This window comes from Lissotriton helveticus, chromosome 10 (assembly GCF_964261635.1).
Source record: "Lissotriton helveticus chromosome 10, aLisHel1.1, whole genome shotgun sequence".
NCBI lineage: Eukaryota > Metazoa > Chordata > Amphibia > Caudata > Salamandridae > Lissotriton > Lissotriton helveticus.
In genome coordinates this window covers 696,900,124-697,188,481 of record NC_136071.1, presented here as the reverse complement: position 1 = coordinate 697,188,481, position 288,358 = coordinate 696,900,124, and the positions used below count along the sequence as shown (strand labels likewise).

The 288,358-nt window shown below is 45.5% G+C and overlaps 1 long non-coding RNA gene across 1 annotated transcript; it reads left to right on the top strand.

Moving 5' to 3' along the window:
- Window positions 1-168,117: 168,117 nt before the first annotated feature.
- On the top strand, window positions 168,118-255,885 carry LOC144785457 (uncharacterized). Its single transcript, XR_013601904.1, has 4 exons — window positions 168,118-168,248; window positions 169,097-169,160; window positions 169,331-169,358; window positions 255,177-255,885. It is a non-coding gene; the product is annotated as an uncharacterized LOC144785457 (long non-coding RNA).
- The last annotated feature ends 32,473 nt before the right edge of the window (window positions 255,886-288,358 follow it).

Sequence of the window (288,358 nt, the reverse complement as noted above, 5' to 3'; positions counted from 1 at the left end):
AGAAACAAAAGACAGTAATCCGAACAGGACAGGAAGTCTCTAGCAGGTAAAGAGCCAAGTCTTTAAGCCTTTCCTGAACGCAAGTAAATTAGAAGTAGAGCGCAGGATTAAAGGTAGGGAGTTCCACAGCTGCGGAGCTAACAGCCTGAATGAACGTCCCCCAATGCGGGCTTTTTTTATTCGGGGCACTACCGCAAGGAAAAGGGACTCCGATCTCAAAGAACGTGCCGGGTGGTAAAACGCCAGCCTCTTTTGCAAGTATTGAGCTCCTGCGGCATGCAAGGCTTTGTGGGCCAACGTCATAGCCTTGAATACTATCCGTTTCCGGATAGGGAGCCAGTGTAGAACTTGCAATAGGCTGGAGACGCTGGCTCGCCTGTGGAGGCCAAAGATGGCTCGCGCGGCAGCATTCTGAGCCACCTGTAGGCGTTGTAAAAGGTACTCCGGGAGACCAAGATATAAGATGTTCGAATAATCCAGTCTGGATCCAATGAGGGCCTGAACTGTTGTTCTCCTATGTTCCTCAGAAAGTAACGGGAGGAACTTCCGGAGCATCCTAAGGATGCCGAAACATGTTCCTGTAAGAGCCAGCACCTGGGATTTGAGCGTCAGCCCATTATCGATTTTAATTCCCAGGTTCTTGGCTGACAGAGATGAATGAGCTGGAGGGAACATGTCGGCGGGCCACCACCCATGCCAATCCGGATCAGATGGACATCCGAAAAAAAGTATCTCAGATTTGTCTGAGTTGCACTTGAGGCTGTTTAGCTGGAACCAATTAAAAACAGCCCCAAGGCACTCACGGATACTTTCACCATCAAATTCTTCTCCCTTTCGGCAGGTGAAGAGAAGCTGGGTGTCATCAGCGTAGGATACAATCTGGGCCCCGAAAGACTCCACTAGTGTCGCCAAAGGGGTCATAAAGATGTTAAATAGAGTCGGGCTCAACACGGAGCCCTGAGGAACTCCGACTCCCAAAGGCGACATCTCAGAGGATCCAGGGGAGTCCCAGACCATTTGTCGGCGGTTGGCTAAGAAAGAACGAAACCAACTGAACACCGTCCCCCTCAGACCGATATCATGAAGTCTTACGAGGAGATCCTCGTGGGGGACGGTGTCGAAGGCAGCCGACAAATCCAGCATGACCAGCATAACCCTGCCACCAGCATCCAGCGTCTCCTTAACGGCCTCCGAGACCTCCAATAGCGCCGTCGCAGTGCTTAAATTGGGGCGGAAATATGTTTCCTAGGGCTTCTTGCTATGTTTTATTATGTGCTGCACTGTCTGCATTGTTATGTCTGGCTATTCCGTGCGTTGCCAAGATGCCTTCACTGCTTTTACTGTCTGTTGTTAAGGGATGAAGGGTGAAGTGGCCACATTTGCTTGCACAGTGGGTGAGTGAATAGTTTTTTAATATAATTTCTGAGTCCCAGAACCTTCACTTAGATCTATTTGATTGTGTTTTTTACTTCCTGCAGGATATCATGCAAGATGATTGAGAGCGTCTGTAGTTTGACCACTAGCCCTACAGATTGACAGGGAGCTTGCTGTTTGTAATTAAAGTCTTGTGCTCTTAAAATCCGGTCCTTCATGTTATACACATAATGTCAGTAAAATCAAAAGATCAAACTAACATCTGGCCAAAAAAAACACAACCTATCAGTAGATTTTACCCATAAGAAGTGGACACTCCTTCTGACACATGAGGACTGTTTGAGGAAGCAAATGCTCATGGCATACCATGATAGGGTAATACAATCTGAATGATCATCATCATAGAACATGTTGAGTGATGTTAAATAAGAGGTCATAGGCAGTGCATGGTGGGCACAAGTAATATTTAACAGAGCTATGCAGCGTCGTGTGCAAAAGCGGCTAAATGGTGTTTAAGCATATATTTCACTTATGCTAACTTAACAACGTCTGCAGCCAACCCCATATCCTCACTACAGTATGTCCCGGCACGTGGTTGGAGAGACACCGGTGGTTGAAAGGTGAGCTGTGAGGGCTTTGTCCGCAGTGTTGGGACTCCCTTTCCATCTCTTCCTTTCTTTATCTCACACTCTTTCTCTCTCTCTTCTTCTCTTTCTCACTCTTTCTCTCTTTCTCTTCCTCTCTCTCACACTCTTTCTCTCTTCCTCTCCAACTCTCTCTCTCACTCTTTCTCTCTTTCTCTCTCTCTTCCTCTCTCTCACTCTTTCTCTCTTTCTCTCTCTCTCTCTCCTTTGATAGACACATGATGCACAATCCTGTCTTGCTTTTTATCTTGCAGGCTGTGATTCACAGATTGTCGAGGGATGACACGCCATGGCTCTACCCACTTTTATTTTGTTGGCTTCTGTAAATAAAATGTTTTCTATGTAAATCCATAGATGACTGTGATTCTCATTTGTCCAGCCTCACATGCATCTTGATTGTTATAATTGTGCGACATCAGCCGATTTGTTGCGTGCCAGATTTCGGAAGGTTGCTGTCACATTTGTTTGTCGGGGGGTCAGGGGGGATGGCGGACAAGGGGGTGGTGGCATGAGGTGTCGGGGCACTCTTGGGTGTTCGAGCTGCATTATCGTTGGCTCCATGGCATCTGTTGTCGTTCAGGTGTGGCTGTGGGCTGGACTCCCTTTCATGTTGCAGGTTGTAGTCCGACTTTACACCACATCAGAGCAGGTGTAAACTTCCTGGTGCTAACGCACCTTATCGCCTGTTTTATGTTCTCTTCGTCAATCTTGCCGGTCATTGAGAATGTTGCGAAGTGGTGTGTTTGCTGCTTTTTGCACGGGAACGCCTACTCTGTATCCATTAGAGATATGTGCCGGGGTCATCCGTGACAATGTATTTTGAGGCTGCTATTGCTGGTAAGCTGGTGATATGGGCTGTTTGCACCAGCTTGTGAATGGTGTGTTAAATGTATCACCATTTTGGCTGCGATAAAGTGCTGTTAAGTAGGCGATGTGTCCTTGAGAATAAGCCCCTCGGTGTTTTAAAGAACTGAGAAGTGCTCAAGTGCCGCGCTGAGAGCAGCGCACCCAGCGCGTTCACACTAGGAGGCCGCGCTGAGAGCCCCGCACACTTCGGGTTCACACTAGGGGGTCGTGCTGAAAGCCGCGCTAGGATCGCGACTCCAAACTTCTTTGAACAAAAAAAAATGGGCACTTTCAATAATTTACATTCCCCTCGGGGACCCCATCCCCGAGGCATGCCCACATCTATATTTTTTTTTAAAGGGGAGGGGGGCCATGAGGCCTTGGCCTCTCTATAGGGGCCGTGGGGGGAGCCCCAATGCCCCCACGGTCCCGCCGGCTCCGCGCCTCCTGCGGGAGCCGGCATTGCTTTTTGGCAATGGGGGCTGCTAACATGCAGCTTCCCTTGCCAAAAAGCAATTCTCCTTTCCTTTATTGAAGCGAGAGGATGTTTTCCTCCTCTCGCTTAAACAAAGCAAACAGGTTGTAAGCCATGATCCCGCCATGTCATAGCAAACGGAAATGTCCTGGGGGTGCACACCCCGGGACATTGCAGGAGCTGGCCCTGTGGGGTGGAGGTCCCCAGGGCCATCAAGCGCTCCAGGAAGGGGGCCGCACGGCCCTCTTCCCTCTATTTTCAAAGCCCCAGGGTGGTGGTGATCTCCGGGGCTGTGGTAGGGCCATGTGCACTCCTGCACCTAAGAGTACACATTCTGATGTTTAAGTTTTAACTTTGTTTTACTGTTTTCTTGTGGCTCGGTTCTGCCGAGTCATAAGATGGCTGCCAATACTTCCTAGTTTGGTGTGTTGGCAGCCAATCACAGTGAACATTTTGGTCGTGGCAGCCAATCACACTGAAGCTCATGGTCTGGAGGAGTTGCAAACCCACCGCGGCCATAGATATCAATATTTTTTTTTGAGCAACTACTGAACGAATTTACACCATTTAAAAAAAGGTTGCTTTCTGAACTAAGAATTAAGTGTTTGCCAATTTTGGTGTCATTCCGTTAAGCAGTTTGGGCTGTAGCTTTGGCTAAAGTTTCCAATGGGAAATTGATTATCAGACTTTTATTTTTTGAATTTCTAAACAACTACTGAATGGATTTACATCATTTAAAAAGAGGTTGCTTTCTAAACCAAGCGCTACCTTTTTGCCAAATTTGGTGTAATTCCTTTCAGCAGGTTATGCTGTAGCCTTGGCTAAAGTTTCCTATGCAAATTAACATGGAGAAAACACTTCTTGGGACCCCCCTTTTTTCTCAGCCCCCGCTTGACAAATCACCCCAAAACTTTCAGGATAGGAGCTGACCTGGATAGACCTTTTTTTGGAGAATTTCGCGAAGATTCGACAAACGACGCCAAAATTATTAACAAATCAAAAAATGCTTATCCTATGGAAACTAGGTTCTAACTATAACTACCTACTGGCGAACGCCAGTAGGTAATATATAATATATATATTCACTAAAAAAAACATTGGTTTCAGGCATGTTATAGTTAGAAATTAGCATTTAAAAAAAAATAGAAATTCATAGAAAAAACCATAGGTTTCAGGAACGGTTTAGTTAGTTGGACATTTCACTCATACAAAACCATGGAAATTCCGATGTTATAGTTAGTTCAGCTAAATATAACTCGCGCCCCCGTAATGCACTGCTGACGACGTCACATATTACATCATTCATGACATGGTCAGTGACATCACTGATGACATCACTGATGACATCTCAAATTACATCAGTGATGACATTATCCATGTGACAATCAGATACACCTCATCATACACTAGTATAACCTTTCATCACTCACTATAAAATATAAACTACCATTTTTGAAACCATTGACACACAATACAAGTTTCTAAAAACCCACTCAGTGATTTGTAGATCTACACACAGACACGTACTTATACATTCACTCATACATACTGACAAAGATCAATAGAACAATATTAAATATACTTATACACCTATATCAACATTACACAGCAGCACATATGCTACTCAATTATGCAGTCATCCTACTAACTTATGCAAATAATTGATCATACTTACATTTACTCAGCAATACACTCATAAAAACATAACTTTATTTATTGATATAGAAAGTGACTCATACTTAGTGTGTTATAAAATCACTATTACAAGTATACAGTTTTCCATACAGTTACTCAGACAACCACTGATTCTTATATATACTTATTAATATACACCAACTGTCACATACAGTGCCTTTTTATATTTCAACATTGTTGGACATGTATCATTGAGAAATACTCATTAACACACCCATAAAGAGATTCACTCACCCAAACAACTGTTTCCACATACAGTCTTAACATCATATACCTACTAAATAAACTATTTACACATCTTTGGACAGTCACACACCTTCCACCCAACCACATACGCATTCACTCTCCCATACAAATACTCACTTAACTAATCAAAAACAAATATAGAGTTTCAAATAGGTAGTAACCAACTTATGCAGAAGTTTACACAACAAGAGACAGAGTGATACAGATATTCACACAGTTTAATCACTATCCCATATATTTAGTGAGACACTTTAAATTAGGCACTTACACAAACAATCACAGTGCTACTAAATTCGCCATCTAGACACTTATACATCCACTCAGTCTTCAATACAGATTCCTATATATAATACTTATTTAAATATGAAACCAAACCACATTAACTGCAACCTGAACTTTTCATGGCCCTGTATTGCTACAGGTACAACACTCCACTGAATGTGAAATAAACATTCATATCCACAGAAATGCGTCATGTCTACCATCTTTTATGTGTGGAACTATGGATGAACATAGGGTCAGTGATACCCCGTACCTTCCATGTTGGCCATTATGTGGGACTTCACTCACATAATGACACATTTGCGTTTAAGACCTGGGTGACGGCAGCACTACTACACAGACACCTGAATCAGTTAATTTCTCATACAGCTCATGATGGAGCCACGCCCATAGCTCTGGAGTCATTCTTCACAGCCTCACGCAGCACTGGGATACGTCAGGCCAGCCCACTCTGCTTACAGGAAAAGACATCAACGCTACATGACACAGATTTTCATTGTGGTGATCTATTGGTCACAGGTCCAGTTGTCAGAATGGCACAGAGACTCTCTCGCGGCTAGTATACAGCCACACCACACCCATCCAGCACAGGCTTCACAAGACACGTGACCAATAAAAACAACAGTTTAGAGTTGCTCCCATCGCATGCGCTGTGATGGCCTGTCCTGGTAGTCCAGACACCTCATGTAGGCCCGAACCATCGAACAGGGTCATTGAGTTAGTGGTACTGCAAGGACTGAGCGGGTGAGCAACCTGTGATGATGATGGGTGCACGAGTATGTCCTTTGCCATAGCGATATCAAGACTCGGCACCAAATGTGAGACTTCATGGTGGCAGAGCAGGACTGCATGATGTAATAGGTGAGCAGTGAGGCCTGGGTGCGCAGCGGAGGGAGTAGATGGGGTTGAGTAGAGTGGATACAAAAAGGAGACGCAGCGATTTAGGCATACGCAGTCCTATATACCCTGTCTTATTGAATTCTTTTTTTTTCCCAATAGCAGGACAGTTTTTATAGTCCGCCGAATGTCCGTCGCTCCCACATCTGTAGCAAAGTAGCAAAGTAGATGAGTATTTATTTTTTTATACTATGCACCCTTAAATTTATCATATTATTTTGACAACCTTTCCTTTCTCAGTTGTTTTAGGACTCTCACCTGCGATGCTGTGCGCAGTACGGCTCGTGCAGCACAAGACATTTTGTAAGTGAAAAAACAGGAATATGAACCTAACCTAGGAATCGCACACGCTCGTGCGTGTGCGTTTCCTTCTGTGCTACCCCATTGGCCTTTGTGTGCAACTTATTCTAAAAGACTGCATGCAATTGGCCAGAGGCAGGCGCATTGCTCTGCCCATGGCCTGTTGGTGTCTATTACATGCTTGCTGCGCGTAATAGACACCAATAGGCCATGGGGCTTCAATTATTGTGCCCAGACATGGGCGTGATAATTGAAACCACGTGTGCGCACCAATTGTTTTCTATAACCGGATGGAAAACATTACTACTTCTAGTAATTATTGATAAATCGAAGCCCAATAAAATAGTTGGGGCCGTGCAGATGGTTGTGTTTTTAATGGGGGGGGGTGCAAGAGGGCGGTGTTATTACAGTCCAGATTAAGATAGTGGCAATTACCAGTCGAAATATCTTCCTCTGTGTTATTCCTGTTAAAGAATCTGTGTCATACATAATGGTTTCTGCAACATCACTTTAAGTTCAACTCTATCATAGAACAAGCATTTGCAATGCAATAGGTCTCGCATTATTAAAGTTTGAGCTGTTGGTGTTGCATTATTTAGCAATGCCAATAGCTCAAAGTTTGATAATGTGAGGCCTATTTCATTGCAAATGCTAATTTTTAAGGAGGTAACGTGTGTTGCGAACATCGAAGCATGCAGACACGAGCGTGACATTCGTGTCATAGCTCGTGGCTTCCTTGTGTCGCTTTCGGAATGTTATGTTTTAAATATGAGAAGGTTGAGAAGTAGAAATTAAGGGAGGTTCAGTCATTCTTCCTTTATATTTGCTGCATACAAGACGTGTTCTGAGGATCAATTCACATCAAGAGAATTACTGTCTCTGTCTTTTCATTCCTGCATACTGGACTTTCCTAGAATAACTAATTCTCTACTATCTTTTAGATGTGGAGCTTTAGGGTGCACTATGTCCCGGCACGTGGTGGGAGACACACCGGTGACAGAAAGGTGAGCTGCAAAGATTATCTTCAGTGTCACTCTCTCACTCTTACTCTCTCTCGCTTCCTCTCCTTTGATGAACGAATGACGCACAATCTTATCTTGCTTTTTATCTAACTGGCTGTGTTTCACAAATTGGCGTTCCCCCCCCAACACCACCAGAGCTTAACGTCTGCGGAACCTGCAATGATGCGTGGCCATCCTGACAATGTCTGAGAAAGTTTCTTCGGCACGTGGTGGACCCTCTTTCGAACACGCTGGTGGCACAAGGTGAGCAGAGAAGCTTCTTTCCGCAGCAGCGAGAAGTCACCTCTGGACGGTGAGAGTGCATAGTGTGCAGCAGCCTGAGTGTGTAGGAACGGGCACTCACCTCTGGGCAGTGGGAGTGGATAGGGTGCAGCAGTCTGGGTGTGCAGGAACGGGCACTCACCTCCGGGCACTGGGAGTGGATGGGGTGCAGCAGTCTAGGTAAACAGTAATGGGAAGTCACCGCTGGGCAGTGGGAGTGGATAGGGTACAGCACCCTGGGAAGAAAATAGCGTACCAACACCTCCTTGCAGTGGGAGTTGATGGAATACAGCAGCCTGGGAGTCGTAAGACAGAAATATGTGTGTTCAGTTGTATATACTCTGCAATTACTAATTCTATACTATCTTTCAGATCACTAAACTTGAGGGTGCACTATGACCCAGCACGTGGTTGGACACACACCGGTGGCAGAAAGGTGAGCTGCGAAGATTTTCTAAAGTGTGAACACTCCCTCTCCTGCTCTATCTCCTCCTTTCTCTATCTCACACTTCCTCTCTTTCTCTGTCTCTTCCTCTCTCTGTCTCATTCTTTCTTTCTCTCACTTCCTCTCTCTCACACTGTTTCTCTTTCTCTTTTCAAGTTGTGAACCCTGCTGTCCGCACTGCAGATTGATAAATCAAGGCTGAATTCAAAGCTGTCGGCAGTATAAATCCAAAGCAGACTTCAAGTTGTGAGATCTGTTGCCTTTAGTGTATGCAGCAGGTAAGCAGAGCGGCCTAGGTGCAAAGGGCCTCCAATTGAACCCGGTGCGGCAAGACGGGTGAGGTGCATCAGTGTCACTGGGCAGGTACGAACAAACGATATTGCTGTGCATTATGATGTGATCTCTCACCTCATTCAGTCTCATCTCTGTCTCATTTTTAAGACCTGCTGGACCATACTGTAGACCAGAGCCAGTGGGCTTCCCTAGAGACACCTCTTCAGAGCGGTGCTGCGAGAGGGGTGAGATGATCAGGCAGACTGCACATGTGTGAATAAGCAATATTGCCAAGTGTTATCTTGTGATCTCTGACCTCATTCGGTCACATCGGTCTAATTTTAAGGACCTACTGGACCGAACTATAGACCTGAGCCAGCAGGCAGCGCTTCCCTACAGACACGAAGGCGTTGGCTTTTGGGACACTATAATGAGCTCCTTACTGAGTGTACATACACAGAGGCTCCTGCCACTGCATTACACACGAACATTAACCTTCAATATGCGCTGTATTCCTTTCTATGTAAACTTTACCATAACATATTATTATTTAACCTTGCGTATTCTCTTGCATTCCTACTCCTCTTTGGACCACGATTACCACTAACGGTTGATCGTACTTCAAAACGAAGGATGCACTCAACTCCTATTTTCAATCAAGCTTAAAATAAACCTTCATTTACCACCAGATATGTCCACCATTAAATTATTTCTCCTTTTACAGAAATTTATTGATTGGCTGAAAAGGGGCTGAGCGTGAACTCTCTCCCGCAATGATGCCCTGAGCATTCAAACACCTTCCATGGCAGTATCACAACACCATTCTATTTTGGAGACCTGGTATTCCATACAAATGTACCCCGGACTCGGAGCTTGCACCAACATGTCGTGGAACACACCAGTGGTGGCAGGTGAGCTGTGAAGCCTCAGTGTGGAAGACCTACAATTGAGCACATTTCAGGGGAGGGACTTGGGTGCAGCACTGTGGGTGCATAGGTGAATACAAGCGATTTTCTAGTAACTGAATATTTGTGACTATATTATCAAAGAACGGAGATAGCATTATCACCACTTTACTGACAGGAAACTGCTGCTAATGCGACGATAAGGGGTTGATAATATGCCCTTATGAATTCCCATAGAATCCCAGGTTCACACTAAAACCTGTGCTTCTAAGGGAATTCACAACAGCATATTATGAACACCTTATCGCCTCTTTAGCGGCGGTTTCTTGCTGCTAAAACGGCGATAATGTTATCGCCCTTCCTTCATAATATGGCCCATAATCTCTGGCTTCATGTATTTAATTTTAAGGACTTCTTAAACCGCAGTCTATCTTGCAGATCCCTGCGTCCTAGACAAATGTGTGACGGAGGGTAAACTCTAAGTGCTGATTGCAATAGGCCGATGCTCTATCTCCTACTTCCTCTCTTCTTTTAACTCTCCCTCTCCTTCTCACTTCCACCCACTGCCCCTCCCTTCCATTTTCACCTACGCTGCTTCCACTGGAGTCCAACCCACGTTTTTTTTATTATACTGTTCTGTTATAGTTACATTTCTATTTATTTCTGTTTTAATAAAGGTTACTTTTAAAAATAAATAAATAACTGAGTGCATAGGTCTTCTTTTTCTGACAGCACTTGACTATTATTTATTGTGATAATCATCTGTTTATAGAAGATTTTAAAGTCAATACCATTTAACATTACAGCGCACCTACAAAAAACAATGTAACTAACTGTTAGGCACATGAATCCTGGGAAATTATACAACTGCAAGTGTTCTATGAATGTATCAGTTTATAACACCAAAAGTACTGCCTGTGTAATTACAGAACAAATAAGGCACTTCCTAGGACAACCGAGGCTTCAGGGACAGCCGAGGCCCACCCTGCATATTTAAATAAAGATTCTGAGTATGACGATCCCCGGACTTAAGTTGACCTCGAACTCCTCGAACAATTAGTAAACAATGGGGTGACGCACTCCTAGACTGCAAAACATCTCTGTACCCTTCCGTGCCCAATTCACATGTGACATTAACACAGTACTTAATTTGTAAAAGAATAAGTGCCGGGGCTCAAAGTTTTACTAAGAAAAGAATGGTGTTTGTGACTGGAAGTGTAATACCCGGGCAGACTCTTTACCAGCTCTTCTATCTTTTCAGAGGTGCTGGCTGTAGGGAAGCCGTCATATTTCCCCAGGGGCCTCTACATGACAGAGGGGAAAGCAAACAGAGATGACGGAGCGCTGTGTACATTACGAGCAAAAGGAGTACACAACTCTTCGAATTAACCTCAAGAGAGGGCGCGAGCAGCAGCCACTGGCGTTGCAAAACCCCATGTATAAATTGCCTACTTTGTACTCGTCAGTGAGCAATTCTTTATCAATCCTAGTCAAACACTGTTGTTTCACGTTTCGAGAAACGCTTCACAGTGTGGGCTTCACTAAATACTTTGTGGCTATTTAAGTAGGAGACAGGATTGTCGACATTCCAAAACTTAGAGACTCCATTGCTTTTCCACACGGGCAGCTGCTAACATGTAGCTCCCCGTGGGGAATAGAAATCTGCTTTGCATTTTGAAAGAGAGAGCAGGTTTACCTGCTCTCTCTTTCAAAGTCCAAACTAAGTTTGCTATTGCAGGGCAGGAGCCTCGGCTATCACCCTGCCATAGCAAATAGGTGTGTCCCAAGGGTGGGAACCCGGAGACACTGCAGGAGCTGTCCGTGGTGGATGGCGGTCACCCAGGGCCCTCAACGGCTCCAGGAGGGGGGCCACGTGGCCTCCCCTCTCACAATATAAAAAGCCCTGGGGTGGTGATTAAGGATGGGCGTAGTTCGCGAAGTAGCGCTACGCAAAGCGCACTTCGCACTACGCGAACTTCACGTAGCACTACGCGAGCTGCGCAGTAGCATGTTTGCACTGTGCAAGATGCATTTTCAATGATTGCACAGTGCGAACAAGCATCCGGCACTGTGCAATCATTGAAAACGGCATCTTGCACAGTGCGAGCTGTAGTTTTCTGCCGCTCGCGTAGATTTTTACTCGAGTAGCAGCTTTCTCAATGCGAGCTGGTAGTTTCTCATCGCAAGCGGTCGCGAGCATGCACGACCACTCTCAATGAGAAACCTGACCTCTCCGCGTTGAGAGTCTCGCCGGGATGTCATTTTGCTTGCTTGCGGTCACGAACATGATGTTGAGGACAGCGAACAATCAAAAAATGACCGCTGCACTACGCTACGCTGCGCTACGCGTGTTCGCACTGTGCTACGTACAGCTCGCGTATTGCGAAGTTGCGCAAACTTCGCAAACTACGCGAGCGTAGCGTAGTGCTTTGCCCAGGGTTAGTGGTGATCCCCTTTGAGCACCCCACCCATGTATTATACTGGGGGGATGGCCTTTGAGCCCCCCACCCATTTATTTTGTAGCCCCGAGGGGTGGCGGTCCATGGGGCTAGAGGGCCCCTCTGGGCCCCAATCACATATAATATTTTACCCCTGTGATTTGGCCTCCCCGGGGGCTAGTTATTAAAGTAGCACAGGAGCCCGTGCTTCGTTTTTATTTTATTTTTTACGGCAGGATCCGCGCACCCTGCATGCATTTTGGCGTTTTAAAAAAATTTGGGGCCCTGAGTGTCCTTGTGGGACCTCCTAAGCAGGTCTAGAGGGTCAGGATATTTCTGCCCTGCCCCCTTTATACGTTTTGCACACTTGTTCCACTGATTTCTTCAACCTCGCTTCTACCGAGGCACAAAATGGCTGCCAACACTACCTGGTTTGGAATGTTGACAGACAGTTGACAGCCAATTAGCATGCAGCTCGTGATTGTAAGGGTGCGCTCAGGGTGCGCTCAGGATGCGCGGATCCACCGTGGCCATAGATATATACGCGATTTTACTTTTGATTTTCTCAGCAACTACTAAACCGATTTACACCATTTAACCAAAAAGCACGACTCTTAACCAAGGTCTACCTCTCTGCCAAATTTGGTGTAATTCCGTTCAGCAGTTCGGGCTGTAGCTGCAATTAAAGGTCCCTATGGAAAATTGCATGGGGAAAACACGTTTTGGGACCCCCCTTTTTTCTCGGGCCCCCCTTGACAAATCACCCCAAGACTTTCAGGATAGGAGCGGACCGGAGCGGGCCATAAGTTTTGCAGATTTCGCGAAGATTTGTCAACCAGTGCCAAAGTTATTGGGAATAGAATGTTGCGGATTTCCTATGGAAAATAGGTCCTAACTATAACTACCTACTGGCGACCGCCATTAGGTAATACATATATATATATATATCCTTCTTTGGCTTGGCTTAAGCATTAGGAGAATACGATAAGACCACGGGTGCTCATGCCTCTTCACGGTTCGAACATTGCTAATAAAAACTACTGTCCCGAAGAATAACAATTGCGCAGTTAATGTGTAATAGCAGCGGTGTGTCCTTTTCACAATGTGATTTGATTTGGATTTATGTCCTTTTTAGAGGATCAATGGGTCTAAAATGTAGTCTGAAATCGACTATGGGAACACGATCCTAACAGGGACTCCAAAAGCTCACCTAGCCCCACTAAGGGCAGTGCTGAACATGGCTGCTCGACTCATATCTGGAGTAAAAAGATTTGAACACATCACTCCAGCTCACAACTCCCTCAACTGGCTTTCCATGGAAGTGAGGTGTATTTACAAGCTGGCCTGCATCACGCACAAAACCATTCACTCTCCGGCCCCCAACTACCTGAACAACAAACTGGTGAGAGCGGGTCAATCCAGAACACTGAGAAGCTCCAACTCACTCCTTATTCCTCCGAAACTGAAAAAGAAAACCACCCAATACCGATCGATTTCTGGCAACGCTCCCAGGATGTGGAACGCTCTCCCTAGAGTCCTCAGATGCAACCCCTCCTTCTCCTGTTTCAAAAGGGGACCTGAAACTCCATATTCTTAACAAATACTTTCCTGACCAACGTCAACTAACCTAGACTTCAATATCCGAGCTGACTCCTCTTTCTCTTGACATTCAAGGATAGTTGGTGTCTGGACTGTGTTAACCACCTTTTTTTTGTTCTCTCCCCCTCCGATGCACTGTTTACTTATTTTTCATGCTGTATTTTTTTATCTTTGGTTTGCTTCCTTACTGCCTGCCTAATATGTAACGCAATTTCCTTCTGTTTTTTACAGTGTGTATGTAAAGCACTCTGATACCTAGGGGTCAAACTAGTGCTTTATAAAACTTTTAAAATGAAAATAAATAAATAATTGGAGTATGGAGTTTAGTGGCGTGCTGCGCATTGCGGAGGGTGGGTTGGTGTTTGTGCTGCAGCGGTGGTTGCTGGCTCTCCCTGCACCTCGCAGTGGAAATAAAATATGTGGGGATCAGTGTACGGAACGGAGCAAAGGCCAACACTAGGCTGGGGGGTCAACCGACCTGCTCTGGACGGTTGGGCTCTTTGATTGGTGGTCTCGCCAGACCACCACACCTGTCTGTGCATATGTGACTTGACCTCAATATTAGTAGGAGCACGGCCTGCATCGAGGCGCACAGAGTACCCTCTGCAATTTAGGCATCAGATGAGACGGCCCGTATCCTGGCGTCTGCTTTTCTTGTTTCTCCTCATTGTTACCTAAGCCCTTTGTAGCCCCTCAACCTCCCTCAACACTCTAACCCCGGCAACAATTTGTATGTGAATTGCTTACCTCAAGATAAGGTAATACACATAGATTGTAAAACGAGTGCCCCAAGGGAAGCAGCGGGTTCCAGATTGCACCAAGACACACCTAAGGTTGACGGTAAAGCGGAGGTTACCCTCTTGGTAAGGGCGCCTCGACCCACGCGTCCTGCACACAGCATGTGCACACAGCAGAAATACTTGTTGACATTATGTGCACTAAAACATGCCCAGCTCTGGCACAGAGGTGACTGCAGGGCTCTTGGGTGGTGGCCTGGCTGGGGAGGGGGTTTCTTTACATTGCAACTTTGCGGGCTCCCTCCCAGGCAGGCCCCTCTTGTGGTACGCATCATGAGAAGTAGCAAGTTGATGTGAGGTAAACTGCATTGAGGGGCCTGTGCCCCCAGTGTGTGGCGAGGAGTCATTAGCCCGGCTAACAAGGCGTGTAAATGCTCAGATGGGGCCGCTTTCTTGTGCCACCGGGGCCCCTTTACCAGGAAGCTCGCTTAATGAGGGTCACTAAAAGCGGCTCATAACATATTCACATTTTCCGCCACACTAGAAACTCTTTTTTCGCAGGGGATAAAGTTAAACCAACTTTGTCGCTGTTTACTGTTGGCTCGCTATTTGAACCCGGGCTTTGCGAACAATTCTCCCTGAAGCTCTTCTTTTTCTACAAAATGTTTGCGCTTGTAGTGCCTCCCTGTCCTGTCCCACAAACATAATTATGTTTTTACAGGTTCAATATGCTAAAAAAGAAAACTCAGCAATGTTTTTTTCTCCGCTTCTGACAGAATTATTAAAGCAGCGTGATGCCTCAATGACACGTCAGTCACCCGACTGCTCCTGGGTGTTGTTAATATGTCAGCTTGCACTGAAATTGCACGCACTGCCTTTGTCTCTTTCCTCAATTGTGGCATTAACTTCGGATGGACTGTGTTTATTTCTACGGCTCGTGCTTATCTGCAGGGACAGCTCTCAATTTCCTATTAATTGGGATTATGGCATAATATTTCATTTGCATTTCTGAGGGGAGGCCGGCGTTGCTGACTCACTCGACCCCTATTTCTCTGATTTTACACAACATTTTGCGGACAACAGCACAGCAGCAAGGAGTTTAAATGTAAACTGGCAAACATGGAGACCTCAGTGAATTTTGCATGTTATTGGATGAATATTTGTAGGATATACGTGGGGGGGCACTTGTGTCCTGAACACTGTACATATGTCTGCTCCCACGCCTGGACAAGACATTGGCTTGCTACCCTGAGCATCCGGCCTATTAATTGTAAAAGAGGGTTTCCCCACACATATATATTGGTTGCATAAAACATTTTTTTATTTCAGTGCCAAGTGTTACCATGCATGAAACACTTGTCTGGTGAGCCAGGGCTTAATAACTATATACATTGTTTTACAAAACGTTTTAAAACCATTCATTTGCAGGGATCTCATCAATGTGCAAAGCAGCGCTTTGAAACCTACAAGTGTAAGCGCTTATAACTGCTTTAAATAAATGAATACATTACATTTCCTACCTTCGTTCACAAATGTATTTATCACGAGCATGCTTGCTGCTTTGGACTGTATGGTTTGCTCAATTCGCACTCATATTTAATTTAGTTCAAGCAAGTTGACATCTCACTTGAAGCTTTTTAGGAGATAGATCTTACAGATTCCAGGAGACATCTGTCCTAACTTCTTTCACCAAGCACAATCACGTGCTCACAATAATCAAGCATCACTCACAGACACGCGCACATTTACCCGCACGTACTCATGCATGCAAGCACCCCCAGGGCCGGACTGGCTACCGGGCAGTTAGGAATGCTGCCGAGCTGCTGCCTGATTTTACTGCAGTGGAGGCTGATTTCGTCCATGGAGACCTGCGTGTGCTGCGAAATACTGAAAGCAAAACGAATTTCGTTTAGCTCATGCAGGTCCCCATTAACAAAATCACCCCCCAGCTCAGCAGCATTCCTAACTGCCTGGTAGCCAGTCCGGCCTGAGCACCCCTGGTCCCTAAGTATTCGTGGCAGAGAGCTCCGCTTAGCACCCAGAGGCCTAGCTAGCAATAGTGCAGTGGAGACGGCACCCTGGGTACGAGGACCTACAGCACTACTCATGGCTGTGTCTGCTTATCACCTGGGGCCCTGGGAGGGAACCTTACCCTCATCTGCATTAGGGCCCCTGTTTCTGGGTTCCCTTTGACCCTGGGCACTAACCAGCTCGGAAAGTCTTAAAAATTCCAAGGAGAGTATGTTCAACTGTAAGAGGCAGCGCATAAAGTGACTGGGAAATTGACATGACGCAAATATAAACGTTAAAAACGGGCACCCTCTGACTGTAGGACCCCCACCTTAAAACTGCTGAGCAATGCCTGGAGCTTGCTGCCGACCGGGCCCTGGCTTGAAGGCCACACTTACAGGGGCAAGAAAGCATCTTTGGCGTCCCGTGCGCAGAGCTTCGCCATCCGCCGTTTGTGTCCTCCTCTGCTGGTGTGATATCTTGCCGTGCCACTACTCTCACCCCCGGCTTTCCCTGTCGGCGATTCCCAGTCCCTACTGGTCCCACGGCCAGCAGCTGCCGCCTCTTGAACCCGTCCCCAACAAGGCGTTTGGCGCCCTTGTTCACGATATATATATGTTTTCCATAGGGAAATCGCAACATTCTATTGAGAATAACTTTGGCGCCGGTTGAGGAATCTGCCTCAAATTTTCCTTAACTTTGCCTCGCGGCACTCCGATCCTTCCCTGATAGTTTGAGGGGGATTCGTCTAGCGGGGGCCGAGATAAAAGGGGGGTCCCAAAACGTGTTTTCCCCATGTTAATTTCCATAGGGCGGTTGGACTCACTTTTAGCCCGAACGGCTGAATGGATTCCCACGAAACTTGGCAAAATTGTAGGGACTGGTAGCCCGATGTGCCTTTGCTATGTCTCAAGATATGTGCTCCAGTGTATTTTGAGTAATTTAGGTTAAAAAAAATATATATCTATAAGCGCGCCCCGGTACACGCACCGGGGCGCGTACCAGCGCGCTACGCGAGTTCGCGCGCGGAAAGCTGATTGGCTCTCGGGTGTCTGTAAACATTCCAAACAGTCCCGAGCGGCCGCCATCTTGTGTCTCGGTAGGATCGAGACACAAGAGGTGGCAAAAACAAAGGGGGAAATGACTATAAGGGTGTAGGGTAGACCCCCCCTGACCCCCTAGGTTTGATGTGGGGGCCATAAAAGGGCTCCGCGGGACAAAAACATTTTTTAATTTTTTTTGCGATTTTCGTGGAGGGAGCGCCCGGTATGCGCACCGGGGAGCGTACCATGGGGAATAAAGAATGACAGTTTTTTCAAAAATGTAGCATTTTTATATAAATTGGAGGTAGTTCTGAAAAGAACTGTTTTTTTAATTCTTTTTTGTTGTTTTATATTTTTGTATTGTTTTTTGAATTTTTTTTACTTTTTTTGGCTTTTCTTAACAATTTTATATTTTTTTGTAGTTTTTCTGGGGGTCAAACAAAACACAGGGAATTGCAAACAGCTCAACTGGAGCAAAAAAAAAATAGAAATTAAGGTCGCTTGCTGCAGTGATGGTTGTCTGCAGCTCGATTGAGTAAAGTGATGCTTTGCTCACCATATGAAATTGTTTTGTTGTAATATTTGTAAACAAATTTAAAATCTCCAAATTTAGTTTGGACATTAGGGACCTTCTCCCTAGCCTCTGCATCCAATAGAGTGGGTTGATTGGAGGCGCTTGAAGAAGAAGGATGGGAAGGGTTCTTGGTCAGTTCCCTGACCTCTGCTGCCGAATAATTGTTCGGGTGCTTCCTCTGCATATGTCTAATCATCGTGTGGTTCCCAAAAGAATACTTCTTCTTTGGGTTCCCTCTTGACAGTTCTTGGCCACAGATGAGGCAAGTCACCTTAGCTGCATTCACCTTTTTTGCACCCCTTGGCATCTTGTAAAAGTTCCAAATAAAATGTTCCTTGGGTCTGTATGGGGGATTGTCCTCAGGCAGAAAGTCCCTCTCCACCTCCTCCTCTTCGTCCTCCTCTTCTTGTTGACCACCAATGTGGTCTTGTGGTGGTCCTTGTGGTGGTGGTGGAGGTGGTGGTGGTGGTGCAGATGCACCTGCAGCTGCTACTAGTGAAGCCATTTCTCAAAGAATGAATGCAGGTCTTCTTCACTCAAAAGTGAAAATGAGGAAAAAAGGTGGGGTCTTTCATCATTTAGAAACCAAAAGTGTTCTGAACCAATCAAAAATGTTATTTTCAGGTCACATGACCCGACGCGCTTACGCTACGCGCCCCGGGGCGCGCCCGTAGTCGCGCTCCGGGGCGCGCCCGGGTTGCGTAGCGTACGCGCATCAGGACGTTGCGCGATCGTATGCGCTTGCGTGCTTTTGGGTGCGCTTACGCAGTGCGTCATATGACGTATCACGCGGTTACGCGAAACGTCACAATGTTGTTTTCGTTCGCGAGAATAGCGCTAACGGGACGCTCCCCGGTACGTGCCCCGGGGCGCGTCGTAACATTACGCTTACCCGTGCGTTCACCGGTACGCGCCCCGGGAGCGCTCCGGGCAAAAACAAAAAAAAAATTAAAAAAAATTATACAATATAAAATTTGTTATAACATTTTTTTCTTTTTGTACCTATAGAGATTTGCTATTAAAAAACCATTGAAATTCACTGAAAAAACCATAGGTTTCACACCAGTTATAGTTAGCTGGAAATTTTAGTCGCATAAAACCATTGAAATTCCCACGTTATAGTTAGTTGGACTCACTATAACTTGCGCGTGCAATGCACTGCTGATGACGTCACATATTACATCACTCATGACATGGTCAGTGACATCACTCATGACATCACTGATGACACCATCCTTGTGACAGAGTGACAGACCTCCTTTCACTGTAATGTAACCCTTGAAACACATATTCAAAAATAGAAACTAAAATTTTGGAAAAAATGGAAATACCCATATCAGTTACAACAACCAATTCAGTAATTCCATCATCTATATACACTCACACATGCAAATAAACTATTGAACATCCATTTATTTGCATATAGAGCTATACACACACTACCACCTTACTTCTAAGGAAATTTACACATATTTATTCTCTTAAACAATCACTTATAGAAACACATACTAATTTAAACAGGAACTCTTACAATCCCTCACTCTCACATATACTCACTTATATACATCAATATTCTCATATACTAGATTAAAACATATGTAGTTACTGATAAAGACACTAGTGAGACAGTCATTCACTCACTAACACACACATATACACACTCATTCACCCATACAATCCTGCACATATGCTTTCTTCAAAACACATACAAACAGAAAGTCAGTCATTCATGCATCTATGTACTACGTAATACCCCCACCAAACCATACAAACACTCATACTGATACTAAGAAAAATATCTAATAACCTATATACATACACATGTACCTACTCACCAACCCATGCAGCCACGTATACACAAAGTGAAACACTAATACATATATTTAAATATTTAAACATTACTCAGTAATATTTATTTTTCAAAAAGACACACATTCACTGGATGGTGTCATCAGTGATGTCATGAGTTATGTCACTGACCATGTCATGAGTGATGTAATATGTGACGTCATCAGCAGTGCATTGCACGCGCAAGTTATAGTGAGTCCAACTAACTATAACGTGGGAATTTCAATGGTTTTATGCGACTAAAAATTCCAGCTTACTATAACTGGCGTGAAACCTATGTTTTTTTCAGTGAATATATATATATATATATATATATATATATATATATATATATATATATATATATATATATATATATATATATGAATTTAAATATGAAAAATAAAATAGATTAAATACTAACCCTAATTTAATAACATTTAAATATATTTAGGGCCTCATTTTGATGTTGGTTGGAAAGCCTCCCATCTGCCGTAGGAGGCTTTCCGACCGACATGTTCGGATTCACTTTCGACAATGACGGCAGTCGGAAGTGAAACCATCCGGTTATTCCGGCTGGCTTCCGACGGGCTCAAATCAGTGCAGGGATTTAGACAAACTTCCATTCCTCTATGGGAGATTGTGCTGCCAGAGAAAAAAGCCCACAGCACAAGCTCCCATAGAGAAATGGGAGTTTGCTAAGGCACATTGCGCAATCGAAGTTGGTGGTAGGAACCACCAACCTACAGTCGGTTGTTTCTACACCGAAACAGGGTTGGGTGGACGCAAGTCCACCTGTCATAGTAATAAGGCCCTCTGTGAATATTGTAACAAATATAGTAAATGAACTTACTTTAAAAAAGTTAAACACACAAACATATATCTAGTTAAAAAAGTTTTACACAACTAATAATTTTAAATTATATTATAATTAAAAAATATATTAAATATAATAATATAAAATAGATGAGATATGTAGGGAGCACCACGTTTGCATTAAAGAAACGTATAATGGAACATCTATGTACTATACATAATACAGACAAACACTACCCAGTAACACGCCATTTTGAGGAGTACCATCTCTCAAATAGTTCACTTTTAAGATAATTCATTATTGAGCAAGTCCAAATGAAGAAAAGAGGAGGAAATCGTACACTGCACTTAAGAAAACTGGAATCATGGCACATCATAGATTTACAGTGAAGAAGTCCTTGGCGCCACAACCAAGATGAGGAGATGAGTATACACTTCCAGGATGAGTAGGGAGACACTAGTTTATAAACCTCCATTTTCATATAGAGCTAGATGACATCCTTGAGTGTCTATAGACTGTTTGACCAGTTGTCATGCTTGTAGAGAAGATGTCATATTTTAATGTTCACTGTTTTTTTCTTATTGCAGGAGGAAAGGTAGTGACTTGTACATACCTGCATTTTTCACTAGAGATCACCTACCCCTTTTCTTCAAGAATCAGAGGAACCAGATTTGACCACGGTTACAGATAAGACTAATTCACTAATTTTATTTATTTTAACCTGGGTAGTTTTTTGTTTTTTAAAATCTTTTTATTAACATTGCTCAGAGTACCATACATTACAGGACAATATTCATATAGCATGTGGTAGAATTGCAGTTTACAATACATTGTAAGGCATTTGAAGGCACAAGCGGGGCGTCCAGCTGTTGAAATCATGACCCTGACACTCCCCCCAGCGCCCTGTATTTCCGCCAAGGCCCCCAAACTTTCTTCCATTTCTTAGTGCAACCTCTACTCATTTTTTCATTTAATTTCATGAAGCTTTATTCGGTTCATATAAAATGACCATAAAAGCACAAAATATAAATCATAATATCACAAATTATAAGTTATAGATAAAAAGATACCAACAAATACGGACAGGAAATTTAAAATAACATGCCTTTGCGTGCACTAATAGACTGAATTAAAAACATGGCAGTATAAAAGCAGATATCGTCAGATTTCAAGTTAAAAATAAGATTCATTGCCTCATCAACTGTACGTACACCATATTTAACAAACATCGGTTGCAGATAGGTAATACGGAAGTTCGTGTACAGTTTGCATAACAATAAAAAGTGCAAGGTGCTCTGTTTAGATATTCCATCACACAAACATGGACCTTTAGGATGTTTTTTAAGATTAGGTAGGGCGACTAAATGGTGTGCTACTCCAAACCTCAATCTGGTTAGTACAAACTTGTGGGATGGCCTAGTCACCATGGTTAGATACAATGAAAAACCTTCAATAGAAGAATATCTGCTAAAAAACATAACTGTTGACATAGATCCACTGGCTAAAGCTCGCTTACTCGCCTTATTAGCCAGAAATGTTGCTTTCAGCTCAGCTTTGGGTATCATGGAAGCAGCCCTAGGGTTAGTCAAAACATTTAGATTAAATATTTCCAAAAAACACTCGGCGACATATTTTATCCAGGGAATTTTCCTATACCTGTCCAAGGAAAGACAATCTTCAATAATAAGTCTGTTAAAAGATTTTTCGTCCTGCAGCCAAATAGAACGCCATAGCATAAGAGGTCTTAAGGAAATTAAATCAGTCAGGAAATCAATGTCTAATTCCCAATGAGTCAGCTCAGTGGGTGCGGATGGGGGTAAACACAAAAGCTTTTTTTAAAAAGAGTTTTCCTCCAACTGCAAGTCATGGTTACATCTGTGGCCCCATACAGCAGCCCCATACAGAGCAATTGTGACACATCTTGCTTGATAGATTTGCAGCATATCCCTAGTTCTTCTATCCCCAACTTTTGCCGCAAATCTAAAAACACCATGGGCGCTTTTCGCCATTTTATGTCTAATATTATTAAATTCAGTGGACCATTTACTGTCATGAGAGAAGGTTATACCAAGGTAACAAAATGTATCTACTGATTGCACCTTGACAGATTCAATAAAAAAGGCATTGGATTTGCTTTTTGCCCCACAGGTCATTACGTGCGTTTTCCCCTTGTTAATGGTCAGTTTTCTATCTTTAATAAACATAGAAAATCTGTCAATTAAACGTTGTAGGCCAAGGGGAGTTCTAGAGAGTAGCACAGCGTCATCGGCATACAATAACACCGGCACAGAGACACCCTTGATCCGAGGGGCATCAGCTTTTACACTTTTTAAAATTACATCAATTTCATTTATAAATAAAATAAACAATAACGGGGCCAGAACACAGCCCTGCCTAATACCTCGTTGGACGCTGAACTTGGGGGTACATTCGCCCTTGGTGCCATAACGCACACAAGTTTGTAGTTTTTGGTACAGCCTAGCGAGAAAAAAGATTATACCCTCAGGGGCTCCCAGCTGTACCAAAGTTGGCCACAATAAAGTATGGTCGACCATGTCGAATTCGATATATTTGCCAATTATAAGTTCAAGATTAATACACTGATCTAATGTTCCTCGTCCCTTCCTAAATCCATACTGACTATCGGCCAAAATGCCCTCTTGTTCAACCCACTCTTCAAGCCTGACCAGCATAACTCTACTCATGATCTTTATAGAGGAGTCAAGGAGGGAGATAGGGCGATAATTTTTGACATCTGACCTGCTGCCCTTTTTAAAAATCGGAATTATGATGGATTCCCCCTAAGTTTTTGGGGAATCCGAACACACAGCTGCATTAAATACTGTTGCCAGGAGGGGGCTCCAAATCTCTGGGGCTGCTTTGTATACATCATTAGGGACCCCATCAGGTCCCTGGGCTTTCCCCCCTTACTTGCACTAATTCCATACTCCACCTCGGTAACGGTAATATCCAGAGGTAAGACGGGCCACCTGCTAGGGATATTGACCCCGCAGTTGTCAGAGTCAACATTTTTAGAAAAATGGGAGACCCAGCTTTCGCTAGGGACATTTGAGGTTAATTCAGGTTGATTTCCCTCCTTAGGAAAAGGAGAGTTAACCGTAGCCCAAAATAATGTATTATTATGTAACTCCGCTGCTTGATTAAGAGAGTCCCAAGCTTCCTGCTGTAACTCGCCCCTCCTCCTTTTCAACGCTCGCTTATAGTCTACTCTTAGTTTAGTTATTAAAATATTGTCCCTTGGTTTTTTAGCAAGTACATGTTTCAGCTCAGTCAGTAAAACAGTACACGCATGGTCAAACCAGCCTGGACTTGTTCTACACTTGTCTCTAATTGGTCTGGGGAACCTGGCATCGATAGATATATTAATATCCATAAAAGCAGATAAAACCCGTTCATAGTCAGTATTATTTTCGAGGATAAGGGTGATATCAGTCAAGCAATCATTAACAATAGAACTTACCAGTTCGTTAGCTTTTTCCCCTATCCATCTAATTCTAACTCCATTTGATCTGTTTGGTTCCACATTTGTAAGGGTAGTTCCTACTACTATAGAACTCTCACCCCATAGAGTACATTCTAAGATGATATAATTATGGTCACTTAAAGAGGTGACTTCAATCCTGGGAGGTGCACAATGAGGGGTGATATTAGAGGAAACAATCACGTGGTCAATCACTGAGCTAGTTCTCCAATTCTTAAAAGTAGGAATGGTCTGCCCGTTTACGTCTTTTGCGAAATCCAAAATGTCTAGGTCATAGCTGCCCATGAAACTATACAAAAGATCTCCATAACAGTTGTGCCTAAAGTGCAGATCATCAGAACCACATTATTTATAACACCACAGACTTTTTGGGTTGATAATTCGCATAACGGGATGTTAAAATCTCCCACCCAGATTAAATCAAAGAGAACATTATTTTGATCATTAAGATTATCGATGGTGCTCGCTAAGTCTTTAACTGCTGATGTCCTACTGTCGTCAAAAACATTGTTATAGTAGTTAAGTAATAATACATTCCGACCTTGATCATCAAGGAGCCAAAGGATCTGAGCATGGGCTCCCACGGTCATGTACCTTTTAACTACAATCCACTGATTAATGGATACTAAGATCAAAAGGCCACCTTTAGCTCTTCCAGAGGTAGAACCCTGCGCGGGCAGGTTATAGGAGGCAAACCCCTCATAGTTAACCTCCTCCCTGCTCCATCTTTCCTGGAAACACAGTATATCATAGGTATTAATAAAATCATTCCATCCCAGGGTATCCCCCTTAGTTTTCAGCCCCGCAAAATTCCAGCTAATAATTGTAATACCCTTAGGACCCCTCGTTCTGTTATTATTATCGAGTAGGGTCGTTCCGTTAGGGTCAACTCCTGTATTGGGATTCCCATTAGCTATAATCCCAATGCCGCTAGGCAAGCTGTTGTTGGCCACCACAGTCGGCTCGACATCAAAATGCCTTTCCCTTATACCAGACACCTGGACGTTCATGGTCACCCATAGAGCGGGCCCACGTAGCTGGGTTTGTCAATCATTCAAATCCAGGGTGCTTAGGGCTTGGAATCTATTCTGCGTCGGGATCCCAGAGACCGGGCAACAATGGGAGGTGAAAAGACTACTTCTATTGTTGTCAAGGGGCAATTTAATAAGGTGGCTATAAAAATAGCGAAGGGGGCGGACACCTCTACTATTCTCGCCAGGTGTTAAGGAAGCAGCCCTTAACAAAACTGTTGCCATATGTTGGGGGTGTTTGAAATTGACTATTACACAGTCACCCCTACTTGTCTTTCTAGAATTGCCTATCCAGTCTACCCTTCTAGTGCCAAGTATTTGGTCAGAATAAGTGAGTGGAAACCCACAGTGGTTGTGCAACCATGAGACTGTTTTATTTCTTAATGAATCGTGAGATTCCTCCAGATGCTTAGTGAGGATTGCTCCAGTGGGTGGAACGTTGGTTAAAACAACCACATATGATGCACAATCAGGTGGGAGGTTAATAAAGCGTTTACTCTTCGACTCACTTGGCCCAACCTGGCTCACAGAAGCCACTGCCACTGCTGCTTGTTTAGTCTGACAGGTGATAGGCGGTGATTCAACATGGGAGGGTGCAGATAAAACTACATTGTTTACAGTTCTCCCCCCATTAGGTTGCTTTGGGACAGCTTTGGCGACTATAAGACCCTTCTCTACAACCCTGGGACTTTCGGCCGAGGCGATATAGGTGTCCAAAAGTCCACCTAGTCTGATTACTTAGGCAGAAATCTGATCCAATTTATCCACTAGGGGTGTAATGATCTTTTCTACCTTCGAATCAATGATACTGACCAAAAGGTCAAATTGGTCGGTATTCATTGTTAATGATCCTTTATTGTCTATTGGATGAGCGTCCCCTGCAGTACAGCTGGAGGATGTTTCTACTTTTCTTTTATTACGGGTTCGGTTTCCCCCTCGGTTAGTTTGGGCTTTCCTACAAGCTCTCAGCGCTCTCGGTGCCGGTGAGCACTGAACAGGGGTCTCAATAGATACATCAGACCTATCCAAGTTGTGAACTGATTCGACTGGCACTTCCATTTCCTCATCCACTAAGACTTCAGGGCTATCCGGCTCGCAATTGTCGTCCACTGGTGTGGCCACCTGCGAGCTCGACAAAGTAGAACATGTGATTGGCAGGCTCCCCTTACCAAGTGATAATCTGCGCTCCTTGTTAATTTTACTGACCACTTTAACTAAATAAATGTCCATCGTGGCTGTCACAGAAGAGTTTTTAACAGCCTTCTATTTTGACATAATGGAGCTGACAAGGATAAAATTAGATAAACTGAGATAAACTTAAAAAAGAACAAAAGCTATCATGAAATGATGATAGAGATCAGCTCGTAGTCCTACTGGTTAAAATATGAAACTCATATGACGCAATCAGGAAGTTCAGTGATATCGGGGTAACTCACACATTAGTCTATATATCACCTCGGCTGCAACAACCAAGGGATGTGGCCCAGCCCAGCCTTTTCCAGCCCCGGACTGCCACGGACTGTCCCGCCCTTGTCCCGGGCCTCTCCCGGCGCTGCCCGCGCGCGTCCCGCGGGGCGGGAGGCGTTCCCGGCTCTTAATGCGCCTCCGGGCGCGTTGATGGCGTCACTAGCGTTGCGCCGGACCCTGGGGCTTCTAGAAATTGTAGTACGCCTGCTGGCAGTGGGTCCGGCGTGGTTACCCTGCAGCCGTTTCCCTCACGGCACGGGATGGAATGAAGAAGCCGTTGCCTTCATGGCAGGGGAAGGGAGAGATGCAGGTACGTTGAGCCATTGCCCTCACGCCGTAGAAAAGTGCTCCAACAGCAACCTCTAATCTTGTAAATAATTTCCTCGGCTCTCTGGCACCAATCTAGGTTGCTCATCCATTGGTCCCACTGTGGAGGTGCCTGCGACCTCCAGCCGCTTGCTATGTTCCTTTTTGCTACCCCGGCTGCCAATGCCAGCCAGACCTCATTATATCTAGACCAGTCAGGGTCATCCTTGATCATTAGCAGCAACCACCTGGGCTCTAACGGGACCGGTGAACCCACAACCGTTGATATCATGTCGGCGACCTTAGTCCAGAAGGGCACTATCTCTGGGTACTCCCATAATATGTGGTAGAAGGTGCCTTCCCCCCGACATCCCTGTGCACAGAGGGCCGACTGACTTCTTCCCCAGGCATATAGGTGGGTACTGAGATAGTATACGCGGTGTAGACTTTTAAACTGCACTAACCAGAACCTAGAGTGAATTGTTATCTTGTGCGGACTTTGCAGGGCATTGTGCCAGTCGTCATCTTCCAGGGCACCTATGTCTCTCACCCACCTTGCCCGCAGTGACACCAATGGATCAGGCATATTATTTATGAGTTTGCGGTATATTGTGGAAGTGGGTTTCTCCAATAAAGGGTCAAGGAGCCTATCCTCCATGAGGTAATACTCCGGGATTGACGTGTCCCTCCGTATGTGTGAGCGCAGAGCATGGGAGAGGCGTATTTAGTGGTAATGTTGGTAGTCATGGAGGTCGTATTCTTTTTTAAGATAGGCGAAGGATCGGGGGCATTCCCTTTCCAGACATCTCCCAAATACTCAATGCATATGAGTTTCCATCCCCTGAACCCATTCAATCGAGTCACTTCTATTAGCTGGTCTCCAAGCCATAAAGGGGTTCTACCCGTTAGGGAGCCTGACCACCCCAGGAACCTATTTGCCTCCCTCCAACACTGAACAACCACCCCAGTGTGTGATGGCCAGTCCCTTCGTGGCTTCTGGGCATACAGCAGTGGCTCACAGTTTCCCCCCGGCATGACCATCCGGTCAACTCTAAAGGCTGGTTCCGACCTATCCGCGTATACCCAATCGTTGACCACCTGTAGTTGTGAAATCAAGTTATACAGTTTGATGTCCGGAAAGGCCAGCCCCCATCATACACCCCTCTTGTCAGCTTGTGCAACGCTATCCTTGGGTTGCCACCATCCCAGAGCAACGTCCATAGTGCTTGTGTTATTCATGTGAATACCCCATGTGGAACCGGATACGGCATATTTTGCAGAATATAGAGGAGTCGCGGTACTGCTAGCATCTTAAACATTGCAGCTCGGCCCATGAGGGAGAGAGGCAGCGACCTCCAATGGCTCATGTCAGTCCCTAGGCGTATCAATTGGGACTCTAGGTTCCTGGCAAGGAACTCCGTCCTATCTCTAGTGATGTAGTGATGTATACCCCCAAATACTTAAGCCTGTCTATTGCGACTGAAGCGGGACATCTAGTTGGAATCCCGGGTGGGCCAGAGAGCGGGTAAATCAATGACTTGCCCAATTGATAGTGTAGCCCAAGTAACTACCGAATAATTCAAAGAGTTGTAATGCCTGCACTATCGAGTGGTAAGGTCTGGCCATATATAGCACAATATCGTCCACGTATAGGGAGATATGCTTTTCCCGCTCGTCAGTCAACGCCAAGCCCCAGAACGACCTGTCCCTCCTAATCCAATGAGCCAACGGCTCTAGGGCCAAGGCAAACAGGAGGGGGGACACAGGGCACCCCTGTCTGGTACCCCTCCATAGAGGTAAAACTCTGGACACGGCGCCGTTAACTCTCACCCTTCCTACCGGCTGCTCGTACAAGAGTCACACCCAACGGCAGAAGTTTGGACCGAAGCCCAGTCGTTGGAATACCATGAACAGGTAGGGCCATTCGATACTATTGAATGCCATTGAGGCATCCAGCGCCATCAATGCTGTCTGGGTGTTCCCCACATCCTCCGTCATATAAAGCACTCCATAAAGACAACGTAGATTATGGTGGGTGCTCCTGCGCAGCATAAACCCTGATTGGTCGACATGCACAAGATCCGGCAGAACTGATAGCAGCCTATCCACCAAGGCCTTAGCCAAGACCTTGGCTTCAACATTAATAAGCGAGATTGGGCGGTAGGAAGAGCATTGATCAGTTGGCTTTTCAGCTTTGTGGATTACGACAATCGTGGTCTCCCGTTGATCAGGCGGGAGCCTTCCCACCTCTCTCGCTTCTAAGTACATCTGAGCAGGGGGTCAATGATGACTTTTGCCTACCCCTTATATATTTCTACTAGGAGCACATTCGATCCCAAGGGAGTTGAGGGCCTCTCCTATTTCCTCACCAGTAAAATATGCCTCTAGACGGTCTCTTTGTTCCTGGGACAATCTGGGCAGTGCAAAGTCTTGTTGAAACTCCGCTCAGTCTTGTTCAGTCCTGGTGCAGACCCGGGTGTATACCCCTTCAAAGTATGACGTGAAGGCTTCCGCTATGGCTGTACTATCGGAGGCCAGTGAGACTGTCCCATCCTGTACCTTGGCTACCCATGAGCGCTCCCTATCGCGATGCTCGAGCCACGCCAGTAGCTTCAGGGCCTTATCTCCCACGTCATAAATCTGATGTTGCGTGGCGAGGGAGTAAGCTTGCGTCTCGCTCTCAGCCAGTCTGGAGCTCCTTTTGTTTAAGAGCCAAGGTATGACTGAGATCTACTGAAGGCGCAGTACCAGCGTCCCGTTCGAGCCTCTCTATATCTATTTCCAACTGGCTGACCTGCAGGGACTCCTCTTTCTTTTGGGCACCAATCAGAGCCTGGGCCTGCCCTCCCAGAACTGTCTTATAGGCTTCCCATAACGTGATACGGGACTCAACCGAACCCCAATTTTCTTCAAAATATAGCTGGGAACCCTCCCAGAGTTTATCACTATGGTTTCATCCCTGAGGTAGCCGGATCTATCCTCGGGAAAGACATCCTTTGATCACTGGACCCTTAGGAGTGATGCTAACCGGGGAGTGATCAGAAATTCCCCAGACCAGGATGTGAGGCTCCGCAAAGTCGCCCAGCTGATCAGTGTGCCTGAAGAAGTGGCCCAGTTGGAAAAAGAACCTGTGTCTGGCCGAATAGAACGTGTAGTGCCGGTGTGAGGGGTGGTCTGTGCACCATATGTCTCTAAGCCCCTGGGCCGCAATGAAGCCTTGTAGCCCGCATTCTCCCCTTCGCCCAATCGGTCCAAGTCAGTATCCATTACGGCATTGGTGTCACCACCCAAAAGGAGGACTCCCCAGGGAAGGTCTCCCAGAAAGGAGCCCAGTTGTGTAAAAGTTGAAGAGTGTAGACTGGGGGGGATATAGCAGCAGCCCAGAACTATGGTTCGCCCCTCCCACCTACCCGCCACTGCGACCATACAGCTCATATCATCTGTCCATGTGCCCAAGATTACCATAGGCAGGGTGTTACCAATTAGAATACACACCCCCGTAAAACCAGAAGTGAACCCCGAGTGGGCCACCATTTTATAGTCAAAGCGGTCTCAGGCCTTACGTCTATTGCCGCGCAGATGTGTCTCCTGGAGGAGGACCACATCCGGGGAATGCTTTTCCAGGTGCTGCAGCACCAATGTGCGTTTCATCTTGTTACCCAGCCCATTCATGTTCCATGTCCATATTTTATTATGTGTCTGTTCACCCATTTGTGACATGGGTCTTTTCCCTCCTCGGATAGTCAATGTCCCACTGTGCCATGTTAGACCAATTCCCACATTCAAAAGAACTAGGCTGGTATTGAGCTGAACATACACACTACCACAAACCAACCCCCATCCCCCCAACCAACTTCCACCTCCCTGCCTCTCTGCTCAGTGGGTCCCCAAGCTCCCACCTTCCAAACTTGCAGAGTGCCAGTCGCCTCATCAGCCCCAAATCAAACTTGAAGAGGGAACGTAAGCTTGCAGTCAGCAAAAAGAGTTATACATAACTAACGGAAGTCTCACGCAGTGTGGTAGGTATATTAGAGCAACCCTCTGCCAACTCCCCGACCCTGCCCCCCCCAGCACTCCTGGCCATGTTGAATCGACATTGTGAATGTTGCATCCAATTATCAAAACAAATCATAACAGAAACATTTGAGTTCGATATCCTGGATTATAGAGCCCCTGGATATCTTGGATAGAGCCCCTACGCAGCCTCAGGGCCCAGAATCCCATGTAGACCCCCCTTCACTAAGAATAGGAATCATCTCAAGCAGCAACGCTATCCACATTTACTTGAACACACTCTGATCATGTTCCTGGCTGTTTAAAGCCTGTCTGTCCACACCCATTGTGTCTCGTCCAAGTGGGGGCTGTTCGGATCTTCGCGGGGGGCCGTTTCTGCCCACTGTCCGCCATCCCTCCAGCCAATTGCTGGCCTCTTCAGGTGACTCAAAGAAGTACGCCTTGCCTCCCCCCAAGATCTTGAGGTGAGCTGGAAAGAGCATCATGTATTTCACTCCTTGTTCCAGGAGGGCTCTTTGAACCCCTTTGAAGGACCTCCGCTGGCGCTGGACTTGACATGGAGAGTGAATTCCGGGAAGAAACTAATTGTGGCATTTTCAAGCTGAAGATCACCAGACACCTGTGACGCCTGGAGGATTTCATCGCTATCCCTAAAGTTCAAGATTCGGGCTATGATAGTATGTGGAGGGGCCCTGGGCTAGGCTTCCCCCCTAATGTGAGATGGGCCCTCTCAACCGAGATGAAGTTGGACAGGCGCTTTGGCTTCAAATGATTGAGTATCAAGTCCTCTATGAACCAGTCCATGGACGCCCCCCCCAAGCCTTCCTGGACCCCCACTATGCGGATGTTGTTGAGCCTTGCCCATCCCTCTTGGTCATCCAGCCGGGCATAGATGTCGGTTTATTTTTTTGTTAGGGCGGCTATTTGATCTTTGGGTCTCTTTGTCTTGGATTGGTGACTACCAATACCAGTCTTCACCACTGCCACCTTTTCAGACATCTTTCTGAAGTCTGTGCGCAGTAGGTTGACCTCCTCCGTCACTGGGTCCAGCTTGGGTTCCAGGGTTCAGCTTAGCTGTCTGATAGCAGCCATGATGTCTCTGAGCGAGGGGTCGGGGTCATTGTCCACGGGTTCTCCCTGCTGGCTTCCACCCAGATTTCCGTCCTCCCTTCCCATGGCCACCATGTATTTGTCGATTTGGTTGGACTGGCCTTGTCCTAGCGGTCTGTTGCGGCCCATGTCTGGATGCACGGTCCTATCACACGTGTTGTGAGGAGCACCTCTGGCTGTATCGCTGTGTGCCAGCGGGGCCCTCAATTGTTCTCCAGGGGGCCGTGCCCGCTGCTCAGAATAGTCAGGCGAGTTTTCCACTATGACAGCCCTCCCACGGCCATCTTGTGCATTCTGCTGTTGAGCACTGCCCCTCCACACACCTTCCATCTAGGATCCCCAAAGAGTCATTCAAGGCCTGCCGCACTCCTGGCACCGTGCTTAGCAGAGGCCGATTACTGCTGAATCCCAAGCTTGTGGTGTACTAGGATTAGGCCCTGCGATTCCACAGGCCACTATGCGTAGAGATCACATTCTCCTCCTGCTCTCCGCACACCTTTCATGCCCTGTTCTGCTGCCTCTGTCCCCGGCGCTCCTGCTGCTCACTCACCGAGCTCCTGTCATGGATTGCGCCATATCAATCAGACCTCTGCCCCTGACGTCCTTCACAAGTTCCGAGTCCGTTTGGGTGCCGCAGATGCAAGTCACAGCACCTGTACGGTCCGTCTTACCTCCCTCAGAGACCAACGAGGCCCACACCACTATCGGCACAATGTTCACTGGCGGTCAGTGCCAGCTCCTATCTGGGCCCGAATTGCTCCGGAACTAGGCCCACTGGCCCCGCAGGCCTCCGCTCAAGGAGACTGCTTGCTCTCACAGCCTGCTGCACACCCTGCACTTAGTGCACCACCACTGGTCTCGCCGCCTTTGGGCTTCGCAAGCAGTGGTTCTGCTGCGTAGCACGACACTCCGATCGGCCCTCCATCACCCGGCGAACTCGGTGGGCTCCGGGACTGCGGGAAGCCAGCAGGAGCGAGTCGGGGGCCTCCCCTCACTTACAGTATCGCCTGTTACCACTGTAGGAGCCGGATGAGATCGCCCCAGGGGGTCTGGCTTCCTCAGTCAGGGGGTCCTACAGTCGCTGCGCTCTTCACTGGCGGGTGCCATTTTGTCACGGTGGCTCGAGCAGCCTGGGCATCCACGTTTGAGTGTTAGGATGCCCTGGGGGGGCCGCTTCAGGTCTCCGCTGTACCCCACCACCTCCATACGTGACATCTTCAGACGCCGTTAAGTGCCTCTGTTGCTCCGGATAATGTAGGATTTGGGGTTTTAAGCGCCGACTGCTAGCGCAGCTCTCCTAGCATGCGGCCATCTTCCGCGGGTGCAAGCCACACCCCCCCAGCTTGGTAGTTTTTTCGACACAATTGCACTTAAAATTACGTTATTAGAATAATTGCACATTCTACATCATGAAAGAAAGAGTTTTGAGAATGCGTTGTTGACTTCAAGCACACCGCCTACCTTATTTTCACCACTACATGGACATAATCACTCCCAAATTTTGTACTGACTTTTAGATTTAAGCTCCCGCTGTCAGCCATGTAAGGATTTAGGAGACTTATGAGGCCACGAGTATAGAGACACTATGTCTACAATTAGCCTCCGAATTAGTACCTATTAACAGGACAATCCACAGTTTTTAGCACCAGTATCCCTGCCACTGGAGCAAATCTACTACCATTACCTTTCATAAGCCCCATACGTTAACAGCACAACTTCCACCGTGGAATTGTATTGGCACTCAAACCCTTAGAGTGCTCTCAAGTAGGGGTGGAAAATGATAATGCATATATACGCTACTTACATTAATAAACTGTAAAAGTCTCTGTCTGGATGTTAAGTATGGGCGAAATCTGCGAATTCGCGGTCCGCAAAATCGTGTGAAAGCAAATTGGCGATACGCAGAATTCGCGAATTCGTGCGAAATTGCGAATTTTTGGTTTTTTCCGTGTTCGCGGGGCTTTTTGCGTGTTCGCGGGCGAAGTTACCCATGCGGTCGTGTATGGGCACAGCACCCTCTGGTTCACCACTGCCACCCTCTGGTTCAGCACTGTCACCCTCTGGTTCACCACTGCCACCCTCTGGTTCATCACTGCCACCCTCTTGTTCATCACAGCACCCTCTGGTTCACCACTGCCACCCTCTGGTTCATCACTGCCACCCTCTGGTTCATTACTGCCACCCTCTGGTTCATTACTGCCACCCTCTGGTTTGCCACTGCCACCCTCTGGATCATTACTGCCACCCTCTGGTTCATCACTGCCACCCTCTGGTTCGCGACTGCCACCCTATGGTTGATCACTGCCATCCTCTGGTTCATCACAGCACCCTCTGGTTCACCACTGCCACCCTCAGGATCATCACTGCCACCCTCAGGATCATCACTGCCACCCTCTGGTTCATCACTGCCACCCTCTGGTTTGCCACTGCCACCCTCTGGATCATCACTGTCCCCCTCTGGTTCATCACTGCCACCCTCTGGTTTCACCACTGCCACCCTCTGGTTCATCACTGCCACCCTCTGGTTCATCACAGCACCCTCTGGTTCACCACTGACACCCTCTGGTTCACCCCTGCCACCCTCAGGTTCAAAAGGGGGTGGTGATGGACGGAGCATCCAAACCAATCAAACACTCACACCCAGTCAAAAGATCTGGGTTTGATCCATCACCGTTCTTTAGCCCACTCTGCCACCCCAGTTCAGACATGGCTATATGCAAATCAGTCTGACCCTGTGCCTCATGGGAACAGTCCAGCCCGAACTGCCAAGCCATGCCTTCCCTGGACCGAAAACAAGCTTCCGAGGACGGGTTTCTGGCATTACAGCCGTCTTCAGCCCGGCTTGCTTGAATCCAGTGGTAAAGTGAGCAAGGGACTCACGTCTGAGCATACCCTGCCACACTTATGGCGGCCAAAAGCGGTACAAAAGGGGGTGGTGATGGACGGAGCATCCGAACCAATCAAACACTCACACCCAGTCAAAAGATCTGGGTTTGATCCATCACCGTTCTTTAGCCCACTCTGCCACCCCAGTTCAGACATGGCTATATGCATATCAGTCTGACCCTGTGCCTCATGGGAACAGTCCAGCCCGAACTGCCAAGCCATGCCTTCCCTGGACCGGAAACAAGCTTCCAAGGACCGGTTTCTGGCATTACAGCCATCTTCAGCCCGGCTTGCTTGAATCCAGTGGCAAAGTGAGCAAGGGACTCACGTCTGAGCATACCCTGCCACACTTATGGCGGCCAAAAGCGGTACAAAAGGGGGTGGTGATGGACGGAGCATCCGAACCAATCAAACACTCACACCCAGTCAAGAGATCTGGGTTTGATCCATCACCGTTCTTTAGCCCACTCTGCCACCCCAGTTCAGACATGGCTATATGCAAATCAGTTTGACCCTGTGCCTCATGGGAACATTCCAGCCCGAACTGCCAAGCCATGGGGATTCCCAAGGCCACACCCACTACTGTTGGCCACGCCCCCCTCTACCGCCATCACCACTTAATGCGCTGATTGCAAGCGCCACTCCGATACAGTTTCTCCTGAGGCGGAAGCCGGGAGACCGATTGTAGGCAGATTTTAATATTTGTTGTGAATACTGTGTTTTTAAAACCTTGAATCGCTCTCCCTGGGCACTTATCATTTGTATTTTGCACTCACCGTCATCTTCCCGCGCAGCCGATTTATCGCTGCCGCGGTATACAATCTATCCCCTTGACGCTATTCCCTGGGATTCCCAAGGCCACGCCCACTACTGTTGGCCATGCCCCCCTCTACCGCCATCACTACTTAATGCGCTGATTGCAAGCGCCACTCCGATACAGTTTCTCCTGAGGCGGAAGCCGGGAGACCGATTGTAGGCAGATTTTAATATTTGTTGTGAATACTGTGTTTTTAAAACCTTGAATCGCTCTCCCTGGGCACTTATCATTTGTATTTTGCACTCACCGTCATCTTCCCGCGCAGCTTATTTATCGCTGCCGCGGTATACAATCTATCCCCTTGACGCCATTCCCTGGGATTCCCAAGGCCACGCCCACTGCTGTTGGCCACACCCCCTTTTCCCTGGTCACTTCCCTTATAAATCATGTGCATTTACCGGATGCGCAGCGGACGAGCGCAGCGGGCGCGCCTAGGGCAAGCCCGTCTGCGCTCGTCCGCGCCGAGACCGGGCCTAGGGCCATCCCCCCTGGCCCACTCCCACCTATCTCTATAAGATATACTTCCTCTCAATTACTAGCACTTAATCCTTCAGCTAACTCACCGCATCCTTTACCTCAACTTACATATACAAACCCTATAATAGGGCCATTTAAATGTCCTACCTGTACTAATCAGATTCCCTCTACGAATACCAATAAGCAGGTTCTTGCTGCTTTAATAATCGTTCGCTCACTCCTAAAACACAAACTCGCATTCTAGAGTTTACTGTGTCTCATAACATTGACTTACTGTTTATCACGGAAACCTGGGGTGATGACTCGTCTGGCCCTGACTTTAAAGCAGCCCTTCCTGAAAACTACTGCGTCCACAGATTGGATAGAACCAAAAAAAAGGGTGGTGGTATAGCCATCATCTACAGAAACCTCTATACAGTAAAAATCACAGACCTCAACTACAAAGATTGTGAGGCATTTTCCTTTTCTATTAGCCTTTCAGGCAATCAATCTTTTACAGGCACCTTACTCTACCGCCCTCCAGGCCCTAGACCTAGCTTCTTTAACTGTCTCAACAACCTAATTGAAGTCACAGCTGGAACTCCTCAATTCACCATAGTAGGAGATTTTAATTTCCATTTAGAATCCACAAGTGACAACAACACAAATGCCCTCATTAGTGATCTCTTGACAGTAGGACTTCATCAGATCGTCAACCATCCGACACATATAGCAGGTCACACCCTGGATGGGATATTTACCAACAATCCCGACATTCTAACTTCCCCTCCTATTCCTCTGATCTGGACAGATCATTTAGCAGTCTGTTTTTCTATTAAAATCAAATCCCTGCCACCCCAACGTGGACCTTCTTCCCCTATTACAACACGAGACTGGAAAAACATTGATACGGATCAGCTTACATCTATGCTGACAGAGGGCATTAATACTATGGAACAAGATCCATCACTGGCCTCCAGCAATTACCTTGAAATTCTGGACACAGCATGTTCCAAACTGGCACCTTCTAAAACCTCTCAACGCAATAGAAACTCCCCTTCTGCCCCTTGGTTCACTGAGTCCCTACACCTACAAAGACAACATTGTAGGAATTTGGAGAGGCATTGGCGCAGGCACTATAATCCTACAGATAAGATCTCATATAAAGGCGCCTTATCTACATACAAAAATCTCATTACCTTGGAAAAGACGGCTTACTATACTTCCCAAATCAACAAAGCTCAAAACTCCGCAAGAAAATTATTCCAAGTGGTCAACCATCTTTCGAATGCCTCTGCCCCCCCTCCTGACACGTCTCAGGCCCTCTGCAACTCTCTTGCAGATTTTTTTATGGATAAAGTTACAACCATCTATTCTGCCTTTCTGCATAAGTCTTCTTTGATCAGTATACCTAAACAATCGTCATCCATTAATGCTCCACCTTTTTGCAACTTCACTTCCGTTTCGGAGGAACAAGTCTCCCAACTAATCTCCAGTACTAAATCAGGATCACCCCGGGACCCATGTCCACCTTCTATTCTTAATCAAATTCCGGAGGCCATTTCCCCTGCTTTAACCAACATTTGCAACAACATGTTTACAACTGGCTCTTATCCCACGGTTTGGAAAAAGGCCATCATTAAGCCACTTTAAAAAAAATCCACTCTCGACCCCTCCTCCCCATCCAGCTATAGACCTATTGCAGGTCTTCCCTTCCCTGAAAAGATATTCGAAAAGATCATGAATATACAACTCTCCAAGTTCATTGACGAAAACAACCTGCTGGATGATACCCAATTTGGATTTAGGCAAGGACACGGAACCGAAACACCCCTAATAAAAGATGCTGATGAAATTAGGATGACACTGGACAAAGGTGGTGCAGCAATTTTAATATTGCTCGATCTATCGGCAGCTTTCGACACGGTCGATCATGCTATATTGATCAACCGTGTCTCAACAATCGGCATTCAACATAAGGCCAAAGAACTTCTTGCCTCCTTTTTGGAAAATCGATCACAGGCCGTAAAATTAGGTTCTTTCACATCTAACACTTTTTCCTTTCCATGCGGAGTACCGCAGGGTTCCTCGCTAAGTCCGACCTTATTTAATATCTATGTGTCGGACTTGGCGAGGGTAATCAAATCCTACGGCATTCATCTTACCACCTATGCCGACGACACCCAACTGGTTCTATCTGTTCATAATGATGGACCTACAGTTGCGGCAAATTTTCAGGAGGGAATGCTCGCTGTCAGTTCCTGGATGTCATCAAACTGTCTTAAACTGAACTCTGAAAAGACAGAGGTGATGACATTCGGGAAACTGGAACCTGTATGGTCTCCCCGGTGGTGGCCTGATGAGATGGGACCACCACCAGAACCTGTCACCAAGGTTCAGAACCTAGGAGTGATCTTTGACGATAGATTGCTTTTCACGCAACACGTCAACTCAGTAGTCTCTACTTCTTTCTTCACATTGAAGAAGATCAAGAAGCTTCTCCCATATCTTCCTACCTCATCTGGTAAAACTTTAATAAGTACCCTCATCTTTGCTAGAACTGATTACTGCAATGCCCTTCTCCTCAATGCACAAGAAAACGTCCTTAAAAAGCTCCAATTAGTACAGAATGCCTCAGCCAGAATTCTACTGGGCATTCCTAAGTTCACTTCCATCACTCCGTACCTCCGACAGCTTCACTGGCTTCCCATTAAACATTTAAAGCACTGTGCATTGCATACAAATCCATCAACAACCTAGGACCGCAGTTTCTCAAAGACGCCTTTCACCTTCCTGAAAACTCCAGAACTCTTCGTTCATCTTCGGAAAAATTGCTGTATGTCCAACGCACTAGGAAAGCCAATTGGGGTGACAGATGTTTTGTGATTTCCACAGCCAGACTATGGAATTCACTCCCCCTCACCATCAAAACGGCCCCTACTCTCCTCAGTTTTAGGAAGAGATTAAAAACCTGGCTCTTCCCACATTAATATCTGCCATAGTCATCAGCTGTTCAGTTAAGCGCCGAGACACCCCTGGGTATTTGCCCGCTCTAGAAATTGCCAAAACATAAACATAAACATAAACATGCCTTCCCTGGACCGGAAACAAGCTTCAGAGGACCGGTTTCAGGCATTACAGCGGTCTTCAGCCCGGCTTGCTTGAATCCAGTGGCAAAGTGAGCAAGGGACTCACGTCTGAGCATACCCTGCCACACTTATGGCGGCCAAAAGCGGTACAAAAGGGGGTGGTGATGGACGGAGCATCCGAACCAATCAAACCCTCATACCCAGTCAAAAGATCTGGGTTTGATCCATCACCGTTCTTTATCCCACTCTGCCACCCCAGTTCAGACATGGCTATATGCAAATCAGTCTGGCCCTTTGCCTCATGGGAACAGTCCAGCCCAAACTGCCAAGCGATGCCTTCCCTGGACCAGAAACAAGCTTCCGAGGACCGGTTTCTGGCATTACAGCCGTCTTCAGCCCGGCTTGCTTGAATCCAGTGGTAAAGTGAGCAAGGGACTCACGTCTGAGCATACCCTGCCACACTTATGGCGGCCAAAAGCGGTACAAAAGGGGGTGGTGATGGACGGGGCATCCGAACCAATCAAACAATCACACCCAGTCAAAAGATCTGGGTTTGATCCATCACCGATCTTTAGCCCACTCTGCCACCCCAGTTCAGACATGGCTATATGCAAATCAGTCTGACCCTGTGCCTCATGGGAACAGTCCAGCCTGAACTGCCAAGCCATGCCTTCCCTGGACCGGAAACAAGCTTCCGAGGACCGGTTTCCGGCATTACAGCCGTCTTCAGCCCGGCTTGCTTGAATCCAGTGGCAAAGTGAGCAAGGGACTCACGTCTGAGCATACCCTGCCACACTTATGTCGGCCAAAAGCGGTACAAAAGAGGGTGGTGATGGACGGAGCATCCGAACCAATCAAACACTCACACCCGGTCAAAAGATCTGGGTTTGATCCATCACCGTTCTTTAGCCCACTCTGCCCCCCCAGTTCAGACATGGCTATATGCAAATCAGCCTGACCCTGCGCCTCATGGGAACAGTCCAGCCCGAACTGCCAAGCCATGCCTTCCCTGGACCGGAAACAAGCTTCCGAGGACCGGTTTCTGGTATTACAGCCGTCTTCAGCCCGGCTTGCTTGAATCCAGTGGCAAAGTGAGCAAGGGACTCACGTCTAAGCATACCCTGCCACACTTATGGCGGCCAAAAGCGGTACAAAAGGGGGTGGTGATGGACGGAGCATCCGAACCAATCAAACACTCACACCCAGTCAAAAGATCTGGGTTTGATCCATCACCGTTCTTTAGCCCACTCTGCCACCCCAGTTCAGACATGGCTATATGCAAATCAGTCTGACCCTGTGCCTCATGGGAACAGTCCAGCCCGAACTGCCAAGCCATGCCTTCCCTGGACCGGAAACAAGCTTCCGAGGACCGGTTTCTGGCATTACAGCTGTCTTCAGCCCGGCATGCTTGAATCCAGTGGCAAAGTGAGCAAAGGACTCACGTCTGAGCATACCCTGCCACACTTATGGCGGCCAAAAGCGGTACAAAAGGGGGTGGTGATGGATGGAGCATCCAAACCAATAAAACACTCACACCCAGTCAAAAGATCTGGGTTTGATCCATCACCGTTATTTAGCCCACTCTGCCACCCCAGTTCAGACATGGTATATGCAAATCAGTCTGACCCTGTGCCTCATGGGAACAGTCCAGCCCGAACTGCCAAGCCATGCCTTCCCTGGACCGGAAACAAGCTTCCGAGGACCGGTTTCTGGCATTAAAGCCGTCTTCAGACCGGCTTGCTTGAATCCAGTGGCAAAGTGAGCAAGGGACTCACGTCTGAGCATACCCTGCCACACTTATGGCGGCCAAAAGCGGTACAAAAGGGGGTGGTGATGGATGGAGCATCCAAACCAATAAAACACTCACACCCAGTCAAAAGATCTGGGTTTGATCCATCACCGTTATTTAGCCCACTCTGCCACCCCAGTTCAGACATGGCTATATGCAAATCAGTCTGGCCCTTTGCCTCATGGGAACAGTCCAGCCCGAACTGCCAAGCGATGCCTTCCCTGGACCAGAAACAAGCTTCCGAGGACCGGTTTCTGGCATTACAGCCGTCTTCAGCCCGGCTTGCTTGAATCCAGTGGTAAAGTGAGCAAGGGACTCACGTCTGAGCATACCCTGCCACACTTATGGCAGCCAAAAGCGGTACAAAAGGGGGTGGTGATGGACGGGGCATCCGAACCAATCAAACAATCACACCCAGTCAAAAGATCTGGGTTTGATCCATCACCGATCTTTAGCCCACTCTGCCACCCCAGTTCAGACATGGCTATATGCAAATCAGTCTGACCCTGTGCCTCATGGGAACAGTCCAGCCCGAACTGCCAAGCCATGCCTTCCCTGGACCGGAAACAAGCTTCCGAGGACCGGTTTCCGGCATTACAGCTGTCTTCAGCCCGGCTTGCTTGAATCCAGTGGCAAAGTGAGCAAGGGACTCACGTCTGAGCATACCCTGCCACACTTATGGCGGCCAAAAGCGGTACCAAAGGGGGTGGTGATGGACGGACCATCCGAACCAATCAAACACTCACACCCAGACATGGCTTGGCAGGTCGGGCTGGACTGTTCCCATGAGGCACAGGGTCAAGTCTGATTTGCATATGGCCATGTCTGAACTGGGGTGGTGTGGAGTGCAAAAAAACGATGGATTTAGGCCCAGATCTCTGTACTGGGGTGAATGTATGACATTGTTCTGCATTCTGTCCATCAACTGTTATTTTTGCATTTGTCACCCCGAGTGGGATGGGTATGCTCAGACGTGAGTCCCATGCTCTCCACACCACTGGAGTCAAGCTATCCTGGCTGAAGACGGCTGATAGGCAGAAACCGGTCATAGGATGGTTGATTCCGGTCCAGGAAAGACAAGTCTTGGCAGTTCGGGCTGGACTGTTCCCATGAGGCACAGGGTCAAGTCTGATTTGCATATGGCCATGTCTGAACTGGGGTGGTGTGGAGTGTAAAAAAACGATGGATTTAGGCCCAGATCTCTGTACTGGGGTGAATGTATGACATTGTTCTGCATTCTGTCCATCAACTGTTATTTTTGCATTTGTCACCCCGAGTGGGATGGGTATGCTCAGACGTGAGTCCCATGCTCTCCACACCACTGGAGTCAAGCTATCCTGGCTGAAGACGGCTGATAGGCAGAAACCGGTCATAGGATGGTTGATTCCGGTCCAGGAAAGACAAGTCTTGGCAGTTCGGGCTGGACTGTTCCCATGAGGCACAGGGTCAAGTCTGATTTGCATATGGCCATGTCTGAACTGGGGTGGTGTGGAGTGCAAAAAAACGATGGATTTAGGCCCAGATCTCTGTACTGGGGTGAATGTATGACATTGTTCTGCATTCTGTCCATCAACTGTTATTTTTGCATTTGTCACCCCGAGTGGGATGGGTATGCTCAGACGTGAGTCCCATGCTCTCCACACCACTGGAGTCAAGCTATCCTGGCTGAAGACGGCTGATAGGCAGAAACCGGTCATAGGATGGTTGATTCCGGTCCAGGAAAGACAAGTCTTGGCAGTTCGGACTGGACTGTTCCCATGAGGCACAGGGTCAAGTCTGATTTGCATATGGCCATGTCTGAACTGGGGTGGTGTGGAGTGCAAAAAAACGATGGATTTAGGCCCAGATCTCTGTACTGGGGTGAATGTATGACATTGTTCTGCATTCTGTCCATCAACTGTTATTTTTGCATTTGTCACCCCGAGTGGGATGGGTATGCTCAGACGTGAGTCCCATGCTCTCCACACCACTGGAGTCAACCTATCCTGGCTGAAGACGGCTGATAGCCAGAAACCGGTCCTAGGATGCTTGATTCCGGTCCAGGAAAGACATGGCTTGGCAGTTCGGACTGGACTGTTCCCATGAGGCACAGGGTCAAGTCTGATTTGCATATGGCCATGTCTGAACTGGGGTGGTGTGGAGTGCAAAAAAAACGATGGATTCAGGCCCAGATCTCTGTACTAGGGTGAATGTATGACATTGTTCTGCATTCTGTCCATCAACTGTTATTTGTGCATTTGTCCCCCCGAGTGGGATGGGTATGCTCAGACGTGAGTCCCATGCTCTCCACACCACTGGAGTCAAGCTATCCTGGCTAAAGACGGCTGATAGCCAGAAACCTGTCCTAGGATGCTTGATTCCGGTCCAGGAAAGACATGGCTTGGCAGTTCGGGCTGGACTGTTCCCATGAGGCACAGGGTCAAGTCTGATTTGCATATGGCCATGTCTGAACTGGGGTGGTGTGGAGTGCAAAAAAAACGATGGATTTAGGCCCAGATCTCTGTACTGGGGTGAATGTATGACATTGTTCTGCATTCTGTCCATCAACTGTTATTTTTGCATTTGTCACACCGAGTGGGATGGGTATGCTCAGACGTGAGTCCCATGCTCTCCACACCACTGGAGTCAAGCTATCCTGGCTAAAGACGGCTGATAGCCAGAAACCGGTCCTAGGATGCTTGATTCCGGTCCAGGAAAGACATGGCTTGGCATTTCGGGCTGGACTGTTCCCATGAGGCACAGGGTCAAGTCTGATTTGCATATGGCCATGTCTGAACTGGGGTGGTGTGGAGTGTAAAAAAACGATGGATTTAGGCCAAGATCTCTGTACTGGGGTGAATGTATGACATTGTTCTGCATTCTGTCCATCAACTGTTATTTTTGCATTTGTCACACCGAGTGGGATGGGTATGCTCAGACGTGAGTCCCATGCTCTCCACACCACTGGAGTCAAGCTATCCTGGCTAAAGACGGCTGATAGCCAGAAACCGGTCCTAGGATGCTTGATTCCGGTCCAGGAAAGACATGGCTTGGCATTTCGGGCTGGACTGCTCCCATGAGGCACAGGGTCAAGTCTGATTTGCATATGGCCATGTCTGAACTGGGGTGGTGTGGAGTGCAAAAAAAACGATGGATTTAGGCCCAGATCTCTGTACTGGGGTGAATGTATGACATTGTTCTGCATTCTGTCCATCAACTGTTATTTTTGCATTTGTCACACCGAGTGGGATGGGTATGCTCAGACGTGAGTCCCATGCTCTCCACACCACTGGAGTCAAGCTATCCTGGCTAAAGACGGCTGATAGCCAGAAACCGGTCCTAGGATGCTTGATTCCGGTCCAGGAAAGACATGGCTTGGCATTTCGGGCTGGACTGTTCCCATGAGGCACAGGGTCAAGTCTGATTTGCATATGGCCATGTCTGAACTGGGGTGGTGTGGAGTGTAAAAAAACGATGGATTTAGGCCAAGATCTCTGTACTGGGGTGAATGTATGACATTGTTCTGCATTCTGTCCATCAACTGTTATTTTTGCATTTGTCACACCGAGTGGGATGGGTATGCTCAGACGTGAGTCCCATGCTCTCCATACCACTGGAGTCAAGCTATCCTGGCTGAAGACGGCTGATAGCCAGAAACCGGTCCTAGGATGCTTGATTCCGGTCCAGGAAAGACATGGCTTGGCATTTCGGGCTGGACTGCTCCCATGAGGCACAGGGTCAAGTCTGATTTGCATATGGCCATGTCTGAACTGGGGTGGTGTGGAGTGTAAAAAAACGATGGATTTAGGCCAAGATCTCTGTACTGGGGTGAATGTATGACATTGTTCTGCATTCTGTCCATCAACTGTTATTTTTGCATTTGTCACCCTCAGGTTCAGCACTCACCACTGCCACCCTCTGGTTCATCACAGCACCCTCTGGTTCACCCCTGCTGCCACCCTCTGGTTCAGCACTCACCACTGCCACCCTCTGGTTCATCACAGCACCCTTCGGTTCACCACTGCCACCCTCTGGTTCACCACTACCACCCTCTTGTTCACCACTTCCACCCTCTGGTTCATCACTGCCACTCTCTGGTTCATTACTGCCACCCTCTGGTTCGCCACTGCCACCCTCAGGATCATCACTGCCACCCTCTGGTTCATCACTGCCACCCTCTGGTTTGCCACTGCCACCCTCTGGATCATCACTGTCCCCCTCTGGTTCATCACTGCCAGCCTCTGGTTCATCACAGCACCCTCTGGTTCACCAGTGCCACCCTCTGGTTCATCACTGCCACCCTCTGGTTCACCACTGCCACCCTCTGGTTCATCACTGCCACCCTCTGGTTCATCACAGCACCCTCTGGTTCACCACTGACTCTCTCTGGTTCACCCCTGCCACCCTCAGGTTCAGCACTCACCACTGCCACCCTCTGGTTCACCACTCTCACCCTCTGGTTCACCACTACCACCCTCTTGTTCACCACTGTAGATTATGGGGGGAAAGCACACCTGCCCAGCATCAACTGAGATGAATTAATTTGGGGCTGGTTAATGTGTCACTAAATTATGCTTCAAGTCTGGCACCTGCTTCCTTAGCTGTAAGTGCTTCCTGTTGCAGTTATTTTTTTTACAGGAGCATTGTGCCATACTTGTAACTATTCTCTGACCCTGCTTTGAGGGTCAGAGCAGGGTCAGAGAATAGTTGCAAGTAGGCAACTGAACTCTGGAGGGGCCCCTCAGGAAGCACTACAGGGAATGCTTACAAATTAGCTTGAACTTTTGCACCTGCTAAGTGCTTTCTGTTGTGCAAAATTTGTTTTTCTGCAATTTCGCGACATTCGCGGGGTGCAAAATCGAACTCGCAATCCGCAAATTCGTGCGAATTTGCGAATTGTTTATTTTTGTGTGTTCGCAGGGTTTTTTGCGTCTTCGCGGACCGCTTGTAGTGCAACGACCATGAAGTTACCCATGCAGTCGTACATTGTAAATTGATAAATTGTAATTGTAAATTGATACTTGTATAGTGCACTACTCACCCGCAAGGGTCTCAAGGCGCTTGTACGAATACCGCTGTGGAACCCATCCTGGCTTTCCCTGTGAGGTGTCCACTCCTGGGCCCCCCCAAGGTGGAGGCCAGGCATCCTTAGCGTTGTGGGGGCCGCTGTGGAGATTAAGCAAGCTATTGCCCAGAGTTGCAGAGTGGGACTCCATGATTGGAATAGGCACCGAGGCGAGAATTATCAGGTCCGTGGAATTTTTGAGCTCAAGACCCGCCGAGGCGGGGAATTGAACCCTGGTCCCGGGCTAGACCTCTGCATCAGGGTCTGCCGCTCTAACCATTGAGCCACACTTCTCCGTACATGGGCGTGGCCATCTTGGCCATCTTGTGCGCGTTGCGTATTTCCGGTTTCGGGTGCTAGCTGCGTGCTCACGTTGTGCGCGTGGCGCGTTTACGGGTTTGCGGACGTTTTTTGCGTGCTCGCGGGGGAAATATCACGCGAACTTACCCACGCGGTCCTCTATGGGCGCGGCCATCTTGTTTTTCATTCATTGCTATGGTTTTGGGCATGCTACCTTTCTATCCATCTTACATCTTTGTAATCCTATGTTTTTCTGAACTTTTTTTTGCTTTTTTTTGCTTATTATCTATCTCTACAATTTCCTACATCTATATTTTGTGTTTTTTTAAACTTTTTGTTACTTTATTACCTACTTTATTTCTTTCGCTCTCTCTCTTATTTTTTTTCACACCTATTCTTCTTTCCTTCTTCTTGTGCCCAGGACCATGGCTAAGGGAGCCGACAAGGGCAAGGGGAAGGGCCCAGCACCCCGTACCCGGCTCCCTTGCGGGCGTTTGAGGGGGGAGGAAGTCCAGGCCAGGGAGATCTTCTCTGCGGTGGAGGTGGCCGCCTTGATTGTTTTTGTTCAAGTCCACCTCCCTAAGACCGTGGCAGCAGGTGGGCGGATTGCTTCCGGTTACGGCCTCCGGGAGCGTCGCCAGCTGTGGGAGAAGGTGTGCCGGCGCATGTGTAAGGAGTCTGGGGTCCGGCGCACCTACCAGCAAGTGACGCACCGGTGGAGTGACATCCTGGACCGGGAGCATGACATGCTCGACCTGCTAGGATTGGAGATCCCTGGCCTTGGTAAGTAGCTATTTAATAACTACTGTTTTTCCTTCTGCTCTGTTATATTGCTAATCTATTTTTTTCCTGAAGAGTACGAATGCTGCTGATCCGATTACATTGCAGGTAAATTAATGTTTAACTAGCTTCTGTCATAGCAGGTGCTCGCCTGGCTATTGGCGTTGCTACTATGCTTACTTGTTTGCAACTTTTTAGTCATTTGAGAGCATTACTGCGTAATGCTAGAGACAGTAGACTCAAGTCCAGTCCTTCTTTGTACTCCTGCTGCTGCCACTTTGAAGAGATAGTGGTGGATTGATACGTTGAGTAGGTAAACATCACTTACAACTAAACTTTTACAACGCACTACCATTACAACGCGGTCATTACAACGCAAACCATTACAACGCATTGCGCTGGGGGGCGCTCTAGGATAGGGAATATATTTAATTTACTATCCAACACCTTCCCTACTATCCACGGGGACTGGAGTTGGAATAGTAAATTAAATAAATCACTATCCAGCGCCTAAAAGCACTATGCGTTGTAATGGTATGCGATGTAAAAACCGCGTTGTAAAGGCAGGCGTTGTAATAGACTGCGTTGTAACGTCATACATCCGTTGAGTATATTATTTATTACTTGTTATAGGACATTTGTTAGTGGTCTGCAATCATGATGACGGACTGTGTCTGTCACGCGACGTCTCGTGCTGCTGAGTAATGGCAGTCGTAGTAGAACCTTTTTGTTGTTGATGTAGCTAGTGAATTACATACCTTTCCTATTAGACTGTCTGCGAATCCTGCAATACTGTACTACTATCCTCCTAGTTGACAAGATCAGATGCAATTGTTGTTAATTTGTTTCCCCGACATAATTTTAGATTGTGTTCAAAGAAATCAAATATTTCCAAAAAAACAATGATCCAAGTTGTGTTTCTTTATTTCATGATCACCAGCAACTCCCAGGGGCAAGGCACCAGCGGCGACTGAGACTCCGGTGGCAGAAGGTGGACTGGATCAGTCCCTTGCAGGCTCTTCTGCTGGCCCCAGTAAGTTGTTCTATTCTTATATTAATACTTATACTTCCCTAACTTTTACAGCTCCTATTCATTACAAACTGTTTCTAATAATTCTATGTTTTACAAAATAGTCTTTGATCTTCTTCTAATGTAGACTACTTTCTACATTCTTATCCTGCCTCTACCATCACTCTCTGTGCTACTACTATTTACGATTATGAGTCGGTCTGTGTAGGTAGCTAAGCTTGCCCATTCAGCAAACGTTGTGAAACACAACTCTGATACAGCAATAGCTCTAGGCACTGAGTGCAGTCCTCTGGGTTGCCCTTGCTGTCTATTCCAGTCTTCTTAATGTAAGTGCTTTGACAATTTCCAACAACAAAATGTCATTGTTTACACCAAATAAAAGGTATCAGTTGCCTTTTTGATTTGAGAGGAGCACATCCCATACTGCTAGTGTTTCAGGGACTATTCTGCACACAAAGAAGTATGGACGAGATAAATAGGACATTGTTGATGATAGGTGCAGTTCGACTTTCAACATACCTCAGTCCGAACAGAAGTTGAACCCCTAATCCCCTGACCGACTATCTAGTGTGTCTGACCAATGATTTTACGACCCAGAAGAACAGAAGAAGACTACCGCCGAGTCCCGGCCTATCTGAGTCACTGAAAGAAACATGACTGCTAAGTGCAGTAGTTCACACCTTTCCGCTCACTCACTCGTGAACAACAACCACACAGTGTTTGTTAGTTTTAAAGTTTTATTTTCAATTAAGAAATGAAAATGTTATTTCTTTATTTTTAATAGCGTAGTATTCTGAGCGAGCAATGGTGATGGGTGAAGATGACGTTAAAGTTCAAACAACATTCCCATGAATGAAATTAGTATGACTCAAACATTAGTTAACAGACACATGAAATTATCAGAATAACTGTGCGGGAGCCCCCACCTTCTTTAAAGTACTTAAAGTACTGCTGGTGATGACTTACTAGTGGTTGGTGAATCGTCTGGCAGAAGGGCCATGGAATCTTCTTTCTGTAATGAGAAAAATGGTGCACGTTAAGCAAGCATTCATCAGTTGTCATAAGAAGAAGTATAGCATTTAATGGAATAAGCATATAAAAGGTTAACACCCTCCCCAAAACCGTTACTTTTTTCAATCCCAGTAATAAAAAATGTGTTATGTAACATTTTCTTCCATTACGATACAAAATAGGGGGTTGTGTATGGCATCTGAAAATATGACATGTTTTTCCTAGACGTCACAACATCTGATGCGGCACAGATGACCACCAGTGCCGGGGCCAGCAGTGCGGAGGGGTCCACTCTGGATGCGGCGGCACCAACAGGAAGAGCTGGGGGGGAAGACTCAGCGGCGGCGGATGGTGGTAAGTTATTATACTCCTTACTTATTTAATTTTTTTTGAGTAGGCTCGCAAAGGAGTGTATGATGTACTGTACAGTAGTACACAGTACACTAGTATAAGTACACTGTACTGTTAAGAACATTTACTAATTTAGAACTACTTTTTGGGCTATCACGGAGAAGACAGTCAACCTTGACTTGTAATAGCATTAGCGGCGGTACTTCTCTGGTAACCAATGGCCCCCTCTATTTCACTTCAACTCAGCTGGCAAATTTTTATTGTGAAGCCAAGTCATATCAGATGTAGTTTAGGGATGTGAAGAACGAAAAGTTAAAGAAGGGTGAAACGAAGGACGAGCGAGTCTTAATATTTATGACTGTAAAAAATGCTTTTGTTGAATGCAATTCAACATAAGAAGATGGCGGTTTCCAAAATATAATGAAAAGGGTGTTAGTTGGTTGTTGATAAAACGAAATGTTGGTACATTTGAGACATTAAGAAGAATCATAGACGTACTTTGGAAGCCTGGATGTTATCTTGTTTATCCTCCTCGTCGATAGCAGAGGTGTATGATGTAGTAGAGCAGATGCTGAGTGGATGAAGTATGGACAGTGGCAGTTCCACCCCTATAGAAAAGTAAGACATTCCTATCCCCACCTGCATGTACTGCTTAAAGTACTGCAAGTCTGCATCATCATGGCCTGTGTCTGTATTTCTTGGGTGAAAGCTTAGTGAGCTGTCATTATGGCGGCTACCACAAGTTCACGTACCAGTAATTTCTTTTGCAAAACAAGAGAAAAAAAGTAAAAAAGGGCTTTTTTTAGTACTCTCTGACTATGTATGTAGTAGTGAGTCCACCCATAGTGCTGCTAGTGGAATTCCTGAAACTCACAGTAATGTCACAGGCTTACAAAGACGGCGGAAAGATACATGCCAAAATGTTATACTGTGTTTGCTACTTGCTGGTGTTACTGAGTGTCAACTTTCCGTTGAATTATTTTGACTTTATGTTAAAGACTATTGGCTACAGTATTTTTCTTTCTTTCTTCATAGATGCTACTCCCAAAAAGCTCACCCGCAAGGAGATGGCTGTCCAGGCCAGGGCCCGTAAGCTGGAGGCTATTTGTGCTGAGTATCGGCGGTTGTGGGATCGGGAGCATGAGGAGACATCAACCTCTACATCCCCCTCCACTGCCCCCGGGTCCACCAGCCAGAAGCCTCCAGCCAAATGGAGCCGTGGCCCGACAGCCTCCCGCCGCCGCCGCACAGCAGCAACAAAATCAGCCCCCCCCTACCAGATCCTGGATGGTTCGTGTGCGCCGGCTACTTAGAAGAGTGGACTACCTGGAGCGGTTGGGCGAAAAACATCAGCACCAGCTCCGGGACCTCCGCAAAGAGCTGCGGGACGTGCAGCAACAGCTTGCCAAACTACGCCACCGGAGGAAGTGACTGTCCCTTGCCCCTTTTTTAAAGACTGTTGGGGGGGTGGGAATTGGGTGTTTGGGAAAGGGGACTTTTGGACTTTTTGACATTGGTTGGGTTAGGGAGGTTGGGTGAGTTTGGGTAATTTATTTTATTGTTGTGCTGAAAACAACACGAATATATATTTCTTAATAATTATTTTTCTTACAAAAACACAGTATACGCGTTCATATATTATTTTGTGTGGGGGTTGCCGGTGGTTACTGGACGTTTGTTTTCTTCAAACTTACCAGCATGAATGAAACATCTAGTCCTGAAATGTACCAAAATGCAAGTAACCGAGTTAGTAAATTTAGTAGCCCTACTACTGTACTTGACTAGTAGTACTGTCAGTCTCTGCTCTCCTCCCAACTTAGTCCTCCTAGCCCATTATTCTACTACCTCTCCAATATGCTTATCTTACCTGTGATTTGTGTTTGAGAATCAGGGTAGCCCCAGGGCTGGCTGCATTGCAAATGGTGATTAAGGTTGGTTGTTGACTTGAATTCTCAACTGATGCAATATCATTGTTGTGCTGGTAGCAGTAGTGGTACACACTGGCAGTATCACCATATGAAAAAAAGAGGAAATTAAACATTGAGGGGCCTGAGCGTAGCATTAGAAACAGTACAATAGATAGTACCGTACAGAACAGTGCCCTAAATTGTAGCCTAAGCAGGGCCAACGTAAGGTAAGCATTAAGCATTTGATTGTTCACGTCGTGTAGGAGGAGGAAGTTCTTATCAATCCACGATGGCGCACATAAACTTCTGGTTGCTTTGACCTTATTCTCCCCAGCAAGTGTGTGGAATTTATTGTTGTTGTCAGTCACACCTCAATGAAATACCACACAGCCCGGGGGAAGAGGGTTAGGGTTTGAAAATTGGATGGGAATGGGGGTTTTTGGGAATGTTTGGTAGAGAGGAAAAAAACACAGCATGGACAGTCAAACAACAATTGAAGAGAAACAAATCTTTGGATTTGAAGATATTGATAAATCTTTAAAGGGACATAAAGGAAGTGCACTACTGCATGCCAGAAGTTGTTTACTAAATGGATGGTTAGGTTACTGAAAAGTAGTACTACTACTTACTGCAACTTACTAGTAACTACGAAGAAACAAGTTGACAGTACAGGGCTGCAGTCATTACACAATTTCACTTGCCTCTCTGCCCTCAGAGAGAATAAACACTTAGAACATTAAATTAGTGTTAAACTTAGCAAAGACGTATCAAATAGCTGGAGGGATGAATTTGAAGCAGAGATCAAACAAACGCACAGAGTCACACTCGTAGAAGTAAGTTCAAGTTCACAAGAATATCATTTAAAGGATAAGGAGAATTTTGGATACTGTTACTGTTTTTTGTAGTTGTCCCGTTGAATTTGTGAAGTTGATGCATCCAGCCATTCCTCTTATTCGCGGTACTCCTTCATTCCATCGGATGCTCCGTCAATCAATCTTGGTGACCAGACACACTGTCCACTGCCTGCCTGATGCGGATTTACGGATCGCTAATTGTAAGCCTGAGTAGTACATCGATGGCACAGGGTAAAAGCCTGCCTGTAATTGATGATGGAAAAACACAACAGTAAGTGATAAATACACCTCGGAGAAAAAAAATATATAAGGCACGCTGTGTAGTGCAAAAATTACACTTTCACTTTCAGAGATGACAATCCCCAAAATCTAGAACACCCCACATACCCTCCCAAAAACGTGCAGAATACTGCTGCTACCTCGCAGAGGCCTAATTTCAAATCGTGCCAACACGCACTCAGAAAGTATGCCCAAAACCCCCTTTCCCACCATGGATTTTCTTCAAACCACTTGCAATCAAAATTAGACATTCTAAAAAGTGTTCCAAGACCCCACCCAGTCGTAAAAATCTAGAACACCCCCAAACACATGCAACACAATACTGCTAACCCTAACGAGCCCTAAGTTAAGAATAGTGCCAAACGCTTTCTTTAACTAGGCCAAATCCCTCCTTTCCCACCATGGATTTTCTTCAAACCACTTGCAACCAAAATTACACATTCCCACGAGTGCTCTAAGACCCCAGAACCCAGATGAAAAAAGCCAGAACACCCCCAAACACATGCAATACTGCTGCTAACCCTAACGAGCCCTAAGTTAAAAAAAGTGCCAAAACGCTTTTCACCGTGGATTTTCTCCAAACCACTTTTATCCGGTATTACACCTTCCCAGCAATGCCCCAAGACCCGCCAGAACACCCCCAAACAGGCAAAAAGCAAAAATGGAAAATCTCATACTTAGAATATTTTCGGCCTTCTTTCAATTCTGTCCAAATGCGCTGTGCAGCTAGGTCATAACTCCCCTTTTCCACCATGGATTTCCTGAAAAACAAATGCAATCAAAATTAGACTGTGCCAGCAGTGCTCCCAGACCCCAAAACCCACCCCTAAACACCATGAACCCCCCAAACAGCACCCCAAAAACAGGCAAGTGAGTAAAAACGGAAAAAAATGTCATCATGGATTTTGTCCAAACCACTTGATTCCGATATTAGACCTTCCCAGCAATGCCCCAAGACCCGCCAACCCACCCGCAAAAAAGTAGAAGACCCAGGCAAAAAGCAAAAATACAAAAACAGGCACTTAGAAATATTTTGGCCTCATTCCAAAATCACTCCGTGCGCGCTCTGCAGCTAGGCCCTAACTCCCCTTTGCCACCATGGATTTTCTTCAAACCTCTTGCAATCAAAAGTATCCATACCCAGCGTTGCTCCAAGACCCCAAAACCCACCCACAAACACCAGGAACCCCCCCAATCAGCCCCCCGAAAACGCTAAAGTGAGCGAAAGGCCTGAAAATGGAAAAACTTTTTCACCTCCGATTTTCTCCAAACCACTTTTATCCGGTATTAGACCTTCCTAGCAATGCCCCCAGACCCATCAGCCCAGGCGAAAACAAGTTTAATCCCCCCCCCCAAACAGCCAAAAAGCAAAAATGGAAAAATGGGCACTTTGACAAATTTCTGCGTAGTTCCCAGATCACTCCGTGCGTGCTCTGCAGCTAGGCCCTAACTCCCCTTTGCCACCATGTATTTTCTTCAAACCTCTTGCAATCAAAAGTATCCATACCCAGCATTGCTCCAAGACCCCAAAACCCACCCACAAACACCAGGAACCCCCCCAAACAGCCCCCCGAAAACGCTAAAGTGTGCGAAATGCCTGAAAATGGAAAAACTTTTTCACCTCCGATTTTCTCCAAACCACTTTTATCCGGTATTAGACCTTAACAGCAATGCCCCCAGACCCGTCAACCCAGGCGGAAACAAGTTTAACACCCCCATACAGCCAAAAAGCAAAACCACAAAAAGTGAGACTTTTTTTTTATTTTTTATTTTTTTAAATCTCTTTATTAGCATCAGATTGGTCCGTGTAGGCATACAATTACACAGTAAACTGTTTACAATGAAAACGTTAGCGGTCAGTATACAAAGGAAGCAAATGGAGGACTAGACCAATGACATTTACAAGCAGTGTAACGCATTCTAAAGTCTCATTTTCACTTTTTCCATATCTGAGGGAAAATTGCATGCGCGGAATGATGACACAAAGAGATATAACCTTTTTCAAACAGAACGAAAATGAATGAGCCTTCGTGATAGAGAGAGCGGCAAGCAACACATCAATTAACAAGGAAGATGGCATTAGTATAGGCGTAGGCAGACGAGGGTGGGTAAAACTACAACTGTAAGATTAGGGTGAAGCAACTATTTCAGCCGGGGCAAGGGATGCAAGGAAACAGAGGAGGGAAACATCTCGGCCCCAACCAGCATACAATCCAAAACCAGCTGCTCACGCATACCTTTTTCCGAGAGTGTGCACACGCCAAGCACTGTGGAACGCAATAGGTAGCGCACGCTAGGGTAGCCAAAACCACCTAGCCCACCCCTTCTGGGACAATAGAGCTAGCAGCTTGGGAGTGTGCATCCCGTGTAATCTTGCTAAGATACTGTCGATATGGGCCCCAGATGTCGATAGGGCGTGAAGCCGTTGGGATCTGCGTGGAGTATTCTACGCTATTGGTATTGCATTGGGCAAGGCTGCGCATCCAAGACTTGGAATCAGGGATTCGTCTGGACCCCCAAAGTAAAGCAACTTCCCTCTTCGCCAGCAAGAAACCTATGGCAGCAAGCTTACGCGTGGCCCGGGGGAACTCAGCGACATAGCCAAGCAGTGCAATTTCCGGCTTGTGTTGCAATTCACATTCTAAAATGTCGCCCAAGATGTGGTGCACCTGTAGCCAGTAGGTGTGTAGTTTCGGACAGGTCCATGTGAGATGTGCAAAATTGGCATGCGGAGCTTTGCATTTAGGGCAGTGATGAGGTCTGGTCGGGTCAATTCTGTGGGCCAGCGCCGGTGTGAAGTATAGTCGCCTCAAAAATTTTAAATGTATTAGCTTATGTCTACTGTTGACAGATACCTCTTTAGTGGAGCGGCAACAGGCATCCCATTGGGCGTCCGTGATGGGGCCACCCAGATCAAGTTCCCATGCCGCACGAACTTTCGCATCCGAAGCAGGAAGTGCCGCCACACAGAGTCCATACAACCTGGAGACCATATGGGCTCCTGTTCATGACTGGAGTAGAAAAGTCAGTGCTGCCATGTCATCTGGCGGCAGTGGGAACGAGGGAAACTGTGCCCTAAGCATGGACCTCACCCTAGTCAGGACAAAGGAGTCCATAAACGTCCGGTCCGCAAATCGCGGATCCTCGGACACCGAAAAAACATGGCCGTCCGGGAACAGATCCCCTATTGTGGCGAGCTGGTATTTGGACAACGTTCGGGAGACCACTGCCTCCGCGGTGATGGGGAGCCAGTGTGGGCTCGGCAACGGAAGCGCCGGGGAGTACAGCACGTCCAACTGGAGCAGTCTACGCAACTGCATCCAGGCCCACGATGTAGTGGACACAGTTTGTATGTCAAGTGGGTCTCTGGGTATGCCTTTGGGCAATATCGAGTTGAGGGTAAGTGGTAGTACCAAGTCCGCCTCAGGTCTCAAATATGGGATCCGAGCGTCTGGATGGAACCAAGGGTGTGCATAGGCGCATTGCGCGACTAGGTAATAAATATAAAAGTCTGGCACTCCAAAGCCACCCCGTTCATAAGGCAGTGTCAGGATGCGCCAAGAAACACGAGGATTCTTATCCCCCCACACTAAACGCAACAACAGAGAGCGTAGTTGGGTGAAAAAGACCTGAGTGAGCGGGATCGGTATGTTGTTAAATAAGTACAAAAAACGGGGAAGTATAATCATTTTAATTATGGCGATACGGCCGGCCATCGAGAGAGGGAGGCAAATCCAACGCGCGAGATTATCCTCTAGAAAGTCTAACGCCTGTCCGTAGTTGAGACGAATCATGGATACCGTGTCCAGATGTATGTGGATACCCAGATACTTCACCGAGTCAGTATTCCACTCAAGCGGGAACGGGCAGTCCCAGCGGGCAGTGGAGGGGGTGAGCGGAAAGATGTCAGATTTGTGCCAATTAATACGAAGACCAGAGTACTTCCCAAAGCGTTCCACCTCAAGCAGCAAGGGCGACAGGTTGGTCTCCGGAGACCTAACATATAGAATGGTATCATCTGCGTATAGGGAGACGAGTAACGGACCCATCCGGAACTGGAGCCCGCGGTGCAAGTGGCGCTCCTGAAAGTGCCGTACCAACGGGTCCATGGCCAGAATATACAATAGGGGGGACAGGGGGCATCCCTGTCTGGTTCCCCGGGAGAGAGGGAAGCTATCAGAAAGCGTGCCATTAAGTCGCAGTCTTGCTCTGGGGGCAGTATAAAGCAGCTCGACCGTGGAGACAAACAAGGACGGCATGCCCATCCGGTGCATGACGGATAAAAAAAACGACCATTCTAAGGAGTCAAATGCCTTCTCGGCGTCCAAAAACACCGCAGCTGCCGGTGTATCCGGATCGATCCTGTGAAGAACAGAAAACAGCGTCCGCAGATTAAAGGAGGTAGATCTATGGGGGACGAATCCGGACTGGGCTGGCGAAATGATAGATTCCATAAGTAAAGACAGTCGAGTGGCAAGGACTTTCGCCAAAATCTTATAGTCAAGATTCAGTAGGGAAAGGGGCCTGTAGGATCCGCACCTAGTGGGGTCCCGACCCAGTTTGGGAAGTAAAATGATAACTGCCTCCCGCAACGTGGGCGGCAGAATCCCTGACTCAAGCGCCTCCGCATACACTTCGATCAGGCGAGGTACCAGTTCTTCCTTGTACTCTTTATAAAAGTCGGCCGAAAAGCCATCCAGACCCGGCGCCAAGGAGCCCTTTAAAGCATCAATGGCTTCCACAACGCAGTCCGGTTCGATAGGCATCGCCAGAAATTCCTGCATATGTTTCTCTAGGAACACCATAGAGATTTCGTTAATATAGGGGCCAGGGTCGCGACAGTCAGCCGTCAGGCTCGAGGTGTACAATCCCTTGTAGTAGGATAGGAAGGCATCACAAATGGCAGGGGTGGTCTGATGACGAACACCCAGATCATCCACCATGTCAGAGATGTGTGAAGCCTGGCGGGGGGGACGGAGCAAGTGGGCCAAGAGCTTGCCAGGCCTATCACCTTCACCATATTGCCTAGCTGAGTGTTGTGTGCAGAGATATGTCAGTTCCCTGTCTGCAGTGTCTCTAAACTCTTGCAGGAGTCCTAGTCGTCTCGCCTCCACCCCACCGTCTGCGTTAGTGAGCGTGTCCGCGTCCAGTGCGGTAAGCTCCGTCTCAATACGGGTCAGGGAGGCACGGATGTCGCGCAAAGCCCCTACATGTTTGTTAATGCAAACCCCTCTAATAGTGGCCTTGAATCCCTCCCACAGTGTAGCCCACGTGTCCACCGAGCCCTCGTTGAACTCAAAATACTCCGCTATGGCAGTACGAATGTCTTCTTTGAAGAGCGGATCAGATAACGCCTTGCCAGGAAAGCGCCATTGCCTCTCATACCCTCCCAGCCTGGGGATCAGCAGGGTCAGCACTATGGGAGAGTGATCGGACAGCGTGCGTGGGAGCGTCGAGTGGTCTCTCACCCAACCGGCCACCCCTGGGGAAAGGAGCCAGTAGTCTATTCTGGTACTAGTGTTGTGATACCCCGAGTGGTGGGTGTAGGTGGGCGTGTTGGAGTGCAAACGGGCCTCAATGTCAATCAGTGGGTAGTGGGCGCACATATCCGCTAGTACAGCGCGGGAACGGGGCTTGCAATCCGGGGAAGAGGAGGTACTGTCTCTGGTAGCGTTCAGCAGCAGGTTAAAGTCACCTCCCATTATCATCATATCAGTGTCCAAACGCAGCAGAACGTCCTGGAGACCCTGGAAGAAAGCAGGGGAGTCCGAATTGGGGCCATATATTCCAACAAAGGTGACCTTGAAGCCCAGAAGCACCCCCGTAACTACAACATACCTGCCCTCTACATCAGAGACACTGTCCGAGAGCACAAAAGGGACGCGTCTATGTATTAAGATCGCCACCCCCCTGGCATATCTGCTATAGCTAGAAAAAAACCTGTGCGCACCCCAGCTTTTTGCAAAGGAGGAAGAGTCAGCGTCCACTAGGTGTGTCTCCTGTAGGAATAAGACATCCACCCCATGTCTCGCTGCGTAGTTTAGAACTTGCCGTCTTTTCCTCGTGTCATTTAAACCCCGGACATTCCAGGACATGGAAGTAAGTCTGGAAGGACCAGACCTCTGTCCTACCTTAGCCATTCAAACGCGATGGAAACATGATAAAACATGAGTGTGCAGAACCGCCGCCCCCTCCCGCAACACAGGCATCATCCAATGAGAAAAACAGTGCGTGCGCACAAACAACAGAACCAAAGCGTAAACAAACCCATCCCAACCACCCACCACCCAGCCACTCCTCAAGCCCTAGGAGGCTATTCCCACCCTTACGGAGATAACCTAAAGCAACAGACAATAACAGTAGTCCAATAATGTACCTGTAAAATAAAGACAACGTAAGAGAAAAGTACAGTACGGCTCGCACCATGGGGGTAGGCGACGCTCCGCCATGCGAGAACCACAATCGGGGCAACGTTCAATTCTCAGCAATTATGAAAAGCGCTGCTAAAGAAAAAAAGAAAAAAAAAACATAATGAACTGCATGGTCAGATGCATAACACTGAGGTAAATAGCCTGTCCAGGAAAAAATGGGGTGGAGATGAGTCAACCCTGTCCGGTTTCATTAAACAGGTCAGCACTAGCCTGCGAGTCAGTGTGTGGCGGAGATCTTTGTGCATCATCTGATTTTCGAGGCGACCCTCTGTTTTTGTAGGATCGGCTAAATTCCTGTGCCTCCGCAGGGGAGTCAAAAATGCAAAACCTGCCATCCACGTCCACTCTGAGCCTGGCAGGGTACAGCATTCCATAACGTAACCCCAGTTTGCGCAAAGCAGCCTTGACACCAGTGTACTTCCGGCGCGCATCTTGGACCATGATCGTGAAGTCCGGGTAGAAAGAAAGCACGTCACCTTGCCACCGAACTTCGCCCGCCTCCCTGGCGGCCTTCAGCGCCGCGTCTCTGAAGTTCATGAGCCTGGCTATAATGGGTCGGGGAGGCAGGCCCGGATTAGGCCGGGGCCCCAGCGACCTGTGTGCGCCCTCCACTACGAAGCCAGCTGTAAACGTGTCTCGGCCAAAAAGTTCGATTAGGAGGTGTTCCACAAAAGTGTCAAAGCGTCCGGTAGCTGTCGTCTCCGCCACACCGATTATTCGGATATTATTGCGCCTACTGCGCGCCTCTAAATCTTCGTTCTTAATTGCGACGTCTTTAAGGATCTTCTCTACACGTTCCAACCTTTTCAGCGTCGACGCAGCTCCGTCCTCGATGTCAGAAACTCTGGATTCCGCCAGGTCCAGGCGCCTATCGTGTAGTTGGATCGTCGCGCCCATGTCCTCCATTTTCTTGTCAAGGGCATCAAAGCGAGAGTCCAAGGCCTTGAATCCAGCCCGCATCTCACCCATCATCTCAGCGACCATACCCGCGGTGTCCTTTGCCGCCGCCTGGGCACCGGTGTCCGCCTCAGTTACCGGCGAAACCGATGCCGCACGGAGGGGCGCTGAACTGAAGGTAAGTCTCTTCTGGGTAACATCCTTCTTCACCATGTTGGAAGTAATGGCGGGCAAATCACCAGTGGCACAGGACCCTATAACAACCACGGCAGCAGATAGGCGAGCACAGCGACAGGGCACCCCGACAACAAGGCGGTCAAGACAGGACTAGAGAATCAGGGGTACCCGCCATTTCCCAGCGCCAGGGCCAAGTCGCGCCGCCGGGGCCTCAGAGTCACCAAGACAGACGCACACAGGTCGTCAGGAAATTAATCCGGCTGGAGCAATGTGTCAGAGGCCCTGCGCAAGAAGTAGGGCCAGCAGACGGCCGTGGTGATCTCTCGGCAGCAGCCGGCAGGTCTAGGGTCCCGCCGAGACAGGTAGCCAATGAGTGCGTAGTGTGGGGACCAGGTAGTCAGGTCCTCGTGGCAGCAGCAGCACAGATGGGCGATGTCGCGCAGGTCATGCAGCCAGCGCCGGCCTCGTAACGTTGCACAGGCGTCCGATACACATGGCCAATCTCAGCAGCAGGAGAGCAGGAGAGTGTAGAAGGCCTGGGCCTGCATGGGGACAGGCGCGGGTCTGGGGTGCACGGTAGCGGTGGGGGCAAAGGTGGCAGGCCCCCACCGAATGCAGCAAAGTGTAGCCGTCCGCAGAGCGCCTAGGAGCCCTCCGGCCACACCCCTCGCCAATCACCCCCCAACCCCGGAGCCCGCCACCAGCGCTCCCCACCCGCCGCCGCACTTCCCGGGCAGTCCCCGAAAATCGAGGCCCCGGCTCCCAAGACCGGACCAGGCCACAAGTGCCGGTCGCGCACCGAGGGGCCACGCCTCTACCAACGGACACCACCGGGGCCGAGCAGCGGACCCGGGAGAGCACAACAGCGACCCCTAGGCCGAGGGGGACAACGAAGAGGCAATCAGGGAAACTCACCAGGCGCTCCGGTGCTGCGAAGGAACGGCCCACGAGGCATCGCCGGCCTCAGCACCCCTCAGCTGTTCCGCCCGTTCTCGCCGTCCCCCGCTCTCCAGACTAGGCAGGCTGCATCAGATGGCGGCAGGGATCATTGGCAGGCATAAGTCGACCCCAGCGCAGCGCCGGATCTCTTGCGAACGGCCCCGTTCCTCTCTCGCCCGGCGGAGCTCTACAGTCAGGCGGCCATTCCGTTCGCCTGCGTAGCCACGCCCCACAAAAAGTGAGACTTAGCAAATTTCGGGCCTACCTGGAATTCAGCCCAAATGCGCTGTGCAGCTAGGCCCTAACTCCACTTTTCCACCATGGATTTCCTGAAAAACAAATGCAATCAACATTAGACTGTGCCAGCAGTGCTCCCAGACCCCAAAACCCACCCACAAAAACATAGAAGCCCCCCAAACAGCACCCCAAAGACAGGCAAGTGTGCAAAAACGCAAACACTTTTTCACCATGGATTTTATCCAAAACACTTTTATCCGATATTAGACCTTCTGAGCTATGCCCCCAGACCCCTGCAGCCACCCGCCAAAAAGCAGAACACCCCCAAACAGGCAAAAAGCAAAAATGGGCCTACCTTCAATTCAGTCCAAATACGCTCTGCAGCTAGGCCCTAACTCCCCTTTTCCACCATGGATTTCCTGAAAAACAAATGCAATCAACATTAGACTGTGCCAGCAGTGCTCCCAGACCCCGAAACCCACCCACAGAAACCTAGAAGCCCCCCAAACAGCCCCCCAAAAACATGCAATACTGGTATGTTCAAAATATTGGCAAATTGCGCTGTTCACAAAACATTGCTGTTTTCAGCACTTCCACTACTTCGATCCTCTTGAAACTCACCTGGACAGTCACTTGTTCCAGCGATTCACAAGAATCTCAACAAGGCAGAACAAAATCGAGCCACTGCGCTCTTTGAAGAAGAAGAAGAAGAAGGTCTACGACTAGTTTTCACTTAGTTTTCACCCAAACACACGCGCCCGCAAAACACCCAAAAAGGCCAAAATTCTGCCAATTCTGGACCAAAGAACACCAAACCCCCCTAAAACATTGCCAACATCATTATGAACGAGCCAATGTTAGAAATGGGATCCCTGGCCGGCCAGGGCTTGCGCCAAAGTCAGTCAGAGACCACCACTTCCACGTCAGGGCAAGGGAGTTACGCGCCAAGATAAGCCCTGCTCACCCCCTTGGTACCGTAGCACGAGCAGTAAGGCTAAACTCGGAGGCAATGTGAGTTAAGTGTTTGCGCATGCACCCCCAGCAACAACACCCAAGGCCCACCCCAAAGGAAACTCCCCACAAGGTTATGTATAAAAATAGCCTTTGTATTACACCAAAACACATTAGATAAAAACACACATTTTACAATGTGCCAACAGGCACGGGCAGAATTTACAGGGGATATGTACAAGACAGGGCCACCTGGACCACTGTCAGGAATCAGCCTTTTTATAACTAGAAATACTGTTAGAATTAGCACTTAGAACGTAGAGTATAAATCACTTTAGCACACAACCAGTAACTACTGGTAACCGTTAAGTACCACCTACGCAACCCTAACCACCTTAGGAGAATATTACGCAGGGAACCAGGACCTCACAGAGAACACCTGTACTAGGAGAAAACAACCAACTAAATATCACCGTACATTTAGGGGTATAGGCCTGGGAACAAAACACATGATGCATAAACATACATTCAGCGGTGTAAGAACAAGGCACATGATGCATCAAAACACATTCAGAGGTGCAGCACAGGAGAACACATGATGCATAAACAACACATTCAGAGGTGTAAGAACAAGGCACATGATGCATCAAAACACAATCAGATGTGCAGCACAGGAGAACACATGATGCATAAACAACACATTCAGAGGTGTAAGAACAAGGCACATGATGCATCAAAACACATTCAGAGGTACAGCACAGGAGAATTCGCAGAAATTACCTTAGCACAGAACTTACATCAAAGTCCAGGTTGCGCCACTGCGCCAAAACCTAAACGTAGCAGCTGCCCACTATGTGCTGGGCAGCTGAGGACAGGGACAGAACAGGGCCTAAACGCTGAGGGAAATGGATAGGGGGAGTCTGGAGGAGGAGTATAAAGGAGCATTATTGAGTTGTGAACTTGTGAACCTCAGGAATGCAGACTGAGGCACCTTCAAATCAATAAGGAATATCAGATGAAGACAGTGCTGCTGATGGACTTGTTGTGATTAGGTGATTAGAGTTTTGTTGTGGTAAAAGTTGCAAAACAAAGAAAGACACACAGGAATAAAAGTGAATAAGGACGAAAAAAAGGAAGTCATTTTCAGGGCTCGGTGTCAGGGAAGTAGAGCTCATCCTCAAACTCCATGAATTGAGACGGGAGTAGGTCAGGTAACAGAGAAGAACTTCCGTCACCTAAGTCGGTGTCCTCTTCTTCCTGCGTGCATTCACATACTTTGTAATCTGGTGGTATCAAGTGCTGATTCATCTTGATCAGTGTTAACCTCTCCACATTTTTGGCCGAGAGGCGGGTCCTTTTTGAAGTTACAATGGCACCAGCAGCACTGAAAACACGTTCAGAAGACACGCTTGCGAGTGGGCAAGACAAATAATTTATAGCCAGGTTGGTGATCAGTGGCCATAGATCCATTTTCCTGTACCAATACAGCAATGGGTTCGTATAAGCAAAGACCTGTGTTGGCTCATCCAGATAGGCCTGCACCATCAACTCAAGGTTCTCCACGGTTGCTCCACTTTGCGTACCATCAGTGGCCTTCTCAGCACTGGAACAAAGAAACCCTTTATGAGTTAGCCAATCCGCTTCCGACAATATTATGGCTGGGCCTGGTGCAGGTGAGGATGATGATACGGTTGCTGCTGGTGTCGTTAACGGCTGTGAGGGAAAGTGACTCCCTTCGCCCACAGATTCAGAAGTGGAACTTGACGCCGGATGGCCTGCTGATTCAGTTGGACTTCTGACGGCTCCCTGAATTTTCTGCCGATCTTTTTCAAACCAACTGGCTGACACAGCTAGCCAATGTTTGTACTTTGAAACATCTGCTTCATCAAAAGGAATGAATGATTTGCTGGCCACTGCCTTTTTGTACCGTGGATCCAGAATAGTGACACAAATGTAATGTGGTTCTGTATGTATGTTTTGAAGCCTTTCATTGGCAACTAGGCGGCTTAATAAGTTCTCCGCCAACCGATATGCATCTTGCTTTCCAACATCATCTCTGAACGTTGAAGACACCGCCTTCAGTTGGTGCTTTAGCATGACCAACAATGGGATAGCTTTGCTCAAAGAACAGTCCTCCCTGCTGACTTCACGCGTGAAGACCTCAAAAAGACGAAGCATGTCTGTCAGGCTTTTAACTAGCTTCCATTCCTCCAACTCTAGCCTCTTGTCATTATGATCAGAACCTAGTTGAAAGACATAGTCATTGATTACCATGCACTGCTCAGACAGACGCTCAAGCATGTAAAAGGTTGAGTTCCAACGTGTTGCCACCTCCTGGATGAGTCCTTTGACTGGCACTTTACGTTCATGTTGAATGATCCTCAGCTCCTTCCGGGCCTTAAAAGAATGGCTGAAATGTGTGCAGATTCTTCGGCAGGTGGTCAGTAACTTCTTGGCTGTGTTTTCAGTTTTAAAGAAATCTTGCACAACCAGGTTTATACAGTGCGCCAAACACGGCACTCTGAAATATTCACCTTGACGCATGGCCTTAACTATATTACTGCCATTATCCGTAGAAACATAACCAACTATGCGATTTCTTGGTTGCAGCCATTCAGAGACCTTACTGTTAAACTCCTCCAAAATGTTTTTTGCAGTATGAGTTTTCTCCATGGCAAACATGGCTAATGTTGAATGTTTCCAAGTAGCTTGAAAAACTGTGTCCAGGTCAACAACTGCACTTGACTTGTCTCTAACCCCTGCAAAAGACCCTGCAAAAGAGACCCAGTGTGCAGTGATGCACATGTAATCAAGGGCTTGGCAACTGGTCCACATGTCTGTTGTCAAGTGGATAGTGTGAACAGCACTCTTCTGCAAAGCTGCCCCAATCACCTCCAGCACATCTTGATGTAGTGCTGGAACCGCAACTCTGGCAAAATAGGACCGGCTAGGAACCTTCCATTTAGGGCAGACTGTTGCCACTAATTCTAGAAATCCCACCCGTCCATTAAAGAAAAAGGGAGAAGGTCCAGCGCTAATATTTTAGCCAGCTTTGCGTTATACAGACGTACCGTTGGGTGGATGCGTTCAAATGGCGCCTCCGACCAAAACATTCCGCGAATGGTGGGCTGGGTCATTTTACGTGATGATGATGATGACGTCTTCAACCCAGTTAGGCCCAGTGATGTAGTTTTTCGCATTGGTGTCTCTCCAACACTCTTAGTGTGCCTCATAGATGTTGCAGGGGTATGGGGTATGGGGGATACCACTGCAGTGCTGCTGCCTGGGGTACTGGGTGTACCAGAAAAAATGTTTGTCGCTTCTTCACTTCCCCCCTGCACGATCAGCCTCTCATCATCATCATCAGATGCAATATCAATGGATACATTTGGATTTGTTTTTCTTTTGCCTTCCTCGATCTTCCTCATGTGTGCTTCCCAAATGATAGTGTGGTGTTGCTTGAGATGACCTCTCTGGCCTCCGGTACCATAGTTGGTACCAAGCTTACCCCGACTAACGCATGCTTTACAAATCGAACAAACGACCATGTTTTCCGCCTTTGCTCTAACGGTAAAGAAGTCCCAAACTGGGGACTGGTGATGTCTACTGAAGGTGGAGGTGCTACTTTGACTTTCAATGCCAGATGAAGTGGAGGATGGGCGTGGCTGAATTAGTTTCTGTTGTTCACTTACAGCACCACTACTTGAGGTTGAGCTGGATGGAGGTCCATGCCGGCCCTTCTGACTAAAAAAGATGGGAGCTGTAGGTCGTGTTGGTGTTGTAGTTAACTGTGGTGGTACCAGTGCCACGCCGCCCATATCCCGCTCAGCAGCCATTCGGGCTAGGGTGAAAATGTCTGTCTGCTGCATGCCTGCTGGGGCTGGAGTAATGACTGTGATGACTGGGTCATCGTCAGACTGTTCATCAGCAGCAGAAGACACCACTTCTTGTTCGTCGTCATCACCCATAAGTGGAAGCTTTGCGGGAGCCTTCCTTTTAGGCTTAGCTACCTTTGTCGGCTCATGGCGTGACTCACTCTCAGACTGCATGGCTGGGTTCCAATCATGATCAAGGTCATCAGAAGGAAGGGGGCTTGAAGAAGAACTGGTAGTAGTAGTAGTATCCCTCCTTGACCTTTTTCTTGCTGGGGATCTGGAAGACAATGGATAATCATCATCAGGATGAGTGGCTTCCTCGGATGATACCTCCTCTTGAATATCAATTTCCTGATGTGCCCCTACTTCTGGAGGAACAAGCGTTGTAGGCAGTTGTGCCGCTCCATGAACCTCTAGTTGCGCCTCTCCATGCACCTGTCCATGCGCCTCTCCTTGCGCCTCTCCTTGCGCCTCTCCTTGCGGCTCTACTTGCGCCTCTCCTTGCGGAACTACTTGCGCCTCTCCTTGCGGCTCTACTTGCGCCTCTCCTTGCGGCTCTACTTGCGCCTCTCCTTGCCCATGTACTTGTGCTTGTACTAGTTGCACGTGTGGTTGTCGTTGCGGCTGTGGTTGTTGAGCACTCGTCAGCTGAGTTACACCCGGCGTTGATTGGATGGTACTTTCTTGTGATGAGCCAACATCACTGGTCGATGGTGATTGAACAACCAAAGTGGCTGCCGCAGCAGCACTCATGGTCTTGGGCCTAAGTTTGCGTGGTGGCACTGAGCCCAATGAAGCGGAGGTGCTGCTTCCAGCTTGGTCCCCGGCGGACACTGCTGCTGCTGCAGGCTTATTTTTTTTTTCCCCAAAAAAGGTGTCGGTGGGCACACCAGTCTCCTTGGTAGGTGGTGCCACTTGCTTCTTCTGCTCCTTCTTACTGGCAGTGGCACTGGAAACTTTTTTCGCTGAGGCGCTACGGCCAACTTTCTTTGGGGCCATCTTCTTGAGATGTCAGAACAGCAGGCCGCAGTTGCACGAGTTGCAGAGTTGTCTTGTCTGTGGCCACACGTGACGTCACGTGACGTTGTGCTGCATACACCGCTGCAGGACTTCTTCCTGGCACTGGTGGTTCTCTTGTGCACCTAAAAGCAATGGAAGCCAGAGGAACATCAGTTATACACCCCAAAAAGTTAAAAACACTCAAAAAATCACCACAATCCCATGCCATCCATGCCCTCAATGATGTTTAAATTCAAGACACCCCACAGAAAGACTAGGCCCATGCACCACTGAGTACCACTGGGCATAATGGTTGAAAGCAAGGCAAAAACTGGGTGCAGGCCTGAGAACACTGCCTGGCTTAAAAATGGCCCCTTGAACCCCACCACATGGCAAGGCCCTGCCAGGACCAGCCCTCAAAATGGCCCCCACCCACATGGCCAGGCCCCAACAGCACCCAAAAACTCGAAGAACACACAGAAATCACCACAATCCAATGACATCCATACCCTCAATGATGTTTACATTCAAGACACCCCACAGAAAGACTTGGTCCATGTCCCACTGAGTACCCCTGGGCATAATGGATGAAAGCAAGGCAAAATGGGTGCAGGCTTGAGCACACTGCCTGCCTTCAAAATGGCCCCTTGACCCCTACCACATGGCCAGGCCCTGCTGTACCAGGGCTCAAAATGGCCCCCACCCACATGGCCCGGCCCCAACAACACCCCAAAAAATCGAAAAACACATAAAAATCACCACAATCCAATGCGATCCATGCCCTCAATGATGTTTACATTCAAGACACCCCACAGAAAGACTTGGTCCATGCACCACTGAGTACCCCTGGGCATAATGGAGGAAAGCCAGGCAAAATGGGTGCAGGCCTGAGCACACTGCCTGCCTGCAAAATGGCCCCTTGACCCCCACCACATGGCCAGGCCCTGACTGTACCAGCCCTCAAAATGGCCCCCACCCACATGGCCAGGCCCCAACAACACCCCAAAAAATCGAAAAACACATAAAAATCACCATAATCCAATGCCATCCATGCCCTCAATGATGTTTACATTCAAGACACCCCACAGAAAGACTTGGCCCATGCACCACTGAGTACCCCTGGGCATAATGGATGAAAGCAAGGCAAAATGGGTGCAGGCCTGAGCACACTGCCTGCTTTCAAAATGGACCCTTGACCCCCACCACATGGCCAGGCCCTGCCTGTACCAGCCCTCAAAATAGCCCCCACCCACATGGCCAGGCCCAAACAACACCCCAAAAAATCGAAAAACACATACAAATCACCACAATCCAATGATGTTTAAATTCAAGACTTGGTCCATGCACCACTCACTACCCCTGGGCCTACTGGCTAGTGAGTCTTTACAGGCACCCCAAAATAAAAAAATAAAAACATATAACAGTGAGCTAAAATTCCATGACATAAATGAGAATTAAGTTAAAACAAATCACAGAAACAGTTGTATCATGCACCCATGACTAACCCTGGGCCTACTGGATACTGTGGCTAGCTTCCCGCCACAATATATATTTTGTGAAAGTTGTGAAAAAAAATTTAGAACTGGAGTTGCCTCAACTGCAATGCCCCAAACAAACAACACCAACTTACTTGTAAAATCTCAAGTCCAAAAGTTATCCAAACTCCAAAGTCCAAAAAGTCCTCAAATACAAATATCCACCAGCAGCCACAAAAAGTAATCCTTCCAGCTCCACAGCCAAATGAAAAGTGACCAGGACATGGACAAAGCACTGGGAGGAGCCTGCTGGACAGGAACAGGAAGTTGGAGACTCTGGGGCACTTCCTTCCTCCCACCCCACCCCAAAAAATGGACTCCTGCACCAAAAAGTGCAGCCAAATGTCAATATGAGGAGTTATTCTGATCAAAATCATCATTTTCACATGGTTTATGCTTCCTGCGGTGGATTTCTTGTGCAGAATTGCAATTTTTGCAATTTCGGGAACGCGTGCTGTTCAAACCTCACGCCGGAATTCAGCTGCGCGCCGTCGCGGGCCTTTATGACATACTCACAATGTCAAACTCTCGCCGTGCAAGATGGCAAGCCGCGATAACGTAATTGCGTTCAAAAAACTCTCGCGCTAGCACGCAGCAAGATCGAAAATGGCGCAGCACACGCAAAAATCGGGAGAGAAACAACTAGGCCGACTCAGAATCACGGTAAGTCAACGCCGTGCGCCCGATATTGTATTTTTCAAGCGCGACCAAGCAAAATAATTCGTAGCTTGCGAATTTGCGGATTATTGGGTAAATTCGCACGATTCGCAGATCGCAAAATCGTCAAATATCCGCAAATTCGCCCGCGAAACGGATTTTACGCCCATGCTTACTGAATGTCAAACAGCCAAGGCAGACAGTAACGGGATGCCGTTTTCAAAAACACCCACTGAGGATCTTGATTTATCAGAGTTTTAAATCAGGTTAATAGCAATTGTATTAAACTATATAATTATTGCTAAGTTATGTTTTGGAAATACCACTGTGTGCAATCAAGAAGACAAATGTTATTCACATACTTTACAAAATGGATGCCATATTAACAACCAACAATGACTGACCTAGGAGTGTGTACTGTCTGTCTACTATGGCTAGTGAGTATATGTACGGTGATGTTACTCATTGTCCAGTGTGTGAGCAGGGGGACGGTTTGAGAAGTTAGCCTGGCATATGCTGTCCACTATTCTAGTGGGCACCTTGCACCAGTCCAAATGACCCCTTATTGATGGTAGGTTAAAGACAACCTTATAGAAAGCTATCCTAGTGGTAGCTGTGGAGAACAGCCTTCAGCCTAAGTCTTGAAGGAATGTAAAGCAGCTTGTTTTACCAGTCTTCAATCTCATGAATGATCAAATGAAAGGAGAAGCACACCAGGTATATATATTAAATATATGTATTTATTCTAAACTCACCCCTCTAGTCTCTTTATGAGCCTAGAGGCAAAAGTACAATATAATTAATTGAATAGCACACATTAAATTAGCACAGTATACCCTAGGGGCCCTATGGGCCTCACAAACCCATATACTAAGAAAGTGGAATAAGAACCAGGAGAGGGATAGATGCAAGGCTACGTTAAATCAGAGCGTTTGTTAGTCCAGGTATGAACCACTATAATGCGCGACCTCCTATTGGCGCCATGTTTGTAGTCTTTTGTATATACAAGAAACTACCATTGTGGAGTAATACTGCCGTGTATCGGCTTTAACCAGATTGCAATAACAAAGAGCAACTTACAAGTGTTATTATCAAACGCAACACTGATTGATTCACAATCTAAAAACAATATTGATTGCGTTCAGTAACCAGATTGCTTATCAGAACTGCAACTTGTACATACGGAGATATAACCAATGATATGGGTTTAAAACGGAAGTCCCTTGTTTGTTTCCATTGGGATCTGAGAAGGAGGCGAACAATAAAATATGGCGCCAAACCACAATGTCTGTAACATTGAGGAAGGCGGTACGCCGAAACGCGTCTGTTACTAACAACTGAATAAAACTTTTTGGGAGAAGACGACCCAAGAGTGCGTGGTTCCTACTTACTGTGGGGAAGCCTTGAGCGTCATATTTTTTGCGGATCCTGCCACCGCAAATACGCACCCGTCTGAGAGTGCTCCCAGAGACTGACAGGAACGAAGGAGCGCTGATACAGGACGGGAGCACCGCCACGCTGGCCACAAAGAAAGAAATTACACGGAACTGGATATCGCCGATGATAGGACTGGATCAGGACTTCGGAGGAAGGACTGAGCACGGACCACACGGACCACACGGCGGTAAGCGGACAACGTGTTTTCTTAAAGTTTGAAGCATACCGGGCAAGACGACAAGGGCGTCATAACTCCAATGCTGTATTAAAATATAATACACACGCAGTACGGAAATAATGGAAGGCGCTATGTTTAATGAGGCATCCAGGCATGAAGCTGTCAAAGGGATGTTTAAAAAATGGAAAGAAGGGACAGTAACCTCCAAACCCAGCACGCCCAGTAAAATGACTGACCTGACAACATCTCTAGAGAGACTCTATGAAAGAGAGGTCAGAAAGTGGTGGGAAGCAACCAGTCTGCAACACTATTATGACGAGCAAATGGTACCACGAGGATTAAGAGTGTACACAGTCCCGTCATATGAAAATCCAGATCCGCAATTGCTGACGGACTGGGAGGAACTCACCTCACATTACTGCAAAGGTACCCTCGGTCTCCTAATCAAGTATGCATGGAGTGACCGGGATAAGGCGTTAGCAGAAATAAAGATCATGGAAGAAGAGCTAGCCAAATTGGAGGAAGATAAAGAAGCAATAGAGAACATCAGAACACAGATGAAAATTAGACTTGGCAGATACGAACAAAAGATAAAAACGCGGAAACAAGAAAAATTTCACCGCGATGAAAGGGACTATTCCCAGGGGAGGATTCTGACATTTGCGCGTAAATTCGATGTACCAAGAAATGAGCTGAAGAAATGAGATACCAGCAGAAACTTCGGAATCGAGCGCCACAGAAAACGAATCCGCAGATGAGACCACCCTAAGGGACAGAGGCCAAGCAAGAAGTACCAACAGGACACCTTTTCAGGACGAGTTCCAAGTCATAAAACAAGCAAGTCATAAAACAAGCATGGCTACGGGATGGCAAGAACAAACCCCCAGAACGAGCAGAAGGAAAACCAGAAGGGGAGGAGGGGGAAACAAGAGGAAGAGGATGCGGAAGACCGAAGAGATCCAATTGGGTGAACCGGAAGAAGTAAATCAATTCCAGAAACTAAAAGATGACATTACCATCATCAACCTAACACCAAGAGTCTTAACCGCGGCTGAGAAAAAAGTCCTGAGTTTAGGATTAACCTTTTGCCCCACCAGCCATCTAGAATACACCCAGACACGCATAGACTTGTTTAACTTTGTCCGCAAACTTAAATTGCACAAATATTTTAAAATGAGACCAACCTTAAAGAAGGCGACGGGAATACCCATGAGGGTCACAACAACTGATGCACTGAGAGGACAAGATCTACCTGCAGTAGAAATCATGCAGGAACTAGCCCTCGAGGAATACGCTAGTCAACTTCCTCCGATTACGGATGAGGCAGCAAGTAGAGCAGCTGCCATAGGCATTGAACAAGAAAGGGAAGAGAGTGGGTATAAACCAAGATCGCATTTCAATCCACAGCTCACATTGGATGCAATAGATGTATTCTCAGAGGCAATGACAAATGACCTGATCAAATACAGACAGAGAAAATCAAAAAAGGATAAACAGGGAAAGAATAAAAGTAATATCAATCAAGATGAGAAGCAAGCTATCATGAATTTGATGAATGACAAGAATGTGGTAATAAAACCATCGGACAAAGGCGGCAACGTCGTCTTACAAACACGAGACAACTACTGTAAAGAGGCTATCAATCAACTATCGGACACTGATAACTATGAAGTATGCACTAAAGAACAATACCTAACCACCATACACCAGTATGACGAACTAATCCATAAATGGTATCAAAAAAACATGCTGGGGAAAGAGGAGTACCTGTTTCTGAGGAGCGACAATCCGATAACTCCAACCTTTTACCACATTCCAAAAATTCACAAAAACTGTACTGACCCACCTGGGAGACCTATAATCTCATCTCAGAACAGTTTAACCGAACATCTTTCTGTATTTGTTGACCATTTTCTTAGTCCTCTAGTGCAAGAATTAGACTCATACATTAAGGACACTAAAGCCTTTCTGTTAAAAATTGAAAATACAAAATGGGACCCAAGCTACAAAATGCTAGTACTAGATATAACTAGTCTGTATACGTGTATAAATCATGTCAAGGGTATAGAAGCTGTAGCATATTATCTGAACAAACGACAGTTGAGGTTCTTGGAACACAATTCCATGCTTGTGTCATTTGTAGATTTCTGTTTTGGGAACAATATTTTTATGTTTGGTGATGCATACTACAGACAAACATCCGGGACCGCGATGGGCACCTGTTTTCGCCCCCAGCTATGCGAATTTATTCGTAGGCTGGTGGGAGGAGCAGGTGCCCAGGGCGGTGGAATTGGATGGGGACAAAGGCCAAGTAATTGAATGGTGTCGCTATATAGACGACTTGTTCATAATATGGAAGGGATCTGAACAAACAGCCATGGCCTATATTGATATCCTTAACAATAATGATGTAAATCTTAGATTCACAGGATGTATAAGCGACAAATGTGTGGAATATTTAGATCTTAATGTGTCCATTCTCGGTGGGAAGATTGAAACGTCTCTATTTAGAAAAAGCACGGCAGGGAACTCTGTGCTGTATGCAACCAGCAACCACCCTGATGCATTAATACAGAGCATCCCCTACGGGGAACTACTGAGACTTAAACGCAACAGCTCGAGAGACTCAGATTTCCAGCTAGCAGCATTGGAATGTGTCTCCAGATTTGAAAGTAGGGGCTATAAAACTGAAACACTACAAAACGCTTTAAAGAAAGTGAAAGCCATACCCAGAAAAAACTTGTTAAAAGAAAAAGAAAAAGATATAACAAACGACACTGAGACAAAGGAATCGGGGAAATTCCGGCTGGTAACCCCCTATTCCGCAGAAGCAAATCACCTTAAAATACATGCTCAGAAAAAACTGGCATATATTGAAAACGGACACTGTCATAAAAGATGATATTCCTGCCTTTCCTTTGGTGACTTTTAAGAAGTCCAGATCCTTAAAGGATATGCTGGTACAAAGTCACTTAACCAAAATAGAAAGGAAATCAAATACCCTAGCAGACTTAAAAGGATTCCATCCCTGTTATAGATGCAAAGCATGTACACATAGTAAGAGAGTCAAGAGCTATGAAATACCAGGCCTAGGGATCAAGAAAGATATTGACAAATATCTTACGTGCAGTACTCCATATGCAGTTTACTGCCTCAAATGCCCCTGTGGACTCTCCTACATTGGGAGCACTATCAAACCCCTGAAAATGCGAATCCTGGAGCATTTAAGAGCGAGCGATAAAAATGATCAAACATATCCGGTCGCTCGACATTTCCAGGAAAAACACTCGAGCAACAGACACCAGCTACAATACTTTGGTTTGGACCACGTAGCAGAGAACCCTAGGGGAGGAGATAGACTGCATAGATTGAGAAGGCTGGAGTCCCGCTATATAATTGACCTTATGACCAAACATCCAAAGGGACTCAATGCGGGAGAAGAGTTAGCATCCCATATTGGCTTTTGAACTTATGAAATGCATATAAAGTAAACTGAAGTAGCAACAAATAGACCAAGGAGTGGCATGAGTGATACCCTGAATCCCATTGTACAAATACCACTATGAACAATTGCATTGTAAAAAGGTGATGTGAGTAAATGATTTTGTTGACAGTACTTTCTAGAATATGGTTGAAATCTATCTTTTGGACTTTATGTACAAATAGTAATGACAGCATTGTAACAACTTAGTGTAAATAATGGAAGGAAACCTGGGGGTAATCTTCTTAATAATTGATATCTGTGTATTTATCCTAGGTGACTGAAGTATTCTATGAGCCTAGTATGCTATGAAGCGTATTGAAACTCTCTTTGCAAAACTGTGTCAGGAATGCTTCATGTAAAGATAGAATGTTATGTTTAGTAACCTACCTGTATGGGTCAGCCCATATGAATTATGGATATTTTATAGAATGGATTTATGGGAACAATTGAAGTCAAGGGATACAGGCCGATCCACGGCTCTATAACACTTGTAAGTTGCTCTTTGTTATTGCAATCTGGTTAAAGCCGATACACGTCAGTATTACTCCACAATGGTAGTTTCTTGTATATACAAAAGACTACAAACATGGCGCCGATAGGAGGTCGCGCATTATAGTGGTTCATACCTGGACTAACAAACGCTCTGATTTAACGTAGTTTATCAAACGCAACACTGATTGATTCACAATCTAAAAACAATATTGATTGCGTTCGGTAACCAGTTTGCTTATCAGAACTGCAACTTGTACATACGGAGATATAACCAATGATATGGGTTTAAAACGGAAGTCCCTTGTTTGTTTCCATTGGGATCTGAGAAGGAGGCGAACTATAAAATATGGCGCCAAACCACAATGTCTGTAACATTGAGGAAGGCGGTACGCCGAAACGCGTCTGTTACTAACAACTGAATAAAACTTTTTTGGAGAAGACGACCCGAGTGTGCGTGGTTCCTACTTACTGTGGGGAAGCCTTGAGCGTCATATATATATATATATATATATATATATATATATATATATATATATATTCACTGAAAAAACCATAGGTTATAGACCATATATAGTTAGGAATTAGCATTTAGAAAACCTTATTTTACTCACACAAAACCATTGAAATTCCATATATAGTTAGTTGCACTAACTATATATCGCGCACCCGCAATCCACTGCTGATGATGTCACATATTACATCATTCATGACATGGTCAGTGACATCACTGATGACATCACTGATGACATCTCAAATGACATCACTGATGACATCACTGATGACATCTCATTTGACATTACTGATCACATCACTGATGACATCATTCATGTGATGATACAATGAACCTCTTCAGACTCTAATATAACCTTAGATACACTCAGTGTAAACAGACACTCACAGACTGTCACTCATCCATGGAGTTACTCACACACCTAGTCAGTCTTGCAAAGAATCAATCACACCTCGATTTCCTCAACTATATAGTTATACACACCTTACTTATTGGAACATATAATAACACATATTTACTCTGTTATACAATCCCTGATACAAGTTCACAATAATCCATACAGCCACTCACACATTCACTGGCTCTTATGCACAGTTATTTATATATGTCAACTATCACATGTACTGTGTTTTACATATGTACTTACTTTGACATGTAGCACTGAGATATCCATTCACTCACCAATACACTCATGCACACAGTCAACCGCCCATACAGATGTTTCCACATGCACTTTTGAACCCATACATCTAGTGAATCAACTGCTCACACATCTATGCACAGAGTCATACACCTCCCAGACACCCACACACACACTCAGTCTCCCATACAAATACTTGGGCAACTAATCAATAACCCATATAGTTAGTCATATAGCTAATGATCAACACATGCATCAGATTACAAAACAACAGACACAATGATGCACAATTTAAAACAGTTTAGTCACTAACCCATGCACTCAGTGAGACACATTTAATCACTCACTTATACAGTCAGTCATGCACCTACTAAATCCTTCATCCAGACACTTATACATCCACTCATTCTTCAATATGTAAGACATATTTTAACTTTACAGAAGCATACAGTCACTGGATGTTGTCATCAGTGATGTCATCAGTGATGTCATTTGAGATGTCATCAGTGATGTCATCAGTGATGTCACTGACCATGTCATGAATGATGTAATATGTGACATCATCAGCAGTGGATTGCGGGTGCGCGATATATAGTTAGTGCAACTAACTATATATGGAATTTCAATGGTTTTGTGTGAGTAAAATAAGGTTTTCTAAATGCTAATTCCTAACTATATATGGTCTATAACCTATGGTTTTTTCAGTGAATTTTCAAGGTTTTGTAAATGCTAATTCCTAACTATATATGGTCTATAACCTATGGTTTTTTCTGTGAATTTCATTGGTTTTTTAACAGCTAATATCTGTAGCTGTAAAATGTATTCTTCTTTAAATCCAAAAATATATTTTATATGTTTATGAATAATTTTTTTTTTAAATATTTTTTTTTCTTCGTTCCCGCTTCGCGAATCGGGAAGCTTCCCGTTAGCTGACCTTGATGCCGCGAAATAGACAGCGAGCCGGTAAACGTTTCTTTACCGCAAGTGCCGCGTTAGAAAACAACATCGTGACGCCTCCCGTCCGCATGACGTTCCACGTTGTCGCGTGATACGTCATATGACGTGCTACGTTAGCGAACTGGTACGCGAAGCGAGTGCCAAAGCGCAGGTTTCTGGAAGCAAACCGGGAGGCCCTGCAAAGCGCTTAACGTAAACACAGCAAGTCATGTGACTTGGTAATAACACTTTTCATTGGTTCATTTCACTTTTGGTTTCCTAATGATGTAAGACTAGGTCATATAATCTAAAATGAACACTTTTGATTGGTTGAGAACTCTTGTTTTTCCCAAATGATGAAAATCCCTCCTTCTTTCCTCACTCTGACTTTCATCATTGTGAGAGAAAGACCCTTTGTGATCACTGAGCAATGGCTTCTTTAGTAGCTTCAGCTGGTGCTTCCCCACCACCTCCACCACATCCAAGGAAGAGTGGACCACCTGCTCAAGTTGTAATTCAACAAGAAGAAGAAGAAGAGGAACAGGAGGACGAGCACGAAGAGAGGCAGTTTTTGCCTGAGCAGCCCAAGACGTCTCACCGGAAAGAAAACTTCATTTGGCAATTTTTTAAAATTCCCAAAGGTCAGAAAAAAGTAAATGCAAGATACGTAACTTGCCTTATATGTCAAGATAGACTGTCCAGAGGGACCGACAAAAAATACAGTTTCGGAAACTACACAATGCATCGCCATATGACTAGGTGGCATCCTAACAACTACAGTGCTGCACAGTTTCGGAACGACCTAGATAATCTCCCTATTATGGCCAGAAGATCTGTTGTACCGGAAGTAACGGGACCAGAGGGCAGGGAGATGGTGCCAAATATACAAATGAGATTTGGTGAAGTAAAACACACCTGCGTATTTTGCGATGGATTCATTTCCTACGGAGAAAGAAGCATCACTCTGATCAACAGAGCTATTGACTATCATATGCAAGTTTGTCCGAAACGCCCAAAATAATAAATACTTCTTTTTTTTGTTTTGTTGCTCCTGTTGAGCCCTTTACAATGAATCGTTTTCATTGCCCCCTCCAAGAAAAACCCAAAAAAATATAAAACTGTTCCGAAAAATTCAAAAACAGTAAAAAAATGTTCAGAAAAATAAAAAAAAAAGTTCTTTTCAGAACTACCTCCCCGTTATTAAAAAATTGGTACAATATTTGGAACTGTGCCAACCTCTATTTCTCTTAGTTCGCTTCCTAGTTCGCTCGCTGGTACGCGAACTGGAAGCGAACCAAAAACAGTAAGTATAAGGGAAGGAAACACACACTTATGTTAAAAGAAAGACAGCTATAGGGGAGTAAACTAGAGATACTATTACCCATAATCCACTACTGATGATGTCACATATTACATCATTCATGACATGCTCAGTGACATCATCAGCAGAGGATTGCGGGTTTTTTGGCAACATGCCTTATCCACGGTTTAATAACGCTGCCTTTTGCTTTATATAAGTTTTCAAATTGTATGAAATATATACCAATAGGTCTTTATGAACCTTTAGGTAGTGCTTTTGTTCATGAGGTCTGGTCGCTTCCATACACATACAGATGCTTCAAAGATGATCAAGAAGTTTATCTGAATGGAGAGGAATGCACTGAGACGCCAGATCATTCACTAATGTGTAGGCACATACAGTTACACGATTCATGCAACAAACACCGACCAAATATGGCTTGCGTGTTGCAAGGCACGCCAGTTCCTGCTATCATCCCCACGTTCAAGTTGTTGGAAAATGGTAGTTATTTGATGCTCAATAATGAAGATTGTTCTGAGTTAATTAAAAGTATTCCTTTTATCGTAACAGTAAGTGAACGGGTTATTTGCTGCAGAAATGTTCTATTTCCTCCCACACATGAACATAGGGAGTTTTCAATCTGGCCAAAAATACCAACCTTGGGACACGTTTCAACGGCATGACAAGAATAAGAGCTCTTTTGTCTCAGAGAGAGGTGGCCTTGAGTTCGGCCCGTGAAACTTTCGTACTTCACATAGCGAACACCCGTACACAGGTTTGCCTTTCAATTTCAGCAACATGTTTCCGACTATCTTTAACGCATCCTCCACAAAATCCCTGGCACACTTTTTTAAAGGTGTTACCAGTGGTCTCGTGACTTCATTTGAGAAAATCTTTGGAGTCATCCCTGCTCCCTTTCATTGTATTTTCTGCACTCTGGTTCGTGGATTGGCATTTTTACTTGCATTACCAGCGGACGCTCTTGTGCTTTTTTACATTTTTAAATATGGATGTCCCTCCTATGCAACCTCCGACCCTGCAGCTGCTGACACTGTTCCGCAATCGCATGCTAGAATATTATGGCACAATGCCGTTGGCGATATTAAGCACGGCATATGGATTATCTTTTCGGTTCTCCTACTTCACCTGTGTCCAGCCTGTATTTCACTGCCTGACCTGTGATTTCGATTGGGCCATTGATTTGTGTCTCTGCGGACCGGTTTCTCCTGACGTCGACTTTAATCAGCTGATGACTCCTATCATTACTCACGAGTTGATTTGTCCTGGCGAAAGGATTATGGCTGTGGCATTGATGCATGGACTACTTGGTCCCTGGAATTTACTGGCGGCAGCACAGTCTTTCTTGGAACACAGCTTTCTTGAAAACCCACCGAGCTGTCCTCTGATGGTGATAGAGGATCCGGTGCTGGGAGAGCACGTATGTTCTTTTCCGCTTTTAAATTGGATGGCTGAACTGTTTTCGGATGAAGACGGTGACTTCCTATTGGAGGCTGTTGCAGCTTATTTTGCATACACAGTTATGTCATAGACCTTTTTCATGTTTGATATGCTGAGTACTAGCATTTCATTGACAATTCATTGACTTATTTGTCAAGTTTTTATTATTTACCTTGCCTATTGGCTTAAGACTCGATAAAGTACTTGGCTGTTTTATTTTTCTTTAGCATTGAATTTTCCTAGTTTTTAATGCTTTACCTTGCGGACCGTCCACATATAAACTTGCAATCTTCTCTCATGAGATGGCACTTCTATTATCTTATTCAGTTCGTTTCCGGATCATGAGGAGGTGTCATCTAGGTCCTGGATATCTTTACACCGTGTTAAGTTAGCATGGGCTCATTACCGGTTTAAACGCCATTTTTCCTTTTTTGCAACTTCTGCACACGACACTTAGTTGTTGCTTTAGCTTTCCACCTAGTAGTTCATCGTGGTTTACATGAGAATAATATGTTATTGGTCTACTATCTGCTTTACTTGTTAAACTATATCTGTACAGCGAGTGCTAAAGTTTCAAGAACAACACGATACAGAATTTTTATGAGGTCTGATCTCCACGACTTCATACTCATAACATAAGTGCAACTTCTGCCAATTCTGGGCATGAGGCGGGTTTTATATTGCTTTGACGAACACACATACACAACAGTTGATGCGGTTCACATGAAGAGAGAGCTGGTGTATGCTGATGTGATTTCTTCAAATCTAAGACACTAAAGTATGGACACGCCCTAAACCAACACAAAGAGACCTTCTTAGCAAATAATATAATATGTGTATTAGGGAGGGTGAGATATAAGCAGCCGCGGGCCGTGGAGGGAGTTACGATGGGGCAGGGAGGCGGGGAGGGGGAGAAGCAGGGTGGAGCCCTCTCTACCTTGCCCCTCCCCCTCCCCGCCTCCCTGCCCCACCGTAACTCCCTCCACGGCCCGCGGCTGCTTATAAGTGTTGCTAACTCTTATTCATTTACAGCATGTTAACATACTGTCACCATTCGCTTTTTATGTACTAGTAACTATGCTGGTAATTTTGCTACTGATAATATGTGTACTTTTATTATCTAAGGTACTACGCCTGAGAAGACGGCATTAGTAAATAAACATTTCAAATACACATCTGTTCTTCTTAACTCCATGTTCTGGTTTCTAAGAAATCTATAACGACCGACTGTTCATGAGTTCCACGTATCCTGAGGTACTATAAGTTCATATTCTGGATTGTCTAAACATTGAGAGTTTGTTATATCCAATGTGACACTGTACCTAGCTTGCTAAATAGTTTTTGATTACTAACGTGAGTTTTGGGACACCCTAATTCGCCGAGGTTCCAATCCTCTGTCCACAGTTCTGTGTGAGAACAGAAACCCTGCGACAGGGGCACCCCCGACCCTTGCTGGAGCTTCATCACACTTGCGATACAACTCCAGCAATGCGCCACCTTTACGGCACAGATACATCACGCATCTGTGCTGTTTTTGCCCCATGATGCGCCGCATTGTAAATGCAGCACACCATAGGTGACGGAACAGCGGCACAGAATGACTAACACATCCCTGGTGATGCGCCAGTCATCATAAATCTATCCCTATGCTTCTTATCTTGTTAGAGATGAACCGCCATATGTATCATCAAAGTTATTTGCATTTCCTAAATAGCGAACTTTAAGGAATAAATAGCGATTCTTTACCATTCCTAGTTTGCGATGAGCTATTTGCTAATTAGCCGAATGTAGCCCAATGAAGCCCAATGTAGCCCAATGTAGCCCAAAGATGGCCGCCAGACACACAAAAAAACAAATGTAGCCCAAATATCAGCCAGATGTAGCCCAACTATAGCCCAGTGACAGAATGACCAATCAGCTTCGCAAACCTCCGTTACGCGAAGCGGAGCGCTGTTACAGATATATATCTTTTTTTGAACGTTAATTTCTCAAAATCCACTGGAGCACATATATTGAGACCTAGCAAAGGCACATCGGGCTACCAGTCCCTAATATTTTGCCAAGTTTCGTGCAAATCCATTCAGCCGTTCAATTATTATTTTTATTATTTTTTTTTGCCCCGCGGGGCCCTTTTAAAACCTCCACATCAAACCTAGGGGGTCAGCGAGGATCTACTATGCCCCCTTATAGTTATTTCCCCCTTTGTTTTGACCTCCTCTTGTCTCTCGATCCTACCGAGAGACAAGATGGCGGCCGCTACGGACTGTTTGGAATGTTGACAGACGCCGGAGAACCAATCAGCTTCGCTTCACAAAGCTCCGTTGCGCGAAAAGTCCGCGAACCAGAGCGCTAACCGGTCCGCTGTTACAGATATATATCTTTTTTTAAACGTTAATTTCTCAAAATCCACTGGAGCACATATATTGAGACCTACAAAAGGCACATCGGGCTACCAGTCCCTACAATTTTGCCAAGTTTCGTGCAAATCCATTCAGCCGTTCGGGCTAAAAGTGAGGCCAACCGCCCTATGGAAAACTCAATGTTAAAAACACGTTTTGGGACCCCCCTTTTTTCTCGGCCCCCACTGGACGAACCCCCCCCAAATTTTCAAGGGCTGCTCAGAAACAAAATGTGCCATTTTCCTGAAAATTTCAGCCAATTCCGTCCACAAACGCCAAAGTTATTAGACATAGAATTTTCAAAAAACCCATAGAGAAAAAATCCTAACTATATATACCTACTGGCGACCGCCAGTAGGTAATATATATATATATATATATATATATATATATACATATATATATATATATATATATATATATATATATACGTATAACAAAAAAATTAGAAAGTAAATCACTTTAATTAAAATTAAAAAGTAAACAACATAGCTTTTTCAATTTATTAAAAACATTTTACAAATAAAAACATTACAAATTATAAATATTATTATTTTAAGTAAACAATAACAGAACAATATGAATTAAATCTATATAAAATAAATTATTTAATATGGAAATTAATACATATACAATTCCAACTACAATTTATGCAAACATAGACAAGTTCTTATATGAATAATTTATAAAATGTGCTACTCTGACTTGAAACAACACAAAAGTAATGAATTGTTACTTCACATCAAAAGTAAAATTTACTATTTTCACTATAATAAATTCAAAGTTAGATACAATATGCTATTGCACAGCACTGCAATTAATACATGGCTAGGAAAAAGATTAGATTAAAGAGAGATGAAATTTACCATTCCCACTCCAAAAAGTGCAACAGTAGGGAAAGTATTCGATTGTGGAGGGATATAATTTACTATTCCCACTCCACTGAGTGTAACAGTAGGGAAAATGTTGGATTGCGAAAGGAAAACATTTACTTTTCCAACTCCAATGCGTGCAAAAGTAGGGAAAGTAGGGAAAGTGTTGGATTGCAAAGGGGTAACATTTAAGATTACCACTTCAGTCAGAGCAACAGCAGGCAAAGTGTTGGATTGCAGAGGGGAAAATTTACTATTCTCACTCCAGGCCGTACAACAGTAGGGAAAGTGTTGGATTGCGGAAGGAAAAACTGTATTATTCCCACTGCAGTCACTACTGCATGAGAAACAAAGAATTTGTTGCAAAATAATAAAATAATTTCAAAAACATATTAAAAAAACACAAATATATTTCACATAAAAAAATATTTAAAACAAATACATAATACAATGTTAAATATATATTATAAATGATTACAAACATTCTTACGTTTTCATATAAAAAATAGTTTTAATCCCATCATATACCCCACAAAGCTTACAAGCAACATCTTAAACTTAACTTTCAAAAGATAATTATTTACATGTTTAACTTGAATATTAATCGAACTAATTATGAATAAATAAAGATTAAGGATTACTTAATTACATTTAATTTACTTTCCATAATATAACCCCACAAACATACAACACACTCCTAAAATTAAATACAAAAATAATTACACAATTAACATCATTGTTGACTTTAAAAATTATTAGCAGTAAAAAAAAATATTCTAACCTAAATGAAATGTAATTTATGTTCTACCATATACACCAACAAAACCTAAACTCACACCTAAAAGTTTATTTAAAACATTTAATTACACAATTAACATAATTAATAATAACACTTTTATCATTATTTAATAAAAAACATTATTATTATTTACTTACCGTTAATTTACTTACCATCCTGTACACCTAAAAACCCCACAACCCTCACCAAAAAAAAATTTGCAAAATTAACATAATGAATTAACAATTAAATAATTTATATTAATTAACAATTATTAGAAATCCAGTTACTTCCGACTCTGCACCGTTATAAACACCACAACCCACATATATATTTAAAAAATATATTTAACACTATTAACATAATTATTCATCAATTACATATTTAATAATAATGGACAATTAATAATTAAATAATGAAAATTAAATTACTTCCCACTCTCTACCCCTATAAACCCCACAACCCACACATATTATTTAAATTAAACAAAATGAATTTCACTAATAACAAAAATATTAATTCAAATGTAATATTATTTAAAAAATAATAATTACTTTATAATAATTAAATTACTTTCAACCCTATGCCCCTAAACACCCACAACCTGCTATGGTACTAAAAATAAAAAATAAACACTTAACTGTTCATAACTACTAACAAAGTTACAAATGCGTTAAAAAGCATAAACAATAATTATTCAAAGAAAGCACATCATATACATTTAAAATATATACCAAAATATATAACAATAGTTAAAAAATGATATTATTACCAATTATATTTTTGTAATCAATATTAATGACTTCAATATTTTAAAAATCGATATCCATAACCTTAAATTTGATATTCTTGAAAATGATATTCTTGCTGATGATATTTCCATGTCACAATATTTTTGACTCAATATTTTTGCAAGCTGATGTTTCCAACTCGATATTCTGTCTCAACACCAATCACGGCTGAACAACAATGTTAAAAATTGGGTTACTGGTTGCAGGGGTGAAATCCTATTCAAGATGCAACCACAATCCTTGTTAGGGTGAAACACAAGTAAACCCCAAATTAACCTGTGCTTAAACCTCTGGTAGAAGTCAGGCTTAACCTAGAGGCAATGTGTAAAGTACTTATACGGCACTTTAACCAGTAATAAAGAAAAAACACAACACAAGAAAAATCCCACACCAGTTGAGAAAAATAAAGTAAAATGTAATCAATTATTTGACGTCAAAATGACAAACAATTAATCAGTACAACCGGAGATATGCAATTTTAAAAATTTCAAAATTTAAAGCGCCTAAAAGCACAAAGCGCCACTCATGGTTATCTGGTTGTGCATGACCAGAGAAAAGTCACAAGTTCAGGCCAACCACAATGGAATGTGGGCCGAATAGTGAGACCAGGTTAGACCAGTTGAAAGAGTTACCTTCAAAGACTAACATGAAAAGTTCCATTTGTGGTGAAAGGGGCCACAAGGAGCAGGGAGAGTGTCGCGGATGGTCATCAATATAGGGCGAAGAGTAAATTGGGTGTCGTGGATGGTCGTCGCTGTGGGCAACAAGATCTCGCGTGAACAAGCCCATTCGCAAAGAGTGCAAACTCCTTTTCTTGAGGGAGGAGCTCAACTGATCCCACACCAAGGGTCCAGAACCTGAGGGACACCTCTTCATGGTCTGAAACTCATTCCAGCAGAGGCCAAGAGGTCTCAGGCAGGTCCATTTTCAGGTCCAGGCAGCAGGTCAGCTGAGCAGCTGCAGGAAGCCTCTAAAGCTTGTTAAGTCCCTCTAGCTCAGAACAGGAGGTCAGTCCACTGGCCGGTGGAGTCACTTCAGCCTGGGATGAAGGGTGCAGGTCCAGTGTCCCTTCTTAGCAGGCAGAGATGCAGGCAGCTGGATAACAGAGGAGTAGGGCAGCAGTGTACTATTGAGTTTGGTCGAAGGGTCTAATATTCATACCTGGTGCCCACGTTGAAGTTGGGGAAGTTTCTAGAAAATTCCCTTCGAAGTCTTTGAAGATTCCTGCCTCCCCTGCCCTGTCTCCATGCTGGCTGTATTAGCAATGCAGTGGTAACAAGTCATTTGTGTGAAGGCAGGTCACAGCCTACTCAGATGCAAGTGGGGCTGAGCCCAGCTCCGCCCTCCATCCTGCCATCCTGGAACATCTAATCCTTCAATTGCATAGCAGTCGGGGAGGAATAAACAAACTCCAAGTGCCAACTACACCCAGACCTGTGACCCTGGAACAGGCTGCAGGTGCCAAATAGTTAGGGCGAGAAAATGCCAACTTTCTAAAAGACCATTTTCAGAATTGTGACTTAAAATCTGACTTTGCCATGACTTTAAATTACAATTTGTTTGACACCAAACTCGACATTTCAACCTGCTTAAAACTGAATGTTATCACTTATTACATGGAATAAAGTAACCTAATATTGTCATATGTGAGAGGTAGGACTTGCAGTAGTGAAAAACAAAAGTAAGAGTTTGTCACTACCAGGACACGTAAAAGCTAAAGGTACATGTTCAACTTTATAAATACACTGCACTCTGTCTTCTGGCATTCTTAAGGCCTATACGAAGAGTGAATTACATTTGTTAAAAAGGAAGGTTTGGGGCTCACCAAGAGTTTATTTTGAAAGGTCGAAATGGCAGTATAAAACTGCACTCCCAGGCTGCAATGGCTGGCCCAAGACAAGCTTAAAAGGGCCACATAAGTAGGTGGCACAATCAGTGCTGCAGACCCACTAGTAGGATTTAATTTACAGGCCCTGGACACATATACTACTATGGGCCTAATTACAATGTGGTATGGACCACAAACCGACTGCTTGTCAGTTGCAGTCTGAACCACATCTACTGCTGCGGTCCAACTGATGCATTACAATGTGTGCGGTTGGAGGCAGCAGTAAGACGGACTGACTGATGGTTTCTGACGGACCATAATCCCTTAAGGACTGAATTTCCACCTTCGGGATTATGATGTCAGTTTCCGACAGCCTTTCCATGTCAGCATTTCAGACATGGAAAGGATGTCGGAAAGTAACATTGGGGCCCCCAAGAAGGCCCACATTCCCCCTGGCCCTCCACATCTGTGCGTGAGCACCGTTAGGTGCCTGCCAAACAGTGCAGGGATGTTCACAAACTCCAATTTCCCAACAGGAGTTGTGCTGCGGGCGGTTTTTGCCCGCCGCACATGCTCCGAATCTGACATGGAAAGGCTGTTGGAAAGCACCATTGGGGCCCCTGAGCAGGGCACCATTCCCCCCCGCCCTCCATATCTGGGCCTGGGGGGCATCTGAGATGCCCCGAACACCTTTAGGTGCCTGCCACATGGTGCAGGGATGTTCACAAATTCCCATTTCTCAATAGGAGCTTGTGCTGTGGACGGTTTCTGCCCGCCGCACAAGCTCCCATTAAGAAATGGGAGTTTCTGACAGCACTATGTGTCATAATTCAGTGTGCAGAACTGCTGTCCTATGGTCGGGTGGTTCCTCCACCGAAACGGTGTCAGTCGGTGGCAATTTCGACCCAAATCATAATCAGGCCCTTAGTTGCCAGTGACTTAAAAGTTAATTAAATGTGGCAATTTGGTGTAAACCAATTTCACCATGTTTAAAGGAGAGAGAGCACAAGCATTTAATTTACAGGCCCTGGGCACATATACTACTATGGGCCTAATTACGATGTGGTATGGAACACAAACCGACAGCTTGTCGTTTGCAGCATGAACCACATCTACTGCTGCGGTCCAACTGATGCAATACAATGTGTGCAGTTGGAGGCAGCAGTCAGAGGGACTGACTGATGCTTTCCGACGGACCATAATCCTTTAAGGACTGAACTTCCACCTTCGGGATCATCGCATCAGTTCTGGACAGCCTTTCCATGTCAGCATTTCAGCAACATTGGGGCCCCTGAGAAAGCCCACATTCCCCCTGGCCCTCCGCATCTGTGCGTGAGCACCTTTAGGAGCCTGCCACAAAGTGCAGGGATGTTCACAAACTCCCTTTTCTCATTGGGAGTTGTGCTGCAGGCGGTTTCCGCCCGCCGCACAAGCTCCCATTCTGACATGGAAAGGCTGTTGGAAAGCAACATTGGGGCCCCCAAGCAGGGCACCATCCCCCCCGGCCCTCAACATCTGGGCCTGGGAGGCATCTGAGATGCCCCCTTGAACACCTTTAGGTGCCTGCCACATGGTGCATGGATGTTCACAAACTCCCATTTCTCATTGGGAGCTTGTGCTGTGGGCGGTTTCTGCCCGCTGCACAAGCTCCCATTAAGAAATGGGAGTTTCCGACAGCACTATGTGTCATAATTCAGTGTGCAGAACCGCTGTCCTATGGTCGAGTGGTTCCTCCACCGAAACGGTGTCAGTCGGTGGCAATTCCGACCCAAATTATAATCAGGCCCTTAGTTGCCAGTGACTTACACGTTAATTAAATGTGGCAATTTGGTGTAAACCAATTTCACCACGTATAAAGGAAAGAGAGCACAAGCACTTAAGCACTGGTTAGCAGTGGTAAAGCGCACTGAGTCTTAAAAGCCAACACAAATAAGTAAAAAAACAGGAGGGTAAAGACAAAACATTTCGAGATGACCCTGGAGAAATGGCCAACTCCAACACCTAGGTTCCAGGTAAAGCTAGGAGGTGTGCACTTTGCCATCAGCCGAGGCCCCAGGACCTTGGGGGGCAAAATTCACTCCAGCAGGTGCCAGCAGCAGGGTCCATGGCTTGTCCAGTTTGAACTGATCAGCTGGGTAGCTGCAAAAAAAGGTCTTTTGTTTACCTTTATTTTGAACAGAAGATGAGCCTTATGACTCTTGGAGTCCACTTCTTTCTTCTGGGTACAAGATGGAGAGTCAGTCCAGTCTCCTAGTCTCCTCTCTGGTCAAGGACAGTAGGTCCAGTTCTCTTCTTTTCTTCCATAGGCCCAGAATGTGTTCTGAGGAGATTAATCTGGGTGCCACTTTTATGCCTAGCATGATTATGCCTGTGGGTGGGAGCGACTCCTAGCTGCTCCCTAACCAATAGGGTAAACGTTTCTGTAGGCAGCCCTACCTACCTTTGCAGCATTGACTGTGGGATCTAATGCAAACAATCCCACAGTGACCTCTCTGCCTGAATCCAAGGTTTGCCTAGACTCATACCTGCTCAGCGACAAGATATCCTATCAAGTTATAGTGATCTCTACAAATCTGCATAACATATCATGATGGTGAAACCCTTCTCTCTTTGTGTGTAGCCTTTGTGCCCACCACATAAATGTGGCCGGTGAAAGAAGTAACCCCTCCTTTGTCATTACTGTGGACTAGTCCACTGGGATGGATGCCTGTATGAGTGGGGCAAAAAAGAAAGGCCCTGTCCAGATGTTAGCTATAAGTTGCCTGTGACAAGGGAGACCTCTTTGAAATTCATTAACTTTCTGGACACAGCCCACATGATCCTCCTGCCAGAGGAACAAAAACACCTCCCCACAAGCAATCCTTTGTTTTGGTTAGCGAACAGTTTTCACACCTTATCAGGTGGGCTATTTAGCTGCGAGATGACAGCTTGGGATTGTGCAACTGGGCCTCCAGAGACTTTAGGCAGGGAAAAGGAAACTTTCTAAAAGTACCTTTCCCAAAATATGTATTACAAATCTGATTCCACCAGTGAATTGGGCTTGAAATAAATAAATCTTTTTAAATGCCCAGGAATAAAATGTGTAGCAGTTTCCTAGGCAGAGATAACAGTATTACATTTCATAGTGTATCCCAATGCTGTCACGTGAAACAGCCAACCTTACTACAGTGAAAATAGCTTTTTGGGTCTTTTTCACTGTAAATGCATGTTTAACATTATACTTTTGCAGGTCCTACTTTTTAATACCATGCACCATGCCATACAGCTCATTAAGCCTACTAAGGGGTGACATTCATAATTTCCACCTGATAAAAAGGGTTAGTTTAAAGGTTGAATTTGCAGTTTTCCAACTGTAAAGCCAGGCTACAAATGGTAGGCCTGCAGATATGTATGCACTATCTCTCCAGCGTATGCCACAATTGGTGCTGCAGCCACTGGTGACATTTAATTTACAGGCCAGGTGTACACTTTGTACTATATACAAGGAGCTTTTAGGCAAGTTGAATATGCCAATTAGGGGGAATGCCAATTTTATCATATTGAAAAGTAGAGCACAGGCACATTACCATTGGTTAGCAGGGGAAGTCCACATAGATCTGTACATTTTCGGTCAGCATCTTTCAGGGAGTGTTGCTTTGTAAAGAGCTATTGGTCTGATTGCGAGTTTGCCGCAGCAGCACTGGTGCAAAGCCACCTCCGCTGCTCCAAAGCCACTCAGGACAGCCAACTTTATTATTAGTTGAAAATTTTCAACTTGTAATACGGTTGGTGGTCCTCTGGCAGTTCCCATGGCAGTGCCTTGAAAACAGACAAAACAATGGGAACGGCCAAAAAGTTCCAGCACAGCATGAACAGTGACGTCCATGCCGTGCTGGAACTGAGGGGAATACAGACAAGCGGGCACATGTTGTGCCCGCCTGAATGTATCCCTATGGCGTGGTGTACATGGGAGCCCTGTAGGGCCCTCTTTGTTCTTGCACTGCCAGCTTTTTCATAGGTGGGGCTCCTCCATGAAAAGGTTGGTGGTGCTAGAAGTCAAAATATGCTGGGCGGGACTGTGCCAGTCCTTGCTCAGCATAATGCATTGTGGCGCTCCTGCACCACTGCCAGGGAACGACTGTTCCCTGTTGCAGCAGGCAGTCTTCCGCTGATACAACTTTATAAGCTGTAATCAGCAAAACGTGGACCGCCACTCCTGCGCCACTGCAAGTCAGGTGGTCGCAAGACCACTAGACTCATAATCAGGCAGGTTCCTGCTCTACTCAGTCTTTGCCTACTAAGTCAGATGCGATGTAGTGTGTGTCTAGGTCTCAGTAAATGTAGACCATTGTTTTGACTACTGTCAGAGAAAGACTAGGCAGGAAAATGCTTCTCAATGCGGGACATCCATTTTCTGTATGTTAGTTTTCTCCTGAAATATGAAGAGTTTTCCTTTTTGTTTTTAAATCTAAAATGCTGACTTGTGCTTTAAACCACTGATATGAAATCCCAATTATGCTACTAAGTTCTGTTTCCAATTCTAGCTCTGCAATGGATGCCCTAAAACAAATTTGTAACTTTAATACGGGCTACAGAAATTCTCTTACAATCTTAGGGCTCAGGTGACTTTAATTAATTGCACTGTTTCGTGTCGCAAAAATGCGTGAAATTGATATTGGAAATGCAACCAAGAATGTGGCTGTGATCACACGTACGTGGAGCGTAATTGTATTCTTTTTTTGTGAAATAACCAAGCATTTGTTTGTGTTCATTTAAGACTCAATTCTAAACCAATGTATAAAAATCACTGGGGTGTGAGCGATTTCTGTCACTTCTTAACTTAGAATAAACATATTTTCCACAGTTCAGATTTGCTTTCTCTCAGGAACATTCACCTACTTTTTTTTAAATCAATAGTACAAATAGATCTCTTTCATTGTTGCTCAACATAATAATCCTATGACTGTGGGGCATATCTCTTAATTGTCACCGCAAACTAATGTTTGCAACCAAAAATGAGTTTGTTTACACCTCACAAAAGGAATACTGGCTGATGTAATGGGTTTACTATAACAGAATAGTTATTGGATATTAATGCTGAGAAAGATTCCGCCAAGGGTGACAAGTGGGAGGAACAAGGTGTGGTCAGTCTAGAAAGTTGGTGGACGTACAAAAACTCTGATACATTTTCCTGCCTGTAAATGGTCAGAGATTTACTCCAGCAAACTGACAAACTCTCCACCCAGAAACGGAAGAGCAATTGATTACCTTCCAACTAGGAGGTGATGAAGGGAAAAAAGTAAAGAAAAAAAGTGCATTTACACACTGAACACATTTTCCCTAGTGCTTACGTCTATGCTATGTGGAATTCCAGATTTTCAAAATGGAAGCCAAGGAACATGCCACATGACATTGCCAGCGGTATGCACAATGAGATGACGGACGGAGCACTGAAACTTTTCAGACACTCATCCCCAGTCAGAGATTTGGGTTGAATCCATCATCGGCAGTATGCCTGGAACCGAGCGCTTAGCATATCTTTCCAGTCATACAACTGGAAACATTTGTGAATTTTAAAAAGTAGTAAAGTACCTATAGAGGTGCAGATTTACGATGTTTCTTGTAAATTGTGCTAAATTATTTTCAGTAATAGATCAAAAATGCAATTAAGTATCGAGCCAAGAGGCCGATGTTAAGGGCAAAAAGAAGCAAGGTAATTTTTCCTTTCCTCCAAGCTTTTCTTATCTGTAGAGCCCAGTCATACTCTAAACAGGGTTTATTGCATGCCTGCAGCATTTCAAATTCGAAATTAAATGGATCTCCGACTCACTCCATGCCCCCGTTCTCTGGACTAAGAGAGATGGAGAATTTATATGGTAAACATATGATATATCCCTCTCAAAATCTGAACACTTGGAAAATCGCTTTTCCCACTTTCGCTCTCTACTTTATACATTTGAAAAAAAACATTCTTCAACATTTGGAGGGAAAACTATCAGAACAGAGAGAACATGCAGAAAGAAAGAAACAGAAAAAGTAAAGCTTAGAAAAAGCTGAGGAATCTATGCAAGGAACAATACTGCTTAAACTATTCCTATTTTAAATTGTGCCCCACGTGCATTTATCTGCAGGTGCTTCACTGGACCTAGAGAGGTCTGCATTTTTTAAGTTCATGCTTTCCATTTATTATTCATGTTTTAGCAGAGGATGGAGTTAAACATGGCAACTTTAACCATTCACTGTTGAGATGCGTGCACACCTATGAGCCAGAACTTAAAAAAAAATTGGAGTGATGTTCTTTAACCACACGTACCTGTCTGGTCTCGTTGAACACCCACACAAAATATTGGGCATTTATATCAAATGTTCACACAGTGCAGCACAGCAATCCACCTTGTTGTGCTGCGCTACAGTGTACTGCGGGAAAGGGCAGGAAAGTGACAAATTTAACATTATACAGCACAATCCTGTCCTTTCCATTTTAACTTTATTTATTAAGCAGTTTCGATATGTAGAGACATAACATCAGCACTTATGAATTAGGCATATCAGGTGCATTATCTGGTACATACCTAGTATCCCTTTTACAACTAACTGGATGTTAAGTTAACATGAGTAAAGCGGTTGCAAAAAAGGCTCTGACTAGCTTTTCGGAAGGGACGCCCTTGGAACACTCCTTCCTAATAGTGAGTTGCAAAAAAATTGCGACTTGCTAAATAGCGTCAGTACACGGCACATTTGTATTTTGCAGCCGCAAACGGGTCACAAACCCACATGGTCAGTGACTGGCTGCTGCCCCCTCCCTATGTGACCACACCAACCCCAAAACACATGGACAAGAAACCTAGTTGTCTTTGGAAGGCGGGGGATCGCAAGACCCCCCGGCCGTATTTATTAAGATATAAAACAATACATTTTTAGTTCAACGATAAACATTTATACAAAATCCGCAGGACATTAGATACAATATTGTCAACAGGTATGAGAGACTAGCCTTAACAAAATTCTAATACAGATTGTTTCCTAACCGAAACTAACATCCTCCTCTGGATTTTGTATACTAACATTTCTGGCCATATGGCAAGGTCGCTAACCGGTGTCAGGTCCTACTAGCTGCGCCTCACCGAATGATGTGCGCATGCGCAGCCGAGCCCGGTAATTACTCGGTCCACGCCGTGAACTCCATTTACCCACTAAAGGAGGGCCCTTACTCTGCGCCATACGCTGACGTCATGAGCACGCTCGCGCGGGGTGGCTACCAGCCTAAGGAAAGCGTGACTCCCCAACCCGCGCCCCTTTGAAGCACCAGTTACCTTGCCCCTGGAGTTCTAGGAGGGGCCAATGACCCCTCCTCCTGGGTGGGCACCTCCGAGGATGATGCGCCGCCCCCTCAGACCTTAAAATAGCTGCTCACCGGTCATGACCTTACCGCATGCCCCACTCCTAATAAATACAACGACCTGTGGAAAAAAGTACTAAAGGACAGCTACACTAACTACGTGATACGTCATGACATAACATCGTCAGTCTACAAGGGGAAAAAAGGCCTAAACACAGTTGCCACATCAATAACCAATTTCGATACCATTATCTAAACGGGAAAAAAGGCCTAAAGAAAACATAGTCAGCAAAATACACAATACAATACCATTTTCTAAACGGGGAAAAAAGGCCTAAGACAAAACCTCATTAGCAAAATCACACTGAATCAGATCAATCACAATGCATACAACACTGCATGGTTCCAGGGATGGTGGGTGGGGAAAATTAAGAAGCCCCGAGCGCGGGGCACGACCGATGTGTGGGGAGCGTCCAGGCATCGAGGGGGCCCCTGGGCGATCCCCACTCCTTTATTCCCGAGGGGCGTGGGAGGGGGCGGCCCGCCCCCTCCCCTGCCCCTCCGCAGCCCGCCCCCCCCGACCCGGAAGTTCACCCGATGACATCCGGGTCAGGGGGGGTGCCAGCCAATCGGCGGTGGGGCGCACTCCCCCCGCGTCGTCACTGGACGCCGGGAGGTCACGCCCCACCGCCGGGAAGCCAAAGGAGGAGAGGGACGGTCGCCGCACCGCCATGCGGGCGGGGGGGCCAAGAGCCCCCCTTTTCACATGGTCAGTGACTGGCTGCCCCCCCTCCCTATGTGACCACACCAACCCCAAAACACATGGACAAGAAACCTAGATGTCTTTGGAAGGCGGGGGATTGCAAGACCCCCCGGCCGTATTTATTAAGATATAAAACAATACATTTTTAGTTCAACGATAAACATTTATACAAAATCCGCAGGACATTAGATACAATATTGTCAACAGGTATGAGAGACTAGCCTTAACAAAATTCTAATACAGATTGTTTCCTAACCGAAACTAACATCCTCCTCTGGATTTTGTATACTAACATTTCTGGCCATATGGCAAGGTCGCTAACCGGTGTCAGGTCCTACTAGCTGCGCCTCACCGAATGATGTGCGCATGCACAGCCGAGCCCGGTAATTACTCGGTCCACGCCGTGAACTCCATTTACCCACTAAAGGAGGGCCCTTACTCTGCGCCATACGCTGACGTAATGAGTACGCGCGCGCGGGGTGGCTACCAGCCTAAGGAAAGCGTGACTCCCCAACCCGCGCCCCTTTGAAGCACCAGTTACCTTGCCCCTGGAGTTCTAGGAGGGCCCAATGACCCCTCCCCCTGGGCGGGCACCTCCGAGGATGATGCGCCACCCCCTCAGACCTTAAAATAGCTGCTCACCGGTCATGACCTTACCGCCACAGGCCAGCATTGTTGACCGACGATCTGGCCTCCCCCTCACCTCCTCTAGAAAGGTCATACTTACCCTGCAAACCCCTCCAACCCTGCCAGTATATTAGTGGACCTCCATCCCGAGCACCCCATCCGGAAGGTAGAATTGATCCCCCCAAATACCTCCCTGTGGGATCGTCTGCAACCGGGGGGGCTGAAAATAATTTGTCCCATTGTGTGTTGATCCTCATTACTGAGTGATCCAACGCCCTGACCGAGTCCCCCCTTGCCACTGCAGCCAAGGTATAAGTCAAGACCCAACTATAGTGCGACCTGGGCACGTCCTGGCCACCCACCCAGCAGCGGAGATGATCACTTCTATCACTATTCGCCTCCCCAAGTTGGCCAAGTCGTTTCCCCCAGGTAAAGTATCACCACTGACGGGGGTGTGGTATGTTGAGAGAGTGGTTCCTATAATAATAACCCCTAACTGGCTGACACATAAGCCCCCCCCCTCCCACCGAAGGAAATGGAATGCCCGCCCTGCTCTGTCCTTCTCCTACCCGCCCCAGCGGGGCAAACATGTTTGGCGCACTTCGCATATGAGTGGCCCACCATCCAAGTTAAAAGTGACCATACTACTCCTGCCCGTGGGCCAACCATGGTAGTATACCCTTAGCACCCCACCTGGGTGACAATTCCCACTTCCACCTTAGGGGATGGGTAGCACTTACACCTGCCAGCACCGCTTGAGCCCTTGGGTGTCCTCTTTTCTTGATCAATCGCCACCACACTTGGAATCGCTGCTTGCGATCGCCGTGCCTGACGTATGCTTCCCTTTTGCCGTCCACCAGTCGCTGATGTTGCAGTGTGGAGCACTTCTCCGATATCCGCCATGGACCCAGCCGTGAATACAAAGATAGACAAACACAACAATTAGTGTTTCTGGCTTCGTTGTGAAAACTGCATTACACAAGCCTGTCTTACATTGCCCGCACAAGCCATGTCTTAGCCAAAATTAACGCCCAATGTATTCCCAGGGACACTTCCCACTGCAATAGCAACAACTTCATTCAGCCTTTGGCTAGCACAATGCTATCCGTGCCGAGCTGTAAAACTGGCCCTTTATTAGTCCAGTCATCACTTTGGCTCTTAGTTACCTACCGTCCAAACTAACCTGACGTTATTCAAACCACCCCTGGCCTGTGTGCCCTGCCATTACAAACCTCGGGGAGGTACAGCTCTGTCCTAGCCCCAGGGAGCATCCATTCCCTTGCTTAAACACTTGTTTTAGTTCCTTATTAGGCAGAGGGTCAGGTTCCAGGGTCTGTGCATTGCGCATAAAGCCTAATTTGGAATGGCACTCGAAGTCCTATGTGCCTAGACGGCACCCCCAATCTGCCCGTGTTTCAATAGAACCACCATGGGAGGACGGGCTTTCTCAGTCGTGATCCCCCAACCCCAAACTTACCACCATCCTGTTATGTGGACACAGGCAGGCATGCAATGGAGGAATGGGCATGCCTAGAGCTCGCCAGATGAGGCTACAGGCGGCCCCGTGTCATGCTCATGTGAATTTAAATTAAGTGAGGCCGTGGCTGTTTGTCTGACCTGCTTGCAAAGGAGAGTCTATATTGCTCATCGTTGTCAGTTCATGCATTGTTTCAAGCATTGACAATGTTGTGGCTAGCCAAGTTTAACATTACTGCCTATTACAGAAATGAGACACTATCATGTAACATTTCAATTATCTTCACCTAAACGAACATACAGCACTGAGGCCCACTCATCTCTAGGATGTTAGGAGTTAATATCACAAACCCATGCTAGCGACTAACCAAACCACACCTAATAAAGGATGTGCTTCCCCAAATTGCTATCCAGGAAGCCTAGCACCAAATGAGCAACGGACAGGAGAGGCTTATCGGCGTGGTGATACCATCTTCTTAACTGCCTTCAAGCCCCTATTTAGGTGTGACCTTCCCTAACAAACAACCCATGGACCACAGTGCCATAATGACGCACCTTGTATGTGGTATTACAAACCGGGGTATCGCATCATAGTACCATCCGCGCTCCCACGGACTGAGCTTTAGGTGGGATGCCATGGTCACTCCCTTAGAGTCAGAACTTTTGGCTTTGCCAAAGCTTGTACCTCTCGCATTCTGTTTGCCTTTGATACGTGCCCAAATGCCACCATTGCCTATGTAAGATTTTTCTTGTGCCTGAGTGTTTAGCATATATTGCAGTATTATACCTCCAATTGTACTTTGTCTTCTCTTTTAATCTGCACACTTGTCACGTTTTCCTCCTGTGCACTATTGCTACCTCATGTATTACGTTTGCTCACCATTGTCACTTTTTCCTCATGCCGCGCAACGTCTGCTTTCGCAAACAGGAGCGTGACACAGGCCCTTGCCGTCCTAAATCTGCAAGGTTCCCCAAACCTTCATGGGACCTCATTTATCCCAGGTCCGTGTACATCTTTGAGATATGGGATACTCGGGTGCCTCTCATCACATTCTGCAGGGATGGTGGGGGGCATAGTTTTGCGTCACAGCACTGCCGACTGACATTGGAAAAAAGGTTCACCAAATTATTGGTGTGGCCCATGACCTGTTCAATGGGGACGAGAGCTGACCAGCTTGTCCTGCAAGATATTGTTGCTCATGTGCATGATTGTCCATTGAAAATACCCTGGATGAAAGAACTCGCACCAAATCAACAAACAATAAATAGGCAGCTTATTTATTCTTTTTTGTAGCAAACCACAATATATCGTGCATATTTCATATATAAACCATATGCAGGGATCTAAGAGGTTTAAGATCACATTTTGTTTTGATTAGAGTTTTAGTGGCTGTTTTAACTCTATGCAAACTAGGTATCCTAAACGGAGATATGGAAAGAACATTTAAGCTATATAACTAATGTAAGTCACATGCATGTTATTCATATATTGAGCGGTTCACCTGGTGAAGTAATTATTTTTACATTTTAAAACAAGGAATACACTTGCTTGGTGCATTTAAAAAGGGGCAGGTTTCAACACGTAAAGTATATGCTATGCCTTGAATGTTATGTTTGAATAGAGAAATAAGAAATGGCATAAATTGCAGCCTCATGTGTCTCTGAAAACCCACCTTAGTCCCCTTTAAAATTCTGGTAACTATTTCACCTCTTGTCTTTCTGAAAGAACCGCCTGAAAGTGACTCATCCTTGAGCATGTTCACCCAGTAAACAATGTGAAATGTCCTGGTCCAAACCTTGTGCCCAGTTTTTACAAGTCATTATAACGTAGTGCCTGTGTGCACAGATGCAACCTTGTGGATATTTACACATATTTACAAACCTTCACGTACTCCTTAACTAATATAAACTGCAGATTTCCCACGGTGGTGAAACTCAACACTCTTAGCGTGAGTGAAGGAAAATGTCATATCAATTATGTCAAAAATTGAACATTTTTGACTGAGCACAAATCTGTGCATGCTAAAATTAAGGCCGGGTGAAATGTTTTCATGGGTTAAAGCTCATGACATTTAAAATGTTATGTTACTCTAATTTCATGGACGCCACGTGTTGCATTACCTCTTTGACGGCATACTAGTATGAGAGAAACATTTCATGAAAGCTGTTTACAAGAGGTATTCTCTTCTCAAACCAGTTTCCTGGCAGAAATTTCAGTGACTGATGAAGACAATATATGACCCCATGTTCAATTTTCACACGAAATAACGGCAAATACATTTGATAAACTGTGCGTTATTTAGCCGGAAATACCTCAACATTTTGCTACCTCTAGTTAAGAGTACATTGTTTGTGAATCGTACATAACTGTATTCAGTGGCGTACCTGCTGCTGTCGCGGGGGCACCAAATGCAGGGCTCACCAGCAGCTGTCGCGGGGCGCCCAAGGCAGGGACCGCCACTGGCAACAAACAGTCTAGCTACGCCACTGCCTCTGCTCTGCAGACAGAACACGACTGAGATGGCGAAAGGTTTCAGGCTTCCCCTGTGGTACTCTAGCCGCCCTCCAGCAGAGATAGCGCCTCTAATACGGGAGATGGGCTGACATCACAGAAACTGAGGCTTAGGTACGGGGGTGGGGGAAGAAGGAGGGAATACATGTTTTCTTTATTTACGTGAAACATATGACTGCTACTTAAAAGGTGGTCGGTGTGCCACATGTACTTGTGGTGTGGGTAACACTGCAGCGCTGTCACGGTACGAGCCAGCCAGCCACGAGGACTTCCACCTGCACCGTGAGCAGCCTTCTAAGTTAATTATTTCTGAATTGTAACACGGACCCTATGCATTTGACTACCCGCTTGTATTTTAACCAATGTGTATTTCGTCAAGCACGTTTTAAATAAATAGGCACGATTACCAATGGTTACTCAGGTTCACCAGCGCTCGCTGCTCCTTCACCCGTTGAGATTGTTTGCAAAACAAAATGACAAAGAACACAGACTGCAAATGTATAGAGGAGCGCACATAATCAGTCATTCAATATAGCATTTGAAAAGACAGGCTCGCAGGAGACAAAATCAAACGTGGGAATAGATTAACCCGAAAGAAAAGTCCAGCAGGAGGCGCTCGAAGCGATGGATCGGCATGGCACAACACTGGCAACATATACAATAAAACATAACTCTGAACAACAAGATAGTCAGTGCCTGATACAACAAGTAGAATACGCAGTATAACAAGCATTTACAATGCAACAGCCTCGCCTTTGCACATGGGGCTAGAAAGCATACGTGGCACAGCCATTCCGCCTCCAATCCGACTCAGGATCTTGCTCATCCCACAGGCGCCCTACCCACTGCACACAACTGTTCTGCCCCTATGTAGGGCTTCATCACCGTGTTCAGACGCCCTCTGAGGCTGTCGAATGTCCCGATATCCCCGTTCATGGCTCTGTGGGATTGTCCAGCTGATGACTTGGGACCAGGAAAAAAAAAACGTCGGAGCTGGAGTTCTCGCGGATCCATCGTCGCTCCGGCTCTGTCCGCGCTGAACGCCCCCTCCAGCTACATCCCGATGAAGCTCCGATGCTCCTCCGTCGTCCCAGCGTCTTCCCGCCAAACTTGACCTGCAGGGGGATAAAAGAGAAAATTAAGAAGCCCCGAGCGCGGGGCAAGACCGATGTGTGGGGAGCGTCCAGGAATCGAGGGGGCCCCTGGGCGCTCCCCACTCCTTTATTCCCGAGGGGTGTGGGAGGGGGCGGCCCGCCCCCTCCCCTGCCCCTCCGCAGCCCGCCCCCCGACCCGGAAGTTCACCCGATGACATCCGGGTCGGGGGGGGTGCCAGCCAATCGGCGGTGGGGCGCACTCCCCCTGCGTCGTCACTGGACGCCGGGAGGTCACGCCCCACCACCGGGAAGCCAAAGGAGGAGAGGGACGGTCGCCGCACCGCCATGCGGGCGGGGGGGCCAAGAGCCCCCCCTTTTCATTTGCGCATGCAAAATAGGGTCGTACATCTGGCCCCAAATATTGCAGCCACTCCCTAAATTTGGAGGCTCTTCCCCTTCCCCACCTGCACTCCACACTTCGTTTTGCTAACAGCAGCCCTAGAGAATAAAACTTCTGCTGTCATGGCTCAATTTTTTGCAGTGTACCCCACAGAGCAGTCATGGGGTGTGAGCTATGTTTAGCCATGTCATCAGAACCATGGCATCAGATATTTATTTCAAATTGGCTTGTATCAGCGTACAGTCCCAGGACAGATAAAGACATTTGGGCCCCTCAGATCTACATCAATCACATGTGTCTGTAGGGTGAAGTCAGTATTTGTGTAGTGGGGTAGGAGTGCAATCAAGTTGGTAAAAAAATGTGAAATGTAAAATACAGAGACAACTGCTATCTGTGATCTGGCCTGTCTGGTGGCAGCAGTAAAGCTGTTGCTCATTTGTCAGTGGTACTCCATTTCCTCACTCCACCTATCCCAGGCTCCTCCCTGGGCCTTGAAATGCTCCAGTTGTGCATTGTGATATATACGCAAGACCATATGCTTAAGTCTTGTAGACTGTAATAGTGCAATAACACGAAAAAAGGGGACCCACTCTAACAGTACTTGAGGCCAGGGAAAAGAGGGGATTAAAGTCTATACAATACTAAAATTTTCCCTCATAGCCTTTACCACTTTCACATTTGAACATTGTTCCTATCCTTTTCCTCAAATATCAGAACACAACAGTGACACATATGATCATCTCATTATTATTTTAATTTTATCAAAACTGTCTTCTCTTTTTCAAACTGTTTATTAATCTTTTTTTATAAAAAATAACATATTCTTTATGGTGACATCTAATACATAGTTCAGCTCAATTTCACATAATTCATCATTTACTCCTTGTTAATCAGTACTTCTTCAAATCAAAGAGTTGCATAAAGAAACATGATCAAGAAAATTATTTTTCAAAAAGAACTACACCAACCCCTGGTTTTGGAATACAATAAATACAACCATACTACAACCACTCCGATTCATTCACTTTCACACCAACCACATGCAATCAGTATCTGTACATAGTTGAGTATGTTTTTTTTTTTGGTCCTCATTTTCCACCATGGTTTCAAGTGTAGCCGCAGTCGGGAATACAACAATTTGTCACAGATTATAAACCTGGCAGGGCATGGTTACAGGAAACTACCAAGGTACCAAATACCCCCAGAAATGTTAAACCCATAGAGACAAACACATAAGAAACCAGAAGAAGAAAAAAACACAAGATTAGTCAAGTACAGGTGGAAATACAACCATTGAGTCCCAGACTTCCAGATGGATCAGGACTTTGCAGGTTCAGTGATACCACAGGTGTATAATCATCGGACCGGGGGGGGGGGGAGGGGACCCGGCCAACTCAATGGGCCCAGACCAACTGATACCAGAATGCTCTCTTAGCTTGGTTGCCGGATCTTGCTAGATCTAATCTGGAAACTTGCAAAACTGACAGATGCCAGTCCATAAATGAAGGGGGAACAGGGTCCTTCCACTTTTTGCAAATCTCCCTGTGGGCAAGTAGAATGGAATAAAACAGTAGGCTCTTTGCTTGCCCTTGAACCTCAGCCGAGACCCCGAAGATGACAATAGAGAGATCCAGATTCACTTGCCTTCCTAATGATGCAGAGAGTGTGTGACTTATAGCATCCCAAAAAGGGGCCAGGCGAGGGCATTCGAAGAACATGTGGGCATCCGATGCCGCAGGCAGTCCGCATTTAGCACAGACTACAGGGTTCCCTTGGGAGAATTTTGTGTGCCTGAGGGGAGAATAGTATGCCCTATGGAGCGTGAACAGCTGATTCCTACGCAACCATGCCGTCTTAACCATGTCCCACAAAGCTTCACACGAAGTGCTCCACAGATCTTCTACATTGCGTCCTAACATGGTAGATCCCCAAAGCAGGTCTGGTAATAGAAAATCACCATCAACTTCCTCCAAAATCAGATTGTACCAGAGGGAGATTTCCTTTTTAGCCGGTGGATTATCTACCAATAGGGATACTAGATGGCTGTAGCCTGTAATAGGAAACCTATTTGCCAGGGACGGCAGAGCGAGGAAGGAATGAGTCCAACCAAACATTTGCATATATTTGAACCTTGAAAGGTTCGGTCCGATCCTGCCTCTTAGGCACTCCCACGGGAGCATACTACTATCCATAAATAGGTCCCCCCAAACCACCAACCCTGCTTCTTTGAGTGGAACAACTAAACCATCACACAACCACAAAGGACTCTCAGGAAGACCCCAGAGGGGTGCCCTACTGCCATAATAGCTAATTTGTATGGCAACCATTAATTTTGCCCAAGTTTGTATAAAGCCCTGCAGAATCTTCAATTTGAGCTTCTTAAAAAACTTTGGGTTGCCAAATTTAAACAAAAAACCTGACTGGCTAAGGCCTTCCCCTTTAAATAGAGCTGAAAATAGAGAACCAACTCCATAATCTACAGGCATCTTTAGAAGCATTCGGGCATGAGAAAGTTGGAACGCCCAAGCGTACATCTGCTGATCTGGAGCAGCCAGCCCACCCTTCTCCCTACGCCTCCTGAGTTTCTTCCAGGCAATCCTTGGAAGATTCTTGTTCCAAATAAAGGAAGTAATACCCGCCTGTAGTTTTTCAGTTGAGTATGTTGTATGACAGGAGAGACCCCTGCCACAACTAGAACCACAGAATGCTCCACAGGTTCCACGCTGGGTCTCGAGAAATTGTGAAATTGAGATGAACTATGTATTAGATGTCACCATAAAGAATATGTTATTTTTATAAAAAAGAGAAATAAACAGTTTGAAAAAAGAGAAGAAAGTTTTGATAAAATAAAAATAATAATAAGATGATCATATGTGTCACTGTTCTGTTCTGATATTTGAGGAAAAGGATATGAACAATATTCAAATGTGAAAGTGGTATAGGCTATGAGGGAAATATTTAGTATTATATAGACTGTAATAGTGCATGCAGAGTGGTCAGTGTTGGGGTTCCTGGGAGAAGGTGGGAGTGATCTCTCTAATACTGCATCGCAATCTGATTTACAAAAATACCTCCAATAGTCTGGGTTCCTCACCATTAAAAAAAGAGTCCTGACATTTAAAGTTGTCCCCCTAAAACGTATCTCCCCATGAGGTCCTGCCCAATCGGAGTAGCATATTCTGACAGGCCACCTCATGCTTGGAAGAAGTGGAGGGCACAAGAGTGGTTTGTTCAGTTTCCTGGCTGTCTCCTGCCAAACCGCAGATGTGCATGCTACTGTGGAAGCTAACTGCTCTCCACGGGGCGATTGTGCTCCCAGAAAGGCTGTAGTGAGAACTGGGGCCTATACCCCTGTTCAATAGCCAGGTGTGTCATATAAGGTGGAGGGAAAACCCAGTATGCTTCAAAGTGGGCTTGGGCACACAAGAAATATAGCTCTATGTTCGGGGATTCAAATCCACCCCTAGAAAATGCCTGTGTGAATACATCCCTTCTCAATCTGGGCTTCTCACCTCTCCATGCTAGTCTAATGAGCTGTGATTTTAGGGATTTAAAAAGATTGTGGCCAGGCATAGATGGAATATTGAGAAAGAGGTAGAGCAATTTAGGTAAGATAATCATCTTCATCAAGGCAGTATGGTCCCCCAAAGAAAGGGGAATGGATATCCAGCGCATGATGGTATCTATCAGTGTGTATAATGCCCTGCCATAATCGGCTCAAATAAATTTGTTCTGGTCTTTGGAAACCCATATCCCCAGATGTTTAAGGACTGACATGCACCTTCTTAAAGGGTAATGAAAGGCTGCCTTTGGGTTGTGGCCCCAGACCAACTGATGCCAGAATGCTCTCTTAGCTTGGTTGCCGGATCTTGCTAGATCTAATCTGGAAACTTGCAAAACTGACAGCTGCCAGTCCATAAATGAAGGGGGAACAGGGTCCTTCCACTTTTTGCAAATCTCCCTGCGGGCAAGTAGAATGGAATAAAACAGTAGGCTCTTTGCTTGCCCTTGAACCTCAGCCGAGACCCCGAAGATGACAATAGAGAGATCCAGATTCACTTGCCTTCCTAATGATGCAGAGAGTGTGTGACTTATAGCATCCCAAAAAGGAGCCAGGCGAGGGCATTCAAAGAACATGTGGGCATCCGATGCCGCAGGCAGTCCGCATTTAGCAGAGACTACAGGGTTTCCTTGGGAGAATTTTGTGAGCCTGAGGGGAGATTAGTATGCCCTATGGAGCGTGAACAGCTGATTCCTACGCAACCATGCCCTCTTAACAATGTCCCACAAAGCTTCACACGAAGTGCTCCACAGATCTTCTACATTGCGTCCTAACATGGTAGATCCCCAAAGCAGGTCTGGTAATAGAAAATCACCATCAACTTCCTCCAAAATCTGATTGTACCAGAGGGAGATTTCCTTTTTAGCCGGTGGATTATCTACCAATAGGGATACTAGATGGCTGTAGCCTCTAATAGGAAACCTATTTGCCAGGGACGGCAGAGCGAGGAAGGAATGAGTCCAACCAAACATTTGCATATATTTGAACCTTGAAAGGTTCGGTCCGATCCTGCCTCTTAGGCACTCCCACGGGAGCAGACTGCCATCCATAAATAGGTCCCCCAAAACCACCAACCCTGCTTCTTTGAGTGGAACAACTAAACCATCACACAACCACAAAGGACTCTCAGGAAGACCCCAGAGGGGTGCCCTACTGCCATAATAGCTAATTTGTATGGCAACCATTAATTTTGCCCAAGTTTGTATAAAGCCCTGCAGAATCTTCAATTTGACCTTCTTAAAAAACTTTGGGTTGCCAAATTTAAACAAAAAACCTGACTGGCTAAGGCCTTCCCCTTTAAGTAGAGCTGAAAATAGAGAACCAACTCCATAATCTACAGGCATCTTTAGAAGCATTCGGGCATGAGAAAGTTGGAACACCCAAGCGTACATCTGCTGATCTGGAGCAGCCAGCCCACCCTTCTCCCTACGCCTCCTGAGTTTCTTCCAGGCAATCCTTGGAAGATGCTTGTTCCAAATAAAGGAAGTAATATCCGCCTGTAGTTTTTCAGTTGAGTATGTTGTATGACAGGAGAGACCCCTGCCACAACTAGAACCACAGAATGCTCCACAGGGTTCCACGCTGGGTCTCGAGAAATTGTGAAATTGAGATGAACTATGTATTAGATGTCACCATAAAGAATATGTTATTTTTATAAAAAAGAGAAATAAACAGTGTGAAAAAAGGGTAACTAGACATAATATCGACTCCACAATATCGAATGGACAAAATATCGAGTTAAAAATATCGACAATAATAAAATATCAATAACAAAAATATCGTTGGGAAAAATATCGATTAAAATAATGATAAAAAAATATCGAGTACAAAAATATCGACTCAAAAAAATCGACAAGACAAAATATCGATAAATAGTCAAAGTAAAAAATATCGATAATATGTAGAAAAAAGGTAAAAAAATAAATAAAATGTATTAATAGTAATATAAATTGTAGTTAATGTTTAGGAGCGGGATGTTGGGTTAATAGGGGATAAGGGTGGGGAGTAATTTAAAATAAATAATTAATTATTATATGTTTGTAAATAATTTTAATTATTAATTAATTGGTAAATAATTAATAATAATTAGTTAATTAATTAATATAATTTTGTACATATTTTTTATTAGTAATTAATTGGTAATTAATTAATATTAATTAGTTAATTACATTAAATAGAGTAATTTTTATATATATAATATTTTGTTATTGTTAATAATTAATTGGGAAAAAATAATATTAATTATTACATTAAATTAATTACAGCTAATGTGCTAATATATTAACTTCTTTGTTATTGTTATAAATTGTAGTTAATGTTTAGGAGCGGGATGTTGGGTTAATAGGGGATAAGGGTGGGGAGTAATGTAAAATAAATAATTAATTAATATATGTTTGTAAATATTTTTAATTATTAATTAATTGGTAAATAATTAATATTAATTAGTTAATTAATTAATATAATTATGTACATATTTTTTATTAGTAATTAATTGGTAATTAATTAATATTAATTAGTTAATTATATTAATTAGAGTAATTATTTTATATATAATATTTTGTTATTGTTAATTAATTAATTGGGAAAAAATCATATTAATTATTACATTAAATTAATTATAGCTAATGTGCTAATATATTTACTTCTTTGTTATTGTTAATTAATAATTAATTGGTAATTAAATAATATTATTTAATTTTGGGTAAAGGAGTATTTTTAGGGTTCAGGGTCAGTTTTGGGTTTTTGGGTAAAGGGGTATTTTTAGTGTTCAGGGTCAGTTTTCAGTCTTTAGGTAAAGGGGTATTTTTAGGGTTCAGGGTCAGTTTTGTGTTTTTGGGTAAAGTGGTATTTTTTAGGGTTCAGGGTCAGTTTTAAGTTCTTGGGTAAAGGGGTATTTTTAGGGTTCAGGGTCAGTTTTCAGTTTTTGGGTAAAGGGGTATTTTTAGGGTTCAGGGTCAGTTTTCAGTTTTTGGGTAAAGGGGTATTTTTTGGGTTCAGGGTCAGTTTTGGGTTTTTGGGTAAAGGGGTATTTTTTAGGGTTCAGGGTCAGTTTTAAGTTCTTGGGTAAAGGGGTATTTTTAGGGTTCAGGGTCAGTTTTCAGTTGTTGGGTAAAGGGGTATATTTTTGGGTTCAGGGTCAGTTTTCAGTTTTTGGGTAAAGGGGTATTTTTAGGGTTCAGGGTCAGTTTTCAGTTCTTGGGTAAAGGGGTATTTTTTGGGTAAAGGGGTATTTTTAGGGTTCAGGGTCAGTTTTGGGTTTTTGGGTAAAGGGGTATTTTTAGGGTTCAGGATCAGTTTGGGGTTTTTGGATAAAGGGGTATTTTTAGGGTTCAGGGTCAGTTTTGGGTTTTTGGGGTACAGGGATATTTTTAGGGTTCAGGGTCAGTATTGGGTTTTTGGGGTACAGGCGTACAGGGTAAATATAAAAATCAGTGTCCAGCACATTTGCATATAATTGTACATTACCGTGTTATTATATTACAAAATAATGCAAAATGGATGTTTTCACAAAACTTTATAAAAATGTTTTATTTTTTTTATGTGTACTACAATACAATCACAATCAAAAAGAACATAAATTTTTTTTGAAATGTAGTATTTGCAGAATAACACATTATCATTTATGTACCTGTTGTAAATTATCACACAAAATTATTTAACAACAGTTTTTTCTGTAAATAAACATATTTATCATCATTAACTTTGAGTAACAAGTATTTATATTGAAATAAATAAAAAAACTGTTTTTTTTCAGCTTCTTCCATTTATATTTAATAATGTTAATATTATATATTAATATTATTAAATATTTATTTTTTAAATTTACATTTTTATAAAGTAACATGACAATTATTATATTTGCTCAAGATATGGAAATACAAATTAAGACATTTGTTGGTACATATTTCAGACAATGTTGTTTTTAAATGAAACATATAAATATATTATGTTGTAAACTTTATAACTGTATAGGGGAAGAATATGTTTAATAATAATATCTGGTATTGGCAAAAGATTATTTATGCAATTATATACTTTTATAATACTTAGAAATTATTATAAAACATTTTGTAATAATTAATAAAAATAATAACTAATATATTTTTTATTATTATTATTAATTACTAAACATAATCATTTATCTCTTCTTTTCTGAAAAACATACATTCAGAGAAATAAAAATACATTATTTCAGGGCATTGTTTATATATTAAATGGTTATATATTTTTTTATTAATAACAATAAATAAGTTATATTATTTATTATTATTAATTATTACCATAAACAAGTATAATGTTTAGTTATAAACAAACACAAAGTTATTCCAATAAATGTACACAAAAAGAAATTATTTACATATATTATTTCAAGTGTTACATAATTTTTTAATATTATTAATATATAATAATTACTGTATATTAATTAATATTAAATATATTTATATTTTTTAAATAGTTTAAATTATAATGAGTCTAGTTATTAATTTGTAAAAATAACAATGTGTATGTATTATATTTTTTTACTATAACATTGTATTTTCTATGATACCTTTTCAAAAATGGTTTAAGGGGACTACTTTTTTACCGCGTAAGGTTATTGCACTTCATTCAGGACTGGAGAAGCTCGCGGTTGGCAGTTGCTTCGCGTGGAGAGAGGTAATGTTAATTTTACATACAATTTATAACTGAGTGGTAATGTTTGAGGGTATATTCGAACTGTGTAGTGTTTTTGTGTGTATGTATGAATTGTTTATGTAGCGTTTAGGTGAAATGTCGTCGTTATAGATGCGTCGTGTATGTTTTAGTTCTAGTCTTATTTTAAGTGTTAGGAAATGTCTTCTTACATGGTTAATGTTAATTGTGAGTGTATTTACAAATCTTATGGGCTATTTGTGGGTGGGTTTCGTTATGTATGTTTTTTGACAGGTTCCGGTTCCTCGCATGAAAACTACATGGAAGGAAGCGTGTTTTTTTCCGGAGAAACTAATGTATGACTTATTATGGTTATATTTTGACATGTATCTCCTATTTTTCGTGTTTGCCAGGAGCGGATTTTAAATTTTTTAAACATTTTTCGGGTTTTTGGAGGGTTTCGTATTGGATTGATACATTGATATGCGTGACCGTTTTTTAAAAGTTGTGTGTATATCACTTTAAATACTAAAGTGTCCACACTACTGTTTTCGGGATTTCCTGGAGCGTTTATTTCATTTTTACATAATTTTTGGGTTTTTGAGGGTTTCCCATATTGGAATTGTCCTACATTGCAATAGATTGTATGGATTGTATTTTGCTTCATTACGTCTTTTTCATCTACAAAAATTGAAAATATTTAAAGTACTTTTTTTATTGGGTGGGAAATGTCGATCTTTATGTAATGTGTAAGTGTGATGTAATTATAAATATTGCATATTTGTTCTGAAATAATGTCCCAAATTTTGATAAGTTTCTTAAACAAATATGTATTATTTATAATTGTTTAGAAATGTTTATGATTTTTATATTTACCATTATTGTAAGAAGACATTAGTATATTTTGTAGACATTTTTATAGTAGGCTTTTAGCTATTATTGACAGATATTCTAATCCTCTAGTTGTAGGATATAGTGTGACTTGACTTTGCAGTAGTCGGAACATTTGTTTAGTTTGTTTAGTTAGTTTTGGACCAATTTGGGTCACAGATTGTTCCATTCTTAGTTCTTGATAGCTTTGTTCTTTTTTCAAAGCTTCTAGTAGGTTATGGAATGTGGGTTTGGCTCTGCTTGTGGTAGCTTGGAAAGCATTATGCCACCCTTCTACACTGTTGTTTGTTTTAGCCTCTTGGTTTAAAGTACTGAGATAGACATTCCACCAAGGGATTTGGAATTTGGGTTAGCGTCGATGTCCAGATCTGTGCAACCTTCCCACCCAAGTATCTTCGAAATAGTCCAGTAATGGGGTTAGATTATCTTCATTCCTCTTGTAATATGTGCTGTCAATTAATAAATTATAGTGTTCCGCTACATCGGTAACAGGAACGTAGGCCAGTGCTATCAATTTTTCAATTTGATAGGCAAAGGTGCTATCTGTTGAGTATAGAATACTTAAAGTTGATTTCTGGAGATGTCTCCATATGCTCTGATTGAAATGATAGTAGCAACCCTGGATTGCTGTGTGGGGAAATGTTTTCAAAATGCTATTAATCATAGCTAATTCGAAATCAATAATTATTTTTTGTGGAAAATAATTATTGATTTCATTTTTGAGAACATTTAATATTTCTGTATAAGTGTTTTGCTGTTTGTTAGGTAGCAAACAGTAAATGAAAGGGATGTTATAGTTATGGTATAAACCGTGGATGGAATATAGTTGATAAAAAGGTTTTGGGCATGGTTTAAATGTTCCATCCATCATCCATTGGGGACACTGTTGGATTTTTCTTAAATTACTTGCAGTTGCAAACATTATGATTCTGTTTGTACTGCTTTCATTGTCAAAAAGGATACATTTGTCTTTATTGTGTGTGATGCACATTTCTGGTGAAATAATAATTTCCTCAAAAGTAGTAGGGTTGGATTGGGTTGTGGTAGTGAGTCTTTTAGTGTATGCAATTGTGCGTTTAAGGGAGTCAATAGAGGGTAGTTGACCTGAAGCATGGGCTGGGACTTTTAACAGTTCTTCTTTAAGGATTTGTGTTGTTGGTTTATCACTTTGTGTGCTAGCAGTTTTTATACTTTCTAAAGCATCTCTTATTTCAATTTCTGTGACATTGGGGGGATGATTGTGTTCCCTGGTAAATAACACATTACTTTCCTCAGTAGTAGCCCTTCCATAACATTTGTTTGAGTAATATTTGGTACATTTCCAGAAAACTTTTCTACCACTTTGTCGTTCCTGATTATAAACATAACCCATATAACATAACAGTAATTTATTTTTATGTGACATAACAAATTCTGCACCTTCTGTCATTTTGTTTTACTTTTTCTAGGAAAGAGTAGAAAGAAACAAAATCAAAAAACATATATTTCACTTTGTGGTGCAAACATAATTAATGATGTATTTATACTTACAGTTACTAAAAGTAGTAATCACAAATGCAGAACTGTATTTTGAAGGATTTTCTTGTATCTATTTCTTTATTTACTGTTGGTATGAAAATATAAATGCTAAGTTAATGTTTACACATAACAAATGTTTTTCCTAGGAAAAAGCAGTTTTCTATTTTGCTTAGTAGTACATTTGATGTAAACATTACATATACTTACTTGTTTAAATAGTTGAGTTGTAGTATTTGGTGGAGTACATCAAGGTAGTAAAGTTCAGATCTGTAGAGAAGATAGAGTAAATAAATGTAAAATATTATAAATAATATTTGGAACCGTTGGGAAATTGGAAATATTTAAAAGTATACTAACTTCTAAATAAGTAGTTTTGTTTGCTGTAGGTAGAATAGATGTATGATGTATTCAGAATATCTGTAGAGGAAATATAAAATAAATAACATGGTGTTAAGAACATAGTTTTCGTTTTTTTCGGAAGTTTTAGACAAATTAAAAGTATACTTACATTTTTTACAAGGGTAGTCTTGTCTTTTGGTATAGTTGATGTTGGATGTTTTTATTGGATCTGTAGGGAAGATGTAATATGCAAGATATGTTGTTTAGAAAATAGCATTTTTTATATTGGTGTTTACTAACAAAAACATATATACTTACATGTTTAATTAGTATAGTTTTATACATTTGTAGTGTTGAAATAGGAAAATCTCAGAATATCTGTGAATAAAATGTTTAAAATAAAGAATGAATCTTGTGAAATAGAGTTTAAAAACAGCAGTTGGTGTATAACAGAGCATTAATATATACTTACTATCTGATTTTCCAGGTGAAGAAATAGGAGCATGTATTAGGAATTTATTTGGAGTAGTTTCTATCAGAAATGTAGGAGGAGATAAAAAGTAAATAAGTGCAAGAGTTAGGAGATATAAGTAAAATAGTAGACTACTAATTTAGATTTCTAAATAATGCACTGTAACTTACTTGAATAATTAGCTAGTGAGCTGGATCTTTAAAGATGTTTGTTCAGGAACAAAATCTTCAGAGTGTTGGCATCTTCTTTCTATAGAGTTAGCAGCAACAAATGGTAGAATGCATGTATCCCTTTTATAGTATGTGTATTTTGTGTGCTTTGATTTGATTGGTTGTAGGATGAAATGAAGCATTGTATAGGCTAGTCTGAATTTTTTTTTGTTAATTGGTGTGTTTGTTGATGTGAGAATGGTGGTATGTGGTGATTTCCGCATTAAAGCAGGTTAGTTGTTAAATAAAATAGATGTGTAAGTGAAAAAAATAATGAAAATGTTAGTTAAATGTAAAGAATATTTTTCAAATGATAGAACGCATTTAATAGAATGTATAGCAAATGTAGATAAATAGGAATGTTATAAAAGTAACAGGTATTATATGTAAAATGTTTTTTGTATAGAGCAATGACTTTTATTGACCATTAATATGGTATTTTAGACATGAAAGGGTACAAAAAAGAACTCGATATTTTATTTGAAACGATATTTTTGTACTCTATATTTTAGTAGTCGATATTTTTGTAGTGTTAGGGATAATTTCATTAAAAACGATATATTTGTAGTTGATATTTATTAAGGCAATATTTATTTACTCGATATTCTAAAGAGTCGATATTTTTGACGCGATATTTTTGTAGTTGGTGTAATAAGTATACAAAGTCGATATTTTTGTCGTCGATAATTTTTCAACGATATTTTAGCAAGTCGATAATGTGACCGTCGATAATATTTCAGTGATCCTGAAAAAAAGAGAAGAAAGTTTTGATAAAATAAAAATAATAATAAGATGATCATATGTGTCACTGTTCTGTTCTGATATTTGAGGAAAATGATATGAACAATATTCAAATGTGAAAGTGGTATAGGCTATGAGGGAAATATTTAGTATTGTATAGACTGTAATAGTGCATGCAGAGTGGTCAGTGTTGGGGTTCCTGGGGGAAGGTGGGAGTGATCTCTCTAATACTGCATCGCAATCTGATTTACAAAAATACCTCCGACAGTCTGGGTTCCTCACCATTAAAAAAAGAGTCCTGACATTTAAAGTTGTCCCCCTAAAACATATCTCCCCATGAGGTCCTGCCCAATTGGATAGCATATTCTGACAGGCCACCTCATGCTTTACAGGGAGTCAGTGTCGGTAGAGTATTGGAAGAAGTGGAGGGCACAAGAGTGGTTTGTACAGTTTCCTGACTGTCTCCTGCCAAACCACAGATGTGCATGCTACTGTGGAAGCTAACTGCTCTCCACGGGGCGATTGTGCTCCCAGAAAGGCTGTAGTGAGAACTGGGGCCTATACCCCTGTTCAATAGCCAGGTGTGTCACATAAGGTGGAGGGAAAACCCAGTATGCTTCAAAGTGGGCTTGGGCACACAAGAAATATATCTCTATGTTTGGGGATTCAAATCCACCCCTAGAAAATGCCTGTGTGAATACATCCCTTCTCAATCTGGGCTTCTCACCTCTCCATGCTAGTCTAATGAGCTGTGATTGTAGGGATTTAAAAAGATTGTGGCCAGGCATAGATGGAATATTGAGAAAGAGGTAGAGCAATTTAGGTAAGATAATCATCTTCATCAAGGCAGTGTGGTCCCCCAAAGAAAGGGGAATGGATATCCAGCGCATGATGGTATCTATCAGTGTGTATAATGCCCTGCCATAATTGGCTCAAATAAATTTGTTCTGGTCTTTGGAAACCCATATCCCCAGATGTTTAAGGACTGACATGTACCTTCTTAAAGGGTAATGAAAGGCTGCCTTTGGGTTGTGGAGTGAGGAAAAAGACATGCCATGTCTCCCAGTTAAGATGAATACTCGATTGTTCGCCGTATACAAAAAAATCCTGTATGATTAGTTTAAGACTAAACTTTATATCTCCATCATTAAGTGTTATATCATCTATGTAGAACAATACCACCAGGTTCCTAGTGGGGTAGCAGAGTGCATTGTATCTATAATGCTGTTGAAACTTGGTCACCAGGGGTTCCACAGCAAGCGCAAAAAGCAAGGGCAACAATGGGCACCCCTGCCTAGTGCCTCGTGAAATGGAAAAAAGGAGGGAGTTTCTTCCATTATTCTGAACCCTGGCCTTTGGTTGATTATATAGTATGGTTATCCACAAGAGAAAGGAGGTAGGGAAGCCCATTCTGAGCAGCACTCCAAGGGGGATGTCAGGGAGTCAAACGCTTTTGTGGCATTCAGGAGGACAACCACTGCATTCAGATCTGGGTTGATATCCTGGAGTACCGGAAAGAGGGTGCGCAGGTTATGAGATGTAGCTCATCCTGGTATAAATTCATACTGATTCGGAAGTACCACAAATTTCCGTCAAGAGACTCAGCCGATTAACTAGGATTTCAGCCAAAATATTTACATCACAATTTATAAGTGAAAGAGGGAGATAGGATTTGCAAGCATCAGCAGGTTTATCATGATTTAATAGAGATATAATCAGGGCTGCTAGCATTGTAGGCGGGATGATGCCCTGCTCTAGCTCCTCAGAATACAAGGCTCTAAGCACCGGAACTAACGTTCCCACATAGGTTTTATAGAAATCTGTCGGCAGGCCATCGGGCCCAGGGGCGCGACCGGAGTTCAGTTGCAATATGGTGGTTTTGATCTCCTCTTCCTCAAAGCCTGCAAAGAGAAAGTCCTGCTCCACCCTGCTTAGCCACCCCAAAGACACTTCATCCAGGTATGAGGGAAGGTCTAGAGGACATCCCCTATGTGTGGTTGTTAGAAACGGGGGTCTCTAGTTGGCAGAGGTAGGTATCTTTGCCCAAATAGGGGTCCTTGCTTCTAGTAAGGGTAAGGGGGACACACTTCTAAATTAACTCCTGCTCACCCCCTTGGTAGCTTCGCACAAGCAGACAGGCTTAACACAGAGGCAGTGTGTAAAGCATTTGTGAACCCATACAGCAATACAGTGAAAACACTACAAATGGACACCACACCAGTTTAGAAAAATAGTAAATCTTTATCTAAACCAACGAGACCAAATACGATAAAAATCTAACATACAATACTCTTGAAAAATAGTACTTGTGCAAAATAACCTTTAATTTGCAGGTAAATCAATAAAGCACAGTTTCTCCGACTCGGTAGCTTCTCCTGGGGCTACCGCAAGACTGAATGCGACAGAGTCTAACAATTCCAGCCGACCGCATTGATACAGGCCTGCTAAAGCGTTGACCGGCTCGGACACAGTACCTTTCTTGTTGCGACCAACACGTTTGTGCGAGTAGGTTGGGGCATGCATCGCAGTCGCGTTGTGAGACGGAGCATTGCAGCGGGTGATGTCATTACAATAAGTGGAGGGAGCGGCTCGTTGACAGAGTTGGTGAGACCAGGGCTTGCATTGAAGGGTGAGATTGTGCTCGCTGCGGTTCTGGCAGGTCACGGTTTGGCAACGAGCCGGTCGATGTTCGGGCTGAGCAGTGACGGAGTCAGTGATGAAGTCGGTGACGTCCTTGCAGCATGTAGCGAAGCATTGCGGAGTGCGGTGCCCACACAATGTGGTGCAAGCAGTGGCTCGTTAACAGAGTCAGTGAGACCAGCATTCCACTGCGGAGTGAGGCGTTGCTCTTGGCGGTGCTTTATTGAAATGGAATCCTGCGATGGACTCAATTACAGAGTCATTTATCTATTTCTTCTGCAGTGACGAACAGAGATGGTGCCCACAGACACGGAGAGGTATTTGCTGTTCCTAAGACCTCTAGAACAGGGGGCAAGCTCAGTTCAAGCCCTCAGGGATCTTTTTTTCAGGCAGAGGGATAAAGCAAGCAGCAAAGTCCTTTTTTCCTTTACCTGGCAGCAAGTATGCACCGCAGGCCAACCCCAGACAGCAAACAGCACAGGGGCAGTATTCCTCCTCAGCTTCTCCGTCCCTTTTCCTTGGCAAAGGGTTCCTCTTGATTTCCCAGAAGTGATCTAAAAGTCTGGGGTCTGGGCCCCTCTTTTTATACACAAAAATCCTTTGTTCTCTGAGAGCAGAGAGCGGAGAGCGTCTGTACCCAGCCAAAACCAGTTCTGCCCTCACTGGGGCAGCTTCCTGGCAGGGGGTGGAGACAGCACTGTGGAAGGCCTACCAGGCCCATTCAGTTGAAAGGATAACTCCTCCCCCTACTCTATATGCAGCCCAGTCTATTCAGCCCATCTCTGACTCATCAGACTTCTGGAGCCACTGCCCCTCTCTAGCCCCTGTCATCCAAAAGCCAGACATGCAATACACTAACCTAGCAGACGCACCCTGGATGGATAGGCAAGAAAATACCTACTTTCTAAAAGTGGACATTTTCAAACTCAGAATGTAAAAATCACCCTCAGGCACACTAAACTGTATTTTCCTACCTTGTTCCCAGGGCCAGTTATGTGTATAAGAGTTTATAAACAAACTCCCCATTCTGTCCTATGGCAACAGGTAGCCTTGCGATAGTGAAATACAAAATTGGCAGTAATTCACAAGCGACCTTCCTTTTGATCACAGACTGGGGCCTGGGACATATTGAGAGATTAGGGGGTGCAGGTAATGGGGTCCTTTTTTTGCAAGTATTTTATGGCAATAGCACATAGACTTACAGAGGACCCTTTCTTCCACCGGCAGCCAGTGCAACTCTTTCAGAGCTTTCCTTGTGGAAGCTCTTCCAGGGAGTTTCAATATAAGCCATGCAGCCACATTTTGCACCACCTGTAATTTGGCTAGCCCCCTTTTAGGAGCTCCCAAATACAGTACATTTCCATAGTTCAATTGTGATGTTACCAAGGCATGCACTGTGGTTTTCCTTGCATTAGGTGGTAGGAGGTCCCAAATTTTCCTCAGAATTTTTAGGATTCCAAAACATCTGGCCACTACTTTCCGAATTTGAGCCTCGAAGGACAATTTAGGATCAAACCAGACTCCCAAATTTTTTACTTCCGATTTAGACGTAGGGACTTGTCCCAAAGTTTCTGGCCACCATGCAGAGGACCATATGTTCGGTGCATTGCCCACTATCATTACCTCTGTTTTATTACTGTTCAATTTCAGGCAATGATCGGACATCCATCCTGCTACCTCTTCTAGGCACCTGATGAAATTAGGCACTTTCAGTTTATTGTTTCCTGATAGTGTCACAATTACCTGAGTATCATCAGCGTACGATACAAGGGTGACTTGGTGTTTTTTCCACTAATTCTGCCAGTGGTCCGACATATAGGTTAAATAGCGTGGGACTCAAAATTGATCCTTGTGGTACTCCCTGGGGCAACATGATACTCTTAGAAAGTTGTGACTGCTGTAACACTTGGAAACTTCGTAGCGATAAGAAGGATGTCATCCATTGTAGTACGGCATCATCTATGCTACATTCCTCTAGTCTATGCAGAAGCAGCCCATATGAGATGGTATCGAATGCCGCACTTAGACCGAGTAAGATCATAGCTGTCGTCTACCCCTCATTTGCACAATGTCTCATTGTGTCAGTGGCCAGGAGCAGAGCTGATTCTGTTGAGTGGGCTGTTCTGAAACCAGACTGGGAGATGTGTAATAGATCGTTTTCCTGAATACGATTATTCAGCTGTTTATTAGCTACTTTTTCTGTTATCTTAGCGACGAATGGTAGCAGCGAGATTGAGCGCAAATTTTCTAAGACTGTGGATTTCCCATCCGCCTGGTCAGCTGGTGGGTCATCTGACATGGTGTGATAAGATCATTGTTCTGTGTGCGAATGGATTCATGTGATTTGAAGGACAGTTTGGGCGGTCTCCCTTCTGTTAAGCCCATGTCTTGGGCACTGCAGGCACAACGGCCCCCAGCTGTGCGCCGCATCAAGTCGGCCCAGTGAGATCTGCCCTAGGTGGCTTGTAGTGCAGATTGTGGCTTGTCGCCCATCTCCACCGCCTCCGGCCAATAATGAACTTACAGTACTACCAAAGTTATGTAGGATGTCCCGGTAAGATCAATGGATTTCCAGGTTAGAACAGCAGGAGCAGTCTTGGTGAGTCTACTCAGCCTCTCACATATGCATCAGGAACTGACAGAAGGAGCTCAAAACGTGCAGGCAGGCCCACTCTCACATTCAATAGTAGATTAAGTACTGGCGGCGGGTATTCAATGTGATTCTGCACGGGACAGCCACAGGAGTCCTCCAGGCCATCTGTCCCTCCCCGCCCACAAGGCAGATCGGTAGTTGCCCATCGGCCCAGATGAGCTCCAGGCCACTCAGCTCATCCAGCATCAGGAGCTCAGGAATATCTGCGGGTCTCTGCCCCATTACAAGGGAATGATTAGAGGCATTTAGGGTTAGGAATATGATGGATCAACACCCCGTACGGCAGATGCCTTACGCAAGCGCAGCTTGCGTGCAGGTTTGCTAGTGCCTCCCCATTCTGCCCTTTCCTTGCCTTTTCCTTGCGCTGGTACACAAATCTTGTTTTGTGCCAGTACAGACTTTTTTATGCAGGAAGTTACACCTTCCTGCACAAAAACAATCTTATGAGGCATTTTTCTTTTTCTATATGTGCTACGGAATGCAGCAGTCAGAGAAGGAGGAAAAAGCGACGAAGAATAAAGATATTTCTCTTTTTTTGCACCTTACCTGGGAAGTCATAGCATGTCAATGCATTCCCTAGTTTACCCATAATGGTAAAATGGGGAATAATCAAAATCCTTGGGAGGATGCGTAGGAGCACTCATGCTCTACCCTTAGAATGCCTCCCTGGGGCAGAATAACACAATGCAGCGATTTGCGCTGTGCTACTCTAAATTTATCAAGTCACTTGCTTGGTTTGATAAATCTAACTTTAGTGTAGTGTTGCCTTTGTGCCCTGTTGAGTGGAGCAAGGGGAATGCAACACTATGAGAAATGTAACCGTATGCATTTTCTAATTCTTTAGCTAGAAAATCTATTGGTATACATTAGACATCTCCGCCCTGACTGACTGGCTAGGAAATTACCTCGAATATAAACATTTTCTGATTTTAAGCGTTTTTTCCAAAAGAAGTTTATGCCTTCCAGTCTGATTTGTGCAAGACCATGGGGAATATTTATCAAACATTTGTGCAGCACAGCATAGCAATCCAACTTATTGCAATGCTCTGTGTGAATAAGAAATGGCAGGAATGTGCTGTATTTAACATTATATGCCACTTTCCTGCCCTTTCATTGGACTGGCACACAATCTGCTGCCATATACTAATGCAGGCACAGTTGCACCATGGTGCAAGGCTACCTGCATTGCAGACAGGATTGTTTTTGTACAGGAAGTGATGCATTCCTGCACGAAAACAATCTTATGAGGCCTTTTCCTCTTTCTATGTGTGCCTCAGAATTTAAAATGTAGCAAAAATAGAAAGAGGAAAAAATGAGGACCAATGAAGATATTTCTCCTTGTTACGCCTAACCTGGGCTGCATTTTATGCCAAAATCCATAGGTGGATGCTTGGAAACACCCACGCTCCACCCATGGAATGCCTCCCTGGGGTAGAGTAATACAATGCAGTTATTTGCACTGTGTTGCGTTACTCGGCATTTATCCAGCCACTCAGGGCCACGCAAGGTGGTCTTGCATGGCTTGCTAAATCTAACTTTAGTGTTGCGTTGCCCTTGCGCCCCATTGCGGGATGCAACACTATGATAAATTTGTCCCCAAATGTCTTCCTAGGGTCGACTCACATCTATGTTTACCTGAAAATCAGACATATATAGATTTTCTATGGGTTTACGGTAGCCACAAATGATAAACTGAATGCAGTGCATTTGGGAAGTTTGGAAAGCATGTAAAAACGAAATGGTAGTTAAGGGTTTCTGTATTTGGGTCTCAAGCATAACTCCTGGGCAGCATGGAAACCTGCCATGATCATATATTTTAAACATCTAAGCACCCTTAAGTCTATTGAAGGGTACCAGACTTTCCTCACCATGATTGGCGGGCCAGGAGAATGTGCTGAACATAATGTGACAATGGTGTCACAATTTTGTCCAGAACTTGATGATTCCTTCCAGTTTCCCTCACGGAGGAAGATCCCTGGCCAGGTGTGGCCCCTATTGTATTTCTGTAGGCCTCCTGAGCATGGAGATACAAGACATGTATTGGTTTTCTATGAGTTTTGGATGGCCACACGTGACAAACTAGTTGCAAACTGCGTCTGCATTCTTGTTGGAGCATAGAATTGTGTTTGTTTTCTGTGCCCCCAAATGCAGCCAGAAAGAGTTTGGATTTTTTCTTAGGCGAAGAAAAAACCCAAACTATGGGGTCAATTAGGATGGCGGACGGATCGCCACCGCCATGCAGGCGGTGGCGATCCGTTGCCATCCTTGCCCGTCCGCCACCTATTTCCCCCCGCCATATTACAATGGCGGGGGGACCGTTGCGGAAGATCTAATATGGTGGCAGTGTCTATCAGACACCGCCAGTCATATTAGGATGTGGTGGGGGCTATGCATTTCCCACCACGAAAAGGCATACAGTCCTTGCTTTGGGGGCCCGTTGCGGGTCCCCAGAGTGAAGGGGAGGGTGGGGGGTGCACATGGGGGGTACCTATGGTACTCCCCTGCAGTTGCATCCACAATGCGGCAGGCACCTCGCGGTGCCTGCCGCTTTGTGCATGCAAATGCACAGCATGAATTTTTAACTGCTCTAAGCAGCACCCGCCGCAATGTTAAAGATACGGGATGTGACCGCCAGGGTGGGGGTCACATCCTAATTGCAACAGAGGGAACGCCGCTGCCCCTGCGGACGGTCCCTCCACCTCGGGGGTCATCATAATCGACCCCTATGTCTGGCTCCTTGCTGAGGCACCAAACTCTGGGCCTTATCTATGAGCCCTATTGCACGCTGGAAGGTCATGTTTGTGATGTCTCTATGGCGCAATGTGCCGCGGCATTTTTATAATGCATAGTAAAGCCACTTTGCGTGGTTTTTCATGGCCATTTAAATATGTGCCTCTTTCACACAGAACACTGCATGAAAAGGGTGATCCATGAGTGTTACTGTGGGCGGCAGTATCAGTGGTACTCCAGTGATCTTCCCTTTGACAGACCGCCAGCATGATAATTTGGCAGGCAGATCGCCAACTTTGCGGTGGGGAATTAAGGAGCAAATCACATGTTGTGGCCCTAAAGGCCATATATTTTGAGTGGGGCAATGGTTAAAACCTCATGATACAGTGTATCAGGCTCATGTACAACAAGTCCACAACATTTTCATGACCTTGGTTTTGCTGTATCAAGTCTTGATTTGAACAATGTGTGGATATTGTTCTCAAACATTTTTGCCCATATGTATTGGTTAGCAAAAGTTGTATCCTGGCAAAAATAGACAATAGTTACCTATAGTAAAGGAGTGTGTTCCACTCTGGGTTTTTATTTAAAAAAATAAAAACAGAGTAGGAGATCTCTAAAGAGTATACAGCAGAAGTGTGGAGAAGCGTGGCTCAGTGGTTAGAGGCGGCAGACCCGGAAGCTGAGATCGACCGTGGACAAGGGTTCGATTCCCCGCCTCAGCGGGTCTTGGGCTCAAAAATTCCACGGACTCGACAATTCTCGCTCTGGTACCTACTCAACTCACGAGGTCACACTCTGCGACTCTGGGCAATAGCTTGCTTAATCTCCACTACGGCCCCTCGCGGCGGGATGCCTGGCTTTCACCTTGTGGACACCCTGCCGGGGTTTCTCACAGGGGAATACCAGGACGGGTTCCCTAAGCAAGCGCCGGGACGCTCACGGGCAGCTGTGCGCTTTACAAGTCCAGCACATTTACATTTACATTTACATTTAGAAGTACCTAAAAGTCCTTTAAACATCTCAAAGCATATGGTTCACACTCTCACATGCTGCTTCCATTCCTCCCACAGTGCACTTAGTGGATGTTACTCAATTTACTCACATTTCAGTTCCTTCACAGCCAACTACTTCCTGAGTCAGGGTACCAAGTACCTCTAATGGGTTTGTAATTCTTTAGGGTGAAGATTTTTTTTCTTTTCAGTGTATTCACATGATGCCTGTCCATCTTACAGGGTGTGGTTGGCAGTCTCATTGGTGATTTGAGTCCACCTACAATGCACTATTATAGTGTCTGTTCAGGTAGAGACTCCATCTGTGACACTGTAGCTTGGGAATGAAAAAGGCAAAATTAAATATCCACCTCTCTCATGAAAGAAAACTTTAAGCCAAATCCAACATGTAATCAAGCTGTGCACTGGAGGCGCAGCTGACGGTTCATCCGAGAGCTTGAACTTGTACCACGGTCCAAACGGCAATTCCCTGAAGGCTCCTAGAGAGTGCACAGCAACATACACAGACCCACCTTTCCCAAAGTCATGAGAAAGATGTCTCAGTTGTAGTGGTTGGTGGTTCTGACGCATTGACCAATTCATACTAATTCACCTTTACTACCACCCGAGGAGGAGAGTTCATGCCATGACCCCTTGATCTCCACCCTTACTGCTGGTTGTGTCCTGCTGTATGGTACTCCATCAATGGTAAGATGACCTCCACTTAGCTCCCACAGGTCAGATCCCTTGTGGAGCATTTAAACTCAGAAATGGTTCATGTGTAGTAGTAAATATATTTATTTCAGAAAAAAGCATATTTCCATACCACATAAAATCATTTTTTGACAAAAAAGTGATCTCTGTGAATATTAATAAATCAACAAGGTTAAGCTACCTATTAATATTCACTCCAGACAGAGAAACATCTGCTTCCTACCCTCATTTCTCAAGTCCAGTGTTCTGCAGCATGGTGGGCTAGTATTGGTTGCAAGCAATTTGGTGAGTGGCTTAGCGGTAGAGTGTGAGAGCATCTTTGGCAATTGGCGACCAGAGGTGGCACAGATCAAAATGTCCTGCTCACCCAGACAGCTTATGGTGGGGTCGTTGAGGTGGATACCATTGTTCCTCATACCCCCAACTGTCTCACTATGGTCCACATGAGTCACCACTTTCTACTTTGAAGTCCAAGGTCTGCACAAGAAATATGTATCAGTTAATGGTGGAGTGATTTGTGCAGCCTTTATAGACTTCTCCACAGCATGTGATAAATTAGATCAATCATTGCTGTGGAGAAAGCTATTAGGATTGGGTATGCCAGTCATCGTTTTAGATCTAGTAATTGCACTCCACTCCTCTACCTGGTGTAGAGTATTGCTAGGTGGTGACCGGGCCTCTCTAAGGAAATCGTAACCCAAAATGGTTTAAAACGATACAGAACAAGGGTATAGTCCCAACAATTGGTGGAAGACCAAAAAAAGCCTGTCTATTAAACCAAGACAGAATAATAATCTTGGACCTTACCTCAAAGGTGTGCATATTTGCCTGGAGGCTTTGCAACAATTTGTCGATGCACATTACATTGAGATCATCTCTAAAAGTGAAATGTGTTTTCATGGTAAGAAGAAACCTAAATACACTAATTTCTCCTGACTACTGGGTTCCCAAAGGTAGATATGGTAACGTCTTATACCTTTCTAGGGAAGATAAAGTGTAGTAACCTCAGTGGCAAGGCCCATATCAAGAATAAAATAAGTATAGCACAGTCTCAGGCCAAACGACTGGGCACTCATTATAGGATGACTTTCAGAAGATATTTTTCTTATTTATTAGACGTTTACTGCGCACACATTCTCACCTCGCTGCTTTATGCTTTGGAGCCAATAGATGTAGCCAAATGGGGCTTCCTAAATCCAATGGAAGGGTGAGTGTTAACAAATATTTCCTCAGCTAACTCCACGATTTTAGATGCTACTCTGAGGATGGAAATGGGATCAAGAAGTGCTCATGCCTCGACATTGGTGGGGTGGTCCGCTGGGTTGCCTGCCTAAGGAGGAGCGAAGACACACTAAGGTACCTCACGAGGAAAGAAATTCTGGTAGTCAAAAAAGAAAAATCACTAGTATACAGACATTTCTCCTTTGCTGTTATTCAGCTCCAGTTAGATCCCAATCTGGTACTCACATTAACTGTGTCACAATTAAAGGTTAACCTAAAACAGATCACGTGGGTGTCAAGAAACCTCCTTCAAGATCTAATTTTGGGACTTTTCCAATTTAATAATTGAGGATAGAACTGTCTGTTCAAACGCATAGATTTATTGGAAAAGTCCAAAAATATATATCCATAAAAACATCAGCCATGAACAGCAAAAAGCGATTCAAACACTTAAAGCCGATACATCAGTGGTCATTAAACAGGCCGATAAAGGTGGGGCAGTAGTGGTGTGGCCACGTGACATGTACCTTGAGGAAGGGAGAAACCAGGTTAACAACCAAACCTGGTATCGATAGTAAAGGATGACTCAGTGCAGTCAATATAAAACACAATATCAGAAATCCTAAAATTAGGTCTTGAAGGAGGTTTCTTGGGACCAAAGGAGTACGACTTTTTAGTAAAAAAATTCCCAAGAACACTCGTGTTGTACTTCCTGCCAAAGATTCATAAAAATCTTGACAAGCCCCCTGGAAGACCGATAGTCTCCGGGTGCGACTCGAAGTACGTAGACTTCTTTTTAAAACCATTTTTGAAGGATGTAAAATCCTACTTACGGGACACAACTGACTTTATTACAAAGGTTGAAGGCCTACAATTCAATGACCGAACACAAATTATGGTGACACTTGATGTCCCGTCGCTTTATACCCAGATTCTCCAAGATGAGGCTCTGGAAGTCATGGAATTTTATTTGGATGGCAGAAAACGCCCGCATAGAGTTCCGACTTCATTCATCTTACAATTGGCAGAGGTAGCCCTCAGAAAAAACTATTTCAAATTTGAAGATCAATTTTTTGTACAAATAAAGGGTACGGCCATGGGTTGTCCTTATGCCCCGGAAATGGCAGTGTTGTATATGGCCCAATTCGAAGAAAGATATATAAAAAAAAAAAAACCATTTAAAGATAACATCTTACAGTGGCTGAGATATATGATATCTGGCTCCTGCGGCAAGGGAGCCAGATTGAACTGCAAGCATTTCAGGATTGGTTAAATAATCGACATAGAGACATTAAGTTCTCTGTCCAGTCTAGCAAAACAAAAATGACATTCCTAGATGTGGAAATCAGAATAGAAGCAGACCAGCTGTGTACATCATTGTATAAAAAAGTTACAGACAAGAACACAATCTTGCACTATAAGAGTGCCCACCGTAAAAGTCTTAAAGAGAACCTCCCATATGGGCAGCAATTAAGGATTAGGAGGAACTGCACAGATGTTACAGATTTTGAAGGACATGCAGGCACCTTTTGCAATGAGATGGCAAAAAGAGGCTATCCAAAAAAACTCCTTAGACATTCCTTAAAAAGAGCGAGATTTACACCTCGGGAAAGCCTTCTACAGGTTAAAGAGAAGAGAGAACTTGACAAACTGGTGTGTGTCACCACCTTTGGTCCTGCTACGAACAAATTTAAACAAATATTACTAAAAAACTGGCATCTACTTGAAAATTTGACCTGCTCTTTTCTTAAGCCTGTTGAAAATGAATCTAGGACCGTAGTGTAAATTTTCCTGATTCATGCCCTTATATAGGTATACATTATCCAATCCTTATATAGGCATAGAAATAATTACCATATTTAGACTAAGCCTATGCAGCCCAAATACGGCATGGCTACTTCCACTACGTTCCAAGAATCAACAACGATTTCTTAGAAAACCCCGCCTTCAGCAGCTAGGGACATCCCCTTGCCTGAATACTAATTTATCTGGGAAATCATGGGGTTTTCGAAGAACTGAGTCTTTGATGACGTTATTAAGTCCAATCACACGTCAAACTCGGCACCTTCAAAGTATAAATATGCCTAGATTTGCCCAGACAAACACACAGTGGTTTGGAGAATCGACTTACTACTTGCCCGACGCCCTGCAGCAGCAAGTGCCGAAGGAAGCCGACCCTCCAGCTGACGCACTGAGAGACGCTGTCTTTTTTCCTGCCGAGAACTCCAGCTCCAGTGTTTCCAGGCTACCCTTGCGGGTTGCTGGGTAATCGAGTCCTGAGATAGAGATACAAGACCTCCTTCATTCTAAACCAAGGTACGGAGCTGATTAGACCCTTAGAGAATTCTTGATTCTTGGCAGAAAATACTAAACTTAAACTACTCCTCACTTACTTCTTCCCTTGCGCTAGGCTCAGGTCAGGTACACCGGGGTAGGCGTATTTTAGAAGCACCAGTTGAGTACTTTTAGCCATCATTTTATCACTATGTATTTTATACGTTTTAAGCAATTTATGGCTTAGAAACCATATCATGCTTTTACAGTACTACTTTATAATATTGTTCGTATTATATACCCTGTACTTTATTACCAGTATTACGATTGTAGTAGTACATTTCTTATGCTTGAGAAAGAAGACTGTTTAATAAATACTTTTTATTGAAAACGCCCGTCTCTCTATTTTCTAGGATGTTTTGACTTAGTATTACGGTTGAGAGTCAATTCAGCATTTCGACCGTAGCTAAAAGCATTTCAACCTTTCCAGTAAACTAGGAATTACAAGAGCGATCCTTTCTATTTAATGGCCCACGGAATTGATGATACCTTCTGAATCAGAAAACAGCACGAACAAGGTACAAAAATATATAGTGTAAAAATATATAGTGGAATTATTAATATCTAGGGAGACTCTAAAAATGTTTTAATGTCATAACTTCTTTTCAGAACAAAAGGACAAAAGCCCTGATGAGAATCTTGTTACGAAAAATCAGGATTCGAAACGCTTCGGCATATTTCCCACATATTCTCCAAATGTTGAGGAGTGCTGGTTCAATCCCACTTTGAGAATAAGGACTGAATGTTTCTTTAAAAATCTATAAATTGAGGTTGACTTTTGGTTCAAAATAAAGTAGGATACCTATTAGAAAACTAGTATTAGGGCAATAAGCTAGAAGTTGTTGTTGTTCATACGGGTTAGTTTGGAATACTGTTTATTCACAATTTTGATTTAAATTTGTTTTGTGACACTGCTTTTGTAAAGCACAAATTATCCTTTTGATAATGTATTGTTGAGCACGATTTGTATCTTATTTATATGTGAATTGGTCTTGAATGCAGCTATGAAGTGACAATGTTTTTGTACTCCATGTATTGATGTTTGAGAACATTTGAAATATAAAGTAAAAGGTATAAATAAATATACCAGGATTAATCGATTTAAAAAGTGTTAATCCTTTAAACTAAAAATTGTTTAAGCTTAAAAATCCGAGGTATAGGCTTATTCCTGGTTGCTTTAGAATTTAACGGCCCTGCCTATCCCCTGTCCTGTGGGCCCAACTCCCCTTAATCTTTGAAACAGTTACTAAGGGCATAACTACAGGAGCCATATATAGTTATATTGACCGATATGCATCTCTGTATAAGGGTAAATTGTTATGCCTACATGTTTCTGCCTTTTGTTGGCCTACTCGCCTATGGCATTCGTCAAGGCTGTTTCTAAGAGTCCCTATTCTGCTAGCAGTCAGCTCAGAGCACCCCAAGAAAAGGAATATGTATGTGGAGAGGACCTATCTCTCTCTTATGGAATATTTTTGAAGAGGAGCAACCTATTTGGGTTGCGCTAATTGCTGCATGAAATGTTCGGGTGGGTCTATCCTGTAGTCACCCTTTCTTCAAGGTAGAGAACCCACTTCTTGCACATACAAACAGCCGGCTGGTGTATGTCTGCCAGCAGGTTGTGTCCAGGCAAAGAACCAGCCAAGACTGGCCCCATCCACGGCCAGAGTGGGCTGGACTGGGCCATCCCTCTTTCACCTATGTCCAAAGATAGTACAGTAAGACTTGTTATGGTTTCTCTGTGGGGCCGATAAAGGGGCAGTGGGGAGAAATGGGTAAAAAGAAACCAACTTTAACAACAACAGTGTCCCCAGCGTGTCCACCAGCTCCGGTTCTTGTTCCACCCTTGATGATTTCCTTTAGCGGTCCATGGAGGTTTTGAATTAAGAAATCGAATTAGCAGAAAGTAGTCCATCTTTGTCTGCAATTTCAGCTCACGAAGTTAAACACACGGGGAGAAAATAGTCTCCCACAGACGAGGACAGAGGGTCTCAAGCCCAACAACATGCACTGGGTGATCCTGCCCTTTCTACGACATCGAGAGCCCAAATAAATTCTCTGCCCTCTTCTGAAACCGCAATGTTCTATAAGGAACTCCAAAAACAAAAACCTAGCAAAAGAAAATGGGTGGAGGGCAGTCTGAAAACAAAACGGTCTCACCTAGCGACATAAAAATGTTTGCAGGTCCCCCACTTAGACCTCCCCCAAGTTGCATGGGCGGGGTAAACAAGGATGTTTGGGGGTCCCTAAATCTGAGGATCTTCGTGCTGATGTCATGATCATCTTAAAAGAAGCCCTCGACCCGATGACATCACACTTGGGCAAGATTAGGAAGCATCTCCTTGGTATGCTAAATGTTATAAAAAAAGACACATCGTACCCCCCCCCTATAAATGGACAGTCCTCCTCAGCAACAGAGAGTGAGCTGGCTAAGAACTCATACCACAATCAAACAACAGGAGAGTAAGGGTATAAGTGTTCACTCTCCTACCCCTAATGATAGTATTCATAAACAACAGAAGAGTGAAACAACAATAAACAACCTAAAAAAAATCATGTGAGGGACAGACAAGAAAAATTGGTGAAACAAATACACACAAATTAAAGTTTTAAGAGCCCTCACTCCCCAACCTAGTGGTGACATGCTTCATCATTGAGTTCCCACTGGAAGGACCTAACGTCCTTCCAGTGTGCTACAACGCCTGTTTACAGCGGAGCTGGTTCTTGTGTGAGTGATTTTTCTAATTTGGCCTCCACGGGTGCAAGCTCTGACGCAGGACTATCTGCTAGAGAAAGCCAATTGGTGGGTGGGCTGATGCTCTTATGGGGATTAAAAGTTTCTTGTTTCCCACACAGTCAATCACAGTTGTTAACACCAGAGAGGACTGCATATCTATTTGGGCCCATAGGAAGCGGGGAATATCCATATCCACCACAGGTGTAATCCCTATTTGGCCCCAGGGATGATGAGCCCATCCCCGGTTGTCCTCTATGATAAGGTGTCCTGTCGTGGTGACCCCTGTTCCAGATATCAGGTCGACCACGAGTCGCTGTCCTGTAGAAAAAGCCCAAAGGTAGTATCTCTATACCCTGGCCCCTTCCCTGAATATCCTTTCTACTGGTGCTGGGCTATTAAAGTTTATTACTATGCAATCACCGTTTCATGATTTTCTAGAACTACCCAGCCAGGATACTCGCCGGGCCATGATAACGTTGTGCCCTGCCATGTGCCCCTCTGCAGTGCTATGAGACAACCAGTGGGTTACCGTATTTTTGAGTTGGATAAACTCCTCTTTGACTCCCTCAGGGAGGGGTGGTACGTTTCCCAGTACTATCAGCAGTGGGGTAGACTGTGGGGGTAGATCAATGTCAGCAAGACGGAAGTCATGCTGTTTGGAGAAGCCAGGATGCTATGGGCCCCAGATTGGTGGCCACAGGACTTGGGAGCAGCCCCAGAACCAAAGCAGATAGTGAAAAACCTGGGGGTCCGTCTGGACCAAGAACTATCTCTAAAACAGCATTCCAACTTTATCTCGGGTTCTTGCTTCCATACCATCAGCCTGCTGCGCAAGGTCTTCCCTCTACTGCCGGATTCTTTTATGAGGACGCTAGTACAGGCACTCGTGCTAAGTCGGATCGATTATTGTAATGGCCTGCTGCTTTCTGCCAATGAAGGCGTGCTGGCTAAGCTCCAGGTCATTCTAAACACAGCGGCCCGACTAGTTCTGAATGCCCCGCCAAGGACTCCATCCAAACCCCTCCTTGAGCAATTACATTGGCTCTCGATCCGGCAAAGAACAAAATTCAAGATAGCTTGCCTGATCCACAAATGTCTTCATGGACAAGGGCCTGCTTATCTTAAAAACAAATTTATTCCCTACATGCCATCTCGAACACTAAGATCAAGCAACAATCTGCTCCTAGTGGTGCCCCGCGCCAAGAAAGCGAGGCATGGGAATAAAGCATTGTCAATTACAGGACCCACACTATGGAACAGACTTCCTCTGTCCCTAAGACAGTGTACTGAGCACTTGAAATTCAGAAGGCAACTGAAAACTGTTTTATTTAAAAATGAGATCTAGCATCTGCTCCAATTTCACATCTTCTGTTTAGCCGGCACCAAAAGCGCAGAGATACTCCATCTGGAGTCGATTCAAGCGCTATAAAAACCAGCAAATAAATAAATAAATAAATAAATAAATAAATAAATAAATAAATAAATAAAATAAATAAATAAATAAATAAATAAATAAATAAATGACGGGGAGATTAACCACATTTCTAGTTATCTTATCTGTATTTGGATTTCCATTGACCTGTGTTGATGGTGAAGTGCTATATTTCCGATATTTTCTATTGTCCCCCTCAACACATAATGTTCCTATGTCACCCAGTGTTTTGGTACTTTCATCCTCTGTTCTGTGCTCCCTATTGGTTGAATTCCCTTGATACTCAGCTATGATAATTGGGATTGGGCAGGACGTTAGTGAGGGCCTTGAGTTGAATTCTATCTGTTTTCTAAGATATGAAACAGGGCCCCCGGTTTTCATACTGGCTGACAGGCTTTCCAGAATGTGAGTATTATCTAGAGTAGCCTGTTGTAACTTTCCCAGGTTCTCATTTATTATCTTCAGTCTCTCTATAAGTGGGAGCTTGAGTGACTTTATAATCTGTTCCACCTGTACAACAAGTCCTTCATCGGCTAGTGGTGCTGGTATAAGGCATTTAAATGGCTGGTATGTAATGTTAGGAATAGTTTTGGGGGGTCCGCTCTTCAGGGCATAAGGGGCATTAGCTGATATAGATTTTGTTAAAGGAGTTAGTTTTACCACTTTGTTAGCTGTTTTGGGAACCTTTGAGCATCTACCCTTTTGTCGACCCCCACCCCTCTTTCTTTTCCCGGGTTGTTTGGGGCATGTTACTAGAGTTTTTGGTGTGGAATCAACTTGGGTCTTCATAGAACTTATTTCATTGGGCCTGTTTTCTTCAGATGATATGTTGCTGCCTGGTGAGGTGTTCCCAGAGGTAATAATATTACACCCATCTAGTCTTCTGCTTGTTGCTAGCAGGCTGGTCCCGCTAAATCTCTGACTGTCTGATAGTTCTGTGGTTACAGCGTTCTTGATATTACCCAATGAGGACCGCTTTGAGCTGGTGATTCCAGGGATAGACGCTTTTCTGTGAGGGCTAGTTCACGTTCTAAGACGACCGCTGCTCTGGTGATAAAAATATTTAATGTCCCAGTGATGCTGCCCCCTATAGTAATTGGCACTATCTTCCTCCCCTTCCCAGATCTATGTGCCATGATCGCCAGTTATAAAGTTGCTCAATGGGGGCAAAACGGTCACAGACACATACAGCTAGTATCCATCAAACAATATTAACAGTCCAATTCACTCTCGCCTGGGTATGGGACACGTTAGAGGGGTGGCCCAGCCCGGCCTCCACCGGCCTGTGACGGCCTAGGACGGTCCCGCCCTTGTCCCGGGCTTAACCCGGCACGTCCCACGTGCGTTCCCGCGACGCGGGGGCTCAGGTCAATTTTATGCGCCTCCGGGCGCGGTGAGGGCGGTGGTGTCTTCCGCCGCAGGGATTCACGGGACTTGTAGGATCCCTCTCCGCGCTGGCCGCGCTACACTGGTGAAGAGCTGCGGCTGCGAGGGGGGGACCAGGAAGAGCGACGGCAGGTCAGGAAGAAGCGGCAACAGTCAGCAGGTCAGCAGGTCAGCCCCACGGTAGGTTTCCTTTGAGCTGTGATGCAGTGCGCGCTACATAATTCATTTTATTAATTAAATTGTTTACTTACCTCCAATTATCCATGTTCCGGGTTTTAGCACCTCCCACCCTGCCCCTCCCCCGCCCCACCTCCCTCCCTCTACGGGCCACGGCTGATAATTGGAGGTAAGTAAACAATGTCATTAATAAAACGAATTTCATAGCGCGTCGTGCATCGCAAAATGCCCCTCCCCCGCCCCGCCTTTCCGCCCCACCGGTACTCCATCCATGGGCCGCTGCTGCATGCAAGGCACCTATCGTAGCACTTTATCAATGAAGGGAAGCGAGCATGGGCTTAGTGTAGAGGGACACCAGCAAAAGGTGTTCACAGTGTAAGTGAATGTCCCACTCACGTAGTGAAACAAAGGTTCAATCAACTTGCTGGCAGTGATAGAAAGCAATGCCACATAATTGTGAGAAAGTAGTGATTGCCCTGAACATGATAGCTCATTTTACCTTGAAGTTGATGGTGTGCACTCGGGCAGCCGGGGCCCGTGGAGGGAGTACCGGTGGGGCGGAAAGGCGGGGCGGGGGAGGGGCAGGTTGGGGGGTGCTAAAAAACGGAATATGGATAATTGGAGGTAAGTAAACAATTTAATTAATAAAACGAATTTCGTAGCGTGCCGTGTAAATTGTTTACTTACCTCCAATTATACATATTCCGGTTTTAGCACCCCCCACCCTTCCCCTCCCCCGCCCCGACTTTCCGCCCCACCGGTACTCCCTCCACGGGCCGCGGCTGCTTGCATTGTCAGTGTTGTTTTCTAATCAACGGTGGAAACCCTACCTATGCTGAGGGTAAGAATAAACGTGTGAGTGGCTATATTCATTCATTGGTGAGTGAAACGTTCAAATCCACTATGAAACAAGTTTGGAAATGAAGCTGACGACCAAAAAGAAATGCAGTGCATATTTAAGAAGCGTACAAACTGCTAATTAATTAGCTGGCATTTATAAGAAATCGTGCCTCAGACCAAATTGTGCACATGAATGTGGCTTCTGTTCTGCAATATTTAATCCGCTACCTGATAAGGGTAACAATAACCTTGTATCCTTGATCAAAGAATTTTAATAAGACATATAGGGGACATCATTTAAGAGAATGTACTGAACATGAATCTCGATTCAAAGGTTCTAATTGATATGAAGCAGCAATAAATCATTAGACAATTAAAGCGGGACTGTAACCGGACCCAAGCAGTGATTGACCTAGTGACGTGATACTGTTTAACCAGTTACTGCCTGGGCAAATAAAGAAGGCTAATGTATGGAGATATTAATGCTTGTTAATGAATGGGACCATTAATATGTAGTATAGTGTGTAATAACAATGATGCACGTTATTGCATGGCCATGTTACTATCAGGGGTAACTGATCAACTAATGGCAATATTGATGCACATTACTGTGTTGGGTCGTGGACACATGTTTATTCCCCAGTCCCTGTTTCATTTGAGTCGCTGGGGGAAGAGAAGGATCAATGAAAATCAGCGTATGTTACATGTGTGTTCTAGGACACATATTCAACACTCTCTTGAAACCCAGGAGAGGTAAGTCTTTGCTGATGCATAGGTTTTAAAGAAGGGTCAGGCAAAGTAAAACCTTCTGCATTTGTAAATACTTATTTTTAAATGTGATGGCCAGATGTTTAAACAGATTTTTCTCGTTCGTGGCTTTAGGTTAGGCAGGCCAGAGAAGCGCATGTTATGGCTTTTTATACATTTGTCAAGCCTACTTCTGATTCACATTTAAAAGTTGTTCCACTTTGATGTTCTGTTTTGTTTTTATTATATGTTAAAGGATGTGTCAGCAATACACCACCCTGGAAGAATGACTATTTAGTGAAAAAACAATTAAGGGGGGGGGCAGATTATAATCTCATTAAGGCCTGTGTGTCATTATTTACAGTGCAAGCATGCAGAGAGGCATACAAGTAACGGGCTGATGGTGGAAAAAGAGGAATATGAGACATGTCTAGTGGCAGACAATCGTTCATATCATCTGCTCAGTATCGTATTGGAAAACTATAGGGGTGCCAATATACTATCATGTCAGTTACTCTGAGAACAGAAAGGAACAGATAGTCCTTGTAATACAAAAGAGAACTTGATGATGCCCTTTTGGCCAGAGTAATATGACTACAAAGAGGTCTGTCAATCTGGGTGGTACTGAGAGTCTCCCACCCAGCAGGACAGATAGGACAGTTTGCTGTAGGCAAAAGTAATGAGACAGGGCAACTGTCACTTGGAAGGTAAGCCAATTTACTGCATAAATTTGCAGGTGGCGTAACCAATAATGGAAATATGAAGCAACTCATTAAGTACTTGTAAAATGAGTTGTGGGTGTTGCCTTCATAGTGCAAGATGGGAAAGGTATTTCCTGCATCTGAATTGCTGCATCTTTAATTCAGGCAGTAGTCAGCTGGCTTTAGATTGATACTTGAGAAAACCTTGAGAGTAAGAATCTCTGTATTCAGGCTTTGGTGTACACAGGTGTCACGCTACATATGCACATATCTAGGTTTTCAAAGTGGCATTGTACAGCTCAGAATTATATTGACATGCATGGCACACAATATGGTGCTGGGAGACATGCTCAAACTTACACTTATAAAGCCTGGAAGCAATTGAGTGTTTGAAAGCACTGATAAACCCCATTGTTAGAATAATGCCACCGAAAAGCTGCCAATATTTTTTTTTAAGTAGGAGGAGCAATTGTACAATTATTAACATAATCTGCATAAAAGGAAACGCTTTCCATTACCCTGAATCTTAAAAAGAGTCAATATCTCACAAACGTAGAGCTTCTTTTAGGTAACAGACCTCAGGGAACAGTTTAAGGAAGCTCGGAAATTTCTTCAACTCAGGTGTATCTACAATGGAAGAATTATTTTTGTCAAATAAAATGCACCCTAACAGCAATACAGAAAATAGCAATATTTAGTGCTTAATTTGTAAAAGAATAAGTGCTGGGGTACAGAGACAGAATATCGAATCACAAATATTGAGTTGCACAAATATCGAGTTGCAAAAATCCTGGGTCAAAAATATCGACAGCAATATTATTGTGGTCAAGAATATCGACTTAAGGTAAGTAATATCGATTTTAAAAATATCAAAGTGTTTCATATCATTTGCAAAATTATAGTTTTTAAAAATATAGTTTGTTTAATAAGGTTATGTATTTTAGCATATGTTTTATATGTATGTGTTGTATATTTTTTTGTATAATAATTGCATTTTTAATATATGTGTTACATTTTTAGTAGTAACTAAAAAATATTAGAATTTTGAGTTTTTAGTTCTTTAGTGGCTTGTTTATATATAGGGGAATAGGGTGGGAAGTATTTTAATTATATTAAATGTATCGAATATTTTGTATTTATTAATCTATATTTAATTGAGATGTTATAGTGTTAAATGTGTAAAGTAATTTAGTATTCATGTATTAATAATTGGTTAATTAATTTAAATTAATTAATTGGTAATGAACTATGTTAATTGTGTAATTAATTTTAGGTGTGTGTTGTGGTGTTCATAGGTGTTAAGGGTGGGAAGTAATTTATTTTTAATTGATGAATTAGAAATCGGAGGTTAATTAATTTTAAATAATTAATTGGTAATTTATTATGGTAATTGTGTAATTAGTTTTAGGTGTGTTGTGGTGTTTATAGGTGTTAAGGGTGGGAACAAATTCATTTTTAATTGACAAATTATTAATATGTTTATTAATTTTAGTTAATTAATTAATTGGTAATTAATTATGGTAATTGTGTAATTAATTTTAGGTGTGTTTTTTGGTGTTTATATGAGTAAAGGGTGGGAAGTAATTTGTATTTAATTAATTCATGTATAGTTGTTAATTAATGTTAATTATTGGATTTGTATTTTGGATTATTGTTTATTTTTGTTTGTTTGTTGTTTTCACTTTTAAAAGGGTAAAGGGTGGGTATTAACTACATTTTAATTACTTTAGCATTAGTTGTTAATAGCAATAGTTTTTGATTTATGAATCGGTTTTAATTGTGCTTTTTTGTTTTAGAGTTTTATTTAGGTGTGTGCTGTGGATATCATAGTGTTAAAGTGTGTGTAGGCAATTACATTTCATTCGTTTTTTATTAATAATATTTTTTAAATTGATTATTAATTGTGTTAATTTTGGGGGGAAATTAATTTAAAATGCTGAAGTGTTTTGTTATTGGTGTGGTGTTATAGGGCAGGAAATATAATAAATACATTGATGTATTATATAATTTAATTGATTGTAAATATTTTGTAGTTTAAAATACTTTTTTTAATGTATTTATTATTTATATTATACATTTTTGTAGGTTTTTTACATGTAATTAATATAAATAATATGTTTTCTTTTTATATATTTAATATATTTGATTTTTCATTTCTAAATATTGATTTGTTATAATTTTGAATGTTTTTTTATTTTTGTTTTCACCATTTGAGTGTGAACAGTAATTTTTGTCTCCTCGCTATCCAACACTTTCCCTACTGTTGCACTATCTGGAGTTGGAATAGTAATGTTTCCCCCTCGGCTAGCCAACACTTTCTCTACTGTTGCACTCACTGGAGTGGAAATAATAATTTTTACCTCTCCGATATCCAAAACTTTCCCTACTGTTGCATTCACTGGAGTGGGAATAAAACATTTTACCCCACCGCTTGTCTAACACTTTCCCAACTGTTGCACTCTTTGGAGTGGGAATAGTAATTTTTTTCCATCCGCTATCCAACACTTTCCCTACTGTTGCTCTCACTGGATTGGGAATAATAATGTTTACCCCTCTGCTATCAAACACTTTCCCTACTGTTGCACACTTTGGAGTGAAATAGTAATTTTTACTCCTCCGCTATCCAACACTTTACCTACAGTTGCATTTTTTGGAGTGGGAATAGTAATTATTTTCCTTCCGCTATCCAACACTTTACCTACTGTTGCTCTCGCTGGAGTGTTAATAGTAATTTCGACCCCTCCGCTATACAACACTTTCTCTACTGTTGCACTCACTGGAGTTGAAATAGTAAATTTTAATATTTTGCTATCCAACACTTTCCCTACTTTAAGTTTAAATATGTTTTAATAGTTTAATGTTTTAATTTATTATAGAATGTTTTTTATATTTACAATTATTGCTATATATATATATATATGTGTACGAACCGGCATTGGAGGAGAGAAAAATATATATATGTGTATATATATTAGTTTAATATACTTTTAAAGTGTTAAAATAAATTAGAGATAATCATTTTTTTAATGTCTTTATAAGTTTTATATCTCCAAGTCAGAAGATCAAGTGTGAATACAATCATACAGCTTGCCCGCCTGAGATAATAGTTTATTAATTATTTTAAGGTAAATATATATTTATTTATAAATTACTATGTTTGTATGTTTATCTTTATTTTTTATTAAAATGTATATTAAATGTAATACATTTTGTTAACATTAATCTGAATATTTAATATATTTAACTTATTTTATTTTATATATATTTGAATCGATATTTTTTACATCTTTATTTTTTACATCAATATTTTTGTAATTACCTGTTTAAGTATGGGAGTCGGTTTTTTTGGTCTAAATTTCTTTTACGATATTTTGAACCATGCCAGCGCCCAATGTGTTGTTCAGAAGCCTGCGGTGAAACTATTGGAGGTCATGCCAATGAATGCTGCTGCCCAGTGACTCTTGTGCTCCTCTGATACATGTTGGGGATATCTTAATTTTTTTTTAAGTCACGTCAGTACATCTGCAAAAAAACATGAGCTTTGCCAAAGATATTTTAGCTTGCATATATCCTTATCCTAGAGATGTTTCTAGGATAAGGATATATCTCCCTGGTCTCCCTTACTCATGGACAGGATAAGGCTGCCTTCAATTTTGTGTCCTGCCTTCAAGAACTGGCTTTGTTAATGGCAAATAATTGCCTGAAATTGAATGGCAACAAGACCGATGTGCTTGTGATAGGGAAGGCTCCATCAGGGTGGTTGTCGGCGTGGTGGCCCCAGACTTTGGGCCCTACCCCCACGCCATGCGAACAAGCTAAGAACCTTGGGGTATGGGTGAACAACAAGCTTTCTTTTGATTACCATACAGCCAACCGGGAGTAAACATAATCCTCTTCCTCCTCCTAAATGCAAACCTTCACCCCATCCAAACACCTGGAAACCAAACACACGAAGCGGCCACCTTATCCCCAGCTCCCCCCAGAAGTGGCCCCGTATGTTGTGGTGCTTACGGGTGTGCCACCATTGAACGACCCTGGGGATGAAACCTATCCCGAGCTTAAGAACAAGGTCATTCATTGGTTAAGTAGGCATCGACCCCTTACGGGCAGAGGACAGGGGGAGATTTTGTTTGCTCGCAGGGTTGACTGGCTGGGCATTAGAAGAAAAGATGTGGAGGGTGATTGCATCATCGTCAACTTCAGGGATCCTGTAACAGTCAAGTACTTGCTAAGGAGTAGTGGTCCAGTTTCCCCAGGCTCTATTAATACCTGTCATCTGGGGTATTTCTACAGTCGGAACCAGGCCATGGTGTGCAGTCTAAATATCGAGTTTTTATTTTCGACTGGACATAATATCGACTCCAGAATATCGAGATGGCATTAATGTCGAGGTAAGTAATATCAATGTTTTTTTTATCGATTTTCATGTATGTTAAAAAATATCGATTGAAAAAATATCGAGTAAGTAATATCGATAGTAAAAAATATCGTTATTTCTAGTAGTTTAAAAATATCGAAAGTCAAAATATCGGTTTTAAGAATATCGAAAGTTGTGTTATCGACAGTCATGATTAAATATATGTTATTTTTTTATTTATTTATATTGAAAATAAATTTATAAAAAATTAATAAATATAAAAATTAATTCAAATAGTATAATAATTTCTAGGAGCGGGTAGTGGGTTTTTAGGCGAATAGGGTGGGAAGTAATTTAATTATAATTATTTAAATATGTAAATGTATTAATTGGTAGTAATATTTAATTAATTGTTATTTAAATAATATTTTTTATTTATATAAAATTTAATTGCTAATTAATTTAATTTAATTGATTAATTGCTAATTATGCTAATTTAAATAATTTATGTCATGTAGCGGGTTGTGGGTTTTTAGGGGAATAGGGTGGGAAGTAATTTAATTATAATTAATTAAATATGTACATTTATTAATTGGTAATAATATTTAAATAATTGTTAATTAAATAATAGTTTTCAAGTATATAAAATTTAATTGGTAATTAATTTAATTTAATTGATTAATTGCTAATTATGCTAATTTAAATAATTTATGTCATGTAGCGGGTTGTGGGTTTATAGGGGAATAGGGTGGGAAGTAATTTAATTATAATTAATAAAATATGTAAATTTATGATTTGGTAGTAAGATTTAATTAATTGTTAATTAAATAATATTTTTTAATTATATAAAAATTAATTTGTAAATAATTTAATTAAATTGATTAATTGGTAATTATGTTAATTTAAATAATTTATGTCATGTAGCGGGTTGTGGGTTTATAGGGGAATAGGGTGGGAAGTAATTTAATTATAATTCATTAAATATGTAAATTTATTATTTGTTAGTAATCAGCCGCGGGCCGTGGAGGGAGTTACGGTGGGGCAGGGAGGCGGGGAGAGGGAGGGGCAGGGTGGAGAGGGCTAAAAACCGGCACATGGATAATTACAGGTAAGTAAACAATTTAAATATTAAAACGAATTTCCTAGCGCGCACTGCATCGCAAAATGCGATGCAGTGCGCGCTACGAAATTCGTTTTATTATTTAAATTGTTTACTTACCTGTAATTATCCATGTGCCGGTTTTTAGCCCTCTCCACCCTGCCCCTCCCCCTCCCCGCCTCCCTGCCCCACCGTAACACCCTCCACGGCCCGCGGCTGTTAGTAATATTTAAATATTTGTTAATTAAAAAATATTTGTTGATTATTTAAAATTTCATTGGTAATTAATTTAATTTAATTGATTACTTGCTAATTATGTTAAATTAAATTTTTTATTTCCTGTAGCGGGTTGTGGGTTTATAGGGGAATAGAGTGGGAAGTAATTTAATAATAAAGAAGGAAATAATAATATTTATTAAAGGTATACAACGTTTACCACGCAACTTTTACAACGCACTACCATTACAACGAAACTTTTACAACGCAAATACCATTATAACGCATGTATTTACAACGAATGTTTTTACAACGCAGGTACTTTTACATCGCATACCATTACAACGTAAGTATTTGTAAGTATATAATTATATTTAAAATGTTATAGGTTTGGGTTTTTGGGTAAAGGGGTATTTTTAGGGTTCAGGGTCAGTTTTGGGTTTTTGGGTAAAGGGGTATTTTTAGGGTTCAGGGTCAGTTTTGGGTTTTTGGGTAAAGGGGTATTTTTAGGGTTCAGGGTCAGTTTTCAGTTTTTGGGTAAAGGGGTATTTTTAGGGTTCAGGGTCAGTTTTCAGTTTTTGGGTAAAGGGGTATTTTAAGGGTTCAGGGTCAGTTTTCAGTTTTTGGGTAAAGGGGTATTTTTAGGGTTCAGGGTCAGTTTTCAGTTTTTGGGTAAAGGGGTATTTTTAGTGTTCAGGGTCAGTTTTCAGTTTTTGGGTAATGGGGTATTTTTAGGGTTCAGGGTCAGTTTTCAGTTTTTGGGTAAAGGGGTATTTTTAGGGTTCAGGGTCAGTTTTCAGTTTTTGGGTGAAGGGGTATTTTTAGGGTTCAGGGTCAGTTTTCAGTTTTTGGGTAAAGGGGTATTTTTAGGGTTCAGGGTCAGTTTTCAGTTTTTGGGTAAAGGGGTATTTTTAGGGTTCAGGGTCAGTTTTCAGTTTTTGGGTAATGGGGTATTTTTAGGGTTCAGGGTCAGTTTTCAGTTTTTGGATAAAGGGGTATTTTTAGGGTTCAGGGTCAGTTTTCAGTTTTTGGGTAAAGGGGTATTTTTAGGGTTCAGGTTCAGTTTTCAGTTTTTGGGTAAAGGGGTATTTTTAGGGTTCAGGTTCAGTTTGGGGTTTTTGGGTACAGGGGTACAGGGTAAAAATTACGTTTATACTTGGTGGAGTTGGAATAGTAATTTGTATGGGTTCAGTGTCCAGCACCTTCCCTGATGTTATACTTGTTGGAGTGGGAATAGTAATTAGTATGGGTTCAGTGTCCAGCACCTTCCATGAGTTTACAATTGGTGAAGTGGGAATTGTAATTTGTATGGTTTTAATGGGTAGTATGGTTTTGTGAGTTTATAATTGGTGCAGTGGAAATAAGAAAACATTTTTAATACAAATAATTATTATTGGTAGGATACTATAATAAAGTTTAAAATTACATAGAAAAATTTTGTATTAATTATAATTATTGTTATTGTAGTAGTTAAAAGATAAATACATTTTTAAATTTATTACAATTTAAAATGCATTTTTAAATAGAATATTTCATATGTAATTAATATTCATATAGAATAATAAAGAAGGAAACATACACAGGGTAAATGGAATAAATAAAAAACTGTTTATTAACATATCAAAAATAAATTGTAAGTAGAGATGTATTTTTTATTTCTATTGAAAATTGTAAGTAAATAGTTTTTATTATCCAACAAAATATATGACGTGCATATATATGTTTTTAACAAATAAATGATATTTAAATAATTATATGTTTATTCACATATATTGTAATTTAATTAGTTAAAGAAACAAATTGGTAATGTGTACTTTTCATTTAATAACAATTATTTTATTCACATAGACATTGAATATATTGTCATAGATAAATATGTATATTTGTTTTATAACAGTAACATTTTTGTTTTTTACAAAGTAATCATATTTTTTTTACAAATTAATATTATGAATATTTAACATATTTATAATATTAATTTTTACATAGATAAACACACAAATACATTTTTATATACATACATAATGGTTAAACTAATATGAGCTATTTTTATAAACAAATTATTTGTAACAAGGTTATATATTCACATTTGTTTAACATATGGATTATTTTCAAAATGTATATATAAATAATAAAATATTATTTAAAGTAACAGATAACAGTTGAATAAATATTTGAAAGTAATGAATATTTAAGAAATAATTTTCTACAATTTAAATAATTATTTACACTTAATATAATACTCAGTGTATTTTTTTAAAGTGTTGGAATATAGAAATTAAAGAGGTTTTTGCTGTATACAGGGACTACTTTTTAACCGCGTAATGTTATTTAGGCTTATTTGGTGCTTCAACAGATCGCGGTTGGATGCTGCTTCGCGTTAGAGAGGGTAAGTTTGTTTTTATTGTATTTTAGAAGTTAATGAAGTTAGTTTAGTGTATGTGTGGTGTGTTTAAGTTTATGTACATTGGGTTATTAAGAGAAGATTGTGTTTTCGGTGTTAGGTAGAGTGTACGATATTTCATTTTTACCGCGTTTTAGTTGTAGGTGTGTGACGTGAGCTAATATGTTTAAATGTTACAAAGATAATATGTTTGGTGTATAAATATGTCTTTTTATATATGTATGGGTGTTTTTGTGTGGGTGGGTATGTATTTTATTTTTTCCAGGTTATCGTCGCGTTTTACTGTTTTTGAGGAGGTCCTTCTTTTTCGATCAGAGTTGTGTGACGAGTATTATATACTCTCATTTTTGCACACAAATATTTTGGTTTTCACGTTTTCCAGGAGCGTTTTTTTTTTTTTAAATGACTATTTTCGGGTTTTCAATGGTATATCGTGTGTATTACATTGGAGAGGAGTCGCTATGGATTTGCTTGTATTTTTGCATATTTTTTGGGCTTCCATGGATTGTAGGGGTTTTTGCTATGGTGTCGTATGGATTGCTTGGAATTGGATTACGTTTGAAGGTGCAACAGAAAGGTCAGTATTTACAAAACTTTTTATGGGTGGGGAAACTGTTTTAATTTTTCCTTTAGTTAGGTTGTACGTAACATTTTGTAAATACATTATCTAAATACATTTTATATATGTTAATATTATGTATTTGATAATTTAATTGCAAATTGTTACATGTAAAAATTAAGGAATTTAAAAAAAAATGCTTAATGTAACGTGTATAGTTATGTTATGTTTTAAAGAATAGTTTTTGCAATCATTGATAGATAGTCTAGTCCTTTGCTAGTTGGATAGAGGGTAACTTGACTTTGGAGTGTGTTATACATTTTTTTCCTTTCTTTGGTGAGTTTAGGTCCGATCAAAGTTACTGATTGCTCCATTCGGAGCTCCTGGTAACTCTGTTCTTTTTGTAAGGATTGTATTAATTTGTGAAGGGTAGGTGTTCCTCGGCCTGTAGTTGCTTGGAAGGCATTGTGCCATCCTTCAACTGCATTGTTTGTTTTTGCTTCCTTATTTAGTGTGCTAAGGTAGACATTCCACCAAGCTATTTGGTATTTGGGTTGTCTTCTATGGCCTGATCTGTGTAGCCTTCCTACCCATGTGTCTTCGAAGTAGTCAAGCATAGGGCTTAATCTTTCTTCGTTTCTTTTATAGTAGGGGCTGTCTATTAACAAGTTATAGTGCTCAGTTACATCTGTCAGTGGAACATAGGCTAGGGCGATGAGTTTTTTTATTTGATAAGCAAAAGTGCTATCAGTGGCGTATTGGATACTCAAGGTAGATTGTTGTAGATGTCGCCAGATACATTGGTTAAAATGGTAATAGCAACCTTGTATTGCTGTGTGTGGGTATGTTTTAAGGATGCTGTTTATCATTGCTTTTTCAAAGTCAATGATAATTTTTTGTGGGAAATAGTTGTTAGTATGTTGCTTGACTTCAGTTAGTATTTCTTGATAGGTAGCTTGCTGTTTGTTTGGTAGAAGGGCATAAAGGAATGGAATATTAGCATTTTGGAAATGACCATGGATAGTGTATAATTGATAAAAAGGTTTGGGGCATACAGAAAAAGTACCGTCCATCATCCAAGTTTCGCATTGGGTAAGTTTAGTCATGTTGTTTGATGTGGCAAACAGTATAATTCTTTTATCTTTACATTTGGTGTCATAGAGTATAAAATCATTTTTATTGTGAGTTACAGAGAGTTCAGGGGGAATTTGCACTTCTTCAAAAGTTTTTGGTGTGGGAGGAGTAGTGCATGTTGCTCTTTTTTGTCTAGCTATAGTTTTTTTTAGGGATTCGATAGATGGTAATTGGCTAGAAGCATGTTGGGGGAGTACACTTAAATGGTGTTTCAGAATAGCAGTTGTTGGTTGATCAGTACTAGTACTAGCTTCTTTAAGGGAATCTAGCATTTGTCTAATCTCTATTTCGGTTACATTGGGTGGGTGATTATGTTCCTTAGTATAAGTAACAGTAGTTTCCTGAGTTATAGCTCTACCATAACATTTGTTGGCATAATATTTCGTACACTTCCAAAAAACTTTCAAATCTTTTTGTTTCTCTTGAGTGTAGACATATCCCATGTAACAAAGAAGCATTTTCCCTTTTTGTGAATAAATGAATTTAGCTCCTTCAGTCATGCTTGTATTGTAGTGCTAGGAGGTAATTAAAAGAGAATGTCATTACATTTTTTGATAAAATAATGTTGTATTCTAATAATACAGTTTAACACATTTCTGATTTACCTGTAAATCTTTTTATGATTTCAAGTAGTTCTTTTCAGGTGTTGATGTTCTTCAAACTGTTATTTTCTGTGTATATATTTTTTTGTTGAGAAAATGTGTACAAATATTTTATAACTATTTATGATATTTTGGTAGAGGTTTTTAGCTAGTTTCTATTTAGTTACCTATCTATTAAATGTCGAAGTTACATTTAAATTATATACTTACTTATTTATATTTAACTTTTGATGTCCAGGTGTTGTCTAGGTCTTCTGTATTTTCTTTTTGTCTGTAGGATAAATAGTAAAAAAAAAACATATATTTTAGGTATTTGGCTTTTAAACATAGGTGTGAGGTTTGAGAGTTACATCTTCGATGGAAAATAATGTAGTAGTACTTACTTTATATAGGTGTAGATGTCTTTATGTTGAAGTCAATAAGTTTTCTTTCAGAAATCCTGCAGAGTTTCGTCTTCCTTTAGTTAGGAGATTTAGGCTGCATTTTTAGTTTGCTGTAATCTTGTTTATATAGTATTAGTCTAATAGTTTCTGAAGTAGGATTGGTTGTTTAAATTGATAGTCTGTTTTAATTCGTGGATTTGAATTTTTTAACCTGTTATGCTAATTGCTTTCCTTATATGGGTGACGCCAATTAACGTTTATTTAATGTGTAAGGCCTTATTTTGTGTAGGTAATGTTATCTTTATATTTTTAAAGTGGAGGAATATATATAATTTGCAGTAAGAAATGTTTAGTTGTTCGAAACATTGTTTATGTATTATAAAATGTATCTTTGTATTTATTTTGTGTTATAAATGTTAGGAAAATATATAGTATGTTTTATAGCTTTTTAGAAACAATTAGTGAATAAATATGAATAGTATGACTGAATTTTAAGATAATACAGTGATTTATTCAAGGATGTAGTAATTTCGATATTTAAAAAAAACGATAAATTTGCTATCTATATTTTTGTATTCGATATTTTGTCAGTTTTTCATTTAAAGATGTGATAATCGATGTTTTAGAAATCGATAATGTTGTTAGTCGATATTGTTGTAGTCGTTGTTTTTTTTAGTCGATAATGTGGTTTCGATATTTTTGTGTTTTGTTGTTTAAGTATAGGCAATCGATAAGTTTGTAGTCGATAATTTTTCATCGATATTTTGTACAGTCGATATTCGGTCTGTCGAGGTTATGTCAGTGATCCCCAGGCCATGCCCACACTGGAACAACCTCTGCCTCCCCTTAGTAACATCCTCCCTGAGTTTACATCCCAGTAGCTAATAGATTCAGGGCTTTGAGCAGTTTGAGCAGTGTGGATTGACTATCGCTAGGTGTCCTTAACGAAGTTCCTTTCCCAGTGGCACCCCCTGAGGTCGGAGGCCAAAGCAAGGAAGCAGGGCCCCAAATACAGGCGCCCAACTTAGGGAATGATGGCCTGTCACCACTACCCGATAACCATGAAGCCACTTTGGATGGATGGGACTTGGTCTCTCAATTACGGGCAATACCCACCCCCCCTGGCCTAGTGCATCCCACTGTGGCTCTCCCTGGATCACCCGCCTTTCGTTCCACTCTGATTGCCTCCTGGAACGTGGCCCGGTTGGGGACAAAGCTACAAAACCCTGATTGGGGGGAGTTGGTGGATGGGTATGACCTCTGCTTATTTCAAGAGACCTGGTTGTCATCTGTCCCTGCGAGGGTAGGTTTTGTGTCATACTTTAGAGCAGCGGTTCAGGGACCCAGCGGAAGACCCTCTGGAGGGCTGTACATCTGGGTGGCAGTCCACCTGGGGTGCACAGTCAAGGTAATCGACACCAATTGTCAGGACATCCTGTGTATTACACTAACATTTAAGGGGGGTTTGGTTCTGGCAGTGATTAATATTTACCTACCTCCCTTTCCCTGACAACAAGGTCTATCTATTCTGGACGCCCTGGAGGCTCTCCTTTCTTCCTTTCCCCCTATGCACCATAAAATCTTTGGGGCAGACTTCAACTGCCACTTTGACCTTTCTCGGGGATTCCCCCAGTTACTTCTGAGGAGGACGAGTTGTGGCACATCCCTGAATGTTCCACGTATCCAGTAAACCGTCTGACGCCGTTGGCACTTGCCATTAACAAATTGCTCGTAGCTTTTTCCCTTAGGGCCTGCAATGGCAGGCTCCTCCCAAATATACCAGGCGCACGCACTTATAACCGACTGGGGAAAAGCACGACAATTGATTATATTTTGACCAACGTGGAATTCTGGGCCCAATTGAAATCGTTCGCTGTATTGCCAAGAATCGACAGCGACCACAACTTATTGTCACTTGAGTTACTCAGCCCCCTGGGGATCCTGACTACTCAGGATGCACCTGGGACTTCCACCAATCGGCATCTACTCTTAACAGGAGGAGGTCGGCGGGTCAGGTGGGAGAGGGTGGCACAGGCACCGGATAAGTTGGCAGAAATTTACAACAAGGTAGCAGGGGCCTTAGTTGAGGTCAGTGACCTGAGGAATGGGATCTCTGGGCTTTCGTATCTCCCGACCATCCAGTCCATCCACAATGTGCTCTTCACCTCCTTGGCTGACCTCTTTACAGCACCCGAGCACGGTAGGGGGAGACCCTACAAGAGAGAGAATTGGTACAATAAAAAATGTAGGGAGGCAAAAGCAACCCTCATAAAGGAGGTGAAATCGGGAACCCAGTCGTCGATTAGAAACGCACGCCAAATTTATACTAGCATGACCCAAGCCGCCAAAGCGGAGTGGGAAGTTGACAGATGGGAGAATATTAAAGCAGCCCTAGACGCCCGCGAGTTTAGGGCTTTCTGGAACCTGGTGCGGGTAGGCCCGGCCTCGGGGACGCCTGCAGTTTTTCCCAACCTGTGTGAAGAGGTGTGACTTGCACATTTCAAGCCCCTCTATTCCCTTGACCCTGAGCGACCCCTAGTGGAATCATTGGAAGTAGATAGTCTGCCTGACCTAACCCGTGTTGAGGGAGGTCCCTCAGACAGTTATCCCTGCACGATCTTGGAAGTCAAGGTGGCCATAGGGAGTCTGATTCCGGGGACGGCACCTGGCCTTGATAGGATCCTTGGGGACCTTTATCGGTCTCAACAAGGGGTGTGGGCACCTTATATTTGTACCTTCTTCAATGCCATCATGCAGGGTTTGGCTATCCCCCCGAGCTGGTTGGGAGCTGTAATCATACCCATCCATAAGAAGGCTTCTCCCTTGGACCCGGCCAACTACCGCCCCATAAGCCTGATTGACGTCCTCCAGAAACTCTTCGCCCGAGTCCTCCTAACCAGGTTGTAGTGTTGGATGGACGACAATCACATCCTAACCTCCCTGCAGGCAGGGTTTCGGGCGGGGGGTTCTACAATCGACCAGCTGTTCAGGCTACAGCTTGTGTACTGGAGGACGGTCACTTTGGGAGCGGGTAGCCTGTATTTAATATTCGTGGACCTCCGATCCGCATTTGACCTGGTCCAGAGGGACAAGCTTTGGGCTATCCTAAAGGGGATGGGAGTGCCGGCCTATCTGTGTGACCTCTTTAAACGGATGCACAGGGGCACGTACTCTAGGGTGAGGTACGGGAGGGAAGGCGCTCTTTCAACCTCATTTCCGGTGGAACGCGGAGTAAGACAGGGGTGCGTTCTAGCACCCACCCTATTCTCCCTATTCCTCAACGGTTTGATCGCCTTTCTCTTGGGAGCAAAAAATCGAGACTCCGCAATCCTAGCGGGACTGAAAATACCGGCATTAATGTTCGCCGATGATACCCTCCTATTGTCGAAATCATCGGGGGGCATTCAGCGCACATTGGAGGCCTTTGCCAGGTTCTTCAAGGAGATGAACCTGGAAATCAATTTCACCAAAACCAAGTACATGGTATTCAATCTGAAACGCCCCAATTGCCCTCATCCGCATTTGGATGGCTTGGCTCTGGATCGTGTGTCGATCTTTGAGTACCTGGGGGTCACCTTAACTGATAGAATGGATTGGGGGCAGCAGATTGCTAAAGTCAACTTGAAGCTTGCCCAATCCTTGGGTGGCATTTTAAAAGTTTTTAATGAATCCCCTCTTAAACAGGTGGGACCTCCCGTTGAAGTATACAGAGTCCAGGTGAGAGGGGGCACACTTTATGGTGCGGACTTGTGGGGACACGTAAGTGCGGCGCCCCTCTCTATCACTGAGAACAGTTTCATGAGGCGCATCCTGAGGTTACCCTAGAGCACACCCCTCATACCTCTAAGGTTGGACCTGGGTTTGGTTCCTATACAGGATGTCGCCTCGAATCGTCCATTGTTATTCTGGAGACGACTCTGGGACACCCCTGAATTGGAGAGCTATAGGGAGGACCTACGGGACCTGTTAGCTAGCAGGGGCGCGGGGAAAATATCCTGCCTAAGGCACATTCGGCGCCTCTCCAAGGCCTTAGGTAGGGAGGACTTATGGTCCTCTCCTGAGGAGACCTGCGCCGCCTTACCCGGAAAAAGTCTGAGCAAAGCTCTGAGAGAGCATGGCCTGGCCCTTTTAGCTTCATGTTCGTCCCAGGGTAGGTTGACTAACACTTTCCTGGAAATTAAGGCACTCCCTGTTTTTGAGAGATTCCTAGATGATATCCAGCCCCCCTGGCCAGGAAACTGTATATCCAGTTCAGACATGGCTCACTCCCTCTCAGGGACATTACAGAAAAGTGGTTGAAAGCCACACCTCTAGTGAGCACTTGTCCTGGATGTCGGTGAAGCAGAGAGACAGATCTGCACGTTCTGCTCTTCTGCCCCTCGTATTCTAGGCCTAGAGCAAAATGGATAATCCCTTTCTGCAAGTCCAGGGGTCTTTGAGATTTTAGGGAGACCTATAGAATTCTCAAAACCGACACTGCATTTATGACAGTATATGCAACATCTACATTTTTGTTGTCCATGTGGTTTACTAGGTGTGCTATACTAAAAAAAGGCATTCCACACTAATTCCCTTCCCTGGGCATTCGATGTAAAAAATGGGGAGGTCCCCCTTTTTGTTACTGCAATTTGTTACAGCACCTATGGGACTTGTTATAGGACTTTCGAGATATTTATTTTTGCACCTCCCTTTTTTAACCCTTTTTTAACTTGGAAATTTTGTATGGTGATCCTATGATGTATTTTAACGTTTTTTATAACCATGTATAAATAGCACTGTATGTAATATGCCTTTTTATGGTTTCTAACCGAAATAAAAGTGTTTGACTGACTGACTGACTGATTACCATACGAAGCGGGTGGTAGGCACCTGTTTTGGAATTGTAAGGGCTCTACAGAAAACTCTGGATGCTCTGCCTACTGCATCTAGGAAGACTATGTTCCATGCTTTAGTGACCTCACGCCTGGATTATGGCAACATATTGTATCTGGGTGCAACAGCTAAATGTATGCAGAGACTGCAGTGTATCCAGAATGCAGCAGCAAGATTGGTTCTTATGCTTCTAAAGAGAGCCTCTGCAAAAAGGGATCTGGCCTCCCAATATTGGCTTCCAATTAGGGAGAAAGTTCGGTTTAAGGCCCTGTGCGTTTGACACCGGATTATACAAAGGAAGGGGCCCTCATACTTGCATGACCTATTAATTCCCTACTCACCGACCAGTCATTTAAGATCTAGTGGGATGGGAAAGGTGTGTGTTCCCATCATTAAGAGAGAAAGGATGGGTGGCCGCTCATTTTGCTATCTGGCAGCACAGCTGTGGAGCACACTTCCTCAGAGTCTCCTGTTGGAGGGCTCTAGTCTATTTTTTGGAAAGGACTGAAGACCCATTTGTTCCCTGCCGTGTAATTTTAGTTGTAGGTCTCCTGTTGATGCTGAGTTGAGCTGGTACCATAGCGCGGTGACACAATGGCCCAGTGTAACTAGGCGATTTACAAATGTGATTATTATTATTATTTTTTAAGGCATGAGCAAAGTGGACTCTGGCCCAGGGTCCCAGCCTTTTAGCCCCCTGATAGATCCGGCTCTGTTCTACACATAGTCCTGCCCTAATGAGCTTGAATAGTTCTTAAACATATATTATTTTAAATACCACTTTCTTTTCATGTATTTTTAATAGGGGTGATTTGTGGGAGTCTTTTACAGACATTATGTAGAGAAATGCTATGTTTTTCAACACCATGCAACATCAATTAAAAATCCTTTCGAAACAGGACCTCACGTATGAGAAACGGCCGTGGTTTACAGAAATTGTTTGCATTAATATTAGTGAGCTGCTCCTATACTACAATATTGAAACCACACATTACTAATCCTGAATATTAGATGGAAACACATTTAGAATGTTTTGCAGTGTGCTTGAGCGGTGTCAGTGGCCTAGCCAAAGAGGAGATGAAAAATCTGAAATTGGATCATAAATTCAAAGCTGTTTCGACTATGGTCCCCCAAAATATGTTTAGCCCAGGACCCCCAAAATCATAAAGAGATGCCCCTGCAGGCTTATCCTTAATCCTGGAGATGGCTTTGCAGAAGATACACTTAGCAGAATACACAAATAATGTCCTACAATGTAATTGAAAATAGCAAAATGTAAACCTGAGTAGGAAACGTTTGACAAAGATTTGTCAACCGAAATATGATGCAAACACACAAGTATCCTCAATCGCACTCTGATTATTGTTGGGCATTAGTGGTTATCATTACTGTGGAACCCACCTTCCTAAAATGGTAAGTATCGAGAAAAGGAAAACCAGAACACTTCACAAAACCGGGAAAATCCAGAAATGTCTTGAGGTATAACAATCTGGGCAATGGCAAAAATAAACTGCACACCCCAAAACATTTTTAACCTTGTTTTTATTGAAATTTTACATAAACAATAACATCAAGTTTGCACCCCCAGCATATCATACATGTTTGGAGGGGAACTTGCATTTTGGGGATAGCAAACTAGTGACCGCGTCCCATTCATTGTCTGTCCACAGTCCAGGATCCTCCTTCTGGCCTGTTCTTCCAGGTGCTTGGCTGTATATGATTATTTGTGAATGTTCAGTGGTCCTGATAAGCTCCCCATGCTGTCCAAATTTGTTCACATATCTTAGGGCAGCCTCTGCCCTCGTATTGTTTTTCTAGCAAGCATGCATCGGTCCATGTCTGTTCCCCAGCCCTCAATGGGGTGGTAGACAATCCGACCCCCATTTTCGAGCAATGTTTAGTTTTGCCACAATTAGTTCAACTCAAGACAAATTTATGTATATTTTGGGACCGAACCATCACCTCATATGTTTAGGAGGGACCATTTAGGCGACTCAGTTAATTTCAATCCTCTTACTCAGGCCATACACCTGAGGACTGCCAAACTTGTGATGATTTGGAGGTGGCAGATCCAGCCACCACAGCACCAGAGGTCCGAGCGCCAGATTAGGAATTGTGCAGTTGGACTGCCCTGGGACCGCTGGCTCCACCAGGAAACCAGTGTTCCCTGGCATAGGAGCGGCCGTCAGAGGCCACAATATGCTTGGGGGGCACCGCCAAGATCCCACCAAGCATATTACCAGTTTCCTTTCCCCTTGGTTTTTCATGGGGGTTCCACCGGCAGAGAGAGGAAACATAGGGACCCCTGTGCCTCAAACGTATGTGGATGCACACAGGGGGGCATGACATGTGCATGCACATAGATTCCTGCAAGGCATGGACTTTTGCACGGATGTACCCTTCTATATAGTGCCACGGGGTAACCTCTGTCCTCCGTCTTATGTCTGTCCATCCACATCGCCAGTTCAGCTTGCATCATATAGATCCAATAATTATTCTTGGTCAACTTGGATGCCCAATAATATTTCCATATTACTGGTAGGGCAATTCCTCCATCTTGTACCCCACACATCAGTTCGTTCCTGGCTATCTGGTGGGGAGGCTCCATCCCATAGCATCAATGTCAATTCAGCCTCTATTTTTTTTAACACCCCAATACATTTAGGTTGATTAAAAGGAAGGGAAATTGCAATGTAACTCATAATATGTCATTTGCACATCTGTATTAGAAAAGCTAAATTGTGGAAAAAGGAGTGGGCCGAGAGAAAATAAGGTTCTGCTTCAGCATACCAATGCATGTCTATCTCCTTCTTCGTTTATTGTAGATCATTTTTCTCTCAGTAGTAGAGTGTTATAAATAGAATTATAGAGACGGTATAGTGAATACCAGGGATGTTTTTTATTGAGAGTTTCTGAGTGACATCAAATAGACAACAAGACCTAGTCCGAATTGTCTATGATGTCACTCAGAACCCCGGGACACATCAAAAAGACAATACAAGCGCAGTTTTAGTTGTCTAGGACAACTCTTCTTAACCTTTTAACTTCTGTGGACCCCCACTATACCACTACTGGGAGCTGGGGACCCCACCAAAGCAATTTCAATGATTTGAACATCAAACAATACACAAAAATACAGAAGAAGTCACACATCAAACACACACACAAATTATGAAATATTTTCTTTGATTCACTACCACAAAAAGTGAAACAAATCTAACTTTTTAATGGGAATGTTAGAACTTTCAAATTGTTGTTATATTCCTAAAAGAAGAAGCAATATTTTAGACAGTAACACTTCACTTTATTGCTTGTAATGCATGCTCCCTTTTTGTTGGTGCATACTCTTGTGGCTCCTGCGAATCAAATACGGGCACCAACCTAATTGTTAGCTTCCAAAAATGTCAACCTTGCTTCTGAATGCATCTATACTTTGTTAATCTGCTAATATGATATTATGCAATTTTGCAAACACTTGCAGACCTTCTGAGTAGCCTTTCAGAGACCACAGAGGTCCACTGACCACAGGTTAAGAACTGCTGGGATATGCTGTCTCTCAGAACCCCGAGGTGAATAACATCATTATTATTCACATTTTACCCATCTATGATTTTTTTGTGATAATCAATTTAATTATAATTTTGAAGAATAAACAAACAAGATGACAGCGATTTGGCAATGCAGCACGCGCAACAAAATTTGTTTTATTTATTTATATTCTTATTTACCTCTATTCGGCTGTAATTCATAGTTTACTATCCCCCACCCTGCCCCAGCACCCACCAGCACTCCCACCACGGGCCGCTACTGGTCTGTGGAGACCCTTTTTTGCAGAGGAGAAGATGTTTAGCCCAGTTACAGCGCCACCCATATTCTGCTGGGTGTGGTCGCAGGAAGAGAAGAAAGCATGTCTTTTCCTAGCAACACAACAATGATCTCACAGTAGTAAATAACCAGATTCCTATGGGAGCCATATAAAACAATACCATTATAGCCTTTCTGCCTTGGGCTATACTAGTTGTTAAAGGCCCTTCCCTCTTTATGGGCCAGATGTAGGTAGGGTTTTACCGGTCGGTAACGGCCGAATTCGGCCGTTACCGACCGGTAAAAGGATTTTGAGATGTAGGGGGCAGAATCGGTAAATTTACCGATCGGTACTTTTACCGAATCTGTAAATATACCGTTCGGTATATTTACCGACCGGTATTTTTACAGATTCGGTAAAATTGATATGTAGGTGGGACTCTTATGAGTCCCACAAGGCCTAAGAAATCGGTATTTTACCATCAAATTCAATTTGATGGTGAAATACCGATTCAGGTGTGCATGCACATGTGTGCATGCACACCTGTGCCATATGACAGGCAGACCTGCCCTCAGGGCAGGTATGCCTGCCATATGGCCCCCGACCCTTTTTTGGGGGTGCCAGAGGGTGTCAAAGTGACACCCCCTGCACCCTTGTCAAAATCGGTATTTACCGATTCGGTAAATACCGACCGGTAATGCCCCATTCATTCCTATGGGCTTCAAAGCCCATAGGAATGAATGGAGCATTACCGGTCGGTATTTACCGATTCGGAAAATACCGATTTTTACCGATTCGGTAAAATACACATCTGGATGGACCTACATGTCCACCCTTCATATTTACCGATTCTTAACTACCGAATCGGTAAAATTCGGTAATTAAGAATCGGTAAATATTTTTTACCTACATCTGGGCCTATAAGCCCACACCAGTGGCTTGTGCCTATAACTCTGGTTCAGGGCCTTAAAATACTGCTATACCCTTCTGCAGCAAACTATTTTGGTAAACTGCAGTATTCCTACTGCATCTGTGGAAAACCTAGCGTCATTTTGCTATGCTAAGGACCTCCACATCGTACCTACACTGTATCTCATATTCTCTGTGGTGCCTGCAGTATGTTTTTCGTTGGCTGTACGTTCTTTTTGCCTCAGAGTCCCCCCTCCCAATGGGACTGCAGCTTGGTTTGAAAAATAACACTTGACAGCGTTCACCTAACATCAGGCCTGTTCCCGAATCACTAGTAAGTGCTCAGTGATTAAGACTTGAGTATGATAAGCGTACCCTAATAGCGTTTTGGGAGATTAAGTACTACCGTCTTGCCTCTTGGTTTTGTAAGTAGCTGGGATTAATGGGAATAGACGCCTCACACATCCCTAAATCAATGTTTGTAATTTTTCATGAAGAAGTAGCAGCTAATTAAGGCCTAGTATTCACAAGTGGCCTTGGCTTTTTCTAATTAACTCTGCTAACAACATAATAAACATCGGGCCCTTGATGACACTATTGATCTCTGAGCAATTCAACAAAAATAGAATGCTTCTGTGAAAGCAACGTTAACTCTATTACTCTACGTTTATCCAGTGTTTCCCTTGGTTATGCGTTTTATCATGCTTCTTTTGCCAAATGTTTCTTTAGTATTAGAAAATACGTTTTCCCGATCGTTCATTGTCCGTGTATGTAAAGAGTAGTGGGCATATTTTGAAGGGTATATCGCCACCAGAACATCACTTTTAGTGACTTCTGGTGCTGATATCCCTTTCTCCTAATTTACGAAGCGGCGCTTAACGCTGCCTTGTAAATAAGGCCTCTTTTCTCGCTTCACTTAGCATGAAAGGTGCATGCAATGGGTGTTGCAGTGACCGTTCTGCCGCAACATACATTGCTTTTTGACGCTGTCCCATATTTACAAGGATGGGCCAAAAAACTTAGACCAGGAAATACCTGGTTTTAGGATGGCGAAAAGAGAAGAAATTTATAATTTCCCCTCGGATTTTGCTCATTCTAGCACACAGAAATAGCAAATCGCCTTTAAATATTATGTATCCTGCACATAAACAATCGCTCCCACAGAGCAAGCTCCCTTGCAAAATGGTGCAAGGGTACCTGCTCTGGCTCTAGTCAGCATTTTTTGCGCTAGCGGAACTGCAGGGGTGCGCCATATTTTTGTAAATATGAAGCATTCCTGAGTTTAAAAAATGTCAGAGTGCGGCGTTTATTTATAGGCTTGTTATTTATAGGCTTGTTACGCGCCGGCATCACACCCGAAGGTGTATCTCCGCGCGGAGCTGTGAGGTGAACAGGTCGAGAGGACTCCTCCTAGAATAGTGCTGTCTTTAGGCATTTCCTGAAAGCTGAGTGACTCGGGCATTCTCTAAGGGAGAGGGGGAGGTTGTTCCATAGACGTGGGCCCATGATGGAGAGGGCGCGGCCTCCCTGTCTGGTCTTGTAATGTCTGGGAACCTGAAGTAACAGTTGGTTGGTGGACCTCAGGATGCGGGATGGACGGTGATAAACAAATTTATCCGCCAAGTAATGGGGTCCCAGATTGTGTAAACTCTTGTGTATCACACAGCAAATCTTGAATTCCACCCGTTTCCGGATGGGAAGCCAGTGAAGGGCCTTGAGGAGGGGGAGGGATGGCGTTCTGGGGGGGGTGTTGGTCACCAGCCGTGCCGCGGTGTTCTGCACCACCTGCAGTTTATTGAGCACTCCTTCATTGGCAGCTAAGAGTAGGCCATTACAATAGTCCAGGCGACTCAAAACGAGGGCCTGGACCAGGGTCTTCCGAGTGTCGTCAGGTAGAAGGGGAAACACCTTCCGAAGGAGGCCAATAATATGGAAGCAGGACCCTGCAGTGGTGCTGGCATGATGAAAAAGGGTAAGGTCATGGTCTAGACGAACCCCCAGGTTTTTTACTACCTGTTTAGGGAGCGGGGCCTGACCCAGGCTGGAAGGCCACCAATCTGGGGTCCAGAGGATCCTCGCCTCCCCAAATAACATGACCTCAGACTTTCCCACATTGCACTGTAGAAAGTTCTTGGCCATCCAGCTGGCGATTGCAGTCATGCCGTTGGAGAAAGCTTGTCTTATCTCCGGGGTAAAGGTCTTAAAAGTAAACAGCAGCTGCGTGTCGTCAGCGTAGGAGATAGGCATAAACCCAAAGGACCTCGTCATGTTGGCCAGAGAGGAGACATATACGTTAAACAACGTAGGGCTAAGACAAGAGCCCTGCGGGACTCCTCTGATGATATTGGCCGAGGTGGAGCTAAAGGAGCCCATATTCACCTTCTGGGTGCGCTCTGAGAGAAAGCTGGTGAACCACGCCAAGGCAGATCTGTCAATGCCTATCTCCTTTAATCTGGTAAGGAGAATGGCGTGGGATATGGTGTCGAATGCTGCGGACAAGTCCAACAGCACCAACACCACAGACAGCCCTCTGTCCAGGGACAGGCGTATGGCATCCGTGACGGAGAGGAGGGCAGTCTCGGTACTATGCCTAGGCCTGAACCCGGACTGAGAATGGTCTAGGCTGCCGGTCTGCTCAATGAAGGTGGAAAGATGGTGATTGACGTGCTTCTCCGTCAGTTTGCCGATAAACGGCAGAAGGGAGATTGGCCTCAGATTGGTCATATCTGACCAGGGGATGGCGGTGTTTTTTCTGATAGGCTTGACCATGGCCTCCTTCCACACCCGGGGGGCCAGTCCCTCAGACAGGGAGCGATTGATCACCGTCCGGATGCAGGGGCTGAGGACACTCCCAATGAGGTGCATGACACGGGCAGGTACAGGATCTACTGGGCTACCTGACTTAATGGTCCCAATCAGGGAGTTGACCTGGTCTAAGGTTATCTCGGGGATGAATGATAGTGTGGCTGGAGCAGCGCAGGCTGTTCCGGGCTGGAGACTGGAAGAGGGGTCATTTTCATCCGCGGATGGGCTTGATTGGGAGATATTCCGGTAAATAACATCAATTTTATCCGGAAAAAAAACGGCTGTGTCATCGCACAGTTTTTGGGTCAGCACTTCTGCACTGTCGCAAGCGACAGGCTTGGTGAATGTGCAGAGCACCTGGTACAGCATTTTGGGGTCGTTGCCGGCCCCAGAGAGTTGGGAGATAATGTGGGACTTACGGGCAGCTCTGATGTTTTTATGATAGAGTCTCATTGCTGAGCTATACCTGTCTCTATCGACAGTGCTGCGCGATAATCTCCAGGATTTCTCCAACTTTCTGCAGGCCCTTTTCTCCGCACGCAGTAAGTCCGAGTACCATGGTTCTTGCTTGCGGTCCGACCGCTGATTACAGCGTCTTAGGGGGGCGATAAGGTTGACCGCCGTACTCAAGGCATTATTGAATTTGGACAAGGCCAAATTGGGGGAGTCTGAGGGGAGAAAGTCAGGAGGTGTAAAGGCCGTTCTAAAAGTATTACCAATTTTGGAGTAACACTGCGCTCTATTGTAAATACCCTACTTAGTTTTTCTGTTGCTTACTAAGGGCCATATGTATCATGCCCAAATGTGTTCGCAAATGCCGAAATTTGCAGAATTTTGGCGTTTGCGAACGCATTTTCGCAAAATGGTATGTATCACACAAATCTGCATGCATAATAAGGAATCGCAAAATTTGCGATTCTTTATTTTGCGATTGCATTTAAGGAATCGCAAATTTTGCAATTCCTTAAATGCAATGTAAGAAGCCAAAAAAATTTGCTAAATGGCCTTAAGGAATCGCAAATTACCACCAACTTCTAGTAAGTGGTAAGTTGCGAATTCCTTGACAAATGCACATTTTTGCATTTTTCAAAGTGCCATGTGACGCACATACATGCCCTTAGGGCATGTATGTGCGCCACATGTGCACCCATGCATATTTCAGGGGTGCAACAGGGTGTCCTTTGGACACCCCTGCACCCTTGAAATTATTCTCAATTTGCGATTATCAAATTGCGAATCGCAAATTGAGAATAACTTCTCATTCATTCCTATGGGCCTCCTGGCCCACAGAAATGAATGGGAAAGTATTCCTTAATTGCGATTCGCAATTTGCTAATCGCAGTTAAGGAATTTTAAGAAATCGCAAAAAAAAGCAGTTTTGTACATACATACCTATTTGCGATTCTCAAATAGCGATTTCTTAAAAATCGCTATTTAAGAATCGCAAAACTGGATGATGATACATATGGCCCTTAAACATTTCACATGTTTTATGACCAGATGTAGGTAGCTAAATACCAGTCGGTAGTACCGAAAATCTGTAGATTTTAGCGTTACCGACCGGTATTTAGCAATCCCCAATGTAGGAAAGGAATCAGTAATAAGGAATCAGTAAATACCGATTCCTTATTACCGATTCCTAATTTACTGATTCGGATTTACCGAACACCCAAATACTGAATCGGTAAATAAGAAACGGTAAAAACGAGAAAAGAGATGTAGAAAATTTGGTAATACCGAATTTCCACAAATTCGGTATTTATGAGTCGGTAATTACCACTAACTCAAAGCAGGTGGTAATCAGGTGCACTGTATTTAAACAGCCCCAAAATGCAACAGTGTGATCACTATGGCAGCCCTCTATGTTATTGCAAGGCGGCTACGGCTACAGGCAGCAGGAGTGCGGATCTGGAGACGGGAAGAGAGCGTTTACAGACAGCAAATCACACTCTTCCAACTGACTGAGGCAGAGATCCATGAAAGGTACAGGCTACACCACCAAACCATCCTAGATTTGATAAGGTACCTGCACCCAGTCCTGGAGCATCCAAGACCAAGGATGCATGCTATACCACCACATGTGCAGGTGCTCTGTAACCTACACCTACTTGCAGCTGGCAGTTACTTGGGGGTGATAGCTGCAGTAGGTGGTGTGTCACAGAGTTGCCTGTCCCGTTTCTTTAACAAGTTCCTGGATGCCGTGGTGCAGAGAATGCATCACTACATAAGCTTCCCAACCACACAGGCGGAACTGCAGAAAACCAAGACAGACTTTTACCATAAGGCACAGTTCCCGCATGTTATAGGGTGCGTTGATGGGACACACATTCCAATCGGCCCACCTGCAGCCACTGAGTACATCTACCGAAACAGAAACTCCACCCACTGCCTTAATGTGCAGGTAATCTGCGATCAGCCAACTTAATCACCGACATTGTGGCCAAATTTCCAGGCAGCACCCACAACTCATACATTTTCCAGAACAGTGGGATCTACACACGCCTGGCTGCGGGAGAATTTTGAAAAGGATACCTGCTAGGTAAATCTCTGTCACACACTGATGTATACTGCAGATGAATGTGTTGGTGACTGTTATTAATGGATTAATGGCACTGTCTTCTCCACCTGGGTGATAGCGCTTATGCTGTGAGGTCATTCATCCTCACTCCTTACCTAAACCCATCAACACCAAGTGAGAGACGATACAATGTGGCTCACAAATCAACACGCAACTTTGTGGAGCGCACGTTTGGACTATTGAAAAGCAGGTTCCGCTGCCTCCACAAAAGCGGAGGCACACGTCAGTGCACACCCATCATCTGTTGCAAGATCATCGCAACTTGTGCTTTGCTGCATAACCTTGCCTCTAAGAAAGGTACAGCAGTTGAATTAACTGACTCTGAGGACGATGATGATAAATGTGCACAGCCAGAACCCAACGCGGCAGGAGTGGCGCCAGCACCAGATGGGAGACAAAGACGGGCTGAGATCAGCAACAACTACTTTTGAGGAAGTAAGGAGACACAGCCAGTTGTTGTATTTAAATGATGTGGTTTAATATATTGGCACTACGCCACCACATGAAGGGCTCAGCATGGCAGTCCTATTTGTAAATACTCTACAAAGATGTCATGGGGTAAGTCACCCAGTCAGCTAGAATAAGTGTGGCTTGTATTATCGCCTGTGGCCACGTGGAACATTGCTACATTCTCTTTGCAGACTGTCTTCACTGGCATTCGATCCAGTGCCAGCAGCTTGATGTCTGCTGCTCCTCCTGGACTCAGTTGCAGGGGGTGTTACACTGCTGTGACTTGTTGTCTCCTCACTGTCCCCCACATCACCTGCACCAGTATTGGCAGCCTGATTATTTAGAAGCACTTCAAGTGCAGTGGTAACTTTCACAAGCCCCCTTGACACATCACGGCTGCATTGTGCCATCCCTTCCTGCATGGCCACGGAATACCTTCAGAGCAGAGAAGTGGTAGTGGAGAGGAGGTTCACCACCTTTGTATGATTCTCCATTTTCTGCCTCTCCCTGTGCCGTGCCATCCTGTCCTCATCAAGCTTGCTGCACAGCAGCCTCATTGACTGGGGCATGTCCCTCATGCCCTCAGCAATGTCCATCATGCCCTCAGCCAGTGTTGTGTTCATTAAGCAGATGCCCTTCTTTATATTGTGCATGTTTGCTGTCATGTGTCTCATCTGCCACTGAACTGATTGGATTGCTTTCCCTTGAAGGCGCTGGACCTTTAACATGTTTGCCTCCAGACCTGCAAACACACCATGCTCCTCACCCTGCAAAGGTGGACTGGGTTCCCTAGCCCTGCGGCGTCTGGCACCTGTATGTGATCGCTCTGTGGGGGACTGTGATCCTGCATTATTGCCATCCACTGGCACCGTTGACTGTTCTCCACCCCTGCAGTCTTCCAGAGACGACTTCAACTCTTGGAGTCTGGCAACTGCATGCCTCCTGGGTCTTGATAATGCCGGTGGTGACGCTGCTGGTGATGCAGGTGGTGGTGTTGATGCCGGTGGTGGTGGTGATGTCGGTGGTGGTGGTGATGCTGGTGGTGGTTTTGTGGTGTGACCTGCAGTTGAAATGGCCTCCTCCGTTCTCTCCCTCCAGGGTGCCTTTCCTGCCTTGACATGTGCAGACCTGCACAATGTCTCGCCTGTGGACACAAATTGTACATTAGTTCACTTGTCTGGCAGCATTTTGAAAAAATAAATTTTCATGTCTGCCAATCTATCTGACTGTCCTCTGCTTGCTTATCACTGAGGTGTGTCACATGCCTTTGTGTTCAGTGGGATGACTGTTATGATAGGTGTTACACTGACTACATCTCCCATAATGCATTTGCTGGATTTTACTAAAACATGTATCGGAGTGGGATTCAGAGTGCCTCATTGGGGAATGGGGTCAGGGAGTGGGGGGTGCAGATTGGTGTGCATGCATCTTACCTTGTCTGTTGCCAGCTCTGGCTGAGCTGTCTGCATCCCGGATCCCGCTGTTGCTCTCAGGCTCAATGGTAGACTCCACCAGCAGTTCCAATGCAGTCAGTGCAGGTGCTCTATTTCTTCCTCCACCTGTCAGGCTGGCTTGTTTTTTTCTTTCGGCCATCTTCTTTTTTGCCTGGCTCCTGACGTCGTACCACCTTTTCTTGAGTACGTCTATTTCACGGTGGGTCACTCCAATGGCATTTACATGTTCCTGTATTAAAGTCCATATTTTTCTTTTCTGGGATTCTGGCACTTTCAGTGGCTGTTTCCCAAACAGCTTTGTGTGTTCTCTTGCCACCTCCTCAATCAGGACCTCCAGCTCCCTTTCACTAAATGTGAGCTTTCTTTTCCTTTCTGCACCTTCATTTTCACTCTCCTTGTTGGCCATTCTGCAGTTTGTGTCAGGAAACTTTCTTTCAGTTGCTCCTGTGTTCTCCCCTGCACTAATAATACACCTCCAGAAAGGAGAAAGAAGGGTCCAAGGGAAAGTTTAAAGACCAAACCGCAGATTTAATCCCCAATACAATTAATCACAACTACAAAGAAATCTGGTGGTCTAAAAAGGGTGAGCAAACATCGAATTATCAAAACACAGATTAGACGTAGAAACCAAGCACATATCCACTCTTATCCATAGTCAAGTGCGCACAAAAATTAGGAGACCTTCGCGGAATGATAAGATGTCCATCAGCTACCAAGAGAGGTCAGTGTCATGACTTGGATATCCTTCCCTCCTACCACTACTCCTCCAGAGCCCTGGAAGAAGTATGTGGATCTGATTGCAAACAGATCACATGAAATACAGAGGAGGGTGCGAGCACAAGGAAGAAGAGGATTGCTTGGTCATCTATTATCTTCTTTTCTGGAATGGATATCAACTGGCTTGGGTGAAGGAATTGTAGGTGAACTGCATGTGAGTGAGTATAAAAAGGATTTGGAAGAGAGAAATTCCTTTAATCACAATGATTGCTGCCAATCCTGTTAAAATGGTGCAAAAGCGGATTTAAACCAATAGGCTGCTTTACAAAATGGTCAACTAGATTCAGCATCTAGGGCCCTTCGCTCAGGCTTTCTTCAGGACCTAATTCTAAGATTGCTACTGCATTCTTTCAAAAAGTGAAGGTGTGCTACAAATAACCAACAAAGTTCAACCTTTTTGTGTGAAATGTACCTCATTACAAGCGGAATGTTCTTCACACCTGCAAAAGATAAGCACATACATCCTTGTTGTAAACTGATAACCCAATTTCAAATTGCTCACAGAAAATATATATGATGCTATGCTGCTAAATAAAGCTGCTAAATAATATTAGGTTGCAAGTAGATCACAAAGGATTTGTTCATTGCACCGCTGTTCACAGCACTTGAGCTGGTGCACTCACCTGCTTTGTGTGAGATATAGAACTCACCTCACCCGGTAACAACTCAGGTATAGGAGACCCCGCCCTGTAGGGAAGAAAATAAAATATAATATCTATTAAGGGTACATGACACAGTTCTCTCTGCCCTGTAGTTTGAGACAAAGTGCTATGCTTAATGGATGGACTGCTTTTTATACACGAAGGAAAACACCTAAGAACCCCTCTCAGAAGACAGGCATGTTAAGTAGTCTGGTCATCTTTTGTTCTCACTTTAGAGTAACTTTGAGATGTCACCAAATGATTTATAGTCATAACATGTATAACAGTTTCTAAAAAACGGTTTAGAAAACAATTTAAAAGGACATCACTAATTAAATTGATTCTAGCACTCAAGTGCTGTTCGTTTAGACCTGTAAAACATGTATATTGGGCGTTTCAGGTCTCTTAAAACAAAGCAAAAGATGCCCTGTATATAATTTGTATCTATTACCACTGTAATCTCAATGGTGATTTGGAAAAAGTCACATTGTATACTCTATCTATAGCTCTGCGTTTCCAATAAGCATCCACAGTGAGAGAAGTATATGTACACATAATCAAGAGTGTTAAGTCTACTATAGTCAGTACTTTAGTTGTTGATAGTGGTTGATTCATTTAAATGCTTTGAAAAAGTGTCTCTAGCCTTTATTGAAACAGATGCTGTGTCAAGCAATAATGCAGTTGGGTAGCTAGAGTGTGTTAAATGAGTGCCAATGCTGTCTGTCAAAGTAGTACGGCCGGTCTACTTTAAAATTAGAGAGCCTGGATGGGCAATTACGCGTGGTGTAAAACGACAAAAACATTTAAAATATGCAGCAGCCTACGAAAAGCTAATAAAGAGCTGAAGAGAAACCTACACTGGCGAGTGAAGTACAACGCGCTATGCTAACTCACCTCTCCGTCGGTGCCTCAGACTCTCCTGCATCAGTGGGAGGTACCGAGGCACTTTGCTAACAGGTTTTTAGGTCGAGCTAGAATACACAAGCGAAGCTTGTGTCTAGCTCGACAACTATAGTCATCCGTCTCCTGGGAATCTGAGACAGGGGCCGGGCACGAGCGTCGACTTCACCTCGTGGGCGCGCACGCCCAGCCCGGCGCTGTGCCCGTCCCCTGCCTCAGATTCCCCGCAACCACACACACACGCAGGCACGCACACAGACACACACACGCAGGCAGGCATACAAACACACAGGCTGGCACGCACACACACACACACACACACACGCACGAACCCCCTCCCCCACCACCAGCACCACCACCACTCACGGGCTCACGCGCATACACACGCGCGCGCACACATAGATGCACACAGACACACATATCCCCCCCTTCACTCACCGTGCTCTTTTGTCACGTCGCCTCGCTGCGCTCCTTTTCTCCGGCGCATCTCCACACGAGGGGCACTTCTCTGGATTTTCACGCTACCGCGGGGCTTTCCCTCCCTGATGGGAGCCCCGCATCAACGAGCAACACCGGCCTCTTCCGGCCGCGTCACAGGCCCCGCCCATGTCACGGGCAAGGATGCCTGACTTCCTGGTTTCGCCCCCGCCGGCAACACTGCTTCTTCAGCAGTGGCGTAACATGGACGGGCTGCTTGTTTTAATTTAATATCCTTTTCGCTGCAACGCCAAACTTCAGGGGTCAAGGTGCTTGCGTGGCTTTAGGTCAGAGTGAGCAAATTAGCATATTTCTACCCTTTTGACGTAATGAAGGGGCAGGTGCCCGGGTTCGAGTACAGGTCTCAGCTCCCAGGTGTACCAAAAACTAGGCGGCTTGAAGCCTCCTGGACTGCTCGAAGGGCGGGACGGGGTGCTCTGCAGAACACGATACATACTCATTTTCCAAATAGCAGAGGAAAGCCGTACCCGTGCACAGATCATGCCACCAAACGTATGTCGCTGCCGCATACATTTCTGAGCTCAAGGAAGGGAGCATCTGGACAGGAGGGTGCAGGGCCCGGCAGCTCAGCTTCATGCCAGAGACATTATATGCGCGTTCTTGACATTTTTTGAGCGAATATTTCACCGGAGGGGCATACACTGCGTCACAGCCTGTCAACTGAACCGCAAGTCAAGACTGGTCGCCGTGGTCTGTTATTAAGCACAGCAGCTACTGGTGCGGCGGAGAGAGTGCTCGACACATCCCTTTGGGTGATGCAAGATCCCCTTCCTCCCCCCCGCGGTTCTACCGGAGCGCCCCATGTGTGACCCACGTTACCCCCTTCTTGTGCAGGATAGGGACCCACACAACTGGACCCGAGCTCCTCAGATGTGTCCTTGCTCATGGCACTACCTTCTGTTTCAGCAGTGAGCTGCTGTCTCCACCGACACCACCATACACAATTATTTGATATTGTGGTACCAATTATGTCACTCCCACACAACGCCTCGCCATGGGTAGTAAGCGCTATACAAAGGGATTCATTACAATCCTATTTACACCCGAATTGGGTTTTGATGTTTTGCGGCTACTAACGCACTCAGGGGCGTTTCCCTGTAAGATTTTTGTTCGGAAATAACGTAACGGAATTGGTGATGGAGAACCACACCATTCTGAGTTTTAGCACACTGGACCTTGCGGAAACAGGAGGAATTAGTGCTTCCGCCTCTTTCGCAAGATGCGGACCTCAGAATGATGGAGTAATACTGCACCTAGTAAATATTCCATCTCCCTGTTTAGCAATATCATAGACTGACAACTACAGAAACGCCATTGCAGCACCCCCTCACCCTCACATCCCCTCACCCTCCCTCAGACCCTCACTCTCACCCCCCTCACCCTCACACCCCCTCACCCTCACTCTCCCTTACACCCTCTCAACCTCACCCTCACACACCCTCTCACCCACCCTCACACCCCGCACCCCCACCACCCTCACCCTCGCACACCCCCTCACCCTCACACACACCCTCACCCTCACACCCCCTCACCCTCACACCCCTACCCTCACCCCCTCACCGACTCACACCCTTTCACACCCTCACCCTCACACACCCTCACATCCCCTCACCCTCACACCCCCTCACTCTCGCACCCACTCACCCTCACACCCCCTCATCCTCGCACCCCCTCACCCTCATACTCCCTCACACCCTCACCCTCACACCCCCTCACCTTCACACACCCTCTCACCCTCACACCCTCACCCTCACACACCCTCACCCTCTCACCCTCACACACTCTCTCACCCTCATGCCCCCTCTCACCCTCACACCCCCTCTCACCCTCATGCCCCCTCTCACCCTCACACCCCCTCACCCTCACACCCCCTCACCCGCACATCCCCTCACCCTCACACATCCTCACCCACCCTCACTCACCCTCTCACCCTCACACACCCTCTCACCCTCACACCCCCTCTCACCCTCACACCACCTCACCCTCACACCCCCTCACCCTCAAACACCCTCACACCCCCTCACCCTCAAACACCCTCACACCCCCTCACCCTCACATCCCCTCACTCATCCTCACCCTCACACACCCTCACCCTTGCACAGCCTGACACACCCTCACTCACCCTCACACCCTCACCCTCACACCCCCTCACCCTCACCCACCCTCACGTAAATAAACACATATTGCATTACAAATGCTATAGGTGTCACATTTGCGTAAGTTATAACTATTGGCATTGTAAATGACAACGCATTTAATTTCGCTATTTTCACACAACATAAATAAAAAAATTGTAATTTACAATACCAATAGCTCAAACTTTCCTAATGTGAGACCTATTGCATTGCAAATGCTTGTTTAACTGGTTTCTGCTTGTGCCATCTTCGCCCATTCACGCGATCCGGAACTACAGAATGATGTATTGAAACCAGGAAACCGAATTTCCTCGAATTTGACATGTGCGATGAGTCACGTGCTAACTTTAGAAAGGACTACAATCTATTATCTATTAGGAAGAGGCACTGTACTTGGCTTTAGCCCTGTCTCTCTGCTCCAACTGCAAAATAGCGTGAGGTACTTAATATAACAATACAATTGCCAATATTACTAAATACCAAAAGAAACCATATAATAACAATGTGACATCGTTGCAATACATATACTATATTTTCAGCACCAGCACTAAAGGAGAGGCTTCGAAAGGCGCCTTGGCTCTCCGGTCCATAAATTTCCATTTTATGACATGTAATAGAGGATAAGGTACTGAATATATGAATACAGTTGTCTATAATTACATGAAACTGACCAGCTAGTAATTAGAAATATAAACAGAATGCATAATGAATTTGGAAAATGATAAATGCATATAAACTAAATTGTTTGCCACTGAGTTATAAATACATAGAACTGGTGGGATTAATCCAATTCGATAATGACCTTTGCACAACAAGATATAGAAGAAGCCCTGTTAAATGGGAGATTGCACCAGACATTCAATATATAACAGGATCGGGTAAAATAGACGATTAAAATGATTATTTCCGGGTTAAGCGAGACAAGAATGTAGTCATTGGAACTATTTCATGTGACTAGCCACCCTTTTTTGAAAAGTCATGTCTCCCACTTATAAACGATCGGAGATAACAAGCGAAACAAACGCTACAGTGCGCGAAAACTACAACCCCCAGATAGAATAATACAAGATTGTAGTCCTTTCTGAAGTTAGTATGTGACGCATGGCGCATATCAAATTCGAGGAACTACGGTTTCCTGGTTTCAATACATCCTTCTGTAGTTCCAGATCGTGCGAATGGGCGAAGATGGCACAAGCAGAAAATAGTTAAAAAACCTGTTAGCAAAGTGCCTCGGTACCTCCCACTGACTCAGGAGAGTCCGAGGAACCGACGGACAGGTGAGTTAGCGTAGCGTGCGTTGTACTTCACACGTCTGTGTAGGTTTCTCTTCAGCTCTTTATTAGCTTTTTGTAGGCTGCTGCATATTTTTAATGTTATGTCATTTTACACCACACGCAATTGCCCATCCAGGCTCTCTAATTTCAAGGTCGACTGGCCGGGCTACTTTGACAGACAGCATTGGCACTCATTTAACACGCTCTAGCTACCGAACTGCATTATTGCTTGACACGGCATCTGTTTCAATAAAGGCTAGAGACGCTTTTTCAAAGCATTTAAATTAATCAACCGCTATCAACAACTAAAGTACTGACTATAGTAGACCTAACACTCTAGATTATGTGTACATATACTTCTCTTACTGTGGATGCTTATTGGAAATGCAGAGCTATAGATAGAGTATACAATGTGACTTTTTCCAAATCACCATTGAGATTTCAGTAGTACTAGATACACATTATATACAGGGCGCCTTTTGTTTTGTTTTGAGAGACCTGAAACGCCCAATATACATGTTTTACAGATCTAAACTAACAGCACTTGAGTGCTAGAAGCAATTTAATTAGCGATGTCCTTTTAAATTGTTTTCTAAACCGTTTTTTAGAAACTGTTTTACATATTATGACTATAAATCGTTTGGTGACAACTCCCAGTTTCTCTAAAGTGAGAACAAAAGATGACCAGACACTTAACATACCTGTCTTCTGAGAGGGGTTCTTAGGTGTTTTCCTTTGTGTATAAAAAGCAGTCCATCCATTAAGCATAGCACTTTGTCTCAGACTACAGGGCGGAGAGAACTGTGTCATATACCCCTAATAGATATTATATTTTCTTTACTTCCCTACAGGGCGGGGTCTCCTATACCTGAGTTGTTACCGGGTGAGGTGAGGTCTACATCTCACACAAAGCAGGTGAGTGCACCAGCTCAAGTGCTGTGAACGGCGGTGCAATTAAAAAATCATTTGTGATCTACATGCAAGCTAATATTATTTAGCAGCATATCATCATACATATTTTCTGTGAGCGATTTGAAATTAGGTTATCAGTTTACAACAAGGGTGTATGTGCTTATCTTTTGCAGGTGTGAAGAACACTCCGCTTGTAATGAGGTACGTTTCACACAAAAAGGTTATACTTTGTTGATTATTTTTAGCACACCTTCACTTTTTGAAAGAATGCAGTAGCAGTCTTAGAATTAGATCCTGAAGAAAGCCGGGGCGAAGGGGCCTAGAGGCTGAAACTAGTTGACCATTTTGTAAAGCAGCCTATTTGTTTAAAGCCGCTTTTGCACTATTTTAATAGGATTGGCAGCGATATTTGTGATTAAAGGAATTTCTCTCTTCCGAATCCTTTTTAATCTCACTCACATGCACTGCACTTACAATTCCATCACCCAAGCCAGTTGATCCACAGGATTTTTCTCAGCCATTTTAAAATGACGAAGCAAGTGGAGGATACTTTGACCGCTTGTTGCCTCATTGTTAGTTGGTCATCGACAATGATGCCAAGGTTACGGGCGGATTGCACAGGAAGCGGGGGAGATCCCATCTGGGAAGGCCAATGTTGAGGGCCCCAGAGGGTTTTGTTGTTACCGAAAAGGAGGAGTTTGGTTTTCCCGCCGTTAAGTTTTAATTTATTGGCGTGCAGCCAGCCGGCAATGTTTGTTAACCCAGAACAGAGCGTAGAGGTGTTGTACTTGGTTTTGGCCGAAAGTGAGAAAATAATCTGGGTATCGTCGGCGTAAGAATATACCTTGAGCCCGGCTTGCTCAGATATTCTAGCCAGAGGGCTGACATATATATTAAAGAGCAAGGGACTCCATACTGAGAAACATGGACTTTGGAGCTAGAAGTAGGGGAAAAAACTTGGAAGGTCCTATTTAAAAGGAAGCTGGATAGCCACTTGAGTGCAAGGCCAGTGATACCACAAGATTGGAGGGTGTTTAGGAGGATGGTATGGGAGACAGTATCGAATGCGGCATTTAAATCAAGAAGAATAAGTGCCACGGTTTCTCCTTTATCGACCTGTAGGCGAATATTTTCAGTGACACCCAGCAATGTTGTTTCCGTGGAAAAGCCAGCCCTAAAACCGGACTGGGAGTTGTGACGGACATTATGCATCTCCGCAAAGTTTGTACGCTGGACATTAATATACTTCTCCAGGATTTTCGAGAGAGTAGGGAGAAGGGAGATAGGGCGGAAGTTAGATGAAAAACCCTTCACTGGACCCAGCCTCCCCTGGCAATTTCAGACCTATCTCCAGTATCCTGCTACTAGCCAAAGTATTGGAGAAGTGTGTTCAACAGCAACTTAGCCAACACATCAACAACTTCCATCTACTAGATAACTTTCAATCTGGTTTCAGACCAGGGCACAGCACCGAAACTGCTAGGCTCCACATCGTGGACGATGCCCTCCTAGCCCTAGACCAAGGCAAAACCTGCCTTCTAATCCTCCTTGATCTATCCTCCGCCTTCGATACGGTCAACCATGAAAAATTACTTGAACGCCTCAGACTCAGGATGGGTCTGGATGGCGTGGTACTAGATTGGTTCAGGTCCTTCCTCCACAACCGCTCTCAGAGATTCCTCATCGACGGCAAACTATCAGCTCCCACCCCGGTCACTGTCGGAGTCCCCCAAGGTTCAACCCTCTCCCCCACCCTCTTTAACCTTTACCTAGAGCCACTCACTGAAGTTCTCCGTTCCGCCAACATCTCCTACCATATGTATGCGGACGACACCCAATTATACATCAACATCTCCTCGCTCAATGAGATCCTCTCCCTGAACGAGACCCTGAAATTAACTGTCCAATGGCTAGCCAAACACCAACTCAAACTGAATGCAAAGAAAACTGAATTTCTCCTAATCTCCCCATCAAAAGCCAACCCGGAGACTCAGACCTGGATTAAGGCTATCACAGTCCTGAACTGCCCACTGACCGTTGTGGACTCTGCCAAATCCCTGAGCATTATCCTCGACAGTAATCTCAATATGAGAGACCACATTAACTCGATGGCCAAAGCAGCCAGGTTCCACTTGAGCTACCTCTGGAAGCTGAAACCTTTCATCGATGCACCGGACTTAAAAATGGCAGTTCAAGCACTTGTCATCTCCAGACTGGAATACGGCTGTTCCACCCTCACAGGATTACCTAAAACCTCCTTAGCGCCTCTAAAAGCCTGCCTCAACGCGGCTGCCAGACTACTCACAGGTACCAGGAAGTTTGACCACATCTCTCCTCACATGAAGGCGCTGAACTGGCTCCCCCTGGAAGCCAGAATCCAGTTGAAATTGGCCTGCACTATACACAAGGCCCTATACACAAACTCCCCTGCTTATTTGGCAGAGAAACTAGTGATATCCGGGGGAAGCAGGAACTCCAGGTCCGCCAGAAACCTCCTGCTCCAACCTGCCACCTTTAAAAAAAAAAAGAACCTACAACAGGGCGTTCACCGGAGTAGCACCAAGAATTTGGAACTCTCTTCCACCCTCCATCAGGAAAATCCCTCTTCTAGCATGCTTAAAAAATGAGACCAAAACCTTCCTCATGGGTTAAATTCCTCGCCTAAGACCTGCCCTCAACCACCCCATTGAGCGGGCTACTCCATGACTACTGCCTCCCTTATCACCAACTGCCCTCGACGAGAACATTTGGAACCTTGTTTTTGCTTCTGACTTTGACGATGACTGTAACCATATTTGTTGTTCTTGTTTGTCCCTGCACCTTATTCATTTTGTTTGTTCAACAATGTATACCTTGTAAAGGGCTCTGATACCCTCACGGGTCACGTTCGCGCTCTATAAAACACAAAAATAAAATAAAATAAATAAAAAATAAAATAGATGGAACCTCTGGGTCCGAGTTTGCTTTTTTCAACAGGGGCACGATCATGGCATGTTTCCAGGCTGCCGGTACTTTAGCTTCGGATAAAGAAGTATTCAATAACTCCATAATTAAATTAAGTGTGGAATGATTGAAAGTTTGAAAAACTGAAGTGGGGAATGGATCATTAGGGGACCCTGATTTGATGCTACTCAGGATGTTACGAAATGTAGTAGCATCAAGTAGAGTCCATTTATTTAGGTCAATGCTATTATAAGTTAATGTGGTTTCCTGAGGGGGATGTTTATTTGGGAGACCATCGGCTGGAGGAGTTGTTAAGGTAGAAGCCTGTTTATCAAAATAAGCATAAATAGTAGCGATTTTGTTGAAAAAGAAATCCGCAAGTTCATCACATTGTTTAGAGTCGAGGCAAGGGGGTTTAGGCTGACAGGTGGCACCAGAGAGTTCTTTGACAACTTTAAAAAGTACTTTGGGGCAGTTTTGAGCTTCTAAGATAGTTAGATTTGGCGTGCTCGGCCCGAGCGTTGTTACAGAGCAGATGGTAATTGCTGAGGGCTGATTTGTACAAAGATTTCATTTTAGGGTCATAGTATTTGCGCCAATGTTTCTCTAGGTTTTTACATTTGGTTTTTTCTTGTTTGAGTGCTTCAGAGAACCACGTAGCAGGAGGGTAATGATTGTTGTATTTCTTTTTAGACAGAGGTAGGCAGGAGTCAATAGATGAGCTAAGCCAGTGATGAATGACCGCTTCTTCATCCAAAGTATTAATAGAAGCTACTGGTCTGGTGTTCTCAAGGCAGAGGTTAAATTTGTCTACATCCAAGTTTTTCCAATTACTGCCGTTTCTGGACCCAGGTGGGAATAAAGAATTTTTCAGAGGTTGCTCATATTTAATTTGGAATTCGATCAAGAAATGATCGGACCAGAGAATAGGGATGGCAGGTTTGCATAAAACGGTGGTGAGTTTAGAAAAGATCGGATCAAGCAAATTTCCTGCTTTATGCGTGGGACCAGAGTTATGGAGGGTGATATTCAGAGCAGCTAAGACCGCTATAAGATTGACACTAGTAAGTTTGGAGTTATTGTTAAGGTGTATGTTGAGGTCACCCACGATCAAGAAGTTGGTAGCCTTAAGTAAAAGCTGGGCTATGCGATCAGGGAATGAGGCAGCCCAGGAACTGACTGGTCCTGGGGGGCGATAGATAAGAGCTCCTGAAATGGTGAAATTAGGTGAGAGCAACAATTTAGAAAGACCAGCTTCACAGTCAGGGAAGTCAAGATCATCCAATTTACATTTATAGTTGTTTTTAAAAATGATTGCTATCCCTCCTCCTTCTTTGCCAACACGGTTTCTACCCAGAAAGGTGTAGATTGGGGGGAGAGCAATAGCAATATCTGGGCCAGAACTAGCACTTAGCCATGTCTCGGTAAAAAAGACAGCATCTGGTTGAGAGCCAGAGAGTAGATAATAGATGTCTCTTTTATGTCTTTGAAGTGCTCTACAGTTCAGGCTAAAGAAGGTAAATTCTGAGAGATGTGTCGCATTTTTATTCAGATGGAAGGTCTGTGCAGGATCTACAATGCTCTTTTTAGGTCGAAGCTACCGTCTCACTGCGAAGCAGTGGGGGGGCGGAGCCGAGATTTCATGACTTTAACAGTGGAGCTTTATTCCCACCTCTTTCTTCCATTGGCTAGCTTCGTAAATAGAGCCTAGCCATTGGAAGAGATGTGTGTCAATTACTATTTTCCCCGCCTTGATGCGATTCGTGGGCGTTTCTGTCTCTTTTTTTAAGTCCCGCCCCTTTTTCATCGTCATTCAGAGGTGGGCGTTTACTTCTTGTTTTTTTTTGGCGGCGCTTTTGTTTTGCCATTTCCCCCGACCGCCGCTGGAGGAAGGTTGTGCTGCCCGCCCGCCCGCCCCCCCTCTCGTTGTGCTCCTCGAGCCCCAGAGGCTGCTGACGTCGCCCAGCTGCCTAGAACGCCCCCGCAGTACCTGGGCACCTATCTTCACCCGCAGAGCCCCCACCGCTGGAAAAGACAGGCTGCGCACACCCAGAGGCTGCTGACATCGCTTCTCCCAGCCTACTCCTCTTTTCAGCCCCCCACCACTGGACATCGAAGCCGGAACTTCCGGTCTCCCCCCCGGTTCTAATTTTAGGCAGATTCCGGTGAAATGCCCGTATCGGTAATTGCTGCGTTATGTTTCCATATGGTGGGTGAAAATGGAAGGACAGGAAAGTGGTGTGTGTTATTTTCAAAAGGCAGCATTCAAATCGGCTGCTCCTATGTTTGCCTCGTTACCCGCATTCACAGTCTCAGCAGAGCTAAACAAACAGAGGTTCTCGGGTGCCGGGTTTGGCGTTGGTCTGTGCCTCTGACACTGCCTCTGCAGCGCCCGGCTCACAAACTTGTTGCCAGTTTGTTTCCAGCGAGTAAAATAAAAAAACAGTATACCTTAAGGGTCAGACCTTGTTGTTCATGACTCCGCCCCTCGTGTCTCCACCCATTTTTGTGGGTTCTCGGGGTACGGTTTCCCTTTCCAGCACTCCATAGTAGAAAAACATACATGAAATCCCGCATACCCATGTGTACACAGAAAGAGACCCGGTTATACAGCCGGACAAACACACTGGTACTGACTGAGGTGAGCATGCACGAACGGGCGTTGAGTAAAACAAAACTAGCAATGCGCTTTTTTTCAGACCTCCCCCGTCGACTTGATGGGGGTGCCGAGCGAGGATAACGCAGCTCTGTTCCCATCATGGGCTTAATTCCGCTTCCTCTTCCCGGGGGTGTTTACTGGAATTGTGGGGTGTGTGGAATGGATGAGTCATGGAGAGGGGTGCCCTAGGTGTGGAGGTCGGGGTGCATCTTATTATAATACCCCGCTCCCGCCGCAGCCGGACAGCATCTTGTACTTATTTCACTGAGCTGCAGAGGCCAGCCCCCTCCCCAGGAAAAGGTGATGCACCTCTGGAGTATTTCTGGTTTAAATGACAGTTTTGGGTCTAGTGTTTTTGTTTTTCCTTTTACCACACAAGTGAGTGTTTCCCATTAGCAATGAGGAGATGGGGATATACTTTCCAACTCATCTCTCCAGCCCCCACCCGCCTCCCTCCGGCATGTAGTAGTGCGGAGGGGTATTTTCAAGCACAGCATCACGTTAAACATCTAATTGAAGTTCAATCGCTAGAGATCTTGAATGGGCAGGAGGTGCTGAAACAAACTGGGAGCCGATAGGTTTTTGCAGGAATCTCTGGCGGTCACAGAACTTCGGGATCCTGGCCCAGGCAGCGTGTATTGTTGGCTGGCTGAGCCTTCAAGAAATGACTGTCCTGGAGAATGGAAAACAAGTGCGCTTGTCTAGAATTGCGTCGGTAGTCGTTAAAACTGGGGTGGGGGGTGGGGTGGGGTGAACAAGGTGGTGAACAAGGTGGTGGGAGAAACAGGAGTAAAGAGGGGCTTGGGACACCTTGAAGATTCTGAGAGAAGGGGAAAGAGGCAGGAGCCCGGGGGCACGAGGGATGAGTATGACCCGGACTTCACAGATCACATCACAGCGTGCATGCGCAGTAGTCGGACTTCAAGGAAGTTGGGAGTGGGATATAGTACATAACCGGGACCTGCAAAGGGGTGTGAGGCTAAAATACGGGCTCTTCACTGGTAGGGGAGGTCACTTGCTGGTTTAAAGTTCAATACCTGTCATCTGTCTTTATCCCAATCGCTCTCTTCACCTTTCCCTGTACACTGGACCCACTGATAAGGATCGCTGTAAATGGGGGAGGATAGGGGTCAGCGAGATGCCCTTATATTCTGAAGTTTCTGTGTTACATGGGGAAAGTTGGCGAGCAAGACCAGACGTACCAAGGGGAGACAACTCACTCGTGGACGCCCCCCCCCCCACCCCACCCCCTCCTGCTTTCAGGTGGACTGGTTGAGAAGCTTAGCACCGTAATCAGAAGAGAAGACAAACTCGTTCCCACAGGAGCCGTACAAGCTGGCGGAACAGCTGCGGCATATTTAAAGATGAGCTGCTTCACACAGGAGTGATGTGGATCTGCCTTTATCTCTTAACACTTGGCTTTGATTAAGGGAGTAAATTAGGCATGTTTTTCCTTTCTTTTGCACTTTAGGGTTACACAATATTTGGTGTTTTTCCTCCTATTTAGCGATTACGCTATTGGCAATGTAAATGACAATGCCATTTATTTATGAATAAAAAAAAAAAACACCCCAAAAAAAATGTCATGAGCAATGCCAATGGCTCTACCTTTAATAATGCCGAGACCATTGCATTGTAAATGCTTGTTTATATTAGGTATGGAAGGTGATATGGGAAACCCACAGCCATAACAGTGTAGAGGGCTTAGATCACAATTCAGGGGAACATCATACGTGCAGTAGCTGTACCGGAGGGACAGAAGGGCTTCACATGTGTATTTAAGAGGACCGGGCTGAAATTGAGCAGGGGTTCTGGACCCAGGCCCCTTCCGGCCGTGGACGGGCGAAGATGGGGAGGTAATTTAGTACTCTGTGGCCAGTGTAGCCCAGTGTAGCCCGCAGCACTAGCCCGCCGACCTCCACTCCCCCAAGATGGCGCACGTGAAAGAGATCTCACGTCCCCAGTCAGCCCTCAATAGGCCGCATGGAGAACGCGAGACCTGCAGGGGAAGCGAGTGCCGCAGGTGAGATGACAGAAAAAGATATTTTAAAATGAGCAAAGAATTACAATTTAAAAATGCGTACCTATGATTCCCGGCTTTCCGCCTCAGGTATCACTCTAGTAATGAGCGCTGGCGTTCTGTGCTCTATAAGTACTCTGTGGCCAGTGTAGCCCAGTGTAGCCCGCCGACCTTCACTCCCCCAAGATGGCGCCCGTGAAAGAGATCCCACGACCCCAGTCAGCCCTCAATCGGCCGCATGGAGAACGCGAGACCTGCAGGGGAAGCGAGTGCAGCAGGTGAGATGACAGAAAAAGATATTTTAAAATGAGCAAAGAATTACAATTTAAAAATGCGTCCCTATGATTCCTGGATTTCCGCCTCAGGTATCACTCTAGTAATGAGCGCTGGCGTTCTGGGCTCTATAAGTACTCTATGGCCAGTGTAGCCCAGTGTAGCCCGCCGACCTCCACTCCCCCAAGATGGCGCCAGTGAAAGAGATTCCACGTCCCCAGTCAGCGCTCAATCGGCCGCATGGAGAACGCGAGACCTGCAGGGGAAGCGAGTGCAGCAGGTGAGATGACAGAAAAAGATATTTTAAAATTAGCAAAGAATTACAATTTTAAAATGCGTCCCTATGATTCCCGGCTTTCCGCATCAGGTATCACTCTAGTAATGAGCGCTGGCGTTCTGGACTCTATAAGTACTCTATGGCCAGTGTAGCCCAGTGTAGCTCGCAGCACTAGCCCGCCGACCTCCACTCCCCCAAGATGGCGCCCGTGAAAGAGATCCCACATCCCCAGCCAGCCCGCAATCAGCTGCATGGAGAACGCTAGACCTGCAGGGGAAGCGAGTGCAGCAGGTGAGATGACCATCCAATCCACATACTTCCCCCAGGGCTCTGGATGAGTAGTGGTAAGAGGGAAGGATATCCAAGTGATGACACTGACCTTTCTTGGTAGTTGATGGACATCCTATCATTCCGCGAAGGTCTCCTCTTTTTTGTCCGCACTTGACTATGGATAAGTGTGGATAGGTGCTTGGTTTCTTCGTCTCCTCTGTGTTGTGATAATTCGATTTTTGCTCACCCTTTTTAGACCCCCAGATTTCTTTGTAGTTCTCTGCACTCCCTGCCTCTCCAGCAGATTCTGATTCAGTGCAGCTGCTTGGGTGTGTCCACTTCCTGGTTGGGAGGTGGTGTGGATGCATAGGATTGGCTGATTCCTCAATCGCAGGGATTTATTTTTCCGAATGTTACCAAATCGGTAAAAATTACAGATTTTTTACCTACATCAGAAATACCAATTTCTTTATGCCGAATCGGTGAAATTCGGTATTAAGAAATCGGTATTTCCCATTTACCTACATCTGGCCCTTAGTTATATTAAATGTAATCACCCCAGAAGGCTGTGCATTATCCCATTGCTGTATATCTCTTCATAAGGAGTAATGCCTACCGGGCTGAAAATCAGTGGAACTGTGGGTGATGCATGGGTGTCATAAGTCACCCTCTTCCCTGGCTCCCCCATATCTGTACAGAAATGCAAAAGATAGAGCATCTTTGCCATTCTCACGGACATGTTAACCTCCCAAACAGCACTCACCATGTGAGAGGAGAGTATCTTGAGATGCAGGGGATGGGAAGGGGGGCCTTAATCCCATTACCTCCCGAAGCATTACAGTGCTTCTGAGGAGGCGTGGCCATTGATGTGGGGGGTGGTGATTTGGGTAGGTCACTGCCCATGAGCCACTCTAACCCCTCTATAATAGAGAAACCCACGCTTCAAAGGCTGCCGCTAATGTCCTAGGGAGGTTGCAAAACCCCAATGGAAATTAGCTGTGCTTAGCCTCCACACAATGTGAGTTGGAAACGCTCTCAGCAGGGATTTTCAACTCACATCAGCTTCTATTCTGTGATAGCAGCTCCTCACCATATGACCACCAGATAGAAGATGATAACGGTGGCACCATGTGAGTTGGCAGGTCGGTTCTCATGAGGTGCTCTGACTGAGTCACTGCCAGCATGGTGCCTACATTGTTATCCCATTCTACAACAGGGAGGAGAAAGCCTGGGACTAAGGCAGATGGTGGGGTGTGCCAGGATTCCAGCCAACATTTGAATCTAAAGGAAGGAGGGAGGTTCTGAGAGAGGTGAGGAAATGTTGCAGAATGGCAGTGATTTTTCTTTAAAAGGTTTTGAAAGAAGAAGGCAAGACATCCAGGAAGGAGGTGTTTGAAGCATAAGCATCCCAGATTTTTTTTATTTTGTGAATGGCAAAGGGAGCAAGTCTTAGAGACGAAGAAGAAGATAAGGGAGGTTCTAGTTAATGACTCCCTTACAACTAGGGTGACCTGATTAAGAACCAAATAACGGAAAGATGGCAGATATAAAAGTAGGACCAAAGTCTGTAGACTTACTTCCATATCTGTCCTGTCCTGGTTTTTGCATATATATATATAATACACTACACACTTTTAAATGTGTGCACACACATATGTGTGTTTTGCATGTCTTGGTGTGTGCAAATATATATATAGACATACACAAACATATATAAGGGTACAGTTACAATGATACATTTTCTTAACATTATGTATGGCAGGACATCCACCCTATGCCTCCTGCCAGTCTCCCCACCCTGTCTTCCCTTAATTGCCTAATGTTTTCATTCTTCCGAACAACCCATGTAAGGGGAGCATGCCTTCCAGTCCCCCTTAAAATGGCATTACCTGGCCTTTGTCCCAAAAATGAAGAAATATGTTGGGACACTGAGATAGTCCACCAAAAACCGAGACTGTCCAGGGAAAACAGGGACGTCTGGGCACTCCACTCACAACTTTTTTCCAGTTTACATATTGTCTACGGTATCCTTTCACCGGGTGGTAGTCTTTGGGGTACAGTCAAAAACTGTTAAAAATTCTGGAATCATTAAAATTTAGAAAAGGGCACTTTTCATTCTCTATTTTAGGACTAGATCACCATGCCATGCTGCTCTGTTGATTGGTTACTGGTAACTCTTTGCATTTGCATCCTAAAGGAGTATTCATGTTTTTTTCAGTTCCATTGGGATGTTAGTGTAATGTAAGTAAATGTTATTCTGTTGTGGACCAGATGGAATCACTTTTTTAGTTAGATACTTGAAGTCAAACCAGATGCCTTGCTATGGAACACTGTAGTTAATTGTGATCAACGCATGTATGTCAAAACATTGATTGACTCGATATAACATTATGAGTAAATCACTATGTAGTCATCGCAGCCAAATTAGTAGGACTACCGAATGGAAAGGCAAAAATGCTTTGCTAGACAGTATGGTCATTAGTTTTGCAACAGACACATCACCAGTCAACATTTGAACAAGTGTTTCTCACATATGTAAGTGATATAGGCTGTATAATCTTACCTCACACACTCTAAAGTGAGTACAGTACCGACAGTAGTAGTACAGGCTTCCCTAAAACATGAGTGATATAGGGAGGACAGCAGCAGATTAATTTCTACTCATACACACAAAAGTAGAGCACAATAGCAGCCGTTCAAGTTGTACAAGCCCCACAGAACAGGTCTGTGAGATGGTGGGTTGGTATATGCTGTCCACTAATTAAAGTGGGCACCTTGTACCAGGCCACACGACACTTATGATGTCTGAGGTCAAAGATAACCTTATTGAAAACTATAGTAGTGGTAGCTATTGAGAGCAGCCTTCAGGTTTAATCTTGAAGGAATGTAAAACAGCTTGTTTTACCAGAATATCACCTCCTAAATGATTAAATGAAAGGAGAACCACACAGTGTTTGTATAAAAGGATGTGTTTATTAATATAATACTCTCTACTAGTCTCTATACAAGACTAGGGCACAAAGCACACAATGCTGAATCAATAGAATATTTGTAAATAGCAAAATACACAGCGGGCTCCAGGGGGAGACCGAACCATATACTAAACAAATTGTATAACAACAATGACTTCAATAGACACAGTGCCTAGAGCACGTAGAATTGCTGGGACCCCAACCCCTGGTCAAGAAAATTCCATCATTTCTCCAGGACACCAGAGATGTACTCCGTCTGATAGACAACATTGAAGGGAGGGAGGGTGTTGACTTGCTGCTAACATTAGATGTGGAAGCATTATACACCAATATTCCACAACAAGCCACCCTTGAAGCTGTAGAATCCACCCTCCGACAAGAAGAGTGGTCCTCCCCTACCCCGATCTCCTTCATCATGGCATGCGCAAGTATAGCCCTCACCGAAAACTTTTTTCAATATGGAACCCAATTATACCACCAGATCCAAGGGACTTCCATGGGTTCAACATTTGCTCCTAGTCTAGCCTGTATTTACATGGCTACTTTTGAGGAGAACACAATCAGTACCCCACAGAACCCATTCCTGGGAAACATCACACTCTGGCGTCGCTTCATTGACGATATCCTAATTTTTTGGAGGGGTGACCGTATGACATGTGAGGCCTTTTGTACTTAGATAAATGGACAGAACCCCTATCTCAAGTTTACAGGGACTATTTCTGACACCTCCATCCCCTTCTTAGACCTCAGAATCAATCTAGAGGCTGATGGTCTAAACACCACTCTGTACCGCAAGAACACAGACAGAAACAGCTTACTTCTGTACAATAGCCACCATCCGAAAGCACTGAGGGACAATCTACCTTTCGGCCAATTTTTGCGTATTCGCAGGAATTGTACCACCAACACTGACTTCAAACAAGAAGCCTCCACCCTGCAACACAAACTTAGAGACAGGGGCTACCCCTCTAGACTGATAAAAAACTCCTACCAAAGGGCTGCAAATAACCCTAGGGAGACACTATTGGAGACTAGAGAGAAAGACCCCGATGATGTTATCACCTGTGTGACCACATTCACAAAGAATTCTGCCTTCATCAAAAAGACCATTAACGGACATTGGAACATCATTAACTCCGGTGGTTTGAGCTTCCCACGCCCAAGATTTGCTTTTAAGCGTACATCGAATTTGAAGGATGCCTTGGTCCATACTAGACCTAAAAAACTGAATGCAAACAATCAGAGCACCCTGTGGGATCTCCCTCCAGTAGTTGGCCATTTCCCTTGCGGTGGTTGTACAGTATGTCCACAAACTAGTGTTACAAAAGAGATCCAGCTATCTGACACATTCACCTGGCAGTTGCGTAGGCATACCAATTGTAATAGCGCCAAATGCATTTATCTCCTCACGTGTCCCTGTAACCTACAATACATTGGAATGACAATGCGACAGATAAAGTTGCGTATCCAAGAACACAAAAGCAACATAAGATGCCTTAGAACTAACACTAGACTATACCAACACTATACACAAATGGGACACACAGCCGACAGCATTCGCTGGCTGGTTATAGAATGCCATCCAGGAATCACTAAAACTGGCTTGTTCAGGATTGAACAAAGGTGGGTCCATCGCATCAAACTGGACACACTGGGTCTAAATGACGCTGTGCCCTGGTCATCCATTCACAATTAGACCACCTGTCTATACTTTGTCTACCGCAGTGACCTGCACCAACCCAGTCCACTTTGGTCTGATAATTGTCCCTTACTGTGACTATTTGTGTACCACCAGATAGCCTCATTAACCTTTAAATTCGAGTGTCCCCTAATCCACAAGCCCTTGGCTGATTCTCCAGCTATAGCCATCACCATGAATCTCGCACAAACTTCCCACGCCAACCTCTCTACCTACCTGGAGTCTAAAACCCACACAAATTCATTTAACCGGGCTGTAATCCCTTTTCGTGTGTATATAGTTCTTGCCACGAAAAATTTCAAAAACATTCAGATCCCACAACCAGCCGAGCTGTCACGGATGCCCGAGGCTTAGTGAGGCAGAGGAGATTATCCCTTCCCGTAACCTACCCAACATGGCCGCTATGTTTCGCCATGTTTCCCCATTGAAATCACTACTCTCAGCTAGTCATTTCCCGTAACCCCTGGCGCATGCGCACACTCGACAGGCGCGACCTAGCCCACACTGGCATCCACCGGGAACCCGGAAGCGCTGGGTACAAGTAGACGACATCACCGACAAACATGCTACCAGTCGCTCCGGATCCGCCACGGATTCCACGTGGGGGTAGGTGTTGCAGGCTGAGACCGCACGCCGTTGGGGTAAGTTTTCCTCGCGCTTTTCGGCTCATAGATGGGGTCTGAGCTTTAATTTAATATCTGCTGTTCACTGAGCAATTGCGTGTCATTGTTTAGTGCTTTGGCTGAAATGGGCCAACCCAGGGGCACAAAGGCTAATACTGGGAACGGGGTCCGCACCTCTCAGTGTGTGATTTTCTGAGATGGAGGCGCGTGCTTCACTTCTCCTCTCCTCGCAGGCCCGCGGCTGCTCACCCTGTAGACGCTGCGGACTCGAGGATGAGGGAGGGTTCCACGCGTTCTCCCTGCCAGACGTCACTTACCATTGGAGGGGTGGTATCAACCAACCCACACTGCAGGCCATATGACTATCACGGTTGCCGCCCTGAGGCCGTGGCACGGGGCATTGACAATAAAATTGATTAGTCTAGCCTGGGTATGATTATACTCTCCCTGATTATTGACAACCGGCTGCCATCGAAGGAAACTAATTATACCCTTCCTCCTTCCATAACACTCCTCAGGTCCCTGACTCCCCTGTGCAGGTCCCACAGGAGCAGACTGCGGGGCACCTTAGGGAGACTCCCAGGGTGATTTTTTTTGTCCGATCTTCCATTGCTTTTTTATCCAATTCTTCATTGTTTTTAACTCGGCTGAGTCTTTTAAGTAATTCAGTGGGTATGTTTTATTTATAGGGAAATGCACCTACTTTCTAGAGGAGAATCATACTGACAGTGATCCTTATGTGTTCTCCCCCCCTTGTAGGTCGCATTATTCGAAGCAGGGCCAATTGGCCTGCATCACAGACCAACCAAGCTAAGGCTGTATACAAGCTCAATATCTCACTGTGTAGTACTAGTCACCAAGGTCCTGAAGAATTGCTAGTTTAGCATGAAACATGTCGACCTCACCAGAGGGTTGTAGATAGTTCTGCCAAATTCTTCCGTAGCGCTCTATCTCCCCTCCCACCATTTTAACCAAGGGAGTCAGCCACGTTAATAAAAATCCTTGTGGACTGACCAACCTTTTTTAATCACCACCACCTTCTCACGACTACACTTTCTTGCCCTCTCATACGCATGCACCATATGGCAGGAACAAAAGATCTCCGCTAAAGAGCCCCTTCGCGGGTGCCCGTCAGACATTGCAGCGCCAGCCTGACGAGGAGCAGGACCCATATGATGAAGCATGACACCTAGCTTGCTGGGTGTGTGAGGGTTCTAGTTCCCAAGAGGGGAATCCCCCTTTTTCCTCCCCCTCTTGGCTTTCCCTATACACCTTCACACTCTTCCCTCTCAGCCTTTCTGGGGAACTTTGTGCTTTATTTTGCTAAACCCCAAGGAACCACCCAGAGGAGTGACACAGGAAGCCCACGGAGGACGGCTGCAATGAGGAAACACAGACGCGTGCTCCGTACAACTCTATGGGAAAATTGATGTTGGAAATGTACAAGTTAAAAACACTTCTAAGAGGACTTTGAGCAAACCCTTTGTAACTTAGGAGGTTCTAAGGTCAACCCACCAGTGAGTACTGAAGTACCTGTGTTACCAATCCCAGAGGAGCCAGGTGCGTAGGGCTCAAGTGGTGTCGGAAACCATTGTCGTTTTCTAAGGAGAGCTGAAAAGAAGTCCTGCTGCCAGGAGAGGGAAAAATGTCTGGTGGAATCCAAGCCTGGATTCGAGGTGAGAAGAACCTAAAAGCAGAGAGGGCAGAGTCTGGGTCACTTCAGATGACCAGGGGCTCTGTAGTCGAATGCCAACTGATGTTCAGTGCTTCAGGAGTAAAGAAGGGTTGCTTGACTCCGCAGCCACGGGGACCATGAGACATCAAGGATGATCAGAGTCCAGAGGTGAGCTGTCCCACAAAGGATGTCGAGAGCTGAGGGGTCGATGTCTGTCTGGAGCACCAACAAGCCTTGGAAAATGCAACCCAAGGGGTCAGGGGAAACAGGTTACGGGGAGGACCAGCAAGGTCCAAGGAACTCTCCAAGCAATGGAGAGTTAGGGTATCCCTGGAGCAACCATGTAAGCCCAAGAATTAACAAGGTGACCTTCACCAGGATGCACAGGCCAGCGGACCAGGGATCGCAAGGAGACCTCAAGCAAGTTTGCAAAGTACCAGCCCACAGGACACTCGTGGAGTGGAGACCGGAAATATTTGGTGAAAATACTGCTTGGAGTGAGGACTACACAGAGTCCAATGCACAATCTCAGGAATTGTCACTAAGCATATGCAACTGCAAATGTACATGGTGCACAGGGGTTTGGCTTGCACGGTCCCCATGAGGGATACTGGTCTCAGAATTGCTGAGAGGGCAGATAGATCTCAGGGACTTTTGGAAACCCACATCCTATGTTGCTTAAGTCCTCAGGAGCTTGGTAGAAGGAAACCAGTCAGATGCATTTCGGTGCCTGCTTTTGGTGGGGTGTAACTCCTCTACTCCAAGGGAGATTCTTCAGTCATCCAGAATTGTGCAGGCAGTCAAAGTACTTGGTTTCTTCTTAGAAGAATCTTGTCCATGTAAAATCTTAAGTCCTATAGCCAGGTAACCCACTTTATACCCATGGGAAGGGGTTGGAAAGATTCTCTAGACCCTCCTAGGGGAGAGGCAGGACAGAGGGGTGCTACACCCATGTCCTTTGTCCAGTTTCGCACTAGAGCAGGAGCAAATTGCTCCTAGAATTGGTTTGAACTGGACTATGTAGAGGGGCACCAAATGTGCCCCCAGTGCAGACTGTCTGGCACTCTAAGAGTGCACCCACCCAGCCCCAATACACTAAATCCTGTCTGGGAGGTGGTTACACCTCCCTGTGACAGGATGCCTATTGTCATGCCTTCCGCTGCGTGAGTTTGGCTCAGCAGCAGAAGAGCAGAATCGGGTCTGTGGCTGGCAGCATCCATTTTGTGCTACCCAGGTCGGGAAAGCTGGTACCAGGTATACTGGTGACCCACATATGTCCCTTCAGAAGGGTGGAATCATGCCTCCCACACTAGTTACTGGTATGATTCCAAGGTGTTTGACACCAAACACGACATGTTTCTAAGCAGCCGTTTTATTCAATTCAATTCATAAAGATTTTATTTCGGCAATTGCTGCCATAAAAGCTCAATTTCAATGTTGAACACACAATAAAATACACTTTGAAGTTAAAAAACAATGACAGTTAAAATTGAGTGGAATGATGTTTCTTTAGAGTCATAGGGTACAATGGGCAAAAAGACAGATAGTAATGTTGGGGGGCTGGTCGCATCTACAGGGGGAATACATCACATGGGCCATTTCATTAAAAATATAAATAGAGTTAACTATTATAATTTGTATCAGGTAGAAGGTATATATTGGGGAAGCGTGGACTTTTAGCAGAATGGCAGATTGGTATAGGGAAATTAAGTTTAATAATTATTATGAAATGTAGGCTTATGGTCAACTACAAAAGATAAGCATACTACTTATACTAATAAACTAGCCTAGCTCGCAGAGCCCGTTTGCGCGGATGTCGCACCCCTGGTCCAGATAGGCCCAGGTAACCTTCAAAGATGGTGGGGGGAGGGGGGGGATGGGGAGGGGGGAAGGCCGGACAGGTTGGACATACAGGGGAGTAAATTTATGTCAAAAAGAAATATGGAAATACTTAAAGAGATCACAGGAAACTAGATTGTCTGGGATAAAAAATATGGTACTCTTTTATTAGCAGTATGGCTGGGATAAAAATACTATCTCTGAATATTTGCGGACTGAACGATCTCAAAAAAAGACAAATGGTTGCAATTGGCCTACAAAACTGGGGAGCCAATGTTGTATGTATGCAGGAAACTCATATTGAAGGGTCCCAGAGCCAGCTGTTAAATACACTAGGATATAAATTGGTGTGTGCTACCTCACAAGGTGTTAAAATTCGAGGGGTTGCTATTCTGGCTAAAGGGAGTGGATTGGTGTTTAACAAATCTAAAACTGATAAGTTTGGCCGTTGGGCTATCACCGAATGCAGTTATCAAACAGGGCAAAAAATGACAATTTGTGCTATTTATGGGAGCAATACAGATGACCCCGGGGTTTTCTATGAGGTCTCTAACGAACTATCACACTGGCCTCTTCCGGTATTGGTCTGTGGGGACTTCAATATAAACCTACCGGTCAACTGGTCCTTAAACGATGACTGGGTCTATAAAGGACGTAAACCCAAAGTATTCCGCTCTCTTAAAGATCTGTGTCTTATACATGGACTGGTGGATAGCTGGCAGACTTCAAACCCCAACACCGGTGACCTTGGCTATACCTTTTATTCCAATCCACACCGCACGCATGCCAGAATTGACTATATTTTACTTTCAAATTCACTAGTCAGGAATTCCCAAACAGTTAAATTGCCTCGGGTACTATCGGACCACAACCCCCTTTTATGTACACTGACTATTAGACTAGTTAAATCAGAGCCTAGCCTATGGTCATTTGAAAAAGCATTACTGAACGACCCTCAGTATTGTATCCACATGAAAGACTGGATACCCAAGTTCCTAGCAGAAAACATCAATAGTACATCAATAGAGGTTGTTTGGGACACGTTGAAAGCAGGGGTCCGGGGTGAGACTATGTCATATTCCCTCAGAGCAAACAGGCGAGAGAAAGAGGAGATGCAGAGGTTGCAGGATGAGCTTATTTCAGCAGAAGTAGGACTCATTAGTGTTACTAGCAATAGAGATACAACTGGGGACATCTCTAACACCTTAGCCCAAGTAGCGGTTGCCAAGGCAGCAATCACTAATATGTTTTCAGATAAGGCAATTCGGAAAGCCACGGCACGAAAAGAATTAATATATGAATTCAATGAGCAAGTGGGGCATCAATTGGCGGTGCGATTGCGACAACAGGTCAATGCTAACCTAATAAGGGAGATTATTGACCCAGTGGAAGGCCAGTTAAAAGACGCAGAGTTGATTAAGCAAGCATTTTGGAGGTTTTATAATGAATTATACACGGATAACGGCAAGGAAGACGTTATAGCAATAGAAAGGTACTTAGAGAATTGTGAAGTCGTAAATCTTGAGGTAAATACGCAGCTGGCTCTAGAGGAAACACCGAACATGGAAGAGGTATTGACCGCGGTCAAGAGCCTCCCTAAAGGAAAGGCAACAGGTCTGGATAGCATACCTTCAGAGTTTTATGGCACATTTATAGACGAAATTAAACACATATTTAGGGATTTGATTATTCATATCTTTTCTGGGGGGGAACCTCCCAGTTCCTGGTCTAGGGCCAAAATTGTGATTTTTGCTAAAAAGGGGAAAACCCCAGAACATTTAGGATCATATCGCCCTATAACCCTTATAAATGCAGATTCTAAAATATACTCCAAAATCTTGGCAAACCGAATTGCACCTATAATACACAAAGTGATAGTCAACAGTCATCATGGTTTTGTCCCTGGAAGGTCAACGATAAATCATATCCAGAGGGTTATTACACTTTTTGACGGAACAGAAACTACAGGAGACCCTATGGCCCTGATCCTTTTGGATGCAGAGAAGGCCTTTGATAGGGTCTCCTGGCAGTTTCTTTGGAAAGCAATGGCAATGATGGGATTTCAAACGAAATTTATTCAGGCGATACAAAAGATGTATAATAATCCTAGGGCTGTTGTATCTGTCAATGGAAGCATAACTAAGGAAATTGCCGTCTCCAGGGGAACTCGCCAAGGGTGCCCTTGCTCGCCATTGCTCTTTGCAATATATATAGATTCCTTTATTCGCTATTTGGAGAAAAAAAATCATATAACACCCATTATATCACAGGGGTACCCGACAAAAACATTAGCATATGCTGATGATATTGCTATAGTTACCGCAGATCCCACAGTAGCAATGCTGATCATTGAGGCCGAGGCCAGGAAATTTGGGCTGGTTTCTGGTTACGCGTTAAATCAGGAAAAGACACAAATTGTCCTAAATCAAAAAATTGTAATGGATGATCCTAGGGTGGTGAAGGGAGAGACATGCCTGGGTGTCACAATTTCTTCAAAGTTAGAGGAAGTTATAGACATAAATCTTAAGCCACTGCTGAATACGATAAAAAAGGATCTACGACGGTTAGACAACGTCCACCTGTCCATTTTTGGAAGAGCAAATGCAATTAAAATGTTGTACTTTCCCAAAATATTATATTTATTCAGAGCAGTTTGTCTAGAGTTTTCTAATCAGTGGTTTACAGTAATGGAACGTACTTTTTCAGGATTTATATGGTCATACGCGCAACCCCGACGGGCATATAGATATCTTACCCTTCCTAAGGACAGAGGTGGGTTGGCACTTCCCAATTTAAAGAGATATTACTGGTCATGTGTATTACTCTACAGTAAGGAATTATTGCAAGAGGGGAACAAAACAGAGGTACATACCGCTTCAATCTTTCAGCTATTGGTGGGGAATTCCTGTTATGGCTATTTTTGGAGACACATACACGACAGTTACCACAAAAAGGTCAAATTCAAGACTCCTTATAGTTGTTTTAAGGTTTGGAAGGCTGTAAAAAAAGTATTAGGAATAGGACGATTCTTATATTACACTCCGGTACTAAATAACCCACTTCTTCCACCAACAATCTTTAAAGATAACTGCGTTAATAAATGGTATAATTTGGGAATAACACAATTAGGGGATTTTTATACTAACCAGGGGATTAAATCTTTTGATGCTCTAAAGGGAGAATTTGGTTTAGACTGGCGGGATTTTTTTAAATATCTCCAAATTAGGGACTTCTTAATTCACAAATCTGAAGCAAGGACACTCGGGGAATAATCTACTGTAGTAGAGACAATTGTACATTCTAAGAAACATACAATCGGTGGAGTTTATGTGTCATTGCTGGATAGGTTACCTGACGATCTAGATAAAACGGCAACGAGATGGCAAAGTAAACTCAAGATCTCTAAAGAAGGATTCCTATATTCTTATCAGCTAGCTCAAACCATCCTTATTTCTACCAAACTCCAGGCACAATTTTACAAAACCTGTTTTTTTCTTTACTATACACCCGATAGGATCGCAAAATGGGGAACCGGTAAGGGGACCTACTGCCCGAGATGCAACCATGCAACCTATCTAAAGCAGACTGCATCCATATCTTTGCCTCTTGCCCGGTGTTAATACCTTTGATACAAATATAGAGAGGTTCTTAACTTTGGTTCTTCATAGAAAGGTCGCCTTGTCACCAGAGGTAATGGTACTTGGGGTGGAATATTTAGATAATCTTGAGAGCGGTCACGAGTTTATATTTGTTGCTATGGCTGTTTGGAGGCTATGTATAGCCTCGGCTTGGCTAGACCCGCTACCGCCCACTTTTCAACAGTGGCTAGCCAGGCTTTTAGCTGTGCATAATATCGAGATAGCTATATATAAGCGGAAAGGTAGACGGCGACGCGAAAGGGGCATGAAAATCTAGACTCCTCTCACACACTGGCGAGATCTACAAAACTGATTTATTACCAAGGTTGTAATGTATTTAAGTTATTGCTTTAATTGGTTTTTCGTGATGCTTGGAATATATTTTGTAAATTCTCTATAATGTATACTGAAATATGACAAACACAACGTCAAATTCATGATGTTAATGTACAGAATGTATACCTGTCCGGGGGGGGGGAATAAATATGTTAAAATCAATAAAAACATTTAAAAAATATATATATATATAAATAGATAAACCGAAGGCACAGTTAAAACATGGTTAAAAACAAATTTGTAACAGTTAAAATCTGGGAACATAGAGAATGGGAAAGTCATTATCTTACACAGCCTTAACTTTTCAACAAACATCTGCGCTTACACCACATTGCCAAAAGGAACTTTGGTATAGCAACAACAAAGACAAGGTGTGTATCTTACCTAAGTAGACGAAGAACATCTCTATAGTTCCTGAACCCAAAATTCCTACAGAGTTGAACCCACTTTGATCTTGGAACCTTGTAGGCAGGGCAAAAAAAGATCACGGGGCCTCTGATTCTTCAGACTTGTTACACGCGGGACATAATAGTCTATTAGCTCCATGCCAGTTGTTAGAAAATGCATAGAGTGGGAGTTGCCCGTGTCAAAATTGGAGGAACAGTTTCTTTGCTAGGGATGGTTGTATAAGATCTAAGGCCGGCTCCATTTTATAGAGTGATTTTGCATCAAGGAACCTCGAGGTTAGACTTGAAGACTGTGTCACCCTATAAATGGGCATAAGATGAAATTCTTTTATATCAGAGGTTAGCGAATGTTTGGAGGTGGCAGAACATGACTCCTCAGGTGAAGACCACATATCGCTCCTTCCGATTTGACGGAAGGTCTTCCGAATGTAGGATAGCCATGGGATTTTCCCTGCCCCTAGGATACACATAACAGATTTTAATTCCTCTCTATAATTGGCCAGCTCAGGGGTGCTCCATAGCCGTCGCCAATAAAGTAGTGGACGAGAGGCAATCACTTCAGCGATAGGGAGAATGCCTAGGTCCATCCGTAGAGGGATTAGGGGGGTACTATTAGGGAGAGCCAATAGTTGTCTTAAAAAGTTATTCTCAGTTGTGCTCAATCCTTTAGTATGAGAATGAGAATGACCCCAAAGCTCCGCACCATACAGGGAGGCACCCCTTGCTTGTAGTTTAAAAATGTCTACGAGGGGGCCAATAACCTTTGCTGCACAACTCCGATGTATTTTTAAGATACGCCCACTAACCCGAGTGAGTTTTAAATTCGCCTTCGAGGTCTGTGGGCCCCAGTCCATGATATCGTTTAGGGTAAGCCCCAAATAATCAAATATAGGTACCCTCTCAAGGGCAGTTAAATCTAATTTGGGATGTGAGCAATTAGTAGTGTCTGCATTGAAGACCATATATTTGGTTTTCTTTAAGTTCACCTCAAGGTTCCTTTTCTTGCAAAAAGAGCCAAATGCCTCTATGACACGCTGCATCCCCATTGGTGTTTTTGATAGGAGCAGCGTGTCATCCGCAAACATAAGTACTGGCATTTTGTGATTTGCAAGTTTAGGAGAATCTATATCCTTAACCTCCAAGAGATCAGCAATTGACCCATTTAGGAAAAGGGAAAGAAGTGTTGGAGCGAGGACGCATCCTTGTCTTACGCCATTCTCTACGGGGATCGGAGCCGAGAGTTCCCCTCTGTTCCCATACCTAATTTTGGCAAAGGTGTCTACATGGAGGTTTCATAACTGATGGCACAATTAGACCGGAGTCCCCATTTCTAGAAGGAGGGCCCACAGCTGATCTCGATCAACCAGATCGAATGCCGACTTGAGGTCAACAAATGTTAAGTAAAGTGATCCTCCCTCCGAGGTGATAGTTTTCCAACAGATCAGTTGAAGACGAAACAACTGGTCTATGGTTGAGGTTTTTGATCTAAATCCCGCTTGGAGGAGGGTCAATATATTATGGCCGTCAATCCAGGTTTGGAGTCTTTCCAAGAGGACGCACCCAAAAAATATTTGCGATACGTCAATCAGGCTGATAGGTCTATAATTAGCCGGTTCTAGAGGACAACCTTTTTTAAATATTGGAATTATCTCAGCCCCTGCCCACGTTTAGGGGGGTGTCAGACCCTGGAGGATTGCATTGAAAAGAGACCTCAGATAGGGGACCCATACTACCTGCTCAGATTTGTATAGGTCACCTGATCCTCCCTCCGAGGTGATAGTTTTTCAACGATCAGTTGAAGATGAAACAACTGGTCTATGGTTGAGGTTTTTTATCTAAATCCCGCTTGGAGGAGGGTCAATATATTATGGCCGTCAATCCAGGTTTGGAGTCTTTCCAAGAGGACGCACCCAAAAAATGTTTGCGATACGTCAATCAGGCTGATAGGTCTATAATTAGCCGGTTCTAGAGGACAACCTTTTTTAAATATTGGAATGATCTCAGCCCCTGCCCACGTTTAGGGGGGTGTCAGACCCTGGAGGATTGCATTGAAAAGAGACCTCAGATAGGGGACCCATACTACCTGCTCAGATTTGTATAGGTCACCTGGGACCCTATCCAGTCCCGGAGCCTTATTTGGGAGGACTTTGGTTAAGGCCATTGATACCTCACCCTGGGAACAAGGGGGAATGTCAGCGGATGAAACATAAGTGAGATCGATCACGGGTGGCTCCACTACGGCAGACCCCTCTTGAGACTTTGAGTATAATTTTTCAAAGTGCGATCGCCAAACTTCCTCCCCAAGATTTGGCTCAATTGCATTCTTCATCATTTTTGGGGCGACCTTTCACCCCAATCCCAATGGCACTGCTTTCAAACCGCATTTGCACTTCTCATTCCAATGTTTGCTGTTTTATCCATTTTATTCCTTTGGTTTTTCTGTATTCTTTGTAATCGTAACGCTGTTCAAATCTACATGCAAGGAAAGCATTTTCCTGGGTTTCTCATGTTAAAAATGGGCCATCCGAACCTCTTATTTAAAACACGTACAAGCGCTGAGTTCAACGGCAGCAGTTTATTTAGAAAACTCAATGCATTGCAGGCCACTTGGGCCCTTCGTCAGGGGAAAATGAAAATAACAAATACATTAAATACTGTTCACTTTTTTCATGTTCAATTTATCAAACAGGAAGAAACATTTTATCTCTAAGTATGACTCGTCAATTGCCCATACTTATATATAATATATATAATATTCCTCTACACCTCGAGATTCCTCTGGCAGCGCTTATTTCCTTCAATTTTAATGTAACACGACTTCACTCAAGGTACGCCTAAATCGCTTTAATTTCCTAACACCCACTCTTCCTCTCTTCATCTGTTCGTGCCCAGTACTCTCATTGTTTACATTACCAATAACGTCTCTTTCATGATCTCAAACCGCCCTACAAAATTCCAACCTCAGCCAAACTATCAACTCGACCCAATTTTCCCACTCGTACCTGCTGTCTAACACCATCTTCATCTCTCCTCCATAACGGCTATCACCACTTCCATTATACTACCTAGATTTAAACCCTTTAGGTAACCACCCACTTTTCCCACGTGATATCGCCTACACTATTCTCCCGCGCTTGCCACCAAAACTACACTACCCATGGTGCACCGAGGTGCTGACATAAACTGTGCCTCTAGTCGGAAACTTTTTGTACTCGTTGGTTTATCCTGCAATTAGCATTTGGTATATACACAATTTCATGAAAACAAATGCAACTTCAAACACATTATCATATTCATATTACAATGTGTATTACTACACATAGCTCGGCGAACTATAGGCCTATTTCGCTGCTCCCTTACCTCGTTAAGATCTTGGAGAAATTTGTCACCAAGTCTCTGTCCAGTTTTCTCTAAGTATGACTCGTCAATTGCCCATACTTATATATAATATATATAATATATAATATTCCTCTACACCCCGAATCTTAAAACTTGTCAATTGCCCATACTTATGTATAATATATATAATATTCCTCTACACCTCGAATCTCGAGGTGTAGAGGAATATTGTATATATTATATATAAGTATGGGCAATTGACGAGTCATACTTAGAGATAAAATGTTTCTTCCTGTTTGATAAGTTGAACAGGAAAAAAGTGAACAGTATTTAATGTATTTGTTATTTGTTATTTTCAGTTTCCCCTGACGAAGGGCCCAAGAGGCCTGAAATGTATTGGGTTTTCTAAATAAACTGCTGCCGTTGAACTCAGCGCTTGTACGTGTTTTAAATAAGAGGTTCGGATGGCCCATTTTTAACATGAGAAACCCAGGAAAATGCTTTCCTTGCATGTAGATTTGAACAGCGTTACGATTACAAAGAATACAGAAAAACCAAAGGAATAAAATGGATAAAACAGCAAACATTGGAATTAGAAGTGCAAATGCAGTGTGAAAGCAGTGCCATTGGGATTGGGGTGAAAGGTTGCCCCAAAAATGATGTTGTATAGTTTTAAACGTGCAGTTTGGGCTAGGCACGTCACCAGTGATAAGCACGCTATAAAGATGAAGTGCTGTAAAAAAGTTTGGGAAATATTGAGAGAAAGAAAAGGTGTGCAACCCGTATATATGTGAATAGATTGATGACTTATGCCCTACCGGGTTAGCACCCACGTCGAACAGTGAATTACAATTTGGATCTATTTGGAACTACGTTGCTACACTCATGCAAGGCGGAACAGCTACGTTCAAGAAGCACGTTTATTTATTCAGGATTTGGAAGAACATTGAAACATTAGTAATACACATTGTAATATGAATATGATAATGTGTTTGAAGTTGCTTTTGTTTTCATGAAATTGTGTATATAACAAATGCTAATTGCAGGATAAACCAACGAGTACAAAAAGTTTCCGACTAGAGGCACAGTTTATGTCAGCACCTCGGTGCACCATGGGTAGTGTAGTTTTGGTGGCAAGCGCGGGAGAATAGTGTAGGCGATATCACGTGGGTGGTTACCTAAAGGGTTTAAATCTAGGTAGTATAATGGAAGTGGTGATAGCCGTTATGGAGGAGAGATGAAGATGGTGTTAGACAGCAGGTACGAGTGGAAAAATCGGGTCCAGTTGATAGTTTGGCTGAGGTTGGAATTTTGTAGGGCGGTTTGAGATCATGAAAGAGACGTTATTGGTAATGTAAACAATGAGAGTACTGGGCACGAACAGGTGAAGGGAGGAACAGTGGGTGTTAGGAAATTAAAGCGATTTAGGCGTACCTTGAGTGAAGTCGTGTTACATTAAAATTGAAAGAAATAAGCAATGCCAGAGGAATCTCGAGGTGTAGAGGAATATTACATATATTATAGATAAGTATGGGCAATTGACGAGTCATACTTAGAGATAAAATGTTTCTTCCTGTTTGATAAGTTGAACATGAAAAAAGTGAACAGTATTTAATGTATTTGTTATTTGTTATTTTCAGTTTCCCCTGACGAAGGGCCCAAGAGGCCTGAAATGCATTGGGTTTTCTAAATAAACTTCTGCCGTTGAACTCAGCGCTTGTACGTGTTTTTTTGTTGTCAAGTCTTTTTTTATTTCACCCCCGTATCCGGGAGCAGCAATAAGGTGACTAATACACAGCGTTAAGCCTACAACCCAACAGGGGTGGCATAAGAAAGTGAAGTAACCTTGACAGTGCTCGATCAGGGATTTATACACAGCGTTTCACCTACAACCTAACAGGGCCGGTCGCATTATGTTCAAACAACAGTCTCCGTGCAGTCACCGCCTAAGATGACCTGGTCTCAAGACCATCTGGAACATATAAACCAATAAGGTAAAACCTACAGGACCAAGAGGGTCCAAACTTCAATAAGATGACAGGAGAAGAGACATCAGAATAGAGAGGACAGTAGGAATAGGCAAAAGGAGAAGACTAGAGAAGAGAAGGGTCATAGAGCACCGAGAGGGGGCAGGGGGGGGGAGGAGAGGGACAGGCTCCGCGTCTACCAGCTGAGCGGTCGATTTCTTCAGGAGTGTTCGGGGTCTCACACATTTAAGCCTCACGCCAACAGTCTATCTGGGTCAGGGGGAACCACTGCATCCTCCACCAAGCGCAGCGCCCGGAGTTTAGGGGGCATGTGACGCGGGCGCTCTACTGCGCATAGATACTTCACCAAGGGCTGCCACACCGCTTTGAAGCGCGCGTCTCGGGCCTGCAGCCGAGCTGTGAGAAGTTCCATTGTCAGGACATGCCAGAGGCGCACAAACCACGCAGCAATGGGCGGTGCTTCCGGCTTCTTCCAATACAGAGCGATAAGCTGCCTAGCAGCTCCCAGCATTTGAAGCGCCAGCGCCCAGTCGCTCCGGGTGAGGGCCCTCAACCCTGTAGGCTTGATACCCAGTAGCAGTGTGCAGGTGGCGTCAGGCAGAGGGAACCCCAGTACCCCCCTGATGTGGCTCAAAACCTCCCTCCAGAAGCGGGTCAGCAGAGGACAGGTCCACCAGATGTGCAAGAAATCGCCAGTCGCTGATCGGCACCTCCAGCATACAGGGGATGAGGTCGGGAACATTTTATGTAGCCGCTGCGGCGTGTAGTACCACTGAGTCATTATTTTATATGCGTTCTCCTGCTGTGAGACACTATGGTAAGTTCGGGGTATATCACGCCATAATCGGGACCACTGTGCCGGAGTGATATCCACCCCTGAGAGGGAGTGCCAAAGTTTCTGGTATGACTGGGAGGGCGGAGTGTGTGGGTGTTGTAAAATCTGATACATTTTCGAGATCAGTCCCTTCGTTTCTGTGAAGGAGCGAGCTAACCGCTCATACGGGGTGAAGGCGCGGGTAGCCGCCTGATATGTGCCATCCGTCAGCACCCAATGTTTCGGTTGAGCAAATTGCAGTCCGGCCTCGGGAGGCATTCGGAATTCCTCCCTGCAGTCCGCGAAGGTCTTAAGCGTGCCCCCTGCAAACAGATCCATGAGTACCCTACAGTTGCCCTGGGGCCACCTGCAGAAGGCCCCTGTCCGATGCGCCGGAGGGAAACTCGGGTTTCCTTCGATAGGGGTGTGTGGGGACGGAAAGGTCGTAAGGCCCTTGCGCACCGCTATCCTGTCCCAGATCTCCAGCACCGTTTTCGTAGGCACCGCTAAATATGCGCTTGGAGACCGCCCCGCCCTAGGTTTCCACGCCAGGTCCCAGATGGTACGCCCAGTCACGGCTCTATCCATGTGGAGCCATCCCTTCTCGCTCTCCGTCGCACCCCATTCCACAATATATCTAAGGTGCGCAGCCCAATAGTACTCTACCAGGTTGGGACAGCCCAAGCCCCCCCCAATCCCGAGGCCCCATCAGGAGAGCCTGAGAGAAGCGGGGCCGCTTCCCCCCATATAAAGTTGGTGAGGTCGCGCTGTAGGCCACGTATGCTATGCAGCGGTATAGGGGTAGGAAGGCACTGAAACAAGTACAGGATCTTAGGCAGGATGGACATCTTAACGGCGTTGATTCTGCCCAGCCAGGACGGCACAAGTGGTCTCCACCGCCGTAAGTCCTCGAGGACCGATCGCCGACACTCTCTCCAGTTGGCTTGCGTCCAACCATCCAACGAGGGGGTCAATTGCAGGCCCAAGTACCGGATGTTCTGGGTTGACCATTTATAAGGGGCGAGCTGCTCCAAGTCGGGAATTTCAGAGTGCGGGATAGTAAGGTTGAGTGCCCAGGACTTGCTATGGTTAATTTTCAGACCAGAGGCACACTCGAAAAGACATAATGTTTTATGCACTGCCGGTAAGGACTCTCGGGGCTGAGCAAGCGCAAGGATGAGGTCGTCCGCGAAGAACGCTACTTTGTTGTCCTGGCCGCCTAGAGGGATGCCATGAATATTGGGGTCCCTCCGTATCATATCTGCTAGGGGCTCCACTGCCAGCGCGAATAAAAGGGGCGAGAGCGGGCAGCCCTGCCTGGTTCCCCTCCCGATGGTGATCGGCTCCGTGAGCTGGCCATTAACACGTATCCTGGCTCGCGGTGCAAGGTACGGGGCCATGATCCGAGCGACCATCCGTGGGCCGAGTCCCACCCTGCACAGCACTGCCGGTAAGAAGGACCAGTCCACCCGATCAAACGCCTTCTCAGCGTCCAGCGAGAGAAGGCAGGCCGGGATCTTCCAGTGGTGGGCTTTCCCCACTAGGTGGGCAATCCTGCGGACATTATCCGCCCCCTGGCGTTTGTGAATGAAACCCACTTGATCAGGGTCTATCAGGCCCCGCATGTGAGGGCCCAGTCGCTTCGCTAGCAGCTTGGTATAGATTTTAAAATCTGTGTTCAGCAGGGCAATCGGGCGGTACGACGCGCACAGTGCAGGGTCTTTCCCAGATTTCGGGATTAAGGCAATTTAGGCCAACCCCATGTCGGGGGACGGTCCCACCTCCTCCGTAAAAGAGTTGAACAGACGCAAGAGGTAGGGCCCGAGCTGCGCCTGAAACATGCAATAGAAGGATAGAGGCAGCCCATCAGGCCCTGGCATTTTCCCCAGGGGAAGCTCACGGATCGCCGACACTATCTCCTCCTGCACTATCGGTTCCTCTAGTTCCTTCGCGTAGTGAGGGTGCAATGTCGCTCCCCCATAGCACCCCAGCACCTCCTCCACCAGCTCCGGAGGCGGTTTCTCCTCCGTGTACAGCGTCGTATAGTAGTCCTGAAAGGCTCAACACTTATCCTTAGCCGCCATGACTCTAGACCCATCCGGCAGCTGAACATTCGCTATATGTGCTTTCGCGGCACGGGCTCTCAGTCTCCTCGCCAGCAGCTTTCCAACCTTGTCCCCCCCTTCAAAGTACCATTGCTTCAGTGTCAGGAGGGATTTCTCCGCCCTATTTGCTCGCAGCAGCCTGAGCTACCCTCTAAGGTTCGCGAGCTGGCATCGCTATCGCCGAGTAGAGCAACCCTGATCTTGCTTTTCCGACGTCTTTAGGTCCCCCGTAAGCTTGTCCTCCAGTGCCCGCGCCTCGCGTGCCCGCACAATTGAGAGGGAGGTGATATGCCCCCGCATGGTAGCTTTGAAGGCGTCCCAAACCACCGGGAAGTGCGTCTCAGGGAGATCGTTATTCTCAAAGTAAGAAACAATGGCCCCCCTAATGTCCTCAACATCCGTCGCATCCCGAAGGATACTCGGCGGGAGGCACCATCTCCGTTCCCGGGCAGGACAGGCGGCCGGGTCGTGTAGCAGCAATTCAACGTGAGCATGGTCAGAGAGAGAGATATCAGACATATCGACCGCTAGGGTGTCGTGGAGGAGGTCAGTGGTAGCAAACAAATAATCTATGCGAGAGTAGGATCTGTGGAAATGCGAATAGTACGAGTACTCCCTATTGTTCGGAGTGAAGTACCGCCAGGCATCAAACAGCCCGAGGTCAGCCAATTGCTTGCGCAGAGCCGCCGACATTGCCCCCACACCACTGGAGGAGTTCTCACTCTGGTCCATCACCGGATCCCATACCAAGTTAAAGTCCCCCCCTACGATGAGCGATGAGCCGTCCTGCGGCACCCGCCCCCCCAGAAGGTCTCGAAGGTAACGATCCTGTGCCTGATTAGGGGCATACACATTGCACAGCGTGATGCGACGACGCCCGATCTCCACACCCACTCGAAAAAAGCGTCCATCACCACCCCGGAAGGGCCTGATGCCAGCCCTGCACAAAATTGCCACTCCCGCTGTCTTGGTGTCCGCTGCAGACCAGAACTGAAGAGGGTAGCTAGGGTGTACCATGCGCGCAGTGTCAGCCTGTAGAAGGTGCGTCTCTTGGAGAAATATGATGTCAGAGTGTTGCCGAAGAAGGTAGTGCCATACCTGCTTACGTTTGTTAGGCGAATTAAGGCCCTTCACGTTAAGCGTCAGGATCTTCAAAGGGCTAGGTCCGTTTACTGCTATGTCAAGATCCTATCGCTGACCCGCCACACTCTCGCCACACACACCCCGCACACCCCATTCGCACCCCATTCACTCAGGCTCACAGTCACACCCCAAGCCCCAAGTCGGCGCCCCCGCCCCACGCCCTCCTGGAAAGAGAGAAAGCGGAGAGCAGAAAAAAGCAAGAAACAAGAAAAGTAGGAAAAGGGAAGAGAAAGAAGGAGCAGCCAGAGGGGCCACTCACCGTTAAACAACAACTGCAGCCAACGGGGCCTAGATACACTGTCCCCGGTACAGAGCATCCTGCACCCGCAGGTTTGGACGCGCTCTGGGATGTAATTCCCTGAGGGACAGACTAAGTGGGGTTGTGGCGGTCGTAGAAAGTCAATACCCAAGGAGCTCCCGCATCCTCTCTACCCTGCACATCAGGAGCCAGGGTAACAGGAGAGGAGCCGCTGATCCTATGTGGGGGTCCCCCACTGCAAGAGAAGCAGAGGAGACTTGTAATGGCCCGTAGATCAGGGTGTCGGGGAGCGTTCGTCGTGACCTTCTTGATCATCCTCAAGGGAGCGAATATGGGCAATAATGTCTTGCTTAGCCTGCGAAGGCGATCACTCAGCGTCAGACGATGCGCGATGTTGCCGGCGCACCATAGTCCAGGACGGCGCAGCTGCTTTCCTTTTCCGCCTAAGCGATGGGGCTGGGCTCGCCGGCGGGGTTGTCGACAGTCGGATAAGTTGCGCCGCTTCCGTGTACGTTCTTATGACTCTACGCTTAGATTCCAACTGGAAGATGAGTGCGAACGGGTGACCCCATTGGTAGGCGATGCCCATGCTGCGCAATTTTTCGGTCACCGGCCGGAATGCCCATCTCCTCTTCAGGGTGTTTGGCGCTAAGTCTTGGAAAATCTGAATGCTGTGACCCTTGTAGCGGAGGTCCGGTTTGTCCCAACCGGCTTTCCAGATCGCCTCCTTTTCAGTAAAGAAATGGACCCTTGTCAGGATGTCTGGCAAAAGTCCTGATTGGCCCGCCGGGCCGGCCATGCGGTGCGCCCTATCCAAAGCCGGAGGTGAAGCGTTCTCGTCCCCCCAGATGTCATGAAGGAGCTGCGTCACATATCCCATGATGTCCTCCTCCTCTTCTCCAAGTGGAATTCCCCGAATTCGGTGGTTGTTGCGACGGCTTCTGTTCTCTAAGTCTTCTTGCTTCACTTGGAGCCTATGTTCTGTTCCTCCAGGGCCGCCAGGCGCTGCCATAGATGTTCCTGGCCCTCCGTGCGCACATCCATCGTCCGCTCCAGCCCGTCTACTCGGTCCCCGAGTTCCGTGACCTCCTTCCGTCGTTCCTTCACGCACGTGTGCACTTCATTCCGCAGCGATCCTATCTCCGACTTCAGTTCGGTCATGAAGGTGGACATGAATGCCTGGGTGACCGGCGGAGACTCCTCGGCAATCCGCGAGGGGCCATCCCCAGCGGCCGCCGCCCCCGTCTTCCCCCACATCGCCACAACAGTGTTGTCCTTGGGGCGGCAGACGACTCGGCTTTGTTCCCTTTGTTGGAGCGTGTCATTGCGAGGTATAGCTGCGCTCAGCCAAGAGACACAGGTGATCCCCAACGCGTCTCAGAGGGCAGAGGAGGGCACAGAGGGCTATAGTGAGGTGGAAGCCAGGGTCCGCACCCACTCCCACTCCCTCTACTACACACTAGGCCGGTAAGACCTTCCCTCCACCCGCAAGGCACAAGCCTACAACACGTAGTCACCAGCGCCGCTCCCCAAGGTCCAGGGGGAACAGAGTCAGAGGAGGGGCCCAGACAAATGGCACCCCACCAGGTAAGTCACCAGCGGTAGCCTCAACGAGGGTGTCCTGGCGGCCAGTACCTCCCGCCTATGATTATAGCAAAGGCCCTGCCACTACGCTTCCAGGCGCTCCAAAGCCCAACGCCCCAAGCACCCCACTGGTCAGCCACCCACCTGTGAGGACAGAGGTCTGCAAGCAGGGAATGAGGGACAGCCAAGAGCCACTCCGCCCCAAGATGTGCGCTCCCAGCCACCAGTCTCACGGGGCAATCCCCAGTCTCAATGGTAGAAGGCGGGTCGCGCCGGCCACTTCCACGCGGCCCCCTGGGTCCACGCTGCTCACCTTGTAGATCGCCGCCGTCCCAGGTCGTGCCCAGAGTCAGTGACCAGACCTTTCCGCAGCCGTCGCTCGTCGCTTCAGGCCTCTCCACCGCCGATCAGGGCCCCAGGGAGTCGCACACTCTACAGGCCTCCCACGTACGCGCAGAATCAGCTGCCACACCAGAGTCACCAGGCCACCACCAGCAAGGGCCTGCACCACAGGGTAGCGTGACTGCTTCCACACCAGCGTCGCTGCAGCGAGCTCTCAACTCCGCACGTTCTAGGCGCCTCTAGACTTCACCACAGCTCGGGGGGAGCGCCTTGATTTGATTTGATTTGATTTGATAAAAATTTATAATGCGCAAAACAATAACCCGGAGGTATCAAGGCGCCTAACAATACCACCAGAAGTTGAGACATACATCCTTACATATAGGCTTGCAGGAAGAAGCGAGTTTTAAGAGCACTTCGGAATTTCTGTAAGGAAGGCAGGGACCTGAGATCGAGAGGAAGATCATTCCACCATTTGGGAGCTAGGGTCGAGAAAGCCCTGCCACCCCACTTAGCTTTTCGTGTGCGGGGGACTGTCAAGAGCGATTTCCCTGAGGAGCGTAGGGTCCTTCCAGGAGTGTAGAGGGAGATGATGGAGCCAACTCCCAAATCGCTGCCTTTCGCAATGGCTCTATAAGTCATGCATAAAGCCTTGAACCGTACTCGGTATTCTACCGGTAGCCAGTGCAGAGTTTTCCTGGCCAGCGTGGCAGAGGAACGTCTGGGAACATCCAGGACAAATCTGGCTATGGCGTTCTGGACCACCTGTAAGCGCTGCAGAAGGCTCCTGCTTAGCCCCGCATACAGCGCATTACAGTAGTCCAGACGTGAGCCAATGAGTGCAACCGCTATTTGCTTTCTGGACTGTAGAGAGAGGTATTTCCTGATCCTTCGCAAGGTGTGAATCAATCCCCAGCAAGTGGAGATGGTTCTACTCACCTGCCTGCCCATGTCCAGGGCGGGGTCTATCATCACCCCAAGATTCTTAGCAGATGTTGTGGGGGAAGGACACTCTCCTAACGAGTCAGGCCACCAATTGGCTGATCAGATGTTCTCTTTCCCTCCAAACACCATTACCTCTGTCTTCTCCCCATTCAGTTTGAGAGAGTTCTGGATCATCCAGTGACCAACCGCCTCCATACAAGATCTAAACTTGGAGGCGGTTCGTACATCTGAATGGGAGAGAGAGACGAGGATTTGGGTGTCGTCTGCGTAAGAAACTACCTCCATCCCGAAAGTTCTTATAAGTCTGGCTAGTGGGGTCACGTAGATGTTGAACAGGGTCGGGCTCAGAGCCGACCCTTGTGGGACCCCACACAACACTGGTCGGGATGGAGATAGAAACTCCCCCAGCTTGACTCTTTGTACTCTCCAGTCAAGGAAGGAAGTCAGCAGATCTAGAGCTGCGTCCTTCACCCCCACCTCCCTCAGACGAGAGGTAAGAACTGAGGGGGAGAGGGTATCGAAGGCCGCAGTCAGATCTAACAGGACCAGGAGGGAGGTCTGGCCCCCATCCACAGTTGTGCGGATCTTATCAAGCACGATGGTGAGGGCCGACTCGGTACTGTGTTCCCTCCTGAATCCATGCTGGGAGGAGTCCAGGCAACCCGAGCTTTCCACAAAAACAGCGAGGTGCTTGTTTAGATGTGCCTCAAGCATCTTCGCTGGGGCTGGGAGCAGCGAGATCGGACGAAAGTTTTTTAGAACCTCCGGATCAAGGGAGGCCTTCTTTAACAGAGGTTTCACTACGGCACTCTTCCACTCCAAGGGGAAGATACCCTTTTTGATGGCTAAATTCATTATTTCTAGCAACGGAGGCAAGAGGGTCTCCCTGCATTGCTTGATAATTTTCAGTGGACATGTATCCAGGGGGGAGCCTGACTTAGTCTTATCAAGCAAAGACTCCAGATCCTGCAGAGCTAGCGAGGGAAAGGAGTCCTGAGTGCAGGATGGGGAGATGTTAGTGGTGTCATATTCATCTCAACCCGAACAGGGGGCCTAGTGGTACATGCTCTTTGCTCCTCAAGAGCCAGATGAATGTCCAGTATTTTGGTGTGAAAGAAGGTGGCAATTCTATCACATAGATCTTGCGATGGTACTACAGGATCAGGGGCTTGTAGGTTGATTAAAGAGTCAACGATTTTAAAAAGCTCCTTTGGCGAGGAGAGCGAAGTTGTCAGGGCCACAAAATGGTCTTGTTTGGCCTGCACAATATCAGCCTTATATTTCCTGACAAGGAGTTTATGGGCTTCCTTGTTCTTAAGGTCCCAGCTAGAATGCCAGAGCCTCTCCTTCCTCCTCACTTCTTGCCTGAGGAGTCTGAGGGAATCAGAGAACCATGGGGCAGACGGTCTCTTTCTGGCTCGACGACGGGTCTGTACTGGGGCCAGTTCATTCAAGGCCTCAGTAGTAACCTGTTCGAAGTGGCCAACCGCGGTCTGCACATTTTCCAAGCCAGTGATAGAAAGGCCAGCAGCCCAGGGCGCAAAGGAATCACTGCTAATGTTCCTAAAATTTCTGGCAGTTTCCAATATGTGAGTCCCTTTTTTCCTTCCATTCACCCTATGGTGTTCCAGGAAGAATGGAACCGCAAGATGATCAGACCAGGATAGGTGCACCGGATCCTTGATGGTCAGACGACGATCATTAGAAAAAATGCCATCAAGGGTGTGGCCTGCACGGTGTGTACCCCCACTAACTCGCTGCGTGAGCCCACAGGACATCAGGGCCTCCGTAAGACATGATGTGTCAGACAAATCATGTCGTTCTAGATGGTAATTAAAGTCACCTAGAATGGAGAAATTCTCTCGGCCAAAATAAGGTTCTAGGGACTGAAGAAGGTTGTGCGCAAAATCGGTCCTCGGGCCAGGAGGTCGATATAGTAAGATACCATTAAAGAGGGGACATTGCCCTTCCTTTATTGTAAAGTATAGTGCTTGGAAGCAGTCCGGAAAGTCGGGTATGGGTACAATGTGGCATTGCAGGTGGTCTCTATAAAGGATCGCTATACCCCCTCCCACTCGTCCTTGTCTGTCCAGTCTAGCCAAGCAGTACCCTTCAGGGACGGCTTCGATTAGGTCAGGACCAGAAGAGTCTTTAGCCCAGGTTTCAGTAACAAACACAAGGGCAGGCCTTGTGTCAAGGACCATCTGCCTAAACATTATCTTGTTTTTAACAAGGGAACGCGCATTGACCAAAATGCCCTCAACTCCCACTGTCCTAGAACTGACAGCGTCGAGTTGGCCGGGCGAAAGATAATGAGGGACGGAAATTGAGGGCCTACTTGTGTGATAACAGCCGCATTGTAAGGGGATCATGAGTTCGTCAGGCTCATAGGAATGTGAACATCCCAGTCTTCGAGGTTTCAAGCTTAGCATCTCCAGGTGAGAATAACTATAGGGGGGAGAAGTGCCATCGCCTACATCCAGAGTCCAGCCGCCCAGCGCGTCCTCAGCGCGGACGGGCGCAGACGGGCTGGACTCTGGCGTGACTCCGGCGTCACTGTGGCGTCCACGCTGCGCGTTCACGCTGCGCGCCATGCCTAAGCGATATATAGGGCTCTAGCGGGTCCACGTGACTGCTTCAGCGAATGGCTGAGAAGTGCTTCTGACCCACCCATGATGGCGTCCCAGGAAAGCAAAGCGCAGGGGCCGGCCCGCCCAAATGGCGGTGAAAGCAGCAGGGTTTTACAATGCAGCAGTGCGATCCGTGTCTAAGGGCACAGGTAAGGCGGCTAAAATTATTTAGACAGTTCTAATCTAATTTTAAAAACAGGGTAAAACGAGTGAAATTCAAATTAACTAAAGCGACAAAACGGGGCTTTAAAAAGGCAACAGATATCCAGCGCGTAGCGCTATATGCAAGACGAAGTACAAACAGGATTGGAAGTCTCTCCTACCCCACTTAAGTACTCGCCCTGATTACAGCCTCTAGCCGGTCCACATGACTGCTTCAGCGAATGGCTGAGAAGTGCTTCTGACCCACCCACGATGGCGTCCCAGGAAAGCAAAGCGCAGGGGCCGGCCCGCCCAAATGGCGGTGAAAGCAGCAGGGTTTTACAATGCAGCAGTGCGATCCGTGTCTAAGGGCACAGGTAAGGCGGCTAAAATTATTTAGACAGTTCTAATCTAATTTTAAAAACAGGGTAAAACGAGTGAAATTCAAATCAACCAAAGCGACAGAACGGGGCTTTAAAAAGGCAACAGATATCCAGCGCGTAGCGCTATATGCAAGACGAAGTACAAACAGGATTGGAAGTCTCTCCTATCCCACTTAAGTACTCGCCCTGATTACAGCCACTAGCCGGTCCACGTGACTGCTTCAGCGAATGGCTGAGAAGTGCTTCTGACCCACCCACGATGGCGTCCCAGGAAAACAAAGCGCAGGGGCCGGCCCGCCCAAATGGCGGTGAAAGCAGCAGGGTTTTACAATGCAGCAGTGCGATCCGTGTCTAAGGGCACAGGTAAGGCGGCTAAATTTATTTAGACGGTTCTAATCTAATTTTAAAAACAGGGTAAAACGAGTGAAATTCAAATCAACTAAAGCGACAAAACGGGGCTTTAAAAAGGCAACAGATATCCAGCGCGTAGCGCTATATGCAAGACGAAGTACAAACAGCCTTCCGCACCACAGGGCCCCCAAGCACTCAGGCCCGCACCACAGGATTCCAAGCTTTCGATATGGCGGGCCGCAACACCCGCTCCCCCTTAAGGAGGCAGCCCTCAGGCACTAGGCCCACAATCGCAGGGTGCAAGGTCTGCGCCGCTCACCTGGGGGGTCGACGCCTTCTCGCGTGGTCAGGGTCAGCAGTGCAGGTGCAGCAGGGGTCCGGGCTTCGCCACCGCCGGGCAGGGCCCCGGATAGTCGCCCACTTCACAGGCCTGGCAGCAACAGGACCCCCGGATCATGCACCACAGCAGGAGGCCTTAGTCCCTGGGGCCGAGACCGGGCCACCCCCAGCAATGTTCCACGTCGCCAGTCTCCTCCGGCAGTTCAGCGCCTCCGGTCCCTTCCGCCGCACACAGGAGGGCTCCACTCCCTTCACAGGGGCCCCCAAGCGCGCAGGCCTCGGCTGGTTGACCCGCACCCGTCTCACAAAATGGCGGGTCGCGGCCCCGCCGACTCCCTCACCAGCCGGCCACTCAGATCCAGTTCGGGGGGATGGTTCGGCAGCTGGATCGCCTGGGGCCGCCCCACAATCGCCGCCCCCGCACTTCCACGTCCTGCGGGGGGGGAGCCGGGCAATCAGGCGCTCCGCTTCGGGCTGACAGGGAACGGGCACAGGCTGGAGCACTCGCAGCCGCAGCTCCAGTTGCCGCTCCCCTCCACCTCCCAGAGCAAGGGTCCGCAGACACCCCAGAGGATCTCCAGCAGGAGCCACACCTCTGCGAGGAGCCCCGGGCACCTCACCCGCAAACGGCCCTCTCAGATCGCCGCAGCGGTTAGGGGCCAGTACGTTCCGGAGGTGGGAAGAAATGGCGGGCTCCATCCCAAAGCTCCGATCGGGCCCAGCCAGGCATCTACCGCACCGCGGGGGGGCCCAGTCCCTCTCGCCTCTCTGCCGCAGGGTCTCCATGTCGAGTGGTCACTTCAGGGGCCAGCCACTTGACTCTCCCGCACTGGACGGATCCCCGGGACCCAGGGCTCAAGATGGCGGCCGCACCGTTCGGGCCGCTGCACCTCCTCACTCCGGCGACCACTGTCACGTCGCAGAGGCCTGGTCACTCCGTCCTCCACAGCCCAGGTATCCACAGGGCACCGACACCTCCCGGATGGCAGGTAAGACCCCTGGCTCCGCAATAATGGCCTATAACAGCGGTGTGGCTGCGGGAGCTCCTCCGGAGATCGTCTCACCGCATGGCTGCCCAAGCCACGCCGCTTGTACATGTTTTAAATAAGAGGTTCGGATGGCCCATTTTTAACATGAGAAACCCAGGAAAATGCTTTCCTTGCATGTAGATTTGAACAGCGTTACGATTACAAAGAATACAGAAAAACCAAAGGAATAAAACGGATAAAACAGCACACATTGGAATGAGAAGTGCAAATGCAGTTTGAAAGCAGTGCCATTGGGATTGGGGTGAAAGGTCGCCCCAAAAATGATGTTGTATAGTTTTAAACATGCAGTTTGGGCTAGGCATGTCACCAGTGATAAGCACGCTATAAAGATGAAGTGTTGTAAAATAATTTTGGGCATATTGTGAGAAAGAAAAGGTGTGCAACCCGTATATATGTGAATAGTCAATTGCATTCTTACCATCTGGGTTGCCTGTTCTAACCAAATTCTAGAACCCTCTCGTATCCCTATCATCAAGGGCTCTCTTAATAGACTGCCATCTCTCTATCTCCCATTCAGATTTTGCATTTAAAATAATTTTTTGAAAGAAGCCCTAGCCTCCCTAATAGATGGGACATCCCCCTCACGTAGTTTAGTCAACAAATCAGTCCCTGCTTCTTTACATGCCCGATTATACCAAGGATTGTTGCTACTGTTTTCCTTCCTTTTCTTAGTAGAGGAAGTATACAAAAACTCAGCCAATATTCCAGCCAAGTCCTGATGATTTGCCCCTAGCTCCTCTAAACACTTAATATCATTACATCTATCGCCAATAAGGCTAGCCTTTTCTAGGAAGGGAAGGATCGATTTGTAGAGCAAAGCCGTTGCCTCAGGTAATTGTGCAAAGGCTGCCCAACATATTCTTCTCCCACCCTCGGCAGTAGTTAAGTTCGACGTTGGCTGGGGAAGGTCAGCATTCCAAGCTGCCAAGTTGCCCCAATCAAGAGCAACAATTAAGGGGTTATGATCGCTTTCAGGGCGACACTGAACTTTAAAATTCACTATCCTGTGCCAAATATCCACCTTCACCAGAATATAATCTATTGCGGACACCTTACCATTCCTTTCAAATGTGTGTTTCCCTGGGTTATCCTCAAACAATCTGCCATTACACGCTCTCAGCGAGTGGGTCAGAGTTAGTGTGGTCATTTGCAGAGCTAAAGGGGTTCAGGCTCTCAGAGGATAATGATTACATGCTGGTAATCCCCAACAGGCATCCTTGTCACTCGTTATGGGACTAGATAGCCCATTTAAAGGCTCAAAATGTGAGTTAAAGTCCCCTCCAATGATAAGAAAGGTTTGATCAGATATCATGGTGAGGAAGGCAGTCAGGCAGTCCAACATCTGCGCAGTCTGCCCATGCTTAACAGGACATGAATATACATTAATAATTGCCAGCTTGGGGTAATTATTAAGGGAGAGGACAACACATAGAATGTTGGGGTGTGGGTATCTATCAGCTTGACTGAGCAGCCAAGATGTGTGGCGACCCAGATACCCAATCCTCCGGAAGGCCTGCCTCTTGGCCCCTGAGTGGCGGTTTACTATAAGTGGCAAACCCAGATCTGTGCATCGACTTCAGGGCCCAAGTCTCTTGGAATAGAGAGATCTCATATGAATCAATAAATTCCCCCCACTCAGGGATGTCCATTTTTGCTTTGAGACCTGCAATATTCCATGATAGTATCCTCAACCCTGGTGTGGGAGCTGCACTAGTTCTCTGTAATTCCATAATTTCAGGTCTAGAGTCATACTGAGTCACTATTTCCCCTTCAACATCCTCTAAATGAACCAGATCAATGCTTCTCAACAAGGGGTTTTCATACACCACCTCTTCATGGCCCATGTTAATTCCTATAGAGTACGAAGGGCGGGTAGCTTCTCACTGGTTAGCGGTAATCATTTGTAAATTCCCTGCCATTCCAGTTGGATTGTGGGTTATAGCCCCCTTACTATCATCATTAACTCCCCTATCATTGAGCTCAACTGATTGCGCCCTCTTCAATGGCACTAACTGGACTTTGTGCGTGTCTCCCTCATCTGATCGTGGGACTTGACTGCACCGAGTCAGTCAGTCAACATGGTCTAAGGTACTGAACCTATTGTTTAGGGGGGAGGACTAAAGAAGGTGGAGCCTGATAATTGGTGTGGCTGGTGTTTTGTCTTCCCACCTGTAATAAACCATCCCTACTTAGTCCACGTTGGCCTCAACTATCTGAAAAAGGATAAGGTGGAAGAGGGGGGTAAAAATAGGTTAGGGAAAGGGCCCTTATCCGTGAGACAACCCTTATCGACTGCCAATTGCATATGAATTTAACCACCTGGCAGTCCCTGAAATTGATCAGGATACAACCACCCTCAATGTCCTTCTTGCGCTGGCCCACCCAGCTGACCCTTCGGGCGAACAAGATTTCACTCTGTACCTGCGATGGAAGTGGTCTGTTAAGGTTTAACCAATGGGTACATTTGTTTTTAAGGTCAGGGTATGATTCCTCCTTGCCAGGGGCCAGCCCAGGGACGCCTGCTAAAACAACAACATACGGCATTGATTTCGGTGGCAAATCTGTAGAAGGGAGATTAGAAAATAGCACGGGTCTCTGTAGAATGACCAATTTATCTTTCCTCCTAGAGACCCGCATTAAACCATCCTCCTCAGCAGAAAATACTTGGGCTGGAAATGCATTACAGTCTCCCTCCCCGTAGGGTGTGCTGCCCAGGTTCTCAGGGGGACCTGACTCTGCTATCCGCCTGGTAGTGGATAGTATCTGATTGCTTACCAGTGCAGTTATTAAACCATCGGGAACTGGGTGGATGTGTGCTGGGGCAAGAATCGTGTCAGCTGAGCACAGCTGAACCCCCCTGGGAGATTACTGGTTGATTTATTTGAGACCAAGCGAGTTTCAATATGCCGGAGCTTTTCCTCTATAAGGGAGAGTCTGTCAAGGAGCGGGCGAAGAGATGCTGTGAAGAGGGCTCCCATTTTTGCGAATAGGTCCACGTCACCTCGTTGAGGGCACGCCTCTGTAGAATTTGGGCCTGACAGGCCCCTCGAACACAGTGGTGTCAGGGTCTCCGCCCCCAATGGAGTTATAATAGGCTCCCTCACGCCAGTTCTAGAGGGTTTCTGGAGTTTCTGATTTTTTTGTGTTTTTGTTCCTCTGCGTAGCCCCGTCCCGCTTTTTTTTTGTAGCTGGTGCCAGTGGGTGGGCCGCAATTTGCTGAGATGAATTACAGATCTAGTCAAGGGGCGAGAAGGTGAGCCGCAGGTAAAAACTCTAGGAGGCACAACAGCAGGCTCGGCAGCCAAAACATGCTCCGTTGCTATGGATAGGTTAACAAGGTTCTTTGGGCTCAGCGAAGGGCGATGGTTTCCCCCGTGCTCCACAGTTGAGTTATCACTCCTGACAGTTTGCTGCTCAGGTGACCTTGCATACCTTAGGTCACCCAGGGTCGATCATTTCGAAGCCAGGAGATCTAGCGATAAGCGCCGCTCGGTCAAGGCGATTTCATGAGCCAATACCGATGTGGCTCTTACCAAAATTTGGTCCAAAGTGCCCACCACTGAGCCTACTCAAGGAAAATTAAACAATTTAAACAGCGCTAACCTTTTCCAATGTGGTCCGGTAAGAGGGGGTCCCGGCCCAGCCTCTCCCGGTCTCGAACGGGCCCGCCCTTAGCCCGGGCTTTGCCCGGCGGGCGTCCGCGCGTGTCCCGCGTCATGGGGTGAGAGGCTGCGCTATGAGCGCGTTGGCCCCGCCTCTCCCTTACTCGGGGCAGCTGTGTAGTCCTGCGCTGCACTCTGGGGGATGGAGTCCACCCCAGAGTGTGCAGGTGGAGGCAGAACAGCGGCAAAAGAGGAGCAGCAACCCCTGGGGCCCTCGTCCCACCAGGGGTCCACGGCGGCAGATGCGGATGCGGGCAAAATGCAGGCAAGATCCAGGAAAGTTCCCTGCGTCGCGGGGGAGAGGCTGCGCTATGAGCGCGTTGGCCCCGCCTCTCCCTCACTTGTGGCAGCTGTGTAGTCCTGCGCTGCACTCTGGGGGATGGAGTCCACCCCAGAGTGTGCAGGTGCCGGCAGAACAGCGGCGAAAGAGGAGCAGCAACCCCTGGGACCCTGTCCCACCAGGGGTCCATGGCGGCAGAGGTATGCTGGTTTTACAACATCTTATGGATGTTCGCTATGAAATAAATAATATTGAACAAAAAATGTCAATGTAAAGAATTGAATGCATGCTTGCGTAATCTAAATTGTGTATTTTGAACTTGTACCACTGGGACCCCTCTCCTTTTGTACTGTTAATTACCCAGGTCCCGGCATTTTTGTCTGAGCCATGCCCTTTTCTTAAAACTAAGGTGCTTTATTTCAAGACATATTGCCTCATGAAATTGAGGTTTAACGTCTCAACCCATCCATCTGTGGGCATGCCGCTGAGATAATAATTTGCGGGGGGGGGAAATCTAGGTGTTCTCCATTCCCACAAGGCCTCTTGTCATTTGAAGCGCGCCTTAATAATGGAAAAAAAACAAGCACTCCACCTGCACTCAGGCCCAGGCAAAGGCACCGAATGTGAAGTACTTCACGAGCACTGGGACTTCTGCAGCACAGGGGCATTCCCCTTGTGCTGGACTCTTTCAAGAGTACTGGGGGCTCTCACTTGCAGGAGAGCAGGCAATAGGCCAGCACACAGGGTGCTTGAGAATAGATACAGTATCTCGAGCAGCCCAGCACACAAGGCTGAGTCACAGTGGCGGTTCCAAGCAGTCTCTTCTTCTATTCAAACCCCAGTACTTATAGTCACAAAGTATCTGTTCTCCCCCTGGCACAAAGCTCTGAGCCCAGTTCAAACCAGTTCTGGGGTCACTTTAAAAGAACATTTGCAAGTGCAACACTCCCCATTGACAGTGTAGGGTTTGACACCATAGGGGACGGATCCATCATTGTGGAATGCAGGTACAGCCCTATTCAGGTGCAGTTGCTGCCCCTCCCACCACTCCATATACAGACCAGGCCTATGCAGGAGCCAGAGGAAACCCCTCCTGCTACTCTAAATTCAACCAAGGCCTTTTCAGCTTTGTACTGAGTGAGCCAGGCAGGGGAGGACACACCTCAACCCCCCCTCCCCGGGACTGGCTGGAGGGAATGTACATCCCCTCTCCCCCTGCCAGTCAGAACCAGACGGTCAATACACATCAGGCAGGCACAAAGACACATAGCACACAGAATATGCCTACTTCTAAAAGTGACATTTCTAAAATAATAATAATAAATCTGCTTTCACCTATAAGCAGGATTTATAACTACTATTCCAAACATGCCAAACTTAATCACGCTACCCCTCTCACGTCAGGAATTACCACTGAGGCATATATCAGGGAATTCCCAATGCATCCCTATGAGAGGACAGCCTCACAGCAGTGAGAAACCAGGCAGGCTGTTTGTCACTACCAGGACATGCCACACAGTTAAGGCACATGTCCTACCTCTTACTTACACAGCACCCTGCCCATAGGGCTAGCTAGGGCCTACCTCAAGGGTGACTGATATGTAGTAAAAGGGGAGTTACAGACGTGGCAACCACTTTATGTGCCACGTCACAGCGACAGTAAACTGCACATGCAGGCCCTACAGTGGCAGAAGCCTGAGACAGTTTGAAAGACTACTTTGGTAGGTGAGGCAAGCAGCACTGCAAGCCCACTAGAGCATTTAATTGACAGGCCCTTAGCATATGGGATACCACTGTACAAGGGACTGAAAGATAAATTAAATATGCCACACAGGTGTAGACCAATCTTACCAAGTTTACAATTGGGAGCACATGCAGTTTAGCACTGATCAACAGTGATAAAGTGCCTAGACTCATAAAAACACCAACAACAGGTCAGAAAAGAAACAGGAGGAAGGCCTAATGTTCTGGGATGACCCTGCAAAAAGGGCCAAGTCCAACAATCCATTAGTACCACTGCATATTTCTCATTCATTCCAAAGCACCCAAATGGGCTACATATGTCCATGGCCACCATTTGCCAAGCTTTTTCAGGAAATGCAAAGGAACTTATTGGAGACTCCTGCCTCATGTGGGACTTATCACTAAAAATGCACGGCATACAATTCAGTTCAAAACGCTCAATCTGCTTATAACCTCACATATTACATCATTCATGATATGGTCAGTAACATCACTAATGGCATCTCAAATGACATCACTGATTACTTCATCCAGTGAATGTAAGTGTTTTAAAAAGATTATGGGTGTTAAACATATATACTAACCTACTGCAAAAGTTAAATTAGTAAACTAGTTGTACTACTAATAAGTGATACTCTCTCTAACGTGTGATCTGAGTGGGTGGGTGACTGTCTGTATCAGTGTGTGAGTTAATTTTGATAGACTCTTTAGACATGCCTGCAGCCGAATCACTGGACGGAATTGCACCAAATTTGGCAGAAAACTAGCTTTTGTTTCGCCTTTTGTTATTTGTTGTAAATCTGTTGAGTAGTTGTTGAGAAATGTAAGGACATTAAAAATGTTATATCTGCGAACTGCAGCGCTCTGATTGGCTGCTAACACTTCAATCAGGAAGTGTTGGCAGTCATCTTGGAACTCAACCTCAGCCGAGTCCCCAAGGAAATGTGAATAAAAGGAAAAGGGGGCAGTGTAGGATTACCCTGACCCCCAAACCTTGGTCCTGGGAACCCAAGGGGACCCCAGCAGGACAAAAAAGCATAAACAAATAAAATTGCTGCAAATTCCCGAAATTCACAAACACACAGCAAAAAAAGAAAAATAAACATGTATGGGCTCCCACACTTGTTTTCACAAGGGCCCCCAGATGGGCCAGGTTCCGGGGCATTTGAATAAAAAATAGGAGGTGGTACACGGTGCCCCTCACCTGATGCCCTTTTAGCACCGGGGACCACCAACTTCCCACAAGCCTTATTAATACAAAAGGAGGGGGCGCACTGGGACACCCTCCTGAAGCTGTATAAGCCCTGAGCACCACCACCTCCCTGGGGCTAAACAAACATTGATGGGGTAGCTGCATGGATGCCCCCAAACCCTGGGGACTACCACCTCTCCAAAGCTAAATAAACACTGATGGGGACTGTGCAGACCCTCCCCCCCTCCATGCCCGGGGAACACCACCTCCTCAGGGTTAAATAACACATAATTGGGTGACCCGGTGGCAGTCTCATTGTACATGTTTTCCGTTGGGGCGGGTGCTGCTGGCTGCAATGGTAAATGGAATAGAAAAAAGGGATGTTTTACATATCCCTATACTACTTGACAGGCAAACACAAGGAGATCATGGGCGGAGCGCTGAAACTTTTCAGACACTCACCTCAGTCACAGATCTGTGTTGAATCCATCATCGCTCTTTAGCTCACTTTGAAACCTCAGTTCAGACCCAGCTATATGCAAATTAGTATTGACCCTGTGCCTCATGGGAACAGTGCAGCCCGAATTGCCAAGCCAGGTCTTACGGTGCCTGTCACTTGGTGCAGATATATGTCGAGGGCAACATAGCTGCCCCCAAAGGAATGGGCGAGGGATGAGGTGGGGCCCGCTACAGGCCCCCAATGTCCTTCCCAGCCAGCCTTTCCATGGCGGTTGAACAGCCATGGAAAGGCTGGCATGGAGGGACCATCCTAATCCCTACAGCGGTGCATGGTAGGCACCGTCGCCATTCTGAGGATGGGGATTGGTCCGACAGGCAAACAGAATGATTGCTACTGTCGGACCTGTGGTGGTCAGGCTTTCCACCCACTAGCACACCGCCTGCCTGCAAAATCTGGCGAGCAGGAAAGCTGCTTAGAATTGCTGGTAGATCGCCACTGACAGCCTGTCGGTGGCTGTCTCCCCGCCAACCTAATCAGCCCCTTGGTTTTAGCAATTTGTGGCCATCAATATGGGTGGCTATTGCTGGACGAGTGAGGAAATGTGGCACATAAGATGTTCCTGAGCAAGCCTTGCATTACAAGCTTTTCAGCAGGGTACATTAGCTTATTCACTGTAATCCAAACTCCGCACACATTCTGCACGCCCTGTCTTCATTGAGTATAACAGGCCAAGACAAACTGCAAAATGGTTTCCACATTCTCCTCCTCTGATAATCAATGATGACACACTGTTCCTAACTCTCCTGGCAGTGCTCTGTATCCATCTGTGCTAGGTTTTGTGTCTGGCATATATACTGTTGCAACCGTAGGTAATAATTACTATGGCTGTATTTTCCCATCATTTGTACCACTAGGTCAGTCTTTGGTGGCCGCCGTGGAGTATCGTTATCTATGGTATTTCATGTTGGCAAATGTTGCACATGGGACATTTTATCTTCACAAAAACTAGATAGTCATTAGCTGCCTGGTATGTGTGTACTTAAGAACAAATATTCATTTAATGTTCATGCATTGGAAACCTCTGATACATAGTTGGGCCACTACTTGCTGGTCTATTTTTAAACCAAGGAGAGCACACTGCTCCTATTTGTAGCCCCACCCAGGGAATCCTATAATACTCTGTTATTGATGACAACTCATTTTGAACAAATAATGGAACCTTGATTGTTTGTGTTTTTCATTCATCGCTATAGTTGATACAGTTGGTGTGCCATATTGCTCTGTAAGTTACTATCTAGAACCCACTGTTGGAGCATGCTGCACTTATATTAAATTACATATTACATTTAGCATTGTAGCGAATGTCTCTTTCTCTTCCACATAGTTTTTTTCCCCAAACATTTTTTGCTGTTCTCCTGGATGTTTGGTTGTATTGGTGATCTTGAAGTAAAAGTAAAAACTCTCAGTGTCCTTAAATGTTCCTACTTCAAAGTAAAAGGTATTTGTGTGAAATCCACAGACATAATGAGCATCGCCGTCACTATTGTAACAGCAATAGTAGCACAAATCACCTTTGGTATTCATGGTCATTTCTCCACAATTGTGAAAGCGGTTTGGGGCATTGCTGTCTGGATGAACGTCAAAAGAAACCTTTAAAATGATCACTTTATTGTACCGTCATGTTATTTTCAGAGGTTTCCAGTACATAATGCAACATGTACTTTAAGCTAGAACGGCAGGCAGTGAAGTTGGTGCACCTTGTCCTTGGTGTTGCTCAAGTGGTGGGGCATGTAGGAACGTGCCTCTTTTTGCATGGTTAGCCCTCAGTTTTTGCCTGATGTGCTTTTGAAATGTAAGTGCACTGGATCCCTGCTAACCAGGTTCTCAGTGCCAGATCACTTTCCCCCAAACACTGTACTGCGATTGGCAAAACCTCTGCTTCCTCTGTTGACTCCCAGTAAATAGTACCCCTGGTACTTAGGATATGGGTACTTAGGAGGGTCCTCTGGGGCTGCAGCACTGGTTGAGCCACTCCAGAAACCCCTCACCAAGTCTTTGTACTCTGCCATTGCAGGCTGCGGGTCTTGGTACAGAGAAATCCAAAGAATTGACATAGCACTGCATAAGGTATAGATACATCACCCCAACTGATGGTCTTTAGCCCTAAGGCAGTATCGGGCTTGCTCTGCTCCAGACTGGATCTGTGGCGAGGGCGAGAAAGGCCAGCATAAAGCGAGCACGAATGCATGGAAGAGTGCTTTGTGTTCTAGTTGATGTGCACGTCCTCTGCCCTTGTGACACTGACCTCTGCTTCCAGGTGCACAATTACATTGCATCATTGATCCTGCTGTGTGACAGCTCCTTTGTTCCTCATTCCGACTGGAGTGTCTTTTGCTGCATCAGTGAAATTTTCAATTCCTGGACTTCCTGCACTACGGACAGATAAAAAGACATCAGTAATATAATAGCAGTAAGCACTTTGCACATATGTGTTATTCGGCATTGAAACAATACGTATGGCGATTCCTTTCATTTCTCATTCTGGCTTTTTGGTCCTAAAAGAGAAAGGAAGAAGAACATGTTAAGTACTACAGTAAAAACCTTATAGCTTTGAGGTGATAAAACCCTACACGATTTTTGTTGGAATGTTTATGCTAAGAGTGTATTTTACAAGAGGTTAGTGTATCCACTCTTTCAATTCTTTTGCGATACCTATGGGCTTTCAGTTAAAGCAATCTACAGAATATATATAGGTGGGTTTGCATGTCCCATTCCTTTTCATATGAACCACGCGTTATCATTGTTGGTCTCTATAACCAAATGCTATGTTTTCTTATTATTCCGAAAGATTGTATCCCATTCTTGGGTGTGCAGTAAATCTTTAATTTGGAAGAGGGACATTTTACAGGTAGTCTTTATTTGAAGTGTGACCACGTGTATAGTACTGTATCGCATGTTGCATTACCAAAAAGGCTGTACGCATACACTAATACACATTATTCTCTTCCTTATATGCAGAAACATAAAGATACTTCAAGACAATATTTGCCTCCCTGTGCTGAATCTGTGGGACATGTGTATTTTCTCTTCCCTTCCCCTTTTCCCCTTCTCCCACAACTCGCTTTCACATTGTTGGGCTGTCTTGGTGGTGAGAGACATTTGGGACCTTGCTTCAATTTTCCTATCGCTTGTGTGGAAACACAGGTGAGAATTGACAGGCAGGGTGCAATATATCCTATGTATGTGAGGGTGTATCAGCATGAGCAGATATGCCCCTGCAATGTCCAGTCTATTCTGAGATGTTGTAAGGGCACAGGGAAGCCAAAAAGAATACATGGGCTGGATACTTGCCACCACAAGTTTCCTAGCTCCATGATGACTTCACTGATTTCCTAGATGTTTTGTTCCAAACATCTTGTCCTAATAAATCCTCACTGATGCCTGTGTTGGATTTATCAATAAATTCACACAGGAGACCCTTTTAGAGGCTCCTCTGAAAAACTTATCAAGCACTGGTGTGGTCCCTGGCTTGTTTTCGCCAGCCTGCCACTACCAGACATGTCTCTAACCTCATGGGGTGAGAGCCAGAGCTCTCAGAGGACATAGATGAAGCCTGCTCTTTGAGGAAGTGCTTCACACCTCCCCGGGAAAGGATGGCCTTCCTGGGCAGGAAGCTTCAAAGATGATGCTGCCTTTGTAATCCAACCCATGAACTGGGATTAGTGGGGATGCCAGATCCCCTTTTCCGGCTGCAATTTTGATGGGAGGAAAGGTGGCAAAATGAGTTAGATTATGAAAAAGGGCCACACTTAGCCTACACCACCCTTACGGTGGGAAAGGCAAGGTGAACCCTCTCCTAGAGTTCCTCAATCTTGGGGTGGTGAAAAAAACAAGTAATCAGGGCTAGTGTAGTGCCTCTACCCACAGGAAGTGGTCACTAAAGGGTGCAGACACCCTAAAGGTAGTAGCCCATGGGCTACTACCTGTCTCCCCTTGTAATACCGCTTAGTATTTAGGTGGCACCCTGAGACCTCAACATCAGATTCAATGGACAAGAGAAGTCCAGGATAAAGATGACCCACTGCACAAGAACTGAAGCTCAACTGCAGAAGAAAAAGGCGCCAAACTCTGCCTGCTGCTTGCAGGTCTTAACAATCACTGCTGCTGTGTGATCCTGAATCCTGAGAGGACTCCAAGAACCCTGGAGCACATCTAGCCTTCCAGATATTGTCAAGAAGCTCCCTTGGAGTGAAGGTATAACTCCCATACACTCCACAGGCACCAATCCTGTGAAGTCCAGTTTGTCAACGACCTTCCCGGGGCACTGAAGCAAGAAAAAGTACAACAGCTCTAGACGGTCAGATTTGTTTCCCCACCAACTTTGTAGACACCAGAACCTATCGGAGCAGCACATACCAATACCCGGGATACCGGACCTCAATAGCAAACACCAAAAGAGAGCCCACACTGGACTCCCAAGGCACCAGAAACAAGCACCCATCGAGGAACATTGAGACACCCGATATGCACTTCCTGAGTGGCCCAGCTGTTACAAGATCACCTCTCAAATCTGCTTGCTCCTGACTGCAAAAACATTAAGACCCACAATGTCTAGCTATGTCAAGTCAAGTCAAGTCAATAAATTTATATAGCGCGCTACATACCCAGAGGGTCTCAAGGCGCTTGGAGAGGGGTGGGGAATTACTTGTCAAATATCCACGTTTTAAGTTGCTTTCTGAATGCTAGGTGGTTCTGAGTAAGGCGAAGGTGAGTGGGAAGTGAGTTCCAGGTTTTAGCTGCCAGGTAGGAGAAGGATCTGCCTCCCATGGTGGTTTTGTTGATGCGAGGTACAGTGGCAAGGGCTTGGTTGGCGGATCGTAGCTGGCGGGTGGGGGTGTAGAAGGACAGTCTTGTGTTGAGGCATTCGGGTCCGATTTCGTAGAGCGCTTTGTGTGCGTGGGTTAGGAGCCGGAAAGTAATCCTTTTATTGACGGGGAGCCAGTGGAGGTTTTTCAGGTGTCCAGAGATGTGATCTTTACGCGGGATGTCTAGTATTAGCCTGGCTGAAGCGTTCTGGATGCGTTGGAGTTTTTTCTGGAGTTTTGCGGTGGTACCGGCGTAGAGGGTGTTTCCGTAGTCCAGACGGCTCGTGACCAGAGCGTGGGTGACTGTTTTTCTAGTTTCGGTGGGGATCCAACGAAATGTTTTTTTGAGCATGCGAAGAATGTTGAAGCAAGATGAAGAGACGGCGTTGACTTGTCTGTTCATCGAGAGTGAGGAATCCAGGATGACGCCCAGGTTCCGTGCGTGGTCCGTCGGGATGGGTGCTTTTCCAAGGGCCTCTGGCCACCAAGAGTCATCCCAGGCGGAGGGGGAGGTGCCTAGGATGAGGACTTCTGTTTTGTCTGAGTTCAGTTTCAGACGGCTGTGCTTCATCCATTCGGCTACTTCTTTCATTCCTTCATGCAGGTTGGTTTTGGCGATGTTAGGGTCTTTGGTGAGTGAGAGGATCAGTTGAGTGTCATCAGCGTAGGAGATGATGTTGAGGTTATGTTGGCGTGCGATGGCCGCGAGGGGGCTCATGTATACGTTGAAGAGGGTGGGGCTGAGTGAAGATCCTTGTGGTACGCCGCAGATGACTTCAGTGGCCTCTGACTTGAATGGTGGAAGGCGGACTCTCTGGGTTCTTCCGGTGAGGAACGAGGTGATCCATTCCAGTGCTCTTCCTTGGATTCCGATGTTTCTGAGGCGTTGTAAAAGGGTGCTATGACAGACCGTGTCGAAGGCTGCGGAGAGGTCGAGGAGGATGAGGGCGACTGTGTCTCCATTGTCCAGTAGAGTTCGAATGTCGTCTGTTGCTGCGATGAGGGCGGTTTCAGTGCTGTGCTTGGCTCGGAAGCCGGATTGTGAGGAGTCGAGGGATTTGTTGGTTTCGAGGAATGCGGCGAGCTGATTGTTGACCGCTTTCTCGATGACTTTGGCCGGGAATGGAAGGAGTGAGATAGGGCGGTAGTTTTTGAGTTCGGTGGGGTCAGCTGTGGGTTTCTTCAGGAGGGCGCTGAGTTCGGCATGTTTCCAGCTTTCCGGGAAGGTTGCGGAGTTGAGGGAGCAGTTGATGACGTCTCGAAGGTGTGGTGCTATGATGGAGTCTGCTTTGTTGAAGATGTGGTGAGGGCATGGGTCTGTGGGGGATCCTGAGTGGATGGAGTTCATCAGACGGATTGTGTCCTCAGTGGAGATTAGCTTCCAGTCATTGAGGATATTCAGGGGGGGTGGGGGTCCTGCAGGGGGTTGGGTGGGTTGGTCTTTGGGTCTGTTGTCGAAGCTGTTGTGGATGTCTGCAATTTTGTTGTGGAAGAATGAGGCTAGGGAGTCGCAGAGGGCTTGAGAGGGGGTGATGTCGTTGGAGTTGGCTGAGGGGTTGGTAAATTCCTTGACGATGTTGAATAATTCCTTGCTGTTGTGGGCGTTGTTATCTAGTCGGTCCTTGAAAGCGGCTTTCTTGGCATTCCGGATCAGTTGGTGGTGTATGCGGGTGGCGTTTTTGAAGGCGTTCTTGGTGCTGGTGGTTGGGTCTTTTTTCCAGGCCTTCTCAAGGGAGCGACAGAGTTTCTTGGATTTCTTAAGATTATCGTTGAACCAGGAGGCCTTCTTGCTGCCTAGTTTGATTTGTCGTTTTTTCAGTGGTGCTAGGATGTTGGCGCTGTTGGATAACCATTGGGTGAGGTTGGTGGCTGCTTGGTCTGGGTTTGAGGAGTGGGCTGGGGGGTTTTGAAGAAGCGATGAGGAGATCTGGTCGATGGTGATTTTGTTCCAGTTTCTTTGCAGAGTGGGTTGGGGGTGATTGTTGGATGTGGGCTTGTTGTAGGTAAAGTGAACGCAGCTGTGGTCAGTCCAAAGGAGAGCTGTGGTGTGGCTGAAGGAGACATGTTTGCTGGAGGTGAAGATAGGGTCGAGTGTGTGACCTGCGATGTGGGTGGGAGTAGTGACAAGTTGTTTAAGTCCGAGGTTGGCGAGGTTGTCCAAAGGGTGGTGGTGTTGCGGTCGTTGTTCTTTTCAAGGTGAAAGTTGAGGTCTCCCAAAAGGATGTAATCCTCGGAGGGGAGCGCGTGTGGAGTGGTGAAGTCCGTGATGTCTTCACTAAATTGTGCGCGGGGTCCTGGTGGCCTGTAAAGGAGGGTGCCTCTGAGTGTGGTCTTAGGGTCAGTGTGGATCTGGAAGTGAAGGTGTTCAGAGTTGGCGAGGTTGACGTCTGAGCTGGTTGAGATGCGGATGGAGTTCTTATGGACGATGGCGATGCCTCCTCCTGTGTGGCCGGAACGGTCCTTGCGGATGATCTTATAGCCTTCCGGGATGGCAATGGTGATGTCTGGGGCTGATGAGGCGTTCATCCATGTTTCTGTTAGGAAGGCGACGTCCGGAGAGATGGTGTCTAGTAGATTCCAGAGGTCGATGGCGTGCCTGTGGACCGAGCGGGTGTTGAGCAGGATGCATTGTAGGTGGTTGGGGTCGGATATCTGTTGTGTGTTTGTAGATGAGGAGTTGTTCTTGGTGCCGTCGAACTTGCAGGAGTAGCAGGAGAAGGGTCCATGGGTGTGTCCAGGAGCGGCTTGGACGCAGTTGGGGGAGCGGCCAGGGTTTAGGGCTTGGAGGGTGGTGGCATCGTAAGTAATGCGGGAGGGGTGGGCATGACGGGAACCAGGGGCTCTGGCGCTGGGCGTGGTCCGGGCGCGGACGGGCGTAGACGGGCTTACCTTTGGCGCACCTTCGGCGCGGATTGGGCGCGGTCGCTGCGCGTAGACGCTGCGCGTGGGTACATCTGGCATAAATAGGTGGAGGGGGAGGGGCGCTCAGCTGGGAGGCGGGGCGGGCTCTGGAGGACGGCCTTGCAGGGGAAAACAACAACAACCAAATGGCGGCGTGTGGAAAAGCACGAGCAGCAAAGCGCCAAGCCCTACCAATATAGCGCCACACAAGAGAGCAATGAAGGTACACTCAGAATAAAAGCGCAACAATTTCAGTTTATCTCTGCAAACAAAATGAGGCACATTAAAAGCAAATCGTCACAATGCAAAATAACGCGCTGAAAGTAAGGAGCCAGATCTCAAGCGCAGATCTGTGCAATGATCGCGTTGTGAATGTGTGAGCGCAGAATAACGATACCACAAAGCAGTTCGAGCATATCCGGTTAACTCTGCACTCTGCCCCACCAGTCCTGGCACAACAAATCAGCAGTGCTCCCATGGTCCCCAAACCCTTGTGACCTCCACCCTTGTAGGAGCCCCATCGAACTTATCTGTAATTTATAAGTCTACCTGTGCAATGTACTTTCAGGTGGCACACCAGCTTCCAAGTCCTTCAGCACTCTGCTCCCAACCGACCAGGCAAGCTCCCAAACTTCTCCTGCTACAACATTGGACCTGGGTTTAACATCGACCTAAATTGAGAAGGTGAAATTTGTGAAAGCATTGCCTGATTTTCAATGCATTTTTCTGCTTTTTCCAAATTGTTTCCAAAGGTGCATAATTGCTCATAAAAGTGATATATTTTCCGATATTTGAAAAAACGTAGCTCCTAAAGTACTTCCCTTAGGATTGTGTTATTGGTCTTAATATTCATATATAATTCGATATTGTTTTTATAAATTGGTCCTGGTTTTATTGATGAGTGTGTGTCATTTATTGCCTCGCTGGAGTACAACAAATGCTTAGCACTACCCTCTGATAAGTCTAACTGCTCACCCACACTACCACGAAAAGAGCCTTAGAATGATATGTTTTCACCTCTGTGTACTATTTGGGGATTCTCTGGAGATTCTGCATGGCATACTACTTTTTAGTACACTATAAAGAGAGCTAGTTCCTACAGGACACCTTCTTGGTGTGAGGGCTATGTATCCAGGAGATCAGCTCCACACCTCAGCTGTGGCAGTTGTCGAAAGCTCCTGCGGGAAAGGCAGTGATATCTGATGTGGGCATTGGCAAGGGCCCAGTCCCAATCTCTCAGTTGGAGATTGTGTCCAGTCCATGTTGTTCAGTCAGGAAAAAGCCTGTAGCACCTGATGATTAAGTACCAGATACTGACAGCGGAACAATGGAAATGTGGCCTGAGCTGTGCATATGCCGACCAAACAGTATTTTGTGTGGGCTCAGTTTGGTCACTCTGTCAGTAGACAAGTTCTAGTGCATCAATTCAGGAAGTTCAGTGGAAGCACAAATATCGCCATTTTAAGTTTTTTTTAGCACACCGTTCTGCTCTACTGTGCCAGCCGCTGACCAATGGTAGGCACAGTGCAGTTTTGCATGATCCCAAGCCCTTTTGCAAAGACCTTTGATCACTATGGAGAAACAAACGTCGGCCCATTGTCGGAACTCAAAAGTTCCAGGATCCCAAAACTTGGTGTCAGTTATTTTAAGGGACATTTGACCATAGTCACAGTTCACTGTTCTCTTGCTAAGTATGTCTCTAGTTCGTTGTAATTGTTGCATAAATTCGGAAACAAATCCTTATAAATTAAAAATCCTATTCAAATGATGTTAATAAGTCTCTCAGTTCGTAAGGGTCTGCAGACAAATGCAGACTTAAAATGGAAACAACTTGTTGCATGAGATAAATCAGTTAAAGCCTCCTCTTTGACCATACCTAATCCCCCAAGCTATTGTACTATGTGTGTGGTGTAACTCATTGTAAAATAAGTGGAATCATAAGGCATGTAACATTTAAAATCACTCCTAATGGAAAAATTCCTTTCTACTACATGTGGTCTGGATGACAGCAATAATTGTTTATTCACAGACCATTTATTAATGGCACCATTGTTATCAGTGTCAACCATATGTCTACGATATTGAGAACCTGTAACTTTGTACTTGATGGGGCTGAAGTGGAGCCAGGTGCATATGCATCGAAATCATGGAAACCGGTCTAGGTGTGTGAAGGGAGAGGGCTCCATCCTCTGTTCATGACTGCATCACTTTGGAAGAATAAGGTGTCATTCATTTGTCCAGGGGAAAAAAATATATATATTTTTCTCTGGTGACTGCTTGACCCAACATTTGTAACACAAACGTCTCTTATTGTACTTGAAAAAGAAAGAGAGAGGTATAATATAAAAGCAAATTGCCATCAATGTGAAGAAACAATCATCCTCGCATAATCAGTGTATAGTCAATATTAATATTATTGTTGGACCATGCTGCATCTTCATTTATTTCTCAATCACAAAACCTTATTCTACTTCCCATCCCTTTCCCACCGCATCACTTTCTTTATATCTTACTAAACCCTTGTGTTTCCTCTCCAAAATGTATGCTACACAAGGCTTTCCCGACTTCAACAAATATGCCCTATACTCCACCCAGGTTATCCTGTTTGAATTACACATGCAAGTATCTTTATCCTTCCCGACCCACTTAATGCATTTTAAGTTCTAGGGAACAAGAAAACGGGCAATGGGAGAAAAAGACTCTTTATATATTGGTGTTTTTAATACTCAAAGCCAGTATGGACAGTTTACAGTGACCAATCATGCTCTTCCATCATTATTCCCACATCCTCACTCTCTTTAAGTCTGGAACCAGTTTCTGCAACCATTGTAAACTGAGTTCCTCATTTTTCCGCTCTAATGAGTTATCATGAGCACTAAAGGAATAGGGAGCTGTCTGGACTTAACTGCCATAGCGACCTCTCATGGCAGATCCCTGGAGAATGGGGATGGGGCCCTTTCCCCAGAGTCTGTTGTTGTTGTGTGGTTATACTCTTGAATACTGCCAGAACAGAAAACAGGGATAGGACGGGGGAACTCACACTTGGCACCCTCGCTATTAGCAGTACGGGAATTACCACATAACTGTAGTACCACATTTGGATTTCTTGACGTAGGAACAACTATTTTATTTTAAATAACGTAGAATCCTTCGACTAGTGCCGAGGATCACAAGTGCCACACATTATCACATGTACTCCTTCCTCATACCTTAAAGCTCAAAAGGAGAAAACAAAGTAGCCGAAGCACCTCAAAAGCAGCTGAAGCTTGAAACACATTCCAATAATTCTCTTTGTAGAAATCTTTGCATGAATGCACATGCATTATGCGAAGCCTACATTTCCTAACGTCATTGAAAGGGAAAATAGCACTCGTCTCCATTAAAAATTTGGGCAAGGAGAACACTTCGGGCCTGTTAGTTTACCATCAATTTCTAAAGATACCAGTGTGCCAGGAGGTATTATTGTATTTGTAAATGAAGCATTTGGTCTTTAAGATCTTGGATACATTTCCTAGATATTTGTGCTATAGCCTGCTGGAGGTGAGGCATCATTTTTGACGAATCCCATGCATACAACTCACTGGAGCAAAATAAAACACATTAGAAGGCACGTTGTACTTTTCAGGCATGTTCTGGTCTCTAATGCTTCCTTCTAACAACACACCTGATACTCTAGTGTAGCTGTCACAGTCATAGAGACCAAAGAGAAGTGAAGAGTCCTCTTTTGCCCAGTCATGTGCAAGGAGAAGCAATTCAGCCAGCTGAATTTGGGAACTCACAGATGTGTAAATCAAACAAAAGGGAGGGGGACCAGGAACTGTTATGGTCCAGTGCCTGTGCTCAAAAACCAAACGTTTTAATCAAGAAAGGGGGCACTGTTCCATCGGTGAATGTGCAGCGACTTTACATGCACACCCGAACTGAGAAAGAAAAAGAGAAAGGCGGTGATCCTCTAGAAAGAGAGGAAAGGCTAGGTTTGCTTTAGGACCCTCTCAGTGTACACCATAAGGATGGAGGGGGGATGGGAAAGACACTCTTTGTCTCTTGTTGCCCTCACACACCCCGAAGGATGTCATGCTTCATCCTTGGGCGGTGTTCCTCGTTGCGCCGGCGCTGCAATGCCCAACGGGTCCCCCAAAGGGTCACTTTGGCGGAGATCTTTTGAGAGAACAGCCGTAAGATGTTTTCAGGTATGTGGAGGGGGTCCTCTTAAGTGATGGTGTAGGTGATAAGTGGATGTAATAATTTTAATAGTGAAAAATGGGTTCCCCTGTAATACTAAAAAACCAAGAAGGTTGTGGGTTACAATGAGGGTATTTTATGTACCCTAAGTAACATGTGGTCAGGTCAACATGTTTCGCGCTGACGTGGTCAGAATGATCCAGTGCGCTTTGTCAGGACCAGTGTGAAAACCTAACAAGACACAAGGTCGGGTGGTTTACAAAGTGTGTGACAATGTGAAGGGGGATGAAATGCTAACCCCTTCTGTTGGAGGTACACGCGTTGCTAAGCTCCTATTAGTGCGCCGCATTGAGTAGATAATTTATCTTTCCTCCAGAAGAACCTAGAATTAGAAGTGGAGAGAAAGAGACAAAAGAAGAAAACACAGGAAATGTAGGAAACATTTTAAAAGCACAGGTTTCCTGTGCTTGTCTGTGCTGGACGTGGTACAAGAGACGTCCGTTCTATGCTACAAGTATGGACGCAGGAGGTAAATACCTGGCAGTTGCCCCATTGAGTGCCATGGTTGCTAGTCCCGTTCTCACCAGCCAGCCTTAGAGAATGTCGGTAACAGACCAGCACACCCACTCCGACCAGGTCCATTAGGCAACCGTACAAAGTTTCTAAATACCACTACGTATACATACTAAGTATGGGCGAATTTTACGGATCTGCGGTCCGCGAATTCGCGTGAAATCGCAAAAAAGTCTGCGAATTCGTGGATTTTCCAGCAAAATCCCGGACTTTTTTGCGATTTCCATCTACTCAACTGGAGTACTTTCTACTGGCTAATCAGTAAGTGCTACCTCGTTGGGTAAATGTATAGTGCTTTTCCTACACTGCAGCTGCGTAAAGGGCCAGAAGATGTGTCTCCACTGACCATGTGTGCCTGTAACTTTGCCACCGCGCCAAAAGTCGCCGAGGTCCCTTGAGTGAGCTGTCCATCATAGTTGGGAAAGGGCGGGAAGACGTTTGATACCGCTAGTGTGTGGTGCGGGGCTTCTATGCGTGTCAACATGCCTCTTGTGTATAAAGGGTCAGAGAGCGAGCAAGGCAGCAGGTGAGGAGAAAGCAGCTTCCTGGTCACAGGAACTAAACGGGGATTGCACTCGAGAAACTCATGGATTCAAAGACCTCCCTCGAGTATTACAGCAAATTTTCGACAGCAGATATGGGGTTAAAGTACACCTGCCCAGCCTCGACCGTGCTCACTAATGTTTTGGGCTGATTAAAATGTTACTGAATTTGAGCTTCAACTCGGGCACCTGCTTTATTTATATCTGTAAGTGCTTCCTGTTGAGGTTTGATTTTTGTGACAGGAGCCTCGTGCCAGAATGAATCCTGCCCTGCATAGTTATCCACGAAGATGCCACCGTTTTGTGCAATACCTCTTCTCAACTGGAATACTTTCTACTGGCTAATCAGTAAGTGCTACCTCGTTGGGTAAATGATAGTGCTTTTCCTACACTGCAGCTGCGTAAATGGCCAGAAGATTTGTCTCCACTGACCATGTGTGCCTGTAACTTGCCACCGCGCCAAAATGCGCCGAGGTACCTTGAGTGAGCTGTCCATCATAGCTGGGATTGGGAAAGGGCGGGAAGACGTTTGATACCGCTAGTGTGTGGTGCGGGGCTTCTATGCGTGTTCACATGCCTCTTGTGTATAAAGGGTCAGAGAGCGAGCAGGGCAGCAGGTGAGGAGAAAGCAGCCTCCTGGTCACAGAAACGGGGATTGCGCTCGAGAAACTCAGGGATGCAAAGACCTACCTCGGGTATTACATCTAATTTTCGACGGCAGATATGGGGTTAAAGCACACTTGCCCAGCCTCGACCGTGCTCACTAATGTTTTGTGCTGATTAAAACGTTACTGAATTTGAGCTTCAACTCGGGCACCTGCTTTATTTATATCGGTAAGTGCTTCCTGTTGAGGTTTAATTTTTGGCCCACAGGGTGCACTTACAGAGTTAAGGCAGGTGCCCGAGTTGAAGCTAACTTTGTAACCATTTTAGAATGGTGCTAGCAAGCACTCTGGCAGCTTGCCGGCGCCATTCTAAAATTGCATTAACATAATGTGCCCCCGAGTACCAAACGGAAACCTCACCTTAGTGTGAAAGGAAAAATTCTTCATGGGTGGTGGCGTAGGTTTTTACTGTCGATTCACGGTCTAAAAAGGAGACAGCACAAGTTTAGTAACGGACTACATACTCTCACGTGCACTTTCATTAAGAGACACATTTGGAAAGAGAAGGTTTGATGCAGTCATCATATTCGAGTCCCCGTTAAAAAGGCTTCTGACAGTCAATGGCTTCCGCCACAAAATTCACCCTCTTACTCACATTTTAGCAGGTCAACCAGTGCTTGTGCGCACCTACCCTCCATACGCCGGCCCGGATCTTGTGTTACGGGGCCTGCGTGGCTGCTGATATACCCTGCTCGGTGAGGAAAGAGGCGGCGGCCACTTCCGGGTGCTGAGTCAGGGCCTGTTGCACCGCGCATGTGTCGGGGAGAAAGTGAGTGTTCTTCGTGCATGGGTAGTCGTCTCTGCGCATGTGTACCGGGATCGGTTTATTGACAGTTCAATTGCGGTATCATAGTCATTGTGCCTACCGGACACCCAATGTTAGTAAAGACATGCTGCCCAGAACTACTCATGGCATGATTATGGTGGGGAAAAGGGCGTGTTATTTGAACGTTGATGTGTATAAAAAACACATATATATTTTTTACAAGTGTAAGGTTTTTCACAATTAATAATGTTTACAGATGAGAAAAGATAGTGTTACGCCCATAACAAAGACCACAGGTCTGTATGATGATAGTTTGGTGTGTGTATGTACTAATTCTAGACTGACAGGTCTACCTATTACAAGGACAGCGTCTCATCATTCGTGGTGGCACACAGCCTAGTGTCATCTTCCAAGGAATTGGTCAGACACAGCCCTAAGGGGCGGGTGACAATAGGTCCAGCTTAGTGGGCTCTAGTCCTCGTAGGCATGGTCTGAAGGGAGTAGGAACAAGGCTAAAGTCTAAGGATGCTGTTAGTATCTACTGGTGGAGGAAGGAGAGTAAATGTCATTAGTATACGCCTCATAGTTCCGTCCATGGTATGTCGTCATTGAGACCCTGAGTATGTGTGCGTAGATGATGGACCCAGCGCTGTTCACGTCTCAGGAGGGAAATGTTACTCCAGGTTGGGTTTGCCTCCAGGATGGTCCACTCCATTTCTTCACTTGTGTGTCCTTTTTTGATAAAGTGGTTGGTCATCTTGGTCGATTGGCGCCCTCTGCGTATTGTGATACTGTGTTCGCTCATCCTCGTCTTTATTAGTCAGGTTGTCATGCCCACATATCTCATCTGGCAAGGACACGTGATCAGGTCTATGCAGTTCTTAGTATTGCAATTTGTGTGGGTATTTTGTGTCCATATAAAGTTCCCCACCTCAATGGTCTTCGTGTGCCTTGTGGTGAGGCATGAAGTACATGACCCACATGAATAATGTCCAGATACCGGTGGAAGGTTCCATAGCGTGCTGTCATTGGTTCTTTTCTTCTGTAGGGGACGTATGTGAACCAGTTGATCGCGTAGATTATTAGTGTGTTTAAAAGCGAAGCGAGGTGGTTGAATTTCCAGTTTGCCTGTGTTCAAGATCTTCCCTTAATAGGTCTGATTTGAGGCGAGCCCCCAGTACCCCCTCTATTATTTCAAATGCCCTCATAACCGGGCTTATGCAGGAGGAGGATATAGCCCCATGTAAATTCCTTAGTTGGAACATAGCAGGCCTAAGAGCTAAAAGGGAAGATCCGTTATGGATCAACTTCATTGCTTCCTTTGATGTGATAGCTATTCAAGAATCCTGGGAAACCTCAGTAAATGTTTGGATGGATGGTTTTGCTACTTTCTTTGTACCAGCGACACGCAGCTTAGTAGGGAGAGCTAAGGGGGGTCTAATTTTCCTTTTTTCCCTTAATCTTGCGGGGTCTTTTAAGCAGTTAGATACAGGCTCCCCTAATCTTTTGATTGTGGAATGGACTGTTTCCTCGATCTATTCCATTTTATTAATTAATTTTTATAATTCCTGGGAGAGGGCAATGGACACTGATTACATTGCACACCTAGAGAAATTTTTATACAATTTCACTCTTAACAAGCACACTGCATTTGAGCTTATCATGTTAGGTGATTTTAACACCCATTTATGCAATTTTCCCTGTTATTTGGGTGAACAAGTGGGATCTTCAGGGGTGTTTACACCTCACTTTGAACATACAAAACCAGGTGAAGCGCTAGAAGTTTTATTGGCGAGCTTTAATCTCTATGAATCTCTAAATACAGAGGGGAGAGAAAGAGTTCCCACCTATAAAGGAACGCCGCAAGGGTCTATAATCGACTATATATTCACCACCCCGGTGCTACAAACAAAGGTATTAACCTATAGAACAATTCAGTCACCCTATAGCGATCATAACCCTGTGTTATTGGAGCTGCGTTCGGGAGACCTTAAACGCGAGGGCCTGGGCCTCCCACAGGCGCAGGCGGTACTTTGATCAGGGCAGAAGGCTCAAGTGGGGTAAAGTGATCCCAGATGATTTTATGGCAACTTTATTGCCTAAAATCGAGGGAGACATAGAGTTATGTTTAGAGCAAGAGGCCTCTAATAGCACAATTGTTCGGGCTTTTGAATCTATATGTGTCCAAATAACGAAGGACCTGACAGTCATGCCCACTAAGAGACTTCCTAGCACATTGAAGTGGTTTGATGCTGATTGCTCACGAATACACAACCGTTTAATGCACGCATTAAAAGCAACACCAAGGGATAGGCTGCTCATTGCCAATTTGAGGAGGGAATACAAAAGGACCTTAAAGGGGAGAAAAGATTAAATTAAAAGTGAAGCGTGGGACAGACTTCTCTCAGTCGATGTCTTGCGTGATAGCAAGAAATTTTGGGAGATTATAAATCACCCTTTTTTTGCGGGAGAACAAAATGTAGCCACTGATTGCGTCATCCCGTACGAGAAGTGGGTCCTTCACTTTAAAGACGTCTACGGCGACAAGATTAGTATACCCCCGTGCCGCCAAACAATAGCGCGGGTCACCCCCCCGATAGTTTTTTTAGAGGAGGAGGTGCTTAAGGCTATTTTGGCGACCTCAAAAAATAAGGCCCCGGGGGCGGATGGCGTACCGGCGGACCTATATAGAAATTCTCCGAAAACCTGGTCCCAGGTACTAACTAAAGTCTTCAGGGCAGCGAATGATAAGGTGTTCCCCAATACCTGGGCAACCTCCATTATAGTGCCAATTTTTTAAAAAGGACAACGTGAGGACCCGGGGTGTGAGACCCATTTCCCTCCTTGACTCGGCCATTAAAATCTTAGGCAGAGTATTATTGGCTAAACTCAGTGAAAATTTGGAGGCTTGTGGAGGGCTGTCAAACATACAATATGGGTTCAGAGAGAGATGGGGCACCCTGGACCAATGTTTGAATTTGCACCTTTTAATTGCCAAATATGTGGTGGCCGGGGAGGGGTCTCTTTATTTGGCCTTCGTGGACCTCTCCTCGGCCTTCGATTTGGTAAACAGGTCCAAACTGTGGTCAATCCTTCTAGAGTTGGGGATAGACCCTTCCCTTGTTGCTTTTATAGCCTCCTTACACCAGGACTTATTTGCCAAAGTAAGGGTTACAAATGAGGGGAGGTGCACGGGCACTTTTATGTCAGAGAAAGGGGTTCGCCAAGGGTGTATCCTGGCCCCCCTCCTTTTCACCATTTATACAAATGGGCTGGAAAAACATCTAAAGGAGGGGGGGCAGATGTGCTGCGTGTGGGAGGGCAGCAGGTCCCGGCCCTCCTATACGCGGACGATGCGGTACTGATTGCCCGTACGGGCATCGGTCTACAGACACTATTGGGTCGTTTTGGCTCCTTCATGGAAAAACTTGACCTAAAGGTAAATGCGAAAAAATCTCATTCTATGATAGTGGGTAAGCAGAGAGGAAAATTGAGAACCAAAACCTTCAAATGCAAGGGTGAGGTGGTTTCCAGGGTTCCGGTTTTCCCCTATCTGGGGGTCCTTTTCGATGAAAGGGGGTCTTGGGCCCCCCAGATACAGGTGAAAAGTTTAGCCTTGGCCCGTTCAACAACTGCCCTGTTGGGTTTCACAAAAAGGTTGGAGGCCAGGCCAATGGAAGCACTTTTGAAGGTTTATAACACCAAGTGTATTCCCATTGCCACCTATGGGGCCGCCTTGTGGGGCCATGTTAATCAAGACAAAATCCAAAGGGTAGAAAATAGGTTAATTAGACTATTGCTCTCAGTTCCAAAATCGACCCCTACGTTTTCCATCCATGAGGAAGTAGGTCTGTGTTATATTACAGATAAGCTGAATCTGGCACCTCTCTTACTTTGGGCAAAGACATGGCTGAATCCAGAATTAACCTTGAATCATCTTATTCTGGAGGACGTCATGTCTTTGGAACATGCCATGAAAATACCTTGGTTGAAGTATCTAAAAAACACATTTTCAGGCTTAGGTAGACCGGAACTTTTTTTATCTCCTCGTAATATTAAGAGAGAGGACGTAAAGTTGATTAAAGTCCATTTTACAGATATGGTCCGCCTTAATAGAGAGGGGAAGGAAATAATGAAACCATCTGTAAGAGCACACTCTGTGTTAATCACTACCCCAACCCTGGAACCATACCTGAATTTTGTTATAAGACCCCTTCATAGATTTTTATTAGCGAGATTCAGGTTTAATTTGATTCAATTTTCTTTGGGTTGCTATTCATCTTGGAATCATTCGAAAGATGCCCCCCCTTGTGAATGTGATAATTTCTCTGAGCAAGATACCATGCATTTTACGATGTTTTGTGGGTTTTATACTGCTGCTAGGAAAAAACATCTGTTACCTGTGCTGAGGGAGGCGGGCTTCATTCAAGTTAGACCTGCATTAATCTACCTCCAGATGTTGGGCAATATTTACATTACTTTTAGCGTCGCCAGTTTCCTAGCAGAAGCTTTTCGCACTAGAAATAAACGTGTACCACTGAACATTTTATTGTAAATAAGGTATCTTTTAAAGAAAGTGTCAGACATGATGTAGTTTGGTAAAATATTGGCTTGCCCTGCTTTTGTCTAAAATATGAAATGTGATTTTAATGTATTTGTACTGTATGTGCTTTTTATGTTTTTTTTAAAATCGAATAAAGCGTGCTTTGACTGACTGTTCAAGATCTTCCAGTTGCGTTTAATGATCCCTTTGATCCTGTTGGACAGGGGGGTGAAAGTTGTAACACATGTGATTGCATCATTAGTTGGACGCGACTTGGTTTCAAGTAAGCCCTATTGATGATTATTTCTTGCACGTTTCTTCGCTTTGCGAATGACATCCTTGGGGTATGCTCTATCCTGTACATTTTTACTAAGGTGTTCTGCCTGTTCGTCGTAGTCTTTAACTTCACTACAATTGCGTCTTATCCTGAGAAATTGGCCGTAAGGCAGGTTCTCCCGGAGTGCCTTCGGGTGGTAGCTCGTAAAGCTAAGCAAGCTGCTGCAATCCGCGTTTTAGTGTCTAGCTGACCTCCATCCAGCGTGATAAGCAGGTCCAGGAAGGAGATCTCTTTTTTGGATTTTGTCATGGTGAAGTGTAGATGAGGGTTGAGACCGTTGATCCAGTCATGGAATTCTATGCACCTTTCTTCTGGACCATTCAATAGGATAATGACATCATCGCTGTATCTCTTCCATGTGACCAGGTTCTCCTGGAAAGGGTTTGTATCCGTGAAGATGTTGTTGGATTCAAAATGTGACATGTACAGCCCCGCCAGACTCGGCGCTAAGGTACACCCCATTGAGGTACCCTGTACCTGGTGGTAGGTGGTATTTCTGTATTGGAACACATTGTTCTTCAGGGCGATGGTGATGCATGCCAGTATAAAGTCTGCTGGTGTGTTGGTAGGTAGTTCCGCTTGGTTGAGTAGTTCCCCCACCACAGAGATCGTTGCATCCTGGGGAATGTTAGTGTAGAGTGCTTCTACATCAAGGGACACTAGTAGCTCAATGGGCCTAGTGTTTTCTTCGTTTATTTCTTGGATCAAGTTGAGCACCTCCCTGGTGTCCTTCAGGTACGCGGGGGTGGCCTGTACTAGGGGGCGTAGAAAAAAGTCACTGAATTGGCTCAGAGGTTCAAATATAGAGCCAATCCCTGGAACAATCGGGCGTCCTGGAGGGGGGATGACCCCTTTGTGTATCTTAGGTAGTAGGTAGAAGTAGGGTCTTTTTGGGTCTTCATTGAGCAAAAATGCTGCTTCTTGAGCAGAGATCCATCCCTCTGCGTTAGCCTCGTTAACCATGATTCTGATTTCGTTCAAGAGTTGATCCGTTGGGTCCGAGTGTAGTTTCTTGTAGTAATGCGAGTTATTCAGTTGTCGGAGGCATTCTTGTTCGTAGTCTGAGGTGTTTAAAATCAGTGTAGCACCCCCCTTGTCTGCTGGTTTGATCGTGATGGAATCGTCATCATCGAGGGAATTGATTGCTAGGCACAGTCTATTAGTTAGGTTGTTGAAAGTTGGTCTGTTCCGTAGTTGATTTGCCTCTTTAAGAACTGCTTTCTCGAAAGTGAGAACCTCACTCGGAACCATCCCTGCTGTTGGAATGAACTTCGATGGGGGTCTAAGCCCATAGTCCCCACACTTAGGCGCTGGTTTGTCCATGAAAAAACTCTTGAGTCTGATCTTCCTGAACAGTTGGTGAAGTTCCTCATTCATCCTGAAGTTGTCCATCTTCGGGGTGGGCACGAATCCTAATCCCATCTCTTGGACTGGGATTTCGTCCGGGGTGATCAGTCGACTTTGGTGTTTGGGGCACTTACAATTAGATAACCTACAATGTTTTGGCATATTAGGGACCCCCAGGGTCTCCCCTAGGTATCCCAGGGCTGGTTGGGATGGGGGTGTCAGCTATATATAGGGTACACCCTTATAAAATGAGTTTTTATATGCCTGGGTAAAGTGAATTTTCACATTACACTCCCCACATTGTGGTAAAGTGCTGCTCAAATTCGACTTTAATGCTAGGAACACTGCGGAGGGAGAATCTGCTATATTTATTCAAATTCAGACCCCCTAAAATGTCTCCTAGTTGCACATGAGGTGGGGTTTCTGTAGATATAGGGCAAGTACATATAAAATATGTTTTTGTAAGTCCTGGTGCTGGAAAAATTGCCCAAGTCATTTTTCCCATTGCAAATCCCTTGTTACATAGGTTAACATGGTAGGAACTTATTGATTAATAACTCTTGAAAGGAGAGGGATAGAAACCCCATTCAAAGACTTCCCAGAATGGTATTAAGAAATCCAACAGTATCATATTGTTGAATGTCTCCTGAAGTGTACATACAAGGAGTTATAAGACTTTCTTAATTGTAAGTCTAAATGCAGCCTTCCAGTGGTCTGCCTTGATTGGTCAGAGTTAAGTGGATTACTCAGGCTGCCTTGAAGAGGTGATAAAGAGTCCCTGGGGTTAACCAGCTCTGCTGGCAGGGCAGTGTGCTGTTCTATAGAAATTCCAGGCTAGGGGGGGTCATAAACTATGTTCTTCAAAGAGGAGAGTGGATACCATTGTCATTTACAGCCCTGAACTTCCCACCTTGGACAGATGTTAGGATTAAGGAAGGTATGAGCAGATGCAGGGGGGAGAGTCTAAGTAAATTAGTCATCCAAGGGGTGTGTTTAGCCAGCTTATAGTTCCTTGCTGGAAAATCAGCAATTATGGATTTGGAAGATTTGATGCACTCTGGGACAAAATAATGCCACACTTTACAGGATGTGGTCATATCAAGGAGGAGTCACCCTGCTCCCATTGGTCAGAAATTACCTCCTGCTTGACCCAGAGAACTGGGAATAAGTATCTGAAAGGGGTAGAGCCCTCCAGATCTGCTGCTTGAAACTTACTGAAGCAACAAGTGCCCTGTTGAGACGTTTTGCTGTGCAAAGATTTCTAAGGCCTGACCTCTGAAGACTGCATCCTCTGAAATTACAGCCCTGTGGATTATCTTGCTGAAAAAGAACTAAAGAGTGGACTCCCAGAAAGCTACAGGTTGAAAGAACTCATCCGGAACATCGCCAACTAAATCTACACCTTGAAGAACCATTCAGTGAATTTGTAAGGGTTTTCGTAACAGTGGATTGTGGGAACGGAAGTCCTCAACTTTTAAGGACCATCTTGGAACTTCCAGACCCTTGGAGTGAGTTTGAGACACTTTGGGACCCCTTGAGGAACTTCAGGAAGAAATTCAAGAAGTTTGGAGAACTTTGGACCAACTTTGAAAAAAACTCCACGAGCCGGCCAAGCCAACCAGGTTCGTCCCGCAAAAAGCTCCATTGCTCCAAACTTCAAGAGATTGACAGGGACTAGAGAAATCTGAAGCAGGCAAACCTTCACCGGATCCGGCTACATGAGGAGCATCCAGAGACCCTGCGAAAAAAGCTCCAGAAAAGTTTCAAAGTCCGCTCATAGAAAAGGTGACTGGGAGCAACCGCGAGAGCCAAGCTGCCTGCCTTCCATCGCGTGCCGGCCTGGATTCCTGGGTTTCCCCGCTGAAGCGATCTTGAGGAATTTTCTAAATCCTCTCCAGGGAAGCTGACTGGGACCTCGTCAGAAGTCAATCCGGCGAACCCTCACCGAATCCAGACTTGCTGGGTGCTTCGAGGGTCCCCTAGGAGAAAAGCTCCAGAAAAGGTTTTAAGTTTTTAAGGTAGAAATTGAGACCGGGACCTGCCACGAGCTGTAGCCACTCAGGCTCCATTGTGCCCAGCCTAAAACTTTGACTTTGGCAAGGTCTATTGCGAGCAGGTATCCCAATATGGTGCTATAATCTTCTAAGTGCTATATTTTATTAAATCTTTGAAAATTCATATCCCCTCTTCCCTACATTGGAATTTTGTCATTTTAGTGTCATTTTAAAGATAAAAATATTTCCTATTTTTATAAATTGGTGTTGGATTTTTAATATGTGTTGTGTCTTAATTATTTACTGAAATTATGTTCTTAAATGCTTTACATACCTGTCTTTGAAGTTAAGCCTGTCTGCTCTCAGCCACGTAGCCAAGGGTTGAACATAGGAATAATTTTCTAAGATCTATGCTGAGTCCTATCATGTGTTAGTGGCCTTATTGCCAGTGGCAGACCATTAACCCACTTTCCAACACCGTCCCTGTGACATTACAAATAATTTAAATCTCACTGGACAAAGGATGCAGTAGATTGTCTCTGGTACTAGTTTTCAGACCATGGATGACATGACGGTGGGGGAAAGGCCACATTTGCATATATACATCATGTGCATTCAGCCCTGTGCAGCATTATTAGTAAGAAGCAAGAAGAGCGCTAAATCAATCCAACAATCCCGGGACAAGGTCTCACGATACTAGTTCATCATGGAGTGTGCATACTAGATACAAGTATGAAAGTGTCTTTAGAGACAAAGAGTGCTATAGTAGGTGGTTTCCAAGCATCCTTGCCACCGAAATTAAAGAGACAGGAAAGGTGGAATAAGGGATGTCCATGAACTCACTTGCTTTCTGCCAGAGGAGGGAGCCTCTGAATTCATGTGGGACAACTTCAGAGTCCACCGTCGGTGTGACACACTGGAACACTTGCAGACAGGCATTCATATACAAGGAATCTTGGAAGCTCACCTTAGTGGCGTAGATTTGTCCTACCCACACATCAAAAACGTAGGGTCCTATCCGAGAAGGCTATGGAAGAGGGAGACGAAATGGCAATAATATCAGAGAGATAAGGAGCCACTTCCACATGACAAATGCAATGCGTACAAACAGTATGTAAAAGTGCAAGAACATACGTAATGACAAAATCTAACACCAAAATAACGAGCGTTCCCAAAAACTGTCAACACATGGTGTAACCAACCCTCAGCATGCAGTGAGACACGCAACTGTCAGGCCAAACAGGTAGGTGATGAGACACTCAACCATCTGGCGTTATGCCCAAGGACCCATTGACCTCAACACGCCATGTAGAAACTACCAATATGCATGCCTTCAGCTTGGGATCATCCAACAAAAAATTCTATGTCACCCTAGCCTTCTGACAACGGAGAACACAATGTTACAACCAGAGACAACTCCGGTGTCCGCAACCTAGTAAACATTGCTTAACTGCCAGGTGTCCTCTCAGTATGGGTGATATTAGCTTACCCAAGGTCATTGACCTCCATGCTCATTTTGCAGGCCCTGTCATCATTGAGTATCATAGGACAAGAAAAACTTCAAATGGATTCCACAGGATTGCCAGTGGTCCAATGCTGAGGAGGATGCATCTGATGCCTGAGCTGGCTGTGCCTCTGCCATCAGAAACACTACAGTATGCTTGTCACACTTTCTTGATCACTAAACACATCTATTTTTCCTGGATATAAGCCTCTGCCTATTACCAGCACCTCCTTTTACTGAATTAACCCTCAAACTAGCCACATTATTGATGAGCCGAGTTTAGGGTTGAGCCATTGCTTTGTAAACAAGGATGCCAACTTGACATTATAAATTGTCTGGTATGCCCTTGCACTGATAGTGATATTGTATGAGGGAATATCTCCAATTAAAAACCCTCTTTTCTAACTTTGGATGCCCTTAATATAATATCCAATACCCATATGATCATGACTTAGGGGTCGATTAGGATGGCGGACGGAAGAGCCACCGCGGCCCTGGAGTAGGCGGAAAAAGCCTTTTCCGTGTCCGCCTGCCGCGGATACTCCGTCCGCCATATCAGGATAGGAAAACGTGTCAAATTTCCGTCCGCGACGGAAAAGCACGCACCGCCGCCGAACTACACACGACCACGTGGCGGACGGAACACATCCGGAGGCCCCGCCGTACGTACTGACGTCTAAGACCGTCCCCCAAATCAAGATGGCGGAAAATACACATAAAACCGCAGCGGAAAAACAACCTGTCTGAACACGGCGGAATCCCCACAGCGAACATAGGTGACATAGCAGAGATACCCACCGCAAGCTGACCACCACCATGGACCCAGCGCTACATGCTTTCCCGATGCTCTTCGCGATCCACCACGTCCTAGTCATGGCCCACTATGGACGACGACGCAGGTAAGGCACAAACCATTGGCTGTCTGGAGGGGAATACCAGCAAGGGACGTGACGTAGGGAGGGGGAGTGTCATGTTACCGAAACCACTGATGAGAAGCAAATACGAATACACATTTGTAGTACGCAAGCAGGAATGACAACGACAGACCACGAGACTTGATAGACTACCTTTATTGTACAAAATAGGGGTATAATCACAGTGTATGCGTGAGCATGGGCAAAGTGGGCACCAGAGCAGCTACATCATTGGCAGTTTGCTCTGATACTGCATTCTGCCCTCTCGTTAACATCAACAGGGCATTGTGGAGTACAGAGCAGCTACATCAGAGGCAGCACATCAGAGGGCAGAATGCAGTATCAGAGCATCAACAGGGCATTGTGCAGTACAGAGCAGGTACATCAGAGGCAGTAAACGAGAGGGCAGATTGCAGTATCAGAGCATCAACAGGGCATTGTGCAGTACAGAGCAGGTACATCAGAGGCAGTAAACGAGAGGACAGAATGCAGTATCAGAGCATCAACAGGGCAATGTGCAGTACAGAGCAGGTCCATCAGAGGCAGCACGTGAGAGGGGCAAAGTGCATCAACAGTCCATTGCACCGAACATGTCCATCAGAGGCAGCACGTGAGAGGGGCTAAGTGCATCAACAGTCCATTGCACCGAACATGTCCATCAGAGGCAGCACGTGAGAGGGGCTAAGTGCATCAACAGTCCATTGCACAGAACATGTCCATCAGAGGCAGCACGTGAGAGGGGCTAAGTGCATCAACAGTCCATTGCACAGAACATGTCCATCAGAGGCAGCACGTGAGAGGGGCTAAGTGCATCAACAGTCCATTGCACAGAACAGGTCCATCAGAGGCAGCACGTGAGAGGGGCTAAGTGCATCAACAGTCCATTGCACAGAACAGGTTGATCAAAGGCAGCACATGAGAGTGCAGAATGCAGTATCAGAGCATCAACAGGGCATTGTGCAGTACAGAGCAGGTACATCAGAGGCAGTAAACGAGAGGGCATATTGCAGTATCAGAGCATCAACAGGGCATTGTGCAGTACAGAGCAGGTACATCAGAGGCAGTAAACGAGAGGGCAGAATGCAGTATCAGAGCATCAACAGGGCATTGTGCAGTACAGAGCAGGTACATCAGAGGCAGTAAACGAGAGGGCAGAATGCAGTATCAGAGCATCAACAGGGCAATGTGCAGTACAGAGCAGGTCCATCAGAGGCAGCACGTGAGAGGGGCAAAGTGCATCAACAGTCCATTGCACCGAACATGTCCATCAGAGGCAGCACGTGAGAGGGGCTAAGTGCATCAACAGTCCATTGCACCGAACATGTCCATCAGAGGCAGCACGTGAGAGGGGCTAAGTGCATCAACAGTCCATTGCACAGAACATGTCCATCAGAGGCAGCACGTGAGAGGGGCTAAGTGCATCAACAGTCCATTGCACAGAACATGTCCATCAGAGGCAGCACGTGAGAGGGGCTAAGTGCATCAACAGTCCATTGCACAGAACAGGTTGATCAAAGGCAGCACATGAGAGTGCAGAATGCAGTATCAGAGCATCAACAGGGCATTGTGCAGTACAGAGCAGGTACATCATAGGCAGTAAATGAGAGGGCAGAATGCAGTATCAGAGCATCAACAGGGCATTGTGCAGTACAGAGCAGGTTCATCAGAGGCAGTAAACGAGAGGGCAGAATGCAGTATCAGAGCATCAACAGGGCATTGTGCAGTACAGAGCAGGTACATCAGAGGCACTAAACGAGAGGGCAGAATGCAGTATCAGAGCATCAACAGGGCATTGTGCAGTACAGAGCAGGTACATCAGAGGCAGTAAACGAGAGGGCAGAATGCAGTATCAGAGCATCAACAGGGCATTGTGCAGTACAGAGCAGGTACACAAGAGGCAGTAAACGAGAGGGCAGAATGCAGTATCAGAGCATCAACAGGGCATTGTGCAGTACAGAGCAGGTACATCAGAGGCAGTAAACGAGAGGGCAGAATGCAGTATCAGAGCATCAACAGAGCATTGTGCAGTACAGAGCAGGTACATCAGAGGCAGTAAACGAGAGGGCAGAATGCAGTATCAGAGCATCAACAGGGCATTGTGCAGTACAGAGCAGGTACATCAGAGGCAGCACAAGTACGTGTCCCTACCAACCCGTCACAGGAACCACAAGAGTGCCACGCAGTTCTCAATGGACACACCATGTGAAATAACATTTGAGTGAAGTGTTCAGCACCTCACATCACAGAATCAGGGGGACTGCGTGAACTACCTGCCTCGGCCACACTGGCAACACCAGCAACAGGAGTGTGAGACACAGCCACAGCCCGAGTGACACACACATGGGCCACGGACCCAGACACACTGGCAGCACCAGCAACAGGAGTGTGGGACACAGCCACAGCCCGAGTGACACACACATGGGCCACGGACCCAGACACACTGGCAGCACCAGAAACAGGAGTGTGAGACACAGCCACAGCCCGAGTGACACACACATGGGCCACGGACCCAGACACACTGGCAGCACCAGAAACAGGAGTGTGAGACACAGCCACAGCCCGAGTGACACACACATGGGCCACGGACCCAGACACACTGGCAGCACCAGAAACAGGAGTGTGCAACACAGCCACAGATGTAGTCACTGACACGTGACCCACTGACCCAGACAGACTGCCAGCACCAGAAACAGGAGTGTGCAACACAGCCACAGATCTTCTAACTGACACGTGAGCTATAGACCCAGATACACTGCCAGGACCTGCAACAGGAGAGGGCACAACTGACACTGTGCCACTACATGATGCATGACAGCCAACAACAGACACAGTGCCACCATCTGATACATGAGAGTCAACTGCACCAGCGCCACTGGGACAACTGAAATGATGAGCCACAGGGCTGTATGGGCCAGGAGGCTGGGTGGGCCTGGGAGCTGGGGATAGCTGACCTTGAGCCAAATCGGGGTTGGCAGGTGTCAATGGTGTGTGTCTGCGTTTCTTAGGGATGTGTGAGTGCACCCTGGACAGGACAGGACTGCCAAGTGGTGGGGACTCTAAAGAATCACCACCCACCATAGGTGGAGCATCTGCAGCCGGGGATCTGGTTTCTGGGGACGTGCTGGAGCCTGCTTGTCGTTTGCTCTGTGCCTGCCGCCTGGACTCGGAATCATGTGTAATGGGGGATGCAACAACAGGGGACACCCTCCTCTGCTTCTGACTGGCCTGGATGGGAGTGGAGGTATGGGGGGACTCCGCCGCGGAGACATCTGTTTGGCGTTCAGTAGAAAACGTCAGCCTCAGTGCAGCCAGGGGTGAAGTATGCCTGTCCTTGATTGCGCCATTGTCCATGCTAGATGCCTTGTCCGTAGGATGTGCCTTATCCTTAGGTGGAGTGTTGTCTCTGGATGTAGCCTGTGCCCTGGTCGCCGCCCTGTTCCTGCCAGCAGACTTGTCGTCTGTGGTGCACCTGTCTCCAGTAGACACCTGCTCTCTGTGTGTGTCCCTGCCCTTGGGAGATGGACCTTGCTCTGCTGTGGGCCTGCCCTTGGGAGTCTCCCTGCTCCTAGGAGGTGCCTTTGTCTTGTCACTGTCCTTGGGAGTGTCCCTTTCCTCTGCTGTGGGCCTGCCCTTGGGAGTCTCCCTGCTCCTAGGAGGTGCCTTTGTCTTGTCACTGTCCTTGGGAGTGTCCCTTTCCTCTGCTGTGGGCCTGCTCTTGGGAGTCTCCCTGCTCCTAGGAGGTGCCTTTGTCTTGTCACTGTCCTTGGGAGTGTCCCTTTCCTCTGCTGTGGGCCTGCCCTTGGGAGTCTCCCTGCTCCTAGGAGGTGCCTTTGTCTTGTCACTGTCCTTGGGAGTGTCCCTTTCCTCTGCTGTGGTCCTGCCCTTGGGAGTCTCCCTGCTCCTAGGAGGTGCCTTTGTCTTGTCACTATCCTTGGGAGTGTCCCTTTCCTCTGCTGTGGGCCTGCCCTTGGGAGTCTCCCTGCTCCTAGGAGGTGCTTTTGTCGTGTCACTGTCCTTGGGAGTGTCCCTTTCCTCTGCTGTGGGCCTGCCCTTGGGAGTCTCCCTGCTCCTAGGAGGTGCCTTTGTCTTGTCACTGTCCTTGGGAGTGTCCCTTTCCTCTGATGTGGGCCTGCCCTTGGGAGTCTCCCTGCTCCTAGGAGGTGCCTTTGTCTTCTGACTGGCCTTGTCCAAGGTACAGTCCATGGACATGCAAGTATCCCTTGCCTTGGGAGTACCTTTTGTGTTGAATGCCTGTGTAGCTCCTGAAGGCATGTCCCCCAACAACACTTGTGGATCCTGTGTGTGTACTCCAGTGTATCTGACGTTGTCTACGTGAACAGATTTAGCTGATCTAGGGGATGGGGTCTGTGCCCTGCGTGCCCTGACGTGCTGTCTGACGCTGCTTCTAGTGCAATAACCTGTATTTGAGTCCTGCTCAGAATAATCACTACCCCCTGAGACATCCAGTGGTGTAGATGGGGAAACAGAAGTAGCACCCTGTTCATGCGACTGTACTATTGCAGACGACACACTGCTTGCCAATGACTGCACTGTCCTGTGTAGACCTGCAAGATCGCCATGCATCCCTTCCATGAATGCCACCACCTGCCCCAACTTCCTATCATGGTCCTGGAAAGCATTTGTCATATTGGTCTGCCCCACACACAGCTGTCGCAGCAGATCAACGGCCTCAGCACACAGTGCATTTTGGCTCACCGTGGCAGGGGCAGCGGTGCCCGCACCGAACGCCACTCTGCTCCCCCTACTCCTCCGGCCACGAACAGTACATGGTGCAGTTGGCGGAAGTGTGGGCCCTGTGTGCTGTCTTCCGACAGAAGGTGACGAGTGCCCACTCCCAGTCTGTGACAACAGTGCAGGCTCACCAAGAGTGTCCGACGAGGAGGACGATGGTGTCTCCACATGCGAGTCCTCAGGGACGGTCCTGTCCCCCTCTCCGGCGCTGGCCTCCTCTGTGTCAGTCTGCGTGTGTGCGAAGTCTGAGCCGGACTCATTTCCTCGACTACTCTCCACCGTCTGTGGCTGAGTGTCCTCTGTCATAGCTGAAATGCACATAAAAGATGTGTGAGTCATGGGCAGACTGACGTACAGAAGGAACAGGATTGCCAAAATACATAGCTGACAAAGATTTTGTAGCCCTCATCCTGCACACGGCCCACCTCTACCAGTCATCCTCACATTTCCTGCCATGGGGCCATGGACCACGAGGGGATGTGCTTCAACACTCAACTACTAAGCAAGTGGCGTGTCAACATGGCGGACCTGGATGTCAAATGAGAACCACCCAATGGGACCAAAATGGCATCACAGAGATACATACGCAACACGGAACTCAATACTGTGTCTGTGCACCAATACATGCATAGCACTCACAGGTTTCCTACACAGACAGTATGCTCACCGCTAGTTTGCTGTTGATCGGCACTCAGACGTTCGGCCAGTTCAGGATGCGTCACTGCAATGATACGGTGCATGAGAGGGGTCATGGAGCGTCGGGCCAGACGGGGCGTCCTTGGAATCATGCCCAGTGTTACTTCCGCTACATTCTTGCTCAGCCTGGAAATGTCGTCCCAGCGTTTGTGGCAGTGTGTATGTCGTCTGTTGCACACCCCCAATGCCCGTACTTCCCGTGCTATGCTCCTCCACAGGTCCTTGCGAAGGTGCAGCTTGACCTACCATGATGGGAGACAAAAGGGTTTAAGTCAGTGGACAGGTGGCCTGTCACACACATAGGGGCAAGACGTAACTGTCAGCAGCCATGCACAATCAGGAACATATGTCTAGCCCACACTACACAGCTAAGATAGAAATAGGCCTGATTATTTGGCCCCCTCATGCACACCAACATGTCCCACACTGCACTTACCACCCGTCCTGGTGCGCCGTAGAGGCGGCCATAGTTGCGGAGTACACCGTCCACGAGGACATCAAGCTCCGCGGCGGTGAAGGGTCGAGACCGGATCTCTTTGCCTCTCGACATGGCAAGATCACGGAGTATGGCACTAGAGCAGCAGTCGGTGGTCAGCTCAGCAGCAGCAGCAGGTCGAGGTGATGGTCACAGGCAGCAGTCGGTGGTCAGCTCAGCAGCAGCAGCAGGTCGAGGTGATGGTCACAGGCAGCAGTCGGTGGTCAGCTCAGCAGCAGCAGCAGGTCGAGGTGATGGTCACAGGCAGCAGTCGGTGGTCAGCTCAGCAGCAGCAGCAGGTCGAGGTGATGGTCACAGGCAGCAGTCGGTGATCAGCTCAGCAGCAGCAGCAGGTCGAGGTGAACAGGCAGCACTGGTCCCCAGGGTAGGAAGTGTCCTTTTGGCCAACACACATATATAGGGCCCTCAGCACGTGTCAGTGGCATACGTCGCCAGCAATTGGTCAGCCCTGGAAGCGTGTTCGTGAAATGGGCCAATGACTGGCCCTGTTGTTGCGGTGCACTGCTTCCGCTACTTGCGATTGGCCATATGCGGCCAGCGTCCCTCTTCCCATTGGCTGCATGTGCAGGGACCGTCACGGGCACACATCGGCAACCGCACGTGCAAGCTTCAGGCACGGATGCTTCAGTTGCAACAATGTTCTATCACTGGCGCCTCCATGGCGGTGCACGTACTCAGCGGGGGAGGTGCAGGCCTATACACCCTGTAGATGTACTCAATGGACATGCCAGTTCATGACCCCCCTTACAGTCACCTTGCATCATCCACCCTACACCGGCCGGAGCGGCCGGGCCTAGGGCGGCCGTGCCCGGCCATGTACACAACCGCCGTGCCCGGCCATGTACACAACCGCCGTGCCCGGCCATGTACACAACCGCCGTGCCCGGCCATGTACACAACCGCCGTGCCCGGCCATGAACACAACCGCCGTGCCCGGCCATGTACACAACCGCCGTGGCCGGGCATGTACACAACCGCCGTGGCCGGCCATGTACACAACCGCCGTGCCCGGCCATGTACACAACCGCCGTGCCCGGCCATGAACACAACCACCGTGCCAGGCCCGGCGGTTGTGTTCATGGCCGGCCACGGCGGTTGTGTTCATGGCCGGGCACGGCGGTTGTGTACATGGCCGGCCACGGCGGTTGTGTACATGGCCGGGCACGGCGGTTGTGTACATGGCCGGGCACGGCGGTTGTGTACATGGCCGGGCACGGTGGTTGTGTACATGGCCGGGCACGGCCGTCCTAGGCCCGGCCGCTCCGGCCGGTGTACGGTGGATGATGCAAGGTGACTGTAAGGGGGGTCATGAACTGGCATGTCCATTGAGTACATCTACAGGGTGTATAGGCCTGCACCTCCCCCGCTGAGTACGTGCACCGCCATGGAGGCGCCAGTGATAGAACATTGTTGCAACTGAAGCATCCGTGCCTGAAGCTTGCACGTGCGGTTGCCGATGTGTGCCCGTGACGGTCCCTGCACATGCAGCCAATGGGAAGAGGGACGCTGGCCGCGTATGGCCTTTGGGAAGTAGCGGAAGTTGAGCACCGCCATGGCGGCGCCAATTATGTTATCTTGTCAGACGCTGCACCGTGATGTGTTGTGTGCAGTTGCGTCATGAGGGATGTGAGCGTGATAGGGAAAGGTCATATGACATACAATATAGCATGTGTGTCCATACTATGCCCATCGGTCGGCACACAATGGGCAACAGATGTGCATTTGTACGTGTTGACGTCGGGTGTGACCCTACAGACGTTCTTACATCTTCACAACTACACAGTACATCACGGCTGTATGGCCAAATTATGCATCTGTTATCAGTGTCTTGTTCTGGCGAGGTAACTACAGTGGTGGTGGTACACATGCATTCCGTGTATGTGTTTTGGACGTTGTGTCACCATGCATGTAATTACCGTATGCACAACATTATTGGTGTTGGCATTTGTGCTTGATGACATGGCGTGTGTATAATTATCGTTTGTGTGCATGCAGTTGCATGTGTGTCTGTGATGTGGCTACAAAACATTAGGGTTCAGACTGAAGTTTTGTCAGTAAGGTTCACATGTGATGGAGTTGTACACGTATGCGTCGTTTGTAAGTTGACCTAAGTTACATCTCTCTCCCACACAGGAGGGCTCCAAATGTGCATCGCCCATACACTGTGCTGGAGGATATGGTTGACGAGGAGGTGATTCGGAAATTCCGGCTGGATCGACGTCGGTTGCTGGAGCTTGTGGCTCAATGTCTCCTCATCTGCAGCCACGTAGGACGTATCCTGGGTCGATTACACCCACTGCAAAGGTCATGGCGGTACTACATTTCTTTGCTACTGGCACATTTCAGTACACAGTTGGACATGCCGGGGGGATGTCACAGGCCATGTTCAGCACGGTTCTTCGGGATGTCTTAACAGCTATGATGCTGTACAAGAATGACTACATACATTTCCCACGGCCGGAAGAGTTGGCAGCAGTCAAAGCTGACTTCTATGCACTGGGCCACATACCTCACGTTGTGGGTTCAATTGATGGCACACACATCGCTATCATTCCACCACGGGCACGGGAACAAGTGTTCAGGAATCGCAAACACTTCCATTCGCTGAACGTGCAGGTGGTGTGCCTGGCAAACAACATCATCTCCCATGTGTGTGCAAGATTTCCTGGCTCCGCACATGACGCCCACATCATGCGGAGCAGCATTGTCCCACGACTCATGGCAAATCTGCGACCCGGTCAAGCGTGGCTTGTTGGTGAGTGTGCAGTGGGGACTCTTGTGATCTCTGTGTTGCATGGGGTACCCACCATATCTTGTTGTGATGTTTGTGTCTGTCATCCCCCTACATAGGCGACTCGGCGTACCCAAACCGGCCCTGGCTCCTCAGTCCCCTACGTAATCCTAGAACAGCGGGTGAAATGCGGTACAATGATGCACATGGAAGGACACGGAGAGTCATCGAACGTACCTTTGGACTGCTAAAGTCTAGGTTTCGGTGCCTCGATAAGACCGGAGGGGCCCTGCCTTACTCACCAGGAAAAGTATGCAGGATCGTGATTGCCTGCTGCATGCTCCACAATCTGGCAGTACGCAATGACATTGAACTGCTATTGGACCCTGAAGAGGAAGAAGTTCCTCGGCCTCCCATCCCACCCATGTCGACTGATGAGGATAGTGGTGAGGGGGAAGGTGTGGACCAGAGGCGCCAGCTCATAGATCGCTACTTCCCTTGAATGTGAGTAACTACCTCTAGTGGCGGTTGACAATGCCTCATGTATGTTTGCTGGTGTTGTGTGGATGTGGGGTTCATCAGCTGGGTGTTGTTTGTGATGGTTGCATATGTGTGTCTTCACTCATCCCATGCTTTTGTGATGGTTGTCGTTTGTGTAATGTTGCTGTGCATTGTGTTGTGATGTGTGTGTATCTGTTTCCTGACGTGTGTTTGCTGTCTCTGATTTTCCCTAGGTCACTCACGCAGCGCCATGATCATGTACGACTATGATCCCTGAACCTGTTTACGTCTGTTTCTGAAGGCAATCATGTGAATAAACATGGAGGCAGAACATCATTGTGTGTGTAAGTGCAATTTATTTACAGGTTGTGCTTTTGTGCTGGTGAATATTTACAAGTAAGTGGGGTGGAGGGAGTTGGAGTTGAAGGTAATGGCAGATGAAATGTCCGTGCTGACACCACATTGGGGGGTGTCAGGGTAGTCCAGCAGACCAGTGGGAATGATTGTCTGTGGGACAGGATACTTAGCAGGGTGAATGTCTGGCACAGGCTGTGACATTGTCATTGGCGTCCCCTCTTGGAGCGTGTGGATGGCGCTCCAACACTGCTCTCAGCCACTTCCTGCCTCGGCCGGCCCCTCCGTCTCTGAGGTGGAACAGAGTCAGCTGGGAGGTCGGGTTGTTGATGGGCCACATCCGTCGCCAGGGGCACAGGTGGTGGTGGCGGCGGTGGAGGCGGAGGTGACGGTGGCGGTGGAGGCGGAGGTGACGGTGGCGGTGGCGCTACGACAATTGGTGGAGGGGGGGGTTGTTCCGGCCAACCCATTCCCTCCACATCGTTGCCTGCTGGCCCATGATGTCCACCATCTGGCCAAGGAAGCCAGAGATTTCGCGCAGGATGTTGGTGTTGTCCACTGAGTCCTGGTGTGCACGATCAGCGTTTGCCTGGGACCGGTCGTATGACGCCTGACACCTGGCAAGGGCTTGTAGGGACTCTGCCTCTGGATGGGGTAGCTGTCCTTCCTCTGCACGACGATGTGTGGCTCGCCTGATTGGCTGATGTTCCCGTTGCCTGTGTTTGTGGCCCACTCACCCTGCTTGTGTGTGAGGCCGATGGACCAGCGTCGTGCGCTGGGTTATGCTGGGTGGCACAGGCAGGAGTCGTGGTACTGGTGGTACTGGTGGTACTGGTGGTACTGGTGGTACTGGTGGTGGTGGGGACTGTGCAGATCACAGAGACAGGTGTCGCTGGAGTCACACATGCGACGTTGGTCGGTCCCGGGAGTCCCTGTGAGCCAGATGGCCCTGGCTGCGTGCTTGGTCCCGCTCCATCCTCCGCACCGGAGCTGCCTGTGTCCTCGTCACCAGAGAGTCCTGTATGTGTTGGAGGCGAGGCTGGCGGCCGGGTACTGGTTTCCCCAGTCAGTTGACGATCACCTGAGGGACAAGATAGAGCTGGTCAGTAATGTGGACATTACATGGTTATATAGATTTGTAGACATTTCTGTTTCCTGTCGCACACACCCCACCCTCCACCACCACCACCCTCCCCGTGTACTTGGGGGCCTGTTGGGAGTTGTAGTTTGGGCCTCTCACACACCCCACCCTCCACCACCACCACCCTCCCCGTGTACATGGGGGCCTGTTGGGAGTTGTAGTTTGGGCCTCTCACACACCCCACCCTCCACCACCACCACCCTCCCCGTGAACATGGGGGCCTGTTGGGAGTTGTAGTTTGGGCCTCTCACACACCCCACCCTCCACCACCACCACCCTCCCCGTGTACATGGGGGCCTGTTGGGAGTTGTAGTTTGGGCCTCTCACACACCCCACCCTCCACCACCACCACCCTCCCCGTGTACATGGGGGCCTGTTGGGAGTTGTAGTTTGGGCCTCTCACACACCCCACCCTCCACCACCACCACCCTCCCCGTGTACATGGGGGCCTGTTGGGAGTTGTAGTTTGGGCCTCTCACACACCCCACCCTCCACCACCACCACCCTCCCCTTGTACATGGGGGCCTGTTGGGAGTTGTAGTTTGGGCCTCTCACACACCCCACCCTCCACCACCACCACCCTCCCCGTGAACATGGGGGCCTGTTGGGAGTTGTAGTTTGGGCCTCTCACACACCCCACCCTCCACCACCACCACCCTCCCCGTGTACATGGGGGCCTGTTGGGAGCCATGTACATGTTTGTGAGTTGGTGTCCAACGTGCATGGGTTGGGGCGTAGGAGATGTTTCTTCTCAGTTGTGTGAGCCTGACCATGTCGTGCTGATCGTGGTGCTTGGTTTGTACTCACCAGCCTCTTATCCTTCGTCAAGTCCGTCTAGGCTCTGTGGGTGTAGTATCACCAGCAGCTTCTCCTCCCAATCGGTGTAGGGTATGGGCTCCGGGGGTGTGCCACCGCCAGTATGATTGGCTCTAGCAAAGTTTTTAGCTCGGATGCCCTTGACCCAGGTCTTCAGGTCATGCCACCGCCTCTGAATGTCATGCTTCGTCTTTGGCACAGTCCCCAACGCATTCACCCGAGTGACGATCCTGTCCCACATGTGGTTCTTTTGCGCCACGGATGTCTGCTGGACTTGGGCCCCGAAGATGTGGGGCTCAACACGGATTATTTCATCTACCATTACCCTCAACTCTGTCTCCGTGAATTTAGGGTTTTTTTTGGGTGCCATGGTGTGTGGTGCTCAGTGTGTGAGTTGAGTGAGTTGGGGGTGCAGGTGTGTGGTGTGTGATGTGTAGGATTTGTGTGGTGGGTGTTTGTGTGGTGGGTGTGGTAGGGTGGTGGTTGTGTGTCTTCTATGTGAGTTAGCAGTATCTCAAATAGGGCCTCTTGCTAGCAGCAATGCTGTGATGCAAAGGATTGTGGTAGTGTGTGGGTGTCATTTTATAGTCGTGTCTCAATGGTTGTTGGCAGTCAGGTGGTAGGTGGGCGTGTTGACTAGTGTGCATTATTGGATACTTGGGACGTGTCATGGTGGCTTGTGCTTGGTGTTGGTGTATGGGGGGGGCATTGTCAATGTTCGTATGTTTGCTTTGGACTTGCAATACACTTTCTAACATTTGTTTGCCGCTAGGGATGTTGTGTGTGTTGGCCTTCCGCAGTGATGCTGTGGTTATCGTTGCATTCATTCCGCCGCGGACGTGGATGGCTGTGCGTTCCGTGGTACGGGCGGATTTATCCTAATTGCGGCCACGGAGTATTCACAGGTATGGCGGTACATGTGATATTTTCCGCGGTCATTTCCGTCCGCGGCAGTGGTTGTTCATTGATGTGTTCCGTCCACCGCGGACGGTGTTGGTTATGATCCGTCCGCCGCGGTCGGAGTTTCGTGACATGATTATCCTAATCCCAACCGCGGAATCTCCGCGGCGCAGCCGGGAGTAAAATTTCCCCCACCATGGCGGACAGTACCCATTTCCGTCCGCCATCCTAATCGACCCCTTAGTTTGCATAGGCCCTCATTACAAGGGTCCTCTTAATTCTAATGTGGCTGGTAACTGCTGGAAATTATGAGATCTGTGGAAACGCCACAGATCTCCTAACTTTTGTGAAAGTCTGGTCCAAAAAAAGGAAATACTGGAGATTCAGACTCAGACTTACCGACTTCCCCAGTAGTTCCTCATTTAACCCCTTAGGTGGGGAAAATCTAGCCCATTCACGGGGCCACTCATAATGGGGAACATAATATTCTACATTGAACCACACCTCTCTCCACCAATAAACGTACATTTATTTCAAAACGAACCACCCCTCAGACTCCTTTCCAGCATTACTCCACCAGATGTACACTGACCTTACTCCACTTCCCCACAACACATCAATTGATCTCTTGAATAACATTGTCAAACGAGTTAAATTTACATTATGCAATATCTCCTCTGCTGCATCATGACCACAACCCTAGATATCACCTTGTATTTTAATTCCTAAATCTGAATGAGAGAATCACTACTTAAAACACGATGAAACAAGACCTCCACTTTACTTAACTATTGCAAAAAACATATCTAATGTCATCATCAATGATAAATCATCTTACCATCAATCTTACCATCAAAATCTTTATCCTCTTACTATCAAAACTTTTATCACCTCTTTTCAATGTCACATGTTTCACTTCAAACAGTCTACTTTCACCACAACTAACAAATGATGCCTTATTTTCTACCAGTGATCTTTAGATGCACTTCTCTTCAGAAATCACCACAGTACAAAACAACCAGAACATATTTTTCCACACCCACTTTTTCTTTCCATACACATCTGATTGTATTATCATACTTTACTACATGGCCATCCAACTCAGTTACTATCCTAAACATATAATTCTTCAGAAAACCAAACCTCTTACAGTGTTCTTCCCTGCCCAACATCCCTCTATAACTATTACCTTGCTTCTGGCACGTACCCAAACTGCTTCAAACCTGCAGTGGGTCACCCACTTCTGAAGGCTCATTGCTGACTCCATTGTTGCCTCAAATTAAAGGCTGGTATCTCAATATTTCTTTTTGTCTAAGGCATTTAACTGGTCTGCAATATCCTCATACCCCATTTTCCTACCAATATTTTTGTGAATCCGCTCAAATATGGCTTCAAGGCCCTACATTCCTTAGGAACAGACTTTCAAGCATATTCAGCTTTATCACCATCACCCAATACAATCATTGCTGCCAAGGATCCCAACTCCAGGCATGATGTGCTGCTCCATTCAGTTTTATTTTCCTTGAATTCTGAGATACGTACCCTTTTTTATAATGGCATAAACAAAAAATAAAGTCCCAGAATTCAAAGAAAAACCCTGGACTGGAGTAGTGCATCTTGCATGGACCTGAGAAATGTAGCAGAGTTGTGCAATAGATCCTCATACTTTTGGATGAATCCACAGCATTTGTCACTGTTGATTACCGTACTCTACTCCTCTCAGTAGACTCACTATGCACTATGCATTACTGGCAGAGCAGCGTAATTTAGGCTCTACCCTATTTACATCATGTATATATATTTATGCACTCATATACAACATGATATCCAATGTGATGGTTGAACCTCATCAACATGTGTGATGCATTTATATGAATAACTAGTAAGTAGCCCTTGTGATCACTAAGAGCTTACACACAAATGTACTAGGTTCATCAATAGAATGATGCAATCATGTCCATTGCATGTTTACATTTAATATTGACTGCTTGCTTTCATACATTTATAACGCTGTACAATGCATTCATTTTGATTCTCAAGTAAACTTAGCCTGACATTAGGCCTTTGCTTAAGTAGTTTGCCTTTACTCTGTCAATATGCTGTTTATTATTTCTTGCAGGTGTGTTATCATATTTCTCATTAGGTAGTGAAAGGCTTATTGTATGTATTTGACAGCTGATAGTGAGGACTGGGAGGAGAAAGTTGGCAACAATTGTGAGGAACCGTTGCTGAGAGAAGGCCTTCTGTTCACGGTGTACCAGGAGGAAGCAACATTCAAGGATAACAGCTGCGTACCTAATTATTTTGACATGGAAACTTATGGAGTATATTGCCTCCCCTTGAAAAAAGTTATCTGATTGGCTCGCAGTGGTGGAAATGAGATATGGATGTTCTAAAAACTGTCAACAGTATTTTTAATTGGGGTTTTATATTCAGTTAGTCATACTTTATCTGATTTCGAGAGGGCTCTCGGTTGGAATTCTCTGAGTGCAAAGCTTCATGCTGAGCACTCTTCCCATTTCTTCGAACTTTTACTGAATTTCAATCCTATGCTGACTTCTTCCATGCTCCCCCTGAGAAATAAACTCAAAATCGGGTCTTAGTCTATTGTTAGACTAGAAAAATAAAGTTTCTTTATGGAATACCTGATTGCATCAATCTGTTTTCTTAGCATTGTGGCCGTTATTTTTTTGTACCTCATCTTATTACGCCTTAACTAACTGGCACCTTTTGGTCTCCAGAACATGTTGTTATATCTTTTGAATTTATTTCTGCTTTTCATATATACTGGTTAGATAAATGTTTTTAAATAAATCTTTATGGTTGAATTATTGGATCTTGGTCTTCATTGTGGAATCACATTGGCTTCACAGATTTGGAAATGTACTTCTGATGTTAGCTCACTTACCCCGCTTCAAGTCGACCAACAAAGATCAAAACGACCAATGGGTATATATGTTTGATGATTTCACTAAGAGATTGAAGTTCAGATATCCATGCTCTGTCACTGGCCTATCATACAAGTGGCATCTCTCTTCGATCAGTCTTGGTCTTCTGAAATTCAAAGGCATCCACTCCTCCTCAACTGGGGTCTTATACTTTCCAGTGGCGGCTGGTAAGGTTTGGAGGGAGGGGGCTGGCGGGACACACTCTCATGCACATGCACGCATACACATAACACTTAAAGCAATGTATTCACACACACACACACTCACACAAACACAGTCATTCACAACACTCATCATCAAACATTCATACATACATGCACCCACGCACACAAACACATCCATTCACAACACTCTTCACCAAACATTCATACATACACAAAACCATTCACAAAACTTTTCACCAAACATTTTCACATACACGCATGCATGCACCAAACAGATTAAAACAAAAACAAACACTCACTTGCAGCCAGCTCTGCCTTGGACGTTCCAGAAGGCTTGGGACTGCTGCCTTCCCTCAGGAGCTGACCTAAGGTCAGCCAATTATAGAAGGCAGCAGTCCCATTGTAATCACAGAGTGGAATGGGGTCGGCAAGCCTGCTGACCCCACCCCACTTTGTGATGAAGTGTCACTGATTGACACTCAATCCTGGGCGCTTCAGGTCTTAAAACTGAAGTTCCCAGGTGCAAGGCAATCAGTGACGCTACCCCTTGTCACTGATGGGAGGGCCTCAGAGACCTTTGATAAACTGAGGACGTCACACCCAGCAGGGCCACACAAAGTAGTAGCAAAGTGAGTAACGAGGAAGTGGGGGAATGGCAGAGGTATTCTCAGATGTAGGCTGAGGATAAAACAGAAGTTCCTACAAACAAACTAGCCTTTCCACGCATTGAAATAGACTCATTGGCAGGAGTATGTAGGCTAAGACTGCTGCATTCAGGCCATTGCTTGTGGCTTTCTTGTCAGCTCACAAGTATGCTCTCCACCAGCTGCAGGGTACCTTTTACCCTAAGGTTCATCCCAGTGGGAAGTTCTTTGCTAGGGCCATGTCAGGCCTCCATGCAAAATATCACAACACAACATTTTCTAAGAAGGTAAAAGCAGACCTCCAAATCTGGGTGAAGTCCCTAGAGCTTGTTCATGACCGAATCATCTGGCCTGCAGTCAGCCAATTTCAATGCAGATTTGGCTCTCCATACTGAAGCAGAAGAAATTGTAGGTTTTGGCGCCATTCCCAGCAGCAAGTGGTGCATGCAACACTGGCCAGTAGAGTGGTCCATAATGGGATGACCAGCAGCATAACATTTCTTGAGCTGTTTTCCATTGTAGTCCCCCTATATATCTGGGAGCATGATCTAGTGAATAAGAAAGTCATCTTTTATAGTGATAGCATAGCAAACAGAATGCCAGTGCCTATGTGTCTTAAGATTGCTCAAAGCCATAATTCATATCTGTCATTCATCGAATGTGTATTTCACTGTCAAGCATATCCCCAGGGTCAAAACTCAGTGACTGATAACTTATTTTGTTTTAAGTTACAAGATTTCAGAGCTTAGAACCCCGAGGCAGATGAGAAGATCACACCATTCCCCTAGAACTCATGGAAGGTTGGCCACCCTTTCCCACAGAACTGATCTAGGACAAAGTATGTTATGAAATTGTCTGGGATGTTTGTGCAAGCACTAGGGAGGATCAATTCAAAGCAGTGTGGATTTTGACTTTATTGGCAAATGATAAAAACCACAGCAAACTGGGTAGTTCACTCTGGTCAAGAGGCAGCTGTCAAAAATCACTTTTTTGTCGGTCTTGGGGGGTGGAGGATAAGAGACCTCAGAAAGTATTTCGATTCAGAAGAGCCCTCAAAAGATAGGAGCTCCTTTGCCCAGGTGAGAAAGAGTCTGAGGCCAAGTGACATATCCAGGTTTGCAGATGTCTTGGGAGAGCCAACAACCTTATGCTTCACCCAATATAAGGTCTCATTCTTTGGTCCACACATTCACTGAAATTTTTTAGGGCCTTTAGGATTTCTGAGTTTGTGGCAACCTCCCAGTCAGACCAGTGCTTAGGCCTGAAAATTGATGACGTCATCTTCATCATGATCCCTTTAAATTTTGATTTAAGAAGTACAAAACATTACCTTGAGTATGAGTGGGTTTAGCAGTAGCTCCTGCAAATCTTGCTTCACCCACACTATCACAATTTGCAACACTGTGTAAATGTGCATTGTGGCAGCTAGGAGTCAAGTCAGGAGGTTTTACATCTCATGGGGGCTGTAAAGACAGCAGTGGCAATCATAGCCTCTGGAAATAACGTTGCGAGAGGTCTTGCAATACCTTCAGAATAGCCATACTGGAGTTCAGGAGGTGAATGAGCAATAAAGATGCCTTCAAATTTTATTTTCATCTTGTCAAATTTGCTGTTCAAAGTCAGAGATCAAATGGCAAGCAATGACTTCTGTCACATTATTGCCTATTTTTTTACATAGTGTTATATGCCCAGGTTAGCCCCTTTTAAAAAAGCAGCTAATTTTTTGCATTGTCCTCACAATACTATTTCAACCGTGAACATTTGCACTTCCTTGCGTGCATGACAATGTTGGATTATTTTCTCAGAAACTAAACTTGTTTACATATCTTGCTTCAATCAACATTATCACAATGCCCTGAACATCATTTACCAGGTATTTTTTTGCAGTATGTACAAATGTTATCTCTATCTTCATCCACAGGGCGACAGGGCTATGTACATATCCATAACATCACTAATTTATACGAACATCGTAAGGCTGGTTTTGATTATAAAAGATGAGCATCCCGATAGATTGTGAAAGGAGGCACTTCAGCTGACAACGAGGGTACCTGTGTGCTGAGACTTCACCACGCAGTGGTCTGACATCTCGTGAGGGGTGTTTAATTTTCTTTCCGAGTGCATAGTAAGAGAGAGGACTCTGTAACATGAATTATGTGACACTTTTCAAGGAGAGTGTTGAAGGAAAGGCTGAAGGATGTCAATTTCTGTCATAACATATACCAAAATGTGAATACTTGTAAATGAACTGTTCAAATTATTCAAAATATATCAGCAGTTAGGAAAGCACAAATGAAGAATACGTATTTGTAATTATGAAGTTAGATGGAAACAGAGGGCCTAAATTACAAAGACATTGCACAGCAAGTGCATCCCTATTTTTGAGGCACCTGCGGCGCAGTGTGCTTTCCCATATTTTCAAGGTCACCAAAAAGTCACCCTGTGTGACTTTTCATGGCCTTGTAAATATAGGCCCCTTTCACACATTATTCTGTGTGAAATGTGCATTTCAGGGGTGTTGTTGTAGGTGTTCCCACAAAACACCCATGGAATCTGACACATTCCCAGATTTACAACTGTTTGTAAAGCTTGGAAAGTGTCAGCATCCGACACCTCCCCAGGGGAGATATGGGAACGGCGCAAGAGAAGGAATACTTTATTTCTCCTTGCTTTTTCCCTTTCTGTGTATACTGCAGAATGAACATGCCATCAATGATTGTTTTTTGTGCAGCAAGGTATCCCTTCCTGTACAAAAGCAATTACCTCCTAAACGCAGGCACCCTTGCAACATGACGCAAGGGTGTCCGCGCTGGTGCACAATAGTCAATTGTGCACCAGACCAGGGAAAAGCACACAGATGAGTTTTATAGTTGTTAATATGACGCATCCCTGTGCTTTTAAAATGATGCAGCTTTGTGCAGCAAAAAGGCTTACGGCACTGCACTGCATAATTTATTTGTAAATGAGGCCTAAATATTTTAATATGATCTAAACAAATCAAGTCATTTTATTTGGTGATGCCCAAATTGTAAACATTTGTAAAACCTGATTTCCATACAATATCGTTTGTATGCTATGTAGTTTAATCAGTAAAACTGCATGCCTGAGAACATTTAGTGGCCATTACAGTGCAAATGTATTGTCTGCAAATTACAGTATCCTACCACACCATGCTTTAGTAAAAAAAATCTGTAACAAGGTATTCCTAATGCACCACTGGCTAAAATACCACACCCTGACCACTCACTGCTCCATATGCATGGATCGTCTGCTATACTTTTTCTTTGTGGGACAATGTGTTATGGAGTTCTTTGGTGCCTGTGCTTCAGTATATATGCTATGCTGCCATTCATATTCCAGTAAAAGATGTCTTCCATATTTTGGTCTGTGTTAAGCACTGCCCCCTTTGGTGAATGTTAATTGATAGTATTAAGTGCCTGCCCAACAAAATAGATAAATAGGAACTGGAGAGAACTGTTATGCGATGATGCATAACTGCTTGTCTTGACAGTGCTCTTGTTTTGCCAAGAATTCATTTATGCAAAGTTTTGTAGTTCAGAGTAGCTAGAAGGTGTTTTACGCTTTGTAAATACCTAGGCCTAGATGTATCAAGCATTTTGCGATTCGTTAAGGCCGAAATTTGCAGAATTTCGGCCTTAACGAATCGCAAACGGACATTTTGCATCTTTTGGGATGTATGAGAAATTAGCAAAATAAGGAATCGCAAAAAATTGCGATTCCTTATTTTGCTTAAGCATTTAAGGAATCGCAATTTTGCGATTCCTTAAATGCCATGTATGAAACTTTTTTACATTGCGAATTCAGGTTAAGGAATCGCAAATTAACACCAATTTGATGTTCGTGTTAATTTACGAAATCCTTTCAAAAACCAAAATATGACAATTTTGAAGGTGGCATGTGACACACATACATGCCCATAGGGCATGTATGTGTGCCATATGCACACACATGTAAGTTTCAGGGGTGCAGCAGGGTGTCCATGAGACACCCCTGCACCCTTGAAATAATTCTCAAATTGCGATTAGCAAATTGCGAATTCGCAATTTGAGAATTACTTCACAATCATTCCTATGGGCCTCCTGGCCCATAGGAATGCATGGGAAATTATTCCTTATTTGCGAATTCGCAAAATGCGAATTGGCAAATAAAGATTAATAAGGAATCGCTAAAAAAAAGCGATTTTTTACATACATTCCATTTTGCGAATTCTAAATAGCGATTCGCTAAAAATCGCTATTTAAGATTCGCAAAATGGAATCTTGATACATCTAGGCCCTAATGTCTTTGTGATTCTCGTTTGAGATTAAATCAAGTTGTGTCCTTTGACCACACTTTCAGCTCATCTCAGCATCTCATTTTTAACCTACAGGGTCAAGGGCGGGGAGGTAAAGGTGTTTATTTTTCCAAATAATGTGTTGAGTATAACTTTAACATAAAGTAACATATTAATAGCAATGACATTGCACATAGTAAGCAAACTTTTGCATGCAGCCCCAGATCTAGTAGAGGGGCCTCTTTAGTGGCTCCAAGTCGTAGCTGCCAAGTTTTCAGATCGCTTATGAGTGACATTTTTATGGTTTCTGTGTGTGCAAGCATGACATTATGTTGCCAAATGTGTGACACTGCGTAACATGGGTAAAACCAAGCTATGAAAAAAGAGGGGAATTTCAGATATATATCTCTGCATGTATAAACAAATATGAGGATGACAGTGCCCTATAACTGTGCTAGCACATGCATAGTTTTCAGGAAGTCATTTGTGGTGAATATGCAATCAAGTGTGTTTTACATGGAGACAGGGTAACACTATACCATCCCAATAGTGTAAGGAATATAGTAAAGAAACCCCCAATGTGCAAAGAATATATAAAGAATGTCCAAAACACCACCAATTAGGTTGTAGGAGGTCTATCAATTCAACAGGTCCATATTGGTACAGTGTACTCTAATAATTGTAAAATTAGTGCAAAAAGACTGATGATTCCAATCGTTTTTATTCCATTTCCTGTGCAATTCAATTCAAACAACAGTAAACACGTGTTTCCTCAGGGGAACAGCGTTTACAACACAACTTTTACAACGAAGTACCTTTACGACGCAACCATTACAACGCAACTTTTACAACGACTTGCGCTGGGTGGCGCTCTAGGATAGGGAATAGTTTTAATATACTATCCAACACCTTCCCTACTATCAACGGGGACTGGAGTTGGAATTGTAAATTAAACTATTCACTATCCAGCGCCCCCCAACGCAAGTCGTTGTAACGACTTGCGTTGTAAAACTTGCGTCGTAAAGGCATGTGTTGTAAAAGCATGCGTTGAAACGTCATACATCCGTTTCCTCATACTTGAGGAATTTTTCAAGGCTGTAAATTGAAACAAAGCATGGATTTTTCAAAACGTATGTTACTTTATGAAGGATAATATATTATTGGTTCAAAGAGATGTACACACAAATTAATGAAATGGAAAAGAGATTCAAAAGCATATTGTGACTTCCAAGTTAATCATTGCATAAATAAAAATAAAAATTATAAAACCATACAATATGCAAAAAGAAAGTGCAACTAATTAATGTAGACGAGAGGTGTTTGAGACAATTTCCAAGCTATTGAAAAAAGTAGTTAAAAACACTGTAGATTTTAAATGAAGAATTGTAATTGTACCAAATAGTGTGAAAAAACGTGAGGAAAGCTCATTAAAATGTGTTTTATAAACAGACCAAGAAGTGGTGTTAAAACAGGAAAGCGAGACTTCAAGGCCCATGTGATCATATAGCCCTTATTCCAATAAGAAAAAAGAAGGCTAAGAAAAGAATATTAATAAATAAAGTACCTCTGATGAGTGTAAATAGTTGGTTCAGTGAAAATGTGAAAAATCAAATCCTAATTCTCTGGGTTCCGAGGACCACAAAGAAAAAAGTCTGTAAAGATACCAATATCCACTCTAACAAGGCAAGAGTTAGTATTTTAAATTAGATTAAGCAAACAAGTATATTACAGAACCAGACAGAGAATACCCAGAGCCAGTTAATAGATATAAGTAGGATAATATAAGTCGTTCAGTCCTAAAATGTCTCTAGTATGTTTTATATGTATGTATACGAAGAACTGTGACAGCTTCAAAAGTATTCAGAGTGGTCTACTGAAAAAATGTACGGCACATAGCATGATGAGAGACAAAAAAAATAAACACCCCATTTGAATCATCTGCTGAAAAAATAAAAGTTATACTAGGGTTGAAAAAGAGAGAAGTGAAACTGGTAAAGTTTAAATACCATCTCAAGTAAGAATAATAAAGCCGTAGAACATAGACATTAATATCTCATGTTAATCAACCCAGGAAACACAAACAGAATTTAAAACCAGGGAGTAATCATACCTTGCCAAAAAGGCTGAAGAAAGTCAAGGATGATAAAGTCGGTTTGTTGTAGTAAGGACCCTTATAATTCCAAGTCTCCGTAATACTGGATAGTCCTGAAAAAGCAATATAGTACAATTATACAAGGAGACAAGTAGACAAAGGAAAATACCATAAATACGCGTCCCAACATAAGAGCCCTGTTAAATCAACAGTGTAAAGTCTACCCAGTTAAAAAAACTCACCGGCCACCCAATTAAAATTCATGTGTAAGTTTTTTTGGTGCCGTCCATCATTGCTCCTTATAAGCACTGCCTGAAGTAGTGCATGGGGTCATAAACTTAAAAGAAGGTGATATGATAGTCATAAAGTCTCCATCGACACAGAAAGAAGAAATATGTATGAACTGTCATGTTGGAAGGGAGTCTTAAGAGCCGTCAGCCCAATATTATACAAAAATTAAGGTCTCGGTATCACACAAAATAAGTGTATAGTTGCTAATAGATCATAGTATTGATGGCAAAATGCTCTAAGCCATGGAAAAAGGAAACTTCTTGCATTGTCAAGGCAAAGTGTGGTCTACGTATGGCAAACCGGAGGTATAGTTGTGTATTCTAGCAGTCTAAACCCTGAAGTTGGATAACCAATTTCACAGAGCATGGAGCATTTGTGAAGAATTGAAAAAGTCAATCTCTGTTGTTGTTAGGAAATATATAATGACATCTAACTCTCAGAGTAAAGGGGATAGATAAGACCAAATTATCAGAAGGAAGCGCTGAATCAAGAGTAATACAGAAAAAACGATAAACAAATCTATGTGATAAGTTTCCATCAAAACTAAGGAATTTTGAATAAAAATGAGGAATTTTCTTGATACAAAAAGGTCAAAAAACCAACACCCTTAAACTTGTATCACACAAGTATTCAACATAGAATTTAGAAAAGGAGATTTGTTTAGATAGACAGAACTGTTATTGTAGCTAACATATTGATCTTCATACAATTTGAAAAATTCCTGTCAAAGGAGATAAATGAGACATCATACATGTTAGGGCTAGGTCAACATCTAAAGACCAAGTATATGTCCTTCTGTATAGAGTGGTGAACTTTGTCCTAATACATTATGGGCAACTTTGTTATATAACATGATTTACACTGAATTACAGAGATAGGTTGTAAATCCTAGTACAGTTATTCTCTCAAAAATACATGTAATTCTCCATCTACATTCAGGCCAAATTCTTCCGCTCTAAGGCCCAGATGTAGGTAAATCTAATTTACCGATTCATAAATACCGATTTTTACCGATTCGGTATTTATGAATCTGTAAATTAGAAGTAGGCAGATGTAGGTAATTTTTCTTGCACATTTACCGATTCTGTAAGATTCGGTATTTACCGATTCGGTAAATACCGAATCGGTATTTCCCATTGATTCCTATGGGCCTTGAAGCCCATAGGAATCAATAGGAAATACCGATTCGGTATTTACCGAATCGGTAAATACCGAATCCTGACAGGGGGAACGGGGTGTCACTTTGACACCCTGTAGCACCCCAATTGCAGGCTTGTGTGCCATGTGGCACACATACATGCCCTAAGGGCATGTCTGTGTGTCACATGGCATAGGTGTACATGCACAGATGTGTATGTACACTGGAATTCGGTATTTTACCACCCAATAGGATTGGGTGGTAAATACCGACTCCTAAAGGGCCTGTGGCACTCTTTGAAGTGCCACCTACATATGGATTTACAGAATCGGTACATTTACCGATTCGGTATTTTACCGATTCTGTAAATATATTGAATCGGTAAATATACCAATTCTGTAAATATGAGGCCCCCTACATGTCAAATCACAAATACCGGTCGATAGCGGCCGAATTCGGCAGTTACCGACCGGTATTTGGCGACCTACATCTGGCCCTTAGTTGAGTAATTTATTTTGTTTCCAACCGTCTCAATAGTTTAGTACTATCTCCTCCCCTAGGGTGGTCACATGCAGTAGAAATGCCATGGAATTTCACCAAGGGTAAGTCTGCTGAACCATGATTTTCTTTGAAGTGAACACCTAACGGATAGTTCTTATCTGCATTTCAAATGGCCCTAACGTGTTCCTGTATTCTCTCTTTAACCAGACGAATAGTACTGCCAACGTATTTTGTTTGCAAACACATATACCACAATACACAACAAATTTAGTGTTACAATTTATAACTGTATTAATATTGTATTTAAGACTGGTGTTGTATTGGAAGCCCTTGATTTTATCTAAAGTAAACAGACACATATTACAGTGTCCGCATTTGCAAGAACCTTTTGGTGGAAGAGGTAACCAGTGTGGTCCTCCTGACCTGGTCTTTTTAAGATTAAGAAACCTAGGACACAATCTGTTGCTCAAACTTGTTCCACTCTTAGAGGTAAACCTAGGTTTGGGAGACATACATTTTTTCAGATTCAAATCCTTCTGTAGAATATGCCAATGTTTCCATAAAGTGTTATAAAAAACATGGCTTTGTGTGGAAAAGGGTGTACTCAGAGAGACTCTATCATCATTCCTAGTGACCTTTCACTTGTCCTTTAGTGATTTTTTCTCATCAAACTTCGGGACTTTTTGTTTGGCTGCAATTATCACATTAGGTGGTAACTCTGTCCTACATGCACAATCATCACACCCTAGCTCCCAAGTACTCTCTATTCTATTTGGGGAGATGATGAGAATACGGCGTAATTGCAGTGAAGATATGACTTTCAGTTTGGAGCTTGGTAAGGAAGAGAGGAGATTTTTGGACAGGGGCTATCCACCCCTTACTTCTGTTACTTTGGTCTTATCTATCCCCTTTACTCTGAGAGTTAGATGTCATTATATAATTCCTAACAACAAAAGAGATTGGTTTTTTCAGTACAAATTCTTCTGAAATGCTCCATGCTCTGTGAGATTGATTATCCAACTTCAGGGTTTAGACTGCTAGAATACACAACTATACCTCCTTTTTGAAATGCATAATCCACGTAGGACACAATCTGTTGCTCAAACTTGTCCCTCTCTTAGAGGTAAACGTAGGTTTGGGAGACATATATTTTTTCAGATTCAAATCCTTCTGTAGGATATGCCAATGTTTCCATAAAGTGTTATAAAAAACATGGCTTTGTGTGGAAAAGGGTGTACTCAGAGAGACTCTATCATCATTCCTAGTGACCTTTCACTTGTCCTTTAGTGATTTTTTCTTATCAAACTTCTGTATTTTTTGTTTGGTTGCAATTATCACATTAGGTGGTAGCTCTGTCCTACATGCACAATCATCACACCCTAGCTCCCAAGTACTCTCTATTCTATTTGGGGAGATGATGAGAATACGGCGTAATTGCAGTGAAGATATGACTTTCAGTTTGGAGCTTGGTAAAGAAGAGAGGAGATTTTTGGACAGGGGCTATCCACCCCTTACTTCTGTTACTTTGGTCTTATCTATAACCTTTACTCTGAGAGTTAGATGTCATTATATAATTCCTAACAACAAAATAGATTGGCTTTTTCAATACAAATTCTTCACAAATGCTCCATGCTCTGTGAGATTGATTATCCAACTTCAGGGTTTAGACTGCTAGAATACAAACTATACCTCCTTTTTGCAATGCGTAATCCACAAATTGCCATGATGATACAAGACGTTTCCTTTTTCCATGGCTTAGAATATTTTGCCAACAATATTATGATCCATTAGCAACTATATATTTATTTAGTGTGATACCGAGACCCAAATTTTCGTATAATATTGGGCTGATGGTTCTTAAGACCTTCCAACCTGTACACTTTTTTAAATCTTTTTTATTTATTATCTATCTCTCAGTTTTCCTGAATCTATATTTTGAGGGTTTTTTTTACTTTTTTGTGACTTTTTCTACTACTTTTTCACTCTTTCTATAACTTGTTTTTTTATTTCTTTTACTTACTTTTCTAATTCCTCCCTTTTCTTTTCCACCCCCCAAGTCCCAGGCCAGAACCATGCCCAAGGGAGAGAGCAGGGGCAACAAGGGAAAGGGCAAGGCTGCCAGTAGACGCAGCCGTGACCACCTTCCCTGCGGAAGGTGGCGCCCACAAGGGTTGCAGGCACGGGCCTTATTTGGTGAGGCGGAGGTGCGGCCGCACTTGGTTTTTTTACGCCACCTCCCCTTAACCCTAGCAGCAGGCAGCAGGCAGCAGGCCTGGGTCCGGGTACCGGCTCCTGGAGCATCACCAGCCGTGGAGAAAGGTGCGTTGGGCAGTATTTCGCTGCTCTGGTGTCCGACGCACCAATACCGAGCTGACGCACCGGTGGTCCGATATCCTGGACCGGGAGCAGGATCTTCTGGACCTGTTAGGAGTGGAGGTTCCGGGGCTTGGTGAGTAGCTATTCAATATTACTACTTTATGTTCTTCTGCTCTGTGTTATATATTATGAGTATATATTTTTTCCAAACAGCAAGAATGCTGCTGCTTACATTGCAGGTAAATTACGTTTAAAACTCTTCTGTGATTGTTATGACAGAGGTGCTAGGCGCTACTAACCTTACTTGCTTGCAACTTTGCGCTCACTTGGCCTGATTATGTAAGAGTTTACTTTAGAGAACTTAAGTTAGGTAATGCTAGAGAAAGTCTAGTCCTTCCTTTGTCCTCCTGTCACTAAGAAGAGATACTGGTGGATTGATAGGTTTAGTTACTTATTAGTAGGTCATTTTTAGTGGTCTGCGTAACGCATCCTCTGTCACGTCACGTACTGCAGAGTGCTGCTTACCCAGTCCTTAGTAGAATATTTTGTAGTTTGTTTAGTGAGTGGTAATAGGCTTATTACTAGCAGAACATCAGAAGCAACCAACCAACAATTTGGTGTATGCAAAAATGTATGCATGTGTCCTCCATCTATGCATTATTCAGGACTAAAATAAATGGAAATGCAGATTTAGTGAACAATTGGCCTATCTGGAATAGGAGGGCTAGGTCAGGTGGTACTTAGGCTTAGTTAGTATTGTGGAATCAGAATGGAGCACTGGATTAGTGTTCATAAATAATAAGTAGACGGTCCGTGAATCCCGCAATACTACTAGTCGATCAGATTAGATAGGTCAATTTTATTGCAGTTGTTGTTTCCTAAAATGTTTTTTGAGTATTTTTTAAAAATATTTTATTTGTTTCACACCAATCATTAATTTTTGTCTCTTTCTTTATTATATCTTACATGATCAGCACCCAGGGGCAAGAAGACAGGATCAGATTCGGAGCCGGCGGGACAAGAACAAGATGCCACCCAGAGCCAGGACCGCTCCTCTACAGAGGGCTATTCTGCTGGCCCCAGTAAGTCCTCCAGTGGTTAATAATATATTATTAATTACATTTCCCTAACTTTTACTGCACCTTATTTTTTCCGAACTATTATTTCAGTTTCCTAATTCTATTTTTTACAAAATCTTCTTCGATCTAGACCATCTGTTGCTAGATTCTCATTATCCCTGCCTCTAACTGACTCTGCTATAACTCTCTGTACTACTACTATTAGTCTATCTGTAGCTAAGCTTGCCCAGTTGGCCACTCTTTATTTAAAAGGTTTTAAATAAAACTCAGATTCATCAATAACTCTAGCCGCTGAGTCCAGTCCTTTGGGTTGTCCTCTTCTTGCCTTCTTAATCTTGAGGCTTTTTGACAATTCCCACCAACAAAATGCCCAGCCAGATATTTTACTATTTTTGATAGGATAGTAGATACTACTACTGTTGTAGGGATTCTGCACATACAGAACTATGCACAAGAAAAAAGGATATTGGTGATGGGAAATTGGCCCTTTCTCACACCTCAGTAAGAACCCACAATCCCCTGACCAACTAGTTATAGTGTCTCATTAGCTCCCCGAACCACCCCGAAGATACCCAATGATTAGACAACCCAAAACATACCACTCCCGACCTCTCAGAGTTGTGGAAGCACTGCACACCCTTTCGCTCACTCACTCGTGTAAGTCCACACCAAATACAAATACCACAGAGTCTATGTACGTTTAAAAGGTTTATTTTCAACTAACAAGCTCTGTACTTTGTTCTATAATGCAGTATATGAGCCAGCACCAACAGCAAAATGCATAAGATTAAAACAATGAACATTGTTACAACTACAAATCCATAGAAGACAAAAGATCTCTGAGCAAATTCTGGGGGACCCCTCACCTTAGAACCTAGAAGTACTGGTTACATCATAAGCTCTGCAAAGCTCAGGTTTGTAGAAGGATATCTTCCGCCTGACATGAGAAAAATGGTGTGCGTTAGACAGTATAATGCAAGCATTTCTCAGGCATGTCAAAAAGTATAGCTTTTTTTTCAACCTCTTGCATGCAGCGCTCAGACAGTTGCAGTATGAGCTCATGTGGGCTCAAAGGCGTCTTACACAACAAGCTACGAGGTAACGTGCGCAAAAGACATGAAGCTAAAATGGTTGCATGGCTCAGGCTAACTTAGCAAAGAGTAGACTAGAATGACCCTAGGGACTATATAACACTACTAGTGCCTACACTACTCTAGTACTCGGTTTGTACTAGTGATGTATGTTGTATATCTATGTATTCACTTTTTTCAATCTTGCTATTGAAAAAGAATAAAAATGGGGAGGTGTATATGGCATCTAAAATATATGTAATGTTTTTTCTAGGCGTCCTACCGACCACCAGTGCAGGGGCCAGCGGCAATGGTAACGTGGCCATTTCAGAAGGAGCAGGAGATGCGGCACCTGCAGGAGCTACAGGGGGTGAGCCAGCAGCAATGGCAGGGGGTGTTAATTTATATTCCCTATTTATATATATATTACACTCGCTGCAATGGTGTACACTCACTGTACTGTTGAGACTTAGTAAGTATGAAGTTGTAGTGAACAACGGTTGAAGAAGACAGACACCCTTTACTTAGCATTAGCAATGGCATTAGTGGAGGGAGTTGAGTAACCAATGGCCTCTTCTATCTGACTTCAACTCAGCTGTGAAAGTTTTAAGGAGAAGACAAAGTCAGATCAGATGACCTTGATGGATGTGTTGAACAAAAAGGAAAATTAGGGTGGAAGGAGGAAGGACGGGCAAGATGTAATATGACTGGCAGAGAAGTATATAAGGGTAGCAAGCATAGGTGGCTGATAGGAATCAGATGCATGGGTGGTTGAAGGATGGGTGGAAGGTGAAAGAAAAGATGCCTGCCTGGGTGGGTGAAACTGTATGGGTGGATAGCAAGAATCGTCAGTGGTGTTTGGGTCAAACTCAAAGCCAAGGCAAGCAAGGAAGGACGCATGGCTGGTGGTTTAAAAAAAATAGAATAAATGTTTGTTGTTGGTGAAACAAACTAAGGTTTGTTGAGAGATTAATAAGAATGATAGACGTGAATGGATGGATGCCTGGAAGGTATTCATTATAGATAGCATAGGTGGAGACTGTCACTGGATAAAGAGTCTTAGTTTGAAGGGAATGTAAAAGAAACAACGCCTGAGTAGCAAAGCTGAGGAGAATATAAGTTGTATTTTCAGAATATTCCCTTGACTCACAGTAGTTTGCAAGCACAGCATATTATAATTTGTATGTATGTAGTTATGAAGTGCCTTTTTCCGACTCCTAGGACCACTCCCTACCTATGTTAATTTATTTTCAACTGTGTAAGCCAGCCTGCCATGGGTGGCCTATCGGCTGGTTACACAATCAATCAAAACAAAGTACCTCATGTTGTCCCATATAAGCAATGATCATTGGATCAGATGTCATCTCCCTTTTGTAGTAGTCAGGGCAGGGTGAAAGTGAAATTGAGCAGCTGCCCTTGATGTAACAGAGCTTCCCTACCTGAAGACAGTAGTAAATAAAACTAACGTGAGTCTGCGTCATGACTCGAGCATGTTTGTCTTGGGCGCAAGCTGACTGAGCTGGCATGCCAGCTACAACAAGGTTATGTAATTTCGCTAAACAAGAGAGAAGAAGAAGACTGGTGTACTAGTGCTGGTATAATGCCTGAAACTCCCACAAATGTTAGAGGCCGAGGAAGTGGGAGGACAGATACATACCACAAATGTTATGTACTGTGCTTGCTAGTGCTACTGTGCCACTATGTGCTGAATTAATTTTGTGCTGCTGTTTTGCTAAGAGTATTGGTAATAGACTTTTTTCTTTCTTGATATAGCTCCTCCTTCCTAAGCAAACCAACCAGGAAGGAGTTGGCAGCCATGGGCTGGTGCCAAAAGCTGGAGGCTATCGTCAATGAATATCAGCGGCTGGTGTTTCCGGCGTAGGAGGAGGAGGTGGCAGCAGCTGCAGCCTCCTTCAATGCCCAGGGGCCCAGGCCAGGCCCCTCCAGTGGTACAGCGCCGCAGTCAGGCAGCCGCCCACCACAGCCCTACAACATCGAGCACTGCTACCCCCCCTGTGGATGCAACTGCAGGGCATATGCGAGCCGCATGCTCCTCTGGAATGCGCGACTAGAGGAGCAGATAGAGAAGCTTAAGAAAAGGGTCAAGGTCCTGGAGAGGGAATGAGCCCGCCGCTAACTTAAAGACCATGTTTGATGCCCCCTTTTTTATCCTTTTTTTGGTGGGTGGGAATTGGGCGTTGGGCTTTATTATGGACATTTTGGACATTGGTTACCGTTGGACTTTCTCGTTTAGGACATTGGTTGGGGTTAGGCAGAGGGATGGGTCGGTGCTGTGGGATTTTTTACATAGTTTATTTTTGTTAGGACCTTAAATTATATTTATACCTAAACATAGCATATGTTGTTAATATTTTGTGGGGGGTTATTGTTTTACTTCACATGGTTTCCTTCCTTGCTGCTGCAGGGCCGCAGCCAGTGTTTTATTTAAATAATCAGCCGCTTTTGTAACACACATATAGATGCGGTATACCTCACTGAGTGACTTGTCCTACTAGTACTGTCAATCTCTCCTCCTAGTCCATTATTAAACCTCCCCCAAACTTCTTTTCTTACCTGTGATTGATGTTTAAGTTAGGTACAGCGATAGCTGTATGACGATGATGGTTTGCTTTCCCAAGAGAATGGAGATGCCATGGTTGTGGTGGTAGTAGTAGACACTGGCAGTAGCATTTGTAAAAAAAGGAAATTAGACAGTCAGTTGCCTGAGAGAGACTCTGGGAGGAGTAGTAGAACAAAGTATATAAAACATAATGGTGGTGGGGATAGCCTAGTGCAACAAATTACAAACTGTAGTTGTGTCGAGTCACTCGACACAAGCGTAACCTTTAGTGCTCTGTAGGGGGGATGTTGATAAATCTAATCGATGCCGGAAATTAATTATGATGGATTAGGTTTCTTTGGAAAACAAATGTACTTGCAATTTAACTGCACTGAGCATGGGTGGGCAAGCAGAAGATTTTCGCCCTGCCTTGAAATTGAATTAGTGTTGCTTTTGCCACATCCACCCCAGCAAGCGTGTAATCAATTATTAGTGTACATTTAATTAAGTCACAACTCAATAAATCACACAGCCCGGGGGAAGAGGGTTGGGGTTTGATGAATGGTTGGGAAAGGGGGTGTGGGGAAAGGTTTGACAGATAAAAACACTACACATGGACAAACAACAAAACAATCTTGGCAGACAACCATATCAATAAATCTGTTAAGGGAGAAAAAGTAAATGCATGCATGACGATGATATTGATGACTTAATGGTTAATGATAAGTAGTACTTACCAACTACTACTAGACAATTACACAGTACAGGGCAGCCGTATATTATGCAATGTTCCTTGCCTGACTGCCCTCAGAGAGACACAAATTACATACAGTTTCTGTTCTGTTGTACCGGGCTTACTTTTAAAGATAGCAAAGAAAATTAAAAAAATAACTGTAGGGATGAATTATAAGCAGAGCGCAAATATAATAACAACAACACACAGTCATAATGATTGAAGATAAAAAATAATCAAATTATTTAAAAGATGATGAATGTTGATACTGTTACTGTATGTTGTTATCCTGGTCAAATTGGGGAATCGCATCTCAGCATTCCTCCTGGCCCTCCCTTCCATGGACGCTCTGTCCATAAATCTTGGGTGAACCCACTGCCTGCCTGGTGGATGTGGATGGTAAGGTAAGTGTGAGTTGTTTTTCCCAGTATAGCACAGGCTAAGGTCTGGCCTGTAATTGTAGATGGAAAAACAAAAGGGATATAGAAAGATCAAGGAGAAAAAAAGCATAAATTACTGTGGAGTGCAACAAGAACACTTTCATTGGCAGCATGGATAGGATACATTATGTCTACTCTGTTTCCAGTATTAACCTACAACAGCAACAGGAAAGAGCAGGCCCACAGCACCCATGACCCATCCTCCATTTAGCGTACATTTTGTGACAGAGGCAGACAAAGCACACATACAGCAACATCCTCACTCAAATGACCCCCTGCCACATTAGGATGGCTGGGGGGTCCGCGGCTGATCGGAAGACCGTCCATCGCTTTTCCGCCGCGGCCGCCTTGCGACCGTGACGGAAAGGTCTAATATGGTGGCGGTGTCTATCAGACACCGCCAGCCATATTAGGATGGGCTTTGGGGAATGCCTTTCCGTGGCGGCAATGCCGCCACGGAAAGGCATACGCTCTTTGCTTTGGGGGCCCGTTCCCAGGGTGAAGGGGGTTTGGGGGTGCACATGGGGGGTACCTATGGTACCCCCCTGCGTTTCAAAGTACAACATGGCAGGCACCGCGTGGTGCCTGTCATGTTGTGCTTTGAAATGCAAAACATGCATTTTTAGCATTGCGGCAGGCGGTGCTTTCAGCACCACCCGCCGCAATGTTAAAAATGCGGGATGCACCCGCCACTGTGGCGGGTGCATCCTAATTTGACACGCGGGACCTCTGCCATTATGGCGGACGGTCCCTTGCCACGAAAGGATGGCGGACGGACAAAGTCCGTCCGCCATCCTACTCAGCCCCTAAGTGACTAAATCAATGCACCACTGTCAGTCATACCACTACGCCTGACTCAACTCCACCACTACACGGACAAGTAGGTCTGGTGTGGTTGTTGTGACTTGTTTACCTTTTATGCCACTCATGAAATGCCCTGACTTATTTCATCAATCATCTTCGATCCTACTGAGTGACTGCGAAGATATATGTCACTGCAATCATTATCATGGTGTTGTCTATCTCAGTGTGCAGTGTACAGAGTGAGTCCACATTCCATATTCAAAATGCAATGGATTGGCCTGCAGTAGAAGTACAAATTTATATTAAAAACAAGAAGGGAAACATTGACTTGAGTTACTTTTAGTGTGCAGATTAAATAATAGTACACAATGAATTCACTTCATGCTCAACAAACAACAACACAAATCACTCAGTCAGCGTCCAATGCATGCCATAATTCATTACCTGTTCCTTCTCATCTTAAGGTAAGGGGCAGTCTCTCTCGGCTCGAAAAGGAGGATAGCTATAGTAGTCATCATGTTCCACTTAGTTATTTTGGAGGAACACAACAAGGCAACATTTTCATTTTTCTTCTATTCTACATCCAATCATCATCTGTCTTGAGGGAAATGGATTTAGGGTGAGTCAGGAGGATGGAGGAACAGGACTCAGAGAAGTGGACTTAATTGAAATGCAGACAGCTGCAACTGTAATATGGCAATAAAAAGAAAAGAAGACAGTAGAGATGGATTTGTTGTGATTCAAAGTTTCTAACCAGAAAGACAGACACACACAAATAAAAGGAAATAAGGGAGGAAGAAAGTAAGTAGTTCAAGCATAGTTGTCAGGGATGTATAGCTCGTCCTCAAACTCTGGGGGTTCAACCAGAAGTAGGTAATCATCATCTAACACACTACTTCTGTCACCTAAGTTGCTGTCCTCATCTTCCTGCGTTGATTCACGTATTGTGTAATTCAATGGTATAAAGTGCTGATTCATTTTCATCATGGTTAACACCTTCGCTGCGGCGGCTATTCCGCCGCAGCGCTAAGGGGGCAGAGGGGCCGAGCGGCGTGCCCATGCTGGTGACGGAACTGCTCCGTCACCAGCCTCGGTTGAGCTGTGCTGATGACAGAGCGGTTCCGTCATGGCACCGCCCGCTCAATAGAACGCGCTGCGCAGGCGTGAAATCAGCGCTGCGCAGGCGCGTCGGGCGGGCCATGACGGAACCGCTCCGTCATCAGCACAGCGCTACCGCGGCTGATGGCGGAGCGGTTCCGTCATCAGCACGGAAGGAGTTAACCTCTTTTCATTTTTGGGCGAGAGACTGGTCCTTTTTACTGTTACAGTGGCACTAGCAGCACTGAAAACACGTTCAGAAGATACACTTGCGACAGAGCAAGTCAGATGGTTTATCGCCAGCCTGCTCAGCACTGGCCATTGATTCCTTTTCCCATACCAATACCGCAATAAGTTTTGATCAATGCAGAGCTCTCCGTTGGATCATCCAGATAGGCCTGGACCATACGCCTAATGTTCAGGGGTGCTACAGTTTTTTGGCCTCTTTTGTCTTTGCATCAGCACTGGACCTAGCAAGCCCTTGCTGTAAATACCAATCCTGTGCAGATTTTACTTGGGCTGATGATCCGGTTCTTGCTGTTGTTGTCAATAGTGTTGGTGACCGCTCTGAGCCAAACACACCGCCCTCAGGCTCTGAATTGGAACTTGACGCCGGATGCCCTGCTGCAGTACTTGTGGGTTTGAGTAGTAGGCCTTTAATTGCCAGCTGTTCATTTTGAAAGTGACTGGCTACCTCAGGTATCCAACTTTTGTACCGGGCAACGTCTACTTCTAAAAAATGAATTAATGTCTTACTGTTCAGTGCCAATTTGTACCATGGATCCAGAATTGTGGCACAAACGTAATGCTGTTCTGACACAATCTTAGTTTGCACCCTTGTACTTTCAGCTAAGCTCTCCACCAACTCGTATGCTTCTTTTTTTCCCTCCACATCTATGTACGCTTCAGACACCTCCTTCAGCTATTGCTGTAGCATGTGCAACAATGGGATAGCTTGGCCCATAGTACAGTCCTCCTTGCTGACTTCACTTGTGAAGACCTCGAAAGGAAGAAACATCTCTGTCAGGCATTTAACTAGGCACCATTGGTCCATCTGAAGGGTCATGCATCTCACAGTAGCATCCCCACTTTGCATGACATATTCATTGATTGGTCTGTACAGCTCAAATAGACGGTCAAGCATGTAATAAGTTGAGTTCCAAAGTGCTGCCACCTCCTGGATGAGGGCTTTGACAGGCATTCTATATTCACTTTGAATGATCCTCAGCTGCTTCTGGGTTTTAAAAGGATGGCTGAAATGTGTGCTTACTTTTTGGCAGATGGTCAGTAAGTTGTTGACTATGGCTTCTTTTTTCAGAAAGTCTTGAACAATAATGTTAATGCAGTGTGCCGAACGCGGTACCCTGAAATAGGCACCATCCTCCATGGCCTTGAGTACATTACTGCCAATATCCGTGGCAACAAAACAAATGTCAAGCCCTCTTAGGCGCAGCCATTCAAACACCTTGCTGTTAAACTCTTCCAGAACTTTGCAGCAGTATGAGATTTCTCCATGGCGAACATGGCTACAATTGCATGTTTCTGAGTAGCATTAAAAATCTCAGCAGTGTCAACAGCACCTGTTTCAGATATCTTTTCTATAACCCCCCACAAAAGAGATCCAGTGTGCAGTGATGCACATGTAATCAGTGGCTTGCCAACTGGTCCACATGTCTGTTGTCAGGTGGATATTGTGAACAGCACTCTCCTGCAAAGCTTGTCCAAGCAATTCCAGCACATCGTGATATAGTGCTGGAACAGCAACTCTGGCGAAATAGGACCGTCTGGGAACCTTCCATTTAGGACAGATGGCTGACACAAATTCAAGGAAACCCACCCCTTCCACAAAAGAAAATGGGAGAAGGTCCAGCGCGAACATTTTAGCCAGCTTCGCATTGTACAAAAATGTCGTTGGGTGGTTGCGTTCATATTGCCCCTCCGACCTACGCATGCTGTCAATGGTAGGCCGGAATATTTTCCTTTGTGGTGCAGCTGTCTTCTTGAACCCAGTTAGGCTCAACTATGCACTTTATTTCATTGCAGTACTCTGTTGCCTTTGTGTCTTAGCCTGACTCTTACTACGGTGCCACTGAGATGTTGCTGAGGAGGTATGTGGTACCACTACACTGCTGGGGACAGGGCAAGAAATGTCTCCCTCTTTTTCACCTTCTACTGTGATCATATCTTCTTTTACTTCTTTATCCCCACCAACAGCAATGCGTGCAGTTTTACTTTTTTGTAAGCGAAGTATGTGAGCCTCCCACTGCATCATGTGGTGTTTTTTTAGATTACTTGTTTGGCCTCTGGTATTATAGTTTGTACCAAGCTTACCCCGCTTAACAGCGTCTCGAGAAATTGAGCATATAGCAATGTTCTCCTCCATACTGCTAACCGAAAAGAAGTCCCAAACTGGGGAGGTGTACCTTCTGGTGCTGCTGGAGGTGCCACTTTCAATGCCAGATGAACTGGAGGATGGGCGGCGAATTTGACTCTGTGCACTTACAGTACCACTACCTGAGGCTGTTGTGGCTGTTGTTGCAGCTGTTGTTGCGGTTGTTGTTGCCCAATTATCTGTTGAGTGTCCACCTGCGTTGATTGGGTACTACTTTGCGATAATGACATTTCAACATCACTGCTCGTTAGTAGACTGGCTACCTCTGCCACACTCATGGGCTTGGTCCTAGGTTAGTGGGGTGGGCCCTCTGATGCGGAGGTGCTGCTCCCAGCTTGCTCCCCGCTCGACACCGCATCTGCAGGCGTACGTTTTTTTCCCCCAAAAAACAACAAGGGTGGCACACCAGTCTTGGTAAGTGCCACTTCCTTCTTCTGTGCCTTCTTCTCACTGGCAACTTTCTTGGTACTGGAGGACCTGGTAACTTTCTATGGGGCCATCTGTTTCAGAACTCAGCAGGAAGCTGTTGCGCAAGTTGTTAGCGAGATGTCTGTGGCCACACGTCACATGGTGTTGTGTGCAGCAGAACTTCAGTCTGACAGTACAATGGGTGATGATAATGACACCTCCTCCTCAGTCTTTTTGTGCACCTAAAAGCAAAGAAGCCAGAAGAACATCAGTGAAATGCTGCATTTGTTGTGGTTCAATTACTATAATAAACAAACAAATATAATAGATAACTTAGTGTGTGGGTGAGTTGAATTGTGTGGATCCACACAGATTCCAGAACTTTGCACCACAGAAATGTGAGGAAAATGTATTTTTGTATACAAATGTTGAGGTTTGCAAGGGATTCTGGGTAACAGAACCTGATGAGAGGCACACAAGTCCCCCCATCCTGAATTCCCCTTGGTGTCTAGTTTTCAGAAATGTACAGGTCTGCTAGGTTTCACTATGTGCCGGCTGCGCTAGGGCCCAAAATCCACATGTAGGCACAACCTGAAGAAAATTCAGTGCCTAGTGGGCTTTCTGCCACCCTGGGGAGGGGGGAATCGAGGGCTATTGCCTCGATATGCCCCAAGGGGGGGGCAGAAAGACTGTGGCTATTCCTTTTGTGGAGTGGGGCATTGAGATGCGCATTCTGGGAAGCCCCGACCCCTAATAATAGAAAAGCCAGCATAATCGCTGGCGCCTAGTGGACTTTCTGCCCCCCCGGGGGCAGATCAGGGGCTACTGCTCCCATATGCCTCCGGGGGGGGGCAGAAAGGCTGTGGCATTTTTTTGGGGGGGCATTGGCATGCCCATTCTGGGCAACCCCCACTCCGAACTGTGCAGTAGAATAGAGATAACTCTAATCACTAGTATATGCAGTAGACCTTTGAACTCTAATCACTAGTATGTGCAGTAGATCTTTGTACTCTCTACCATTCCTATGTGACTCTTAGAGTATATCCATTCATATCCCTTCCCTTTGTATATAGAGATAACTCTAATCACTAGTATGTGCAGTAGACCTTGGTACTCTCTACCATTCCTATGTGACTCTTAGAGTATATCCATTCGTATCCCTTCCCTATGTATATAGAGATAACTGTAATCACTAGTATATGCAGTAGACCTCTGTACTCTCTACCATTCCTATGTGACTCTTAGAGTATATCTATTCGTATCCCTTCCCTATGTATTTAGAGATAACTCTAATCACTAGTGTCTTCTTTGTGTAACTTTACATCTTGTACATTTGCAATTTGTTCTGTTTGTATCTTTTATGTAACGCATGTAATCCTTAGTCCTTATGTTTTGCAACTGGTTCTTATGTAAAGCACTCTAACACCTTTGGGTAAAGTTCGCACTATATAAAATCGCATTAAATAAAATAAATAAATAAAAAATATATAAATCTTCCTCCTGGAGGGGCAGCAAGTTTTTAGTTTTCTTTGGGGGGTAGGGTGAGGGCATCTGCATGCCCATTCTGGGCTGTCCTCACCCATGGCCTATACAAAAAATAATCCCTGGTGTCTAGGGTGCTTTCTGCCCCCACGGGGGCAGATTGTTGGTGGAAAGACTAGAATGTTGTGGGGGAGGGGTGGAGGCATTGGCAGGTTCATCTTTGGCAGCCCCCACCCCTAAATTAATCATTAAAAAAAAACTGGCATCTAGTGGGATTTCTGTCCCCCTGGGGCAGATTGGGGACTATCACCCCTATCTGCACCTGGGGGGTCAGAAATACTGTTATTGTGCAGGGGGGGTTTGGGGCAGCCCCACCCCTAATTTACATAATAAAAATAATTCTCTGGTTCTAGTGGGCTTATAGCCCACACATGGGGCAGACTTCCCCCATCTGCCCCCAGGGGGGGGGCAGAATGACTCTAATTGTGCAAGGGGGTGGGGGCATTGGCGTGCCCATATTGGGTAGCCCCCACACTTAATTTACATAGTAAAAGGAACTGCCTGGCTCTAGTGGGCTTTCTGCCCTGGGAGGGGGGGGGGCAGATTGGTGGTTGCAGCCCCGTCTGCCCCCCCAGGGGGGCAGAAAGACTGAATTTAGCCCCAAAAATATGGGAGGAGCATAGGCCCTTGCCCAAGGGGTCTCTCTCCCCTCCCTGGTGCTTAGTGGGTGGATCCCTGCTTGGGGATCGCCCCCCTTGGGGGATTCATTAGGGAGGGATACCATTGGAAAGGGGGGAGTCTCCCCTTTCCAACGATACCTCTCCCAAGTGTTTCGGTGCCCCTCGAGCACTGAAACACTAACATTGAAACAAAGTTTCAGTTTCATTTTCAATCTAATGACGACTGTGCACCATGCGCGCGATCGTTATTAGATTGAAAACCAGTGAGGGGCCTCTGGAGGTTGGGGAAGCTCTTCCTCACCTCCTGAGGTCCAAAAAAAATGGAAATCCCTCTGCTGTTTGCAGCAGAGGGATTTCGTGCCCATGTCCTCATGAGTCGGAATGGTTCCGTCATGAGCACAGGAGCACAGGTGCTCTTGACGTAACCATTCCGTCATGACCCTCAAAGGGGTTAAGGCATGTTAAGTGGATTAGAGCCACTTTGTAAACATGGAAAGTCCCTGCCAACGTTGCTTTGTTGCCCTGCCGCTAGCCTGCCAGACCAGCCCACGGGGGGCTGCTACTGCCGCTACTGCCGCGGCCGCCATCTCCACGTGGTGAGAGGCGCCCAGGACTCAGTTTCCCAGAGTCCCCGGGGCGCATTCCAACAGCGTCACCGTTTTGCGCCAGGAGGTGCTACTAAAAACCTGCAGGGCTCCCGCAGCGTCCGTGCCCGTCAAAGCCCAGAAAAGGCCGGGCTGGGCTATACCTCTTGGTTTTACTTCCTTAATCCAATGCGAGGACTTCATCTTATAACTTGCGGTAAGACTGAATAGTATATGTGCTTTGGCAGGGAAGGACATATTTGGACCTTTCATAGACCCCGTTGATGATATTGAAAGTGGGGCTTTTTATGTTATACAAGCATCTGTGATTCACTTCTATACAGTTTTTTAGTTTATATATTCTTTTAGCTTTTTGTGAAAACATTGTGAAATTTATAGTCTTTCCCTACAATCTGATTCTATTTTGAGGGGAGGATTTGTTGCTATCACCATTGCAACTATATAAGGGAGTACTTAAAACCTGGCAACTGTCCCCTGTACTCTGATATCTCAAGTGAATCTTTATCTATATCCCCATTCTATATAAATAGCTGAGTCTGTCTTCCTTTCCATATTTAAAGGGTGAAAATGGGGAAAAGGAAGGCAGCTGAATTGATTACAGGGAGGAAAAAGATCGCAAAAATATTAAAGCCATCAAAATCAGCAGCTAAGAACTGCACCCTCGATGCTATTGATGAATTAATTGAGGAGTTAGAAGGATGCTAAGATCTGGGAAAGTGAATAATGACAAGGAAAAGGGTAAAATCTCCTCTTATTATAATATGAAAGAAAAGGTGGGTAGGTTAAAGCCAACTACTCCACCAGTCACTTTTCATCAACCTCAGAGGGAAGAGCTAACCCAGACTCCAATTGTGCCCCCAATAAAAAATGGTCAGGGTACAGGTACAACTCCTTCACCGGCTATAAGTAATTGTGGAAGTTTGGGAAGGGATCGGAATAGCCTATCTGGCAATGAGGTGATAACTATAGAGTGTTCTAATAGATATCTTCCTCTAGAGGTCGATGAGGGGGAAACCCATGTGGTTTGTCCAGTAATTAAAGTTGTAACTGGCGCCGCAGGTATACTTCCATTCAAGGAAGACCTGCCGAGTGCCATAAATCCCACCCATAAACTGGTGCAGGCCCTCTTAGAAAGACTTGTCACTGTCCAGGATGAGGTCACTGCAATCAAAAGAATGATTGAGGCACTTATGAGCCGTTTATTTTCAGACAAAGTAATACCTCCTGTTGATTGTGGGGCTAAAACGCTTATTCAATCAATCAATCAATCAGGAAATTTGTAGAGCGTGCTACACACCCGCTAGGGTCTCAAGGCACTGGGGGGGGGGAGAAGCAGCTAGTGGTCGAAGAGTCAGTCTTCTGAATGCTGGGAGGTCAGCAGTCTGGCGTAGGTGGAGGGGGAGGGCGTTCCAGGTCTTGGCGGCGCGGTGGGAGAAAGATCTGCCTCCGGAGGTGGTTCTGTGAATGCGTGGGACGGTGGCCAGGGACAGGTCGGCGGAGCGGAGATTCCTGTTGGGTACGTAGAAGGATAGCTGCTGTTGAGGTAGGTGGGGCCGGTCTTGTGTAGTGCTTTGTGTGCGTGGATCATGAGTTTGAATGTGATTCTTTTGTTAACAGGGAGCCAGTGTAGATCTCTCAGGTGGGGGGTGATGTGGTTTCTGCGGGGGACGTCGTGGATCAAGACCAAGACCACTGACTCATTGTCAGTGAAATTGCTCTCCCACCCTCGCAGCTCCACCATTAAGTGAGGTGCCCCTGCCCCTGCACTCTTGAGTGTTAGTGATCGAGGCCCTCCTCCACCCGCAGGTTTCCCTGCGCCTCATCCCTGGTGGTCCAGTGGACCTCTGTCTCCTTTCTCTCACTCTGCTCCTTCACTCGTTTTTTTTCCCTTTCTATCTTTCACCTTTCTGCACCTTTCTGCATCTCTGCTCTTTTGTGCCTTATTTCTGCCCATTTTCCCTTTCTCTCCCTCTGCTCCTTCACTCGTTTTTCTACCCTTTCTATCTTTCACCTTTCTGCACCTCTGCTCTTTTGTGCCTTATTTCTGCCCATTTTCCCTTTCTCTCCCTCTGCTCCTTCACTCGTTTTCACTCGTTTTTTCTACCCTTTCCATCTTTCACCTTTCTGCCCTTTTCTGCATCTCTGCTCTTTTGTGCCTTATTTCTGCTTAATTTCCCTTATTTTCTTTATCCCTTCTTTCCTCCCTTTACCTTTCCCCGCCGCTGCTGCCCCCGCGGCTCCTCCCCCCCCAGCGCGACCGGCCCAATCCAGCTCCTCTCCCCGCTCCCGCCTCCCAGCTGTCCAGCCCTCCCCGACCCCTACTTAATGGCGGCCGCTGGTGCACCGAAGGCGCGTCAAAGGCAAGCACATCTGCGCCCGTCCGCGACCCGTCCGCGACCAGCACGAGGAACCCTGGACCTCCGCCCCGCCAACGCTACGACCCAGCAGCACTCCACGCACTCAACCCAGGCTGCAACAACAACTGCAAGCTAGCATCACCAGCCGACACTCATGGACCCTTCAGCTGTCACCGCTGCCGGCACACCTGCAGCACCGCCAAGAACACGGATCCAGCACAACCCGCCCACAAGAACACAACCGAACCGAAGACCCTGCAATGCATCCTCCTCAACGTCCGATCCCTCCACAAACACGCCACAGAAATCTGGGACCTCCTCGACAGCACCACCCCGGACGTAGCATTCTTCACCGAAACCTGGACCAACGCCACCTCGGGACTGGACATCGCCATCCCCATCCCCCAAGGATACAAGATCTCCAGGAAGGACCGCCCCACCCACCCAGGAGGAGGAATCGCCATCGTCCACAAATCCAGCCTCCGCCTGAGCAAACTCCCTGACGAGTCCACAGAACTGATGGAACACCTTCACTTCAAGATACTGGCCAGCCCCACCGCCGCCCTCCGAGGAACCCTCATCTACCGACCCCGCGGACCCTTCGCCAACTCCATCATGGACATTATCTCCCCGCAGGCCATCGCATCCACCAACTACACCCTGCTGGGAGACCTCAACTTCCACCTCGACAATCAACTGGACCCCAACACCACATGCCTTCTGGACAACCTCCACAACATTGGACTCTGCCAGATCGTGACCGAGCCCACGCACTCAGCAGGACACACCCTCGACCCCCTCTTCACTACAGGAAACTCCATCACCTTCAGCCACACCACCGAACTCCCATGGACCGACCATCGTTGCGTCCACTTCACCTTCAGAACACCCACCATCCACAGACACCAGCACCTGCTTCCACAAAGAAACTGGACCAAAATCACCGACGACCAACTCACCTCCTCTTTCAACAACTCCACCCCAACCATTGCGGAAAACGACGACCCCAACACCGCAGCCCGAACCCTGCATAGATGGATCTCGGACAGCACCAACACCATAGCCCCCCTCAACAAAAACAACAATACCCTTTGCCAAGAAATCCAGATGGTTTACCACCGAACTTCGAGAGTCCAGGCGCACATGCCGCCGCCTCGAAAAGGCCTGGAGAAACACCAAATCCACAAAAGCCCACAACAACTTCAGAGCCGCCACCAACGCCCACCATCAACTCATCAGAGAATGAGGAAAAAAGCGATTGAAGACAGAATCTCCACCCATGCACACAACAGCAAGGAACTCTTCAGCATCATCAAGGAGTTCGCCCAACCCACCAGTGAGTCTACCGACATCCCTCCCTCACAAGACCTCTGCGACAAACTCAGCACCTTTTTCCACCACAAAATCAAGAGCATCTACGACAACTTCGACGAAGACAACCAACACACTGAACCCTCACCAACCACCCCGACACCCGGAAACCAGCGATTGATGACTGGACAGCCCTCACCACCGAAGACACACTGAAGACAATGAAGTCAATCCACTCAGGGGCCCCCACGGACCCCTGCCCCCACCACATCTTCAACAGAGCCGCCGACACCATCGCACCCATGCTCCGCCACACCATCAACCGCTCCCTGGCGACCGCCTCGTTCCCCAACGACTGGAAACACGCCGAGGTCAACCCCCTCCTAAAGAAACCCTCAGCGGACCCCACCGACCTCAAAAACTACAGACCCATCTCCCTGCTCCCTTTCCCAGCGAAAGTCATCGAGAAAGCCATCAACAGCCAACTCGCCACATTCATTGAAGAACACAACATCCTCGACTCCTCCCTATCCGGCTTCAGAAAAAAACACAGTACGGAAACCGCCCTCCTCGCCGCAACAGACGACATCCGCACCCTACTGGACAAAGGAGAAAAAGTAGCCCTCATCCTCCTAGACCTATCAGCGGCGTTCAACACAGTCTCCCACCGCACCCTAATACGCAGACTCTACGACGCAGGAATCCAGGACAAGGCCCTCGACTGGATCTGCTCCTTTCTCTACGGCAGGACGCAACGGGTCAGACTCCCCCCTTTCCTCTCAGACCCCACACCTACCACCTGCGGAGTCCCCCAGGGCTCCTCCCTCAGTCCGACGCTCTTCAACGTCTACATGGCTCCACTTGCCCCCATCGTCAGAACCTACGGACTCAACATTGTGTCATACGCAGACGACACCCAGCTCATCCTCTCCCTATCCAACGAGCCCAACACCGCCAGACGCAACTTTCGAGAAGGCATGGAAGCCGTCGCCAAATGGATGAAAAACAGCTGCCTACAACTAAACACCAACAAAACAGAAGTACTCATCATGGGCCGAAACCCCGACGCCTGGAGCGACACCTGGTGGCCCACTGCCCTCGGAAACCCGCCAACCCCCACTGACCACGCACGCAACCTGGGAATCATCCTGGACTCCGAGCTCAAAATGGACCGCCAGATCAACTCTGTCTCATCTTCCTGCTTCCACACCCTCCGCCTCCTTCGTAAGACCTTCAAATAGATCCCCCTCGAAAACCGAAAGACAGTCACTCACCCCCTGGTCACCAGCAGACTCGACTACGGCAACGCACTCTACGCCGGAATAAACAAAAACCTCATCCGCAAGCTACAGAACATCCAGAACGCCACCGCAAGACTGGTCCTCAACCTGCCAAAACACTGCCACATCTCCCAGCACCTGCGCACACTCCACTGGCTCCCCGTCGAGGCTAGAATCACCTTTAAGATGCTCACCCACGCACACAAGGCCCTCCACGGCACCGGACCAGCATACCTGAACAGCCGGCTCAAATTCCACGCACCCCTAAGGACCCTACGATCAGCCCAGCTCTCCTACGCCGTGGTCCCCCGCACCGGAAAGACCAGATCGGGAGGCCGCTCCTTCTCCTTCCTCGCGGCCAAAGCATGGAACGCCCTTCCGCTCCACCTCAGACAGACAACATCGCTCCCCATCTTCGCAAGAAACCTCAAAACCTGGCTCTTCGACAGACCCCCTCCTTGATGGAATGGAACCTGCACCCCCCCACCCGTAGCGCCTTGAGACCCTTACGGGTGAGTAGTTGCGCTTTAACAAACTCCTGATTGATTGATTGGTGTAGTGCTTTGTGTGCGTGGATCATGAGTTTGAATGTGATTCTTTTGTTAACAGGGAGCCAGTGTAGATCTCTCAGGTGGGGGGTGATGTGGTTTCTGCGGGGGACGTCGTGGATCAGGCGAGCGGAGGCGTTCTGGATTCTCTGGAGTCTGTTGATGAGTTTGTTTGGGGCTCCGGCGTGGTGGGCGTTTCCGTAGTGGAGTCGGCTGCTGATGAGGGCGTGGGTGACTGTTTTCCGAGTGTTCGTCGGGATCCATCTGTAGATCTTGTGGAGCATACGGAGGGTGTGGAAGCATGAAGAGGAGAAGGCGTTGACTTGGTTGCTCATGCTGAGCGTAGAGTCGAGGATGATTCCTAGGTTGCGTGCGTGGTTGGGCGGTGTCGGGGGGGCCCCCAGGGAGGGGGGCCACCAGGAGTTGTCCCACGCCGAGGGGTTGGGACCCAGGATGAGGATCTCTGTCTTGTCCATGTTCAGTTTCAGCCGGCTTGCTTCCATCCAGGCGGCGACGGCCTTCATGCCCTGGTGCAGTTTGGATTTGGCGGTGAGGGGGTCCTTGGTGAGGGAGAGGATCAGCTGGGTGTCGTCGGCGTAGGACATTATGTTGAGGTCGTGTAGTCTGGCGATGCATGCGAGGGGAGCCATGTAGACGTTGAATAGCTTTGGGCTAAGGGAGGACCCCTGAGGGACGCCGCAGATGGTCTTGGTGGTTCCGGATTGGAACGGGGGGACGAGGACTCTCTGGGTTCTGTCGGTGAGGAAGGAGGTGGTCCAGTACAGGGCCTTATCTCGAATGCCTGCGTCGAAGAGGCGAGCGCGAAGGGTGTGGTGGCAGACGGTGTTGAAGGCGGCAGAGAGGTCCAGGAGGATGAGAGCTGCTGTTTCGCCGTTGTCGAGGAGCATTCTGATGTCGTCTGTGGCGGCGATGAGGGCAGTTTCAGTGCTGTGGTTGCTGCGGAAGCCAGACTGGGATGGGTCCAAGATGTTGTTGTCTTCTAGGTAGCGGGTGAGTTGGTTCTTGGCGGTCTTTTCGATGACTTTCGCTGGGAACGGAAGCAGGGAGATGGGCCGGAAGTTCCTGAGGTCGCTCGGGTCCGCTTTGGGTTTCTTCAGGAGGGCGTTAATCTCGGCGTGCTTCCAGCTCTCGGGGAAGGTGGCAGTTTCGAAGGAGAGGTTGATGATGCTGCACAGGTGGGGGGCGATGAGGCTGCTGGCTTTGTTGGCGGTGTGGTGGGGAAGAGGGTCCGATGGGGCGCCTGAGTGGATGGTGCTCATGGTCTTGATTATGTCTTTGGTGTTCACGTTGGCCCATGTGGTCAGAGGGTTGTGGTGGGTGGGAGTGGGTGTCTTCGTCGTGGTGGGGTGCGTTGGGTTGATTTGAGTGTCGAAGCTGTTGTGGATGTCGGTGATTTTGTGGTGGAAGAAAGTTGCGAGGGTGTCGCACAGGGCTTGCGACGGCGGGATGTCGTTGGTGCAGGAGCTGGGATTGGAGAGTTCTTTTACGATGCTGAAGAGTTCTTTGCTGTTGTGTGCGTTGTTGTCGAGGCGGTCTTTGAAGGAGGCTCTATTGGTGGTCCTGATGAGGCGGTGGTGGTTGCGAGTGGCGTCTTTGAGGGCTGTGTGGTTGGCAGGAGTTCTGTCGCTGAGCCAGATGTTCTCGGGTTTCTTAAAGGTCAGGAGATCCGGGGTGAACCAGTTTGCTCTCTGGCTGGTGTTTCTGTCGGTGGGTTGTCGCAGAGGTGCTATGGTGTTGGCGCATATTTCCATTCAGAGTCTGAGGGTGTGGGCTCCATCCTCTAGGTCAGTGGGGCTGGTGGGAGGGTCGGTTGCGAGGTGAGCTTCCAGTATTTCCTTGGTTACTTTGCCCCATCGTCGGTGAGGGATCTGTGGGGTGCGATGGTGGGTGATGGGTTTCTGGAAGGTAAAGTGGACGCAGCGGTGGTCTGTCACGGTGAGCTCAGAGTTGTGGTCGTAGGTGATGTGAGGGCTGGAGGAGAAGATGGCATTGAGCGTGTGGCCGGCGATGTGGGTCAGGGTGGTGACGATCTGTTTCTGTCTGAG